This window comes from Homo sapiens, chromosome 6 (assembly GCF_000001405.40).
Source record: "Homo sapiens chromosome 6, GRCh38.p14 Primary Assembly".
Classification (NCBI taxonomy): domain Eukaryota; kingdom Metazoa; phylum Chordata; class Mammalia; order Primates; family Hominidae; genus Homo; species Homo sapiens.
Window position 1 is genome coordinate 1,211,110 of NC_000006.12, and position 239,286 is coordinate 1,450,395.

Sequence of the window (239,286 nt, forward strand, 5' to 3'; positions counted from 1 at the left end):
TACGTATTTGTGTATGAGAATTTCCCCAACTCATTCTCTAAAATTAATGTGTTCTTAATAACAAAACTTGATAAAAAAATTAGTGTAGTACCTAAGATAACCCTATAAATAAATATCTTTTATGAGTAAAAACTGTGCTAAAATTCTGAATAAAAAATTAACATGAAATTCAGCATCTAAAAAGAACAGAGTTTCATCAAGTCAGCTTTACACCAAGAATGGCCCGGTGCTCACTATGAGAAAACATATCAACATAATTTATTATATCCACAAGAAGAAGAATCATATAAACATACCAACTGAGACCAGAAGAACTTTTATAAAACTGAAACAGCTGCTTCTACCAAAGCCTCAGTTAAATGGAAATAGAAACGGAATATTTTATATATAATAGAGGATCCTTACCCAAATCCAACTACCACCATGATTGTAAGTGGAAAAATGCTAAAAGCTAAAGTCATTTCCACTAAAATCAGGAACAGGCAGGGGTTCCCCCATCACCAGTGCTATTCAGCATAGTTTTAGCAGTCTGGAAAATGACATAAGGAAAGAAAACAGTACATTTAAGCATTGGAAGAGTATAGATACCTTTTTTTTCGCTAGTAATACGATTTTATACACATAAAATTCAGCACTTAAAGGGGGGGGTGGGGAATGCCATTAGAATTCATTGAAGAATTTGGTAAGGATCTATGTACACAATAAACATATGAAAATCATTAACATTTTTTCTATACTGATATTAAAGATCTAAAAATTGATATTAGGGAAATGCTAATTCATAACAGGGAATAAGTCTATAAAAGAAGACAAAATCTGATAGGAAATGTTGTTCAGGGTATGTGTAGAAAACTGTAAAATCTTATTGAAGGAAGAAGGCTTAATATTATAAAATGTCAATATTTCTAAAAATTAATATATAATTTCAATTTAATCCTAGTGGATTCAGGGGAAATGTGAGTTGAATACAGTTATCTTAAAGTTCATATGGAAAAGTAAGTGCCCAAAGATAACAAAGATAAAAGGTTTTAGGACTTGGGGGGTGAAGGGGTTGCCTTGCCAGCTACTAAGACATACAAGAAAGTCACTATAAATGATATTGACATAGAGAAAGGCAAACAGGCCAATGAGACAAAACAGAAAATCCAGAAACAGATCTAGAGAAAGGCAAACAGGCCAATGAGACAAAACAGAAAATCCAGAAACAGATCTAGAGAAAGGCAAACAGGCCAATGAGACAAAACAGAGAATCCAGAAACAGATCTAGATTTACATGAGAGTGTAATAAATGGTACAGTTGGTATTTTAGTTTGGTGGGTAGAGTTTATCAAATGAATGATGTTGGCACAAATGGCTCTCCATCTGGAACAAAAGAGAATTGAAGCACCACCCACACTACATGGAAAACTAACACTAAAGGAAGTAAAGGTTTAAGTATTAAAAAAAAAGTAATTAACAATAACAGTAATTTAGAGTAAATTTTAGGAGAATATACATATGACCTAGAGAATAGGTAGATCTTTTAACAAACAAGCAAGCAAAACAGAAGAAAAGAAAAAAAGGTGGTAGGAGCTCAGAAGGTATACAGAAATACACATATATTTATTTATAGAGGATGTATTTATATAGAGAGTATAATTATATATATACTTGATTGCCTACAGAAAAAAATTAAATATCTAAGATAAAAATATAGTGCTAATAAAATCAAAAGAAAAATGATACACTGGGTACAAATATCTGTACTGCACATTTTAAAGGGAATTATCTGTAGATAAAGGTAATTGTCCATAATATACACAGAGCTTTCACAGATTGTTAAAGACATACAACCTAAAAGTAAAATGGGCAAAAGAAATGAAGTGATTTGCAGAACATACCCAAATGGTCAGCAGACATATAAAAAAATGCTCAGCTCCATTGGTACTTAGGAAAATGAAAATGAGTAACTCTCAACAAGGAAAAACATTTGAGCTTGGTGACACTGCACCAGCAGGGAAGCTGGTTAGGAGCACTCACAGACTTCTGCTGGAAATGTCAGCAGCGGCTGCCTTGCTGCAAAAGCATGACAACATCTATTCAAACAAGCCTAGAGAAATACATGCTGTTCAACCTAGCAAGCCCACTGCCAAAAATCTAGTCTATGAAAATAAAAGCATCATGGGTCAAAGATTTTCACATCATAGCAATCGCATAGTAGCCAAAAAGTTTTGAAAGAAAGAGAGGACTAAATAAATATCAAAATAGATACTTGAATAAATTTTATAAATGCATACATTGAAATATTATATAGTCACTAAAAAGAGTGAGTTGTATAGCAGCTTTCTCTATAATAGCACCAATCTGAAAACAGCCCAGGTGTCTATCAATGAGAGAATGAACAAACTAAGTGTGGTATATTCATAAAATGGAATACTGCTCAAGGGGAGAAAAAGCTGGGAAGAAACCCTGATATTGTAAGGACTTCATATATATCATGACTTCATATATGATATATATGAAGTTTTAGACGCAGCAAAACTAATCTATGGTAGGAAACATCAGAATACAGTTTGTCCCTGGGTGGGGGAATTGGGAATTCATTGGGTGGGGGGGCACAAGGGTACCTTTTGGGGTTATAGTGTTGCTCTGTATCTCAATAGGGATTTCGGTTACACAAATGTATGCCATCATCCAAACTCATCAAATAATTTGCTCAATATTAGTGCTTTAGAATGTAAATAAAATTTACCTTGAAGGAAAAAAATATTGAACACTAGCTAATGGCATGTGTGCAAAGTGTTTAGGGGGAAGTATGCTGAGAAGTCTGCAACTTTCCTTGAAATACATTCCCCCAAAATAAGATGGATTGGATGGTTACAGAGATGGATAGATGGAAAATAAGTATAAGTAATAGGTTAATGGTAGAATCGAGGTAGTGGGCATAAGGGTGTTTTCTGTAAAATATCTTCTTTTCTGTATGTTTAACACGCATCATCTATGCTTCATTTGGCATAGATCTAACAGAAAAAGAATCTGCTAGATCTATGCCAAAAGGCTCGAGGAGTATCTATAATGAGATATGCAAGTCCTAGCAAAAGTGCATGGAATAAGGATTCTATTTTTTTAGAATAAACAATGACAAAAATACAATCATGTATGTGTGTGGGTAGCTACCCAAATAACCCCATATAGTTCTATGACCATGAAGATAATTATATAAAGAGCCTGGGGGATGGAGGTGGAGAAGCGCGAGGTGAAAGGTGAGGGTGAATATACTCATGCACACAAAGAGATGCAAGAAGCATGGGCCTCAACACAGCATCAACAGACAGGGCTAGCACAGTTCCAGATCACTGTAATTTCTTTACAATTTTCTATACTGTTTAAAAGGTCTTTCTACAATAATCATTTATCATTTATGTAATCAAAAAGTTATTTTTATTATTTTAGTTTACATGCCTTTGTGGAATATGAGTGTGTGTGTGTGTGTGTGTGTGGTGTGTGTGTGTGTATTTGGGAAAAGGGTTTAATATCTCTTATTGATCTTACTGTCAACTGATGCGTTTATTCAATTGAATGGTGGCAGGCTTATTATCTACTGCTACACATGCTGTGAGAACAGAAATCGTTGTTTATCAAAGCCTGGGATTGCCATAAAATTAACTTTTTGTTTCTCTTCAAATATGATAAAACACGGCAACAATAAAACACTCTCATCAAATGAAAAAAAAAGCTATTTTTAATTTGGATCAACATGAAAACAAACAAAAGAGAATTTTATATTCTTGTTCTTAAAGGGACCTGGGAAATCATCAGGACCCCAGAAAACCGGGAACCACTCCTGCCCACAAGACCTAGAGAAGTTTCTTGTCTTCTCAGCTCCATGCTGCAACTGGCATGAATTCCACTCTGGAAACAGATACATTCACCACCAAGGTTTGCTTTCCATGTTGTCCAATAAGCCAGAACTGGAACAACTAAGAAGGCTGTAGACAGCCAGCTTTGTCAACCACCCAAGGACATTTGCAAGCCTGGAGGTTCAATAGAATTTACAGCTACAGTCTGAGGAGCTCATCCTGCAGGCCTGGCCTGAGGCCATCTTACTCTTAGACTCGGTTTCTTGAAGAGCTCATCGGGCAGGCTGCTGCACAGCTCATGGTGTGACTGTCCCCAGCTGTATCCCTCAGGTCATTGCAAGTGAAAGAGCATAAAAGAGAGTGCAGGGGCCAGGCATGGTGGCTCACAACTGAAATCCCAAAACTTTGGGAGGCAGAGGCACAGGACGGCCTGAGCCAGCAGTTCAAGACCAGCCTGGGAACATGGTGAGACCCTGTCTCTACAAAAAGAAAAAAAAAATAGCTTGGCATGATGGCTTGCACCTGTATTCCCAGCTACTTGGGAGGCTGAGGTGGGAGGATGACTTGAGCCCAGGAAGTTGAGGCTGCAGTGAGCTGTGAGGGCACCACTATACTCCAACCTGGGCAACAGAACAAGACCTTGTCTCAATTTTAAAAAGAAGAGGGTGCAAGGTGGCCTTTTGACAAGGGACTGATCCCGAAAGGAGCCTATAAGGGTTATGGGGCATGGAACGGTGCTGACGTGTGGGCACAGAACAGAGCTCTTCTACCACTCCTGGGCCAAAGGGCAAGGGCAGGCAGCCGTTCCCGTGCCTGGGGATGGAGGGCTCCAGGAGGGACCTTCCCCAACCAGAGCTGAGACCGGGCTCTGAGGGAAGCCGCCCACTCAGGCCCCTCTGGGAGACAGCAGGGTCCGTTTAACCCCAGCCTGACCTCCTTGTTCAACACCATCACCCGCCCCAGCTCCTACTTGGCCAAACTCACACTGGCACAGAGCGCAGTGGGGAAGGCTGGAGCGAAAACTGGAGAGGCCAAGGAAGGCTTCCAGTGCTTCAGGCTTCTAGGATCTACACCAGCAGCAGCGGTAGCAGCCTACCCAGGTCCTGCTTGCATCCGCCTGCAACGTGGAGTGAGATTCTAACCAGTTGAGCAGCTGCTCCCTCTTCCCTCCCAAACCCAAGAGACACACAGGGAAGTCAAAGTAATCCACAGAAACACGCATGGATCTTGAGTCAGAAGAATGCACCTTGCTTTCCTGCTCTCCTGCCTCTTTGTGAATGCCTAGCTCTTCTGAAGTGGCCCAGTGGGTTAGAGTGAGAAGAATGAGGCCAACAGCAAAGTCCGAGGACGACGAATTCTCAGGGCAGCACAAAGGGGGAGCAACTTCCCCTCTGTACCTTGCCTGCCTCACTCTGGCCCTGGCCCTGTCCAAGAGCAAGACATAAATACACCAACACACTATTTGGGTATACAGTAAGCTCAGTCTGTAAACAACCGCTCTTATGCCAGGTGACATCCTGACATGTATGTCACTGTGACAGCTGACAATGAAGTGGCGTTTTTTTTTCAGCACCTCTCTATAAAAAGCTGCCTCACCTGGGCAACCTGAGTGCCAGTTGATCTGAGCTGAACAAGCTCAGTAATTTAAAACAAATGTCTCAAATGCCATTCATATCTTTCCCTTGAAATGGAAGTGCAGCCAGAAACACTTCCTACTTAGAGCGTCTAAGAAACAGCCTGGAGAATTGAAGCTGTTCTTCCTGCTATTGTGTGTAGTAGAGGAGTGAAGAACCTGGTCAGGAGGCAATTGCTCGATGCCACTGGCTGTGTGACCTTGGACCAGTGACTTAACTGATCTGAACCTCGACCTCATCTTTAAAATGGAGATAACAACGGAGTTGGCCTAGGAGGGTAATTGAGAGGTTTAAATGAGATAGTGTAAATAATGCCTGGCACATGAGAATCAACCAGTGTCAGCGATTTTATTGTTGCTATTTATTATTGCATGATTTTTTAAAAAGATATTTTTGTAATTTTTTAAAAATGTAAACTGGCTATCTAGATAATACGTTTGCATTCCAATTAATTACTGCCAGGAGAATGAAAGTCCTGTTTAAACTAACTTTGGCTTATTGGATGGGATGTTTTCTGCTATGATTAACAGACAAGAAAAAAATACATATATATAACAACACACTCATCCATGGTGTTTCTAAAGAAAATATCATTTCTTAACACGAAAAATGGTATTTATAGCAACTTAGTTTTTTGTTTTACTGTACCAGTTGTGTGAGAATTTTCTTAAAAACTTCCTAAGCCTGAGTCTCATAGCCTTGTCACTAATTAACTGTTCCACTCATTTAAACATTTGCTTGCCTTTGAACCTGGGCCCTATGGACCCCTGGTTGCTGAAGACTGGGCCTGTCTGTCCAGCCTGCTTCTCTTTGCGGCTATGTTGAATTCTCTGTCCCAGTGGGAGCTGAACCGGACTCCATTCTGTATCTCCAAAGCCCACAGGGTTTCTGATCCAGTAAATGTTTGTAAATTTTAAATGACAACCTCCTTGTTATTTTCTGATCAGTAACTGCTCTTGATTTATGCCTTTGCAGCCATCTGGAATGCTCAGCCTGAGACCACACTCTCTCCGCATGCAAAACATCCCCATCGGCTTCTCACACTTCAGGGACTGACTTTACCATCTGCCTTCAAGAGAAACTAGCATAACGGGCTAAACCATTTTTATGGACCACATAATGTCCTCTGATAGAATGTTCTAAACAAGGGTATTGTCATACTCTTGCAAAGCAGGGTGGGGAAGTCCTCCAAGGGCCAGGACTTGGAGCACACCCATGTTAGTGGTTTGGGGAGAGGTGTCCAGGGAGAGGTACATCCTGCCTCAAGTGGAGGTGTACACCTGTCCCATCGGCAGGCTGTGGGGCTGGGCTTCAGGGCCCGGAATCTCACATCTGAAAGGGAGATTAGTAAGAGTAAAGCCTCAATCCTAAAACCGGCTGGGTCCTTGGAAGTTTCTAAAGGTGGATTCAGTCACAGGGCCCAAGTCGCAGTCCTGTCATTAGAACTGGGACTCTGTGGAACCAAGGTGAAGGTCTGCCCACCAGAACTGGAATATAAAGTCATATCTGCCAACTCCAGGGTGACGTGACCTCGAGTCACAGAGTGTCGACTTCACCCGTATTTTAAGTCAGAAATTCCAAACACTCCCAATACATTTGATGAAAACATACCCGACCATTTTTGCCTAATGAATTAACAGAGAAAGACTGATTTTCATTGAAATGATTTACGACATTCGAGTATCCCTTGTGCTGTACAGTTTGTAGCACAGCTTTATTCAATCCCTGCAAACACTCAGAGACACAAGAGTGTACAAATAAAGAACTGGAAACTCAAACTCAGCTCGTCAATGACTCCAACATGCATGTTTTTTTGTGACAGACACACTCTGAATTCAACCATTTCTGAACATGACACATGTCTCTTTCCACTTACATTTTAATCTCCCAGAGGGCGGGATTGTGTCTAAAACAGAAGAGCAGTCCTGGTAATGGCCAGTCTAGTTTTGACTGTAAAGTAGGCCTAATCAATGCATGTTAATTGACTAATATATTTGACCTTAAGGGTACCAACTCCACCCCCCGGGCTGTTGAAAATCCACGTATAACTTTTGATTCCCCAAAAACACAACTATTCATAGCCCACTGTTGACCAGAAGCCTTACTGATAACATAAACAGTTGACTAATATGTATTTTGTATGTTACATGTGTTGTATACTAAGACAATGTCATTTAGAAAATCATAAGAGGAGGAGGAGGAGGGGTGGCAGAGGTGGAAGAAAACCCACATGTAAGTGAGTGGTGCGGCTCAAACTTGTGTCCTTCAAGGGTCAAGTGGACATTAATCAAAGGTCACCAGAGTCCAGCAAAGCAATTCCAGTGGAAAGTATGACTCTCAGTGCTGAATCCTATACCCTTAGACGGGAGCACACACGTGCAGGAGGATTGCTCCATTTTCATCTAAGAAACACGGGGTTGTACAAACATGGGTGCTGCCACCCAAGCAAATCCACTGCTTCAGATGCCGTGAGCATGTGCAGTTTCACACTGAGTGTCTCGTAGCCATGATATAGGTGCACACTCACTGACTTCTGCACAGGAGTAGCTGAGGGCAGCCACAGGATGACAAGCATAGCTGGTAGCTGGGTCCATGCCAAAGTGCAGCTGGGCCTCATGTGAAGGGGAGGTCTTCGTGGGTGGGTCCAGACCCCCCACCCCACTTCAACCACAGCAAGCCTGCCATTTCTATTTCCAGCTGAGAGTGGACATCATCATGTCGTCACAATATGCCAGGCCTCTGTCCAGGGCTTTAGGGCTTTAGAAGTATTCATTTAGTGCTTACCACAATCCTATGAGATAGACACAATTATTCTTCTCATTTAGAACTGAAAAATTTAAATCTTAGAGAACCTTTGAAATGTGCTTCTCAGAACAAGCACAGTGGCAGACCTGGGTGATTTACCCAAGACATTTATACATAAAATGCCTTCCAATTCCCATTGGGCAAAACTCTTTATTTGATGCCATTTAAAACCTTATTATGTTAAATTCTCTAACCAGAAGCTACAGATAAGGGTCGTCCAAAAATTTCTCCACTTGGCCTTTTAAAGTAAGTAAATAAATAGAGATGGTAAATTCATGCTGAATATTATAACACTGACTCCAGAAGACTGAATTTGAAAAGACATTACTAGCATATTTTAGAATAAAATGATACATATTTTCAACAGTTTTACGGAATTTGTAGAGTGGCACTGGAGATAGGATAGAGCAGTGGTTCTCAAGCAGGGGACAGATTCAGCCCCCATGGGATATGCGGCAATGTCTGGAGGCATTTCGTGTTGCCACAACTGAGGAGGGGGTGCCGCTGGCTCATGGTATGCAGAGGTCACAGATACTGTGAAGCATCTTACCATGCACAGCACAGCCCTCCCAACACAGATGTATCCAGTCCAAACGTCCACAATGTTGAGACATAGATGGGTCAGTCTGTAGGTATGAAGGTAGGGAGGTGGATGCATGGACGGATGGATGGATGCATGGATGGATGGATGGATGGATGGTAAGACAGATGGACAAGAATAGGCCCCGGAAGTTACTTTTGAGGCAAAGGCTGATTTAAAGTATTACAGTTATTCTAGTTTTGATGCGGTCTTGTCTTGGGGCTCCTGGTCAAATCGTTCCAACTTGATATCAGCATTATCAGTCCTGTTTAGGAGAAACTTATCAGTATATTGAGGACTGATGTGAAGTCTTACAGACACAGCAAGGAATCGCCATCATCCAATATACGAGAAGAGAGAGAAAAAATACAGAATATTGTTTCAAGGTTCTAAAACTACTCAGTTAGAAAAATAATGACACCATTCATGGAAATAAAGGCATTGGAAAAGGAACCGAACTGTGTGGGGAAAAAAGAGTCCAGTTGTGTTATGACACTTTGGATGTGCTGAGTTTGAAATGGCTGTGATGCATCCATTGGAGAGCCATCAGAATGGCTAAGGTAATTGGAGAGCCATCAGAATGCAGGGCTGGACACCGAATAGATCTGGAGATGAGCATTTGGTTTTAAAGTCTTGGCTCAAGCCTGGAGATGAAGGTTCCCTAAGAGCAAGAAAGTGGTCACACTGGAGTGATAACACTGACAGGGCACTGGGCTTCAGAGGACACCCCAGGGAAGAGCCAGGAGAAGGGGGAATCTGCAAAGAGATGGGGGAGGACCAGGAATGGCATGAGGGGCCCGGGAGGAGAGAGTTTACAGAAAAGGTGTGGTCATCAGAAGTGCTACAAGGACAGCCAGACAAAAATCACCATGGTTAAGGTCACCATGATTTGCAAAATGACCAGCAGGCTTCATACTTGCACAGATGCAGAGAGTTGGGAATAGATCCTAGAATAAAATGGAGAAACTCTAGGTAGACCACTTGTTAGAGAAGAACAATGAAGAAGAACAGATTTGGGGAGCATCTAGGCATTGGCTGGTTAAGCAAAAACGTTTTTTCCCTACAATGAGAGCTATCTAAATATGTTCTGGAAAAAAAAAAGATGGGAGGAATAGTTGATAAAGAAAAAGTAATGACAACAGAATCAACTGCTCTTATGAATAGAAGGAAAAAGGAAAGAATGGTTATAATCATTTGAAATTCTCAAGTAACAAGGAAAATTTTACTTTACCAGTGTGCCTTTGCCAAGAAGGATCAAATACTGAAATTTATTTTCTAACTTGCCTGAAACGATCAGAGTCTTTTGGATCTATTTCCAGTTGAAAAAACAAAATGCTAGGAAGCTAACTGGATGTCACCAAAGAAAACTCTCTTCATGTGCCTTGTATCAACATCTGTAAAAGTTGCTCCTACTTTCGTAGTCAGATTAGATTTTACAGCTTCCAGGAGAAACTTACGCAAGGTGTTTGGCATGAACTTGCCAATCCGTGCTTATATTTTAAAAGTAAGAGGAATGTATTAGCTTAGTAAATTTATTTTTATGCCAAAGGGGAAAATGGTAACATTGACCTGAAATGCTTCCGGTGGCTGATAATCTGTATAAAAGAAAAGTGATGCTATTCAGAGTTATAATGACTCTCAGTGCTAAGACCAGCAGAGTCACTTGCCTGCTGCTTTGGCAAGGCCTGGCCCTGAGTCCAATCACATAAACATGCTTTGTAAAACTTGTTACATTCTCAGGAAACCAAAATCCAACCACTGTAATTGCAGAAGTATTTTCCACATTTTTAACAAAATCCAGAAATCTGGGTCAAGGATGACCATCATCCAAATTTATGATGTCTACCTGAAATAAAACTTTGTGTCTAACCGTTTGTTTATACCCACCTTGTTTCAAAAAGGATTTAGTGGCAAATTTATTTTCTTTGTAAATATATAGCCTGTCTTAAAATTCATGCATCAAATATGACTGAAACATGAGTAGGCATGGCATAAATAAAGAACATTTGAATTTTCAAAGGCACAGCCTCCTTTGGAAAGAAGCATCTGTGGAAGGTAGAATTCATGTCTGAGAGCAAGACGTGGCCCTAGTGATCACCTTTTCCAATCACCACCCCCAGTTTGTACAAGATTAGCAATCTGAGGCCAGTATTGGTGAAGTGAGTTGCCTAAAGTATTCCTTTAATTCCAATTTTACTTTTCTTTTGTTTTTTATTTTTATTTTCATGTTTGTGGGTACACAGTAGGTATATATATTTATGGGGTACATGAGATGTTTGATACAGGAGTGCACTGTGAAATAAACACATCATGAAGAACCAGGTATTTACCTCCTCGAGCATTTATCAAGTGAGTTGCAAACAATCCAATTATGCTCTTTAACTCCGATTTTAAAAAGAACTGAGACCAGAGTTGTTAGTTTTCAATAGAATTTTCTTTCCACCTGAGAGTTAGCCTTATGGGTTGCATAAATTTCGTTAATCATAATGATAATGTTAAATCTTGGTTTTGTTGCTCTTGTTTGTCTAAAGTCATTTTGGGAGGATTGTTACTACTTTTGTAGCAATTATCAAAACTGTTGATTTCTCTCATGAGAGTAGGAGCAAGCTCATTTTCCACACTCCCCCCTGTGAGTGGGAGTGGAGAGCAGAGCGTTCTGGTTCCCTAGTGCTCCGCTGGAGGACAGGCTGGAGATGACAGACAGCCGGTAGTAAGCCCCTTCCCAGATGCCTGCAGAGCACAGCGAGCTGGGAATACAGGCGTGCAGGGCTCCATTCAGTTGAAATCCCAAGCATGCTGGTCATCACATAGAATCTGAAGGAGAAGGTGTGTGGGGAGTGACACCAACCGCAGGGGTCAGCATAGGCCCAGAAAGGAGACGTCTCAGCCTTACGTGGGCTCTTCACTGAGCCTAGATATCAGGCAGCTCAGGGAGGACCTCACCAGGAAAGTGTCAGGGCAAAGGAAATGGCATACAGTCCCATTACAGAGGCCTGGCAGTTTTCCACGGTGCTGTAAGAGAGCTATCAGTGGCACACGCATCTGCACTAAGCAATGCCAGCCGAATCAGCTGCCTAGAAACCGGCACCCACAAGACGCCCAACACAGTGGAGCTCTGAATGCCACTGACATAAGACGTCACCACTGAATAGTCCCCTAAAAACACAGACATTTTATTTCCTTTCCCCCAAGTTTCTTCTTTTTGAGGCTTGAATATCAAACGACAATGACTTTCATCACGTAGAATGACCTTCTCTTTTTTTGTTCAGCCAAGTAATGAAAAGATGAATGGTGTTCTTCACTATTTTCAAATAGTCTTAACATCTTAGAAAAATTATAAAACAACTTTTGTTACAGTGACTACCAGCAATTGCTCTAAGACTGGCCTCTGTCCAGCAATTGTACGACACTGGGTGTTTGGCAAGAATCTGCCATGCAGAAAATGGTTCTTAAAAAAAAAAAAAAAGCAATCCTACAAAATATGCAAATCACACTGGATTTCAACTTTAGACCTCTGACATTTAATAACACAAAAATAAGTTATGTCTTACCAATCTGACACTCCTCATTACTTGATTTTAGGCCCTTAATACAGATCAATTTTTATTAAAGAAAGGGCAGCATTTAGGAAAAGAAGTGGAACATGCTGAATTATCAACTACGTTTAATGACAAAGCTGCTTCCTAGGTTCAAGAAAATGTGTTAACTTGAGTTATACCAATTCTGTCAGTGCTTTATTGATAGACCTAGGCGGTAAAGATGTTTTGATGAATGTTATGATCACTTTAGAAATTGCACTCAAGCAAATGGTTACTTCCAAAGCATCCTTTCCAAATTGTGTCAAAAGGAAAGCTAGAGATGTTTATAGGTGCCTAATGGGAAACAAGGCTTTCGCGGTCGGATGGAACATTCTGTTTGATATTCTCCCTCTTGGAGATTTCTAAGATGCATTGACGTATCAAGGGACGATTTGACCACAGAACCCCATTTCCCTGAAATTTTTCCTAAGACTCCAGTGGGCCTTGGTTTCCCTGGACACCAGTTGTGAAGCATTATTCCGAAGTCTCTAGAACATTTCACTCCTTTAAGTGGTTTAAAGAGTCTACTTGTGTTTTGTTTTCACTAGCGGTTTAATTGATAAAGTATTTCCTCATACATAATCCTAAAGCAAACTTTGGCCAATGTCTTAGGGCCCGAACCAAGGAGGGTTTCATGAGGTACATAAGCCACCACAGAAATGGCACATACGCCCATAGTGGCACATTTATCTCCAAACACACCTCACTGCCTTTTTTACCTACGCATCCCCGACTGAGACACAGCCAAACACCCACACCTGGTCACTGGCAAGGGCTTGCACTTTCTGAAGCTTGACTTCATGCTCTCTCCCCTTCTTCACTCTTTCGTCATTCTCTACACCTCAACACCATCTCCTTCTTCTACTTGAAACATCTAGGTGGACCATGCCTGCTCACTTCCCTGGCCAAATCTGCTTTCAAGAAGAATCTAACATAGAAATCTCACTATGACTCAATTGTCCAAGGAAGCTTTAAATGTTATCTTTCCTAATGGTATTTTCTTTTTAAGAGGAACAATTACATCAATTCCTACTTAAAGAATATAGAGATTTTCTTCTTCTTCTTCTTCTTGTTATTATTATTTTGTAGAAATGGGATCTTGCTGTGTTGCCCAGGCTGGTCTCAAACTCCTGGGCTCAAGTGATCCTCCTACCTCAGCGTCTCAAAGCACTGGGATCACAGGAGTGAGCCGCTGTGCCTGGCCCAAGAATGCAGAGACTTTAAGCTAAAGGGAACACAAAGGATAATCTAATATGAATGACACCAAATGATACTGAGGACCAGAGAGCTAAAGCTGTTGGGCCAAGATCACACAACTCAGTAGGGGCAGCATCAGACACACATCAAATACTCTACAAGTGACAGACAAGTGACTGTATCTATGTAGACTCTTTGCTTATTTAATAAAGATGATTTGTCAGTTATTTTATTTTATTGTTGTGTTTGTTTCAAGGGCAAGTTGTTCTCACAATTTGAGAAGGTTATGGGCTGAGCATATGGCTAAGCCAGTTTACCAGACTTTAGGACACCCTCCTTCTACATATTTTAGAGAAAAAGAGGAATTCCTCAAAGTCTCCACCCCGCCTACTTTTAAGACTGACCCCAGAAGGCTCCATGACAGCGTGATTCTCAGGATGGTTGAAATTGAAGCCCTTGGGCTCAGTTTTTCTCTTTGTATGTCTGAGGGGAAAGGACAGAAATTCTAGACCCCACGTGTATCTGATAAGCACCCACTCTGTCCCTGTCACTGTTCCAGACACCTGGGAGATGCTGTAGCAAACAGAGATGGAGTCCCTGTGCTGTGGACCTGACACTCTAGTGAGGACGGCCTCTAGGTAGCGAGGTCACACAGAAAGTTTGGCATGCAAACCTAGAACTCGGGGGAGAAAGAGCAACGTGAGAATCAGCAGAGGAGGGCATTTAAGCCATAGGATGTAAAGTATCCAGGGAGAAGAGGAAGGTAAAGCAGAGACCAGGGCCTAGGCCTGTGTCCTGGAGCTCGAGCGTCGAAAGATTAGGAAAAGGAAGGGGAACCAGGAAAAGAGACTGACAGGAAGCTACCCCTGAGCAAAAATAAAATTAAATTAAAATTAAAGCAAATGACAACAACAACAAACCAAGTTCGGATGCCCCGGAAGCCAAGCAAGAAAGAGTGAGTGACCTGTACTAACGATGTCTATTACCATCCAGCCAGGTGTAGGATGGGAACTAGGGAATGACATTTCATCCGACCGTGTGAAACTCACTGGTGAATACGGTAAGAACGGAGGAAGTAGAAACTGTCTAGAGAACTGTTTTTTATTTTAATTGAGAAAATGGTTAGATTTTTTTTTTTAGATTACCCGTTTAATTTTTTATTATTATTATTATACTTTAAGTTTTAGGGTACATGTGCACAACGTGCAGGTTAGTTACATGTGTAGACATGTGCCATGTTGGTGTTCTGCACCCAGTAACTCGTCATTTAACCTTAGGTATACCTCCTAATGCTATCCCTCCCCCCTCCACCCACCCCACAACAGGCCCCGGTGTGTGACGTTCCCCTAACTGTTTTAAAAAGCCTTGCTGTGAAAAGGAAGACGGAAATAAAGCAGTAACTGGCATGGAAGGTCGCCCAAGGGGGGGACTTTTCCTAAGTAGGAGAGAGTCCGAATGTTCGTGTGCTGTTTGAAAAGATCCAAAACAGGAGGTGAAACCAATGCTGCGGCAAGAGGGCAGACCTCGTCAGCGAGGGTGGCCCTTGCTCTGGAGGGGAGAGTGGACGACCTGGCACACAGCTGGAGGGAGCCTCCTGCCAGAGGAGCAGAGGCGGCTCACCCAACAAGGAGGGGCAAGGAGGGGCTTCAGTACTCGAAGCAGATGCAGGGATGAGCTGGCTCTGTGTCCACGGCTTCTGTTCTCTCAGCCAAATAAGAAACCAGATCATCAGCTGGGAGTGGGGATAAGGAGGGACTCTGTCATTGAAAGGGGGGAACGGCATGAGGCGGAGGTCCCAGAAGTGCCCAGTTGAAAGCCTTGGGTGTAACTTGGAGCAGAGCTGTCTCCCAGGCAGATGAGGGGCCAGGGCAGGGAAAGCTTGGAGCTAAGCTGAGCTCTGGGTTTTTCCAGGAGCCTTGAGGGTGTGTGCAAAGGCATGCTGAGAGTGCGGCGCCTTGCACTCTACGCCGTGTGGGTGTGGGGGTGTCAGTGTGCAGGAGTCAGGAGGAGCAGGGGCAGTAAGTAGGCTGCCGGGGTGGGCCATGGGGGCCAGGAATGGACAATGATGAAATCACTGGTGATGGCAAGTCTAAGGAGTCACCGTGCAAAGCAAGGACTGGCAGGAGGTGGGTGGAAACGCCTGTAAGTGCAGAATCGTCCGTGTGTGGAGAGGTCTTGCAGTTGCCAGGAATGATGCCAGGAGAAGAGGTGAAGAAGCTGACCATGGGAATCTACGGTGACTGCAAGGGGAGCCAGGCCTTCGGTAGGAAACTGTAGGGAACGGTAACATTCACTACAGGAGAATGGTATAGTCTGAGGGGTGCAATTCAAAGGAGATGGGATTTTTCAGGGCAAACAGGGAAAATGGTGGGGAAGCTGCTAGAAGGAGCAGGTGAGCATCTAATTCCAACTCCAGGAACAAGGGTCCTGGGGTTTGGGAGAAAAGGCATTGTATGCTCAGCAAGGTCCCCATGGGCCTTCCAGGTTACAAGCAGAGTAAAATTAAATAATAATGGAGCCAGTGGTTTTAGAGGGAAGGGATGTTTCCAACTTGTATACCCCAAGGTTTCTCAAGCTCTGCGCTATTGACATTGGGGGCCAGATATTTCTGTGTTGGAGGCTGTCCTGTGCATTGCAGGACACTTAGCAGCATCCCAGGCCTCAACCCACTAATGTCAGTAGCATTCCCTAGTGATTGTAGCATAAAAAGGTCTCCAGATATTGCCAAATGTCCCTGGGGGCAACAGCACCCTAGTTGGGCATCTCAGACCTGCCCTAACAACCACGGTGCTGTTCCTCTTTACCACGGAAAGTGTCCCTTGGGAGAAGCAATAACACACTCCCATGAAAGACAAGGTTTTCCTTGAAACAAACATCAAGGTGGGGGCCAGTATTATCCCTGTTTCAGCAACAACCTAAAGAAAGTTGCATAAGGAAATCACTGTCCCGTGGCCTAAACACTGGTAGAATTGGCTTACTGTAGACCTCACCAGTCTATGCAGTATTTATAGCTAAAACTTCCAGGATGCAAAATTTAAGCCCTAGAAACATACAGGCCTCTAAGGGGTTCTATCAAAACCTGCCACCGATTTCCTAAAAAGAGCTAGCCTTATCATGAAACTTACTCTATAGATTTGCATGGGGCGATGTGCCTCATTATCACAGCTGTGCACTGGTGTGAATAAATGACAATAGGACAAGCACGCAGATCTTTCCAAACAGCATGCACCTGGGCCGCAGGCTGGCCGAGCGCCTGAGGGTTGCACCACCTACAATATCATCATTGTGTAATCCAGTCCTCCCTCTGTCAGCACAACAGCACAATCTAGAATCACCGATTTCCAAATCACAATGTAATCACACTGTAATCTATGTGTTTAAGAAAGGAGAAGCCACACACATACAAACACGATCACACACCATTTCCTTGAAGTCACCAGAACGGCAACATCTAGAACAAATAACCTCCTCTGGGAAGGTTCATTTCTCCACGGTTAACCATTGATGGGCTGGCGTGATCCCTTTAAACATGGGTCGCCAGAACTCAAAGCCCACAATCAAGGGTTTATCTAGGAGATAGTATTCCACAGCACCTGCTCAAAAAGGACAGATTGCCTGGAGCGCTACAGGCTAGCAAGGTAAACTTACGAGTGGGTGGCCTCCTTCAACAAAGAAACTGCACTTCTGCCCTTCTTAATGCCTGGAGTTAATTCCATCCTCAGATTTCATTTGAACTCACAATTCTGGCACTGAGGATCAAAGCCTGCAGACACCATTATCGAGTGGATTTAGATATTCAGCAAATGCACCCTTTCCCTGTCTCACACCTTTACCTGCTGGTGAGTTGGATGGTCCCATTGGAACCCAGCTCTTTCCAAGGTTGAGCAAGAGAAAAAGAGGCTTCAAAACCAGTGGTCTCCTGCCCGGTTAATGAACCACTCTTCAAAGAGCTGTGTGGGAAGCAAGCTTATACGCTGAAGCAATGCCTCAGATGATCTGTGACCTCTGCGTAGCTTGCCCTCCACCTCCCCATTATGACAGCTAGCTAATGGTTTTCTGAATATTTCCAGCCTGGAATTCCCCAACTTTCTTGAGGATAGTAGAGCCCCAGAGGCAACAATTGCAGGGCACGGAGCAGAATTTTTTGCATCACCTCTCAGTGAAGTTTCAAGAGACATGTTTTTCCCAAGTGCACTCAACGCCGACGCCTATCCAAACTCCTCACTCTCTCACAGGGCTCTCAGGGCAGGACGGCGTACCCCCTCTGCCCCAGCCAGTTCTCCTTACCTGAGCACCCATCCTCTCTTCCTTTCTTTCCCTTCGTGAGAACGAGGAGGTTGGAATGGCGAAAATGTTTTCTATGCCAAACAATTCTGAGCAGAAAGAGGACCTTTTCCTCTGAAGCTGTGATTGATCTGAAGGAGGCTAACTTCATTGGAGAGCAGTGGGTTCCAATTTGTCACCAGATTACAAGCAAGGGTGTTTCTCCTTTCTCTCATTTCATCAGTTAACAATTCATCAACATGTGTTTATTGGCACCTGCTATAACTCTAGCTCTGTGCTATGGATTTCAGGTGGCAAAATACATGGAAGACATTGACTCTTTCAATAAGATGGACTGCCCACTATGTGCCAGGCACTGAACACGCAAAGACGAACCAGTCTCAACCCCTGCGGATGAGGAGCTCAGCCTAATGGGAAAGGCAGGTATGTAGACCAAGGTTTCCCAGCCTCGGCTCTGTTGGCACCTGGGGCCAGATGGGCCTGTGTGTGGGGCTGTCCTGTGCGTGGTAAGATGTCTTCAGCATCCTTTACACGCACCCATGGGAGCATGGCACCCACCTCTCCCCAAGTTGTGACAACCAAAAATGTCTACAGATGTTGCCAAATGTTTTCTGAAGAACAAAATCGCTACTCTCCCCTGTACTGAGAAACACTGATATAGACAAATATGTACAATATAGTGTAATAAGTATAGTAGTGGAGTTATATACAAACTGTGGTTGCTGCACAAAAGACAATGTAAACATCTTTGCCTAGGAAGGGATCAGAGGAGGTGAGACTTGAACAGAGCCTTGAGGGAAAGAGTGGGGACTCAAGGGGTACACAAGAAAGGGCAGGGGTGACATCAGGTGGAAAAGTGGTGTGCAGAAAGGCGAGAAGACCCAAAACTGCAGGAAACTGCAAGCACCTGAGCAAGATCCAAGCTGAGAGCATGAGAGAAGGCGAGTGGACGAGGGAGCCAGGAGGGGAGCGGCAGCCAGGACACCGAGGCCTCGGCACCCGCACAAAAGGGTTTGGCCTCTCTTTGTAGAAGATGGGCACACGGGATGTTTTCAGCAGGACCTGATGTGAAGAATCATTTTTACTTTTTTCATTTCACTGAGAAAAAGATATTGCCTTGCTCTAAGGAACACTGAAATCTAGCATAAAAAAAAAAGACACACAGGAAACGTTACCAAACAGGCAGCCACATCTCTTACAGATACAATAAAGAGAACGGGAAGAATCGTCACTACTGGTGTTTATAAAAAACAGTGTGCAATTCTTCTTGTGAATAATATTGCTGTCTGTATTATTGTTTTAAATAAAGAAACCTCTAATTTCTTCATTGAACATTCACCAGGCTGGGAATCTTTCCAAGTCGGGCACTGGGTCTGGCTTATCTCTGTGCCCAACAGCTGGTAGGGAGCATGGCACGTTGCAGAACCTGGGTGAGTATTATGGGATGAATGATGTTCCAGACCAGGGGTCAACAGACTTTTTTGTAAAGGGCCAGATCACAAATACTTTTGCCTTCGTAGGTCAGGTGGTCTCTGCCCTACCCCCTCAACCGTGCCCTCCTAGTGCAACTGCAGTCACAGTCTATGTCTAAATGAATGAGCGTGGCCGTACTCCTGTAGAAATTTATTTATAAAAAGAGGAGGCAGGCTGCATTTGACCAGAAGATCATAGTTTGCCAGCTTCTGTTGCAGACAAACGTGTTCTCAATGAGTTAAAGAGGAGACGTTATTCAGAGTATTTATCCCAAAGTAAACATCCCCAACAAACACTGGGAAGACAGCCTCTTGGTCCTAAGTTCATGTTATTTGTCTCCTCTTACAGATAGAGGTACTCACTTGCTCTAATAAACTCAAAGTAATAGAGTGCTAGAAACAAAGAGGTCTAAGTTAACTCCTTCCTTTTACTGCTAAGGAAACTAAATCCCCATAATCTAGAGTGCCTTGCCCAAAATTCTGTGGCTGTCTTCCTCTGATGCCACAAATCTGGGGAAGAAAACTTAAACCCATTGCATCTAGGTGCAGAATTCCCTGCTTATGCACTGCCTCACTCTTGTGGGGGGCTGAGTGAGCCAGGCTTTCACCACGGAAGGGTGATACTCCAGGACTGGCAATGAGAAATTCACTAAGCCACACTCAGGTGGGATATTTGGCAATGCAGTCCTATGTTGCATCACATCCAGTCAGGTTGCAGAGCCAGCAGTGTCCACATTGGCTACGTCCAGGGAAGCACTTAACACCAAAGCCAGAGCTGTTCCAGGGTTCCAAAACACGCCAAAAGAAACGAAATCCATAGCATTTGATTTAGCAGAGAACACAAAGCACGCAATAGTCACTTTTACTTGGATTCACTGATGAGGAGGGCTTGAACACCAAGGTCTTGATAGTGGTATTCCTTCCAATAACGTTGTACCCAAGCCCCAGCTGAGAGACCTTTAAAGATCTATTTCCTGTTGATTTGGGGGAGAATTCCCAAAGTGCTATAATTTGGTTCCCAGTGCACAGCAAACTCTGTAGCTCAATACAAGTTAAGAGATTGTCTGAACCTCTGAGGCACTTAAAGCTTTCCATAGGAGTCAAGATCGGGCACCTGTATTTCTTATGCTTCACCAGTGAAAAGACCAGGGCAATGGGAGCTCGCACAGACAGTGGCTTCCCCAGGTCCTCCACGGGCCCCACACTTCTTTCCTCCCTGAGCCTGTCACTGCACAAATTAGGTACATGTTATGGTTGGAGAAAAGTGTGTTATTTTTTATCAGTTTACTTTGGTTTTAATCTTGAGGTGCTTCCCATTCCAAGGTTCTAAAATAACTAAACAGACGTGAAAAATTGCAGAAATGGCATTTCCAATGGAAAACACAGTAGGATTGTAGGAATGTGGTGTGAAAATGGTTTTTGAAACAGTTCTGGAGTCAGGAAGCCAGAGTTAGAAAGTGCCAGCAAGGTAAAACCCCAGGCACATTGTACAACAGAACAATAGAAGGCGATTTCTTCCTGTCTCCTATCAACAACACTTGATTCGCTGATACACACCACCCCTCTCCTTAATGCCTTGGTTAACAAACCAACACACCCATCTTACATAAACTGCCTTACTCAAACCTACACACCCCAAATTTACACTCGAGTGAGAGATTCTCGTTAGCTGTTTAGAACAAGTCAGCACAATTACTCACATTTTGACTCAAAAGATTCTTCATGCTCAGATGACTTCTTCAAAATGGGATGGAAGAAATACCACAAAAGGCTGCTTGTGGCATTTGAATGCTGGAGGCTGCTTGGATACATTAGGACAGATACACCTATTTTTTGAAAGTGCTAAATCATTAATTAATTTGGCCCCAAGAGATTCACAACTGTATTTTATTTTAAGATCTACCTGATACACACCAGAACACATTTCTTTCCTCTCATACAGTTTTTGGGATACATAAAAATGAACTCTATTTCCAACAGGCAGAATTTAGACTGTCAGGATTCATCATGTCTTACCCACATGTCACCCACCCGCCTCTCCCTTACAAAAAATACCCTGGTTGTTCTATGTATACCAGTGGTTTTCAATAGGTAGTGCAATTTTGCCTCCCAGAAAGAACCCCATCAAGGGGACATCTGGCAATGTCTACAGACATTTTGGGTCATCACAGTTGAAGGAAGGGGTGCTCCTGGCACTCAGTGGATAGAGGATAGGGATGTTCTAAACATCCTACAGTGCACAGGACAGTCCCCACTGTAAACATGCAGCCTGCCCCGATGTCACCAGTGTGGACATTGGTAAACCCTGACTTACATGTATGGCTGTTATGAACCACACTGTGTAACTGCTCAAAAACTGGGGGCAGCTGTAGGCTGCATTCACAGCGTCCACCTACCCTGAGAGAGTCCATGTTGTTCATGGATATAGGATTTGCTTCCCACCTTGGGAGAGAGGAGACCCTCGGCTGCCTGGGGATATGAAAGGAGAGGACACCGGGCTGGGAAGACTCTCTGGGTCCATGCAGGGCGTTGATGGTTCTAGGTAGCTGGATTTTACTCCAAAGTCTGCCTGGATTCAGGGCCAACTTTCCAACAGAAGCATGGCGTTGGCCTTTCTCTTAGGAAAGACTATTGAAGATGTGAATGAGAAAAACGTTGGTGATTGAAGGACATCTACCTTCGGGATCTTATGAAATCCGAGTACTATTTTAAATTCTGAAAGAGGCACACTAAGTTTCCTTGGGGCCAAAAAGTTAATATAAAATATGAAATAAAAGGCAGTAACTGTGTACACTGGTGGGTTCTTTCTGCACACAGGAAGTCATGTCTAAGGTTAGGGTCTTGTCTGAGCACTGGGTCTTCAATGTTCTAATTTAAAAGTATAATTGAGCCAGGCGCAGTGTAATCCTAGCACTTTGGGAGGCTGAGGCAGTGGGATCACCTGAGGTCAGGAGTTTGAGACCAGCCTGGCTAACATGGCGAAACCCTGTCTCTACTGAAAACACAAAAAAATTAGCTGGATGTGGTGGTGCACACTTTAATCCCAGCTACTTGGGAGGCTGGGGCAGGAGAATCGCTTGGACCCAGGAGGCGGAGGTTGCAGTGAGCCCAGATCGCGCCACTGCACTCCAATCTGGGTGACAGAGGAAGACTCCATCTCAAAAAAAAAAAAAAAAAAAGTATAATTGTATAAATTTCCAATTATACCATTACAATGTACAATGGTAATTGTAAAAGTAATGCATCCCTAGGGTGAGGTTGGAGAAGGGACTCTAGGTAGAAGTACACGGAAAGGTTCAAGGACCAAAAGTGTTCCACACCCTGGAAGCAGGAGAACTACAGGCATGTCTATGTGTGGGCAGGAAGAAGCCAGAGGAGGCTGTCGGGGGACCGGGAGGACCTCGCCTGCCGGCATCTCCCTGACCCAGGCACATCTGCCTGTTCTTTTGAATAGTCCTCATTCTCAGTCTTTCTTCTAAGTGCGCTGACTGTGGCTCTGTGGACTCATCAGCTTCTTCCACCAACACAAAATGCAATCAACGCATCAGGATTCATGTCGCAGACTCACCCAAAGCCACCTGGGGCTTTCTAACTTTCTTCATCCGTCTAAGCTTCTGTCGCCTCTTAATCACGCTGGTGTGATTTGGTCACCTCTTAATCCCTTTGGGACACGAAGATAGTTCTCCCTGATAGAGAGCAGGCTTTCTCCCGTCTCCTGTTAGCAACACATCCTCTGTGATGTCAGAGGCCTGGCCCATCCTCACTCTTCTCGTTGCTCCACCGGTAGATTTGGAAAACCCCTTTATACCCAGCCGTGCCTCTTTCAGCAGCCTCGCTGCCTGGGAAACTTAGCCTTCCCGGCACTCCCCTGCAGCCTGTGCCTCTCCAGGCTCTGTCTCTGGTGATGTGCATCCTCTCCCACATTACAGGTTCTTTTTCTATCAAAGCCCATCAGAAAGTTCCCAGTCTGCCCCCTTGGGCTTCTTTGCACCTCTGAGAGCACAGGTCCTTGGCCATTTAGCCAAGGGACATGGCTTCTAGCCTCTGAGCTCCTCCCCAGCTCTTCACCCCAACGCCTCCCCACCTCCTTGAAGGTCTGATGGTCAAAATCTACACCTGACAAGGCCCCAGCCAGCCATCACCATCCATCTCAAAAGCCATATACTTCCTTCCATTTGCAGTGTCTTCTTTGAGGCATCTGGAACCTCAATGACCAGAGGGGAAGGAGAATCCAGGAAAGAAAGGAGGTGCACAAGCTACAGAGGAACCGGGGTTGGGAGTGAGGGAGGTACCCAGCACCCAGTGACACCCAGATGGAGAGTGAGGGAGGTACCCAGCACCCAGTGACACCCGGATGGGGAGTGAAGGAGGTACCCAGCACCCAGTGACGCCCGGATAGGGAGTGAGGGAGGTACCCAGCACCCAGTGACGCCCGGATAGGGAGTGAGGGAGGTACCCAGCACCCAGTGACGCCCGGATGGGGAGTGAGGGAGGTACCCAGCACCCAGTGACGCCCGGATGGGGAGTGAGGGAGGTACCCAGCACCCAGTGACGCCCGGATGGGGAGTGAGGGAGGTACCCAGCACCCAGTGACGCCCGGATGGGGAGTGAGGGAGGTACCCAGCACCCAGTGACGCCCGGATGGGGAGTGAGGGAGGTACCCAGCACCCAGTGACGCCCGGATGGGGAGTGAGGGAGGTACCCAGCACCCAGTGACGCCCGGATGGGGAGTGAGGGAGGTACCCAGCACCCAGTGACGCCAGGACGGGCAGTGAGGGAGGTACTCAGCACCCAGTGATGCCTGGACATAGTTCAATCCAGCATCAATGCCCAAGGAGGGGCAGTGGGCAGGAGAGAGGCGGCCACAGCATTCTGTAGTTCTAGGAAATGGTTCTAGGAAATGACACCACTGCAATCCCCCTCAGTGTGGAGGGTGGTCTTAGGACCCACTGAGGAGCATCTCTGTGTCCCATGGGGAGGGACCAATGAAGAGAGCAAAAGTTATCATTTGTGGGGGTCCTAGCCAAGCAGACTGAGTTTCCAGGTAGGACTCCAGGCCTGGAGTTTCAATCAGCTGTCTTAGATATTATTATTAGTAAAGAAGAGAAAACAACTAGCTAGCTGACACTAACAGGGAAAGGCACTCCCAATATCCTTTAATATCCTTCTGACTTCCTGAGACAGTTTGGTCCCAGAGATGCCTAAGTCTGTAGTCCCTGCATATCCCTGAATGAGGCTCAGTCACCTCAGCAGCCTTAACTGAAAATGCAGCACCTTCCTCCATTCCAAAAATGAAAGTGTTTAGACCAGAACCTACACTCTTAGAAAACATTAGGAACGTTTCCATGGGTCACCGGGAGAAGTCAGGCTAAGCAGCGCCGTCTGCCTGCTCCCTCTCTGCTCCCTATGTCCCATGAGCTCTTTTGCATGCAGAAATGGGCACATGTGCAAAGAAAGCACACAGCTGCACAGTCACACACATCCACTTCTGGGGAATACTGGCAGAAGCTGGCTCATGCTGCAGGCACTGGGGAAGCAGCCTGGGGCTTTCTTAGAGCACGCATCAGCCTCCAGCTGCACTGGGGGTTCTGAGTCTACACACCTTCTCCCTGCCTTGTCCAGCACTGGGTCAGGCACTATGGAGTCAAAACCTAGAAAGTGAACAGCATCCACACCATTGCCTGTGCAGGCAAGGATACAAAAGGAGGGAGGCCCCGAGCCTCCAGCACAATGTGGTGTCTGCCTCCTTAGAATCATGATGTACTGTTTCCCAAGCAGCACTGTGAGAAGCACAGGTACCCTGTGGCATGTTAACAGGTCTTCCTCAGCCTCACTGTGCAACCTTTAAAGACTCTTTTGGCAGGTAAATTTCAAAATCCCTGCACACACTTTTCTGAGAGAGTTGTTTCCATTTGTACATCAAGGGCGTTGAAAAGTTCCACAGTAAAAACTCAGCATTTTCCTAGCCTATTTGACAAGAGAGTTTTTTTTTAACCTAGTAGGACATGCTATTTTAGTCTTTATGATACCTAGATAGCTTATTTTATTTTATTATATTATTTTATTTTATTTTATTTGGGGGAGGTAGACACACATTTATTGCAAACATCCTAAAGTACAAATATATGACACGTAAGAGTGGATCTCAACCATATGTAAAACTCTAAATGTCACAGTTGGTGGATTGAAAGATAAGTGTCTAAAAGCAACTTGCTATAGCTACTAAGAGCCATCTGACTGCCATCCTGTAGAGGGCAAAAAAAAAAAAAAATGCTCACAAAGTACACAAAGTAAACTGCAGCAATAAAATAATCATTATCACCATCATCATCACCATCAGAGATAAAACAGATCATTGATTACAATACCATCTCAACAATCCACACACAACAGTCAAGTAGTCACCCAAAATGTTTGTTTTTAAATATTAATAACTGACAAATAAAGATTACATATATCTAAGGAATACATGGAATGGTTTGATACCCATGTAAATTGTGTGCGATTATCACAATCCAGTTGATTAACACATCCTTTACCACCCATGCCATACGTAAGAGCCCCAGAACGTGCTCATCTCATCACTGAAAGTTTGCACCCTTTGACCAACCTCTCCCCATTTCTCCATCTCTCAGCCCTTGGCAACCACCTTTCTACGAGACAGTATTTTTTTTTTTTTTTTTTGAGACAGAGTTTCGCTCTTGTTGCCCAGGCTGGAGTGCAATGGCACGATCTCGGCTCGCTGCAACCTCTACTTCCCGGGTTCAAGCGATTCTCCTGCCTCAGCCTCCCGAGTAGCTGGGATTACAGGCATGTGCCACCACGCCCGGCTGATTTTGTATTTTTAGTAGAGATGGGGTTTCTCCATGTTGGTGAGTCTGGTCTCGAACTCCCGAGCTCACGTGATTCACCCGCCTCGGCTTCCCAAAGTGCTGGGATTACAGGCATGAACCACCGCACCCAGCCAAGAGAGCCCCTTTTAAGCAGAACACCTATTAACATTGCAAAGAGCACTCCTTGGAACACAGTTTAGAGAAAGCCTCCCCTGGCATTCCCTTGGTCTCATGCTGCCTGTTTTTCGGGGTCTGTCTTGTCCCTTCGTAAGCGCCTCATACTGCACTATGAGCTCTCTGAGGACCCACGATGCTTAACTAGCTGGAAACAGCCAGTGACACCCATAGACTGCACCCCTTGCGACGTTCTCTCCTCCCACGGGCAGGTGCCCTCCCCTCCAATGGCTTTATGTCCTCCCGTATCCTCTAAATATTCTGTCTCCCACATTTCATCTTCGCTGTCTACTTTTCAACCTAAGAAATCGGACCCTGGTGCGCCGTCGCTCGGCAGCATTCGCTTGCTCCCCACAACGCACCTCAGGCCCCTCACCCCATTCATTCTTCTTGGTGTGACGAGCCCTGCACCCCTAGGATTAGGGATAGAAGGAGGAATAACACGGTTTCCCTGTGAGTTCCCAGCCTGGACAGGGAGTCAGGGCAAGAAAACAGTATGTGGGACAGAAGGAGGAGACAAGGAAGGATGAAGAGCCGTAGCTGCCCAGAGCATGGGGAAGAGAGAGGTGCCAGCCACCTGGGGGGCCAGGGAGACCCCGTGAGAAGTGGGGCTGATGGAGTTGTAAGGAAACAGAGGGAGCAGTGGGTCTGTGGGCCCAGGGGCCAGGTGGACATCGCAGGAGTCCCAGGCTGGAGGTCAAGAGGAAAGACAGGGCTCTGAGAGACGAGCTGGGCAGGGCCTCACCAGGCTGTGTCCTTGGGAGGGCACGCAGCAGCCTTTGGTGAGGGCCATTCACACTGGGGAAGTGAACCAGTGCACAGCATAAAAAGATCACTCTGGCCGCTGGGCAGGCAGAGAGCCGCGTGATGAATCAGTCAGGAGCCAGGTGGTGATTGAGATCAGGGGTCCTGGGAGCTCACAGATGGGGGGAGAGGAGGGACCCCGGGGATGCCTATGGGGGAGCCAGTACCACTGCCCTGGGCTGCCTGAGCAGGATACCTCCCCTCTGGCCTCAAACTGTTTGTTTATTCAAAATCACCCTCTTTTCACCCAACGACTCTCCCCTCTGTTGTTCCCCGTTCCCACCGTGATTGTTCTAGTCTCCTGGCCAAGAGCCTTAGGACTGTTCTGCCTCCTCCCTCACCAAGTCCTGTTAACTCTTCCTCCATAACACCCTTTGCTTCTGTCCCTACTGTGCCCTCCCTGTGCCCCACCCTAGTCCAGCCCCTGGCACACCCAACCATCCCCACAGTCCCCCTGGGCACCATCTCCTCCCTCCAACCCAAGTAACTCACTCTCCAACTGATGTGGCCTTTAGGTCTGTGTCCCCATCGCCATATACATCTTTGAGTCCAGCCAAGTCGATCTTCTCACGATTGTCCAATCTGCCCACGTGGACACTGGGGCCCCCACACCTCTTGCCCAGGGTGCTGTGCCCTCTCTCTGCATAGTCCTGAGGCCCAGCCCAGTGCCACCCTCTTGGTACGACTTCTCCCTCCCTCCCCTGAATACCTGGAGCTCTTACTTTTGGCTCCATGCCTTGGACCCTCGGCATATACTTTTATGTAGTGTTATTTATCAGCTTTCCATTTAGGTCCTATTGACCAGCTAGACAGTAAGGCCCTGAAAGACAGAGACTTTATTCTGCATTGAAGCCTCTCCTCCACTAATGAGCACAGTGGGTGCATAATAATGTTGGCAATGGACTCCATGCTTCCCACTGATACTAGGGTCACTATCGGCCAATCAGGTTCTCCCGTGAGTGAACGTGGCTTTCTGAGCTTCCAACTCCCTGCTGGGAAGTGATGCCTGCAAGAGGGAGAGTCTAGCTCGTGGACCTTTTCCACAGATAATCTCTGTAAGTACTAGGATTTCTAGTTCTCTAACTTGCTAGAAAACAAGCCGAACTTGATCCGACAAATAGCAGCTCCTAGAGATTACGTATCATAAGCATCCGTGTTCTAAGCTTGTTGTGAAAATATAATGACACTTACTGAAGGATTATCATTGTTTCGTAACTTTTAATATTCTCCCATCACACTGAATTAAAAAAAATTCCTCCTTTTTTTCCTTGAAGGATCTTATTCAAGTAGCATTTACGAATGACTGCAATGTTCTCAGTATTGTCCTAAATGTTTTTGCATTTTGTGATCAGATGTCTTCACAGTTTCAGCAAAACGGGATTGACTGCGCTTTATTGTTTGTATTTGCAGTTTTAATTGAAGCCAGTCAATGTTAAGTTATAATATAAATTATGTAAATCATACAACCGAATCCACTGGGTTATATTTACACAGGCAACAAAGAAATAATTGTTGAATTAAATATACTTTTGGAAGCAATGTTGAATTTAAACTTCACTACAACCTTGCAAGGTAGGTTAGTTATTACCTGCACTTACAATGAAAAAACTGAGGCTAACAGAAACCGAATACCTTGCCCAAGGTTGCACAGCCAGCAAACGGAGCAGAATCAGAGCCCTGCGCAGTCTCTGGCTCCAAGTTTCACTCTTGACTTCCTTCCAGCAGATAACCGAAAGAAAAGACTCGGACAGCCCCCTGATCCCAAATTCACCCTCCCTCTTCAAATGAGCCTAGTGGGCAAACCTGGGGCGTGTCGCTCTGCACAGAGTACACACAGCCACAGCTGTGTCAAAACACAAACCCTAAGTGGGAGATACAAGAAGCTGTGTGGGGCTTCTCCTCCTTCCCCAAGTGAAGAGTCTGCACGTGTAAGGTGACAGTGGGGTCCTACTACTGTACAAAGCAAGGCTGGTCACTCCACAGAGAGGACACCAAAACCCTGGCGAGGCCAGTTAGGGCAGGGATTTGTGAGAGAGGATCGCCTCCTCCAGCCCACTCTCCAAGGAGATGTCTTTGCAGAAACAGACTCAACTTTCTTGAGGGCTTCTGTTCTGCCACCACTCTTACCCCATCACATGCTACAAGTCACCTATACTTCATGAGTACATGTGGTCCCAACATTATCCATAAGATAAAGGTACTATAAACAATGCCAGAATCAACCACATTCATTCCATACTACACCCTCAAATCCCAACATAGCCCCTCTTTTTAAATGAGAAAGGGGAAGTATATGAGAACAGCCAGCATAAATAGCTACAGCTCTCATAACTATATTCTAAAATATAAGTAACTTCTAAAAGATAGCTATTGTTTTAAATACAGTCCTTAGGGCAGCAATATATATATGTACATATATGTATACGTGTATACATATACATATATGTAAACATATATATAGTCATTGTAAAAAGTCTCTATTTTCAAAGCAAACCTTTTACATAAAGGAAATAGCAGATACTGAGCTTTAAGCTGGAACCCTGATTGGGAAAATCTGAATTCACATATAAAGAAAGCTATCACTTTAATGTGAGTGATTCACTTATTAAGAAGCAGGAAGCTTGTTCCTAACAAGAGAACATCTATTCATTGCTCAGACTTAATAATATTCACAGTGTTATTCCTTGTAGTTCTACAATTAGCCATTAGTCATACCATTTTTCTTACATAAGAATTATCTAGATTGTATATAAAACATGTATATCCGCATGGTCTTTGATCTGGAGCACCCATCCACACAGGACGAGTAACATATGATTGTGAAATTCTAAGAAGGGATGAAATTCTCTGTGATGTTGCAGACATAAAAACCATTAAGTTTTGCTGTGTTATTCAGAGTGGTAGTGCTTTCAGTTTAATTAATGGTGGTAAATCACTTAGCTGAGTGATTCTTCTAAGGATGACTATTACATTAAGACAAATGGATCTATTCTTAGGTCTGTTAAGTATAGTATGTAAATGGCCTGAACATTTGATCAAATGAAATGGCTAATCCGCTAAGTGTCCATTGAGAGACTGTTGCAAGAATAATTACAGTACCTGGTCCTATTCATATGCATTTCTGATCCTTTTTGAAATCTTATGAAGTTATTAGGATCAACAATACATTGCAACTGAAGTTGTCTAAGGTTTGATAGACAATTGCTTTAAAATACTGCCCAGGACACACACACGCACACACACCAAAAAACAAGTAAATTTACTTTCAAAGTGCTTTCTGCATTTGAAGCATTTATCACGGATGTTTGCCTGAGTTCTTGATGTAGGTCAGCAAGCCCTTCGCTGGAGTAGGGGAGTGAAAGTGAATGAAAAATAGATAGACTAGGGAAGATGCACAGTCTCCCTAACTCTCAGCCTAGCTCATTAAAATTTATTTAATTTTAGCTTCTCTAAAATTTATGTCTTAGACATCACCTCCTCCAAAAAGTCATTGTTGAGGACCCAAGTTGAGGTCAGATGGCCTCCTTCATGCTCCCATTGTGCCCTGGGCTTCCTCCATGCAAGCAATAGATGCTAGCGTTTTAGGCAAGTGAATAAGGCATGTCACTGCCCCCAGGAAACCAGCAGGTAAATATCTACAAAATAATGAGGGCTGTGTTGATCTTGACATAATGGAGGCCAGAAAAAGGGCTGAGCTGGGAGAAATCTGAAAAGGCTTCAGGGAAAGGCTGGGAAGGTAAGAGTCTAAACAGGAGAATCGGTGTGACCAAAGGTGGGAATAATTAGGACTACTTTCCAAAGAATCCCCTGCAGGCAGCCTCCTGGCATGGGCAAAAACTAGGGCAGCCCACAGTGATCTCTGACTTAGGCCAGAAATGAGTACAGTGTGTAAATGACATCTTAGCATGGGCTAAGGCTGGAACCAGAATGGGCTGAGGCTTTCCCCTTGCAGATCCTCTCAGCCATGGCAGAAAGGGTGGAGAGGGCAAGCGGAGGACTGGGCAGAGCTGCACGGACACCTGGAGTTCTTGTCTGGCCACTTCCCATGTTAGCCTTTTTTCTCAGTTTAGGGAAGTCTTACCTCACGAGTTGTGATGGAAGCCAGGACTGTTCCCACTGCGGGAAGTTGATCCCTGCCTCCCCTGCAACTAGGGCACAGGAAGGGGACTTGGGCTCTGCCAGTCAGTGTCCTCTCTGGTCTGGCTCAGCAGCTGGCTGTGCAAAGAAGCAAGAGAAGCCTGGAGCTCTCTGGCGGTAGCTCCCTCTGGTTTGCAGAGGTGGCATTCTTGTGGCCTCCATCACAGGCACAATGGTGTGGTCATGAGACCCTGTTTCCAGTCTGTGATGTCATTTTGGAAACTGTTCCCAGCCCTGCAGTCTCTAAGGCTAATGCTCCAGCCCTCCCAGAGAGTCTGTGAGCTAGCTTTTATTTGTTAATACATTCCTTTTCTAAAATTAGCCCAAGTTGTTTTCCGTTGCGACTGAGAACTTTGCTTGGAGAGAATGGATGCAGCCTTGGAGAGTGAACTCAGGGCTGTGCTGCTTCTCCCAGGTAAGGTCAGCTGTGGGAAGGGCTTTGCATTCATCCCAGTCAAGCCTGCCTCCAGTTCCTGAAAGAACAGAGTCCCAGGAAGGAGAAAGCCCTTCTGCCTGCCCATGCCTGGGAAGAAGCAGAGCTGGAGGGTGGGAATTCTGTCCTGCCGCAGTGGGTAGTAGCATGCACACAACCCCACTGTCCCTGGGAATGCACAGCAAGGCATCATGCCCCATGCTGCAGGTCCCAATGGGCTCCCCACACCCTCCACTGATCCCATAGCGGGTTCCCAACAAGTCTTCTCTTTCCTACACTACATTCGTGCAGATGCATATCAGAGCCAGGCCCCTGGAGGCCTGTGGCCCACCTGATTTGCCTCGTGAGTTCTATTTACCCTCCCCCATCCTTCTGCCCAAACATTGCCAGAATCCCATTCTTCCAGAGCCCTCGGCTTCTCCTGCCCATGATGCAGAATCCTAGAGTGTCCGTCAAACTTAGAGGGAACCAGGTCTGATCAAGGTCAAGAGAACATCGGAAATGAGGAGTGGGAAGGGGAACCAGCCCCCACCACACAGGGAACCAGGTCTTTTAATGACTATGAAAGTCAGTGTGTCTGTGAGAAAGAAGTTGTGGTAATAGAATACAGTATGGAGGTTATCAGGGAAACAAATCTTTCCTTCTGTTGACATAAGCCTGTGAAGGGAAGAGAAGAACTATAATCTTGTATCTCCTACATACTCTGTAAAGTACAGATTAATTGTAGTCTCATGAGAGAATTGATTGTCTCTTACGGATAATTATCCTGAGCACGACAGCTATTAGGTATGACAGTATGTGTCACATCGGATTTGTTGTAAGTTTTATTTCATTACAATACCACGCCTTGTTCTTGTGTGTTCTGCCTTCTCTGGTCCTGTTCTTATGCTTATCCGTTCATAGCTTAAAACTCTGAGGTTACATTAGTTTAGCACAGCCAGGTGGGCTCACCTCCACCTCCCCGGTATCCTCTCCCTCTTTCCCCAGCACTAGCCTTCATCTCCATCTGCACATGGGACGGCTTTGGAGAAAGACACTGTATGGAATAAATAGGTCATAAGGGTTCCCCAGCACTAGCCTTCATCTCCATCTGCACATGGGACGGCTTTGGAGAAAGACAATGTATGGAATAAATAGGTCATAAGGGTTCCCCAGCACTAGCCTTCATCTCCATCTGCACATGGGATGGCTTTGGAGAAAGACAATGTATGGAATAAATAGGTCATAAGGGTTCCCCAGCACTAGCCTTCATCTCCATCTGCACATGGGACGGCTTTGGAGAAAGACAATGTATGGAATAAATAGGTCATAAGGGTTCCCCAGCACTAGCCTTCATCTCCATCTGCACATGGGACGGCTTTGGAGAAAGACAATGTATGGAATAAATAGGTCATAAGGGTAAATTACACAGATGATATATAAAGGTAAGAAAAGCTTCATATTCTGTAATATATAATGTCTAAATATTAAGAAAATATGAATTAGGAATGATGCAACAGGAAAAGTCTAATCAGAATAAATGACCCCCCCTGACCATCTCTCCTGATAGTTAAAAAAAAAAAAAAAAGCCCACAAAATGACAATTCTGCTGACTAAAGGAATAAACCTGGAGCAGGAAGGGTGGAAAAGCGAGGAACTCCCGAATGGCTACAGACACTAACCCTGTGACACGTCCACTGTGGGTGCTAACGAGCAACCACCACCCACTGTCCCCACTTCACAACTGCAGTGACCGTCTGACTTTCACACTGCCTTTCATTTCAGTGTTTTATGCTGGGGGAGAGGGTTGGGGGTGGGATGGAGATGGGGGCTGTGGCCCGGTGAGGGACAGGGCAGGGGACCCAGGAATCTTCAGGAGGAGTATGGGATGGCAAAGTGGAAGAGGCACCAGCATAACCCTGTTCTACGACCTCCAACTCACAAGCCACTCTACACACTGCAGACGCCCAATGGCCAGAAGAGACGAGTGCAGCCTTATTCGCCCCAAAACATAGTCATGAGGATTCAGGGGGATCAGATGGTCTGGGTTTCAGGCCATACCGGGGTGCTGACAAGTGACTTTCTCTGCATCAAACGTGAATACTGCCCCGTGCCTCCAAAGCGCGGACTGCATCACATTGGAAAGACCTAAGCGTGAATGAAGCCGGGTATGGCCTGAAGAGCTGCTGCTGACTGACAGCGGTGCTTCCACTTGTGGGAGGAGGGCAGGGGCACGTGGCCCTGCTTGGGAAATTAATGGGCTTGCGAGCCGGAAGCCCTGAGCTGAGTTGTCAGCTCTGCCTAAATCATACCTTTATGACCTTTGGCAAGTTTCTCAGCCTCAATTTACTCATCTGTAAAACATGGGTAATCCCAGTGTGCTGTCCGCACGAGGTTGCCGTGAGGATTTTTATGTAAAGTGACGCATGGTGAATGCGAGTTTCCTCCCTCCTCCGTACTTGAAATTCAACCAAATCACTCAGTCTCATCTAACTACTTTGTGTTTTTAAAATGAGTATCAGTAACAGCTGCTGCTTCTGTTCTTCCCAGAGATGCAGTGAACACAGGCCGTGAGGCTGTTCTGTAATTTCTAAATGTTTATCTTCTCAGAGTGATGAGTTATGTTAGAAGCAGGTGATTTTCTTCAAAAAACTAATAAAGTCTTATTATTCTACCTATAATTACCTGGTTGGAATAATATCACATCTTTACAGCCACGTTGCTCAATAGAGAATTGCTACTTAAAGCTAATGAATTTGAAAATTGATAAGATTTTAAGTGTTGTCATCAGAAAAAAATGATTAGTATGTGAGGTCATGCATATGTTAATTGGCTCAAATTAGCCATTCCACAATGTATACATACTTCAAAACATCATGTTGTGCACCATAAATACATAAAATCTTTATTTGATGATTTTAGAAAAATGTTTTAAGAGACTAAAAAATAAAAATAAAGCTAGTGAAATAGAGACACATCTGTTTCTACATTAGGAAAAATTATCAAAGCTCCCAATTCCATTGCAGGAACATACCTGTGGTAACAGCCTCCAAGATGGCCCCAGAGACCCACACCTACAAGACACACCCTTGGTGCCCACTCCCACACTGTACCAGAGATTATCTGAATTAGCAGTAGAAGATAGCAGAAGCCATGGTAAAAGACTGTGTCTGGCTGGGTGTAGTGGCTCACGCCTGTAACCCCAGCACTTTGGGAGGCCGAGGAGGGCAGATCACAAGGTCAAGAGATCAAGACCAGCCTGGCCAAGATGGTGAAGCCCCGTCTCTACTAAAAATACAAAAATTAGCCGAGCATGGTGGTGCGTGCCTGTAATCCCAGCTGCTCGGGAGGCTGAGGCAGGAGAATCACTTGAACCCAGGAGGCGGAGGTTGCAGTGAGCCGAGATCATGCCACTGCACTCCAGCCTGGGTGACAGTGCGAGACACCGTCTCAGAAAAAAAAAAAAAAAAAAAAAAGATTGTGTCTGCCATGAGCTCTCTGTCTCAAGTCACTTGCACTAGGGAAGCTGCCGCTCGTCCTGAGGATGCTCAAGCCACCATATGGCAGGAACTCTCCTTCAGTTCAACTTCTATGTGACGCCAGCCATGGCTGACAGCAACTTGAGCTGGAACCACCCAGCTAAGCGCTCCCAGATTCCTGGGCCACAGAAACAGTGATAGAATAAGTGTGTATTACCTTAAGCTGCTGAGTTCGGGGTCCTTTGTTACTCAGCAGTAAGTAACTAATACATTAATCAACACACAATCACACACATACATATATGTGCACACACACACATTTGGTAAGAAATCTTTGGCATACTCTTTCAACCTGATAAATACAGTGCATTCTGGAGTTGTGCCTAAAGTTGTCCATACAAGAAGCTTCATCCTATCATGATGAGACTTCAGTTCCTTATGTCCAAGATGTACTCAACTCACATAAAATTCCGTCGTATGTCAGAGAGTATATTACAGGGAGAAGACAAGAAACCCTCTTGAATCCTATATCTTTATTAGGGAAGGACAAGTGTAATGAAAAGTATTTGCTTTTGCTAAAGAGAAAAGGCCTCATTGGAGAGAAAGGGAATTCAGATTGTACGCCCTGTGGATGATCTGCCAAGCAGGCTGCCTGATAACTGGTTCGATGTGTGTGTGGTGTACTGTTGGTTAGTCCAAGAGATTCTTCTGAAGCATAATATTGCTTCTTATCAAAAATAAATCAAAGAACAAAAATAAATGGGTGGGTTATGCATATATGAATTCCTGTGCTTTTAAACATCTGGGAGATTTCCTAAGTATCCAAAGATAATGGCCACTCCATATTTATGTAGCACCCGGTATATAAGTACATTCATCAAAGATTAAAAAGATTATGTCTCAGATCTGTCACGACCTATTAACTTCTACATCTGTCATCTAGTTAATCCCCAAATTCTTTACCATTACCGTGAAACGAAACACCCTTGCTCAACAAAATGATTTGTTCGTTTATATAAAATGACTCATAAAATAAAACTTTATTTCTGATTCAAACAACAACATCCAATAACTGAGTAATGCTGTAATGAAATACAGTGCTCTAAATATGAATAATAATGATATTAACTGAAAACATTAGAAATGAGTATAGGAAAATGAGACAAAAAGTAGAATATGGAGGTGTACCATAACTTTTAGTTCTGGAGAGGTGGTCTGCAATTTGAGTTAGTAAAACTGTTTTCAAACAAGTTTGTCATTCTTTATTCTGGACTTCATGCTATTACATAATGGAAATCTTCATGATAATGCTATTCAGAAATAGAAGAGCTGCCCATAGGCTTTTGAGAAGAAGAACAAGTGGATATAAAGAAATGTGGCATTGGTCTGTGGACTCTGAAAAGAAAAATGTCCAAATGCCATCAAACCAACCAAGTACCAGATAACTGCTCTTATTCTGCAGAAAATAAAATTTAACAGCCATTAATGATTTTTAAAAGCCAAAAACCTCTTAGCAAACTTGGAATAGAAAGGAAAATTGATAAGAGGAATCTACAGACAAAACCTAAAGTGAAATATTACATGCTTTGCCTTCCCTCTAAGACGGAGAATAAGGCAAAGATATCTACTTTCGCCACTCTACTCAAAATTGTAATGAAAGTCTTAGTTATTGTAGTAAGGTAAGAAAAAGAAATAAAAGGCATAAAGATCAGAAAGGAATAAACTGTCCCTGTTTGCCAATGATGTCATGATTTAGTAGAAAATCCTATGACATGCATAGAACAACCACAAAAGCTTATGTGAAGATTCATCAAGGTCTCAAGATACAAGATGAATATACAAAAGTCAAATGCATTTTTAATACTAGCACAAACAATTTGAAAAAAAAATTGTTTTACATTTAATTTGCAATAACACCAAAAAAAACTTAGGAAAAAATTTAACAAAGTACACGATCTCTACATTGAAAACTATAAAATGCTAGTGAGAAAAAAATGAAAGAAAAACTAAATAAATGAAGAAGCATATACAATGTTGATGAATTGGAAGACTCAATACTGTTAAGATGCCAATTCTTCCCAACTTGAGACACAGATTCAATGCAATAACCCCAGCAGACTTTTTACAGAAATTAACAAGATTACTATAAAATTTCTATAAAAATTCACACGACCTAGAAATCCAAAGCAATCTTGAAAAAGAAGAACAAATTTGAAGGCTTTATAACTATCTAACTTCAACATGTTCAGTATCAAGACAATGTGGGATTGGCACAAGGACTAACAATAGATGGGAAAATCATTTAATTTTCCAAAGGGGCCAAAGCAATCCAATGCAGAAAGAATCATGTTGTTGACAAATGGTGCTGCAATGACTGGACATCTGTGTGGGAAAAAAATTCACTTGACCCCCTTCTTACACAACCCACAAAGATTTATTTGAGATGGACAGAACAAACTGTAAAAGCTAAAACCATGAAGCTTTTATTTATTTTTTTAAATTTTAGGTTCAGGGGTGTATGTGCAGGTTTGTTATATAGGTAAACTCGTGTCACGGGGGTTTGGTATGCAGATTATTTCATCACCCAGGTACTAAAACTAGTACGCAATAGTTATTTTTTCTGATCTTCTCCCTTCTCCCACCCTCCACCCTCAAGTAGCCCCCAGAGTCTATTGTTCCCCTTTTTGTGTCCATGTGTTCTCGTCATTTAGCTTCCACTTATAAGTGAGAATATGTGGTATTTGTTTTTCTGTTCCTGCATTAGTTTGCTAAGGTTGATGGCCTCTGGCTTCATCTGTGTTCCTGCAACAGACATGATCTCATTTTTTTATGGCTGCATAGTATTCCATAGTGTATATGTACTACATTTTCTTTATCCAATCTACCACTGATGGACATTTAGGTTGATTCCATATCTTTGCTATTGTGAATAGTGCTGCAATGAACATATGTGTGCATTTGTGTTTATGGTAGAAAGAATTCTATTCCTTTGGGTATATATCCAGTAATAAGATTGCTGGTCGAACGGCAGCTCTGTTTTTAGCTCTTTGAGGAATCACTATACAGCTTTCCAAAATGGTTGAACTGATTTGCACTCCCACCAACAGTGTATAAGTGTTCCTTTTTCTCCACAACTTCGTCAGCATCTGTTATTTTTTTCACTGTTTGATTATAGCCATTCTAACTGGTAATTGTGTTTTTGACTTACAGATCTCTAATGATCAGTGATATTGAGATTTTTTTCATCTATGTGCTTCTTGGCCCCATATATGTCTTCTTTAGAAAAGTGTCTGTTCATGTTCTTTGCCCACTTTTTAATGGGATTGTTTGGTTTTTGCTTGTGAATTTGTTTATGTTTCTTATAGATGCTGGATATTAGACCTTTGTCAGATGCATAATTTGCAAATATTTTCTCCCATTCTATAGGTCACCTGTTTACTCTGTTGATAGTTACTTTTGCTGTACCGAAGCTTTTTAGTTTAATTTGATCCCATTTTTCAAATTCTGTTTTTGTTTTAATTGCTTTTGGCATCTTCATCATGAAATCTTTGCCCTTTCCTATGTCCAGATGGCATTTTCTAGGTTATCTTCCAGAGTTTTTATAGTTTTGGGTTTTACATTTAAATCTTTCATCCATCTTGAGTTAATTTTTGTATATAGTATAAGGAAGGGGTCCAGTTTTAATCTTCTCCATATGACTAGCCAGTTACCCCTGCACCATTTGTTGAATAGTGAGTCCTTTCCCGTTGCTTGTTTTTTGTCAGCTTTGTTGACAATCAGATGGTTGCAGGTGTGCAGCTTTATTTCTGGGCTATCTAATCTGTTCCATTGGTCTATGTGTCTGTTTTTGTACCAATACCATGTTGTTCTGGTTACTATAGCCCTGTAGTAGTCTGAAGTTGGGTAGTGTGATGCCTCCAGCTTTGTTCTTTTTGCTTAGGATTGCCTTGGCTATCCAGACTCTTTTTTGGATCCATATGAATTTTAAAGTATTTTTTTCTAGTCCTGTGAAGAATGTCATTAGTAGTTTGGTAGAAATAGCATTGAATCTGGAAATTGCTTTGGCCAGTATGAACATTTTAGGGACATTCATCTCATGAGGCTTTGAAAGGAGAGCATAGAAGTATATTTGTGACTTTGGGGAAATAAAGATTTATCTGATGAGATGTGGAAAACAATAAAATTATCATAAGTTTTTTAAAAAAACTAGACTTCATCAAACTTTTGATATTCTTTTAAAGGTTATAGAGGCAGTAAAAAGTCTGATTTCCTTTGCAAATAAATAATGTGGTAATAGAAAAGAAACTAACTCCTGCACACCAACTAGGGAACATTGAGGTGTTGACCTGTGAGAGAGTGGTGCAGAGAGAGCCCCGTAAGACAGGAAACCTTGCCTTGGCAGGGCGAAATGACCAGGAGGAAAGTAGGATTTAGACACACTGACAAGTTTCCTTATATTATGCAGCACTATGCAATTTTCTAAGTGCTTTCAGATGTTTACTCTTGACTCCCATAAAATCGCTGTGAGCTGAGCAGGGCTTAATATGATTTCTACATTCTAGAAGAGCCTGAGATCACACGGCTGGGGAACCGTGGGGCAGGATGGAGTGTGGGTCCTTCGTCTCTTGGCTTCCTGGGTGTCGGAGCTGGGTGTAAATCCAAGCACCCACCCTGCAGCCTGTGCTCAGCCCACCGTGCTCCAGGCTGCTCAGGCTTTGTGCACGGAGTAGAGTCAGAGGCAACGGAAGAGGAGGTGGCAGCCAGCACTCTTGGGCCCGGGACCCTTGCTTGAGACTTGACATGAAATGGAAGAGAGTGCGAGAACTGGAAGGAGATCACAGTAGCTCTGGCTTTCAGACACAAGTGTCTATTTCCTCAGTCAAGGAGAAGCCTTCCTCACACCATGAGAGGTGTGGACCTTGTATCTCTTACAACAACCAAGGCTGGACACCACCTCCTAATGTCGTTGGAAAAGCCAGTGCTCCACCTTATGACCCAAACTGACTGAGAGAATGTTTGCCAGGCCCCTGGCTGTCTACGAGGAATGGGAGGTAAGGGTGAGAGGTAGATGTTTATGTAGAGTTTGGCTTTAGTACAGCTGTGGCCAGGCTTACAGTTGACACTCGGTGAGGAACGGCAAAACAATAACAAAACGCCCTTCGTTTGAGTTCATAGTAATTGCTTAATTACACTGTGCATTATGTTATTACCCTGCTAGGGCTTCAGACCTCCTGTTATGCTGGTGAGCCTCCTGCCCTGTTTCTTTGGGTGTGGCCCCCAGAAGCTTGCGGTTTGCCGAATGATTTCGATGGTTCCAGGTTCTCTACCCTTGACAATGGGGCCGCCTGTCAAACAGAGGCTCAGAGAAGCCCTACCCCAGAAGCCTTGCCCAGTTGGATCTGGAGCCAAAACGTGGAATAAAGTTAGAATTTAGAGAGGCCTTTAGTTTGGTGGTAACATCTCTGCCTGTCTGTGAAACGTTGCTTTCTTTTATTTTCTTTCTAAACAAAAATGATTTCTTCTGTGTTGCTTGGTTGCTCAACAAGGAAACAGGAACTGTTTCTATTCCTTATCATTTGCTGTTTACTTAGTGTACAAGGGTAGAGTCTAATATCTGTGGAAAATTTTGTGCATAAACTGGAAATTCTGGCTTCTTCAGTAATCTGTTTATGTAATTTTATTTTGGGATGTGTAAATTTTCTTTTCGCTGATTGTCAAGAGAGTGTTAGATATGGATGAAGTCATCTTTTTTCTTTGAGAACTGCAAAGTTATGTTAGAGCAGTTAAGATTAAGGTAATTATTTTATTTTTTGTATTTTATTGTATCTTTTCTTATTTACAAAAGAAAATGTGCTAAGGGAAAACTAAACACAAGAACTTTAAATAAAAAAAGATGTTAGTTTAGTTAGGTAGTTTCAGACAAAGTTGTCAGGTAGGTCAGTAGGAAATAGAAATGAAGAAGAAAGGAACATTACTTCAAAACTGAATTGTAAAGTTGATCCCGCACTTTTTTTTTTTTTTTTTTTGAGATGGAGTTTCACTTTTGTTGCCCATGCTAAAGTCCTGTGGCACGATTTTGGCTCACTGCAACTTCCGCCTCCTGGGTTCAAGTGATTCTCCTGCCTCAGCCTCCCACCACGTCAGACTCACTTTTGTGTTTTTAGTAGAGATGGGGTTTTGGTCAGGTTGGCCTCCGGCTCCTGACCTCAGATGATCCACCTGACTTGGCCTCCGAAAGTGCTGGGATTACAGGCGTGAGCCACCGCGCCCAGCGGTCCTGCACTTCTTAATGCACATTCTCTAGAATGCTCACCAACAGGCGTACAGAAAGAAGGCACTCTGTATTTTTGTGAAGAGATAAACAATAAAAGAAGGATAAAAAGAAACACACAGTAGAAATAATGGAAACTTTCTCAAATTAGTATGATATTTGGAGTATACTAAAGCATTTTTCTGCTGAAATTAACCTAGTGGCTGGTGAATTAAAGGAATTGATTTCTGATGCTAATTTTTAAGTTCATTTTAAAATTTGTTTACAAGTCATATGCTTTTTTATATAATTAAAGTGCCTAATTTTTAAGTGACGAGTACACAGTTTAGACCCAAGGAGAATTAGAAAACCCAACTTCCTAGAGGTAGTTTGCTATGAAGAATAAAACTCCCCCCAATGACAAAAGTCATGACCCGTGTGGTTTTGTTGTTGTTGTTGTTTGTTTGTTTTTGAGACAGAGTCTTGTTCTGTCCCCAGGCTGCAGTGCAGTGGTGCTATCTCGGCTCACTGCAACCTCCACCTCCCAGGTTCAAGAGATGCTCCTGCCTCAGCCTCCTGAGTAGCTGGGACTACAGGTGTGTGCCACCACGCCTGGCTAATTTTTTGTTTTGTTTTAGTAGAGACGGGATTTCACCGTGTTAGCCAGGATAGTCTCAATCTCCTGACCTCATGATCCACCCGCCTTGGCCTCCCTAAGTGCTGGGATTACAGGCGTGAGCCACCGCGTCCAGCCCCACATGGGTTTTAGAAATCGTGTTGGACTCCAAGAGACTCCAGTTCCAGTTCCATGTCACCCACCAACTCCAAGTGCAGCTTTGGCCTTGAACTACCCGGACTTGTATTTTCCAATCTCTAAAAGAGGCAGTTCTACTAGCCGGCCTCCACAGCCACTTGGAGACATGTGAATATACTGTCATTTACATGTTTATCAACGTTAGTTACTTTTTGTTTGCCTTTTATTTCAACATTGAATGTGTGGGAATATATCTGATGGAGACACAAAAATATACACTGTTCACTTGTTCCTTCAGCCACATTGTGGATAATCTCAGCAAACTTTCTCTTGTCTGGCTTTGGCAAGCACAAGTCCATTTAAGGCTCCAGGTTTGGGAGCCTTGTAGCCCTTTTCCTGGCCCTTGAGATCCTGTCCTGACCATCTTAGGATTCTGACAGCCCTTTCAAGAAATGTTTCAGGCTATTAACAAAAATACCACGCACAGAAGGAACTCCCATCTGAGGCCAAGGGTGGCACTTGCCATGATGCAACCACAGTGTCGTCTCCTGCTATGGGAGCTGCAATCCATTTGCACACACTTGAAGGGATCTCTGCTGGCCTAAAGAGTGGCTCTGTCCTCCTTTCATCCGCGACCTAATCTGTTTGACACTCCTCCACCTGTCGGGGTCAACCCCCTGCCCAGTTCGCCTCCTCCCACCATGCTGTCTACCCCTGTGCAGCCCCAGGGCACTAACCAGCAGCCAGATTGGCACAGGGAAACCGGGGAATGAAGGCGGTGGGGAGGGGGGCTGAAGTCCCGTCAAATAAGCAGTTTGACATAGACAACAGATTAATAGCTGGAGTTTTCACACAGTGTTCCAGGCTGGATTATCTTCCCCTAAAATTCCTATATCGAAGCTGCAGCACACGGTGCCTCAGAATGTGGTTGCATTTAGAGACGGGGTCTTTAAAGAGGTAATTAAGGTTAAATGAGTTCATAAGGGTGGGCCCTGATCCAATATGACGCATGTCCCTATAAGAAGAGGAGGTGAAGACACAGATACACACAGAGGGAAGTCCCTGTGAGGCCACAGGGAGAAGGCAGCATCTGCAGGCCATGGAGAGGCCTCAGGAGAAACCAACCCTGTGGCACCTGGATCTTGGACTTCCGGCCTCCAGAACTGTCAGAAAATACATGTCTGTGGTCTAAGTCCCCAGTCTCTAGGACTTGGTTATGGCAGCCCTAGCAGACAATCCGCTTATCAAATAATTGTCTTGGTGGGCATTTGAAGATGAGCCAGAGGAGGACATTTGGAAGGATCCGGGAGAGCTGCTGCCAACTGGGTTATCACTATTCATTCATCAGTGGACTGATCTTCTACTCTCCTGAAATCTGGAGGGACTTTTGCCCCAGAACCACCCTCATGGTGACAGGGCCTAGAATGGAAACTGAATTGCTACTCAGTGGCTGGCCTCCTGAGTCAAAGTCAGAGTGAAGACAGTGAGATTGTTTGTAAGATGGCTTTCCACCATGATACCAGAACGAGGGAGACCGCAGCATTGATGCTTGATAAATATGTGTTCAGTGTGTGAGCTAAGCTTACAAGAGCCTGAGCAGTTCACTTCTCCAGCATGGGGTCTTTCTGCCCAAAAAGCTTGTCTGTGGTCAGAGCTTCTTCCTGCTTTCCTGGAGCTGCAGCTCCCCGCTCCCCACCCCTCAACTTCACCTTCTGAAACTATGCTTGGGTCTCCCTTCACAGCAGCCTTTCTCTGCTGCATCTTTCCACTCCCTTGCTCTTTCCAGTACCGATTACATCCCAAAGGACAGGCTATTTTGTCCCGAGGGAGATCCGTGGCAGGTAAATATCTTCCCGTAAACGGTGGGCCAGTGCTACATCCAGGCAGAGAAGTGATCTTTCCGGAAGCTCTGTCTCACCTTTTCTCCAGGGTCAGTTTTCCTGTCTGAGGATAATAATAGTAACCGATGTTGGCACCGTGCGCTGCAATTTACAAAGCACATTAACACAGGATCGCATTTAATCTTCACAACAACCCAGCAAGGCAAGTAGATCAGTAAAGATGGTTTAGGGACAGGAGTCCAATCCTAGTGTGCAGATGTGGCATCCGCTGACTCATTTATGCAACCCCACCACCATTCTGCACATGAAATTGGTCAAATTATGTGAAACAATCAATTATAACAAGACTCCCTACACAAACTTCTGAATGTATTGTGCTGTTTCTCTATGTAAATCAATGTTTGTGAGACAGCCCACTCTGCTCTGATCAATTGTTAAGGTATTCATTTGTACATTTTGCTGCTGCAGGTAATCTGATGGCAGCTGTCGAGTGCATTTGGGAATGCCCATGCTGATATGTCATCATTATGTTTTCTTATTTTTGCTGGGGATCATAGCCAATGGGCAACATTCTCTTTAAAAGCATCCAAAAATTCTTGCCAAGTGAAGCCTGAACCAGAAGCTGATGCATTTGACAAACTGAAGAGCTCCCCAAATAATTTAGCTATGACATCATCACAAGCTGCTGGAAGCAGTGAAGAAACAGTTACATCCTCTCCTTGTCAGATGCGCTGCGCCTTCCCATGAAGTCCGGTCTTAAGAGTCCTAAGAGGAGCTGCCAATCACAGATGCCTCGGGAGGAGGACGATTTTTTTTGTTGTTTTTGTTTTTGTTTTTTTCCCATTTCTAAGCATAAATCATGGAGTACAAAAAGCACTAACAGTTGAGACACCATATGTGAACCCCTCTGCTTCGGGGCTCCATGCTGATGGAAGCCACCTGCTTTCTTTGGGCACCCTCTCAGCGGCATCCCAGGAGCTGCTGGAAACTGGTGTTATCTCAGATGGCCCTTCTGTCAGGATGACAGCCTTCGAAAGGTGGCTTTTATAGAACACTCAGGACCAGGAGGATGCCAGGTTATCAGGGAAAGAATGGAAATGTATATGGCTGGATATGCATCTCTTCCTTCACCCAGAAGGGTCTTGTTTAAAGTATTCTTCATATCTCTGGTGTTGAGGTCAGCAATCAAAAAAAAAATGAATGTGACTTCTCACAAGTCAAGATAACTTTCAATTCTGTTACCAGTTTCATCAGCTTTTGTAATGTTTTGTGTTTGATCAAAGAGGACAACCTTGTACAGTTGCTTCTGAGTGTTTGGCTTGCCTGGGGGGTGGCATATAAAGTGTCTTTCGCAATTGCTTATTTCATTCCTAATTCTCATGGAGCTGGCATTCTTAGAAAGAAGCTGAGTTTCGCAGCGAATTGATGGCAGGGGCTCTGCAGGGCGGATGTGTGTATCTTCAGCCTTATTCACACAATGCCGTCACCAGATGAACCAACATCCACCTGGGGGCGGACCTGGCCCAGACTCTCTGAAAGAAGGCAGCTCACCCAAGCAGTACTCTGGGAACACATAAAAACTACCACAGGAGTGCCACCCCCAAGACACACACACATGCATACACACATGTGCACATGCACGGACCCATGGACACACACATTCAGACTGCCCCCCACTGCCCATCCCAATGAGCTGGGCCTCATTCCAAACTGTGCTTCTTCTTTGACCTCCATTGGACTTTAAATCACTTGGACATTGGCCCTGATTACTTTTACCGAGATATAGGACTCAATTTAGCACTGCCCACCAAAAGGAAATGGCCCCAAGGGACAGGCTGGCCAGCACTAGTGGCCACCAGCTTCCTTTGCAAGAGAGCAATCAGCATAAGGGAATGGGTGGAATTCAGATATGAGCATTGAAATAACCCACCAAGGCCGGGCGCGGTGGCTCACTCTGTAATCCCAGCACTTCGGGAGGCCGAGGTGGGCGGATTACGAGGTCAGGAGATCGAGACCATCCTGGCTAACACGGTGAAACCCTGTCTCTACTAAAAATACAAAAATTGGCCGGGAGTGGTGACAGGCGCCTGTAGTCCCAGCTACTCGGGAGGCTGAGACAGGAGAATGGCATGAACCTGGGAAGCGGAGCTTGCAGTGAGCCGAGTTCATGCCACTGCACTCCAGCCCAGGCAACAGAGTGAGACTCTGTCTCAAAAAAAAAAAAAAAAAAAAGAAAGAAATAACCCACCAAATAGAGTAGAAACTACAACCCTTCACATAAACCATCGTTAATGCCTTCACAGGGAAGAAAAACAACAGGAAAGAAGAATTAAACACTCAAACAAATTAGAATAACTTCTTAAAATATTCTTAAAATCATTTTTACTTATTTTCTCTGCTGACATAAGCCTTACCATGGCTTTCTAGAACCACGGCCTCTCCACTACAGTAAAAATTACAGTAGCAGCCAGGTGTGGTGGCTCACACCTGTAATCTCAGCAATTTGGGAGGCCAAGGCGGGCAGATCATTTGAGCTCAGGAGTTTGAGACCAGCCTGGCCAACATGGTGAAACCCCATCTCTCCTAAAAATTACAAAAATTGGACGTGCATGGTGGTGCACACCTGTAATCCCACCTACTTCAGAGGCTGAGAGAATCATTTGAACCCCAGAGGCAGAGGAGGGTGCAGTGAGCTCAGATGGAACCTCTGCACTCCAGCCTGGGCAACAGAGCGAGACTCCACCTCAAAAAACAAAAAAAACAACAGTAACCCCTCATCCACGGTTTCACTTTCTGAGGTTTCAGCCACCTGAGGTCATCGCTATCTGAAAATATCACAGCAAAGGCACACCCTGTTTCCTTGTGCTTCACATTGTCACACTTTGCAGCTATTGTATTTTTTACAGACTGAAGATTTGTGGGAACCCTGAGTCGGGCAAGTCTCTCTGCACCATGTTTCCAGCAGGATGTGCTCACTTCGTGTCTCCGTGTCACAGTTTGGTAACTCCTGCAATATTTCAAGCTTTTTCGTTATATCTGATATGGTGATCTGCGATCAAGTGATTTTTGATGTTACTATTGTAATTGTTTTGGGGCACCACAAACCCCAACTATAGAAGACAGGGATGTGTGCATTCTGATTGCTCCAGCAACCGTCTCTTTCTCCATTTCTCTCCCACCTCTCAGGCCTCCCTCTTCCCTGAAACACAACAATTTTGAAATTAGGATAATTTGTAACCCTTCAATGACCTCTAAGTATTCAAGTGAAAGGAAGAGTCCCATGTCTCTCACTTTAAATAAAAAGCTATAAATGATGAAGTTTAGTGAGGAAGGCATGTCAAAAGCCAAGATAGGCCAAAAGCTTGATTCCTTGCACCGGTTAGCCAAACTGTGAATTCAAAGAGAAACTCTTTAAAAAAATTACATGTTACTCAGTGAACACACGAATTATAAGAAAGTGAAACAGCCTTATTGCTGATATGGAGGAATTCGGAATGGTCTGTATAGAAGATCAAACCATTAATAACATTCCCTTAAGCCAAAGCCTAATCCAGGGCAAGGCCCTAACTGTCTGCAATCCTGTACAGGCTGAGAGAGGTGAGGAAACTGCAGAAAAAAAGTTAGAAGCTAGCAGAGGTTGTTTCATGAGGTTTAAGGAAAGAAGCTATCTCCATAACATAAAAGTGCAAGGTGAAGTAGCAAGTGCTGATGGAGAAGCTGCAGCAAATTGTTCAGAAGGTCTAGCTAAGAGCACTGATGAAGGAGGCTACACTAAACAATACATTTTCAGTATAGATGAAACAGCCTCCTGTTGGAAGACGATGCCATCTAGGACTTTCCTAGCTAGAATAGAGGAAGTCAATGCTTGGCTTCAAAGCTTCAAAGGGCAGGCTGACTCTCTTGCCAGGAGCTAATGCAGCTGGAGACCTGAAGTTGAAGCCAATGCTCATTTACCATTTTGAAAATCCTAGGACCCTTAAGAATTGTGCTGTATCTATTCTGCCTGTGTTCTATTGATGGAAAAATAAAGCCTGAATGACAGCACATTTGTTTATAGGATGGTATTGTAAGTATTTTAAGTTCATGGTTGAGAACTACTGCTCAGAAAAAAAAGATTTCTTTCAAAATACTACTGCTCATTCACAAGGCACCTATTCACTCAAGAGCTCTGATGTAGACGTACAAGAAGATTAATACATTGTTTTCATGCCTGCTAACACAACATCCATTCTGCAGCCCATGGATCAAGTAATAACTTCTTCTTTTAAGCCTTATTATTTAAGAAATACATTTCATAAGGCTGTAGCTACCATAGATAGTGATTCCTTTCATGGATGTGGGAAAAGTAAATTAAGAACCTTCTGGAAAGGATTCACTATTGTAAATGCCATTTAGAATATTCATGATTCATGGGAGGAGGTCCAAATATCAACATTAACACGAGTTTGGAAGAAGTTGATTCCAACCTTGATGGATGACTTTGAGGGGTTCAAGACTCCAGTGGGGGAAGGAACTGCAGATGTGATGGAAATAGCAAGAGAACTCGAATTTGAAGTGGAGCCTGAAGATGTGACTGAATTGCCACAATCTCATGAACAAATGTGAATGGATGAGGAGTTGCTTCTATAGATGAGCAAAGAACATGGTTTCTTGAAGCACAATCTACTCTTGGTGAAGATGCTGTGAACATTGTTGAAATGACAACAAAGGATTTAGAATATTAATATTACATCAATTCAGTTGAGTAAGCAGTGGCAGGGTTTGAAAGAATTGACTCCAGTTTTGAAAGAAGTTCTACTGTGGACAGAATGCTATCAAACAGCATCACGTGCAACAGAGGAATCTTTCATGTAAGGAAGAGTCCATCGCTGAGGCAAACTTCTTTGTTGTCTTATTTTAAGAAATTGCTACAGCCACCCCAGTCACCACCCTGATCAGTCAGCAGCCAACAACAGCGAGACAAGACCCTCCACCAGCAAAAAGATTGTGACTCACTGAAGGGCTTAGATAATCAGCATTTTTTAGCAATAAAGTGTGAGCAACAGGTGTGAGCCACCGCACCTGACTGCTACTGTAATTTTTACTACAGGGGAGAGCCCGTGGTTCTAGAAAGCGATGGTAAGGCTTATGTCAGCAGAGAAAATAAGTAAAAATGATTCTAAGAATATTTTAAGAAGTTATTCTAATTTGTTTGAGTGTTTAATTCTTCTTTCCTGTTGTTTTTCTTCCCTTTGAAGGCATTAACGATGGTTTATGTGAAGGGTTGTAGCTTCTACTCTATTTGGTCGGTTATTTCTTTTCTTTTCTTTTCTTTTTTTGAGACAGAGTCTCGCTCTCTTGCCCAGGCTGGAGTGCAGTGGCGCAAACTTGGCTCACGGCAAGCTCCGCTTCCCGGGTTCACGCCGGTCTCCTGTCTCAGCCTCCCGAGTAACTACAGGCGCCCACCACCACGCCCTGCTAATTTTTGTATTTTTAATTAACTTAAGTACATTTTTAGACATACTGCTATTTGTTGCACACTTAATAGACTACAGTACAGTGTAAACATGACTTTTATATGCACTGAGAAACCAAAAGTTTGTACGACTCGCTTTACTGTGATGCTCACTGTGCTGCAGTGATCTCAAACTGACCCAGCAAATGGAACTGAGGTCTGCCTGTATTTTGAGAGAGAGACCCAGCAATATAACTGAGGTATGCCTGTATTTGGAGAGGGAGACCCAGCAATATAACTGAGGTCTGCCTGTATTTGGAGAGGGAGACCCACCAATATAACTGAGGTCTGCCTGTATTTGGAGAGGGAGACCCAGCAATATAACTGAGGTCTGCCTGTATTTGGAGAGGGAGACTCAGCAATATAACTGAGGTCTGCCTGTATTTTGAGAGGGAGACCCAGCAAATATAACTGAGGTCTGCCTGTATTTTGAGAGGGAGACCACAATCACACGCGTAATAATATGTAATAGCTATTACAATTTATTGTTATAATTATTTTATTTCATTACTAGTTATTGTTGTTAACCTCTTATTGTGCCTAATTTATCAATTGAACTTTATCATAGGTATGTATGTATAGGAAACAACAGAGAACATACAATATATAGGGTTCCGTGTTATCCATGGTTTCAGGCATCCACTGGGGGTCTTGGGATGTATCCCCCAAGGAGAAGGGGGTGCTCCTAATGTGGTTGCCCTCCCAGTCTGCTGCAATTGATCTCAAAATACAGAAGAAGAGGAATCCAAATAGAAAGAGGCCAACGTCCAAAAGAAATGGCGGGACCTTGGGTGCAGGTCTTACAATGTCAGTTAAGACATTATCTCCTAAACCCCTTTCTTGGTGTACATGAAAGAAGGAGGAGATCACAAACTATCAGCACTTTGCAGAGACTGCAGCACATGGTGATAAAGGTGGTAGAATATATGAATTAATGAAACATTGTAGGGAATCCTGTCCAACTTCTTATTTTAGCAGAGGATAAAAATGAGATGGAGAGGATTGAAATGTTCTGCTTAAGGTCACTAAGATAGTTTGTGGCAAAGCTAAGGTTAGATCCTCAGTTTCTTGACTCGTCATGGACTCATAGAATCCCAGGGTTTGGAGGAATGGCCCAGACAAACCAGCCCTAAAATACTTAAAGCACTGTTTCCACATGCAGCAGGTGCAGGCCCAGTTTACTTCCAAGCTTCTGAGTGATGAGATCTCATTGCTTCCCAGGACAGCCCATCCTGCCTTGGACAGCTCTGAATGCTGGAGAATTTCTTAGTTTCCACCCCACTTCTGCCCTTGTAGTCTTACAACACAAGCTTTGCCCTGTTTTCCTTGGTCCTCAGAGTCGATAGTAGCTGTGAACCCTCTAGGTTCTCTGTCATTCTTCTGGAGGCAGTGTCAGGGCCTTTTGCAATCTGGTCCCTGTGCTTTGGGTCTATTCTGTCTTTGTCTTCTTAAATATGATGCCTAAAACTGAATGCCAGTACTCCAAAAGTGGTTACCCTAGCCCAGAGAAGGCGAGGCAGTGCAGCATTCTAGGAAATATTCCACCATAATGTAGCCAAAGATGGACGGAACAAACATATGAAAACCACCTCCTGCCCTAAGCCCTGGATTCTCGTCATCCTCACTGCTACTAAGCGCCATGGCACCCTTGGGGTACTAGTGCAGTTAATTCTTTGAGCCCAAGTGAAGAGCCTTTTTATTTAACCTTTTAAAATGTCATTCTAATACAATATGATAATAATATTGTAGACATTAATAGATAAGAATATTGTATTTTATACTCTGGATATTTGGCAAGAGAGTCAATTTTAGGCACTTTTATTGCAAAAGACGGTGATGACATGAGATAGCAGATATGTTAACTGGCTGGACTGTGGCATTCACTTCACTATGCATACATATATCAAAACATCATGTTGCATGCCTTAAAAATATACAATGAAAAATAAATAAAAATTAGAAAATAAAATGGCCTTCTGTCTTGTTCAGCCTTTTCTTCTAACCTGTGCTGTGAGGCCCTTTCGGCTCCTGATCCTGACTGTCCTTCAAAACGTGTGGTTTACCACTGAGCAGGACACAGTTAAGGCTCGCAGCTCAGCACCAGAAGTGTCTGTGAAAGCCGCTGCTGGCCATGGCTTAGACCAGCCTTTGTTGGGTGTATTCCCTGGACCTGCCAGGGAACGGCCACCCCAACCACCTCTGGCCCACATGCCTTTATTTTGTACACAAGGATATCATCACGAGAGACTGTGCCAGATGCAACCACTGTGGCTCCAGCATTTCCTTGACCTACCAGTCTAGTGGCCCCGTCAGAAGAAAGATGAATTTGCTTTCACATGATTTGTGCCTGTGAACCTGGTGTTGTGCGTGTGCCACAATGGCCCCGCCGCTCTAGCAAATATTGATGAATGTGCCCATGCCCTGCTGGTCAACCCTGCCACATGAAAGACCGATTTAAAGCAGGGGATGGTCCCTGATGAGGCCTCTAGGCTCTGACACCCCAAGACTCATCTGGGCATGATCTATGGGAGCTAGCCTGCCCTTTGCTTCCTGGGCTTATGGAGGACAGAGGCCTCTATCCTCCAGTGGCTCACACCTGTAATCCCAGCACTTTGGGAGGTCAAGGCGGAAGGCAGGGGGCACTCCAGAGCTGCTGTCCTTACACGGTCCCCAAGGAGGAACTTGTCCACTCTACTGCAAGCACAGTCCCCAGCCCTTTCTCATCTTCGGCACTCCTTGCCCGCTCCCTGAAACAGGGAGGTAGGCCCTCGCCTACCTTTTCTTCCCCTCTTGGCTCCCTGCAGGGCTGTTGCCACCTCTCCCTAGTCTCCACCAAAGCTAACAGGAAGCACTGGCTCTCAGGTCTCTTGGGGTCAGCTTTATGAATTTATGGTGCTGAAGGACTCCACTACAGCCACAGAATTCCAGCCTGTTCATTCCAATCCAGTAAAGCATTCCAATCAAACCAAAGGAAAAAAACTACGGAGCCCATAATCCTCCCGTAGACCAACAAACATGCCGCTTATCAGTTTGGATTCCAGAGGAAAGAAGGGCTCCCCATATAATAGTGATGTAAGAACCCTCTGTGTTTGCAAAACCACAATCTTCCTGATCAGAGTGCCATCTAAAATTATTACAAATAGGTCAGTAATCTCTGCCTTCAGCACAGAGGGGTCCTTTTACATTTTTTCCCTGGTTTGTTGTGTGTTATTTTTGCCATCATTCTTCAGTGTGTAGGTGGCATCATCGCCAGGAGGCAGAGACAGTAATAAACGAGCTTTCGGGTGTTGCCACTCTTTAAAAAAATCCTTTAACGAGTGGTTCTGAAGGCTGAGGTCATTGTCAGGTGCAGCCTGAGAGGAGGAGAGCCTCCTCGGTGGGGATCTTGAAGGAACACTGTCCACTTCAGTGCTCCACGACATGAGCAGCACAGCTGGCCTCAAGAAGGCTACACATACCGTCCACATGTTGGATCCAGCTGAATCGAACACGGCCAACCCTTTGAACTGCTTCAGCAAATAATATTTGACGCTTGGAATGCAGATAGCACTGTACATATTGTGTATGTTTCAAAGTGGCAGAGCACACCTTACTTAATCTGTCCTAACAACATACTGTAAGCACAGACCTTTTAACTCTTTGTGTTTAGAGTTAAGGATTCAAACTCTGAGAATTTGAAGGGGTCAAGATTGCTGGGCTAATTAGCAGACAGGTCAGGACTAGAATTGAGGTTTCTTTAACCCAAGACGTAAACTTTTCAGGGAGAGAATTAGGGAAAGAAAATGGAAGAACAATGGTGTTGGACCCAAATAGACTTGGATGCCAATCATGGCTTTCCTTGTTACCAAACAAAACAGATGGCCTAGGACTAGTTACCTAAGTGCTCTGAATTCTAGTCCCCTTAGCTGTAAAATGAAAGTATTTCCAACCATCAGGATGATGGTGAGAAATGGCACATGCAGCCTGCTTGACATGTGCTAGTTATTACCATAATGGCACCGAGTTTCTACTTAACGTCCTCACTGCACCACAGTGCCATCCGAAGGGCACCGGCAGGCGCAGTGTCTCACACCTGTAATCCCAGCACTTTGGAAGGCTGAGGTGATGGGATAGCTTGAGCCCAGGAGTTTGAGACCAGCCCAGGCAACATAATGAGACCTTATCTCTACCAAAAACATTTTTTAAAGTTAGCTTGGTGTGGTGGCATGTACCTGTAGTCCCAGCTACTCTGGAGGCTGAGGTGGGAGGATCACTTGAGCCCAGGAGTTCAAGGCTGAGGTAAGCCATGATCGTGATACTGCACTCTAGCCTGGGTGACAGAGATCCTGTCTCTAAAACAAAACACAAATACAAAGTGCACCCCACGAGTCACGTGTGAAAGGAAATGTTTTCCCAAGAGAGTCTCCTTTCATTGTTAAGCATTTTGGGGACCCTGCCTACTTTATCACCCCCTTTGAAATTAGCATCTTATGAGCTGCACCAGACTTCAGTCTCCAGGAAGGCAGGAACATACTGGTGTTTCTTATACAAAGCCTGCACACAGTCCACACCCAGTGAAAATTGCTGAATGAGCAATTATGAGGCGTTCTGCTCCAGGAAAGAAAAAAGAAAAACTAACTTTGTGGAACCAAATTTCCAAAACTTGCATCGCAGAGTCTGTCTTTCTCTGAATACCTGAAAGCTGCCTTAAAAATGCTGTTGTGGAGGGTCTGGTGTGTTCCAGCCACTCTCTGGGTAGGGGAAGTCTGTGGGGAGGGGGAGGGCGCTAGGTGGAACCCAACGGGTTTTCCATTCCAGCCATTCCCAATTTTATAAGCCCCCCCAACTCTGGGCTGACTTTTCTCATACCCAAGGATGTCACTGACTTCCTTTCTCTGTCCACCAATTCATTTAGAAAATGCAAATGCTAATTTCACTCTTAGTCTATAAGGAAAAAATAATAATTAGGAAGGTTAGTACAAGGCACATTTGCAATGTATTTCAAAAGTAAATTAGAACTTTCTCTTATAGGCATTAATGGATTAACTGAATCCTGGCTCCTACATGTTAGCCTGAGGTCAAGAGTTAAAACAACATTGAAATATCTTCCTAATCACAAAGAAATTCCAAATCAAGTCATTTCATTTGCACAGAAGTCTTGTAAATGTGATCTTTGCAGAGGGAAAGCACTCCATGGAATGAAGGGGAAGAAGGAGCAAGGGTACGGGTCCCAGTGGTCCCAGCCTGGACTCTTCCTAGCTGTTGAGCACAGCTGAAAGAACAGAGCAACACTCGAGGCCAAGGTGGAAAGAGCTTCCTTTCCTTGTAGGCCACTGACCTTACACTGGAACGAGCACCACCAGCAAACACCTGTGATGCCAATCGTCTTGCAGGTAGGAGAGATCCATCCAGGAGTGGGATGGACTCGACATAAGCTGCAGGTGTGATTCCTAAAGGACGTGCTACTCAAACACCATGGAGGCTCGGCAGCAAAAAGCTGGTGGCGGGGTTGCAAATTGCCAAGCACACCTGACACTCATGGCCCTACACGCTCATTCAACTGTTAAGATACGGAATAGAAATCTACCCCCTGGGCAACCCAAGTGTTCATTAACAGATACAAACAAACTGTGGTCCATCCACACAACAGAATATGATTCAGCCTTTAAAAGGAAGGAAACGCTGACATGGGTTACCACTGGATAAACCTTGAAGACATAGTGCTCAGTGAAATAAGCCAGTCACAAAAGGATGAGCGCTGTGTGATTCCTCTTATAGGAAGCACTAAAGTAGGCAAATCCATAGAGACAGAAAGTACAGTGGAGGCTGCCAGGGTCACGAGAGGAGGAGTTATTGTTCAATGGGTAGAGTTTCCATTCACAAGACTAAAAAGCCCAGAGACGGATGGTGGTGACGGTTTCCCACAGTGTGAATGTGCTTAACACCACTGGACTGTGTGCCTAAAATGATTAAATGGTTAATTTTATATTATATATATATTACCATAATTAAAAAGAATAGCATCAGTAGGGCCAGCACAATGGCTCACACTTGTAATCCCCGCACTTTGGGAGGTCAAGGCAGAAGGATTGCTTAAGCCCAGAGGTTAGAGACCAGCCTGGGCAACATGGCGAGGCCCTGTCTCTACAGAAAATCAGCTGGGCATGGTGGCATCTGCCTGTAGTACAAGCTACTCGGGAGGCTGAGATAGGAGGATCATCTAAGCCCAGGAAGTTGAGGCTACAGTGAGCCACTGCACTCCAACCTGGGCAACAAAGCAAGAAGACCCTGTCTCAAAGGAAAAAAAAAAATAGCACCAGCTATTTTTAAAAAATCCCCCATGGAAGTCAGGAACACTTTTATTCACTACTTCCTCAGCATCACAAAAGGTGTTTCTTCCCCATCCTGGTCTCCCAGCCAAGGATAAGCATTATAAATGCTGGTGCTTTGAGAGAAGTTGGGCTACTTCTAAAGTGGTGGTTTCTGTTTAAGCCTGGAATTTGCTCTCCCAGAGGATCAAGGACCATGTTGAGGCAGTCGGGCTGTGGAAAGCTCTGTGGCACCCCAGCACACTTTTGATTTCAACAGCATTGTCTCTAGCCGTCAAAGCATCCCTCTTTGGGCAGAAGTTTTCGATGACTGGCATTCTTTCACAATTCTTGCTCTATCAAATGTTTTTTAAAGCACCTCTGCCCATAAATGCAACACAAACAAGTTGCCCTGTGAGTCACAGGACGAGAGCACATGCTAAGTCCGCGTAATGATCTTTATGTAATTTGCCCCTTAGTCATTGTCTGGCCCATTAGGTAAACAGGCAGTGTGCATTTCTTTGAAAATAAGGGTCTCTATAAAAACTGCCATTGTGAATAGACTGAGCAATAAAGCGCCCCACAAGGTGTTTAACTGAAAGGAATGTTTTAGAGATAAAAGCAGGTTTGTTTTGAAGTCATTCAGGATAAAATATGAAACAGGATTTCCCCAAGTCCACCCTGGACATTGATTGTTTTTAAATTTCATAGGGAAAAAAAAATCACTGTGGCCTATCTGAGCCTTAGGGGCAAACGCTGAAGTCTCTCAGTGGATATCGACTTTGCACAGGAAAAAAGGCACTGAGACCCTGGAGGTGGAGCATGGAGCTCTGCCGCCTCGCTTCCTCTGTGAGCTCGGCCCTGGCATTCCTCACATCACTGCTGGCCCTTGAGTAACAGGCCCCACACTTTCATGAATATAATAGAAAGAAAGCAGAATTCGGTCTTAAATGTAGTTGAAAGCCACATCGAGGAAGATGTGGTGAAATACCCCAGGAGATGCATTGAGCTTCAGAACGTGCACTGTGTGCCGGGCCCTAGCTTTCCCCAGCCTCCTCCTGATGAACTCTGGTTTCCTCTCATCCTTCAAGGCTTAGCTGGGCCGGGCACGGTGGCTCATGCCTATAACCCCAGAGCTTTGGGAGGCCAAGGTGGGAGGATCGCTTGAGCCCAGAAGTTCGAGACTAGCCTGGGCAACATAGTGAAACCCTGTCTCTACAAAAAAAAAAAAAAAAAAATTAAAAATTAGCTGGGTGTGGTGGTGCACACCTATTGTCCCAGCTACTTGGGAAGCTGAGGCAAGAGGATCACTTGAGCCCAGGAGTTCAAGGCTGCAGTGAGCTATGATAATGCCACTGCACTTCAGCCTGGACAACAGAGCAAGACCATGTCTCTGGAAAAAAAAGAACAAAAGGCTGGGCTGGTTTAAAAGTGAGCTTCTCACCGAGCCCTTCCCAGAGGACTCTCCTCATCTGGGCCTTCCTTGGTCATGCTAATCACATTGCATTGTAACTGTTGGCTAATCGGCTTGCTCCACTGGAATTTGAAGTTCTTTGATAGAGGGAATGTCTTTCATCTCTGTATCCGCAGTCTGACGCCTGGTGCTATAGATGCTAAGTAAATAAACGGTGCTGGACTTGGACCTGAATCGATCCATCACCGAGTATGTGTTGAGTGTCTATCTACAGCCCTGCTATGGGAAATGAAGACATGCTTGTTTTCCCTAAAGAGCTTATAGCTTTGTTGGAGAAGCACTGCATAGGATACTATATCAGGCAAGAGAGGACACATTTGGATGACAGTTGCACACTATAGACAAATTTCTCAAGTAACCCAGAAGAGATGGGATGGGAGCTCTTTTCCTGAAGGTAGCTGTATGGAACACTGATGAGGATCTTGAGCATTTGGGAGCCCAAAAGAGGGACAGGCTTGGATTGAGAGGGAAAGTAATGGGGAAAGGAACTCCATGAACTGCAGGACATGGAATGCAGCATTGTGAGCCTAATTTTGAACATTTAGTCCTGTGTTAAAAGGCTTGCTAGTAAAAAGCTTGTTTACTTATTAGTAAAAGGTTTTACTAACTACATGAGCTTAGGTAAGCTGGGTGGAGGCTCCCTGCCTCCATTTCCTCTATAAAGTGGGACAATGATAGTAACAACCTCAATTTGTTTGTATGAGAATGAAATGGGACACTGCACAGGCACCCTTAGCATGCGCTGTGGACAGAGCTCTCTTCCTTACTAGCTGGTAGTATGCGCCAAGAGGGGATGAGCCCAGCCTATCTGTGGGAGAGTCATCAGGGCTTTTTGAGCATTGGTGCCCACCAAGAAGTGTGATGGGCCTGGATTATGAAGGGCTTCAAAAATTGGCAGATGAACTTCAACATGACGGGGAAGAAACAGGAAACCCTGGGAGGTATTCCCCTTGCCCCACTGAGGGTAGGGAGCTCAAGCCAGCATGGTCCAGGCTCTCCTCCCCTCATTCCTGACCAGGTTTAATGCGTTCCTACCTAGCTCACCAACATATCCAATGGGAGTTCCCACAAATTAAACGTTTTTCGCTAAGCCTGTGGTGCTTTGATTACTAAGTGGGGTTTTGTTTTGTTTCCATTAACAAAGAGTGACTCAAATAGCCTAAAATAATAAAATCTTTTCTCATCTCTGACTTTGACTCCTTAACCTCAGCACAAATCACAAGACCCTTCTCAATTTTCTCATCTTCAACATATAAATGATGCCAGCGCCTCCCAGGGCATTAGAAGGATTAGCATCTGTCAAAAATACTGGAAACCTTGGGACCTATGGCCCGAGAAGAGCTTTAGCAAGTATTTTATTTTTAAAAAAGAGCCTAAACAGGCTGACTCCCTCTGCATCTTGCTACTTCTGAGGTCTATGCAGTTCTGCACTTTTCTCTTTTCTATTGTTATGTATTTGATTATCCCTTACAGAGTGGGGTGGTTTTCCTGCTAAACACCATCGTGTATGCAGTTATTTTCCTCCCCTCAGCTCCCCACAGTATTCCTCTGCTGTTCCAAATGTCCATGATTCTTTCAAATCATGGAAACTAAGATCCTGTCTGTCACTAGCTCTCAAAAAGTTTTAATTTCTACCTGCATGGGTGGTAGTCTGCAACCAGCTCCTGTGGGCTCAGGAGAGCCAACTGTTACATTTTCAAGAATCTGTGCACTGGTTGTGGACAGTCACTTGAGATCACCCGTGCATGCATGGGAACATTTACACCATGAAAAATGTCACATGCTACAAATCAGGGCCTGGTTTGTTGTTTTGTCAATTGTCTAGACATAAGATAGTGATAAAGTGTTAATAGATTAAGCTATTAAAATAATAGATTGGAGACTGAATTTTAAAATGTATCTTGTCTGGGGACATCACATTGTGAATAGCACAAAATAGCTAAGGAGATATTCCTCCAGAATTTGAAAGCCACTGTTGAATTCTGCAAAGAGGCTGTTCATATCGTGTCTTCATTGTTTCACCTTCATCTCACTTGCTAACTGAAGAACACTTGAACATGCACTGACTTCCTGAGGGCCACCAGGCATTTAGGGAGATGCCCAGTGAGAGGAAGGCAGCCTTGTGTCCCTTATAATGAGACCCTTCTCTGAAATTATTAAATAATCTACCTTGCAGTAAAAACTGCTGATTCTTCGTGGAGGTCTCTTCAAATACAATGATCTGTGAAAATTCTGCCTACAGAATTTTAAGAAAAACCAAGAGTACCAATTAACTAAAAAATTTATATAAAATTAATGATGAAAACAATGACCATTAACAAACATTAATAAACAAAATATCAACCAACATTCACACGGGAACCACGTGCTGGGAGACATTTGGTGACCATTTACCAGCACGCCACTGCATCTGTTGCCTTTGGGTCCTAGGGCAGAATTCCTTGGGGAAGGATGGCATTGTTCATTTCACTCCTGTGGGGCCGGCCCTCCTCAGCATGCATGCCCAGAGCTGACCCTTCCCCTGGCCACAGACCCAACCTCTAGGCATAAGATTAAACCTGGCATTTCAAGAAGCAAATGGGGCCCCTGAAGATCTCTTGTGGGTACCATCAACTGCTGCCTTCTCTGCTCACAGGCTTTGGAATTTGAGAATTTCCCAACAGTGAGATGCCTCTGAAATTATGAAATGAATAGGAATACATCTTAAGCAAGTAATATATAAATAATGGGAAGGAAAACATTCCCTCAGGCTGGGCATTATCAAATATTTAAGACAAACTTTAACGACAGTCAACTTGGCCTCATTTTTCTATGTGCTCTGTCTGACACATTCAGAAAACTTGCACCTGGGCACAAAGTTGTTCGTCCAAACTCACTGCCCCTGTTATTGGCTAACTGGAAGGGCTAGGATCCAGCCGTGCTTGGAATTAGGCAATTGCCATTGTAATTCCTTTACTAAGAACAATGACCATTTTACATCGCACTTAGAGTTTTTCAGGTAGGTTATAGGCAGCATGTATTTATTCTTTTCAATAACCTCACACATCACGCCCTTTTTACAGATGATGAATGGAACAAAGAGAGCACTGAGCCAAAGCGGAGGCTGTCTAGTCAAGGTCTCCACCTGCCGCGGGACTGGGGAGAACGGTGTGGCCTCAAGGTCTCCACCTGCCGTGGGACTGGGGAGAACGGTGTGACCTCAAGCATATAGCACCATAGCACTCCTGGGCTGAAAGCCAGCAGCAGCCCCCACTGTCCATTAGATGAAGTCCAAATTCTTTAGCAAGACATATGAGCAGTTCCTCATCAGATGCAAAATCTACTTCACTTGTCTCATTTCCCACTCTTTCCCATTTTCCTAAAAGCACTGGGCTCCAGCCACACAACTCTATGCTATTCCCCGTATACAACTTACTCAAATGCACCACCAAGTTTTGCAGATGGCCCTTGGCCAGACGCCCTCCTCCTTCCTCATTTTGAAAACATTCACTTAACTGAGCTCAGCTGTCATGACTCCAGAATGATCTCCCCTAAGGTCTTCAGGTAAAGTGGGTCACTACAATACAGGTACAGCAAGGCAAAATTGTCTCCCATATTACAGTTGGCCCTCCATATCCATGGGTTCTGCATCTATGGATTCAACCATCCACAGACAGAAAATATTTTTTGATTGCTTCTGTATTGAACTTGTACAGACCTTTATTTCTTGTCATTATTCACTGAACAATACAACAACTGTTTACCTAGCCTTTACATGTATTAGTTATTCTAAATAATCTAGAGATGATTTAAAGTACACAGGAGGGTGTTTCTAGGTTATATGCAAATACCATGCCATTTTATATCAGGGACTTGAGCATCCATGGATTTTGGCATCCAAACAGGTTCCTGGAACCAATCCCCCTGTAAGGAACATGGTTGTACTTTGGTCAAGGATAGGCAGAGATAAACATCCAGAATGACTCCACGAGTTTAGAGTGCAGGTGCATAATTCCACTTGCTATCACAGCCATGTAGCCATAACACGGGAAGGCTCATCATTTGACTCTAAGCCACTATTGCCTGTAAAAAGTATAATTGTCCTGCTGACACTGTACAGATGCTCACACCCAGAGAAAGGAAGAGGGCCAAAGCTGTCCATCTTGCAGACGGACAGGAGGGAGCCAGGACACAGCTCGGCTTGCTTGTGCCCAGAGAGAGAAAGAGTGAAGCTGCTGAACCCGAAGGCAGGGGAGAGCCAGCCACACAGTTGTGGGTGGGAGCCACTGGACTAAGCAGCCAAGACAGGGTGAACAGTGTAGGAAAGCTGCTGATGAGAGGACAAAGTAAAAGAGCTAATATAAGTAAGCTGTTTATGAGAGCTGCTGCTGAATAAAACCACATTGCACTTGCCTACAGCCCCCCAAGTGTTCTTTCAGCTATCTACTCATCGACTCACTCCCTCCGGACCTCAGCATGGGCTGAAACCTGACCCCAAGGGTGATATTTGGTGTAGTCATGGACCTGACACCCCACAGACACTGAAGGATGACTGTATATTATTATTGGGTTATTCCTTATATGTTCATCTTTGCAATTAGACTATGAACTGATCTAACGTGGAAATGGTTTCTCACTCATCTTTGTATCTTCCCCTGCCTCTGAGAACCAGGTATGTGCTCAAAACTGCCTGTGGGCATTGCAATAGCAAAGATATGGAATCAATATAGGTGTCCATCAATGGATGAGTGGATAAAGAAAATGTGGTGTATATACACAATGGAGTACTACTCAGTCATAAATGAGAATGAAATCCCATCATTTGCCACAACATGGAACTGGAGGTCATTAGTTAAGTGAAATAAACCAGGCACAGAAAGACAAATATTGCGTCCACCATTCATAAATGGGAGCTTAAAAAGTTGATCTCACAGAAGCAGAGAGTAGAATGATGGTTACCAGAGGCTGGGAATGGTGTGTAGGTGAGGGGTAGAAATGAAGAGAGGTTGGTGAATGGCTTCAAACACTCAGTTCCATAGAAGAACTAAATTCTGATTTTCAATAGCAGAGTAGGGTGTCTATAGTTAACAACAATGTATTGACTATTCCAGAATAGCTACAAGGCAGGACTTGAAGTGTTCCCAACACATAAATCCACAAGGTGATGGATTTCCTAAATACTCTGACTTGATCATTACACATTCTATGCATGTAACAAAATATCACAGGTACCCCGTAAATATGTACAAATATTATGTATCAAAATGGTTTTGTGAAACTGCCTGCAAGATGAAAAACTGAACTTGGCCTGTCTAAGGATGGCTACAGGTATTCAGTTCTGGTCCCTTTGACTGAGGCATTGGAGCAGCTGAGAGGATGTCTCAGGCCTCCTGTGGGTGGAACACCCCTGGGCTGGCTGGGCACTGTTCCCCAGGCCCAGAGGACAGCTGTGTAAGGGAGAGAGAGCCTCCCTTTGGGAGAGTCGGGAGGAGCCCTCCCCACCATATGGGCTGGGAGAGGAGCGATTCCATGTCCTGGAAGGCCTTCTATGTTATCTCCACCTATGGGAGTAAAATATCTGCCAACTAAATATTACATTTCTTTCCAAAAGTAGTTTGATATATTTTCCACAAAATCAGTTTGCATTTTGAAATTTTCTATCCTGACTCAAAGTACCGCCATGACCCAATTGCCCAAGCCAGTGTGGACTCCTCCCAGCCACCCCCATCTCAGCATCAGGCTGGCCTCAAAGCCTGAACTCCATGACCTCCTGAATTCCTCCCATATCTGTCACCTCCTCTGTGTCCCCGTCGGCACACCTCAGGACAGGCGTCCCTCATCACTTCCCGGAGTCACCACAGCCACCTCCACTTACCTCCTCATCACATTAAAGCTCCTTGAACTTAATCCAAAAGCTTCAGCTGGCCCCCATTTCACATCAAATGAAGTCCAAAACCAAGATCTGCCATTCAAAGGCCATAATCCACTCGCCTATCTCTCTCATTGTGTCTCCTGCCTTCCCCCAAGAGAAGCTTCCTCCAAGGTGCACCCGAAGAGAGAGCAGGCATTTGTCCAACAGGCTGTGTTTCTTCTCACCTCCTGTGCCTCGTTACGGTGCAGTGGTACAAGTGTGCGTCCAGACACCTAAGGAGGCCAAGCCACCCACGAGGTGTCAGCTTCAACATTTCCCCATGGGACCGTCCTTTCTAGGGAAAGCCCCCCTTGGGAGACCTCCGGCGATTTCTAAGACTTGAGAATTGTTTAGTGAGAGAAGAAGTTCTTGGAAATATTCATCACCAGAACATACATGTATCAAAATAAATTCTCCCATTAACAAACAAAGATACACTATCTCACATCATTAGGGTGCCTATTGTCAAAAATAAATAAATAAAAGACAGCAGAGAAATTAACAAGTGTGGGCAAGAATGTGAAGAAATTGAACCCCTGAGCAGTATCAGTGCGAATGTAACATGGTGCAGCTGCTATGGAAAACAGTGTGGTGGTGCCTCAAAAATTAAAAGTAGAATTATTACATGATCCAGCAATTTTGTTTCTAGCTACATTCACCCACAAGAATTGAAATCAGGGAATGAAAGAGCTACTTGTACACACATGTTCATAGCAGCATTATTGACAATAGCCAAAAGGTGGGAGCAACCCAAGTGTCCATCAGTGGACGCATGGATGATCAAAACGCGGTTCTCCCCATTCAATGGAATATGATTCAGCGGTAAAAGGGAAAGAAATCCTAACACACGCTACAATGTGGGTGAACCCGGAGGACATGGTACTAAGTGAAATAAGCCAATCACAGAAGGACAACTACTGTGTGATTCCACTCACATGAGGCTCCTAGAGTAGTTAAATGCATAGAGACAGGAAGCGGAATGGTGGTTTCCAGGGGCTGGGGGTCTGGAGAATGGGAAGTGCTGTTGAAAGAGCACAGAGTTGCCACTTGGGAAGATGCAAAAGTTCTGGAGACGGGTGTTGGAGATGGTTGCCTAATGATGGGAATGCTCTTAATGCCATTCACCTGTACACTTAAAATAGTTAAGATGGTCCATTTTGTGTTATGTATATTTGACCACAGTTTTTTAAAGAGTTATTCAAGAGACAGAATCAGAAGCATTTGGGGCTAAATAGGATTGAGAGAATTCCCCCATGCGGGGTTTTCACACTACATTCCTTTGCAGGCTTTTCCCACTTGTCCTCTCATATTTTTTAGTGCAACCATTAATGTCCATTTTCCTCATTATACTCTAAATTCTAGAAGGCTGGGACATGCCTGTCTTGCTGACTCTTACACCCAGTATCTGGTATACTGCCTGCCACTTATAGTATCATCCAGATGCCCCAGTAAGAGTTGGTGAAGTGGATCAGTTAAGCCATGGGGAGAAAACATTTGAAGAAGGAGTGAGCGACCCCAGACCACCAAGCTCTCTGAAAAGCTAAGTAATATTATTTGGCCTAAAAAATATCCACTGGTTTAGAAACAAGTAGACAGCTTTTAAAAGTTAAGGGAGTCTTAGAACAATAATCTTGGTCATGAAAGCGAGAAGGAGAGAGTGGAAGGTCCAGGGAAAAGAGGCCTCAGTAGTGCAGTGGGTGAGTGGGTGACAGGTCTGAGAAGAGCAGTGTGATACATTTTCTTTAAAATTTCAAAGGTAGAACAATTCCAGGTAAGGACAAGGACTTGCAATGGCCCCAGAAAATGGTAGCTTGAGTGGGGCAGAGGGGACAATTACTATTACGGAGGATGTCAAGGAACCAACAGGCCAAGATTTGGGTGGGTCACTCAGCGGGACACTGACGTCACTCAAGGTGATTACAGGAAGACTGCAAGTCAGGTGTTAATATGATCAGAGAAAACCCCAGGGAAAATATCTGCTGAGGAACAACATAGTAATTCAGAGCCCTACATCACAAAGAACAGTGAAATCCAATACAGCAGCCACTAGACAGATGGGCTATTTAGATTTAAACTTGAGCCAGGCATGGTGCTGTGCATCTGAGTCCCAGATACTTGAGAGGCTGAGACAGGAGGATTGGTTGAGCCCAGGAATTCAAGACCAGCTTGTGCAATATGGCAAGAACTCATCTCAAAAATAATAATAAATTCGAACTAATCATCTATCATTAAATGAAATTAAGAAGGGTCAGTTGTCTACCTACATTTCAAGTGCCAAGAGCCACCTATGTCTTGCAGCTACCATATTGGACAGCCCAGGTCTAGAACATTCTGTAACTGCAGGAGATCCTACTGGACAACACCACTTTCGATGTACCTGGAGGGAGGAGCAAGAAGCTGTTCCAGGCTTTTCCTCGGTGGTGCCTCCTCCTATCTACCCCTCTTCAAGGCAGGCTTGTAAAGAGTTCATCAAAAGAAGATTTCCTGAGAAGCCCCTTTCTGGGGAAGGAGGGCGTGACCACAGCAGGCCAGGGACAAAGGGATTCTGTTTGAGAAACTCCTCCAAGATAAGGCGCCACTACATAAAATGATTCAGAAAGTCCAAGGGCTCTAGACCTACTCTGGAATGAAGTGGGAACCTGGAGGGACTGGCTCATCAACTGACCCTCGATGAAATAATCTGTACAACAAACCCCCATGACACAAGTGTACCTATGTAACAAACCTGCACACGTACCCCTGAACTTAAAAGTTAAAATAAAGAAATAAATACATAATTTTTTTAAATGGTGGTTTGAAGCTCTGTGAATAACGTAGAGAAACTTCATCGGGTTGTACTCTTCTGGTTTTTAAGAAATATTTTGGAAATTGTCTGCTGATGTTCAATATTGTTCTTTATAGAAAAATATATATCTGTTAGCATGTGAGTATGTGTATATACACATAAATACACATATTATGATGTAAACAAGGTCATTAATAACACATTTATCCAACCTTAAAAATAAAAAAAGAAAAGAAAGCTAAGACCCAACATGAGAGTATTAAGTGGTAGAGCTTTTAGGAGATGATTAGGCCATAAGGTCTCTGCCCTCATGAATGGGGTTAGACCCTTATAAATGCACTCAAGGGAACTACCAAACTACCTAGGTTCAATTTGCCTTTCTGCCTTCTGCCATGTGAGGACACAGCAAGAAGGCACCATTTCAGAAGCAGAGAGCGGCTCTCGCCAGGCATCAAATCTGCTGGTGCCTGGATCCTGGACTTCCCAAGTATCCAGAACTATGAGAAAATAAAATTTCTGCTTTTTATAAAACAAACAGGCAAACAAAAAACAACTGATCCTCAGTAGCTTAGGGTGGAGGAGGTGGTGACTGTTAAACCTGGCAGTTCTCAATGCTGGCTGCACGTGAGAATCCTTTAGGGGTGTCCACACTCCCTCCCAGATCAAGGGGATCTGAGTCCTGGAGGCAGGGCCCAGGCGTTGACTGTGTGTTAGAGCACCTGATGATTCAAATGTGTAATCTGGATTGAGAACTCAGTTTAGTCCAACAAGACATGACTCCTGTTTTGGTCTTCTTTCCCTTCCATTTTTCTCCACAGGCATATACTGGTAACAAAAATGAGTAGAAAATCAGAATTCCTCTCTCCTAATTGGATATAAATCCTTGGTCAAGTATATTAATACAAAATTGGTGCTGTTGATGATTTTTAAATTGCTCTTAAAACATTTGGTGGACATTTCTTTAGCAATTTTCTCCTAGAAGCACTTGCTCTCCAGGTGGAGAGGATTCATACATCCTCTCTGTCTCCACTCCCCACTCTGCCTTGCAGCCACTCTGCTCTGGAAAGCACGGCTACTGTGTTTGTGTCGTTTCTGTAGACTTGTACAGTTTGCATGCATGGTTGACTCCATCACCAAAATTTACCTTCGAGCATTTGGCAGGATCTACTCATGCTGAAAAAGTAAATAAAAAGTAGTTTGTTCTCTCTCTGCTTATGGAAACTATTTTAAGAATAACTGAATTGTGTACACATCAAAAAAACTACCTTCTGCCACAATACTGGGCTGACCAGCAGTCAGTTGGAGAGCTATAGAATTTTGTGACTTGAAGAGACCTTGAACACATATGCCAATGACCTCATCACACAGATGGAGCGCAGGGGCCTGAGGGGCTTGCCCAAGGGGAACTGATTAATGCTAGAGCTGAGACCTGAGCAGTTTCCCACCTCCCAGCCCTGACCTGCCACAGTGGAGGAGGAGGGCACTACCGAATTACTGAGGAAAACAAGGGTTTGCACTGTTCTTCATGCAATTTAATTTTAAAGTTGAAACTGTAAAGTTTTGCACTGAGCCACTTAAATGCTCTCCTACCCAGATCCTTTTAATGCAAATGGCAACTACCATTCTTTGCCATCCTCCTCCGAGAGCATTACTATTATTGCCTCCATTCTGCAGGTTAGCTAACGGAGGCTTACAGACATGTCAACGTGCCCAAGTCACCCAGCTTGCAAGTGGCAGAGCTGATATTTGAGCCTTGATCTACCGAGTTTGAACCCAAGCTCCACAACTAGCAAGATACACTGCCCAAAACTCTATGCTAGAATGTTACCTCCCAGAGCATTACTAGGATATTCCTAGAGTAATTCTAGAACATTCACCTCAATCCTTTTGTTCAGAGTTCCCTACTCTACCATAGGTCTGAAAAAGCTCCTTAAAATGCTTCAATGTATAATTTACAAGCCCCCTCACCCTACCCCCAATGGAGGGTAAGGACCCTCCATTTCCTGGTCCTTGTAACTACACCCTGTAACCCTGTTCCATATTTAATGAAACTATTTAAGTAATCAAATTTGATCAGCACCCACAGAAGGACCCACTGTCCTGACCCAACACCAGCCTGCCTAGACAGCCCGTTAGTTAGGATGACGGCATGTCCACATAGACAAACACCATCCACATACCCAGGCCTCTTCTTGCTGTGAGGACTAAACTCTCACAGTGACCCGGTGCTTCACAGAATTAATCCCTTTCACTGTGAGGCTTGCTAAGCAAAATAAGCCTCCAGTTTCTGTCTGCCGGGAACTTACCACAACAATTAATTTGGAGACATTTCCCTCTCTCTTGACTTATTCCTCATGTTCCACTCTAAATTTAACCAGCAGACTCACTGGTTGTATTTTGACAGAACTGGTTGAGCACAGCTCCAGAAGCATGAAGGTTATTCATTTTAATCATTACATGGTTGCTCTTAACATAAGACAGATATTGCACTGAACACGTTCATTACCAAAAAGAAACCTGATCCTTCAACAACAGATCAACAGACTTGCTGAATATAGTTCCTCCATAGCTGTAGGACTCCTCTTTTCTCAGAATCCCTTGTGACTAAATAATATGTTTTGGCTTTAAGCATGTTCCCAAATGACTTCGTATTTCAAGTTATAATGATGCAGAGTGAATCACGAAGTAGTTAGGCTACTTCGAGTAGATCAATCTCGTAACACTTTTCATTCATTTATTCATTCAAAAATCTTTCATGGAGTCAGACCCTGTGTGGCTCACACACACACATACAGAACTGTGTATTCACACATACTCTCTCACAGACACAAAGTGCTCAGTTTATCCTTAAAGAGGTCACTGTCCAGTAAGGAAAGCAGGCAAATATCTGCTATTACAGTGTAATAAGCACATACGCCAGCACGAGTCCTATGGAAGTGCAGAGGAGAGACACTGAACCCAACCTAGAAGAAGTTTCCCAAGGAGGGTGCACAGGACTGAACGTGTGTGTTTCCCTACAATTCTTCTGTTGAAATCCTCACCCCTAATGTGGTGGTATTAGGAGGTGGGGCCTTCTAAGGTAATATGAATGGGATTAGCGCCCTTATAAAAAGGACCTACAGAGCTCTGTTGCCCTCCTTCTACCATGTGAGGAGGCACAAAGTCAGTCGTCTGCAACTCCATAGGGCCCCTCACCAGCACTCACCCTGCTGGCACCCTGGTCTCGGCTTGCAGCCTCCAGAGCTGTGAGAAATCATGCCAGTCGTTTATAAGCTATCTGGCCTTTGGTACTTTGCTAAAGCAGCTAAGGCAGGAGAAGACATCTGCATTGTACCTCTTACAGCTAACACAAGGAAGAAAATTCACTCTAAATTAATTGAATGAATGGATAAATGAATGAATGGATCCACAGAGGACTGATGTGAAAGGTATGCTAACAATGGAAATAACTATACGAGGGTTTTCCCAAGGCAGGTCAAAAAGAAGCAAAGGTGGACACTAGGAAGAGTGGTCAGGATACATGTCAGTCAATAATGCACCATTGCTGGAGGGAGGAGGGCCCCACGCGAGCTGGACTCCGCTTTGATTTGTGCAGAGAGGACGGGGTGTTTAAAGGGGGAATGAGGGAGGAGGGAGAGGGGTGAGTGGGGGCCCAGTATAGTCAGAGAAGTTAACATTTCCAGAAAGCAGGAAGGGGACATGGTCTGTGTGAACCCATCTGGGTTTGCTGACTGAGCTTATGAAGTCAGGCTCCCACCACCCGCAGAGGCTGGGAGTCAGAGCCCGTGTCTTCCACTTGTTGGCTGGAACAAACAGTAGATTCTTTTAGCAGCCTTGAGTTTTCTCAGGCAGGCACTGTAAGGGGCTAGGGTCATTCCAGGGATGTGGCCTTAAGCTGATAGAGGTCATGCTAGTGTTTGTTCAAGTCTTTATGGATCAAGAGTCTGGCTGGAGTCTGGTCAAGGAGGGACTCTTTGTTAGGCGCTAAGAGACTGTGGGGGCCCCCATCTAGGCTCTGCAGAACCCCAAGAGGGCCCTCCAGGGGAGAACTGCTGGAACCCGGACCAGGGGGAGTTGTCCAGGAGTGGAACCATCTGCCTAGCAGCATGGGAGAGCATGGTGAGTTCTGGAAATATTTGATTTTTCTAAAGCAGGGAATGAGTTGGGGAGAGGGGCTGAGGGGGAGGCTGGATGTGTCTCTGAAGCCACAGAACATGAACAGCCAGCAGTGGATTTGGGGATCTTTCCTGGAGGTGATGGGGAGCCAGGGAAGCAAGATGGCTGTGATCAGCAGGTGGCTGAGGATGAGAGGTCTGCAGTCTGAGGCTGTGGCAATAATTCCTGGAGAAATGATGAGGCTCTCAAGGAGGCCTGCTGCTGGGGGTCCAGGAGGACTGGGTTGGATTTTTAAAGTACATATTTAAAGGACTGTTAGCTTGGGTGGGAATGGGAGGCATGAGTGTGAGATGACGCCCAGTTTCCTGGCTGGGTTGTCTGGATGGGTGGAGGGCATCGTGGAGAGAGGAAAGCTGGGAGAAGCCAGGCTGGGGGATAATGAGGTCAGTCTGGACCTGCAGCTCTCACTGGAACATCCCACTTGTGTAGGCTGTGGGCTGCGCAGTCCCAGGAGAGGGCTGGAAGCTGAAAATCCCTCCACATGCATTTTTCACACCCCAGAAGGTATTCACCTCCAAATCATGCCGGCTGAGAAAACTGCCTTGAGCCTGCGGAGAATTTAAAACTGCCAGTAAAGACAATGTGACTGCAGACTTCCTGACCATTGTACTATCCTCCTTACCTCTGTCTCAGCCACAGCCCACCGTCACCTCAGAAATTACCGGTTTCCTGTGATTGCCCTCATGATGCTGATATCGATCTCCCTGTTGTCTCTCACACTTTTAGTTATCAGGGACAAACTTAAAACCCTAGTCCTCGAGGGCAGTGACATGAGGGCTATTTTCACTGGGGAAGGACTGGTGGTGAGGAGTGGTTGGGAAACAGCGAGCAGAGAACGGCAGCATGTCTGTGACATTCCATCAGGAGCGCCTGGAGCTGCACAGCAGATGAAACAGGCAATGATGGGTGCTTCTGTGATGGCCCCCACGCCCACCGCCGACCAGCAGAAGCCTGCCCTTCTGCAGAAGGCTTCCAGCTCACTGCCCCATCTTTGCTCCCAAGTCACTAGGTGTAAAAATGGACATTTCTTGAACAACTACGTCTTGCCAAGCTCTGGGCTGAATGCTTCATATACATCATTCCACTCAATTATATAATTATAAAATACATACATATATGCATTATATTGCATAATTATAATTGTTATATATACGTTATGAACATGTAATGTATTATATACATCACCTCACCCAATTCTGATATATAATTAAACTTAGTATATATACAATATGTCTATAATGTATTATATATATCACCCCATCCAATTCTCATGTGTAATTAAAATTAGATTTTATATACATTATATATATGTATATAATGTATTATATATTACCCCACCCAATGCTGCCCAAAACCCTTAGGTGGATGAGAACATGGCGGCTTCCAGTAACTGGCCAGTACCACACAGCAGATCCAAGTTCAGAGTAATCTAAGGCCTTTGGACCACCACAGTAGGCCACTTCACCAAATGTTGTCTCCCTGGGTCCTCTTCCTCTCTCTCACCAGATTCATCACTCCTACCCTTGGCGTTGGTCAGAGCCACAGAGCAGCAAAGGCTGCACCCACCCACCTGGGCAGCCATTACCGTGTTTGGCTCTGTGGCCTGGAGTCCAGGCTCCGGGCGTCTGCCCTCCCAGGGCTTCACATGACGCCCTCCAGGCACCACTTCTGGCTGGGGACAATCAAATCCCGGGAACTGTGTGGCAGAAACTGCGGCTGGCTCCCGAGTGTCAATTTAGAACCCCCAGTTCTTCATCATCCCGGTCCTGTATAAAGACTACATTTCTTAGCCTCCTTCGGCCTGGGTGTGGCCATGTGACTAAATTCTGGCCAATGGGGTTCAAGCAGAAGTGATACACGCAAATCCCAGAAACTACTGCATACGAAGAAGGGAGTCGACCCTTTCTTACCCCTTCCTCCATCCTGCTGGATGGAGTGTGGAAGCCATGGCTGGAGCTCAAGCAGCCCGAGCCTGGGTCTTTGGGGAACAGCCATAGCAGGCTGGACTGCCCGCTTTGCAACCTCTTATGGGGTGCATCAAACACCTTGTGTTTGAGCCACTGTTCATTCAGGTTTTCTGGCAGTAATCTTATTCCTACCTGATACAGGCAATGATGGTGTGTGGAAGCTATTGCTATTTATCCTATTTTCTCTAAATTAAACATTTTTCACCTGCTGAGTGACTCATGCTGACTCTCTTAGAACAGAAAAAGCTGCCCATGCATTAGGGGACATTTATATTCCTTGTCACACTGCATTTTGTTATACCATGGGGGGATGACAAGAATAGAACACAGCACATTTTGCAGCTGAATAAGCAAACTGTCCAATCCCAATCATTTGTGCTCTTATTTCTCATGGACTATTTATGACTTTTGTTCTGCATCATTAAACATTAACCAAAACTCAACTTATCTTCCGGCCCACAAAAGATCCAGAACGCTTTATCAGTGACCAGTCTCCCCATTGAGGCCATAAAAACCTTCCTCTCTCAGACACTTTGCCTCAAATGACAAGCCTCTTGTAGTGATCTAGAATCTTCTTTTATTCAGCGCACTGACTCTATCTGTCTACTTTTTCTTTCCTGTTGACTGTTCCCAAAGCAGACCAGAAGAGAGGCAGTATTCTGGGAAGGCACAGGTAGACAGACCCTTCGCTTACCCTCACGGCTGTTACACAACTATTCCCAAGTTGTCCTTCTCTGACTATGGTGTGCTAACTTTTTAATTCATGTATAATTCTGGTGGCTGGTCCTTTATATAAACTGGGAGTTGATAGTTTTGCAAATGCCCTTTGGTATTAATTGACTATTTACTATGTGTTCCAAACTATTCCTTAGAAGACATGGAAGAAAACTACAAAGGATCCTTCTCGCAAGTCCCCAGACAATAGCCAGGTGGGTTTCTTTATGATTTTATGAAAAGCACATTATTTTTAGTTTAAAATATGGATTTTTGCTGTATACTGGACTGGAAATCAGGGCCAGAAATTATAAATCTGTTTAAATGTAAATTAACAGGTAATAATAGTAATGGTCTGTACAACCATCATTGTACCTTATTCACCCATTGCAAGAGAAAATACAGCTGTAGGTGAACAGTTTGACAGTTGTGTTGAAACAGCCCAGATTTACTGTAAGTTTTCCATGAGCAAAACTACAATGTTTATATCAAGCTGTAGTCTTTCTGAAAGTAGATATCCAAGCAGTCCAGTAACATGAAGAGACAGAGTTTAATTTCAACTCTACCAGTTTAGTCAAGCAACTTAAACTGCTTTCTTTCTGAATGCTCTCATAGCAGCAATGGGTTAGTAATGCTCACGTGTGGGGCTGCCTAAGGCATGAAGTAGGCCAGCATCTCTGGGGATGCCTAGCACAGTGCTCAACAGGTAGAGCCTTCTCTATAAATATTGATGAACTCTGAGCCCAGACCTATAGTTTCATATGAATAAATAGGTACTGAGAAAATGCAACATTCATGGTTAGCCACATGCTCTAAAAATTTAAAAATCTAAATTAAGAAATACATCCTGACACTGAATGCAGGTTAATTAATGTAGCTCATGGATAGAATTTCAAAATGAAGGTAGCAGCCAATAATAATGATAGTAATGACAATAAATATTATTCAGCACCACTATGCATCAAATATTGTGCCGGACATTTAATCCTCACAGTGACTTTATGGGAAGGTATTATCACCCCCATTTTACAGATATGGATGCAGATCTAGAACAAGTGGTGGCTGCAACAAGAGATGAGGGAAAAGCTGGGGCCCTTAGGTCTAGGAGGCAGTGAGACCCAGCTCAGCCCCAGGTAGGCTTCCTGTAAGTGGCCCTTCCCCCAGTGCAAGTGCAGCTGAGTCCTTCCTTCCTCTAATCAGGCGTCAGCATATTATAAATGGCATGAGAGAAGAGGAAAACTTGCAAGGTATTTAGGAAAGAGTACGGAACTGAAGAGGGCCAATTGCGTGAAGCCAAAAGCAAACAGATAGATGCACTCAATAATCTGGAGAAGTGAGTTGGCAAGGAAGCATTTCTCCTTGTGAATTCATTTACTGGCACCATTTTCTCTAAATTTTGGCCTTTAGGATTCTCCAGGTCAACACCCTCTTCCAGGCTTCAAGCAAGTCATTGGCTTCAGCATCTGTGAAACCCAAGGAATGTTATGTAATTGTCTCATTCTCGTGCATATGTATGTTCTTCTAAGGAGAAGGCTCCCAGTGTTCATCAGATTCCAAAGTAATCTATGAGCTGAAAAGGGTAGAAGCCCTGCTCCAGACTGCCTCCGCTGAGAGCCAGGCATTGCTCTGCAGGGATGAAGCTCCACTTGGATCCTGCCCATGGCCAGCTGAAGCCCCTTCTGCCTCTTGGAAGTCCTGGAGCCACTTATTTTAAGAACATGGCCTGTAGTGTGGATCTTCAACTGCTGATTGCAATGGATTCAACGTCCCTTGACCGGGCAGTGTGCCAGGGAAGCTGCATTTCCTCCGCAAAGGCTGGCAGAAAAACTTAGGCCCCAACTTAACAGAAAACACGAAGGAGCCAGAGTCAGCTTTCCTTTTACAGTCAGAGGCTCCCCACACTGGTGGTGAATCCTCAGCACAGGCGAAAAACAGGAAGGGATAAAAATGAAGGAAGTCTCTTGGCCAGTGGTCTTGAAGTGTTCCTTCCACACGGGTCCACTTCAGCCTGCCTGTGGGCATCCTCTCCTTTCTGCAGTGGTTACTTGCAGTGCATCTCAGCCTTTCTACTGGAGTTCCATTCTCCACTTAGGGCCAAGCAGCCTGTCTAACCCACGGTGCACACAGGAATGCAAAATATCCCCTGCTGTGTGCTGATGCCTCATGCAGCAGGAAGCAGTCCCAAGGTGTCCTGAAATTAACTTACCAAGTCGCATGCAGCATTTCCTTCCTTTTATTTTCGTTTGGAAAGAGACTGGAATGGAATGGAATAGACAGACTAGACTAGAACATATCTGAGTCATTGTGTGGTAATGACTTCTTGAAACTTTTGTTTCAGTGTGTGTGGTGGGGTAAGGGGGGATCACAATTTAAAATGTTGCCTCTCAGTCAGAAAACAACTTGGAAGGATGAATCTCAGGCCATCCACGGAGCTTGCACATGATGTCCAGGGCCTTCTGAAGGGCTGTGAAGTTGCAGGGTAAACAACAACAAAAGCAGCGGGACAGAGGGCCTTGATTCAGGTCCAGGAGGTGCTGGGTCCTCAGTCAAGTCCCACCGTCCCTTTGAGCCTTTCTTCTCATCTGTAAAATGAGGATAATCAGTCTCACTTCGCCTGCCTTGAAGGGTTGTTGTGCGGCTCAAACGGAACAGTGTTTGCTAAATGTGGTGCACATCATAGGACAAGGCTTATGTAAGGCATTTTGGAATTTTTATTTATAGTGGGAAGTTCAAACCAGGAAAAGAAGAGATGGATAATAGCGTTGTTCAGGGTAGGTTGCACAGGGTGCTATGGTTTGAATGTGTCCCCCAGAAATCATGAGTTGGAAACTTAACCCACAATGCAATGGTGGTGGGAGGTCGGGCCTAATGGGAGGAGTTGCATCACGACAGCTCCACCCTCATGAATGGATCCATGCCATTATAAAAAAGCCAGACCCTGCGAGTTCACCCTCTTGCTCTCTCTCACCTTCTCTTTGCCATTTTGCCGTGGAATGAAGCAGCAAGAAGGCCCTCGTCAGATGCCAGCCCCTCAGTCTTGGACTTCTCAGCCTCCAAAACTGTGAGAAGTAAATTTCCTTTCTTTATAAATTACTTAGTCTGTGTATTCTGTTATAGCAACACAAAACAGATTAAGACAGAGAGTGTCAAAGATCCCTCAAGTCACCCCACGTGGCAGTCTCGGCAGTCTCCCAGTTCTCCTGCATGTCCAGCCAGATGAGACTATCCAGGTAATGCCTCAGGAATCCTCCTACCGCAGTGATTCTAAGCAACACAAGCAAAGGAAGTTTCAAGTTTGTTTTGTTTTTAAGTGTTCTTGACCCTAGGGCTGGTATTTGATAGCACCTGAATGTCTAGGGCTGACCAGTTCTTTCTGGCTCACTCCACCCCTGCAGAGCCGTAGGAAACCCATGCAACTTCCTCATTGCCCATGAGGCAAGGCAAGTGGTAGCGCACGCCTCTTATGGAGTGAACACTACTGTTCTTTCTACTTCATGGGAAGGTCTTGCAAAACATTGGTTCTGTCTTCTTGCATGAATCATAGACTAAAGAATGAAGAAACACTTCTGAGTAACAAACAAGGAAGAAAGAAAAGGAAGCAAGCTGTGGTGATGCGTTCTTGGAACATAACTCCAAGTCAGTTCATAGGAGCGAAATCAACGTGTAGATCTTTGTGTAAGGTTTTGCTGCTAAAGGACAAAAAAAAAAAAACTTTCCTTTTCCTTTTTTTTCTGAGTAAAAAGATAACAGACACTCATAAAAATCAAATAACGAAATTAGATCCCAAGAAGAGGACAATGTAAGCAATTTAAAGCACATTTTCCCAAACTTGTGTCTTTTACTAAACTAAAAGATTGATACACATACATGGGCACAGTATAGATGTCATTTTCCACTCCATGTTTTCTTACCCATCCACATGACGGAGAGCTTTATCCATGATGGTGGATGAAAATCTAGAACACTGCTATTAGTAGTAGCATTCTGTCATAAAAATGAAGCAGGACTTATTAGTCAATCTCACTGAAGGATGTTTAAGTTGCTTCTGAATTTTTGTTTCTATAAAAAAAAATGCCAGGATAAACATTCTTATATATTCATTATTGTGCATTTGTTCAGTTATCTCCCAGGAATAAGTTTCTGAGAGAAGAATGACTGGGTCAAAAACTATCAGAATGTTCAACGTTAATGTATATTGCCAAATTGCCCTGCAGAAATGGGGCATCAGGTCCTACCATCCCAGAATTGCACAAGAGAACCCATCTCTCCACATCTAACCAACAGTGGTTACTGTCAATCTTTTCACCTGTTTTCCAATCTGATAAGTAACAAATAATATGTATTTGTTGTTTTAATTGCATTTCTTTGATTTCAGTGAGATGTTAAATTACTAATTGTTATCAATGCAAATATACTACTAGCAGTGACAATTGCTAATCTGCACTGAAAAATTTCTCTGCACCAGGCACTTTACTAAGCCCTTTACAGAATTATTTTCTTTTATCCTCACAATAACCCCTCAAGGCAGGGAAAATAAGTATCCCTATTTTACAGATAAAAACAAAGGCTTAGAGAGGTTACTTTGCTGAAGGTCATGGAGCTAGTAAATAGTGAATCCAGAACTCAGTCCAGGTAGATCTACCCCCAAAGCCCACACTGGGTAGCAAGCATTATCCTTCCATTTATTTCCATACACACACTCACTAATTCTGTGTTTCCTCTACGTATGTTTCCACAGGCGAGTTTTATGTCTTTATGACCTTTGCTCATTTTTTTTCAATTGGAGTGCTTATGTTTTTCTTATTAATTAGCAATAACTTTTGGCTATTAAGAATATTAATTGCCATTTTTAAATCTACTTTTTTCTCTATGAAATGTAATTATATACAATTTACAACTTTCACTTCTGTTTGTGATTAGTGCAATGATGTGAGTAATGACTTCAATAAGCCCTGAAGCCTGATGTCGTACTCCTCAGGTATAGGTGAGCGCAAGAAGCTTAGCCAAGCAGATGGGGTTAGATTTTGCTGGTAGCGCAGCCATGGACATTAAGAGGGTTGGATAAAAGTGCACACAGCAACAGGAATGGGGGATGAAGTGACAGAGAAAGCTAGCAGACAGGGTCGCACAGTTGCAATTTCCCCTTCGTGAGCCTCTATAGGAAAGGGGTCTCTTTTTCAGTTTTTCTCACCTTGCGGGACTTTTTCTGACACTTTCCCTTACTTCTGCCACCATATCCCAAGAACAGGAGTTTTGTCACACAGTACAGTTTTAGGGCTTCAAAATCTCTTCTTTTCATTCCAAAATTTGAATTAATCCTTTATCAAAGCAAAGATTAAGCTTTGACCACAGACCATCTTCCCTAAAGCAGGACAGGTGCCAAGGGGGACATGGGGGATTGGGGCCCAGCTTGGGTCCCACCAGGCACTGACTGGCAGTGTGACCATAAGGAAGTTGTTTTTCCATCCCCTGGCATTGGTTTTCTCACTAGTAGAATGGGGATGATACAGCCATGTCACAGATGGCTTTGAAATTATATAAGAAAACGTTTACCAAGCACCAATGCCTGTGTGACCCTGAGTGTTTAGAAGCTGGGCCTCTGCCGCCACCGGTGTCTTTAGAGATGGGGACATCCAAGTCCTCTAGGGCTTTCACTGGAGAAATGCGAAACACTGCTAGGACTCAGCTACCCTGCTACTAAACTAGCACTTCAGTTGACGTTTCTCCAAGATTGTCCCAAGAGACACTTCCAGAGCTAAACGGCAGGACAGCAAGACATTTCCTCGCTCCAGTTGCCCTCTTCTCCTCTGTGTGGGCACCAAAGCCCTTCACCTGCTGCCTCATCCTAGAATCCACAATTCCTTGCCTCAGTGACTATTGTTGAAATATCTGTCGTCCCCAAACCCTCTATCTTTGGCTTGGATTACACAGGATATAGTTATACTACAGAGTTATAGTATAAATGAAGCAATACCAGGATTCATTCAGAGAAGATTCCCCAGAACATCAGAACTCATTGGAAGTAATAGATGAGAAAGGCAATCCTCCTAATTTCCTACAAAGACCAAAACAATCCCTCCTTTGCTGATGCCGGCTAGTTAGTTCCCAGCCATCCCTCTCCACCCCCAGCACGCCCCTCCTTTGGCCTTGGGGTGGGTTTATTGTCATAGCACCCTTCGTTTGCAGAGCAATGTAGATGTAGAGGAAATGGAGTTATGTGCATGGAGCCCCACTCTTTGCCAAGCACTGTAAACACACCTCATCCTCACAGCAGCCCAATGAGATCCCTATCATCACCTACTTAACAAAAAAGGAAGCCAAGATCCAGAAGTCTGAACAGTTCCCAAAGCCACATAACTGGCCAATGACCAAAGTGCAACTCCTACCCAGCTGCATGTGCCTCCAACGCCCCTCGTCGCCCCGCCATGCACTCATCCTTACAAAGCACTTTCACATGTGTTTTCTTCTTAGTCTGCCCCCAAATCCTTCAAAGTAGCACAGCTCCCTTCCCACTGTCTCCATTTATTGATGTGGGGCTGAAAGAAGCTGCAGAATGGATTCTTATCCTCACTGAGTGGCATGTGGTGCCTCTGGAGCCAGGACCCCAGGCATGGGCCTGCACCCCACCCAGGTAGCCTCCTACAGCCAGGCCTGGGATGGAGAGCAGCCACCTGAGAGCTCCAAAGTCCTCCACTGAAGGAAGACAAAAATATTTACCTTGTTTCTGTGATCAAAAATATTCTACTTAGAAATACTTCTGGATATTTCAACAAGATCTAAGTCCACATTGACCAACTCACTGGGGAATCCTGACTTCAGGGGCCCTGGACCCCCAACCCTCCTCCCCAAGAGGATCACTTAGCTTCAGCAAGAAGGTGCTGCTGTATAGGCCTTCAGCCCCAGCTGGAGGTCATCTCCACAGCTCCTTTTACTTGTAAAAGTTTATCAGTACAACCAGCCCCTGAGGGCCACAGAATTAGAGGTAAAACCAAGCATAGCTCTGAAGGAGGAAGTATCGAACTGCAGCCAAAACAAATGTTGCCTGAGACGAGGGATTAGAATAAAACTACAAGAAGAGCTGGCACAATAAACACACTTACGCTGCATTATTCAAGGGCATGAGGTATGAAGGGCAGCTCACCTTGGAGAATGCAATCGTCTGGTCAGCTTGCAGCCATTTTAAGCTGCATTCAGTGAGGTGTCATTAAGGCTTTGGAACATTCTCACTGGTATCATAGACTTTTTGAACTCAAAAGGATCTTTGAGACAATCCATTCCCATCCTCATATCTAACAGTTGATGGAACTAGTGTCCAAATAAGTTCAATGACTTACTCAAAGTTATTTAGCTGGTCAGTAACAGAAAAGTGACCAGAAGTCAGGTGCAGAGCTTCAATAACATCAACACAGATTGCCAAGCCCTCAAAGACACTGTTTATGTGCACATACACAGGCACATGTATACACGTGCATATGTGCACACAGACACATACATATGTGATGCAAATGTAAGCACACATGCACATACATACATGCGCACGCATATACTCACATACATACATGCGCACACATATACTCACATACATACATGCACACACATATACTCACATACATACATGCGCACACATGCACATGCATACATGCGCACACATATACTCACATACATACATGTGCACACATACTCACATACATACATGCGCACACATATACTCACATACATACATGCGCACACACATACATGCACACACATGCACATACATACATGCGCACACATATACTCACATACATACATGCGCACACATATACTCACATACACACTTCACTCAGACTCTACACATCATGTTTTTATCAAGCCTTTCTGGGCATCCAAGCAGGATATAACTTGGGTAACGTGGCTGAGCATGCAGCTGACTGAGAGGCACACTGCACCGGGAGGGACCTTGCTTACCATTAGCTTTATATTTATACCTGTTGTTCCTTGACAGCCAGGCCAATAACAGCACCGACCTAGTGGACTGTACTAGGTTTCCCAAACGACTGTGTGGGAAAATGTTGACCAAGGGCTCTGAATGGTGCCTGGTGCCTAACAGATCCTCATTCATGTCCTAGATGGGGCTGTGTCATTTCTTACAAGGCAGGAAACAAATGCAGTGTAAGGAGCAGGGCTTCTGTGGTCAGACCACCCTGGACCGGGACCCCTATTCTGCTCTTAACTCTGGGCAGCTTGCCCACCCTTGCTTGGCTGTGGCACCCATGTATACATGAGTTGTTGTCAGGAGTGAATGAGGTGATGGCACTGGTTGCCCAATTGCCAGCAAATATGAAGTGCTCACGAACAGAAAGGCAATCCAGGGTGCAACTTGCATGTCATAGAGAATCACACCAGCCTACCTCTTCTTTTCCAAAAATCCAGGTCTACAGTTTCCTCCTTGAGGGTGATTTTTGTAATCCTGCAGCACCAGGATGTGTTGGCTGTGGCCTGGAGTCAAAGCTCCAGGAACTTCCGTAGAAGAAAAGTTTCTCCAAAACCCTTTCAAAAGTCACCTAATCAGGAAGTCTCTGCAAAGGGATTTGGAACTGACTTGGATGGGTTCTTTCCTGGTAGACACTCAGCACTTGATCTTCACTATATTACTCTCCACTTGTTGCTAAATTCCTTTCTAAGCATCTCAAGTCATTTCATCTAGGTTTGCTATTCTCAACTCCATCACAATGGCCTGGGGAACAATAATTACCCTTGTCAGCTAAGACAGCATGTCCACCCAGTAGGAACTCAAGAGCCTGCTGCCAGAATATCTTTCCTTCCACCCTACCCTAACCGTGAAGTGAGGCACCAACATTCTTTAAGGAATTCTGCTGAAGTCACAGTTTCCCAGAGGCTCAATTTGATGCTGGGGAGAGGAGTGGGACAATCATCCCCCTCCCACATCACACATTCTGGACACGAGCTCCTCTTCAGGGGCCAAGTGTGTGAGGCCAGATTCCATCAGGAGGAACAAGACAGAGACTTCGCAGGATGGCCTGGTCCAAGGACAAACTCAGACCCCCTGAGGGTCTCACACACTTGTCATGTGCCTGGTGAAAAAGCTCATTGCCATGGTCAGCCCTCAGAGCTAAAAATATTAGAAGCTAAAGTGGTAGAGAGACAGGAGAAAGAGCCACGTCAACTGAGGTGGGAAGGTTCCTGCCAGAAAGGGTTAGTGTCGAAAAAGCTCTGCACCCATCGCCCTCACTGTACACACACACACACACACACACACACACACACACACACCCTTTGCTGATGTGAAATGGCAAAATGGCTAGATCAGACATTTGGCCTAGACTGAGCATCTTCAGTCTCAAACCACACACACCATGGAAGCAGCCTCTGGTGAGGGCATGTCACAATTCATTGACTTGTTGAGCCTCCCCACAGGAAAAATATAGAAAACTGCCAAGGATGCAGCACCCAACAACATATGGCTCCCATAAATCACATTCTTATTCTCTAAAATCTTCATTATTTATGGAGCAATGGTCCTAAGAAGACTTTTTCAGGAAATTAAATTCATATTGAATTTAATCCTGCCTGCAACTCTTATTTTCCCAGTGAGGAAACAGCTACTGGGAGATGAAGTAGCTTGACAAGACTACACTGCTGGAAAGAGATAGAAGACTTTAAAAGAGACCACAAAGCTATAGTAACCAAAACAGCAAGGTACTGGCATAAAAACAGACTCATACACTAATAGAACAAAGTAGACAGCCCAAAAATAAATCTCCGCATTTACAGCCAACTGATTTTCAACAAAGGTGTCAATAGCACTTACTGGGAAAAGGACAGTCTCTTCAATAAAAGATGCTGGAAAAACTAGATATTTATATGCAGAACAATGAAACTAGATGCCTATCTCTGACCGTATACAAAAGTCAACTCAAAATGGATAAAAAGTTGAAATGTAAGACATGAAACTATGAAACTACTAGAAAAACAACATAGGGAAAATTATTCATGACACTGGAGTAGGCAAAGATTTTTTGGAAAATACTTCAAAAACACAGGCAACAAAAGGAAAAATAGACAAATGGGATTACATCAAACTAAAAAGTTTCCATACAACAAAGGAAACAATCAACACAGTGAAGAGACAACCTACAAAATGGAAGAAAGTATTTGCAAACTATGCACCTGACAAGGGATTAATAGTCATAATACATAAGGAACTCATACAACTCAACAGCAAAAATAATAATAATAATAATCATCATCCAATTTTAAAATGGGCAAAGGGCCTGAATAGACATTTCCCCAAAGAAGATTTACAAGTAGCCAGCAGATATATCACAAAATACTCAACATCATTAATCAGGGAAATGCAAATCAAAACCACAACCATATACTGTCTCACCCCAGTTAGAATGGCTATTATCGGAAAGACAAAAAGTAACAAATGCTGGGAAGGATGCAGAGAAAAAAGGAACTCTCTCATACACCATCAGTGGGAATGTAAATTAGTGCAGCCCTTATGGAAAATAGCATGGAGGTTCCTCAAAAAATTAAAAATAGAACAATTTTTAAATTTCAATAAAAATTTAAAATGTGATCCAGCAATGCCACTACTGGGTATCTATGCAAAGGAAAGGAAATCAGCATGTCAAAGAGCTATCTGCACTCCCGTGTTCATTGCAGCATTACTCACGATAGCCAAGATTTGGAATCAACCTAGGTATTCCTCAGTGGATGAATGGATGAAGAAAATGTGATACTGTATCACAGGAACTTGTACAAGTTAACCTGTATTCAACTGGTTTTATTCTTTTTTATGGCTGAATAATATTCCATTGCTTACATACAATCCTTAAATGGCTTTTAAAAATAGTAAAAGATAAAGAGAACATCGAAAAGGACCTACAATTTGCTATAATTGACATCAGCATCAGGGTAAACCCTGCAGCCCTCAAACCGGTTACTGCTGAATTGTGCATTCCCCATGGGATCCCACACTGCTTCCAGTGCCACAGCCAGATCCACACTAAACCCTTAACACATGGAAATGGAATGCCAGGGAGGGAGCTGCTAAGCAGCACTATTAATGCCAACACTCTCTTCTTTACTCAGCTATCAATATAAATTGAAGTCGGTAAAACTGTGAGATGCTTTCAATTAAACAGATGTATGCTGACATTTGTTTCCCCTCCCCCAAGGAAATATCTAACCTCTCTGTGGGAACTACCACAATTCATTCTAGCCTCAGCCCACCTCATTCTAGCCTGAGCCTACTTCTCACCCTAATCTTCCTCATCTGGTTGTAACCTCAGCCCAACTCTCATTCCAGCCTCTGCTGTGACCAGTTCTTTGTAGGTACAGCTCCTCAGCACCTTGACCCCAGCCCTCTCTGATGTCTGCCAGGACCTCTAGGTGCTCACACAGGAGAAATCTGGAAGTACAGGGGCCCTTGCCAAATGGGAGATGGAATCATGGAAAAGTCTTCACCCCTCCAGGGAAAAGCAGACAGCTCCTAAATCCATTTCTTAGGGCTCCTTGCTTCCCTCCCCTGCCTTCCTCTCCCTGCTCCTGACTTCTGCTCCCTGGCATCATTTCTCACATAAGCTACCTGCAGCAGCCCCTCTCACGCTGTGTCTCAGGGAAACCCCAGCCAAGACAAATCATTTCACGCAGTAAAATTTAATGACCATAGTTTTAGAATCAACAAACAGGACACGGCATCTTACAAAAGATGTTTCTGTGCCATTTCTCCTCCAGGGAGGCAGACAGGTGGGAAGACCTAGACAGAACATTGAATTGTACAGAATTCCAGAGCATCTCATTAGTTTGTGTAATTAGTCAGAGAATTTGAAGTAAGGCTATTCCCAAAATCGGGGCTGGATGGCTGCTGTACTTCTTCATGATGGTGAAAATAAAGTTGAGTTTTACTTCCCTTAAGAGAGTGAGACGAAGAAGTAAAGAAAATCAGGTCTCGTGTGGCAGTATGCCAAGGCCTAGCCACATCAATTCTGAGAGGTTGTCACCACACCTTAGCTTAGATGGCTGAAGTAGCTTTTAAAACATAGTTTCCAGAAAGTTGAGACGAAAAATCCCACACTAAACAAATATTTTAACTTGGAGAGAAAAAGATTGCCCTCTAAGGTGTACCTGGAGTGTGTGGAGGAAGGAATACTAATACCACAATACTCCAAAAACAAACAACACAGAGCTTGAGAAACAAATATTGTGCTTTACCAAATAGACAAAAGATCTTGGGCGCATTCCAGAAGGACAAGGGATACCGTAGATTAGTACGAGGAACCAGACAGACTGCCCGCACAGCTCAGAACCACTTTCGGGAGTATGCCTACACACACGACTTACTGAGCAGACCAGTGAAGACATGTCAACATACAGGCTGGTTCTTCTGCACAGGTGTGGTGAGTGGGGAGACTAAAGAGACCTTTCCCACTGTGTTTCAGGGCATGGGGCACAGGCGTGACACCATCAGGAGACTGAAGGAGGGAGCCTAGCTAAATGACCTTCTCCAAGTCCCTGAATCTTCTGAGCCCCAGTTTCTATGTCTTACAAAATTAGTCTGATAGTATCAAAGAAACATCCTAAGGAAGAAGATGTGAAAGGGCATTAGAGAAAGTGCTGTGTAGAAATAAATAATCCCATGCTTACTAGTACGAGAGCTGGGACAGACACTCACATTTGCTTGGAAAATCCTGTGTTCCTAAATCAGCCCCATAAACTAGCATGAAAGGAAGTCCTTAAGTAAATTTAGACTACAAACAGCTTGTACATACCCTTAAGCACTACAAAAGCATCCCTGTCTTATGACTAATACGTAAAGCCATTCTTGTTTAACTGAAGGCAATCTAAGGGTGCCTTCTCTCATGGCAGTACCACTTGAGCCCAACTTTAGCTGGAGCATAACCTTGAAAGGAGCATAACGTTGAAAGTAACATATGGATTGATATAATTGAGGCTGGCCTCCCGCCAATTGGTAAAAATTAGCCAACTTTTTCTTGAGCAAGTTAAAAAAAATCTACTTTGTATTTGAGCTCCAATTTATCATTGTAATTGATATTCTGAAAACAAGTGCATAGCTAGAAATAATAGTGCCATTTGCATAGTCTAGAAATTGAACCCAGCTAAAGCCCAGTGTCTGATAAACTAGCAAATTAAAAGCAGTGCTTTGATCTAGTTATGGAGCATCAGTAGCTGCTAAGATTACAAAAAGAGAGACAATATGGGCTCCTTTTGTGATGGAAAAGCAAACAATACCTTTAATGTAGTTTTATAAAAAAAAATCTGATCTGAATATGATCAAGGCTCTAAATCCAATTACCAATTAACAGGAAATGTATGTGGAGGAATATGTTAAAAGACATCATGGGAATGCAATCAGTAAAATCCAGAATGTTGGAAACTGTACAAACATTTCAGGTTTTGTTCAACAAAACAGGATGGAAAGAAAAAGAGAGAGAGAGTGAAGGGTAAAGGATTGACTTAATTACTTATTAAATAAAGGTAGGAAGACACACTGACCAATATAAACATGCTTACTTTGAGTCCTGATTCAAAATGCATAAACGGTTTTTAAAATGCGTGATTTTGATTTTTGACCATGAAGAAGAAACTGGTATAGGATTTTCTTCCCCTCCAAAACTAAAAGATAATTATACAAAAATGTTTAAAAACATCTTTTTCAGACACAGGATATCAAACAATGTAAGACTATGATCCTGAGAAAAGAAAGCAAAGGAGCTGAGTTTTACAACTGTCCTGGATTTCTGCCTGACAGCGACTTTTAAACAGCATGAAAGGGACAGGGGAGGCCAGGAAAAGCACCACAATCTCCCTGAGTTGAAGAGAAACAGATCAGGCTTTGGAGAGGCTGATCCAGCTGGAATTGGTAGAGCCAAGTTCAGAGACAAGTGAATTGTGCAAAGAAAGAGTTACGGAGATCTACAGAGGTGGCCCCTTGAGTCATTGGCTGAATATTAATCTGTACATTCATAGGGGGAAGATCCACAAGGCTAGATAAAGAACGGAAGAACTATAATCAAAACCATTCCCAGACTTGCACAAGGCTGAGAGGCATGCAAATTCTAACGAGCCAGAGCAGATACACCTTCTGGAACACTCAGAGCAATATGTAGAGATTTCAGAAGGATCAAACCTTAGTACTAGAGCTAACTTAGCCCTGAAGAACAGCCTATTCTAGAATTGTTCTAAAAAGGCTTTAAAGCAAGTCTAGTAAAGATTAATCAGTAAACATATAACTTACATATAACTTACCTGTCTGCCAAAACAAATTTCAGAATTTTTTAAGGAAGACAACTGTATCTAAATACTAAACAACAGAAACTCATGATGTCCTGCATCCAACAAAAAATTATTAGACATGCAAAAAATCACCAAATTATGACCCATAGCAAAAGGAAAAATCAGTCAAAAGAAACAGAGATAAATAACAGAGATGCTGGGAACAGCAGAAAATGATTTTATTATTATTATTTTTTTTTTTTTTTTGAGATGGAGTCTCGCTCTGTCGCCCAGGCTGGAGTGCAGTGGTGCGATCTCAGCTCACTGCAACCTCCACCTCCCGGGTTCAAGCGATTCTTCTGCCTCAGCCTCCTGAGAAGCTAGGATTGCAGGCGTGTGCCACCACACTTGGCTAATTTTTGTATTTTTAGTAGAGATGGGATTTCACCATATTCGTCAGGCTGGCCTTAAACTCCTGATCTCGTGATCCGCCCACCTCAGCCTCCCAAAGTGCTGGGATTACAGGCATGAGCCACCACGCCCAGCCTAAAATGGAAATTCTAGAAAAGAAAAATACAAGTTCTGCAGGGAAAAATTCATTGTACAATCATAACAGTTGATCAGATGCTACAAAAGAAAGATCAGTGAACACAAAGACACTATAGTAGAAAATATTCAACTAATGAGCAGAGAGGAGAAAAGACAAAAACAAAAACAGAAACTCAGTGACCTGTGGCATGATATCCATCAGTCAAACATACATGTAATTGGAGCCCAAGAAGATAGAAGGTGGCAAAAAAAATTTTTTTGATGAAATCGTGACTGAAAATTTGCCATTTCTGATGCAAACGATAAACCCACAGATCCAAGAAGCTCAATGATACCCAAGATAGATAAACACAAATAACATCATAATCAAATTGCTAAAAATTATTTATAAGCAGGAAAAGTTTTAAGTGGCTATATATATAAATATAAAATAACATGTATATTTTATATATATGTACACACGCACACACATACAGGTATATTTGTGATATATAATGTAACAAAAAGCACATTCACTGTTGCCTGGGGCTAAGGATGGGGCAGGGAGGTAGAATTGACTACAGGAAGATGAGGCAGCTTTTTGTGGAATCAAAATATTCTCTTTGATTATGATGGTGGTTATAGGTGTGTACACCCTTGTCAAAGCTCATTTAAATGTACTCTTAAAATAGGCAGATCTTATTGTGTGTAAGACATACCTTAACAAAATTGATTTTTAAACCATATGACATTTTTGGGATAAGTGATAATTTGAACATGCACTGAGTATTGGATGACATTTAAAAATTACTGTTAATTTTATAGGTACGAATGTGTTATTGTGGTTATGTTTGATTCTTATTGTGAGAAGTGCATAGTAAAAAAGTTACAGATAAAATTATACGATGTCTGATATTGGTCTTTTAAAAATGTAGGCAGCAGGGGAAAGAGAAGATAAAGCAATGTTGGTCATCAGTTGATAATTGTTGAAGCTGGATATTGAGTACACGGGAACCCACTGAACTATTTTATCTACTTTTATGACAACTTGAAACTTTCCAACATAAAAAATTCTTTTACATGCTTTAAACATATGAACTATGTGGTAAATTATTCAACTAAAAATGTAAACTGAGTAACTTTTTTAAGTGACAGAGGCTACAGGACATATACAAGCAAAAAGAATGATCTCTACCATCATGGAACTCATGATCTATGAAATGCCAAGTAATAAAAAAAATTATATGATAAGAGTAGATGAGACCTTTTATGAGTTGGGATTAGGTTCCAAGAGAATTAAACTCCACAATAACAGAGATTTAGACAAGATCGAGGTTTCTTTGTCTCTAAGATAAAAATCTGGAAATAGGCCATCAGAACTGGAAGCACTGTCAGAGCCATCAAAGCTGGCAGAATCCAACCTGCAACAATGCAGTTCACAATCATTAACTCATTTAACCTTTTGCCAGCCCAGTAAAGGAGGTACTGCCCAAGGTCAAATCTAAATGTGAGGATTTGATTCTGGATCTGAAACATTTTCCATGAAAAGAATTATAACATCCTCATATTTTTCCTTATTGCTTCACTATCAATACTCAGTTTAATTTCACCAAGATTAAAGAATTAGATAGAGGCTTTGTGGAAATTCTGAATTTTTGAACACTCTTAAATACACCATTATTCTTCATTAAGTCCAATTGCATATCATAATTTGCACATTCTTCTCTATTAATGTAGTATCACTAGCACTAGTCTAATATTTATTAACCAAGATTAGGATAATTTTCCAGCTCAAAGAAAATTATCTAGCTCAAAAAACAATAGAGCTTAAACAAAAATGAAAGGGAAGAAAAATAATTCAAACTCCCTGATAGGGAATTTTTAAATGGTAAAACCATTGATTGATTACGATCATTCCCTGAGAGGGCATATTGGTTCAACAAAGAATAGCTTGATTATAATCTGGCCTGACAACAAAGTTGGCCTCACAGACTGTAAGTGAATTGTAAAGGCAATGTAAAAAAAAAAAAAAAAAAAAAAAAACTTAACATGTAAAGGACTTTGAAAGTTAAGGTTGTAAACTTGAGATGCAATTCTATTTGTATATGAAAGTAATAGTAACACAGATAGATGTCTACATTCCTATAGCTTGGAAATAACTTGGCAAAGAAGTTATAGGAATTTCACTAAGCTCAAAAGGCAGAATTACAGCAAAATATTGTCAGTATTATGTAAGACAGGTTATTTTCATTTTTGCAAGCAAATATAATGCTAATTCAGTCTGCCTTGCCAGCATGGATTCTGAGCATTACACTCAGTGTTAAAATTCTGCCCATTTAGTGATGTAGCCTTATATAATTCTGTCAACCCTTTCCAGGTAGTCAGAGTGTACCAACAGATTGGTGTACAGTCTACTTCAGGTAGTAATACAACCTCCATCCTTGAAGGTTGAGTTAATTACAAAGTAGCTAACAACTTCTTGAAAGACAATCACAAGTCTTCTCCAGGCTAAATTTGAACCCTAAAGTCCAAAGCTCACAGGATCATTTATGAAAGGGATAAAGGAGACCTCAGAACAGGAATATTTGGGCTTAGCATCAGAATTTGCCAAAGAACTAATTAGGAATAGTGTAGAACTCAGATTTCAAGCCATGCTTAGAAAGCCATGCCCTAATATTTTTAACACATAGACCATAAGTTTATTTTTTATTTATTGGACCTCTAAAACTAGAGTGCCTATAGAATTTATTGTCCCAGGATGCTTTTAAAAGGGGAAGGGGACCATCTTAATAATGGCACAGAGGAAACATGTGGACATTGTTCTGAGCAACTGAGATGTATGGTCAGATCATCTAAAACCATAGCATGCACTATGATCAAGGTGGATTTATTCCAGGGATGCAAGGATGGTTCAATATATTCAAATCAATGAATATGATTCACCAAATAAACAGAATTAAAAACAAAAACCATATGATCATCTCAACAGATGCAGAAGAGCATTTGATAAAATTCGGAATCCCTTCATGATAAAAACTCTCAACAAACTAGGCATAGAACAACAAAACAACAAAAGCCATATATGACAAACCCATGGCCAACATCATATTGAATGGGGAAAATTTGAAAGTATTTCCCCTAAGAATTAAAACAAGACAAGGATGCCCATTTTTGCCACTTCTATTCAACAAAGCATTGGAAGTTCTACCCAGAAAATCAGGCACTAGAAAGAAATAAAAGGCATCCAAATTGGAAAAGAGGATGTCAAATTATCTCTGTTTGCTGATGATATTATCTTATACTTAGAAAACCCTAAAGACTCCTCCAACTATCACTAGATTTGATAAATGAATTCAGTCAAGTTTCAGGATACAAAATCAACATACAAAAATCAGTAGCATTTCTATACACCAGTAATGACCAAGCTGAGAACCAAATCAAGGACTCAACCCCATTTACGACAGCTACAAAAATAATTAAAAAATAAAATAAAATACTTAGGAATACATTTAATGAAGGAGATAAAAGGTCTCTACGAAGAAAATTATAAAACATTGATAAAAGAAATTGTAGATGACACAAATGTTTGTGTCATCTATATCCCATGCTCATGGATTGGAGGGATCAATATTGTTAAGAAGACCATACTGCCCAATGCGATCTATAGATTCAGTGCAAATCCTATCAAAATATCAACATCATTTTTTACAAAATTGGAAAAAAAAATGCTAAAATTCATATGGGACCAAAGAGCCCAAATAACCAAAGCAATCCTAAGCAAAAAGAACAAATCTAGAGGCATCACATTATCTAACTTCAAATTATACTACAAGGCTATAGTGACCAAAACAGTATGGTACTGGTTTAAAAACAGATATATACATCAATGGAATGGAATAAAAAACCCAGAAATGAAGCCACATACCTAGAGCCAACTGATCTTCCACAAAGGCAGCAAGAACATACAATGGGGAAAGGACATCCTGTTCAATAAATGATGCTGGGTGCTGGAAAACTTGCATAGCCATATGCATAAGTATAGGAGCTATATCTCTCACCATATCCAAAAATCAACTCAAAATGGATTAAAGACTTAAATGTAAGATCTGAAACTATAAGAACTATAGAAGAAAACCTAAGAAAAACTCTTTTTCTTTAAAGAGATGGAGTCTCTCTCTCACACCCAGGCTGAAGTGCAGTGGCACAAACATGGTTCACTGCAACCTCAACTCCCTGGACTCAAGCGATTATCTTGCCTCAGCCTCTTGAGTAGCTAGAACTACAGGTGCACACCACCATGCCTGGCTAATTTTTAAAATTTTTTTGTAGAGACAGGGTATCACTATGCTGCCTAGGCTGCTCTTGAACTCCTGGGCTCAAGCAATCCTCCCACCTCAGCCTCCCAAAGTGCTGGGATTACAGGCAAGAGCCACTACACCTGGCCAAAAAACTCTGTTGAATATTGGCTTAGGCAAAGAATTCACGACTAATACTTCAAAAGCAAATGTAACAGAAACAAAAATAGAGAAATAGGACTTAATTAAACCTAAAAAGCTTCTGCACAGGAAAAGACATAATCAACAGAGTAAGTAGACCACCTGCAGAATGGGAGAAAATATTGGCTAACCATGAATCCAACAAAGGACTAATATCTAGAACCCATAGAGAACTCAAACAATTCAACAAGTAAAAAACAAATAACCTCATTAAAAAGTGGACAAAGGACACGAACAGTTTTCAAAAGAAGACACATAAATAGCCAATAAGCATATTTTAAAAATGCTCAGCATCACTAATCATCAGACATAAGATGAATTAAAACTACAATGAGAGATCATCTTATACTAATCAGGATGGCTATTATTAAAAAGTCAGAAAATAACAGATAGTGAGGATGTAGAAAAAAGGGAATGCTTATATACTGTTGGTAGAAATGTGAATTGGTACAACTTATATGGCAAACAGGAGATTTTTCAAAGAACTAAAAATCAAATTATCATTTCATCCAGCAACCTCACTACTGGGTATCTACCTAAAAGAAAATAAATTATTATATAAAAAGATATCTGCACTCATATGTTTATCACAGCACTATTCACAATAGGAAAGATACAGAACTAACCTATATGTATATGTGGTATATACATATTCCATGGTATGTATATACCACATTTTCTTTATCCAATCATACATTGATGGACAATCATACATGATTGGATAAAGAGTATAATTGTCCACGAATGTATGATTGGATAAAGAAAATGTGGTATATACATACCATGGAATACTACTTAGCCATAAAAATGAATGAAATCATCTTTTGCAGCAACATGAATGGAACTGGAGGCCATTATCTTAAATGAAATAACTCAGAAGCAGAAAGTCAAATAACACATGTTCTTGCTCACCAGTGGGAGCTAACTAATATGTACATACAGACACAGTAAATTTTTTTTTTTTTTTGAGACGGAGTCTTGCTCTGTCACCCAGGCTGGAGTGCAGTGGGCTGATCTCGGCTCACTGCAAGCTCCACCTCCTGGGTTCATGCCATTCTCCTGCCCCAGCCTCCTGAGTAGCTGGGACTACAGGCGCCCACCACCACGCCTGGCTAATTTTTTTTTTTGTATTTTTAGTAGAGACGGGGTTTCACCGTGTTAGCCAGGATGGTCTCGATCGCCTGACTTCGTGATCCGCCCGACCTCGTGATCCGCCCGACCTCCTGATCCGCCCGCCTCGGCCTCCCAAAGTACTGGGATTACAGGCGTGAGCCACCGTGCCCAGCCCAGACATAGTAAAATTAGTAGACACTGGAAACTCAGAAAGGTGGGAGGGAAGTAGGTGAGGGCTGAAAAATTACCTAATGGGTACGATGTTCACTATTTGAGTGATGGTTACACAAAAAGCCCAGACTGCACTACTACGAAATACGTCCATGTAACAAAACTGCACGTGTATCCCCAAATCTACAAAAATAAGAAATATATAATTTTAAAAAAATAAATAAAACTACAAAATGTTCTCATGAACAACTGGGCATATCATTTTACAAAGACCCTCTGTGTACCATGCAACATGTACCACCCACTACACGGCTTCCATTTCCACTTGCCAAGGTCTTGATATTGTGATATCCATGCCCAGATAGCATCACTGACCTCTGATAAGGTCAGAATACTGTCCTACCTCATGTATGCACAGCATGTCTCTGGGCCAAGCTGTTCTTATGTATATTCTTGTCTCTGGTTTACATGGGGAAATAGGCCATGTAACAAGAAAGGTCATGAAGTCAGAGGACAGCACACATGAGGACCTCAAGGGCATTCCAACCATACATGGTTGTCCATTTTTATGGCTCATATATCTTTCCTACCATCTTTGAACTCATAAAGCTGAATGAAAAAATCAATACATTTCCTTCAATGTCAGAAAATTCTGTGCTCAATTAACAGTCAAAATATTATCTTACAAATAAGAATATCTCTATATACTGCCATGGAGTGAATTCCAGGATTTTTTGAAAAGTTAAGAAAATAAAGTAGATAGAACTAACTGTATATAAAATTTTAACACTACCTACATGGAGGGATATATAAATACATCCATGTTGGCTTAGTTATTTTAAATAGAAGTATGTTATGGGCTGAGTTGTGTCCTCTCAAAATGTATATGTTGAAGTCCTAAGCCCCAGTACCTCAGTGCTGTATTGGATTGGAGATAAGGTCTTTAAAGAAGTAATGAAATTAAAATGAGGGGTCTTTAGGGTGGGCCTCAATCCAATCTGACTGCTAGCCTTATAAGAAGAGGAAATGTGGATACACAGAGAGACACCAGAGGTGCACATGCACAGAGGGAAGACCATGTGAGGACAGCCAGCCAAGGAGAAAGATCCCAGATGAATCTAGCCCTGCCAACACCTTGATCTTGGGCTTTCAGCCTCCAGAACCGTAAGAAAATAAATTTCAGTTGGTTAAGCTACCCAGTCTGTGATATTTTGTTTGGCAGCCCTAGCAAACTAATATAAAGGGTAATTTTAAAAGTTTTATCAAATGGTTACCTATAGGGTGGAGGAAGGAGCAAGGTGGAAAAAATATGGATAAAAACTAAATTTCCTTGAATATGCTTCATATTATACCTTTGACTTTAAAACCAGGTCAATATTCAAGCCAGGTACAGTGGTACATACCTGTTGTCCCAGCTACTCAAGAGGCTGAGATAGAAGGATAGCTTGAGCCTAGAAGTTTGAGACCAGTCTGGGCAACATAGAGAGATCCTGTCTCTTAAGAAAAAAAAAGTCAATATTACTTACTTGTTAAACAAATGAAGGAAATAAAAAATGAAATGGACCAGATGGTGCTAACTAAAGGCTATAGTTTGAATGTGCTCCCAAAGTTTTTCTCTTGAAAACTTAATTGCCATTGCAAATACTGTTAAGAGGTGGGGTCTTTAAGAAGTAAGTAGACCATGAGGACTCTGCCTTCATGAATGGATTAATGCTGTTATTGTGAGAATGGGTTCCCGATAATTTTAGCCCCCTTCTTCCCTCCCCTCCTTGTGCTCACTTCCACCTTCTACCCTTCCATCATGGAATGACTGTTGCCAGATGTTAATGTCATGAACTTGGACTTCCCAGTCTCCAGAACTATAAGAAATAAATGTCTTTTCTTTATCAATTACTCAGTCTTAGGTATTCTGTTACAGCAGCAAAAAGTGGACTAAGACACTGAATACCAAGTTGACGGCTTAATCACTAGAGAACAATTATCTCAAGTTACATTAAAATTTGGTAATTTGACTGTGTAGATGATGGAATATACACCCTAAGGGCCAAAAAACAAAAACAAAGCCCACAAGTAAAATTCAAACTGTTTTCAGTTATCACATTGTTAGTAATAAAACAGGAATTGAGATTCTGAAATAGGAATAGAAAGATTGAGATACATACACACACACACACACACACACAGAGGAATGACAAAGCAAATAAGTAATTACATTGATGTGACTGATATTCAGCATAGGGACCCAGGTAAAATCAAAAAATGTCCTACAAACAATAAACAACCCCAGGATCAGTGAACACTTTTCTCAATGAACGCTACTTTTTATGCCTTTCTCTTTACTTTTATACATACTTGAAATCTTGCCTAATAAAAACGATATAGGTGGATGGATGAATAGATAGATAGATAGATAGATAGATAGATAGATAGATAGATATTCTCCTCACATTGTTCCTACATGATTTACTAGTATGGGTTTTACTCTGAGCAACCCAACTGTGCACTCAACTCCTGCTCAAATTTTGAATAAGGGGCTTGTTCACAATTGAAGCAAGGGGTTCTGACTTTCCTTTTTATTTCTGGAACACCGGCTAGGTATTGGCCATAGACTAGGATTAGATGACCCCAAGAAATATCTCATTCCTCCAGGAACTATTTTTCACTTTTCCAGTTTTTACCCGGAAAGTTTACTTGGTTGATTAATTCTGAAGAATTTGCCTATCTGGGCTTACAAAGATAGTATACCCCTCCAAAATAAGTTTCCAAGTATGAAATGGAAGGAGAGACATAAATAATACTTAATAAGGGCCTAGAACATAGTAGTTCAGTTTTTAAAATCCCTATAACTGTTATTCTTCTAGATTTAAAAAAGGTGAGGTGTGGTAACTTTCCTGGTAGAGCAGAGATACGAACCCAAGGTTATCTGTCTCCAAAGCCCACACCTACCTAGAGTGGTAATGCCTTCTCTGGAATTAAATGGGAGAGTTAACCCCGCCATATCCACTCCAAATGCATAAACCTAGACTGTGGATCCAGGTTTGAGGGACTACTGGCCAAGACAAGGGACATAGACCCTTCCCCAGCTCCACAGGAAGCCCTGCAAAGACCTTGTTTTTTTTGTACAACTTAATATTCATGTATCCAAACTGGATCTCATTTGGCACTTGCCCCTCTTTTGCCCAGATTTGTATGACAGTATGATGATGGAGCCCTCTCCAAGGATGTGCGTCAGTTCTCTTCATAGAAAGACAGTCTCCTTCTTTGATACATATCAGGAAAGGTCTGATTACTAATTTATTGTGGATGGTTACAGCCTCAAAGTTAAAAAGAGAGAACTGGATCACTCATTGCAAACAGAAGTTAAATCTCCTTGTTCTGCTTGTAAAACTCAAAATTTAAAGAACTTCAGGTAATAGAAAAACTGGACTAAAACTAGACAATGAGGTTCCTAAGATCTAGCCAGTTCTGAAGAATGGACTCCATGATCCCACTATCTAAGCTGTCACCTTGTAACAAATCAGCCCCGGGCCTTTCCTTCCTACATTGGTATTTTCACACATGGTGCTAGAGTGTGCAGGATTTCGTCTCTGAGTGACAGAATCAGGCAGCATTCTCAATGACCCCTAACCTTCGTCGTACTGTAGATGATCTAGCTTTGTATCTGCACATCTTTGCTCCTCCTTTTATCCTTCTTTTTCTCTTTTCCACCATTATCAGGCCTGCCTCCCTGCCTCTCTCCACTCCCCAGGACCCACCTCCCAATAACTACTTAATTCAATGGGTACCCAGTGGCTTTCTTGCTGCTTATAATTCCTGAGGTCTCAAAAGAAAACTTCAGGCACAGCCCTTGGTTTTGCACCTGGTCAGTAATGCCCAGCCAAATTCTAAGATTCTTGGATTAAACCATGCCCATTGCTCAAGAAACCGAAAGAAGACTGTTCAAACAAACATGGTAAATGTACAAACAAATGAGCCTGACCCTATTAAAACATTTTTGGAAAGAAGCAAAAATACAGACACGTAAAAATGCCTAAGTTTTCTCCGTCTACTTCCACACTCACCTTCAATCCTTGCAGGATTTTTCCAGTGTTCAGCATCTACCAAAAGAATCAACCAGACCATGAAATGGGCTAGAACAGAGTTGGACAAAGCACTCCTTTTCTTCCCATGTATTTTCACTATGAGGAAAGGTAAAGAGGCAGCTGGGCTTTATCGCTGTAGAGGCCCTTCACTGCCACCTGACCTCGAGCCCCAAGTCAGGGCCCTCTCCATGCCCCTAGGGAGACTCTGCAAGGATTCAGAGCCATGCATTTTGCCCTGGGACTCTCAACATTAGCCTGGTCTCTAAGCCTGAGGCTCTTCAGTTCTTCACAGCATTGTACTGTAGATTCATCCAGAGTCCCAGGTCCCCATGGGAAGGTAATTTTAAGTTTACCCTCTCTTCAGATCCAGAGGTTAACACGACAAGAAATTCAAAGCTGTTTCCAGGTTGCTGGGTGGATGTGATCAAGATTGTTCTGTAGTCCCTTTGGGCTGGGAGCCTGCGTGATCTTCTAATGCATAGGGCAAGTCATCAATATTTCCACAGGGAGTCACCTTAGGTATTTTAGGAATTAAATTATTTTCTTCCCAAGATTAGTGTTTAGGAACTGGGTCAGTGAAGCACTATCAAATTATGGAAAGCGTTAAATTTGCAGATAGTTTCCACAGTTAATTAAGTTACTTTGTGCCCAGAGATACATGCACTATCTTCCTAAAATCACCACTTCAGGGAGGTCATACGATCATGGAAATATGAACTTATCTTTTGCCATAGTTTATTCACTTATCTCCATGGAAATTAAAGGGCAAGGGGGAAAATAAGCTAATAGGTGTTTCTTACCTACAAGTGTTTGGTCAAGCTCCACCTGCAGGCATTTTTTATTAACCCATCAATGTACTCCCCAAGGAATGGGAATTAAGGGGCAGAAATATCCAAGCACTTCTGGGAAACTTTAAAAAAATGCATGTGACGTCTGGCAGCGTCTGGTCTCCCCAACTGTATTCAGCCTTGAGGGTGTTGTGGATAGACACGCCCTGCTCCATACATTCTCGGTTTCTCTGATAGCTGCAAAAGGTGAATGATTTCCCCGCTGTAAAACAACAGCTAAAATTGATACCGACATCAACCACAAATGGAAAAAGCAGTGTTATTTCTGGTTTTAACAGAAGACAATCATGTTATCCTCAGCAAATGGCACATTCATGTGTCAAGGATAGGGGAATACAGTCATGAAGAAAAAAAGAAAAAAACCCTGCTCTAGTGGAGCTTCCATTCTAGCTGAGGTAGGGTTTTTTTTTGTTTGTTTGCTTGTTTTTGTTTTGTTTTAATCCTATCCAGGTGGTCCACGGCCTGCCATGCCATCTTCCTTCTCAAAGTCCACTTAGGTGGCTGCAAGCAACCTCTCACCTGCCCATTCCCTAAGTCACTCTAAAAATAGCAAAGGGTTTCCAGCTGAGAATTCACCCACCTCCAACTCACTCTCTTGCCCCCCAACCTTTTCAGGCTCCAAACTTGCAGACAGCAGCCCACAGGATAGACATAAAAGGTGGGGCAGGTCCTTGCCCCCCTTGCCCCAAATGAAATCAGGGTAAGGAGAGGATCCCCTGCAGCTGGGGAGGGGAGGAGGTTGGGTAAGAAAGGGGGAAAGTGGGACATGGAGGTGGGGTGAGCCACCTTCCCTGGCGGCGACCAGCATTCCTTGGTGGCAGGACACCTTGGCCCTGGAGTCTCGAAGAGGCCTCCCTTGGACTCTGTAGCGACCACGGGTCCCACCTCAAGCCTCCTTGGCTTTACCTTCCCCATCAAATAGTCATGTGCCCTCCTGCCCTGCCCAACCCCAGAGTTCAAGAGAGAAAAACATTCATTACGAACGCCTTTTATCCCTGGCCAAATCCAAGCCTCTTTACCTCGCTATATATATATAGATATACATATTTGTCTCATCCCACTTCCCTCTCCAGGTCTAGTGAACCATCAACTCCAAGGCTAGAGCTGAGCAGACCCCTCCAGAAAGGCTCATCTCCCAAAAAGCAGCCATTCCCCACCTGGCTCCCGAGGCGCATACTTAATAAAGTCAGTCTAATCTCCGAACGCGATCCTTCCCCAAATACAAAAATAACAGAGCTGTGGCTGGGGCTGTCATGTTGCCCGCCCCATTGTGAATGGCTTCAAAACTCCCTGAATAAAGATAAGAGAGGATTGTGTACGTTTTCAACACAAATGGTGGAAAGTAATAAAATAAACATCAAAGGTGAGCTCCCACCTACTAGCGGCTCCGTCGCTTTTTGTGCAACAAAGGCAGGAAAAAGGAGGAAACTCGGCGTGGCAGGGCAGCGGGCTGGAAGTGCACCTTCCCGGGGCCGAGGCGCCCGCTCCCTGGACTAATGACGCCGCGTGGGGATCACGCCCCGGGCGCCCTGGGGTGAGGAACGGTCCCCCCTTTCGAGATTGTCCGACACTGGTGCCAGTGAGGTCACAGCAAAAGTCCCAAAGGAATATTGGAAAGAAATGGCCGTGAACCGGTTTGTTCTTGCCCCCGCCCCCGGGAACACGCCCTCTCCGTCGTTCCTGTTGACTGTCAGATCCCGGGAACCAAGCGGCGGAGCTCGGCGGCATCTGAGGCTTCCGCAGGGACACAAGTGCAGGCACAGCCCAGCACCCTGCGCCAGACACAGCCGCCCCAGGGGAAGAGGAGGACGCTGCTGTCCTCCCGCAGGAGTCACCAGCCAGGTAAAGAAAAAGGTAAAGTAAGACAAAGAAAAGTGAAAGTCGGAGCCCATTTAGTGAGCAAGAGTAAAGGTCATCCAAAAAGGCGCATACAATTTCAAGCCCAGGAGTGCATTCATTAAAACAAGAGGAAAAGACAAGATGGTCCTTGAAAGGAGCTCATAGGAAGGGGCACAGCACAAGGCTCCCGAAAGAGGTCACTGCAAGTGTCCTGCGCAATTTCTGTTCAGCACCTCTGCAGTGACGACAGGGGTTTGCTTTCGTAAGCAGCATCGTTTTCACTACTACAGAAGCACATACGCCGCGTGCAGCTTAGGCCCGAGCAAAGTCCCTGCTCCCCTAGACCCAGTCCCTTCAGGTGTCCCCCTAGGGGAACTGTGGCGTGTCCCCCCAACCAGGCGCACTCGCCTAAACTGCGTCCCCGAACTCCAGGGCGCAGGGAGCCCTCGCGGGCTGCCCGGGGCTGGGGCCCACACCTGAACGGAGGAGCCGGCTGGCGGAGCGGCCCCGCGCGCGCACACACGCACACTCACAGACACGCGCAAACCCACAGCGGCGCGCGCGCTCCCCATTGGCGGGAGGAGGAAGGCGGGGCCGGCCGACCCAAAACAAACAACCTGCGCCAGCGACTTTGCCGCCGCGCTGCAGTGTGGCCTCCGCCTGGTGCGCGCCCGTTGGGGAGCTGGGGAACTGGGGAGCCGCCACCACCTCGGCCACCTCGTTCCCCCACCCCTTGCCGTCCGCGCTCAGGCCCCGCCCCCGCGGAGCCGCCGCAGGGTTATATTGGGCCGGCCCGAAGGTGGAGGCGAGACGCAGCCGCGGCAGGCCAGCGGGGAGATGCTGCCCCGGAGGCTGGGAGCGGGAAGGCGGCTGCGGGCGCAGCGGCCTCGGGGACTCGCCTCCGCGGGTGCTCAAGGCTGAAGGCGCCGGACCTTCCCCCACGGTGGCACGCACATCATCCGGCACCATTTCCGTGCCCCGAAGACGCCCGCGCGGGACCTGGGACCGCCAGTGAAGAACCCCTCCTGGGCTCTTTAACGAGCAGCAGATGCGCATGCTGCTTCTCTCCGGCAGGAAAGCCTTCTAAGCCCGGCGTGCTCGGGCACCCGAGGGTGGAACCGCGGCCCCTGCACACACTCACCCCAAAGTCTCAACGTCGAACCGAAGGCGACACCCACCCAACTCCTCCCTCTCCGCCCCATAGTCCACCCAACACTTGCAGCCCCTCCAGAGAAAAAGCCCAGCGGAAGAGGACTCCGGAAAAGTGACTATCTCGGAAGACCAGGGTAGAGCTCCCGGGAGAAAAAGGCGAAGATCCCCGGCCCCGGATCGCCATCCCCTTCCCTGGCACCAGCTTCTCTAGGCTGCGCGAAGGAAGAGGGTACGACGCCGGGGAGGGACTGGGTGCGCGGGCATGAAGTTGGAGGTGTTCGTCCCTCGCGCGGCCCACGGGGACAAGCAGGGCAGTGACCTGGAGGGCGCGGGCGGCAGCGACGCGCCGTCCCCGCTGTCGGCGGCGGGAGACGACTCCCTGGGCTCAGATGGGGACTGCGCGGCCAACAGCCCGGCCGCGGGCGGCGGCGCCAGAGATACGCAGGGCGACGGCGAACAGAGTGCGGGAGGCGGGCCGGGCGCGGAGGAGGCGATCCCGGCAGCAGCTGCTGCAGCGGTGGTGGCGGAGGGCGCGGAGGCCGGGGCGGCGGGGCCAGGCGCGGGCGGCGCGGGGAGCGGCGAGGGTGCACGCAGCAAGCCATATACGCGGCGGCCCAAGCCCCCCTACTCGTACATCGCGCTCATCGCCATGGCCATCCGCGACTCGGCGGGCGGGCGCTTGACGCTGGCGGAGATCAACGAGTACCTCATGGGCAAGTTCCCCTTTTTCCGCGGCAGCTACACGGGCTGGCGCAACTCCGTGCGCCACAACCTTTCGCTCAACGACTGCTTCGTCAAGGTGCTGCGCGACCCCTCGCGGCCCTGGGGCAAGGACAACTACTGGATGCTCAACCCCAACAGCGAGTACACCTTCGCCGACGGGGTCTTCCGCCGCCGCCGCAAGCGCCTCAGCCACCGCGCGCCGGTCCCCGCGCCCGGGCTGCGGCCCGAGGAGGCCCCGGGCCTCCCCGCCGCCCCGCCGCCCGCGCCCGCCGCCCCGGCCTCGCCCCGCATGCGCTCGCCCGCCCGCCAGGAGGAGCGCGCCAGCCCCGCGGGCAAGTTCTCCAGCTCCTTCGCCATCGACAGCATCCTGCGCAAGCCCTTCCGCAGCCGCCGCCTCAGGGACACGGCCCCCGGGACGACGCTTCAGTGGGGCGCCGCGCCCTGCCCGCCGCTGCCCGCGTTCCCCGCGCTCCTCCCCGCGGCGCCCTGCAGGGCCCTGCTGCCGCTCTGCGCGTACGGCGCGGGCGAGCCGGCGCGGCTGGGCGCGCGCGAGGCCGAGGTGCCACCGACCGCGCCGCCCCTCCTGCTTGCACCTCTCCCGGCGGCGGCCCCCGCCAAGCCACTCCGAGGCCCGGCGGCCGGCGGCGCGCACCTGTACTGCCCCCTGCGGCTGCCCGCAGCCCTGCAGGCGGCCTCAGTCCGCCGCCCTGGCCCGCACCTGCCGTACCCGGTGGAGACGCTCCTAGCCTGAGTAGCGCCGCGGGGCCCGGGAACGCCGAGTGCGCGCCGTCGGGGAGGCGGGAACGCGGGCCCGCGCGCGGACTTTGCACTTTGAATCCAGAGGAAGATGAATTTTTAAAATCTCCATCAAACGTGCCTTAAAGCTAAAGCATTTTGACAGGAGTATTTAAACTTAGTCCAGGATATTTTCCTTTGTGTTTTATAACTTTACAGAGGACCAAAGCAATTCTTGTTTTAGTTTCTTTGCGAAGCCTGCTCCTCCTTCCCTTCATAAGGACTTTTTTTGTCTTTCTTTAACGCCCAGGCTTCGTCTTATTTCTACTGTTTTTGTCGCAACTTCCATTGATTTATGTCCCTTCCCTCCCCCCTAAGTACATCAGGGAACCTTTCCACACTATAAATGATATGACTACTGTTTGGGGTTTCTGGGCCCCCATCCGTGTACGTATGTGGCATTTCCAGGTATGACTGAGTGTGAGAGACATGTCAGAGGCTCTTCAGTGATTTCTTGCTATTGACCGATGCTTCACTGTGCCAAAAGAGAAAAAAAATGTTGGGTTTTGTAATTAAATTATTTATATATTTTTGAAACCCGAATTGAAAATGTTGCAGGCAACGGGCTACAGCTTTATTAGTGGTTCTCTAACTGTGGTCTCCTTGGGCCAAGCAATTTCTTTAAAGGAAAAGTTGATTATGTATGTGGGGTGCCAGGACCACTGCCTTGAAAGCAAGTGTGATTTTTATTTTTAATATTATTTTATTTGTGTCTGTGTACATATTCATGTATAAATTTTATGAAACCCAAGCATAGTGCTTATTTTTTAATAAAACAACTGACTTAACACATTGTGATGATGGGTTGGAAGTGGAGAGATTTTTATGTCTGTCCCCCCTCCCAAAAAAATGGGCTCAGGTTTTGGTCTCAAGAAACTTCCTCTGGAGATAAAAATATTTTCCTGAATAATTCGATAAAGGTATTATAGAATGGGCTTGCAGATTTCCGTATGAGATGCATTGCTAGACAGATTTCCAGATAGGACTTCCATTCATGGGCTTTTTAAAAGTTGAAAACCAATTACTCCTCTAATTAGTCACCTAAGTGCTTCCAGAACAAATGAGAGGGAAGTGTCCCTCTCTCCCCCAAGAATCCTTAGCAGGCAAGTTGAGTTCTTAACAAGCCTAGAGTCAAACAGATATTTTCAGGTAAATTGGTTTCGATTTGGGGCTCAAAAAGTTGGAGCCCCAATTTTTTTGACAACTTTTTTGTCATAAGACTATCTTAAAATATCAAAGGTGTCTTCAGGGCAATTTCAAAAGCAATTTAAATGTCATAGTGTTTTTGTCAAAACAAAACCATCCACCTTTTTAGGAATGCAAAAGTTCAACTGGGTGTGAACCAATGGGTAGTATTTTTTTCACTCTTCCCTCATCTGTAAAGATTTCACTTGAAGCAGTGGCAATGTCTTGCATGTTTCAGTTGCAGTCTGAAGAGAAAATGCCTCCTGGAGAGAGGGAGAGACAGTTTCCCATATTATAAATGTAACGGAGGATTTTCATCAGTGGGAGTACCAGGGTGAACACCTGTTCTTCAGTAGGTTCCTAGGCAATACAGTTTTAACAATGCATGGATTGCAAAATTTTAGAGAGTAATACAAACTGTGGGAAATGCAGAGACTAGAAACAGGCCTCATTGCCATGGCTGCCATTCTTGGGTAGATCCCATCTTACCCAGGACAGGAGGATGATTTGAGCTCTACATATAATGAGGTGGGGAAGGAGGGTGGCGTTTATTTCAGGATGCTCTCTTTTGGCAGGAATGGGAGAGAAACAATCTTCCCTAAATCAGGTTAACAGATGATGAGTCTTGACTGATTTGGATGACATCTACTTAGTAATCATAAAGAGTGATAATAATAGGGTTGAATTACGGCAAGAGGTAGACATTTGCACCCACAGGGCCAATAATCCGACCCCAAAATAAACCTGAAACAGACCAGCAACTAGGGGCAGGGGACAACAGGTTCCCTGGGTAGAAATGATCAGACCTCAACATGTTGCTTCCCTCTTCAAAACACATGGAGGAGAGAATGCGGGAGAGCAGGGAGTCAGCCAGCTCTGTCCTTCCCACCTCTGGTTCCAGGGGACCTTGTCTCTCCCACAGTGTGCCTCACCCACAGAGGCAAAGTGCAGCCTACTTGAACATCTTTTTTGTAAAGCCACTGTTTTCTTGTCTGCACTGATACGTGAAGACAGTCCTGCGAAGGGAGATTTAAAGTCGCTTCTGATTTATTCGTGTTAACACACAAACAGCAAAGTGAAAGACAAAGGTAGTGTTCCAAAAATCCCGGCTGTTCCGCCCTCCCCTCAAAAGAAAAAATAAATCCTTCCTTGCTAATGAACACCCTGGAGTCTGGTAGGATGCTGTCCCCTCCTAGCTTCTGGTCCCCTTCTTTGTTTCCCCAGGGACTATAAGCGTTTCTAAAAAATTGTCAGAGTCGCTTGAGTTTTGCACCCCTATTTCATGACCATTTCCAAGCTCAGTATCCCACGACTAGAAGGACATCACACTGGGCGGGCGGGGCGGGGGCATTGGAGGGTCCTGGGCTGTCGCCTCCTCCCTGTCCCTCCTTCACACACCCAGCCCCGGGGAGTTTCGGTTTCTCAGTGCTGGGTCGGAGGCAGCCCAGGAGGAAAGGCGACGGCACAGCTCCCGTTTTCTCAATGAAGGCAGAAAGCTGCACAGCTGCTTTTAGTTCAGGCGAAGCTGGAATTCCGCGGAGCCGCACCTGGCGGCAGGCACGCCGGCCTTCGGAGGGGCCGCTCGGTGCGGCTGCAGGACCCTGCACTCAGGCAGCAGCCTCGCGGTGGCGGTGGGACCTCTCGAGCCCAACAGCTCCTTCCAGCATCTGCCCAGAAAACTGCCTTCCTCGCAGGCGCGGGAGGAGGGTTCGGGGCTCACTGTGCCCAGGCCCCCAGGCCTGGCCGCGCCCAAGTGGCCCCCCGCGCCGAGGGCAGGGCTCGCGCCCCTGCCCCCGTCCACCCCCCTCCCGCCCCCCCTCCAGCCTAACCCTCCCCCCGCCCACCCCCTTCCCGCCCCCCTCCAGCCTACCCCTCCCCCCGCCCACCCCCTCCTCCCGCCTCCCCCCCAGCCTACCCCCTCCCCCCGCCCACCCCCCTCCTCCCGCCCCCCTCCAGCCTACCCCTCCCCCCACCCATCCCTCCTCCCGCCCCCCTCCAGCCTACCCCTCCCCCCACCCATCCCTCCTCCCGCCTACCCCTCCCCCCACCCATCCCTCCTCCCGCCCCCCTCCAGCCTACCCCCCCCCCCAGCCTACCCCTCCCCCCGCCCAGCCCTCCTCCCGCCCCCCTCCAGCCTACCCCTCCCCCCGCCTGCTCCTCTCTCCTCCCCTCGCCCCAGCGCGCCCATCCCGGGCAAAGGCACCCGGCCCCAGCTGCGCAAACACCAGGCTGAGGGGCACCCGAGTGACCCTCGGCCGACGCGGGGGGCGCGGGATGCCGGGTGCGGGCGAGGGTGTGTTTGGTTTGGGACTCGCCCTTTGACACCTGTCAGTCCTGCCTGGAGCTGCAGCTGTGGGGCCCGGGCTCGGTGGATCCCTTTTCAAAGAAACCCATGCTGGCCCCCCGCAGCCGCCGCCAACCCTCCCTGTCGGCGCCTTTAAACTGCCACAGTCCCTTCCACCCCGTCGAAAACCCCTCCAGGCCGCAGTGGGCAGCTGGGTGGGGAGAAGCGCACAGCGGCGCCGCCGTCCCGGCCCAGCCTGGTCTCCGCGCGAGCGCCTGAGGCCTTTCTGGACCGCCCGGCCAGGCCCTCTCTGCAGACAGGGACCAAGTCGGCTGCCTGTGGGGGCTGAAAACATCTCTGGGAAGCGACGCACTCGGTGCCATCAGCTTCCCCAGTTAGAAGCCTCCTTTCTGCTTAGAGCACGGTTCCCGCCAGTGCGGGAAGCATGGGGCTGCGTGGCCAAAGGGCCCTGGTCACCCTGCGCCTCCCCTGCCTGCGAGTGAGCCCGGGGGGTGAAAGCTTCGACCATCCCGGGGTGGACTCTAAGCCTTTTAGCTATGGATAAAGAACCTAACCAGGTCCCCTCTAGAATTGTGCCTTAGATTCTTGACCCCACATAAATTCTCAAAAACAATCGGAAAGTCCCACCCCCAATAGATAAAGATGCGTTCCTAGGGTCCCCCAGGGTGTAGCCCGCTCATTCTGAAGCATCCCTAAGGAGAAGCATCTGTGCCCATTCTGGTTCCCCTGTTGCACAGTTTCACAAAGCTGGTATTTTTTCTGCCTCAGGGAATGTGTTTTCACACACAAAATACAAAGCTAAACTAGACTGTCTTGGATCAACGCACATACTTTCAAGCTCAGTAAGAAACCCTAATTTTGCACGGGAGAAAATGGGGCCCCACAGTGTGTCTTTACATATTCCTTAGTGGCAGACGTGGGTCTGAAACCCAGAGGTTCCAGCTCCCAGCTCAGAATTCTTTCAGTTGTAACACAGTGATCCGGAGAGTGCAGAGCCAAACATACCATGCCCTGAACTCAGTTGAACCATTCAGATAATCGTCTCAATTCACTTTTATTACAATGGTCGTCAGATTCCCCATGCGGATAAATGGTTTCCGCCGCTATAAGAATTTGTCTCTTGTACGTCCTGCTTCACTCAGGACTAGCTTTTTCTAGAGGAGACTACAACGCCCTGGGAGACGTGCATGTGCGTATCTAGACCCTTCAGCTTCCACGTATCAGGCGATGCAGCCCCCTACAGGGACGGTGACACTGTTTGCTCTCACTCCGCAGCGTGCCAGATACAAACCCCCGCAAGGGCCACAGGCAGAATGATGCTTAGGAAGGGGTCTGCAGAGGCCGGGCGCGGTGGCGCACGCCTGTAATCCCAGCACTTTGGGAGGCCAAGGCGGGTGGATCACCTGAGTTAGGAAGTTCAAGACTAGCCTGACCAACATGGAGAAACCCCGTCACTACTAAAAATAAAAAATTAGCCGGGCGCGGTGGCGCACGCCTGTAATCCCAGCACTTTGGGAGGCCAAGGCGGGTGGATCACCTGAGTTAGGAAGTTCAAGACTAGCCTGACCAACATGGAGAAACCCCGTCACTACTAAAAATACAAAATTAGCCGGGCATGGTGGCGCACGCCTGTAATCCCAGCACTTTGGGAGGCCAAGGCGGGTGGATCACCTGAGTTAGGAAGTTCAAGACTAGCCTGACCAACATGGAGAAACCCCGTCACTACTAAAAATACAAAATTAGCCGGGCATGGTGGCGCACGCCTGTAATCCCAGCACTTTGGGAGGCCAAGGCGGGTGGATCACCTGAGTTAGGAAGTTCAAGACTAGCCTGACCAACATGGAGAAACCCCGTCACTACTAAAAATACAAAATTAGCCGGGCGCGGTGGCGCACGCCTGTAATCCCAGCACTTTGGGAGGCCAAGGCGGGTGGATCACCTGAGTTAGGAAGTTCAAGACTAGCCTGACCAACATGGAGAAACCCCGTCACTACTAAAAATACAAAATTAGCCGGGCAGCGGTGGCGCACGCCTGTAATCCCAGCACTTTGGGAGGCCAAGGCGGGTGGATCACCTGAGTTAGGAAGTTCAAGACTAGCCTGACCAACATGGAGAAACCCCGTCACTACTAAAAATACAAAATTAGCCGGGCGCGGTGGCGCACGCCTGTAATCCCAGCACTTTGGGAGGCCAAGGCGGGTGGATCACCTGAGTTAGGAAGTTCAAGACTAGCCTGACCAACATGGAGAAACCCCGTCACTACTAAAAATACAAAATTAGCCGGGCAGCGGTGGCGCACGCCTGTAATCCCAGCACTTTGGGAGGCCAAGGCGGGTGGATCACCTGAGTTAGGAAGTTCAAGACTAGCCTGACCAACATGGAGAAACCCCGTCACTACTAAAAATAAAAAATTAGCCGGGCGCGGTGGCGCACGCCTGTAATCCCAGCACTTTGGGAGGCCAAGGCGGGTGGATCACCTGAGTTAGGAAGTTCAAGACTAGCCTGACCAACATGGAGAAACCCCGTCACTACTAAAAATACAAAATTAGCCGGGCATGGTGGCGCACGCCTGTAATCCCAGCACTTTGGGAGGCCAAGGCGGGTGGATCACCTGAGTTAGGAAGTTCAAGACTAGCCTGACCAACATGGAGAAACCCCGTCACTACTAAAAATACAAAATTAGCCGGGCATGGTGGCGCACGCCTGTAATCCCAGCACTTTGGGAGGCCAAGGCGGGTGGATCACCTGAGTTAGGAAGTTCAAGACTAGCCTGACCAACATGGAGAAACCCCGTCACTACTAAAAATACAAAATTAGCCGGGCATGGTGGCGCACGCCTGTAATCCCAGCACTTTGGGAGGCCAAGGCGGGTGGATCACCTGAGTTAGGAAGTTCAAGACTAGCCTGACCAACATGGAGAAACCCCGTCACTACTAAAAATACAAAATTAGCCGGGCATGGTGGCACACGCCTGTAATCCCAGCACTTTGGGAGGCCAAGGCGGGTGGATCACCTGAGTTAGGAAGTTCAAGACTAGCCTGACCAACATGGAGAAACCCCGTCACTACTAAAAATACAAAATTAGCCGGGCGCGGTGGCTCACGCCTGTAATCCCAGCACTTTGGGAGGCCAAGGCGGGTGGATCACCTGAGTTAGGAAGTTCAAGACTAGCCTGACCAACATGGAGAAACCCCGTCACTACTAAAAATACAAAATTAGCCGGGCGCGGTGGCGCACGCCTGTAATCCCAGCACTTTGGGAGGCCAAGGCGGGTGGATCACCTGAGTTAGGAAGTTCAAGACTAGCCTGACCAACATGGAGAAACCCCGTCACTACTAAAAATACAAAATTAGCCGGGCATGGTGGCGCACGCCTGTAATCCCAGCACTTTGGGAGGCCAAGGCGGGTGGATCACCTGAGTTAGGAAGTTCAAGACTAGCCTGACCAACATGGAGAAACCCCGTCACTACTAAAAATACAAAATTAGCCGGGCGCGGTGGCGCACGCCTGTAATCCCAGCACTTTGGGAGGCCAAGGCGGGTGGATCACCTGAGTTAGGAAGTTCAAGACTAGCCTGACCAACATGGAGAAACCCCGTCACTACTAAAAATACAAAATTAGCCGGGCATGGTGGCGCATGCCTGTAATCCCAGCTATTCAGGAGGCTGAGGCAGGAGAATCACTTGAACTCTGGAGGCAGAGGTTGCGGTGAGCCGAGATCGTGCCATTGCACTCCAGCCTGGGCAACAAGAGGGAAACTGTCTCAGAAAAGAAAAGAAAAGAAGAAAGAGAAAGAAAGAAAGAAAAAGAAAGAGGGGTCTGCAGGGAACCTGGGATGACCCAGAAGTTCCTGCTGTCTGGTGACACACACTTACAGGTGGGGACTCCTCATCAAACAACCCTCCTGTTTTCCCACAACAGGCCCCAAACAACAAAAATGGCCTTTTTCCCATATTGAGGAGAAAGGAGAACTTCTTAGAATAATTCACTTTCCTTTTTTAGCTTAAAAAATCTAAATTCAATGCATTGACATGACTGATAACTTCCTAGGTATTAGGAGACTTGGTTGGCAACCAATGTACGAAGATTCTGCTTTTCTCTTTACTAATTTTTTAAAAATTCTTTTGACTACAATAGCTGAGTTGCCTCAGTTCTAGAAAGGAGACCAGGAAGAGTCCTTCAACAATTCTTTCCTGCTTTTGAACAGCACAACAGTTTCCTCTTAAATAACAGACTTTATAGTTCTCTAATGAAACAATTCAATTTTTGTTATATTTAAGAAGATATTTGCTAATTCTTAATATTGTCATCAACAAATGGCCCTAATAAGTATCTTCCAAGAGGATCGTGATCAAAAACGTAAAGATGTAACTCTCCCTGGATTCAAGGACCTCTTTCAAATTGGCAAGGATTCTGATGTAATGAAATGCTGGTGGTTGTGCAATAGTTTCTGCACTGTATCTGTTCGACGTTATTAAGATGGGTGGGTGATTAGAAGCACATGCTCTTCCTGTCATTTGCCAACTTACACACAGCCTGGAAAAGAGAATTGTATCAACCTTCATTTTTGGTGAACTGCAGCCAAACATAAACATTAACATAATACCACATTTCCCTTCCCATTCCTGGACCCTCTTTGTCACTGTTTTCAGGAACAGTTTAACTTTGAAGCCTTGCCATAATTGAACCTTTGTATCATATCTGTTTGAAACCCAAAATGCTATACAATTCAACATCTTTGACATGTATTTGTTATTTCTGATCACCAATTTCTAGCCATTAAGAAAGAAGTAGAAAAGTTTTGCAACCTTTGGCTGGCTCTACCCACTGTAGTTAAATGTCTGGTCATGCTCAAAATCACAGAAGTTGCCCATTCAAAAAAAGAACTCAGAATGAAGACACTAAAGAGACCCTAGTCTAAATTCCAGCTGTGTCTCACACAGCTGGGTGACCTTAGGGAAACGGGTCATCCCTGCAAGCCTCATAAGGACGAGGGTTGGGCTGGAACATGTCTTGCACACCTCCCTCACAGTTCACACCCATGAAAACCCTCATATAATGTCAAAAATAACACGCTAATGTGTTTTTTTTTTCCCTTTTCCCTAAACTCAATCAACTTGAGATCAAGTGTGAATCTCAGGGACAAGTTTCAGTATGTCATTCTTCAACATGATTAAAGTACTTACAAACACAGCAGAATATATTGGATGCCTTAGGGTACAATGGATATATACAACTTGTCATTCTAATGGGTCATAACATGTATTTCCAATTATGTTTCCCCCAGTGTGCTCCTGACAACTTAAGTTTCTCACAAAATCCCAGCTTTGAGAATTAGAGGAGAATGCTTACTTCACAGGCAGGAGACAGAAGTTGGGCTATTTTCAAGAGATTTCATCATAAGCAAGGCATTTAGGGCTGGGTCGCATGGTGGCTCCCAGGCCGCTGCTCTGGGCTGACAGGATCAGCTCAGTCCTTTGTTTATTTAAGAACAAAGTCTAAAGGCAATTCTCAGGGTAGCAGAGTTGATATAACCTAAAAATGCAATAGCCTGGGTGCTCCCAGCACTTTGGGAGTCCAAGGTAGGAAGATCATTTGAGACTAGCAGTTCGAGACCAGCCTGGGCAACATAGTGAGATGTCTTCTCTACAAAAAAGTAACAAGAACAACAAAAAATTAGCCAGGCATGGCGGCTTGTGCTTGCAGTCCTAGCTACTTGAGAGGCTGAGGTGGGAGGATCGTTTGAGCCTAGGAGTTCAAGATGCAGTGAGCTATGGTGGTACCACTGCACTCCAGCCTGGGTGACAGAGAAAAAACTCCTGCCTCTAAAAAAATAAAGAAAAATAAAGCATAAAAATATCAATGTAATTAGCACCAAGGGCCTCAAGGCATGGGAACAAATGTATATGTGTTCATACAAATATAACATGAGAATACTAATGCTAAATGTGGAAACACTGAAAGAAGATAAATACAGCAACTAGAGAAAAGCCCTGAAAAAAATAACTCAAATAAGAATAAATATTACTATTTAACAAAGTGTATTCCAGGTAAGTTCTCAGGCCCAGGGAACGTATGAATAATAAGGGTGACCCTATCATCCCCACAGATAGACCCACCCTTACTTAAGAGAGCTGGTATTTTTCTGGGGAAGTCAACATTTGTAGGAGGCATGCTCTAGTCCTAGCACCCCGACTCCCCTGGGGAAGCCACCATCCATGGCATGCAATGTGGGGGTTGCCCTCAATTCTCCAGGACTCTGAGCCTTGAGCAGGGGGATTCAGGGGCCAAACACAAGTCAGACTGATTTGCTCCCAGGGTCCTAGTGAAATGGTCCACCAGCTTCCGCTGTGGGCCCTGGAGCTTCCTCAGCTCCTCTCCATTCTGGGGAAACTCAGTCGAGTCTTCCTTTGCTCATTTGTCCAGAGCTGTTTCTGCTGTTGGTTACCTCCTCAGGCCTGTGCAGTCAGCCAGACACAAGGCGAGGAAGCCAGCATGGTCGGCCCGCTCTTGCCCCCGTCCTCCATGAAGCCTTCTCCTCCTACTGGCCCTTTTGGCAACCTCTGTGCCCAGCTGGAGGATGGAGGGATGCAGAAGCCAGGGGCCGTGCAAAGCAGGAGCAGCCACTCTGCAGGCAGCAGCTCTCTCCCCCTCTCTGGGGGACAAACATCACGGGCTGCTGGTCCCCAATATGAATACCCTCTGAAGTCTCAGGCTGGGTAAAAGGTTACCTCCTTAGGTTGCATGTACACGACACACTGAAAAAGGCAGAAGGAACAGAAATCAGATCCGTGGTTGCTGAGGGCTATGGTGGGCACAGCTCTAAGGGGCACAGGGAACCTTGGGGTGAGGGAAATACTCTACATCCTGACGTGGCTTCAGGACTGCACACACTGGCCAAACTCAGCGCCTAGAAAGTGGAAGTTTTTGCTGCATGTGAGTTATACCTCGACAGCCCTGACCCCAAGAACCCATTCTCATAGAGTGAAGGGTAACACTTGCTGAATTGCCCAAACCAGGGCACCTTCCCAATAACAGTTTAAGTTAAAGGAGATACAGCTTTATTTGCAGCATTTCAGCTAACTGGGGCTAGTTAGGGGGGCATGTTTTCAGGGCAAAGCTAAACTTCCCAGTACCTCTTAAATCATGCACAGTATGTAGCAGCCCCTTCCCACTCTGGGCAAAGCCATCTATGGCCCTGGTGCCTGCTGCACTTCAATATGGGCATGTGTCAAGCACCAACATCTAAAAGGGGAACCACACCAGCATGAAGCTGCCTCCACCCTCCCCACATTCACTCACACTGTCTTCTTCAGCAGGTACATAGGCCGAGGAAGCAAAGGGGGACTCAGAGCCCACAGCCCATGTGGAAGAGAATGTGGCATTTCTGCAGAATCACGTGCTTCCGAAAGCCTGGATTTGTTCACAGGGTAGTTCCTGGGGGATGCTGCCAACTTTTAAGGCCTGGATGAGCACCCTGCAAGGACAAGTCCCCAGAGGGGGACCGAGATTTAACACCCACAGGACTCTGTGGCCCCCCCAAACTATCCAGCACCCTCACCTTCCCCGTGCCGGGTTTCAGAAAGCAGCTCCAATGTGAAAAAGATCGAGCACATGCAATTCCCTCTGCTCCATGACCCTTCCCTGCACCCTGATTCCATAACCACACGTGTAAGAATGCCGGGGAGATGTTGTGCAAACCAAGCACTTTTGACCCCTTGCGGCAGTTGCACACAGTCAGCAATCTGAAAAAAGATAATTATTAGTTCTCCTATTTATTAGCTGAGCCCTTTTGAGTAATAGCCTCTGGGGACATTCATACATGCAATAAAAGTCCTCATCATGGTTAAGTGCAAAATGATGTGGCCTATTCTAGATTTTTGCTGAAACAAACCCTCAAGCCCAGGTAGTTCCTCTCCCTGGAGTTGAGAAAGGCAAAGACTTTGACAAGCACCTTCTCCACTCTTGTGTGACTTCAGCATCTACTTCAGAAATATTTGTTGAGCTCATTCAGGGGGTTGAAATCAGTAGGCTAACTCAGCCAATTTGGATCCAGCAAAGATGAATCTGAGCCCATGTTTTCTAAAATGCAACCTCACGATGAGGTGTGACTGAAAAGAGCTGTCTGGCGGCCCAAGTCCCCTCTTCCATGAGCAAAGTTGAAGTGTTTCAGCTAAAAGATTGGGGCCTAGAACAAATCCTGCCCAATAAGGCTCTTTCATGAGTCACAGGAAATTAGAACTACCGTATCTTTTAGTCACAGTTGATTCAATAGAATCAAGACCCAGCCCACATGCAGGCCCAATGGCTGGCTGTTTGCACAGAGTGATTCATGAAGGGAGCCCAAATTCTCTGCCCGATAAGATCTCTCTCCACACACTTTTCTGTTTGCCTCACCGATCCCAAACCCCCACCCCAGCTCATTCTGCTGCCTGAAATATCACCCTTTGAGTCATTCTGTTGAGTTACATAATAAAAATGGGGCATAAGTTCTACAAAAAGGAAAAAAATGGGGGAAGGGGGACTGGGCGGAGAGACACAGGGAATCATTGATCCATGACAAACACAATGTTCCCTTCCTCACACCTCTGTTAATTGCAAGGTCCAAGTGGACCAGCTTGTAAGCCTTGGAAGGACTCAGTGTGAGTACTGAACACAGCTGTCCACAGACAAACACAAATGGCAGTCTGCAAAAAGAAAACCCTGCTTCAATCTTAGCATTGTATTTTCTGCACCTCACTAGCAGAGGTGTTGGGTGTGAATGAAACAATCCATGACACTTGTGGTGACCAGCAGTACCTTCAATTCATACAGCAAATGTGATGTTAAGTTCTACCACCCATAGGTCACAATCAGTTTTCCCTTCTGGGGGTCCCTCTTCCTTTGTCCCAGGATGTGAATCAATGCCAGTGTGTAGACACCCCACAACTTACAGTGGGGTCACCACCCAATAAACCCATTGCAAAGTTGAAAAATTGTAAGTTGGATCATCATAAGTCGGGGACCATCTGTGCTTAAAGAAATGTGCTTTTAAATTCCTTTGACAGATCATTTTGCTGCTGCCTACAGCTTTTCACCAAAGTTATAAAGCAAACACAGGCTTAATAAAATATGCAATCTATGTTTAGAACCCAGGCTCCAGGGGAACGGGAGCGATGCAGAGCAAACAGGTAGGATTGCAGTGAGTCGGAGAAGAGACCCCCACCCCCCGCACCCCTGCACAACCCTCCGGTCGGCTTCCTCACTCCCTCCCCTCACTTCCTCTCTCTGCCCTACTGGAGAAGGAAACACTTTGTTAGTGCTAAGCATGCCCAGTAGCCAAGGCCAGGCTTTAGCTCTAAGTCAGAAGGAATCTAAAGGATAAACAGGATCCAAGTCCTCCATTCTCTGTTCCCTGCCAGGCCAGGGAGCAGACTGGTTCAAACAGACAGCTTCCCTGACGCATCCTACTAGAGAAGCCTTGATTGTTGGATCTCCAGCAACGTTCACGCTGCCCTCCTGGAGGAGGCTCAGGGGATGCCTGCTTAGGAGCCGAAAGCCCAAGCCCTCTCAGCTGTGTCAGGATGATGATAATGGGTGCAGGTCACTCCTTTCCTTAGGAACGCTTTTAGACTTTACCACATCTCCCCTGGAGAAAAGGGTTCTCCCCTGGCCTGTCATGCAGTTATCTCCAGAGAGGCAAGGAAGGCATGGTGGGCGGGCAGGGTCACGTACCATGAAACCCAGCAGTGGGGCAGCAAAGCCACAGTATCAAGTCTTCAAAATAAGGAGCAAGAGGCGCAGGGGCAGTCCCGGCATGGGGAGAAGACAAATGACAGTCTGCAAAAAGATAACCCTGCTGCCGATCTTAGCATTTTATCTTTTTTTTTTTTTTTTTTTTTTGAGACAGAGTCCTACTCTGTTGCCCAGGCTGGAGTGCAGTGGCACGATCTCGGCTCACTGCAACCTCCACTTCCCTGGTTCAAGCAATTCCCCTGCCTCAGCCTCCCACCTCACTAGCAGAGGTGTCAGGTATGAATGAAACAATCTGTGACCCTTGTGATAGCAAGCAGTGCCATAACAAAATTGCTAAGAGAGGAGATCTTGAGTGCTGTCACCACAAGCAAATGAAATTCATACAGCAAACGTGATTTCATGGCAGCAGAGCTTCCTGGCCCTGAAGTAGAGATCAAGCCGGGCTGCACCCTCGGCTGCCAAAGGACTCCCTGCCGTGGCTTGCAGGGGGACCCGTCCGCTCAACCCCTCTCTCAGTAAAAGAGTTGGAGCACAAATTAATTTGGTAGGTGCCAGAAATAAGTAGGGGAGGAGGGAGGTGAGCCGGTGGACAGAAAGCAGTGGATACAGGGTGAGCTGTCCAGCCAGCTACTGCTGAGAGTGACTAGTGCTGAAGGCCATGAGAAAACTCTGGGAATGGTATGATACACTTGCCTGGGAATGATCCCAGCAGAGACCAGAGAGACAAGGGCGTGATTGGTTGAGAGGTCCCCGGGTTGGTAGGGGCATGTCTCAGCTGCCATGCATTGGAGCTGAGCACTTCCCGTGCCTTCAGAGAGAACCTTCTAGCAGATAGGGCAGCTGAAAGCATTTAATACTCACCCCCACCACAGTTCAGCCCTGCAGGCTCTCTGCATCCACACCAGGCCCTTTCAGTCAAGACTGGGATCCTGCAGTAGGGACAGTGATCTAGGAAATGGCCTCTGACTTGCAGCATTTGCTAAATTCCATGGTGAAAATGTACTCACAATGGCCCATCTCAAACCATCAGCAGCCAAACACTGGATGGGACATTCCTGCACATGCAACCCCTGGCTGCTGTGCCATGAGCTAGTAGGAGCCTGCTCCAGCACACCACAGAGGCTGAGATGGGGATCCCCTTGCCTTGAGGCTCAGGTGTTGAGTCACTGGCTTTGCCTGGGGACAGGGGCCTTTGGTCCCAGGGATCCTACCATGGGATCTTCAATCCAGTAACAGCTCTCGTGCCTAGAGCTGATTTCTAAAGTTAAAGATTCGAGAGTGAAGAGGCTATGTAGTTCAGTGATTAAGAGCATGGACTCTGAGGCCAGCCTGCCCACATTTGGATCCCAGCTCAACCATGTGTCATCTGTTGTAACCTTGAGCAGGTAACCTCTCTGTGCCTGTTTCCTCTCCCATAAAATGAGGATAATAATAGTAATGACCTCACAGCATTCTTGTAAAGGTTAAATGAGTGATTATATGCAAAGTTCTTGGAACAGTGCCTGACACATAGTAAGCACTACTTAAATTTAGCTGTTATTATTTAGGGATGGAAATGAACAGTTGATAAACCTGAATTCTAAGAGCATAATAAAGTTGTCTGGTTCATCCTGAAGACTCTGCATTTCTATCACCTAAAGTTACACCTAGAATTAATTCTGGGAGACAGAGGTAGACAGAGTGAGATAGAGAGAGATTAATAGTCTCCTTTATGAGAGGAACTTTTTAATGCCACAATAAATGAAGCAGGGATCATAGAAGGGCAGGTCTCCCATATTTGAGGGTTTGTACAGCACCAGGCTCAGGTTAAAGATTGATTTGTTCTTTATTTTATATATGATTGTATACAAAGTGATGATTTGATATGCATGCATTATGGAGTGATTAAATCAAGCTAATCAGCATACCCAACAACACATACTTATTGTTTGTTTTTGGTGAGAACATTTAAGATCTCCTCTCTTGGCAATTTTCCAGCATACAATGCATTATAATTTACTATAGTCATCATGCTGTATAACAGATCTCCAGCATGTATTTCTCCTAACTGAAATTTTGCACCCTTTGACCAAGATCTCTCCAACATCCCCACACACGGTTTTTGTTAACCACCATCTAGTCTCTGTTTCTATGAGTTCAACTTTTTTAGATTCCTTCCACATATAAGTGAAATCAGGCAGTATTTGTCTCTGTGCCTGGCTTATTTCACTCAGCCAAATGTTCTCCAAGTTCACCCACACTGTTGCAAATGACAGGATTCCCTTCTCTTTATGGCTGAATAGTATTCCGTTGTGTATTTATACCACCTTTTCTTTCTCCATTCATCCACTGATGAACAGTTAGGTTGATTCCATGTCTGGGCTATTGTGAATGGTACTGCAATGAACATGGGGGTGCAGAGATCTCTTCAACATACTGATTTCATTTTCTTTGGATATACACCCAGTGATGGCATTGCTGGATCCTATGATAGTTCTATTTCTAATTTTTTGAGGAGTTTCTACACTGTTTTCCATAATGGTTGTACTAATTTGCATTCCCATCAACAGTGTACAAGGGTTCTTTTTTCTCCCTATCCTCATCAGCATTTATCTTTTGTGGTTTTGATAATGGCCATTCTAACAGGTATGAGATGATATCTCCTTGTGGTTTTAATTTGCATTTCCCTGATGATTAGTGATGTTGAGCATTTTTTCATATACTTGTTGGCCATTTCTTGGCCATTTGTAAGTCTCCTTAGACATGTCTATTCATGTCTTTTGCCCATTTTTAAATTGGGTTATTTGTTTTCTTGTTATTGAGTTGCTTGAGTTCCTTATGTATTTCAATAATGGATGTCATACTTTTCTTTTCTTTTTTTTTGCAGTTGCAAGATTTAATAGAGTGAAGACAGAGCTCCCATACAAAGGGAGGGGACCCAAAGGGGGTTGCTGTTGCCGGCTCAAATGCCTGGGTTTATATCCCAATCATTGTCTCTCCCCCTGTGCTCTCAGGCAATAGATGATTGGCTATTTCTTTACCTCCTGTTTTTGCCTAATTAGCATTTTAGTGAGCTCTCTTTACTATCCGATTGGTTGGGTGTGAGCTAAGTTGCAAGCCCCATGTTTAAAAGTGGAAGCAGTCACCTTCCCAGCTAGGCTTAGGGATTCTTAGTCAGCCTAGGAAATCCAGCTAGTCCTGTCTCTCAATCCCCCCTCTCAACAGGAAAACCCAAGTGCTGTTGGGGAGGTTGGCCGACGACCGCTCTAACTGCTTCCTGCTGAATTGGGGCATAGTAGGGGTTGTGCAGTTGAAATTTCCTTGGGGGAGTGCTTTCGATATCATTAACATCGGTGCATGGGCTAGCAGGCCGGTCCAGGGGTCTGTGGTAGATCTTAGTCATGGACTGCATCTGGGGCTCCTTTTGAAGAACAATTAGTAGTTTTACAGCTTCGATTCTGGAAGAGACAAACTTAACAAGGAGGTTAAAGATACAGGGTCCAAAGAAGAGTCGCAATATTATAGCTGCTGGAGGTCCTAAGAAGGGGAGAATCCAGGGCACCCATTGGCTGAGAAGGCCCCAGGGTCCAGTGTTTTTTAAGCTCCTTTGCTCTACGTTGTATTCGATCTCGAATTTCTTTAACTTTCTCAGTGACAATTCCAGATTAATTAACATAATAACGGCATTCTTCCCCTAAAAATAAAAAGGTTCCCCCTCTTTCAGCGGTTAGCAAGTCTAAAGCTCTTCAATTTTGAAGGACTACTGCATACCCCACCTTTTGAAGTCCTTTTTCTACAAAGGAAATTCCATCAGTGTACAAGTTGAGGTCGGGATCAGTCAAGGGAACCTCTAAAAGGCCCCTCAAGTGGCGTAGGTTTGAGCAATTATTTGTTGACAGTTATGTTCTATCTTTTCTTCATTGTCTGGAAGAAACGTGGCTGGGTTAAGAGTTGCACAAGTGCACAGTCACAACACTGGCCCTTCAAGTAATATTTTACTGATATTTAAGTAAACGATTGTCTGACAGCCACAAGTCTCCTTTAGCAGAGAATATGCTGTTCACATCATGAGATGTCCACACAGTAAGATCTCTTCCCTGTATCATTTTAACTGCTTCAGATACTAAGACTGCTACGGACGCCACTACCCATAAACAAGGAGGCCAACCCTTTGCCACTACATCAATTTCCTTACTCAGGTATGCCACGGGTTGCAAGCTTGTCTCTCGGACCTGTGTAAGGACTCCTAGAACTATTCCTGTTTTTTCTGTGATATATAAAGAAGAGTCTTGCCCTGTTGGCAAGCTTAACACTGGGGCTTGGGTTAGGGCCTTCTTTAGGGCCTGGAAAGCTGCTTCTGCTTCAGGTGTCCATCTTACTAATCGGTATTGGCTTTCTGAGTTTCCTTAATTAGTGTATATAATGGTCTGGTAAATCCAATGGACCTGGGCTTGCAGGCCTTGTAGGACATTAGGATGAAATTCTAATTTATATATATCTATATCTATATATAGATATAGATATATACTGCACACCCAAACCTATTTGTTGAGTATGGTAAATATTTAGTATATGGTACAGAGTGGATACTCAACAAATGGTAATCAGCATTAATAATAGTAAAAGTGCACCTTAACCTTTAATGAGGAAGTCAAATCCTCATCAATCAACCTACAATTGTTGTACAAATTACACAGTTTACCATGAGGTAGACACTTGGGGGGAAATACCTTCAGTAACTTTTAACTAAATTACCTGGAATTTGATCTACAGGATTATTTATGTTGCAAATCAAAGCCATATAGGTCTTTGCCAACATGCATGTCATACCATTCATGCCAAGAAATATAAACCTCTGATATTACTGATTAGTGCAATTAACTTACTTGGTCTTTAAAGTGAAAACACCCCACACATTTAGAAACTATAGGAGGAACACTAAAAACCTAGGGTGTATACCGAATGAGATGCCTTGACTCTCCCATAAGAATTTTCATCTGTTGGCCAGGTATGGTGTCCCACACCTGTAATCCCAGCACTATGGGATTACATAGTGCCCAAGGCGGGCAGATTGCCTGAGGTCAGGAGTTCAAAACCAGGCTGACCAATATGATGAAACACTGTCTCTACTAAAAATACAAAAATTAGCCAAGCGTGGTGGCATGCGCCTATGGTCCCAGCTACTCGGGAGGCTGAGACAGGAGAATCGCTTGAATCTGGGAGGCAGAGGTTTCAGTGAGCTGAGATCACACCATTGCACTCCAGTCTGGACAACAAGAGCAAAACTCCATCTCAAAAAAAAAAATAATAATAATAATCTGTTAAACCAAAAAATACAATGCAAAAATGTTATTGAAATGAGACTAACAAAAAAGTTTTTAATCTCCTTATTTTCTTTTCAAGCATAACTAGATGGAAAAAGATGAAGATAATTCATCTGCTCAATTGTTTTTTTCAGCTCAGTGATTCTCTGTCTTCTATGTTTACATTGTCAAAATAGAAATAGGTCCTATTAGCTCTAAGGTTTATGCACATAAGTGATTAATCCCATTTAAAGTTTGTGTTTCTCCCTTTCCTCCACGAGCCCTCAGTTTTCCATTTTTCTCTCACCATCTTCTTGCTATCTTTCCCTGTACTCTGTGAGACCTCCTTCAAAGGTCAGCCAGAATAAGAGCAGAATTTTTTTTTTTTTTTTGAGACAGAGTCTTGCTCTGTTGCCCAGGCTGGAGTGCAGTGGCACAATCTTGGCTCACTGCAACCTCTGTCTCCTGGGTTCAAGTGATTCTCCTGTCTCAGCCTCCTGAGTACCTGGGACTACAGGTGCGCGTCACTGTGCCCAGCTAATTTTTGTATTTTTAATAGAGACGGGGTTTCACCATGTTGGCCAGGCTGGTCTCGAACTCCTGACCTCATGATCTGCCTGCCTCTGACTCCCAAAGTGATGGGATTACAGGCGTGAACCACCACGCCTAGCCCAATAGCAGAATATTCTATGCAAGAAGAAGAGAGTAAGCTTCTGCTGGATCTTACAAAAAGCTTGCCCAGATCCTTTCAACTTCCCAGGAACCACCAAACCTTCCCTCAGCAGCATGTCATCACTGGAGCAGCAGGTTGATTTGCAAAACCATGTGGAGCCAACAAAATCTTCTCAAACCCAGTCCTCATCTCACTCCATTCACCAGAACACATGTCTAAAACAGCAAAGATTTCTATGTGTAAAGCGAGCCCATAAGAACTCTGGGAGAAAGCATGGAAGAGTCCTAAGTCTTTTTTGTAGAAGCAGGGCTCATCTGTGCATGGCACAAACCCCAAATGCTTTCTAAGAAAAGGTGGGTAAGTGTGAGTCTTTAAATAATGTAAACTTCTATTTGTTTAAGCAATAGACAAATGAGAAACATATTTGTGGCCTATCTGACAAATAAAGGTAATGATAAAGCTTTTAAAGTCAATTTTTAAAACTAAAAAAAAAAAATACAATAAAAATAAACAGTAGTCAAGGCCAGATTCCAGAAAATAATGCAAATAGTCCATAAAATGCAAAAAAATGTTGTCTTCCTTACTTGAAACATGAATTACAGCAATAATCATTTGCCATTTATTGCCTATTGGCAAAGATTTAAGAGTTTCATAGCACATGGAGTTGGTGAGGTTTTGAGGAAATAGGCAGTTCATATAATGTTGATAGGGTTGTAAATTGATATAACTTTTTCACAGGGCAATTTGGCAATATCTATTAAAATGTAAAATTTACATACCCTTTGACCCAGCAATTTCATTGCTAAGAATTCAGCCTAAGGGTTTGTTCTCTCATCTGTGCAAAGAGTGCAAGGGTACCAGGACACGTCTTGCTGTATTGTTTGTAATCTCCCCAAATGGGGGGAGAAAACTTGCTAATATCAATTTAAGAAACTGGTTAAATTCATTATGATACAAACCACACAATGGACTATTAAGCATGGGTGGATTCTTATGCTCTTGTGGAAAGGTTCTGAGATACACTGTTGAGTGAGGAGAAGTGTGCTGCGGACAATACATCGAGTGTGACCCCATTTGCAGTGAAGGTTAAATAGATATATATCCGTCTGTGTGAAAGTTTGCACGTGCAGAGGAAATTTTCAGAAAGATTTTAAGAAAGACTTAAATTGCAGTTACCTCTGTGTATCTGGTAAAGCTGGAGAGGTCTTTTATCTTTGGAAAAACATTTTATCTTTTACCTTACACTCTTGTATTCTACTTGGCAGAAGTCATTTTTATCATTAATGTGCATTACTTTACTATTAAGACAAACATAGTTTACTATTTGGGGAAGAATACAAAAGAGAAAAAGGAGGAGAAAACAAAGGAGGGAAGGAAAGCATAAAGGTTTAAAGGAGGGAGGAGGGAAGGAGAAAGGAAAGGAAAGGAAGAGAGAAGAAACCTCCTCATTCTTTTGAGTAGAAGGCCGTTACCTGTTTCAATGGAGACAGTTAGCAGCACATTTTAAAACTTAAGTAATTTTACCCAACTTCACAAACACTAACTTGTTGCTTCTTTTATAAATGAAAACAAGGAAGTCTCTAGGGTTGGTTTCGTCCACACTTTTTCTTAGGCTATATGCAAACCACCCTGGGATAAAGTCCTCACTGCACGTAAGCCAAGGGTGACTCCAGGGAGCCAGACGGCATTTCCTTCCATAATACACAAATTTGTATTTTGCCTGATGTTTTTGTCTCTGAGCCCAGATCCCACAGTGATAGGCGCCACAAAAGTACACAGACCAACAGAGGACGCGCCCTGATTTTGCAGAAGAGACCGATGCTTGGAGGTCAAGAGGCTGCCTGCCACGGATTCAGACTGGAAGCTTCGGCCGTCTGAGCAGATTAGAGCATCAGGCTTTGTCGCTAGTGCATGCAGGAGTTTTCACAGATAAAAATCTTTCTTTCTTCTCCTTAAGATTCTGGTAGCTAACCAGAAGCTACATGAATTTTTTTTTACTTACTTTTTAAGATTAAAATCATACATGAGGTCTCTTTTATAAGATAATGAGTATTGCAAAGGATTTTTTTTTTTAAAGAACTGGTTTTTAAAAATTGAGAGACTTTAACAAGGCTTGTATGTTTGTTTTTAAACTCCTTTTCTATGGTAAAGGAGGAAAGTTTAGGCCTACCACAGGACCAAGGCTTGCAGAAAGACAAAACTGTTCTGGAAGCAAATGGGACCCACTCCTTCACCTCCTTCCCCCGCCCTCCCTTTCCTCTCCTTGCCCCAAACTGAACTCTGCAACCATTACTGAAGCTTACAAAATATTCTGCTACTACTCGACAGTTTAAAAATTAACAAGCATGTAAAGCTACCGGGGGTAAAAGCCTGGAGCCTGTGGCAAGAAGCAAGCCCTGGCTGGATTCTGTAATTATTTCTTACGCAACTCCAGGTCGCAGTCACAGCTTTCCGAAGATTACACACTTCCAGCCGCTCAGCCCTGCTGGAGCAGGAGGGCCTGGCTCTGCCAGAGTTGTGTATGCCTCTCATAGCATCATAATTAGTCATTAAACAGCAGAACAAAGGGCCATTCTGACCAAGGTGGCACTACTGGATTCCTTTGCTTGCAGGAAAGGAGAAATTTCTTGCACGTTCTCCCCTGGAAGGATGTGAATGGGGTTGGGAAGGGAAGACCAAGATGTGGAGAGGGGTGGACCGAGAGTTAGTTGCAGAAGGCAGACTTCATGGGGATTTTCTGTCCCTGCTGCTGCGTTTCTTGTTTGTGTTGCTGCATAAACTCCACCAGACCAGCACGCTGTGACTGCCCTAGCCCGGCCCGATCAATGGGAAGGGACCTCTTGGAGGGCCTCTGTGCCTACGAGGTTTCCAGCCCTACCCCAGGCTTTTCCTTATTACCAAGATTGCTGCCCTCATGTTCACACATTTTATTTTTTATCAGAATTTTGCGAAATCAGAATTCTAAACTTCTGAGGCCCTAGATAGTTTTAATGAAGCATATACCTAGAACCTGAATATTCAGGGTAAAGTATTAGCCTTAAGTATAATCACGGCTAGCCCATGGATTCTGCAGATGAAGAAACTGAGGCCAGAAAGCCCAGTGGTGAGCTTTATTACAAACATTATGGGGGCTTCATGAAGGCACTTGGCTTTACTTTATTCTTGGAACTCAGAGCTAACCTCCCATGCTTTCTTTGTCTGCTCTATGAATTCAGTGTCTACCTGAAACCTCCACCCAACCTGTTTGTACACTTGGAAAACCCAACCTGGTGCATGGGCTGGGTGATAATCATGGCAACACTGCAGCCTGCAGGTAAGTGTGAAGATAACAGCAAGACAGCTGGAGAGTGCTACCTGCCAGCACACAGTCTCAACCCCTAAGAGGCAGCTGCGCCCAAGAGAGGAGGGATGTCAATGAAGGGTCACACCTTCAGTTTGGGCTGAAATGAGTGAGCTAAAGGAGTGGTTTGTTATTCAGAATTACATTTGCCAAAGTGTACTAGGGAAAAGAATTAATTTCCCACAGCATTGGTAAGAGGATTGGGTCTTTTTGCCTGGACTTTATAGAAGAGGTCAAGAAAGATGGAAAATGGCCCACGGAAACTGACTCGCCCACAGCGGCCTGCCCTGCTCAGCTGTGCCACTCAGTAACCACTAACAGCGACTCCAAGTTGACAAGAGAAAAACAGTCTTTTCACATTAATCTCATTTCCCTGTGTGAGAGTTTCACTAGACTACATCAGGGAAACACCACAGACACTGACTATCCAGTTCTAATACATCCGAAAATATCTTCAAGGATGGCATAGAGAAATGTAGGTTAGACAATTAAGTTACAGAGAAATTCCGTGGATTAATCAGTTGTAACCCAAAGGTGCCAGTTAATGGATTAACATCGACCTATAGGGACACATCAAAGAATTCTTTTCCACCATGTTTTCCAATGAACTGGATAGAAACACCTTCAGATCTCAGCTCAAATGTTACCACTTCCTTTGAGGTTTTCTCTAGCCACCCTATCTAAAATTGGGAAAAAAAAAAAAAAGTCCTCTCCTCTTTTATCTCTCTCTTCTGCTTTATCTTTCTCCTCGGCACTTGGCATTACTGAGTTTACCATATGTACCTATCTTTGTTTCATGTGTCTTTCACACTTGAATGAAAGCTCCAGGAAAATAGGGATTTCTTCCTGTTTTGTTCACCGCTGTATGCCCAGATCTTAGATTGGTGCCTGGTGGCTGGGCACCATGGCTCACACCTGTAATCCCAACACTTTGGGAGGCCGAGGCAGGTGGATCACCTGAGGTCAGGAGTTCAAGACCAGCCTGGCCAACATGGTGAAACCTCATCTCTACTAAAAATAAAAAATTAGCCAGGCATGGTGTCACTTGCCTGTAATCCCAGCTACTTGAGAGGCTGAGGCAGGAGAGTCTCTTGAACCTGGGAGACGGAGATTGCAGTGAGCCGGGATCGCACCACTGCGCTCCAGCCTGGGCGACAGAGCAAGGCTCCGTCTCAAAAAACAAAAACAACAACAAAAAAAAGATGCCTGGCATGTCAAAGTGCACTCAATAAATAGTCACCAAATGAACCAATGGATGGCAATAATGTGCTTGCTGAATGTGAAGATAGCATAAACCCAGGCGGGTGGGGGAAATATTAGATGGCAAAGTCAACAACCAAAATTATCTTGACAGGTGAGAACGACAGTCCGAAGCCAGCAAGATGGAATTTAACAGGCTATGTAAATCAATCCCACAGTTAGATTTCAGAAAAACAATTGCACAAGAACAAGATGGGAAAGATAATGTGGCTAAATAATACCACATGCAGAAATGACAGGGTCTCGGATGACTGCCAGCTCAGTCTGAGTCAAAAATAAAACCCTCCTTTCAAAAAAGTGTGATCTTTGCTGTCATCACTAATTAAAATAATCATAGTTTTCAGCACAAAAGTGTGCTCATATGCATTCCTGCACTTGAACTCACATCTTTTCATAGATACATGCAATATGCCTGTGATCAAGTTTATTCATTCCAGCCTGGTTTGTAAGAGCAAAGATGAGAGTCCACCTAACTGTCCATCAGTAAACAGGGGACTGGTGAAATAAATGAGGGAAAGCGAATACAGCCTTCAAATAAGAAGGAGGAGCCAGGTGTGGTGGCTCAGGCCTGTAATCTCAACACTGTGGGAGGCCGAGGTGGGAGGATCTCTTGAGCCCAGGAGTTCAAGACCAGCCTGGGCAACATGGTGAACCCCATCTCTACAAAAAATATGAAATAGAAAATATTTGTATGGTGACGCACACCTGTAGTCCCAGCTACTCAAGAAGCTGAAGTGGTAGGATCACTTGAGCCCAGGGAGGTCGAGGCTGCAGTGAACCATGATTGCACTACTGTACTCCAGACTGAGCAACAGAGTAAAACCCCAGCTCAAAAAAATAAGAAGAAGAAGGAGGAAATTCTTAATGCATTGGTTCAGAGCAGTCTCTAAGGTAAATAGGTAGGGGAGACAGAGATTTAACAAAAAAGAAAACAAATCTCCAGCTTTATTTAGATTTCATTTGGAGTCTTGCTACTCGGGCTGATCCTTGGCCATTAGTGTGGGCAGGCTGAAGGCTTTTTAGAAGTGCAAAGTGGCAGGACCCATATCAGACCTACTGAAACAGAATTTGCATGTTAATAAGATTCCTAAATGATGCCTATGCACTTTACCATTTAAAAAGTAAATTTACTTTATCGTGGTAAACTATGCATTACATAAAATTTGCCACTTTAACTATTTATGCAATTCAGTGGCATGAAGTCCATTCACAGCGTAGCACAGCTATCACCACACCATCCATCTCCAGAACTTACACAGATTTTATTGGTAGTTTTGAACTACTTGGAAGAACAAATTTGTAACACTTTTAAAACTTGTTTGTTCTTAAAGGTACATCTCTCATCTGTTGATTCATTCATTCATTTAATGTATACCCATTGAGTGTTTGTGCTAATCCAGATATCATTCTGGACACAGAGGGCTACAGTGATAAGCAGAAAGACATGAAGTTTACAGCCTAGTGAGTTGGCTGAAGTGATTTATTTGTCTTTTATTCCATCTTCATTGAGGTAGGTATAATGACAAATAAAACTGGTATGACCATTATGAAAAAGAGTATAGAGGTTTCTCCAAAAATTAAAAATAGAAGTGTCACATGATCCAGCAATCCGCAACCAAAAGAATTGAAATCAGTATGTTGAAGAGACAGCTCGCTTCCATGTTTATTGCAGCACTATTCACAATAGCCAAGATATGAAATCAACCTAAGTGTCCATCAACAAATTAATGGATAAAGAAAATGTGACATATATATATATATACACATATATATACACACACATATACACACACACACACACACACAATGTAACACTATTCAGCCTTTAAGAAGAAGAAAATCCTGTCATTTGTGACAACATGGATGAACCTGGAAGACATGATGCTTAGGGAAATCATTCAGACAGAGAAAGACAAGTACCGCATGATCTCACTTATATTAAAGGTCTAACTCATAGAAGCAGAGAGTAGAATGCTGGTTACCAGGGACAGTGAGGTGGAGAGACTAGGGAGATGTTAGTTAGAGGGGACAAACTTGCAATTATAAGTTCTGCAGATCTATTGTACAGCGTGGTGACTATAGTTAATAATAATGAACTGTACACTTGAAAGCGGATAAGAGAGTCAATCTTAACTGTTCTCACCACAAAAGAGACAAAAATGATAACTATATGAGGTGATGCACGGGTTAACTAATTTGATCGTGGTAATCATCTTACAGCGTATATGTACGTCAAGTCATCGTGCTGTGCACCTTAATATTGAAATGCTGCTGTGGGGAATGAATTTAACCCAGCCTGCCTCATGCCGTCTGGACCCTTCCCTCCAACCTCACTTCTTGTAGCCCTCCCTCATGTTCTGGAGGCCAGGGAACTTGTAACATTCCCAACAGTTCTGAGTCCATGCCCAAAAGGTTCTCCAGGATCTCAGGGAATACTGGATTTTGCAGGATCCTCCTCCGTGATTCATTCAGAAGAGTCCGTGGCTGAGCTGACACCAACGTCAGCTGATTTTGCCCCAACAGACTCTGCCGACTGAAGGGATTTCTGCAGCTTTGAGTCATTCACTCTTCTTTGGTCACCGTGCTTAGGTCAGGATGCAGGCAGTCCCTTCTATCTGAGGGTAATTTTCAGTAGCTACCACCTAAGTGTTCCGCCCAGCTGGCACAATCCTAGCCTCAGCTGCGTATTTTCCTCCAAGGCCAAGGGTGATATCAAAACCAGCCCAGGAATTCTTTCCAAATTCAAGGTTACTGTTGCTGCATCACGGTGTGACATGGGTAAGATCTTGCCCTTGGATGGTGCAGTGTGGACTTGGTGTGGGATTTTGTTCATGTTCTGTAGTCACTGGCCAGAAGGATGAGGTTCACATTTTGCATGAGGTTGCTGGGGGTCTTAGAGGTCACACTAATTTGGCACCATTCTACATGGTCTGCAGATGAGTTGATTGAAAGTCCCCATTCTGCCCACACTTGCTGCAGCCACACACAGTACCTGCTCTTCATCACTTTGCCTCCCTTAATACTTCAAGATGTATTTTTAAGTAAAAAAATTTAAAAAGTGAGATGTAGAATGGCATTTCAGCATAGTACCTTTGCACAGGGGGAAGGGCACCCACTCTGTTACAGGCACTCAGGTGTGTGTGTTATCATACCCGGAGGGCAGCCCTGAGCACACACATGCCAGTGGCCTGGCTGACTCCAGGGGTGTGGTGATGGAGACAGCAGTGCCAAGAGGACATGCCATCACTGCCTCTGTCCCTTTTGAATTGGCAGCATGTGCAAGTATTACCTAGTCAAAAAATTAAATCTGAATTATGAATAAATTTAAAACTGGTTTTCTACCTTACCAAATATAATGTTTTACTTTATTTAACCAACATGCAGTGCCAGTACTAAAGAAGTGACTGCCCTATTTTTTACCATGTATTAGTCAAGACTTTCTCATGTATAGAATGTTCAAATTTGAACATCATACTTCCAAAAAAGTATATTTGATATTTATATAATAAAGGTACTTTCTTGTCTTTCCTTCTTCCTCAAAACAAGAAGCATGCCAAGGGAGATCTCATCTCTAGGTTTAAATTATTTCTTTGCCATCTGTTAGCATGTCTTCAAGTCATTCTTTGTAAGCCATTCATTTCTGTGCATTGCTTCACAATGCCACATCCTCTATTCTCGTAAGATCCTGTACCAGCAAATGACACACAAATTCAAGAGAATGTTCTAAGTATACATTCAGATAGTAAAAGCATACGTTAGTCACAAATTTTGTTTATTCATGTTTCTACAACTTCAATAGTAGAAATAGGTAGATGATTTCCAGTTTCCACTCCACTATGTAGGGAGCTTGGAAGCGATCATCACTTCCATCCTCACAACAAGAAAAGAGTTAAACAAACTGAAAATCAACAACTCTTCTTAGATCCATCAAAGAATTGCAGTCCCAGGGAAAACTGCTGCCCCCAAAATGGAGAGACAGATAGGCAAATACAGAGATTCACATTGTACTGGAGCAGAGGCCCAAGAAAGAAAACAGCTTCAGGAACCAGTACCAGTGTCTCTTACCCAGCACATCATGCCTGGCTTTTAACAAGAGATTAGGATGTGTATGAAAACTCTAAAAACACAGAAGAAACAGAGCAAGCATCAGAACCAGACTTGGATATTGCAAATATATTGGAATTATCAGACAAGGAATTAAAAAATACTGTAATTAATATGCCAAGGGTTCTAATGAAAAAAGTAGGCAATATTCAAGAAAAAATGGGTAATGTAAGCATAGAGATGGAAACTCTAAGAAAGATTCCAAAGAAAATGCTGGAAATCAAAGATGCTACAACTGAAATGAATGCCTTTGATGAGCTCATCAATAAACTCCATGGCCAAGGAAAGAATCAGTGAACTTGAAGATATGTCAGTAGAAACTTCTAAAACTGAAATGTAAAGATCAAAAAGAAAATTAAAAGATAGAACAGAATACCCAAGAACTGTAGGACAATTACAAGAGCTGTAACATACACATAATGGGAATATGAGAAAGAGACAAAAGAGAGAAAGCAACAGAAGAAACATTTGAAACAAGAATGACTGGTAATGCTTCAAATTTAATGACAGACACAAAACTTTACAGCCAAGAAGCTCAGAGAACACCATGCAGAGTAAATACCAAAAACTGTACAATTAGGTACATCCTGTTTAAGCAGAAGAAAATCATAAACAAAGAGAAAAATATTGAAAGGAGAAAGAAACACTTTATCAATAGAGGAGCAAGGATAAGTATTACACAGGACTTCTCTTCAGAAACTTTGCAAGCAAGGAAGGTGTAGTGAAATATTTAAAGTGTTGACAGAAAAATAACAATAACAACACACTAGAATTCTGTACGCTGCAAAATTGTTCTTCAAAAGTAAAAGAACATAAAGACTTTCTCAGAAAAATAAAGATTAATTTATCTCCAGTAGGCTTGCCTTGCAAGAAATGTTAAAAAGAAGTTCTTCAGAGAAAAGGAAAATGATACAGGGAAGAAAGTCATTAAGAAAGGAAGAACATTAGAGAGCAATTAAGTGAAGGTTAGTTTTTTAAACTTTTCTTAGGTCTCACTTTGTTGCCCATGCTGGACTGCAGTGACACAATCTCAAGGCTCACTGCAACCTCCCAGGCTCAAGCAATCCTCCCACCTCAGACTCCTTGGTAGCTAAGACTACAGGTGCATACCACCATAAGTACCTAATTTGGTTTACTTTTTGTAAACATGGGGTCTTACTGTGTTGCCCAGTCTGATCTCAAACTCCTGAGCTCAAGTGATTCTCCTGCCTCAGCCTCTCAAAGTGCTGGGATTACAGGTGTGAGTCACTGCACCCGGGTTAATTTTTATTATTCTTAATTGATTTAAAAGATAACAGTTTGCTCGAAAAATAATAGCAAAAAGCCATTCTGTGATTGTAGCTTATGGAAAAGTGAAATGAATGACGGAAATGTTATACAAAATGGGAGAGGAGAATTGGGAATACTCTAAGGTACTTGCACTACCCATGAAGTGGTATAGTGTTACTCAAGAATGCCTTGGAATAAGTACCTATATTTTGTAAACCCAGGGCAACCACTAAAAAAAGTTGTTTTTTAAAAGTGTAAGTGACATGCTAAGAGAATAGGAGAAAATAGAACCATATAAAATGATCAGTTAAAACCAGAGAAGACTGAAAAAGAGTGAAAGACAAAAAAGAAAAGAAAAAAGAAAGAATAAACAAGGGCAACAAATATAAAACAGTAACAAATATGGTGGGTATTCATCCAGCTATGTCAGTAATCATTTTAAATGTGAATGGTCTAAATGAACCAATTAAAAGAGAGAGACTGTCAGGACCCAACTATATATCATCTATAAGAAACCCACTTTAAATAAAAAGACACAGATGGATTAAAAGTGAGGGGATGGAGAAAGATATACCACACTAACACTAAGCAAAAGAAAACTGGCATAGCTATGTTAATTTCAGTAAAAGCAGACTTCAGGACAAGGAAAATTATCAGGGATAAAGTGGAGCATTCCATAATGATAAATGGGTCAATTCTCTATGAAGACATAACAATCCTTAATGTGTATGCACTAACTACATAGTGTCAAAATACATGAGACCAAAAGTGATAGATCTGCAAGAATAAATAGGTAAATCCACTATTATAGTTGCAGATGTCAACACCCCTCTATCAGGAGTTGGAAGATCCAGCAGGCAGAAAATCAGCAAGGGTATAGTTGAACTGAATAGCATCATGAATCAACTAGATAGAACTGACATTTATAGAATACTTCATCCAACAACAACAGAGAACATATTCTCTCAATTTCACACAAAGAGTTCACCAAGATGGACCACGTTCTTGGCTATAAAACACACCATAACAAATTAAAAAGAATAGAAATCATACAAAATCTGCTCTCAGACCACAATGGAATTAAACTAGAAATCAATAACAGAAATGAAAGCCCAAAATCATATGATTAAATCAATAAATGAAGAAAAAGCATTTAACAAAATCCAACAACCATTCATGATTTAAACTCTTAGCAAACTAGAAATAGAGGAAAAATTCCTCAAATTGAACAAAAAGTTCACACACACAGAAAAATCTATAGCTAAAGCCATGCTTAATAGTGAAAAACTAGTGGTTTTCCCACTAAGATCAGGAAAAAGGTGAGAATGTCCACTCTTACCATCCTTATTCAGCATCATACTGGAAGTCCTAGCTAATGCAATAAGACAAGAAAAGGAAATAAAAAGTACGCAGATTGAGAGAGAGGAAATAAAACTGTCTTTGTTCGCAGATGGCATAACTGTCTATGCAGAAAGTCCCGAAGAACTGACAAAACACTCCTGCAACTAATAAACAATTACAGCAAGGTTTCAGGATGCAAGGTTAATACACAAAAATCAATTGCTTTCCTATATACCAATAAGAAACTATTGGAATTTGAAATTGAAAACACCATGCCATTTACATTAGCACCCAAAAAACATGAAATACTTCGGTATAAATCCAGCAAAATATGTACAAGATCCACATGCGGAAAGCTATAAAACTCTGATAAAAGAAATCAAAACAGATCTAAATAAATGGAGAGATGTTCCATGTACATGGATGGGTAGACTCAATATTGTTAAGGTGTTAGTTCTTCCAAACTTGATCTATAGGTTCAACATAATCCCAAACAATATTATTGCAAGTTTTTTGTGGATATAGACAAATTGATTCTAAAATTTTAAGATTGACCCATTCACACAAATTTGTCTATTCATCTTTTGGTGGACACTTATGTAACTTCCACTGATAGATGGATAGACAAACAAAATGTGGTCTATGCACACAATGGAATATTATTCAGCCTGAAAAAGGAAGGAAATTCTGGCATATGCTACAACATGGATAACCTTGAAAACATTATGCTAACTGAAATTAGCCAGTCACAAAAGCACAAATACTGTATAATTCCACTTACATGAGGTACCTAGAATAGGCAAATTGATAACAACAGAAAATAGAATGAGTATTGCCAGGGATTGGGAGAGGAGGAAATTAGAAATTGTTTAATGGGTACAGAGTTTCGCTTTTGCAAGATGAAAAAGTTCTGGAGATAGATGGTCGTGATGGTTGCAAAACACTGTGAATGTACCCACACTACTGAACTGTATCATTAAAAAAAATGGTTGATATGGAGCTGGGAGTCATGGCATATGCCTGTAATCTCAGTGCTTTGGGAAGCTGAAAGGGGAGGATCGCTGGAAGCCAGGAGTTCAAGACCAGCCTGAACAACATAGTAAGGCCCCCATCTCTACCACAAAATAAAAATAAAAAATAGCTGCATGTGGTGGTACATGCCTGTAGTTCCAGCTACAAGGAAGGCTGAGGTAGGAGGATCACTTAAGTCCAGGAGGTCAAGGCTACAGTGGACCATGATCACTCCACTCCACTCCAGCCTGGGTGACAGAGCAAGACCCTGTTTCTTAAAAATAAAAAACAAATTTTAAAAAAAAGTTAATATGGCAACTTTTATGTTATGTATATCTTACCACAAATAAAATTTCAAAAATTAGTAGGAGGATAAGTAGATATTTGACAAAAACTGACAATATAGTTACTTCTGGGGAGAAGGACTGAGGTCCAGAACCAGAAAGATTTTTCACACATTTTTAACTCAGCATTTTCTAACCATATGCATTTCTCAACTTTTCAGTTTAAAAGAGTGGAAGGGGATTGCCAACGACCCCCACATCCCTTTCAAACAGAAGGGGTAGTTAAGAGCCAGATAGGGGTTTTTGTTTTCATACACGTGTTAATCTTTAAATGGAGATCCTGTATTTAGGGCTTAATTCTCTTATTTACATCACTGTAAGTGAAACTTTCTCAAAATTTAGGAAAGCCAGTTATTCATAGGAACCCAAAGGCTCAGTCTTTGGCACATGAAAATAATAAAGCTTGTCTATCCATGGTATTGTTCCTGTTGTTTTTAATAGTAGTGATAGAGTTTTACATATTCATCTCTGCCCTGTCCACCAGGCTTGTGTCCAACAATAACAACTGATGTTTACTGAGGGCTATTTCTTAAGCACAGTGTTTAGTTCTTTCACATATCTCCTTTAATATATCTCCTTTTAGATACATAGATAGATAGATAGATAGATAGATAGATAGATAGATAGATAGCTCTCCAGTAATAATTGGATAATCCTAGGGTCCTAGTGCTACTATGGTCTTTTACACATAAGGAAGCTGGTACATAGGAAGGTAAATAACTTTGCTGAGGCCTTGCTGCATTCAGATACAATTTTGCAGCCACTCTGCTATGAATCCGATGCCTGTGTGTTAAATCATCACACTGTGCTGCCTCCAGCAGCTTTTCAGGGCAGGGATGGCATGAAGCCTATTGCTGTGAAACCTGCAAGGACCGCTGGACCACAAGCCTTCCAGCTTGCTCCCTGTGGTGTCCCACAAATCACACAGCATCTGTCACTAAGTACCTGAAAGACTTAGTGAATTAGCCAGGCTTGCCATAACCAAGAGCTATTTACCTAAGAGTGCAAGTAAGTGGATGGCTCTGGAGGAACTGAGTGTACAAACCCCTCTGACATCCTAAGTAACTAAGAAAGGACTGCTGGAAACCATCCGTGGCACATCTGCCACTCTTTCACCCCAGCTCCTTGCACTCATTAGCGGGACATTCTAACTAGGGCAAGACTTGTATAATCCAACTGTGTCTTTGTAGGGTGTGCTCTTAACTTCTCACCAGTGATGAGTCATTACTAATCGCCAATCATCACATGAAGCCAAGATGCCCCTTAAGGGAGTAGCTAAGTATTTTAGCAAATGCTGTCAACTTAGCATGTTTGACAAAAGTAATGTAAGTGGAAGGACACACTTATCACTGCCTTCTTCCCTTGACCCACAGGAGGGTCCAAAGTGGAAACCTCTCTTCAATATAAAGGCTGCAACCAGTGCCCCCCCCACCCCTAGCTTGTAAATAACACAGCACACCTACCTAGTGTTCTGAGGCAAGGATGAACACACACACTTGTACGCACACTCAGCTTCTCATCTAACCACTTCCCGCTTCTGTCCCTCCACTCAACCAGTCCCCTAATGTCTTCAGGGACTCTTAACATAAAATGCTCAAAGCAGGAAGTTAAACATGCCAGACACATCATCAGCACCATGTGGAGCCAAGCATTTGCTAAAGCCGCAGCTTATAATCAAGGTGTTTTTAAAAAGTATTATTACTGGCCAGGCATGGTGGCTCAAGCTTGTAATCCCAGCACTTTAGGAGGCCAAGGTGGGTGGATCACCAGGTCAGGAGTTCAAGACCAGCCTGGCCAATATGGTGAAACCTCGTCTCTCTTAAAAAATACAAAAATTAGCCAGGAGTGGTGGCGTGTGCCTGTCGTCCCAGTTACTCAGGAGGCTGAGGCAGGAGAATCGCTGGAACCCAGGAGGCAGAGGTTGCAGTGAGCCGAGATTGCGCCACTGCACTCCAGCCTGGGCGATACAGCAAGACTCCTTCTCAAAAAATATATATTATTATTACTGATGGCAGATTACTCTGCATAATTATCCGGTTTTGCTTAGGTCTTTTCTCTGATGGATCAATACTGAAACTCTGACTTTCCTAAACACACGTATTCATTCATGTTCATGGAGTTCTGTTCTGATTTTTCTAGGAATATAGGTTAACTCATCATGCCCATTAACTTATGAAAGACCAGCGCTACTATACTTCCACTGCGTAATGCAAGACATCCTTATCTTTTCTCAGTTCTGCACACACACACACACACACACACACACACACAGGCGATGCTGCCCATGCATTCTTCCAAGCAGGGCTGGATCTTCACTCATGTGGGCCTGTGGACGTGAGTGGTCTTCACTCATGTCTTCTCAGTGATAGTATGGTGCCCACCATGCCCCACAGCCCACAGTGCTTCCGTGCCTTCTCACAACATCACAACAGTATCAGAGATGAGGGATGAGCTCCAGGCAACATGATAAAAACATCATTGTCCTGAATATAGCACCATTTGCTTAATCAAAAGGAAAAGGGTAGGTGAGCTTGGATGAAAAAGAGATAAGAAACAGGGGCAAGAAAAGCAACATGCAAGAGTAATAGCCCAGAACCCCCAAACAAATGTGCCAGGCCACACATCTGTCCTGGAGCTTGGGAGACAGTGGGTACCCCTGTGTGTATCACACTCCCACACACACCTGCTAAGGATGAAGGTTTAGAGACAGCCATATGGTCGGGAAGTGTTACTACTCATATTAACTGTTTAGGGAATCAGGGGGAAGCAGAGAGAGAGTTCAAGAAGTTGACCAAAGACCACCAGCCAGGTGCAGCAGAAACCTGCTGTGTCCGTGCTAAGACTGCTATAGGGTCCTCTAGGATCTCTCCCTGAATTTGCAGGTCATTCAGCACAGGAAGGACACTGAAGTAGCAACAGCAAGGCATGAGTCAGATAGTAGAGGGCTTTGGGCTTCTCCTTATGCCTCCACTCAAGAGTAAAGAGCTCTTCAAAGTCTTGGGTGACTAAACATTTTAGAGTGGCCACTTGAGGCTGAATACACAGGACAATAGAATGTCTCTTAAGAATCCAAAAGGACTTCCACAACACAGCAGTGAGCCTGCCTGCAAAGCTCTCCCTGCCCTTTCATCACATCCTGAAGGCTTGTGCTTGGCAGGAAGCAATGGCTGTAGGAGGCCCTGCCAATTGTTTCAGCCATCACCGCTTTATCATAAGCACAGCTGCATGTTTTGGCATCCACTGAACAACTCTTCTCTCTTGAGTCTAAAAAATAGTCCTAGGAAACATGGAGAGCCAGTGCAACATTTAATTTTTTAAACTATGAAATAGTTTGGTTCACATGAAAAAGAATACTAATGTATCTCTGCTGTGACTATGAAAGTATATTTATACGGCTGTAGAAAGCAAAGAAGAAAGAGAAAACTTTAAATGTAAAATTCTTGAGGATTGTAGAATAATGGATGGTTTTGTCCCCCATAAATATTTCTTAAGATGTCACCTTCAAAAATAACAAATGCAACACATGTTCACCACAATCTCTGAAACTATGCAAAGATAATAAAGAAAAAGCTAATATGCTTTTCCACACATCCTCTCCCCATTTATTCCCAAAATCTCACTACAACCAACTTGACACCCCAGGATTTGCCTTATACACCTGTCCCCATACTCAAAGGAAAATATAGACACATAGGAGCTTTCAGTTGTTATAATTTTAGGAAAATTGAAGATAGATGGATAGATAGAGACATAGATACCCACATTTATGTGCTCACTCTCTCTATATATATATAATTTTTCTCATTTAAAACATTGCCACACTCCTCCATGTCAAGAGACAACTAAAACTCTTTCTTCTGAGTAGTTTCACAACATTCCATGGTACAAATGTTCTTCTTGTTATCAGGTTTTCACTGTTAAAAACAATGCAGATAGCACTGTGAATGGCAGTAATGACCTCCAAAAATTCTCCCCTTCATATAAGCAATAAATACATTGGGAAAACTGTCACAATCAACTTTTCCTGACCTCTGGAAATTAACCAAGCCTTGCATTAATCCAAGGATCCTTTACTCGTGTAAACAGCTGAATCTAGGCAAGAACAGAGAGTTCTGTGACATTTTTAATTGCTTATTCCCATCTCCTCCTCCCTTGCTCTTTGGTAGCCTTAAAAACCAATAGCCAGCAATCACAGTAAAAACCAGAACCACTGAAGAAGGAAGAAAGGGATTAAACTTCCTTGAAAGCCCTGTTCCCAGAGAATTGTCATTATGCAACTTGTCAGGTTGGTCTTTGAAATATCCCACTCCCAAAGCTTGTCCTTATTTGACCTGATTCAAATAAGATACAAACAGTGCAAATGACCTTTTCTGGGATGAAGGGGGAGGCACTTGTAGAAAACAGATCAGTAGCAATTGTTTCACATAGTGACTGCCTGAAGCAGTGACAACAGGTGGAACGAAAAACAGGCTAACTAAAAAAATAAAAAGTAAAAGCTGAGTAATGAAATGTCCACAGAAGGCTGACATATTCTTGGGACTCTAGGAGGCTACATGCATGTGTAAGGCTATGTGCATATCCAGGGCTGTGAGCATTCTCAGAAAAGACCTGAGAAGTTCCCAAATTCTTGTCTCTGGCTGACCTTGAGGCTCTGTGCAAGCAGCAAGTGATGGCTAAGGTGGACACGAAAACCACACAACTGACTAATAAAGGCATGCCCCAAAACACACAGAGCCCCTTGGCAGAAACTAGAAAACTTATTGGTTCCAGATAGTTAAGGGATTTGCTACCCAATCATTAGCTGATCTCCAAACTAACTGAGCAGAGATTTCAGCAGCCACACATGACAAAGAATCTGGACTTGACACAATTAATTCTGAAAAGCCACTAAACAAACAAACAAACAACAACAAACCCTGGGTGAAGAGGGAGAGAAAAGTTGATTTATAGAGCTGCCACATTACATAATTTAAAATGTCCAGTTCTTAAGAAAAAACTATAATACATGTAAAGAAACAATAAGTTATGGCCTAAACACAAGGAAAAAAGCAATCAAAAGAAACTATACTTGAGGAAGCCTAGACTTTATATTTACCAGAGAAACACTTAAATCAGCAATTTTAAATATCTCCAGAAAACTAAAGGCAACCATATCTTAAAAAGTAAAGTCTGAAAATGATTTCTTACCAAATACAGAATATCAATAAAAAGATAGAAATTTTTTTTAAAAAAACAGCAAATAGCAGTTCTAGAATACAAAAATTATAAAAACTGAAATGAAGATTCACTGGAGGAACTCAACAGCAGATTTGAGCAGGCCAAATTAAAAATCAAGATTCTAAAATATACATTAATAGAGGTGATCCAGTATGAGGAACAGAAAAGAAAAAGAATGACAAAAAAATGAACAGATTCTCAGAAACTTCTAGGACATAATGAGGCATATAAACTACATGCATAATGGGAGTCCAAAATGTAGAGTAGAGAAAAATATAAAAAGCATATTTGATGAAATAATGACCAAATAGCTAAAAATTTGATGCAAAACATTAATCTACACATCCAAGAAAACTCAGCGAACTCCAAGGAGGATCAACACAAAGAAACTGAGACCAAGATACATTGCAAACAAACTGTCAAAAGACAAAGACCAAGACAGCATCTTAAAAACAGCAAGAAAGAAGCAACTCATCATATACATGAACTCATAAATAACATTAACAGCTGATTTCTCATCAAAAATAATGGAGGCCATAAGGTAATGGAATGACACATTTGAAATGCTGAATGGAAAAGACTGTCAACCAAGAATTCTACATCCAGCAAAACTATTATTCAAACACGAAGCAGGCATTAAGATAAACAAAAACTGCAAGAATCTATAGCTAGCAGACCTGCCCTACAATAAAAATTACAAGAAGCCCTTTGGGCTAAAATAAAAGGACACTAGATAGTAACTCAAATCCACAAGAAAAAATAAAAGTACTAGTAAAGCTCAATACATAGGAAATTATAAAAGAGAGTATAATTGCATATTTTGTTTGCAACTCTCTTTTTTTGCCTACTTAATTTTAAATGCACTCCATAAAGCAATAGCCATAAATCTGTGCTGATGGGCATACAACATACAAAGATGTCATTTGTATAACAATAACAGGACAAAGGAGAGGAGAGTAAATGGAGCAATATAGCAGCAAACTTTTTATATATTACTGTATTAGTCCATTTTCACACTGCTGATAAAGACATGCCCAAGACTGGGGGAAAAAAGAGGTTTAATTAGACTTACAGTTCCACATGGCTGGGGAGGCCTCAGAATCATGATGGGAGGCAAAAGGCACTGTTTACATGGCAGCAGCAAGAGAAAATGAGGAAGAAGCAAAAGCAGAAACCCTTGATAAACCATCAGGTCTCGTGAGAATTATTGACTATCACAAGAATAGCACAGGAATCATGGACCCCATGATTTAATTACCTCCCCCTGGGACCCTCCCACAACATGTGGGAATTCTTGGAGATACCATTTAAGTTGAGATTTGGATGGGAACACAGCCAAACCATATCATTCCACCTCTGGCCCTTCCAAATTTCAGGTTCTCATATTTCAAAACCAATCATGCCTTCCCAATAGTCCCCCAAAGTCTTAACTCATTTCAGCATTAACCCAAAAGTCCACAGTCCAAAGTCTCATCTGAGACCAGGCAAGTAAGTCCCCTCTGCCTATGGGCCTGTAAAGTCAAAAGCAAGCTAGTTACTTCCTAGATGCAATGTGGGTATGGGTATTGGGTAAATACAGCCATTCCAAGTGGGAGAAATTTGCCAAAACAAAGGGGTTACAGGGCCCATGCAAGTCTGAAATCCAGCAGAGCAGTCAAATTTTAAAGCTCCAAAGTGATCTCCTTTGACTTCAGATCTCACATCCAGGTCACACTGATGTAAGAGGTGGGTTCCCATGATCTTGGGCAGCTCTGCCCCTGTGGCTTTGCAGGGTACAGCCTCCCTCCAGCTGCTTTCATGGGCTGGCGTTGAGTGTCTGTGGCTTTTCCTGGTGCATGGTGCAAGCTGTTGGTGGATCTACCATTCTTGGGTCTAGAGGACAGTGACCCTCTTCTCACAGCTCCACTAGGCAGCCCCTCACTCAAATTAATCATCTAAACTTCCATCTTAAAGAACTATAAAAAAGGAAAACAAACTAAAAACAAAGCAGAAGGGAGGAAATAACAAAGACTACAGTGGAAATTAATAAAATAAGAAGTAGAAAAACAATAGCTGAAATTCACAAAATAAAAAAGTTGTTTCTTCAAAAGATCAACAAAATTAACAAACCTTTAGCTAGACTGACCAATATAAAAGAGAGAAGATTCAAATTATTAAAATTAGGAATGCAAGAGGGGACATTACTGCTGGACCCCTTCCTTACACCATATTAAAAAAAATTAACTCCATAGACATCCAAATACAAGAAGCTCAAAGAACATCTGGGAAATTCATTGCAAAAAGATCATCACCTAGGCACATAGTCATCAGGTTATCTAAAGTTACGATGAAGGAAAAAATCTTAAGAGCTGCAAGACAAAAGCATCAAATAACCTATAAAGGGAAATCTATCAGAATAACAGCAGATTTTTCAGCAGATTGGGGTCCCATCTTTAGCCTCCTGAAACAAAATAATTGTCACCCAAGAATTTTGTATCCAGCAAAACTAAGCTTCATAAATGAAGGAGACATAAAGTCTTTTTCAGAAAAACAAATGCTGAGAGAATTCACCACTATTAAGCCAGCACTATGAGAAGTGCTAAAAGAAGTTCTCAATCTTGAATCAAAACCTTGAAATACACCAAAACAGAACCTCCTTAAACCATAAATTTCACGGGGCCTATAAAATAATCACACAATGGGAAAAAGGCAATAACTAGCATAATTAATAGAACAGTACCTCTCATCTCAATACTAACGTTGAATGTAAATGGCCTAAATGCACCACTTAAAAGATACAAAATGGTAGAATGGATAAAAATCCATACACCAAGTATCTGCTGTCTTCAAGAGACTCTCCTAACACATAAGGACTCACATAAACTTAAGGTAAAGGGGTGAAAAAGATATTCCATGCAAATGGAAACCAAAAGCAAGCAGAAGTAGCTATTCTTGTATCAGACAAAATAGACAGTAAAGCAACAACAGTTAAAAAAGACAAAGAGGGATATTACATAATGATAAAAGGATTAGTCCAACAGGAAAATATCACAATTCTAAATATATATGCATCTAACAGTGGAGCTCCCAAGTTCATAAAACAATTACTACTAGAACTAAGAAATGAAATAAATGGCAACACAATAATAGTGGGGGACTTCAATACTCCACTGACAGCACTAGACAGGTCATCAAGAGAGAAAGTCAACAAAGAAAAAATGGACTTAAACTATACCCTAGAACAAATGGACTTAACAGATATTTACAGAACATTCTACCCAACAATTGCAGAATACACATTCCTTTCATCAGCACACAGAACATTCTCCAAGACAGACCATATAGTCAGTCACAAAACAAGTCTCAACAAATTTAAGAAAATCAAAATTATATCAAGTATCCTCTCAGGCCACAATGGAATAAAACTGGAAGTTAACTCCAAAAGGAATCCTCAAAACTATATGAATACATGAAAGTTAAATAAACTGCTCTTGAATGATCTTTGGGTCAACAATGAAATCAAAATTAAAAGTTGAAAATTATTTGAGCTGAATGATAATAGTTAAATAACTTATCGAAACCTCTGGGATACAGCAAAAGTCGTGCTAAAAGGAAAGTTCACAGCATTAAATGCCTACATCAAAAAGTCTGAAAGACAAATAGACAATCTAAGCTCACACCTCAAGGAGCTAGAGAAACAAGAACAAACCAAACCAAAACCCAGCAGATGAAAAGAAAGAACAAAGATCAGAGCAGAACTAAATGAAATTGAAACCAACAAAAATACAAAAGACAAATGAAACAAAAAGCTAGTTATTTGAAAAAACTAAATTGATAGACCATTAGTGAGATTAACCAAGCAAAGAAAAGAGAAGACCCAAATAAGCTCAATTAGAAATGAAATGGGAGATATTACAACCAATACCACAGAAATACAAAAGATCATTCCAGGCTACTATGAACACCCTTATGTGCACAAACTAGAAAATCTAGAGGAGATGGATAAATTTCTGGAAACATGCAACCTTTCTAGATAAAACTGGGAAGAAATAGAAACTCTGAACAGACCAATAACAAGCAGCAAGAGTGAAACAGTAATAAAAAAAATTATCAACAAAAAAAAGTCCAGGACCAGATGGATTCACAGCTGAATTCTATCAGGCATTCAAAGAAAAATTGGTACCCATCTTACAGAAACTATCCCAAAAGATAGAGAAAGATGGAATACTACCTAAGTCCTTCTATGAAGCTGGTATCCCTAATACCAAAACTATGAAATGACATAACAAAAAAAAAGAAAACTACAGACCAATATCCCTGATGAATATAGATGCAAAAATCCTCAACAAAATACTAGCTAACCAAATCCAACAGCATATCAAAAAGATAATACACCATGATCAAGTGGGTTTCATACCAGAATGCAAAAATCCTCAATAAAATACTAGCTAACCAAATCCAACAGCATATCAAAAAGATAATACACCATGATCAAGTGGGTTTCATACCAGGATGCAAAAATCCTCAACAAAATACTAGTTAACCAAATCCAACAGCATATCAAAAAGATAATACACCATGATCAAGTGGGTTTCATACCAGGGATGCAGGTATGGTTTAACATACACAGGTAAATAAATGTGGTACATCACATAAGCAGAATTAAAAACAAAAATCATATGATCATCTCAATAGATGCAGAAAAAGCATTTGACAAAATCCGCATTAGAAGGAAGGAAGGAGGGAGGGAGGGAGGGAGGGAAGGAAGGAAGGAAGGAAGGAAAAAGGAAAGGAAAGGAAGAGAGGGAAGGGAGGGGAGGGGAGGCGAGGGTAGGAAAGGGGAGGGGGAAGGGAAGGGAAGGGAAGGGAGATAGCCCACAAAATGGAAGAAAATATCCAGAAATGATATACCTGATAAAGAACTTCTACACAGAATATATAATGAAGTCTTACAACTCAATAATTTTAAAAAACCATTTTTAAAATAGGCAAGGTATTTGGATAGACATTTATCCAAATATATACAATAGTAAATAAGTACATAAAAGGATGTTCCATATTACTAGTCATTAGAGAGATGCAAATCAAAACCACACTTTATACCCACTAGGAAGGCTAGAATAAAAAAGACAGACAATAACAAGTGTTGATAAGCTATGGAGAAATGGAACACTCATACGTTGCTGGGGGGACAGCCACTTTGGAAAACAGTTTTCACAGTTCCTCAAAATGTTACACATGGAGTTACCAGGTGACTGAACAATTCCACTTCTAAGTATATACCCAAGGGAGTTGGAAACGTGTCCACACAAATGCTTGCACACAAGTATTCATAGCAGCGTTATTTATTATAGCTAAAAGGTAGAAACAACTCAAATATCTATCAACTGATAAACAAACAAAATGTGATACTTCTATAAAATGGAATAGTATTTGGCCATTAAAAAGAAGGAAGTAGGGCCAGGCATGGTGGCTCATGCCTGTAATCCCAGCACTTTGGGAGGCCGAGGTGGGCGGATCACCTGAGGTCAGGAGTTCGAGACCAGCCTGGCCAACATGGTGAAAACCCATCTCTACTAAAAATACAAAAATTAGCCAGGCATGGTGGTGCACGCCTGTAATCCCAGCTACTCAGGAGGCTGAGGTATGGGAATTGCTTGAACCAGGGAGGCAGAGGTAGCAGTGAGCCGAGAGCGCACCACTGCATTCCAGCCTGGGTGACAGAGCGAGACTCCATCCCCCCCCACCAAAAAAAAAAAAAGAATGAAGTTTAAGGCCAGGCATGGTGGCTCAGGCCTGTAATCCCAACACTTTGGGAGGCCGAGGCAGGCAGATCATCTGAGGTCAGCTGGCCAATATGGTGAAACCTTGTCTCTACTAAAAATATAAAAACTAGCCAGGCGTGGTGACGTGTGCCTGTAATCCCACCTACGTGGGAGGCTAAGGCAGGAGAATCCCTTGAACCCAGGAGGCAGAGGTTGCACTGAGCCAAGGTCATGCCACAGCACTCCAGCCTGGGTGACAGAGCGAGACTCTATCTCAAAAAAAAAAAAAAAGAATTAAGTACCAACACACACTGCAACATGAATGAACCCTGAAAATATTATACCACATGAAGGAAGCCAGACATAAAGTGCCAAATATTGTTTAATTCCATTTAAATGAAATGTCTGGTATAGGCAAATCCATAGAGACAGAAAGTCAGTTAGTGGCTTCCAGAGGCCGGAGGCAGGGGGAAATGAGAAATTATTGCTAATGGGTACAGAGTTTCTTTCTGGGGTTATGAAAATGTTCTGGGCCGGGCGCGGTGGCTCATGCCTGTAATCCTAGCACTTTGGGAGGCCAAGGTGGGCGGATCACCTGAGGTCGGGAGTTTGAGACCAGCCTGACCAACATGGAGAAATCCCATCTCTACTAAAAATACAGAAATTAGCTGGGCATGGTGGCACATGCCTGTAATCTCAGCTACTTGGGAGGCTGAGACAGGAGAATCGCTTGAACCCGGGAGGTGGAGGTTGCCGTCAGCCAAGATCGAGCCATTGCACTCCATCCTGGGAAACAATAGCAAAAATCTGTCTCAAAAAACAAAAATAAAATAAAATAAAAAAGAAAATGTTCTGGAATTATATAGTAATGGTGGTTGCACACCTTTGTGAATACAGTTGGCCTGTGAACAATACGGGTTTGAACTGAGCAGGTTCACTTACTTCCAGCTCTGTCACCCCAGGACAGCAAGACCAATCCCTCCTCTTCCTCCTTTTCAACCTACACAACATGAAGATGATGAGAGTGACAACCTTTATAATGATACACTTTCAGGTAATGAATAGGAAACATTTATTCTCTTCCTTATGCTTTTCTTAATAACGTTTTCTTTTCTGTAGCTTACTTTATTGTAAGACTATAATATATAAATGTATATTCTAAATACATCTATATAACATATAAATGTATATTCTAAATACATCTATATAACATATAAATGTATATTCTAAATACATCTATATAACATATAAATGTATATTCTAAATACATCTATATAACATATAAATGTATATTCTAAATACATCTATATAACATATAAATGTATATTCTAAATACATCTATATAACATATAAATGTATATTCTAAATACATCTATATAACATATAAATGTATATTCTAAATACATCTATATAACATATAAATGTATATTCTAAATACATCTATATAACATATAAATGTATATTCTAAATACATCTATATAACATATAAATGTATATTCTAAATACATCTATATAACATATAAATGTATATTCTAAATACATCTATATAACATATAAATGTATATTCTAAATACATCTATATAACATATAAATGTATATTCTAAATACATCTATATAACATATAAATGTATATTCTAAATACATCTATATAACATATAAATGTATATTCTAAATACATCTATATAACATATAAATGTATATTCTAAATACATCTATATAACATATAAATGTATATTCTAAATACATCTATATAACATATAAATGTATATTCTAAATACATTTATATAACATATAAATGTATATTCTAAATACATTTATATAACATATAAATGTATATTCTAAATACATTTATATAACATATAAATGTATATTCTAAATACATTTATATAACATATAAATGTATATTCTAAATACATTTATATAACATATAAATGTATATTCTAAATACATTTATATAATATATAAATGTATATTCTAAATACATTTATATAATATATAAATGTATATTCTAAATGGGTGAATTCTATGGAATGTGAACTGTATCTCAATAAAAGGAAAAATGCAGAAATAAACACTTTTGTACATGTATTGTTATAAATTGGAGATTTTCTTTCTCAAGGATATATTCCCAAATGTGAGATGGCTGTGTCAAAGTTCTAAGGCGTTTTTTTCCCTGAATTTTAGATATTGCAAGGTTATTTTCCAAAAGTGATATTCCAATTCACACTCACAACAAAAGTCTATTGAAAATTTTATTTCTCTGAATTCTGTCTGTCCCACAGTGTTTAATTTTTGCCAAGCATATGGGTGAAAACAATATCATTATTACTTAAACTGCATTTCCCTCTTTCATTGCACTTCTTTTCGTATTTATGTATAATCTGGATTTCTCCAACTATGAATTCCCAAATCGTATTCTTTGCCTATTTTTCTATTAGGTTTTTGTCTTTTTCTTAATGATGTGTGAGAGCTCTTCATACACTGGATGTATTAACCCTTTATCTAGCTAATGCATTACAGATTTTGTGCCCTTTTTGTTTACAGTATCTGTATCTTGAAATGTCCATTTAGATCAACACAATATGGGTTGAGTAATTTGAAAAAACAAGAAATAAGACCACTTCATACCTATTCTTTTCTTAAACCTCCATACCCAGCTCTTCACTCTCACTGTAAAATAGAAGCCTTCCAAAAAGGAAGTCCTCCTGTCACCACTACCAGTACGTGGACCTGCCTGAATGTGTGCCCACGTGTGCTGCACCTGAAATTCTTAAAGTGGTCAGCTGTTCTCTCTTGAGATCCAAGGGCCACTCTCCCTTTTTCATAGCTCCTTAAAATTTAAATTCAAACTTCTGGCTTTGTATCATCAGTTACCATGATGGGAACTTAGTAGATATCACATACACTCATTGAATTGAATTGACCGGTTTGGGTCAAGACAAGTTAGAGATTGCTCAAAGATAAATCAATTTCCTGAAATTATCATGGCTAGACTTGGTCTGGTCTAGTCAAAATTCTAGAGCAGTGTTTCTCCCAATTTTTTTTTAAATCTCAAGACCTCTCTGCACCCTTAAAAACTGAGGATGCCACCAGGTGCGGTGGCTCACATCTGTAATCCAAGGCTGAGGCGGGTGGATCACTTGAGGTCAGGAGTTCGAGACCAGCCTGGCCAACATGGTGAAACCCTGTCTCTACTAAAAATACAAAAATTAGCCAGGCACGGTAGTGTGTGCTTGTAATCCCAGCTACTTGGGAGGCTGAGGCAGGAGAATCGCTTGAACCCAAAGGCAGAGTTTGCAGATCACACCACTAGACTCCAGCCTGGGTGTCAGAGTGAGACTCCATCTCAAAAAAAAAAGAAAAACTGAGGACCTCAGAGACCTTTTATGTAGGTGGTTTATACCTACCCATTTTTACTGTATTTGAAATTAAAACTGTTTTTAAGCATTTATTAATAAGCCTATGTTAAAATAACAAAAATAAATTCATTACATATTAACATAAATACAATATTTTATGGAAAATACATTTTCTAAAGACAAATTTGTGAGAAAGGTGGCATTGTTTGATATTTTTGCAAATCTTTTTACTGTCTGGCTTGATGGAAGATACATTGTCATAACTGTATTGCATTTAACCTGCCGCAATGTGTTGTTTTGCTTCAGGTATATTAAAAAAAAACCCAACTTCACACAGATATGTATTTGGAAAGGTGGTGGAGTGGGGTGTTTCTATTGCCTTTTCAGATACTTGTGGATATTCTTTGATACTACATCAAAACTTGACAAGTGGAAATTTCTTAAAGATTAGTTACCATGTGGAATCTGAAACCATATCATGAAGTTTTTAACTCTGTTACATAAAAATTTACTTGTCAATCTTGCATGATTTTGTAACATGCATGTCTTGGAAAAATTGGTTCACTGAAGCACACAGATTTTCTAAATTTAACACATTTTATTTAACACAAAATTTTTTTCAGTAATATTTGTTAATATCAGCACTGATTTTGGCTGAAAATTCTTTAAGATTTTAGGAATCTGTCAAGCTCACAGTGGGAGATACAAGTTCTCTTTTTCTTTTTTTCTTTTAGAGGCCGTCTCCTTCTGTTGCCCAGGAACCATCATAGCTCACTGCAACCTTGAATTCCAGGGCTCAAGGCATCCTCCCGCCTCAGCCTCCGGAGTAGCTAAGCCTAAAGGTAAGAACGGCCACTCCTGACTCATTTCTTTCTTCTTTTTTGTAGAAATGAAGTCTCCTTATGTTGCCCAATCTGGTCTTGAATTCCTGGCCCCAAGTAATCCTCCACCTCAGCCTCCCAAAAGTACTGGGGTTACAGGCATGAGTCGCCACTCCTGGTCCAGGTTTTCCAAAATTCTAACTTTTACTAGGAAGCCCATATTTTACCTTGGCAACAAATACTGTCAGCTATTGTTTCCCTTGAAGCAACAAGCTCACTTCATTTATTTTAAAGAAAAAGCCACCAAACACCTCAGTCAGAACAACCACAGTTTTTCAGTCCTCCTTTCAAGTCAAAATGGTGTTCCATGAAACAAGCAATAAATTCAGCTGGCAATTTAAATAACCATATGCATGCTTTGTTCAAAGCGACCACTGTAATTGAATATGCAGCAGAAGGGATTGATATATACTTCCCACCTTATCACCCAGAGTACTCAAAAGACACATAACCAAGGGCCAACATTTTACAAAATTAATGGTTTCTACCTCTTCACCAAGACATTCTTCAGGAAAGCCGACTTTTTTTGACTGGGAGTGTGTGACAGCAAAGAAGCAAAGAACACAGTGGTGACAGGTACAGTACAGTTAGGTATCACTGCCTCAATGTGCGGTGAGACAACAGCTGTTTGACCCACCAGCGCACATGCACAGCGGTGTAAATGTCAACACAGAATAAAAGACATCTGAAAAGTTATTCATCACTTGGACTATTTCAGCACCATGTGTCATTCCCATCAAAGAGCCTCCTTTGATGAATCATTTATCTGATACGAGATGAATACAAGAAAACGCACATGTATGTTCACTGCAGCACTATTCACAATAGCAAAGACTTGGGACCAACCTAAATGTCCATCAATGATAGACTGGATTAAGAAAATGTGGCACATATACATTATGGAATACTATGCAGCCATAAAAAAGGATGAGTTCATGTCCATTGCAGGGACATGGATGAAGCTGGAAACCATTATTCTGAGCAAACTACCCCAAGGACAGAAAACCAAACACCACATGTCCTCACTCATAGGTGGGAATTGAATAACGAGAACACTTGGACACAGGGTGGGGAACATCACACACTGGGGCCTGTCGTGGGTGGGGGGAGGGGGGAGGGATAGCATTAGGAGATATACCTAATGTCAATGACGAGTTAATGGGTGCAGCACACCAACATGGCACATGTATACATATGTAACAAACCTGCATGTTGTGCACATGTACCCTAGAACTTAAAAGTATAATAAAAAAAAAAAAACAGAAGGAAATTTGGCTGGACGCAGCGGCTCACACCTGTAATCTCAACATTTTGGGATGCCGAAGTCGGTGGATCACCTGAGGTCAGGAGTTCAAGACCAGCTTGACCAATATGGTGAAACCCCATCTAAAAAAAAAAAGATAAGCAGTAAGTCCAGCCTCCATTTATAAGCCAAAAGTACAATTGTGCAGACAAGATAGGAATACAGTCTTCATGTTTGCAGCTGAGGCTTTCATTCAACAGGCCATAGTATTGATGGACAGTGGCAGTGCCATGACTTCTTTGCTGATTTTGCGGCCAGTAGACATTCAGCAAAGCCAGCTCTACAGGGCTTCACTCTTCGCTCGGCTGTTGTGTTCTTACCCAGCCTATGAACATGATAACTTACTCCGTAAGATGCTTCCGCGGTTCTTTCATGTCTAGTTTGGAAAGCTGTAACAATTTTGGGGTTTTTAAGGAGCTCATCAAGTCTATGTTTAAAATACTCAACTCCCTTTTTCCTTAAACTCTGAATGTTTTGTCCAAAAATAATGTCACAATTTAACTAGCACCATAATACAATTTGGAATTTTTTCTGTTGCGTAAGACACCATAAGGTAAATTCCTAACGTCTATAGAGCTGATGACCATCACATTTTCGTTGCCATTTACAATTTCACACAGTTTCTTGGGATTAGACTTCTCCTTTCATGACTGAGAGAATGCTCTGATACAGCAATTCTGTCCTTTTCGGCGCCTTTACACATGAGATGCTGCACGCTGAGAAAGCAAATCTTCTAATGTCCCTTTGGAAAGTCCATGACCCATCCTTAAATATAACAAAACGTGTTACAAATAAATTTCATTTTATTTTAGAATAAGATATTAGATTCTAGAATTGTAACAGTTTTAGACAGAATTATAAAATTTATAAAAGGGTTCAGAAAAAATAGGAGAATGCTATTGAAACAAGACAAAAACCGTACTTACTTTTTGTCATATTTCTGCACAGTTGCAGAGAAACTGTTGGGACTTCAATATAACAATTTATAAACATGATAGTAGACACAGGGAAGACAGACAGCAAGAACGCAGTGGAGGAACTAAGAACAAGCTGAGTTCATCTCTGAAAATGTGCCCCGAACACATCAACCCTACTAACTGAGAAGGTTCTGGAGGACATAAGAACACACAAGCCCATGTTTCACCAGCCATTGTGCAATATCTTCACACGCCATGTATCGTAGCCTCTGGAAAACCCTAGGGCACTCTCTTGTGAGAGTGATGGTGAAAAGAGGAAATACTGTCTTAGTATTATTATGAAATAGTTTCAACCTCACAGACCCCTGAGAGGGTCATGGAGACCCCAGGGATCCACACACCACATCATGAGAACACTACTCTAGATGACTTCCTTTGATCTTGAAGGCAGAATCCAGGAAGAAAAAAAAAAAAAAAAATCAAGGCCCAGGGAGCCTGGGCTTTCCCACAGCCTTGGGGCTTCCAACCAGGGTTGGGAGGTGCGTTTTTACCAGGAAGAGCCTCCTCCACACTCACAGGCCTTCTGCAGCTGCAGGCTTCCAAACCAGAAAGGACATTCGAGGCAGCCACATGGCACGCTTGCTTCTCCGCAGCTTTCTCTCCGTTCCTGGGGACATGTTCCACCTCACTGACAACCCTTCACATGTGCACGCCATTCTGGAGATGGGTCATAAACATTTGAACTATATTGGCTCAATAATGGGGACATTTTGGCTCCAGACTGTGCTGAACTTTGCCCATTCCAGAAATATCCCGTAAGACATTCCCAAGGCACTGAATGATGCAAACCACATTTATCCACTTACGATGGACAAAAATGTGACTGCAAAGCAGAACCTCAGCTTCTTCCCAGATAAAAGAGATGATGTGGACGGTGTTCATAATACAAAACTTCCATTTCCCCTTACTTGAAAACAACTTCCCATGGCTCACGACAGACTCCTGAAGTTTTAAGAATGATTTAGTGTAGAATCAATATCAAGCACCTCCTGTACCCTCTGCCCTCACGCGTGGGAGCAGGATACGGTCCAGCAGATGGCGTCATCCCCATGCTTCAGGAGTTTTGCAAATACTAATATTAACAGGCATAGCAGAAAAGCAGTAGTAACATGTCTGCGTCACTTATTATAGGCACAGTCATCAAGCATTAGCATTTACTCTACACATACTTTTTTAAAATTCTGCAATTTATTGGCATAGGACAGTGAGCAGTCATTCCACCCAGTCTCCTTAAGCAGTATTCCTCTTTCTATCTTATTAGCCAGCTTTCTATCTGGATTCGTGTGCTCCGGCTTCCGTAACAAATATCAGACACTGGGGGCTTAGACAACAAGCATTTATCCTCTCACAGTCCTGGAGGCTGGAAGTCTGATACCAAGAGGTGGGCAGGGTTGGTTTCTCCTGGTGCTCCTCTCCTTGGCTTGCAGATGGCGTCTTCTCTCTGTGTCTTCAAATGACCTTCCCTCTTAGTGTGTCTGTGTCCTCATTTCTTCTCCTTTTAAGGACAGCGTCTAAATTGGATTAGGGCTCACCCAAAGGCCTCATTTTAACTTAATTGCCTCTTTTAAGACTCTATCTCTAAATACCGTCACATCCTGAGGTCCTGAAGGTTAGGGCTTCAACATATGAGCTCTGGGGAGGCCAAATCCAACCCCTAACATTATCTTTCCTGTATCCTTCAGTGTTCTCTTACATTTTCTCAGGGAAGACTGGGCAGCAAACATTATCAGCCTTGTTCACCCATGAATCAACAGGCCTTGGCAAATATTTCTGGCATGTAGCAATGGTTCCATAAATATTTGTTGAAAAGATGAAAGTTTTATGAATGTTCACTTGTAGATCCATCAGCATCACAAACATAAAAATATTACAACCTAAGAATCCTATTCAAGTGACTCCATTCTATATTTTATAGCAAGAAACAGTCATTTATTCTCATACAAAGTATCCCAAATAATTGGATCCAAAGACTGTTACACGATGCAGTTATTAAGTTTTAAATTATTTTCTGAGTGGTAACTCAAAATAATTCTACGAATTTACTTAATGTCTTTACCTCTGTTAAGGTAAGAGAACTAAATAAACTTTTGAAGTATGATTTTCAGAATGAATAATACTTTCCCATGTTGCTGAGTCAAGTTTATCTTAAACTGTGCTGTCCATGGCCTCAAGCCTTCCATACTGATAAGTGATTCTGCATGTGAACACACACTTCCACAAACCACGGCATGTGCAGATTAAAGGAAAAGAGTTTTTGGTCAAAATTTCCCCACATATGCTCTCGAGCAATATCATTTATTATGTAAATAAGCTCCTTTAAAGCGTAAATGTTTAAAGCAGGAAACTAAGCAAATCTGGGTTGTTGGTTTTTTTTCTCTCCCTCTCTAAATAGAAAAAGGGATGCTTCTCAAGGCATACAGCAAAGTCAGGACATTTATATCTTCCATTCCATGAACTCATAAACATCTGCATTTGCATCTGGAGTTATACGGCCTGCGTATCTAAACCAAAATTCATCCGCACGCTGTATCTGGAAAATTATTCATCAGAAAGAAAAGTATTGCAAAATGTAGCTGGCTTCTTGAATGTCATGGAAAAAATTCCTTTAAAAAATAAATAAATAAAAGTTGTTCTGAACTCTGCAGAATTGGCAGGAAACTGAAGAAGTCCAGGATTTTTCTCTGCTGGTTTTAGTCTTCTTAAATACCGGGAGCCTTAAAATACCTTCACTGGGGGCAACAGAGAAAAACAGAAATAGCAGCATTGTGTCGGCCACAGTAGGCCATCCCATTCACACAGCAGCCTGCAAACAATCTCTCGTGCCACATTTAGGGAAAAACACAATTTTAGGAAATCCAAACAACCCGTAAACCCACTGACCTACAGATAACCTATTCGGCAACAATGAAACTTGGAAAAAGTAAAAGGGAAAAGAAACTCGCAAAGGAAAAAGAAGGCTTTCCTATCTCAGGAACTAAGTCAAAAGCCCAGGTATTTCAAATCCCTGCCTTCATGGGTCTGCTCTGGTTCTGAAGTCCTGTTGGGTAATTTACCTGTGCTATGTAAGTCACTATGGAAGACAGCTCAGCACCGTGGCTCTGAAGTGCAGGGAATGCCACACACACAGCTAACGCAGAGCAACCGGTCTCCAGGACACAGACGAACCTCGAGTTAAATTTCACCTCAAAAGCATAGGGGAGCATCGAGATTGTTTGCTACATGCTCAACCACTGCAGGAAATCATGCAAAGAAAACTATTATGGAGCTTGCAGGCCCTTCCCAAGTAAGGAGACACCTCAGAGAAAGAAGACTGTCATAGCTCATAGTGCAGACCACAGAAGGCAAAGATCCAGATAAAAACGGAGGCAAAAATCAAGCATGTGTGGACTTTTCCTAGAACCCTCCTTTGGCTGTATGAAAAGGCAGATGCAAGATGCCCCTCCATTCTGAATTTCATTCAAAACAAAAAGTATTTCAGAATTTTGTTTCCACATTCAAATTGTGATGACCTAGAAAAGCACAAAAACTTTGACTTGTTTGTTTGTTTTACTTCTCTCTTTGTCCCAGGGACAGAGGAATTTTTTTAAAATAAGGAAAATAGCAAAGCATGGTGGCTTACGCCTGTAACCCTAGTACTTTCAGAGGCCAAGACAGAGGGATCACTTGAGGCCAGGAATTCAAGACCAGCCTGGGCAGCATAGTAAGGCCCCCATCTCTACAAAAAAAAAATTAAAGATTATCTGGGCAGGGTTGTGCACACTTGGAGTCCCCAGCTACTCATGAGGCTGAGGCAGGAGAATCACTTGAGCCTAGGAGGTTGAGGCTGAGGTGAGCTAGGATCGTGCCACTGCACTCCAGCCTGGGTGATAGAGGGATACCGTCCCTAAAAATAAATAAAATTAAATAAGGAAATTAGCAAACTTTCATCAAGGTATTAATATCTATACCAAAGTAAGGAAGCCAGATCTAGGCCTTGGAATAACAAGCCTGAAGAAGCAGTGTTCTCTCAAAATCAAAACAGGAAAACCTAAGAGTTTTTTAAAGAAGCTTTTTACACGAGAGAGATCTGAAGCAAAAGTGACAGTGTCCAGAGAACAGAGATGACTAGATGAAAAAGCATTGGCTGTGTCATCAGTTGCCAAATACTAAAGACCAAAAGAGGGAGCAGACCCCTCCAGGCTGTCCTGTGGGTGGTGGCAGCCCAACACCAGTGACCCCTCACCCTAGAAGTTTCATCTCTGAGAAGACCAGGCGCACAAGACAGGGCCCAGCCCAGGCCAACCCACAGATGCTCAATCCACTGCAGGGAGAGAGCATCCCAAGGTTCCAATGCCCATCCCCATCCCTTCCACTTCTGATGAAAGTGTGTCCTGAGTAACCTACCACCCATCCACACCTCACCGAGGTCTCCTTAAAGGGTGATCCTCCACTCACAGCAGTCTCCTTAAAGGATGGACCCTAGGGCAGACATCTTCCATTTTATTTCTCTTTTATTCATTTATTTCTCATTTATTTTTGAGACAGGGTCTCTGCCACCCAGGCTGGAGTACAGTGGCACAACCTTGGCTCACAGCAGCCTCAACTGTCCAGGCTCAAGTGATCTTCTTACCTCAGCCTCCCAAGTAGCTGGGACTACAGACACACGCCATCACGCCCGGCTTTTTTAAATGCTTTGTAGAGACGGGATGTGGCCATGTTGCCCAGGCTTGTCTCAGACTCCTGGACTCGAGTGATCCTCCCCGCTCAGCCTCCCAAAGTGCCGGGATTTGCAGGCATGAGCCGCCCTGCCCAGCCACATCTTCTAGTTTAAGAGGAAGACAGTACAATCTTGGAATTGAAACACGGACCTTCTGGATAATATTTTAAATGAGAAGCTCTCTCGAGTTGGAGAAGAGAAAAAAGGAAAATTTATGCTCAATCCACAATAAACCAATGCTTATATTGTAAGCAGTTCATTGGTAATTGTTAGACATTTTGTGACCGATGGTCCACCCCGTGCAGTGGAGCCATAAAACAATCCCCCGATCCCCCTTAAGTTATAACAATTAAGCCAGATGGATCGTGAATGCCTCATAGATACCAATAAGACTCACTGTCATAAACTGTAACCCATCATCAGCTCTCTCCATCCATGTGCCAGGGACCCTCAGGGACAGGAAAACGAACCTCCATGGTAAAAATCAGAACACACAAGCCCTCTCTGTGCCTTCCTTACTATTGCTTCTAAAATGAAGTTTTCTCCACTCACAGGAAAATTATTACTTTTCTGTCTTAGTTTCTTTGAAATCTTTTCAACTTGACCAAAGGAGACACATGAAGAACTAATACTTCATCCTCAATTTCCAGCCCCTCCTCCCTCACCTATTTTTCAATATATTTGCTTCACTCACTCAAATGAAATTGCCAAAACTTCACAGGTTCCAGGTCAGGACGAATGGCGAGAAGGAAGGTAGAAGTCACCAGGCGTTGCCACAGAGATCTGAGAAACTTGCTCATATTCTGTCACCCTCTGTAGATGACTACCCAGGTCTCCTGAAAACCATGTTTTGCACCCACGGTCAAAAAACTGAGGACGACCCAGGCTTTGCATAATCTGACTGCATCGCATTCTGACAGTCCTCAAGGAATGGGGAGAGGAAATTACTTGCACCCTGAAAAAGCATCTTTGCTGACGACTGGGAACGCCAGAGGAGGTTTTATAGTAAGGTCTATAATAGAATACTGGGACGAGCTGGGGTAGTTTTCCGCCTCAGGCTGTGCTGCCAATAAAAGCGCAGGCCAGCCCGCTGTTTTTAAGTGCCGTGGACTATGATGTCAGAATTCATTACGCACACAGGGGCTATTTACTGCCTCATAAACTTGTAGACAAGGAAATTGTTGGAGAAAAAATGGTTTCCAAAGCTTCAATGCAATCATTCATTGGGCAGTTCCCCCCAAGGACCACCAAGTCCATCTCCAAGGACTTTTCTGGCTGAAAGCAAAGTCCTGTGTCCAGAGTAGTAAAAACTCCTGGGCTCGTTCTATTTTGAGTACTTATGCCATATCTAAGCCAGGGTTGGCCCAAGTTGAAGGGTACATCTTTAAGGGAAAGATGCTTTTCCACAGCCCCATGGCTGTGCCCAGCAGACACTCAACATGGCTAAGGTGAGAAGGGGGAGGAGGAGAGAGAAGGGTAAGAAAGGAAGGGAGCAGAGGCAGAACATCCCCACATTATTAGTCCTCTTGGTATGGGAGCAGGCAAATAGCCCCTCATCAAGGCCAACTCTTTAAAACTTGGTTTCAACTAACATTATCTATTAGGCACCACCATGCAGTGTGTTAGAGACACAGAACCCAAAACTGGGCCTGGCACCCCGCAGGCACTCAAAACATATTTGCTGAATGAATGATGAAAAAAGAAATGCCACCCCTATTCTCCAGCCTAAAGTAAAGCTGACTGTATTAGTCCATTTTCATGCTGCTGATAAAGACACACCCAAGACTGGGCAATTTACAAAGAAAGAGGTTTAATGGACTTACAGTTCCACATGGTGGGGGAAGCCTTGCAATCATGGCAGAAGACAAGGAGGAGCAAGTCACATCTTACATGGATGGCAACAGGCAAAGAGACAGCACTTGTGCAGGGAAACTCCCCCTTATGAAGCCATCAGATCTCGTGAGACTTATTCACTATCAGGAGAACAGCACAAGAAGGACTTGCCCCCACAATTCAATTGCCTCACACCAGGTCCCTCCCACAACATGTGGGAATTCAAGATGAGATTTGGGTGGGGATACAGCCAAACCATATCAGTGACAAAGACATCCAAATACCACCCTTCTAAGACAGGCATGATTGCACACACCAGTAATCTTGGCAACTTAAGAGGCTGAGGCAGGAGGATCACTTGAGCCCAGGATTTTGAGGATGCAGTGATTTATGATTGTGTGACTGCACTCCAACCCGGCGGGCAGAGTGAGATCCCCATCTTTGATAAAAAATACTACCCTTCTGGGAGAAAATGCAAGTGCTTTTCCCCAGCCATCAGCAGTGTTTTTGAAGGAGCATTGGAAATTATCCCTAGTCCATCAAAAATACTGTCTATTTACTGAACGAATAGCCTACCACTGGATTTTCCCCTTTGTTTGATAAGCTGATTCCTTCATATTCATCATCCATTTCTGCTTCTTTAAGCAAGAAAATAGGAAATAAAGTATTCTTATTTGAGATAATAAATAATATCTGTGTCTATCTTAAACTAGCAGCCAAAATAATACTTAACGATGAAATATTAGGAACATTCTCATCAAATCAAGGGACAATAAAATACCTACTGTCACCAATATCATTTACCACTGTCTGGGCCAATGCAATAATACATGAAAGAAAAATAAGAGGCACAGTTCTTGGCAGAACCTCCCAAAACATATTCTTTGGAACACTACTTTTCTGGAATGTTAAATAGAGTCAAACCGTTTCTTTGCTGTAAGACTTCTCAAGGCCTTAAATATCCCAACATTTGCTACGAGTCTCCAAGAGGGGAAATGTTATCCAGTGTTTCCCAACTTTTTCAACATTGAATTGATTTTTGTCCCAGAGAATATTAAAAGTCTCATGTTCCTTGGAACACTCTTTGGGAAACTCCAGCTACATCTGTTTTTGATCTTCAGATATTTTCATCTATGTATTTAGTCAAATATACCTATCTTCTGTGAACAAAGGTTGTAGTTAAGAACAAGGGCTTTAGAGTCACAAAAACCAGGATTTAAATCTACATCCTCTCCTGACTAAAGGACTGAGAGAAGGTAGTTTCATCTTTTTTAACCTTCAATTTTTTCATTTGTGAGATGGAGATTATGATATCTACCTTATAAAATGTTGTGAATATTAGCTTAGATTATATATAGATGATTGCTTATCCTTGGGCATTCTTAAAAATTTAAACTAAAACAACAATGAGATACTACCTCTGTTATGAAATAATCAAAGCCGGAAAGGATGCAGGGAGTTGGGTCCTCTCATATCAGGGCTAGCGAGGCTGGAAATTGTTACCATTGTTGGAGAAAGAAATTTGACAGTTTAATCAAAAGCCTTAAAATCATTCACATCTGTTGATCCAGTAATTTCATGTCTAAGAAACAAAAAGATGACAAAGATGTTTATCGAAGCTTTTTTATAGTAATGACATATTGGAAAGCACATAAATCAATGACATAACTCACACTCCAGGTACTGGATACTTGCTACTTGTTGATGACCCCACCGAGGTACTTCCTATTGTGTGCAGTCGTAGGAAGGCAGTGCCGGCCCACCCAGAAACCAGGGCGGCAGAGCCTTTCTTCTCCCCAGAACAGCCAAGGGCAGGCATCTACGGCAGATTTGCCCAGTCACTGTCTCTATACCAGCACTTTGAATTCTGAGTAAAGAATTCCTAGTTATAAATTATAAATCCTCTGTCAATTTCCTGTGTGTGCATGTGTGTAATAACACACTTTTGTTAAGTCTCACAGAGGTGTATCTAAGGATTCTTTTCAAAAAATCTTTTGGTTTTGTAAATAATTATCTCAATAATACAGAGGGAGGTTATCCATGTCATTTATTTCTGTCCTTATCTTTATTACATCCTTCCTTCTTGAATGCAGAAGACATTAGCCACGCACCCCTACCACCTCCCCACTGTCTTGGGAATTTTCTACATAAAGAGTTCTGTCTCCCAAAGTGGAACCCAGAAACTCACCTTCCCAACCTCCTGCAATTAGAATTCACACATGCAACCTAGACTCTGCCAATCAGACCCATCCATGTGAGACATCTGCTCGAAAGAAAGCAGCATGAGGAGGCAGGCACCATCCCTGGCATGTGGAATCTCCATGCTGGCCAGGGTGAGCTTAGGGGCCCTGGCACTGACAGCCAGTGTTCATGGTGCTTGGTGGTGGCAATGACTATAGAGGGATATTTCTGCAGCTGTTTTGTGGTCAAGTTTGGTGTTATTCCTGGTGATGCAGACTTGAAAACTGACTCTATGGTCCTCCTAAAGAATCAGAGCATCTTTGTCCTTTAATAAGTAAATTTTCTGCTGAATCTAGCCAGTATGGGCTCTGTTGCTTTTAAGTAGGAACTCAGATTAACACATTGTTTCTTTGGGTTTGTTCTGCTGTCTTTGTTCTACCTTCTGAATTTAATATTAGCTTCTTTGTCATCAATTTTTCTTAATTTCTGATCATTGGTTTCAAAGCTATAAATTTCCCTTGAAGTAAGGCTTTAGCTGCACTTTGACATGATGTGTTTTCTGTGTCAGCAGCTCTTAATTTCCCTTGTGATAAGCTTGTTAACTCAATTGTTATTTCATAATTTGGGGGCTTTTTGATGGAGGAGGAGTGCTCCCAAATGTGTTTTTAGGCTGTTATTTTTATGTCCTTGTAATAAGCATCTAAATTTATTGCACTGTGATGAGTAAAGGTAGTTCATATCATGTTAATTCTTTGGAATTTATTGAGATTCCTTTGTAGCCTAGTACATGGTCAACTTTTTTGAGCATTTCTTATGTGCTCAAAAAAATATGCCTAGTCTGTATTCATTACCACTGGTTTCCAAATTGAGTTCAGCTGACAGGCTACATCAGCCTCATATGAATCACTGTTTAAAAATAGAGTGCCCTAGACCTCACCCAAAACTACTGCATCTCAATCTCTTAGGTAAGGCTCTAGAATCTGTGTATAACCAGCACCACAGGGAATTCTAATGGCAATTTTAGGAGGCAATCTCCTTTACTCCTACCCCACTGGGCCCTCATGTTCAGACAGGATCAGACTTCAGACGTATAATTTCAGACAAATAGGATCCTAACATCTTAAAGAAAGAGATTTCACATCCTCTTATGCTGAGTTTTTCTGACATTCAAGGTCATCTATATTAGATTACTCTTCCTTATCTCCACCCTAAATGCCTCATGCTAATATATCAACCCACCACTGTCTATTTGACATGCATGGATGCATGCTCCTTCCTTCCTAAAGACTCAGATTCCATTTATTAATCCCATGAGACATGTTAGACCCTAAGACCGTGTGATTTAGGGGAGGTTAACCCCATTCCCCCCTTCACAGGAGCATCCTGAGTAGCCCAAGTCAGCTCCACCGCACTTGCCTATGATTGGCATAGGTAATCTATAAGTGTCTTTTCCCTGGAGACTGTTGCTTGTCCAGGGAGAAGCATGGATCTAAACTGGCCCCAAAAAATAAAGACAGGAGAACCTTCATGCCACTGATAAAGGATATAATTTTTTTCTATTTATAACCTTTTGGATATAAACAACAAAATCACATACTTTCACTGACACTATCTTACAACCAGAACATAAATGAGTTCTAGGATGAAATGGATTCTATAACCATCAAAGTAGAAAATTAGAAAGAATTTGAGTCCTTTGTGATACCACTGAGCTGCTAACACAACCCACTCCAAAACTTGCCCAACTCCAAGACTTCCTGCTACGTGAGATGATGACTTAGCGTTCCTGCCTCCATAAGCAAGGATTTCTGTTGCTTGCAGCCTAAAGCATCCTACCTGATACTCTTCATTCTCTTTCACTGTGGGTTAAAAATTCAACAAGCCACTTTGGATTTGGGAGGTATGAATCTTTCACCAACTCAGACAACAACTAAAATCCCTCTTCAGCCTTCTCAAAACCTAATGCTTCTCAACCCTGTAAGCTTTCATCATAAGTGCCCTCCTTTGTCCCTTTAATCAGTCACAGTTCTCTTCTGTATCACGCAAGGTTCCAGGTCCTTCCCCAGGATGCTGAATTCCAGACATGGATGCATTATCTAGCACGGTTTGGATACTGCCAAACTTTATAAGAATTTCCTCCAATCTGTCGCATATGTATACTAATGCTATGGCCAGATTTCAGGGGCTACAGAGTTTAGCAATAATGTGACTGTGTCTGAAACGGAAAAAGTCAACATATCTACAAATGGGTGCCACTTAAATTTGAGTGGCTCATGTCGAAATGGAGACAGTCAGGTGCTGTGGAAAGCATAGCAAGCGACTGTGGCTGTAACAGAATGGTGGGTATTTCAGGGGTGACTGCCTAGGAAAAGAAGAGCCCAAGAGTCAGACATGGTCACTGTGTATCAACACTCTCTCTTTCTGAACAACCAGCATCTAGAGTGGAGAAGGGCAATGGGGGAGGCTCTCTGGTCCTCTGATGTCCTTTGAATGTCCCAATGGCATTTCTTAGGGCCTTTGCATGTCCTGCTCCCTCTGCCTCTGACCTTCCCATAGCTAGCTCCTCTCCATTCTCAAGTCTCAGACCAATGTCTTCCCAGAGAAGGCTTTCCTGATCACCCCCAATGTCCATTTGTCTATCACATCACCCTCATTTACCATGATCATGGACTGACTTTCTTGCTTAGGTACTGCCGTCCCCATACCACTTCTCTCTATCTGAAAGCTTTTGCATATTTGCTTGTTGTCTATCCAATCCCCCAAATTTAAGCTTTGAAAGTGGAGACCTTGACTGTTTTCTCTGAATGTTTCCCCAGCACTTAGACCAGTGCCTGGCCAAGTAGGCGCTTAAAAAATATTTGTGGGACTAAGGAATTGGATGATAAAATGAGAACTCCTGGGCCTAGGTCAGCCCCAGCCTCCAAAAATGTTGTCAGTACCCCGTGTCTGTGTCCTCTGCTCCCTCCTGTACACTGGCCCCAGTGTCTTCCATTGTACATGAGCTTCACCTAGAAACCAGAGGAGTGATGATGTGGCCATGCACAGTTCCAAGTGTGTATCCTTAATGCTCATAATCCCAGAGGGAAAAGAGTGAGCCTCTCTCTCATTGCCTTTACTAACAATCCCAGGGAAACACTCTATGTGACAGAGGGTGACCCTGTGCCTAGACTTGGCCAAGTACTGTGGCCAGAGGACAGGTAGAATAGACATGCATAGGTCACATGACTCTCTACGTCTAGGGTGTCATAGCAGTGTGGCTACACTAGGACAACACTGAATGGGAGAAACAGAGTTCTCTCTAAGGATACGAAGATGCTCTCACCAGTAGAAAGAAGAAATGTCAGGCAAACCAAAGAACCAAACATCTGCAAAATTCTCCAGATGTAGCAAGATATTTACATTCATATCCTATCTTCCAGCATACTGCCCTCTTTCCAAATTCCCCATGATTAATGACAATGTCAAACTGCATTGGCCTTAGGGTTGACTTTCAATCTTCCATGACTCCACTTTTCTCAGTTCCAAAGAGCAAGGGTGACTTCTACCTCTTCCTCTTTAAAAGATTAATAGGAGATTTGCCAAGTTGTTTATGTTTTCTAGAAAAAACAGTGAATAGCAAGTAAACGCTGTGCAGGTTATCACATAAAAAGAAAAATAAATTTAGAATCTTTAAAAATAAATTAAATTCTCAAAGTAATATTTAAAACTTTAAAAACTAGTTAATATTTATGATATTTTGTTACATAAGAAAAATAGGCTAAGGAAAGATGGGGAAAGAATCCTACTTTTGTAATGTGATTATATTTATATAAAGAAAAACAAAAAATAAATCATGGCTTCATGATGACTCTCATGGACCAAGGCACTTATGCCTTCATGGGTCACTTCATCCCCAAAATATTAAAAATCGCATATTTTTGAAGGTGTTACTATAAAGACAAATATATTAATCTTACTTAAAAAAAAAAAGAAGTCATTTAAATGGCAGTCTTGAAGGTAACTTGAATGATGCATATGAACTCCTTGGCATTATTTGAGTAACCTTATTTCCTCTATTTTCATCAATTGAAATTCCACTTTTAACTCAAGGTATAAAAGTGAATTGCGCTATGTCATTGTGCTAGGAGAGTTTTAAAAAATTAGAAAAGTGAATGAAAACTTGAAGAAAAAGTGCAAATAATAAAGGCCAGAAGAAATGTTTTCAAGTGGTGTTATGACACTGCCAGCTCCAATTCTCACTTTGTAGAGACATCCAAAGTCTAGACATCAATCAGTTTTGGCCTCAAAATAATATCCTAGTTAGAAAGGGTTCAGGAATACATTATAATGAATTTGAGACACCCAAAATTGCTTATTATTTTTCCATTGCTATGAAATTACACATTCTGGTGTTAGCAAATAAAAACAAAATGAAACAAACAAAAAGAATAAATTTATTCTCCAGTCATGCTTACCTACTCTATACAGCTATATTCTTTCCCTTTTTATTAAATTCCTATTGCCATAAAATGCTTAACTCAACTGCATATTTTTTGTAACTGATTTACAAATGGAAAGGTTTCCTGTCTTGGATCTCTTCTGAGAGCCCTCCAACTGCAGAAAAGTTTTCCATAGGTAGAAACCACAAAACAAAAGAAGTTTATTAAATTCCTTTTTAGCCGAGCTCAGTAAGGCAGATTCCCTCAGGCCAATGCCAACATACGCCCTTCCACCTACACCAAGCATCTTACCAGAGATGGGTGATGGATGCATAAACCTTCTTTCCAGATGGAAAATTCTCCTAAAGAGAATCTGCCACTCCTTGCCTCTTTCGCTTGTCCCTTTCTCTGCCACCAGCACAGACTGTCATTCTGTCCCCTCACTCAGACAGGCACGGCTACCCACAGGTTCTACAGAGTCCCCTGCCTCCCTCAGCCTCCATCCCCAAATCCTGTCTGCCCAACTGGCCTGCTTAGCTTTCCACACCCATTTTGTTCCAAAACATGGGTTTCTGGAGGTTTTGTTTATATTTTCGGGTCCCCAAACAGCCTTCCCTTTCAAGGGAGAAAAAAAACTTTAGGAGCCCCCCTCCCCTTCTGCTGAATGAAAAGCTGACATATGGTAACCGCTCACAGCTTCTCAGGTGCTTGACATATTTTATAATAGGTCTAGAGACTTGAAGACTAAATAGGTGAATATCTGGCTCATCAAGCAAGTCAGTCTTTTTTATTTTTTTATTTATATTTATTTATTTGTTTATTTTTCGAGACGGAGTCTCTCTCTGTTGCCCAGGCTGGAGTGCAGTGGTGGCATCTCGGATCACCACAACCTCCGCCTCCCGGATTCAAGCGATTCTCCTGCCTCAGCCTCACGAGTAGCTGGGATTACAGGCGCGCGCCACCATGCTGGCTAATTTTTGTGTTTTTAGTAGAGACGGGGTTTCACTGTGTTGCCAGGCTGCTCTCGAACCCCTGACCTCGTGATCCGCCCGCCTCGGCCTCCCAAAGTGCCGGGATTACAGGCGTGAGCCACCGCGCCCGACGGGTCTGTCTTTTTTAAAGCCAAAAACTAGTCACCGCTGCAACACTGTTAGGATGCTGCTGCTGAAGGCCCCACCGGCATTCTCCCTCGCTAACGAAGAACCAACAAGGACCAAACGAAGGGGACATTTGCTTCTCCCAAAAATAGATTACCCATCCAACTGAGAAAATTAAAGGTTGACTCTAGTCTGTGTCCATGTTGATAGGGAAAGTTACTGCGGTACTAAGGTACCGTAGAAGAGACGGCCTAGTTGGACGTAAAAACACTTTGGCCACCAGCCTGGAGGTAAAACCCAAGCTACAAAAGCCAGTAATTAAAAGAAGAGTGAAAATGATCTGAGATAAAAGCTATTTTGTGCGGATCGTTTTAAGAGTTAAGAGTTTATGTGAATGGTTTATTTAAATGGCTATAAAACTGCAAAGGTGTTTATATATGTAAAATATGCATATTGGAGGAAGTCGGCCGGCAGCTTCACCCTCCTGCGGGAAAATGCAAAGTCCATCACCAATAGTCGGTCTACCGCAGAGAAGTCTGCAAATCCCAGGGGCCTGGAACTCTAAAAAGGCCATTCAAGCCTCAGGTGGACTCCACGTTTCTCCATTTCCCTGCCCTTCCGCTTTTCTTTCCTTAACAAGCTTCTTATAACATTTGCGTTTGATGAGGTTCAAGAGGTCACTTCCCCTCCCTCTCCGCCCTCCTCGCTCGGCGGAGCGGCCGCGTCCGGACCCCTTTCTGAAGGCCGTCCAAGCCCGCGGTGCCCGGCGGCGGCTGCGCTGCCTGAGGTTTCGCGCCTCGCGCCCGGCGGCCGCCGCTGCCGGGGCCGGTCTCGCCCACGGTGAGGTCAGCCTGCCCTTCCCTGCCCTGTGCCGCCTCGCGAGTCCTGGAGAGGCCCGCGCCGGCCTCGAAGCAAAAGACGACCGCCGAAACGCGACCGTTTACCGCCTGCTTTTTCCAAGCAAAATTTGGAGACAAGTCCCACCCGGGGAAGAACCTGGCTAAGGGTCGGACATGGAAGAGAAGACGCTAAAACAGAAATTGCCTCCCTGCTTTCCACCTGCAGCTTCTAGACGCCGCCCTCGGTGCCACCCCTCGCGGAAGGCGTTCTCCCACACCGGGGTCGCCACTGCGCCCAGCTGCAGAAAGCACTCCGCACCCCCAGCAATTCGGGGCATGGAGCCGGCGGGGGTGGCGCGGCCGGGGCCTGGAGAAGCAGCGCTGAGTCCGACACCGCCCACCAGGCCCCTCTTGGAGAACTAGACAGGCGACAGCACTCAGGACCCCGGCTGCGGCCGGCGCCGCGGCAGCCACGCGCTCCAGCCCGCGTGCACCTGCTTCGCTCCGCCGCGCTCCCGGCTTAAGCCGGCGGCTCCGGGGTCCTGCCCCGACTTTTCGTACTTTCTCCCTGCTCCGTGCCTAACTCAATTCTTAACCAAATCCTGAAAGCACAGGAGTTTGGTTGGGGCTGGGACAGGCGCAGGGACCCAATTCTCCCCAAGCTCTGCGGGCCACGGCCGAAACCACCCCGGGGAAAGCCGTAGGGGCGCGCCGGCCCACGCGGGACCGAGTTCAGAGGACTCTGCACCGTCAGTTTCAGGGCCGACGTTTATAGAGCGCTTCCCACGTGCCGCACGCGGTTCTAAGAGCTTGGCTTGTATTAATTCGTTTAATCCTCCCAGCAACACTGTTAGGCATTATAATGATCCCAATCGTAGAAGTCAAAAAACCGAGGTGCAGAAACAAAGTAACTTGTTCCAGATCACGTAGGTGGTAAGTGCAGGGTATTCTGGAGCAGGAGGGAGGGTGGAAAGCACAGAAAAAAAAAAATGAACTGGGAAAAGCGTTGACGTGCTTAGTATTTCATACTGCAGGTTCCACTTTCAGAGCCAGGCTGCGAGCCTACAGGGTAGAGTAGGGGTGCCGGGCCCCCTGGTGTCCTGGCGTACTCGGGGGGAAGACAGTCGCCGGCCGCCGGGCTCCTGCCACGCTGTGGCGCGCGTGGAAGGTGAGGGTCCTCCGCTGTCCCGCCGCCTCCCACAGGGCGGCCCAGAGCCTGCATCTTTTGCAAAGGGAACATAGGATGGAGAGAAAGAAAGTCCCGCCTGAAATAAGCAAACGCGGTGGCGGCTTTGCGGTCGGCCACGTCCGCTAGGAACCCGCGAGGCGCCCTTGCGAGCTGCGCAGTCGAGTTTTCTTTCCACTGCACTTTCACGTTCTGCCGGATGGGATTTCGGGGGCAGAAGACTCCTCGAATGCAGACCGGCTGTCTGTGGCTGGACCCCCAGTGCTGCAAAGGAATCTGATATACCTGGAGGAACCAACCTCGAGGTCCAACCAAGGGAAACATCCCCTCTCCTTCTCCCTCTCCCAGAGCTCCCTCTTTGCAGTGGAGCCCTAGAGAACCAACCCACAGCCCGAAAACACCCGGAGACCAGGGACCCCGGTCCTCATAGGCAGGCTCACACTTGTAGACAATGGACCCATATTTTCCTCATTAAAGACAAACCCAAATCCGCCTATGAGAGATTACCCAGGGAATGAGAGATCCCAAGTACCGTGAAACTTAGAGGGTGCCTTAAAACTAAAGTGTTTTTATTGGATTGAACCAAAAATAACTATAAATGTGTGTATGTCAGAATGTTAATACCTTTTTATAACCGTTATTTCACCTTTATAATAACTGTGGGAGGGGGCATCATTTTTTCTTACTTTTGTTTTCCTGATCCCCATTTTACCATAAAACAGAAACAAGCCCAGAAACATTATTAAGTGACTTAAGGTAATCAGGAGCAGGTGCACTTCTCAGACTGTAAACGAGGGCAATGTGACCACCGCATCGCCACTCATCTGTGCAGGGTGGCGTTGGGGGTGAGGGAAATGCTAAGAGCACAACATGGATTGTTGGGGGGCAAAAACAACAAATAAATCAATAAACAACTATTTGTGAAATATGTGTACGGAGTCCTCGGGGCAGGGGGCTGGATATAAAGCCAAACTTATCTCCCATGCTCCGTGGTCCACTCCCCATGACTCCTTCACCTCTCCAGCCTAGTCTGAAATTCTCCCTCAGGCACTTTCAGATGATATGAAAAATTCTTCCACAGCTAGCCACTGTCAGGAAAAAAATGATTTGGAAACTGTTGTACGGTGCACATGGACAATGCATACCTGCAGATATTTTCAAAGGACACGTGCTCTTGTGATACATTATGTTGTCGGGCATATATGGAAGGCATCCTGGGATTAACTCTGGTGACTGAAGGAAACAGCACTCCTTTTCACCGTTTACAGCCACTGCGTGTACCCGGCCTGCAGTGAGAGTGGGGGAGGGAACATTTGCCAGCCTTTCTGGAGATCCAGCAGCCAGAAGAAAGCCAAGAAACTCAGAGCTGTAAGTCACCTGGGGAAATGGAGAGTTCTGTTTGTAAAATACACATCCACAACAATGTCTCAGCCCTATTTTGAAATTCCTCATGGGAAGGTGTGCGTGCATATGCCAAAATGTAATCTTAGGTATGAGAGCTAGAACCGGAGATGTGGAGAGGAGTTACAAAGTGCGCTTTTAAAACATGATGTCTAGATTTCCTCTAAAATATTTCAGCAAGAAATGAAAACAGAAAGATGAATGAAGCAAGTGTGGCAAAACCTTGGTAACTGTTACATGTAGGTGATGGGCGTATGAGAGCGTATACTCGCTCCACGTTGGTATACTATGAAACTTTTTTCGTAATAACAAATATAAAAAGATCCTGCAGCCCCGGCTGAGACGCCCCGATCCACCTGGTGCCTCCCCTTTGTATCAAGCCGGCCCCACAACGACCCCTCAAGCTCCTTCCTGTCTTGCAGACTTCTACCAGGACGAGTTTAGACAGCTGCAAGGGTGTTCTTAAGAAGCTAAAAGAAATGAAAAATCACAATTTTTAAAAATCGCTGTCTTTCTGTCCCTGTAGCCACCGAAAGACGAGGTACTTCCTCAGGGACAGAATGCTGACGCCGCGCAGAGTCGGCCGAATCCAGCTTCTCCAAGGGCGGGCGGGTGGGATGATTTGTTGATTTGCTTGTTTTCCACCAAACCGCAGGGCACCTCCAGGAGCTCCGGGACAACTTACAAATGAAGACACAGAGCCCCCGTCCCTTGCTTCAGAGAACCAAATAACGGAACTGAATGATCGTTTCTTCAGCAAAGCCTAAAGACGCTTGCGTCCCGCGGAGAGGTGCCCACGCGCGACTCGGCTGCCCCCTCTTCTTGCGGGTCCGGGTAGGGTAGGGCGGGAACGCGGGACGTGCCCTAAGCGGGCCAGCCGAGCGCGAGACAGGCGATGCTGCAGAAGCCTGCCCGCCTGCGGGTCACACACCGGCCGGCCTCGGCTGCAGGGGTTGCGGGGCCACGGGTCGCGGGGCGCCGGGAGCCGCGAGCAGGTGACGGCCGCGCCGGGCAGCCCCGCGGGCCGCGATTCCCGAGAGCCTGGCGCCACCCCGCGGAAGCCGGAGGAACTGCGGCTTCTTCCCGCTCCCGCGCGGAGGGGAGAGGGAGGCGCAGCGCGGAGGGGAGAGGGAGGCGCAGCGCGGAGGGGAGAGGGAGGCGCAGCGCGGAGGGGAGAGGGAGGCGCAGCCCGCACCGCGCAATCCCGGGGCTCTGGCGGGAGGGAAGGTGACTTGCGTGGGACGACTCCAAGAGGCCAGGCCCGGCCTTCGCAGTTCACCCACGAGGATACCGCGACCAAGCCACCAAAGCACTCTCTGGCCAGGCCGAGACCCCTTTTCCCCCGGGCCCCAAGAGAAAAAAGCACTTTCTCCTAAAACACGAACTCCCCGCGGAGGGGCCCGGGGCTGCCTGGCACGGGGCAGGGTGTGCGGCTGCCGTGCGGGCGCGGGCCAGAGTCACGTGGAGGCAGGCGGAGAGGGCGAGGGGGCCCCCGTAAATCATCCTGAGGGATTTTTGGCCCAAGTCCCTGTTTCCGAAAGGTTGCGGGACGGCTTTGACGTTGATTATGTAGCTGTTCTCTTTTCAAGTGCGCGCCCCTCCCCACCGCAGCCCGTCTGGTGTGCGAGGATTGTGTTTGAAAGGGAGGAAGCATCCTTGAAGTGGTGGGTGATGGATTGTCTAAACCCTTCTGGGACGTTCTGGGTGGGGGTTTTCGAGGCAGCTCATCAATAAAGACCCCCCTGGAGAGAAGGGGCGGCTGGAGACCAGCCCCCGCCGCGCAGCCCCGAGGCCCCAGGCCTGGAACACAGTCCTCGGTGTGGGGCACAGGGCGTGAGGGGAGGATGAGCTCCCCCTGAGCAGATGGAGATTTCTCCTTGCCTGGGCCGTTTGACCCCCAAAGCCTTGCAGACTGGCCGCGTGGGTGCCATGGGGCGATTTCTTGGGAAAGGAGGGCAGCAGAAAGGCCCGTGGGCTCTCAGCGCCTTGGAGTCAGGGGAGCAGGAAGGGGAGTGGAGGTGCGGACACGCCTCCAGCCACCGTGCTCCCCTAGGAGGATCTCCCTTCAGCCCCTGTAGAACCCTGCATCTCAACCACCCTCGTGCATGTGGTTTACCTTGGCATAGATTTCCAAGCCGCTACAGAAAACCTGTCCACCTCCCCCAAGGTGGAGGCGGGAGTTGGGAGGCAGGGGTGCTGGAAAGGGTCACCTGGCTCAAGCCGACCCCAGGTCTGACGGGCGGAGAGCCTCGAGGGCCACGCCCCAGGCCAGTGGTGTCCTCTGAGGCCGCAAAGCCGACTGGCTTCTGGAGGAGCAGCAGCCTCGGCCTCAGCCTCGGCTGGGAAAAGACGCAGTCGGGGCCCTCCGTGCTCCAAACTTGAACTACTCTGGGTCCCCACGAGGAGGAGGCTGCCCTGGGGTCAGAAACTCCGACGGAAATGAAGGGGAGGGGGCGTAGGTTCCCTGGCACAGCTCGGCCTGGAGAGGCAGCCTGGGGGCCCAAACTCATCTAGGGCGCGCCCGGAGCTTCCCCGGCCTCTCTTGGCCCATCGCGAACGAGCTCCCCTCCCCGACTGGGTCGGCCTCGGGCGCCTTTCGCCTTCGCAGGCCGCCGGGGTTCCGCGGAGGGCTTGTGTCCCTCCCTCCCGCCGCCGCAGCCCGCCCGAAGGTCAGGCCGCATCCGGGGCCCGGGGCCTTTGGCCAGGCTGCGGGGAGGGGTGGGGTTGGGGGGCTCCCCAAAGCAGCTTCTCGGAGGCGGCGTCGGGGCGCCCTGAGGTCCCTAGTCGGCCTCTGGGCGCCGAGCACGTTTTATTTATCCCCACAGAGGATGCTGGAGGACAAAAGAAATATTTGGACGTCAGAGCTGATTTATATTTTTGGAAGAGCTACGTTTCCTTTTCTGAAGAGAAGCGAGCGCGCCCCATATCCTGAGCTCGGCGGGGAGGACGAGAGGGGAGTTTTGATGCGCCAGGAAGTTCATCTATCGCCCAGGCGCTCAGGACCCGGCGCCCCGCCGAGTTCGCCGCCCTCGGAAATATTTATTTATTTGGGGGAAGGGAGGGCAGCGGGGAGGAGACCAGCCAGACGGGAGAAGAAAGCCCTGCCCGGGCTGGGTTGGGACCTCCAGGGCGCTTCCCCGCGCGGCCGCAGCCGGCCAGCCTCTGGTCTCGGTTGGAGGGCATCGCAGGCGCGGCCTGGCGACCTCCGGGCGCCTTTGGCTGGTGTCTTCCGTAGCCCTCGGCGCGCACCCTCCCGCGTGCAGTGCCCGGAGTGACCTCTTCAGGCCCCGCGGGCGCCTCCTGGGTGGGCCCCGCGGCCCCTCCAACCCTGCCCAGCGTGTGTGCGCGGCCTAGCCATCTTTCTCCCCAGCCTGGGAAGGCGGGCGGGAGGAGGGGATCCGAGGCCGGGGGCCGCGGAGCAAAAGGCACGCGGACCCCTAAACGACCCCCGAGCGTTGCCACAGCCGGGAGGGCGGAGGGAAGGTGTGCAGAGCTCGGGGGTCTCCCAGGACGCAGCTTGGCTCCTACCGGTTTCCAAGGCATCTGCAAGCTCTGTCCTGCGACCTAAAGCATGGGGACGTCCCTTCCAGCAGCATCAGTGGGCGAAAAGTTAACATGCTGAGGGCCACCGGCACCCACACTTGCTTCCAGGAATACTTGCGGTACAGGCTTCCTGACTTATTTTCTTTAGCCGCTGGGTGCCCCCCCTTCTTCCCCCGTTGGGAGACGCAGACCGACTCTGTTCCAACCTAAGCCCCTTCTCTCTGCCTTTTGGACAAAGCGGGCCGCCTCTGCTCTCCACTCACTCCCCGCAACCCCGCAACTCGCCACCCCTAAACGCAGCGGGCTGTAGGCGAAGTCGAAGAGGTGCTCCGCCTGGTACCGCGGCCTGCGCACTGGGATCGGGGCCTGCAGGCCGCTGGGCTGGCTCCTGGGATCATCCCAAGGTTTTGGTCTCGCAACCGAGGGGACCCGCGCCCGGCAATTTGGGAAGTGCGGAAATGGGGTGAGGCCGGTCTTCGCTTGAGGGTCTCGTAGATTGGACCCCTTTTTCCCCCTTCAAGCACCCTCAGACCTGGCCAGTGGGTCATCGAGTCGTGCCCACCGCCCAGGCCAGGAGATCTGGGGCTACTGGGAGATCTCTCATGAAGGTGGCTATAAAAAGAGCCCTGACCGGGACACAAGCCTTTGGAGAGCGGAAGACTCTATCCAAATAAACACTGGGAACTGGGTGGCTGGTGTTCAGGCCCGGAGGTCTGGGGGTTTCTGGACCTAGGAAGGAGAGCAGACTCCAGGAGAGGTGTGAAATTCCCACTCCCGGCCACCTTGCTCTCTCCAACCCCCGCCTCCGCGCGTCCTCCTATTGCTGTTCCCGTCCGCATCTTCTGCTGTTATGTGAAGTTTCTAAAGAGGCCTCTGCAGCGTGCAGGCTGGTGCTCTTCCAGCATTTCCTCAATCACGCTGACACCCCCAGGCCCCAGCACTGAGTTCTCGCCGTCCACATTTAGAAAGGCCTCGCAGGAGTTCGAGAATCCTCTACACGACTTAACTTTGCGCCTAAATACAGAGCGAAAACAGGGGTCAGTCTCATTTTGAATTGGGAAGAGGCTTCCCTCCTCCCGGGCCCAGGCGGAAGGCAGGGAGGGGTGCGTCTTAGATGGCCGCAAACAGTGCGGTGCGGATGCGTCTCTCCTGTCGGTGACTGGTTTAGTCTAAGCCATTTCATGTGAAACCCACGAAGCAGAGGAAGCATGCTAAGAACACAGAATTTAAACCGCAATAATGAGGAGATTTCCTAGAATAAAACGCCGATTACAGAACAAAATCGGAGAAACCCAAGCTTGTTGAAGTTTACATTCCCTTGCGCTGGGGCAGGGGTGGGACCTAAAGGGTTGGAGGGGAAAGGAACCCGCAGCCCAGACGGGACAGTCAACCAAAGCGGGATGGAGAGAGGACCCATCGCGGCGGAGGCTGCATAGTTTTGGTTAACCAAGGACTGCCTGGGCTGATCTAGACTCATTTATATGAACCATACCTTCCCTTCCCGTAAGAAAAAAAATGTCAAGATTCATGTTATTTATAGGGAGTGAAAGTGAGTGAAGAGCTCACCCCCATAAGAAGGAACCCCAGTAGGGGGGTGGGGGAGCCATCCTAAGCAAGGCTCTGTTTCAGAGACAAACACAGCTTTCCTTTTAAACCCTGTCTGCTAACCAGAAATTAAGGTATTCCTCCCAGGGATACAGAAATTGACATAATTTGCTATCACATACATTCTTACTCAAGAGATTTGTATATATCAGTGATTAAAACAAAGCTCAGAGAGGCTTTGCTGTAATGCAGTGGAAGGAACACTGACTTTGGAGTTCCAGGCCCAGGCTGCTGGCCAGCTTTGTCACTTGCCCCAGCGTGACTTGTAGCCAGTCACCCAGTCTCTGAGCCTTAGTTTCCTCACCTCAAAAGGAGGATGATGATACCTGGGCCACTTGGTGGGTGACAAGATGGTACCTGCGAGGTCTGTAACAAACAGATGCAGGGTTTAGTCACTGTAGACGTGGTGGTGGTCTATGCCATGAGAATAGTTTCCAGAAGCAGAAGTGGGGTATCCAAGAAAGAGTTTTGGAGAGGAGCCTTCCTGCTGATATAACTTAAGAAGGCCCCCAAGCTGCTTATCTTTCTGGAGTTCAGGGTCTACAGGGGCAGTATGCAGACCCCTACAGAGAGGGAAGGCTTCCAGTCAGCTGACCGCCTCCTGGCCCTAACTGCTCTCCAATGTCCACTGCCTTCCCACGACCTGGCCGGCCCTCATAACACTCACCACACTCTAAGTGGGATTTCTTGCAAGTTTAGAGTTTAGGTAAAATGGATACTGCTGTTGCTTGGATGGAGAAAGGAGCCTTTTAAAAAAATCCCTCATAATTTAACCAGCTGAATTGGTAGAAGCTAAAAGAATCTGGGGTTTTTTGCTTGTTTCCTTGTTTGTTTTAATGAGTACCTGTGGACTTCCTAAAATCTCAGGCAAGTTGGAAGTATTTTTCTGGAAACTGGCTCCATAGCTTCCATCGTATTCTCAGAGGATGACCCCATAACCCCAAAACTGGGAGCTACTAGTATAGAAGGTTATCACTGGTCCTGCCTGGATTTTAAGGTTAGCGCCTTTTATTCTTCAGTCTCCGGGTCCTAAAACCTTTTAAGGCCTGCTCTTAACAAGTTGGATCTGTATTCCCTGAGATCCAAATACATATAATTTTCAGGCACAGAGAATCAGAGAGAGTCCATGGCTAAGTGACAATGAGTACTGAATGTTTCCAAAGCCCGTTGCCCACCGCCCCCACCTACAAATGAGATAATTGTCCTTTTCCCCCACAAGCTTCTCCCCTGGGCTCTTTCCATTTAAAGCACACACACACACACACACACACACACACACACACTGAACTCTATGTCAGTAGAGCTCCTTTAAGATCCTATCTGTCCTCCCCACTCCAGCTTCTATTTTATGAAAATAATTATATTTTAGGCACTTAGAGCATTGGTTTAGTGAACACATTATATTTACTTTCATATTTAGTTATGTATTTTTAAGTTATTCCACACAAAATGACAAATGAGGGCAAGAGAAAAAAATACCATGAAATATATGGGGACGCACCCCCCAAAAACGCTCAGCAGTCAGTCAGAAATTCTTAGAAAGTGGAAACAACTGCGAAGCCCTACCCCAACCCAATCAAAACATCCCACCCGGAAAAGAGCGACTTGTTTCTTTTTTCTATTGGAAATGAGTGGTAAACTGAGTTCGGTTTGGCGGTGTTTTCTTAGCTGACTCTCGGCTACAATCAAGCCATTTTCGGACACATTCCCATGTAGGTACCAGGGGTGCTCTGGAGGAAGCTGTCGACGCCTGTTCAGCTAATTTAGGTTTTCTTTGTCTAATTACTGTGGAGCTTAGGGAGAAGGAGCCGGCTCAGGGCAGTAAACTGACACTCGGTCTCTGTGTGTGGTATCCAGGCAGGGTTTGATGGAAAAAGCCTGCTTCCACTCAACCTCAGGTCACTGTCTGGGGCCAGCCCCGGCCCACCCCCCTCCCACATACCCCTCCCCTCCCCACCCGCCCTCTCTGCATCTACAGCCCCACCAGCACACTCAGCCAGGAGCAGTCCCCCGGCACTCCAGGGGCACACAGGGCTCCTGCCGCCCCAGGGGGCCTGCCTAGGCTGTGCGGCTGTGAAGGCTCTTTGCCTGGTGTCTTCCTCCTGATTACTGCACAACCTCCCTTTCTCCTGCCTCCTGCAACTCCCCAGGCTCCCCAGCAGGCACACCCGTGCACCTCGGTCCTTTCAGCCTAGACGCAGCGGGGTGCCCAGCTCTACCTCCTGTTTGGTCCGCTGGTCTGCAGCACCTTCTTTCTGGGCCTCCCCCTTCAGCCCTTGGGAGGCCCCGCCAGCTCCGGCCTCCTGCTCTCCTCCTCCCTCTCCCAGCTCCTATCCCTGGTCGGACTACATTTCCCTGCACGTGTAATCCAATAACTAACTGTCGGGTCTCATTGGAAGTGATTGCTCCCGAGGGCACATCTCTCTCAGAGCCTGACTCTTACTTAGGGAGGAATTAGCCACAACTGGGGAGAAGTGTTCTCGGACAGGAGTTAGCTGAGACCTGGCACAGTTTTGGGTGGGCAATGTTAAGACGGAGGATGTAAACCTAGTGACAGCTGCACACCCCTTCAGGACTGACTATAAATATAGCCATCTCGCTTATCTCAGGGTCTTTCTTTTTCTTTCTCTTTCTTTCTTTTCTTCCTTCCTTCCTTTTTCTTTTGCACTTTTTTCTTACAGAACACTAACTGGGGTGCGGGGGTGGGGGGAAGAAGTGGAAGCAAATGCAACCCTAAGTCCCATGAGATCCAGGTTTCCAGAGTCTTTGAAACTTGGCCTAGGTTTCTCAGTGTAAATCCCTCTGCTCAAAGTTCCGAAAACGTCCACGATCGCCAGCGGCCCGCAACCCTGCGGCGGCCCCCAGTCGCCCTAACAATTGTCGGGGAGCCTGCAGGCCCTGCCAGAAAGAGAGAGGATTGGCACGTTACCTTTGGGCGTCTGGCACCCCGGCGTGTGGCTGAGGGCGGCAAAGTCTAAACGAAGTTGACAGATGGAGTCAGTATCGGCCCTGGGGAGGGCGGCCAGGGAGGCTCCGAGCAGCCGCACCCGCAGCAGCACCACTCGGCCCGGCGGGCCAGGAGGAGGAAGGGGGCGCGGAGGGGCGGGGCTGGGTCCTGGGATGGGACGCGGGGCTTGCTGCGGGGGGCAAACAGAAAGAATATTTCATGAAGTCAGAGGTGGTCGAGTTTTGCGAGGGGTGGGGGTCGTCCCCCTGGCAGAACCGGAGTGAGTCTGTGATCCCTCAATTGGAAAGAGGGTGAGTGAGGGAAAGGGGAGGAGGCCGCGAGAGGAATGAAGAGCGAGGAGACCCTGGAGAGCGGGGAGCGAGATAAGAGAGGGAGGCGGCCGCCAGGTCGGGAGGGGGAGGAGTGAGCGCGGCGGCGCGGAGCGAGGAGGGGGCAGGGCGGGGTGGGGGGGGAGGGAGGGAGGGAGGGAGCGAGGAGGGCGGCCGGGGAGGGCGAGGGAGGGAGGAAGTCCGAGAGACAGAGCGAGGAGCGCTCCTGAAGGGAGACGTCGGGCTCGTCCCCGGGGTCCAGGCCGCGGTCCCACTCGCGGGCGCAGTCGCCCGGCGCCGGCCGCTCGGCCCCGCGGCCTGGGAGGCCGTTGCGCAAGGCAGGGCCCGCGGCTCGGGGAGGGATGCGCCGGGCGTTGCCTCCCGCCCGCCGCCGCCGCCGCCGCCAGAAGCCCCAGAGGAGCTGAGGGAGGCGACGCCGAAGCGCTGGCCCGGAGTGGCCACGGCTGCAGCCCGGGCGGCGGGCTAGGGCGCTCGCAGGGCTTCTGGGCCGACCCCGCTCCGGCGCCTCCGCTTCCCGCCCGGGGCCCGCCCTCGCGGCCCGGCCTCGCTCCCGGGTCCCAGATGACCACCGAGGGCGGGCCGCCGCCGGCCCCGCTCCGCCGCGCGTGCAGCCCGGTCCCCGGCGCGCTCCAGGCCGCCCTGATGAGCCCGCCGCCCGCCGCCGCCGCCGCCGCCGCCGCCGCCCCGGAGACCACCTCCTCCTCCTCGTCGTCGTCCTCCGCCTCCTGCGCCTCGTCCTCGTCCTCCTCCAATTCGGCCAGCGCCCCCTCGGCTGCCTGCAAGAGCGCGGGCGGCGGCGGCGCGGGCGCCGGGAGCGGGGGCGCCAAGAAGGCGAGCTCGGGGCTGCGGCGGCCCGAGAAGCCGCCCTACTCGTACATCGCGCTCATCGTCATGGCCATCCAGAGCTCGCCCAGCAAGCGCCTGACGCTCAGCGAGATCTACCAGTTCCTGCAGGCGCGCTTCCCCTTCTTCCGCGGCGCCTACCAGGGCTGGAAGAACTCGGTGCGCCACAATCTCTCGCTCAACGAGTGCTTCATCAAGCTGCCTAAGGGCCTCGGGCGGCCCGGCAAGGGCCACTACTGGACCATCGACCCGGCCAGCGAGTTCATGTTCGAGGAGGGCTCGTTCCGCCGCCGGCCGCGCGGCTTCAGGCGGAAGTGCCAGGCGCTCAAGCCCATGTACCACCGCGTGGTGAGCGGCTTGGGCTTCGGGGCGTCGCTGCTGCCCCAGGGCTTCGACTTCCAGGCGCCCCCGTCGGCGCCGCTCGGCTGCCACAGCCAGGGCGGCTACGGCGGCCTCGACATGATGCCCGCGGGCTACGACGCCGGCGCGGGCGCCCCCAGCCACGCGCACCCTCACCACCACCACCACCACCACGTCCCGCACATGTCGCCCAACCCGGGTTCCACCTACATGGCCAGCTGCCCGGTGCCCGCGGGACCCGGGGGCGTCGGTGCGGCCGGGGGCGGCGGCGGCGGCGACTACGGGCCGGACAGCAGCAGCAGCCCGGTACCCTCGTCCCCGGCCATGGCGAGCGCCATCGAATGCCACTCGCCCTACACGAGCCCTGCGGCGCACTGGAGCTCGCCTGGCGCCTCGCCTTACCTCAAGCAGCCGCCTGCCCTGACGCCCAGCAGCAACCCCGCCGCCTCGGCAGGCCTGCACTCCAGCATGTCCTCCTACTCGCTGGAGCAGAGCTACTTGCACCAGAACGCTCGCGAGGACCTCTCAGGTAACGCAGCACGCTCCAGCCCAGCCAGCTGGGCGCACCGCTTCTAGGCCTCCAGGGCTGGCGGCCACTGCCACTCCCACAAACAGGGACCCCGAAGCTAGGAGGTCTGAGGGCACTGGGAAAAGCAGATGCTGGGGAAAGCCGGCATCTTATTCGTGGGAGCAGGGATCAGGGTCTTACTGTCCTCCCAGTATCCCTGGCCAGCAGCCGAAGCTTCAGAATTGTCTGGCTGCTGTGAGCGTGGTGTAAAGTCCCCTGCCTTCCTGGGCTCTTTGGGGATCCCTGTGCAGGAGACTGCAGGTCTCCCGTTCAGAGTCTCACTTAGCTTGGAGAGAAGGCATCTGGCCTTTGGGGAACTTGGTCAGGAAGCTGTGTCTAGTTCCTTTTGTCCCTTTTTTTCCTTGCGTTCATTTTGCTGTACTTCTGTCCCGAAGTAAATGTCAGAATCAGATATGTTCTGTATGTTGGGGTGTCTGCAGCGAGATGTTTGCAGCTGGGCAAGTGTTAAGAGGAGGGGGTGGGAGGGACAGAGCTGGATCCCAGGATCTTTCACTAAAGGGACATTTGCCAGTGGAGGGGGTCACCAAACTGTTGGAGACTCCTCCCCTTCCCTGCCTCCCCCCCCGCCCAACAATGGACCCACATTGATGATACAGGTCCTGGGTGGCAGGACCTGAAGGACCCTGCTAGGACTCCCCTGAGAAATGCGCCTGCCCTGTGGATGCCACTTGTAGTGTGGCTGGTTTACATTGTTCTGGTTGCAGATTATGAAAAATTATTGACTTGCTGAAGGCGGTGAAAGGTGGGAGGGGACGGTAGGGATGGAAGAGGGAATTTGAATATTTGACCAGGTTAATGTGAAGAACAGAGATAAACCCTTACATTAACCCCTCGCTCGGAGCACCTAGGGCTGCAGATTAAAATCCCATGGGCCTGCCAGTCAAAGGCAAGGCCCCAAGCTACTCTCTCACACTGGCCTCCCACAGCAATGAGACAGTGGCTTGGAGGGTGATGCATGCTTTATGTGTTCCTGAGCCGGTGTGCAGCGGGAGCACCCGGGGAGAAGGAAAGCCCAGAAATGGGCAAAAGATGTTGGTTCCCTGGACGGTGAAATTTCCCAAATAGGCCTTTTAAATGTGGGTCTCAGAGGTTAACCAAACAAAGACAGTCTCGGCAGGACCACACCGGAGAGGATTTTAGCCTGACTTAACCCACTGAGAACAGAGTCTTGTTCAATTTTATGGGAATTTCAACAAGTAACCAATACAGGCGGCCTTCCCCTCTTATTTTTGTATTCCCTTGGACCGGCTGTCAATCACACACACACACACACACACACACACACACACACACACACACCCCTCGGTGCACTGGCCCCTTCCCTTCCCCGCCTGCCTGCTCCTCTCCCAGCCTGCCAGCTGCCCTCCCTGCTCCCCTTCTTCTCCTCTCCCGGCAGATCCACTCAACTTGAACCCGGACTCTGAGGCTTAGCAGCCTTGGAGAAACCGTACTCTAGGAAGAAAAAAAAGCACACAGGAAAGAGACTCCTGACCCTTCCTCAAGGCTGCTCTCGCCCCACCTCATAACACTGGGCGCAGGCACAAGCTCCCAAAACTTCGGAATCTGGATACATTACTGTCTTGGAGGGGGTGAAAACTGCCCAGCAAAGCAAGCCGGCCTCTGTGCCCCTACCCAGCGGCCTCCCGCGGCCGGCCTTCCCTGGGAGCCTCGCAGAACCCCCGACCGAGTCTGGGAACGCCCGGGGGAGACAATAGCTCGGGCCTGACGCCCGACAGGGACCCTCTGCCCTTCCTTCCTCGCTGTCTTGCTCCCGTCCCTATAGGATACCCACCCGGCCCTGTTGCCATCTCCCTGGAGCGCCAGCGGTGGAGGCTTCGGAGGAGCCGGCCGGATGCACCGGGACCCCGCGGGGCCTAGTTGGGAGCGCGCCGCCCACTGAGGCCTGGGGGCCCGGCGAGGCGCGGGGGTGGCCAAGGCAGTCTCCCCGGCACACAGATCAGCACATGTCTACGCGCACACACCCAGCACGACCCTCCCTCCCCCAGCACACCCCAAGGGCCGCGCCCTCCGCTCCTGGGCCTGGTGGCCATGGTCCATGTGCCCCTGCCGGCGCAGGGGCTGCCCTGGAGTTCTCCATTAAGCCCTGCGAGCACTTCAGGAAGGAGCTCGGGCTTCTGTCATCCCGCTCAGCACATCAAAGCGCCGACGGCCGCCTTCGTGGGCAGGTGTGAGCGCTCGCCCTCTCTCCTCCCGAGCCTGCTATTTTGTGGTCCAGGACTTGCCATCAGAACTTGCTTTAACGCGACGAGGGAACTCACCTGTGTGCAGAGCGCCGCGCACACATCGGGGCTCGCGGGACAGGGCAGCTGCGTTAGCGCAGCGCCGGGTGTGTTCGGGTAGGTGTTGCGGGCAAGGAAGTAGGCAGCGGCCCCTGAGCAGCCGCCTCGCTCCGGCATTGCGGGGACACGGCGGGGCTGAGGCCACGAGAGCAGGGCCCGAGCCCGGCGGGCCGTGGTTACGGTTTTCTTGCACTGAAAAACTGAATCCGGCCCGAAGCGACGTGCACTTTATGGTCCCCACACCACTCGGTTAACTAAGAAAAGACCCGGGCGAATGGACCTAACGCAGCCCGGTGCCGAGAGGGCCCGGTCCAGCAGCCTCTGGGGCCCAGTGCGCAGGGCACTGCGGGCCGATTGCGCCCCGGGGCCAGGAGGCGCCGAGAAAGCAAAAGCAAAAGCCGGCGGCGGGTGGAGGTCAAGCGGCCCGGTGCAGGCCGGGGACCGGGGAGCCGCCCCGGGAGAGCAGGGTCCAGGCCTTCTCTGTCCCCCTCCAGCCTGGGGCTACCTCAGGGACTCCTCGCGCTGCCAGATGCTTCGGACCAAAGGGCATTTCTCTGCGCCCTGAAGTCCCGGCTTCTCTAGAGGAAGTCTAAGACGTTCGGGACCCACGAAGATGCCTGCGGAGGGGCAGGAGAAGAGGCGTGCTTTTCTGCCCCATCCCTTCATCTTGCGATTGGGTTGTTTTCTATCGTCCCCTTTGGCACAGGGAGTCCTCTGCGCTCGCTGCTGTGACCGGCCCAGTTAGTTGGGAAACAAGGCTCAGAAAGAAGGCCGCAGTGGTGTTTCTGGGGTAGGGTGCTTGGCCCTCCCTGAAGCCAGGGCTCAGGGCAGCACAGGCCAGGAGCTCTGCCGGGAGAGACCCGGAACCAGAGTCTGGGTCTAGTTGTCCGGTACCTGTGCTCATTCTGAGATTAAAGTGCACGCCCCAGCCTCAGAGAATAAAATTGGAATTCCAGGACATAAGAATCCCCCTCGAGGGGGAACTTGCTCTGTGTTTGTGCGAGCATCAAAACAAAACATAATGATTCCAAAGCAATTCTATGACGTGCAGTTGGTGTGTTTGAGCTACTTCTAAAGCTGGGCTTTCTCTACCAGCTGTCTAGCAATTTACTAAAAGGCACAGCAGCACCTTTTGTACTCTGAGGCAAAATAAGACACCCTGCCATCCACTGGATGACTTTGTTTCTGAAGAGGTTTTTTTTTCTTTCTTCTTTCAGTGGGACTGCCCCGTTACCAGCATCACTCTACTCCAGTGTGTGACAGAAAAGATTTCGTCCTCAACTTCAATGGGATTTCTTCTTTCCATCCCTCAGCTAGCGGGTCGTATTATCACCATCACCACCAGAGCGTCTGTCAGGATATTAAGCCCTGCGTCATGTGAACGGAAAGAGGCCAAGCGATGGCCGCTCTCTCCTCTCCCCTCCTCAGAGGGGGCAGATAGAAACTGGGACGGATTCAAGTCACATGCACGCGGATAGCAGTAAGCCACACACCTGCCACTTAGCCAGAATGCCCAGGATCGCGTTGGTCACTGTTATTTGCCTACTGCTGGAAGAAGGACAACCGCTGGCAAGGTAGCGTTCCCCAATCTGAATACCTGCAGGCTCCCACATGAGGGAGAGGGCAGACTCAGGTGGGAAGATGTGCCATGCGTAAGGCATCAACGTGTATCTGTGGGATCTTCGTTGCCTTCAGTAATCAGGGTGTGAAAAAAGCAGACAAGTTGTGTGTGTGTGTGTGTGTCTAAGAAAACTTGTGTGCTTTTCAAAAAGGCAGTGCTAAGCACAAGATTTCAAGAAAGCCTCTTCTTGTTGCCTAGCTGAGTGGGAGAGTCATTTTCCCCAGACACTACATTTGGATACAGGTGCCAAAGAACATTATTAAGGAATTATTTAGAAACAATGTGTCTAGTTTAAGAAAGTGGTTTTCAGTATTGTGACAATACAACGTTTTTACAAGGTTGTTTTCTACCACCATATTTTAAAGATATTTTTATGACCGTGTATACTCACACTTTGCTTGTATTTTAAAAGGAGGATATATTTGCACTTATGTATACTTTTACAGTTTGCCAAAATATTTTGTTGTAAAATTTTTTTTCAATAAAATGTATATAACAAATAGTTGTTTTAGGGGCTGATTTTCTCTTCGGGCACCCTGAGAGCAATGGATGCCAGTTTCTCCTCCCCGGCAGGCAGCTGTGCAACTCTACCCACACCCCCTCCAGTGGTGTAACTGACATGGTGTGGGGTCTGTGCCTTGAGTAACACAGGCCAGGTTCTGATTGTGAGTCTTCTCAGGAGAAAAACAGTGGAAGAAACGTTTTCTGTTATTTCTTTCTTTACTTCACCCCAGCTTTTTCTGGCAAAACAAAAACCAGAAGGTGAAAGGAACTAGAAAGAAAACCAGGCAAGATACCGACCAGGGTTTGATTTTGAGGAAACCAATTTTGTGCCCCTTCTGTTTTCTTTCCTGTGCCCGGGGAGTGTTCTGCCCTTTGCCCTCTCTCCCTCCCGACTGGCATGGGTTGACAGATGTGGGGCACAGTGGTAAGCCCCCCTCCAGGGTTGGATGCCCAAAGAACAGCACCCTGCTTCTTCCCTTTGCACGTTGCAATTTTGTTATGGGTGGCGGTCACATGCTGTCAGAAATGGGGTTCAGATCTGAAGAATGCAGGGGGATCCCTGAGCTGCAGGGGGCAGGCTCCCAGCAGGGGGTTTAACTTCCTTGGGGAGTTTAATACAGAAGCTGGACTCCCCACACGTTGCTCTGTGGCTGCGGCCTGTCCCACCCTCCAATTCAGAGCCTGGCTGGCCCTGCTCAGCATCGGCACATAGCAAGCCGGTTCAGCCCTTCCTTCCTCCCGGCCTCCTCTCCCCACTCCTCCCTTTTAACCAGGGATTTAACAAGGGAACCCCTCAGCCCCTTTTTCTGTTCCTGCTAGATTTCCCAGTCACCAGTGTTACAGGCAGAGCTGGTGACGCTCCCGATGGAAGAGCAAAATGGGCCAACTAGGCAGGAGGACTGACCTTCTGTCCCAGCAGCCCTTCACCATCACGAGCCATGTTGGGGACAATGGGTCTGAGAGAAGCAGAGAAATTATCTGCTCCAATCATGCTGTGCATTTTCCTCTCCAATTCAGGGCTGGAGTTTTGTTTTTGTTTTTTGCTTTTTCTTTCTTGATTGGAAAACTCACCTTTGTTTCTTATCCCTTAAAAGGTCTTTCTCCCAGTCAGTCACCAGACTCTTGGTATTCGTAGGGAACTGTTTCACACCCCAGGGTTTTTGTATTCTAAGTGAATTTCACTGCAAAGAGCGTCTCCTGAGTGAAACATCTTGTTTCCGAAAGTCTTAACCATCTTTCTAATCTTTAGGTTTCCTTCCTATATCTTCTAAAATTAAGAAGTGATTTAAACATTTTTTGTCTCTCCATTATCATATTTGCAGTTAAATAAGGCCTTTTTATTTTCTTTTATAGTGAGCTACTCGGGGGCCTGCTATAAATTATGAAGTCAGTTTCAGAGTTTGCTCCGACCACAGTGCTGTGTTTACATTCCTTCCGAGGCAGCCGGCATGGTCGTAATTTATATCCTAAACACTTGAACGTAACTTGTTTATACAGAGAATGACAGGACCTCAAAGACGAAAACTGCGTCTGCCTGCCTGGCCGCATTGGGAGGCCCAGCGCGCCCCCTGGTGGCGCGAGGAGATCCGCCCAAGGCGACTCAATGATTCCTTCAAGCTGCGCAAGAACTTGACAAAATGACCCGTTTTGTGGTGCCTTCCAATAGAGACATTTTTAAGTATCTCACTTTCATAAGTTATGGTTTCCAGTTTTAGGAAATACTTTGCTTTCTTCTTTCTTCTTCTTCCTTTTTTTTTTTTTTTTTGAGACAGGGTCGTGGTCTGTTGCCCAGGCTGGAGTGCAATGGCACGATCTCAGCTCACTGCAGCCTCCACCGCCTGGACTCAAGTGATCCTCCCGCCTCAGCCTCCTGAGTAGCTGGGACCACAGGCACGCACCACCATGCCTGGCTAATTTTTTAATTTTTGTAGAGACGGGGTCTTGCCTCGTTGCCCAGGCGTGGGCTTTTTTCTATTTTACTCTTTTCGCCTACTGTCTCATCCTGAAACCAGATCACAATTCAGTAAGAACAGGCCTGACCATGCTCAGCAGATGCTAAAGCCCTGACTTGCTACGTATATTCTTCATTTCTACATTTCTCCCCAAATAAGGCTGTTGTTTTGTTTCCTTTTGAGTCAAAATTGTTTCTCTCCTAACTGTCCCTCAAAGACACACACGTACACATAGACTCATTTATATTCACCCTTTTTTTTTTTTTTTTGGAGAAACATGCAGTGCTTGGCTTTAAAAGTTGCTCAAATGTTAGTGATTAAATTGAAAAAAAGTGCTACACCTTTATAAGTGAAAATAAATGAACTAACTCAACTAGGGATAAATACCTCAACTGTTTTTTCGTCAAATGGATTTTGAACTTAGGTTTTCTGCTCATTGGCGGAATAAAGTGGTATATTAAAAGATTTTATTGTTTTCTATAATAATTATTGTTTTTTGTTGGTTTCATTGGAGCTGTATACATAAAGACAAGACCAGGGAACTACTAAGCATCATGCATCAAGTGCTGGGCACCGTGGCTGTCTTACCAAATCTCACACGGCTATCTTACTTAATTCTGTCAATATCCCTCTGAGGTGCTGATATTGACCTTATTTACAGATCTGTACTAGCTCCTGACTAGGTCATGACTTTGGGGGGTTTGACCCATGTCTTCTGATTTCAGTTTATTTCCCTCGTTTCTCCAACACTGCCTCTAAGAATTTTGCAACTGACACTGCAGATCTTTGAGTGGCAGGAATATTCCCTCTGAAGCAGCAGTTCTCACACTTGAGTGCACATCAGAATCACCTGGAGGGCTTGTTCAACACAGGCTGTGGGTCCACCCCACCCTCCATTTCTGATTCAGTGGGTCCAAGGTTGTGTTCAAAGATGTGTATTCCTAATAAACTAATAAAAGAAGGTGATGCTGATAATGTTGGTCCTGGGACCACACTCTGAAAACTGCAGCTCTTGAAAGGCAGTTTCGATTACAGATCTTTTTATAGGTTCCAATGGATAGGTATTAAGGATAGCCTATTAATTGGTTAAGCAAAGATCTGGAAAGGTTTTTCAAATAGTTTGTCCATCTAAATGCCTCTGTGATTGATTATGGGCCCCTAGGAAAATGCAAGGCTTAATTTTGAACCCTAGGCCAGAAAGTAGGATCTCCCCATTTTTATTCAAAGCAATGAGGCCTCTTGTTTTATTGTAGTAAACATTGCAGAGAGGAGTCAGATGGAATCATTGAAGTCTACCTGCCTCAGTGGAACAATAAGTCTAGGTACTTGCACACAGCAGCCAGTCAGAATTCTACAAACAGAAGGAGGCAGTAATGGGAGCAGACAGGAAAAGAAACTCCATTATTGGTTATAAAACCTTTTGAGGGTAGAACAGAGAAAAGGCAAAGAAGGGGGGCTGTGATCTCAGAGGATAGCAATAGTGATCCCTAGATATGAATGGGTAGGCAGAACCGTGGGTGAAGAAGGGAGAGAGACAGAGAGAGGAAAAGGGAGAGAAAGGAAGAGAAAGAGAGAGATGGAGACAGAGAAGAAGGAGGGGAAAGAGGAAGATAGTCAAAAAGAGGGAAAGAGGAAGAGAAAGGAAGAGAGAGGGAGAGAAGAGAGGAAGAGAGACACATAGAGAAGGAAAGGGAAAAGAAACGGAGAAGAAAGAGAGGGAGGGAGGGAGAGAGGGAGATAGGAAGGGAGTGAGATGGGGTAAGAGAGAGACAAAGAAAGAAGAGAGACTGGGAGAGAAAGAGAGATACACAGAGAAAGAGAGAGGAAGGGCAAAGATGGGTGGAGGGTGTGGGAAGAAAGGAGGAGGAGGAAGGAGGGAGAGAGACAGAGGGAGAGAAAGGGTGGAGGAGGAGGAGGAGAGGGAAGCAGGGGGAGGGAGGTAAGGAGGGAAAGAGGTCTGGAGAGGAGGAGTCTGCAGACATTTCCTGAGCTCCTGTCCCTGGAGCTGAGAGGCAGCCCTGGAAGCTGGATTCCTGTCCTCTGAGGCCACCATTCTCTCTCCAGGTCCCCAGTGCCAACCCACGAGCTGAAAGACCCATGGACTTCTGTTTTACTTGGCTTGGCCTGAATTCTGGGGAAGTAAGTGAATTCTCTAGTTGTGCATGATCAAATTTTCTGAACTGCCACAGCGACTTATACAGAATTAGGGAGAACAATCTTGACTTAGATTTTAGAAAGTGGAAGTCCGATTTCTGGGGAAAATCTTCAGGTCCCTAGGATAGGCCACGGTATGGCATTAAAGGGAATTAGCAGCTCCTTCCCAAAAGAAACACTCTCTTTGTAGATTCGTATTATACCTAATTACTCTGCATCATGGTGATTAATTCAAAACAGGCACTGACTTACTTAGAATGGAAATATATTTTAATATATTTTATCCGAACGGAAATACATTTTACCAAACCTGCCTCTATGAAACACTATCTTAGCAAGAAAAAACACCACAAATGTAGACATGGCCAGGGAGGGCCAGGGCACACAGACGTCAAGGTCATTGGGGAAAAAATGAAAGTCCTGGAAGTTCTTTTTGAGTTCAGAGTGCCCCAAGTCCACAGCAATCCAACTGATAAATATTCATCTCTCCATGTCCTGGGGGACGTGTGTGAGATACGGAGCCTTGGCCATCCCACGGCTGCATCGCCAGGCCTGTGGGCTTAACTGTATTCACGAGAGCACAGACGGAGCGGACAGCGGGACAGCTTTCCCTCCGAAGGGCCCATTCCACCCTCCAGCCTGGCAACGGAGGCTCGGTCACAGCCGGGCAGTGACTCGTCTGCCGGGTGGCACGGCCTCACCTCCCCAAACTGGCAGAGCACCTCCCCCTCAGATTTGGAAACCGCTGTGAGTTAGGTGGAGTCCAAGCCTGGAGTGTGGGGAGAGGAAGACCTGCCTCCTCGCTCCTCCTTCAGCAGCTCCACGCAGCACAGAGCGGAAGTGTCGGTAGACCGTGTTGATTGACTGACTGGGCCCCAGCGCGCCGTGTGCTAATCCCCGCTAAGAGCTGTTCTTCAAGGAGGGGAGGAACTGGACCTGCTGTCAGAACAGAATTGCTTAGCTGGGTTGAGACACAGGGAACCAGGCCAGGATCTGGCATCTCAATAGGGATTCCAAAGACACCAGGTCCGCTGACGGACTCACTCTGGATGACACACTTGCTCACAGCCTGAGTGAGTGCACAGTAGCCCAGCAAGCTCCAGGGGGAAAAAAAAACCCCCTGCGGCCGTCCCGTGGCCCATCCGGCCAGTTCACACAGTCACCTGGGGTAGGCCGAGGTGTACTTTAACAGCTCCCTGGATACAGCCGACAGGTCTGTGGGAAAATGTCCGACCTCTCTATTCATCAGGAAATGCAAATGAAAACACAGTGAGATACCACCTCACACACATCTGAATGGCTTTTATCAAAAAGACAAAAAGTAAATAAGTATTAGCGAGGATGTGGGGGAAAAGGAACCCTTGCGCACGGTTGGCGGGAATGTAAATTAGCACCGCCATTTTGGAAAACAGTATGGCAGCTTCTCTGTAGACTAAAAATGGAACTGCCAGAGGCTCCAGCAGCCCCCCTTCTGGAGGACGCTCCATAGGAGCTGAAATCAGTATGCGGAAGAGATGTCTGCTCTTCCAGGTTCACTGCAGCGGTGTTCACAACAGCCAAGAAATGCAATCAACCTATGTGCCCATCAACTGATGAACAGATTTTTAGAATTCCCTGTACATACAATGGAATATGACAGTGGTTCCCAATTATTTTGGCACCAGGGGCCGGGTTCATGAAAGATAATTTTTCCACAGACGGGGCAGAGGAGTCAGGGACCCCTGGAATACGGCATAGCCTTAAAAAAGAAGAAAATTCTGTCATTTGAGACCACATGGATGGAACCAGAGAACTTAAGGCTAAGTGAAATAAGCCAGCCACAGAAAGACAACTACCACATGATCTGACTTATATGGAGAATCCAAGAGTCGATCTCATAGAAACTGAGTAGAAAAGTGGTTACCAGAGGCTGGGGGAGAAGAAGGGATGGGGAAAGGGGAAAGGGGAGGTATTGACCATAGGGCACGTCTCAGGTAGACTGCAGGGGTAGGTTTTAGTGATCTATTGTGTGCCATGGTGACCGCAGTTAATAGTAATAATAATGTATGCTAAAGGAATAGATTCTTCACATTCTCACCACAAAAAAACGGGAAGTCGGTGAGGTGATGGTGTTAGCTTGATTGACTCTTTCTACAATGTATACGTAGCTCAAAACATCCCATCGTACCTGATAAATACACAAAATTATTTGTCAATTAAAAATTAAAAAGAAAAAAGCTCCCCTGGTTCTTCTAATGCTCAGGCCATGCTGCTGGAGAGCAGGATTGCGTTTACAGTCGCCCTCATTCCAGGACAGCCGTCTACAGGTGGGGAAGCTATGGCCACAGCCGCATTCTCCTAGCTGTCAGGCAAGCCTTCTACACCCCAGTACACTCGAGCAGACTCCCCAACTCACCCCAGACCCTAACAGCGAGCTTTCTGGATGGGCCTGGGGCGGCAGGGGCTTCTGGGGCTCCCTAGGTGACGGCTGCTCTAGATCCATCTCCCTCAAGCTGGGAGCAGACGCTGAACCCCTAGACTCTGCAGAGGAGGGACGCACAGCCCAGCAGGCACCAGGCATAGCTCCACATTAATCAGTTACTCAGGCCTTTTTCTAAGAGAGAGAGCCGAGCATGAGGGCAGGAGCTCAAGGAGGGAGGGACACAGAAAAGGAAAGGCACGGACACGCCACGGCAGGATGAGGCTGTGGGAACTCAGGTCACAGGGACATGTCCCTTTGCGCCTTGGACGTCTGGTGCAGCCGAGCCGCCTGGCCTTACCTGCCCAGGGCCTCTTCCAAGGGCAGCTGTCAATATGCTCCTTGGCATGATGGCAAAGGCTGTTCACAGCCCTGTGCTCTAAGATACAGTAGTCCAGCAGTAAGGGCCACGCCGGGGCCGCCCGCAGGACCGGGAGAGGACAAAGCCAAGGACGCCCGGGGCTCCAGGCCAAGCACAGGGAAGCCACGGCCTAAAGAAAACACACAGAGAGACGTACACACACTCACACACACACAGACACACACTCATATACACATACTCAGAGACACACATAGACACACACAGACACACACATAGAGACATAGACACACATAGACACAAACACACAGACACATTCATATACACACAGACACATACACACTCACATAGAAACACACAGACACACACTCACAGACACACACATACAGACACACAGACATAGACACACACAGACATGCACACAGATACACAGACACACACATACTCATACACACAGACAAACACACACACATAGACACACGCACACAGACACACAGACATAGACACAGAGACATGGGCACACACACAGAGACATAGACACAGACACACACACAGACATAGACACACATAGTCACATGCACACACATACACACACACTCACAGACACACACAAACACATAGACACAAATACATAGACACACACACACATTCACATAGACACACACAGACACAAACACATAGACACAGACATAGACACGCATACACACACACATAGACACACACAGAGACACACATAGATGCACAGACTCACATAGTGACTCACAAACACAGACACACACTCAAATACACACACAAACACACACAAAGACATAGACACCCACATAGACACAGACACACACACTCATATAGACACAGACATACACGCAGACACACACACATGCAGACATAGACACAGACACACATAGGCACAGACACACTCACATAAACACAGACACACTCACACACAGATGTAGACACACACACACAGACATAGATCCACACACACACTCACAGAGGTATAAATACGGACACTAACACACACACTGACACAGACACTCACATAGACACTCACAGATACAGATACACACACTGACACATACACTCACATAGACACTCACAGATACAGATACACACACAGACATACACAAGCAAGGATATAGACAGGCAGACATAAAGACACACAAACACGCTTGCACACAGACATCTAACACAAAGAGACATAGGGACACACACAGACACATATGTTGAGATATGTAGATACACAAAAGCATGCATGCATACACACAGATGCACAGAGCCACACAAACACATAGATACACACAGACACGCAGACACACATAGACATACACACAGAGACCCACACTCACAGACACACACAGACATACATGTAGACATGCAGACATGCAGATACACCGAGACACACACACGCACATGCATACACACACAGCAACATTCAAACACACACACACACACACACTCGCACACAATCTGCTATTCAGTTGTGGGTCTATCTGCAAGCACTAAAGGCTGACATCCCATCACGCCTGCCATCCTCCCAAATCTCCAAATCCACCACAGTGGTTTCATCATCTTCTGAAGTTTCCTTTTTTCTAATCACAACCCTGCTCTAATCCCAGAAACAGGAAGAACTGCCTCTTTTAAATTAAAAGGTTGCTTTTGTTCTCAGAGGCCAACCCAAGCCCCTTGGCCATGGACAAGGCCCCCAGCTGGAACCACAGCACAGGGCAGCATCTCCCAGAACAGGCTAGGGAGGGTGCCTCCTCCAGGAGCCCAGAGCCGAGGCTGGCCAGCTATCTGCGTGGAGTGTGGAGAGGACGTCATGGCTCCAGGAAGCGGTGAGGTCCCAGGGCTCTGACTCAGGCTCTGAACATGGGGTGTCCCCTTGCAATGGTAAGAACAGGGTTTGATCAGCAAGGGCAATCCCTCTTCCTCTTAGATGACCCATCCTTTTCAAGCAAGTCCCCATCCCAAGAGGAATGGGGCAGGTCGCCGGGCTGGGAGTCCTCCACCCGGATGTGAATCTCTGCCAAGGAGCAACTGAGCAGCAGTGCCAAGTAAGGAGGCTGCTCCAGCTTCAGGTCTTCACAGTGGGCACTGGCCGCCAGATCAGTGAAGCCCACAGACAGGCCCCTCCAGGCTATAGGGAAAGCCCTGTTCCTTACTGTGCCCTGGGAATAACACAAGTACACACACTAAAGATAATGTCCCAGAGATGGCTGTGGGCTGTCTCCCGCCCACAGCCCCAGGAGTCCCTTCCAGATAGCAGCCCTGAAGAGGCTATGGCCTAGAAAAGCCATAGGGCATCTGCTAGGTCTGTCCTGCAACGGAGTGCCACAGATTGGGTGATTTACACACAGAAATCTATCATCTCAGTCCTGGAGGCTGGAAGTTCAAGATCCAAGTATCAGCAGGGTTGGTTTCTCCTGAGGCCCTTCTCCTTGACTTGCAGACGGTGTCTTCTCCCTGTGTCCCCACATGCTCTTCCTTGTGTGTGTATCTGTCCTAATCTCCCCTATTTATGGGGACACAGTCATACGGGACCAGAGCCCACCCTAGTGACTTTGTTTTAATTCAGTTTCCTCTGTAAAGACCTTATCTCCAAATGAGGTCACTGGGAGTTAGGACTCCAACATACTTTTTGGGGGAGGTGGGAGTGTGAAGAACATAATTCAACCATAACAGTTATAAATCGAGCTCACAGCTGGACAGAAATATACTTGATTTCTGGGTCCACAACCCCAGGCCTTCTCCCCTGCCCTAGTAAGCTCCAGATTAAATAGGCTCTCAGAGAGCCAGACCAGCGAGGCCCATCCCTTCTCTCCATCTGTGCCTTGAGCATGGAGTGGCTTGGAAGCTAGATTTTATTTCCTGCAGAGAGAAAACGCTAGAGCCAGCACGCAAATGAGCTCTAGCCCCCAGCGGGACTGCATTCTTTTGGGGAGGGCAAAGCCTATAGTTATGGACTCCACAAGTCCCTGGGAGAGGCAGCAGTGCCCCTGAAACTGCATCAGACACTGTCTCTGCATCAAGGCACACACCTCTCAAAAAAAAGGAAGAAGACAGGACAAAGATTTTTTTCCCCTTTTTGAACTTGGATGAGCTAGCATCGTTGCACAGTACAAACGCTGGGCATTCACAGAGGCAGCTCTCTGTGGGCCCCGGGTCTCTGCTAGCCATCTGTGAGTGGGATCTTGAAGAGTCTTAGGAGGCAAGTATTTCTAAACCCACTTCCTAGAGGAGCAAGATCATTCGCAGTCACATACCTGGTAACTGGGACAGCTGAAACCCCAACCCAACTCCATCGGACTCCACACATCAGAATCGGGCTGGTCTGTGAAAGGATGGGGGAGGCTTCCTGGCAGGATCTGTGTACCCCTTGAGCTTGACAATTGGTAAGATACACTCTGGGTGTAAGATACAGGGTGTTTGTCCACTAAGTTCATGAACAGCCCAAGACACAGCCCACACTGGAGTAGATGTCATCCATTAATCCCCTAACAATGGAACTGACCCTTGGCTGGGCACAGTGGCTCACGCCTGTAATCCCAGCACTTTGGGAGGCTGAGGCAGGGGGATCATTTGAGGTCAGGAGTTCGAGACCAGCCCGGCCAACATGGTAAAACCCTGTCTCTACTAAAAATACAAAAATTAGCTGGGTGTGGTGGTGGACGCCTGAGGTCCCAGCTACTCGGGAGGCTGAGGCAGGAAAATCTCTTAAACCCAGGAGGCGGAGGTTGCAGTGAGCCGAGATCACACCACTGCACTCCAGCCTGGGCAACAGACTGAGACATCATCTCAAAAAAAAAAGAATGCAACAGACCCCAGCGTCTGAGGAGGCTGGGCAAAGGCAGCCTGCATGGCCTCCAGGACTCCCACCCTTTCCACTGAGGTCCCATGGGAGAGAACCAGCTGCTCTGAGAGCCCGCGGGCCGTGTCTCCATCAGCTTAACCCCAAATGAGAACCAGGTGTGTCCAGGCCCAGTCTTGGCTCCCCGGGAGTGAGGCGGGAGGGATGGGAGCTCAGGCCCGGCCCTCAGAGGCCAACTTCCCACCCAGGGCACAGGGGAGGAGGAAAGCAGGAATCCCCAGGCAGAGATCTGGCTCGGCAGGAGGAGGCTTGGTAAGAAGGGAGATTCCGGGGTGCATGGAGAGGAGGAGGACCTGCCCTCAGAGTTCAAAACCAGAGTCTGGCCCAGACTCCCTTACACAGCACTCAAGCCCCTCTCCCACAGGGAGGGTGGGGGTGCCATTGCCGTATTACCCCCAGGGAACTGAACCAGGCTTGGGGAGGCAAAATCTGTGAGGCCCGCTGGAGATGGGGACTGCAGTTTTCCCGCACTGCCCTCTGGCTTTCACCCAGGCATTCTCTCGATGGCCCTTGCAAGACTCTTTTTCTCAGTCCCTAGCAGAGGCTGAGTCATTGAGGGGTTTTAATTTGGAAAGCAAGATTACAAAAGAGAGAAAGAAACCACAATTCTATTCACAATTATGTGCAGAACAAGGCCAGAGTTACAACTTTCCTTTTCCTTCCCCAAATTCAGTGCTGACATTAGATGAGGCTTTTCAGAATTTTGGAGCAGGCTGTAGTCTTATGGAACAGACAAGAGGTGGCTCTGGGGTTGGGGGATGAGGTGGGAAGGATGGTTTGATTCTAGTACTTTTATTTCTGTCACCATCCAAAGCCCACATGAAAATGTTAAGTCTGATTAAACTGTTGGGTGCAGGAGAGAGCATGAAGGGCCTTTTTAGAATAAATGAGAGTACAAGGATGCTCTCTGAGAAATAGCCGTGAAAAACCTGAAAGGAAGTGTTTCCAGGTCAAAAAGAACTCATATGACCCATGGAAACCCTTGAGGCCCAACCAGTTTATTGTGGATGCTGGAGGAGGGTGGGGGACACTCAGGGAACTGTGACTTGAAGACACCTTGCATTCCTGACTTTGCTATATTTAAAAGCAGTCTCCCAGTCTGAGGGCAGCAGCCCAGCACAGTGGCAGCCACCAGCTCTGTTTTCCTGTCTTCCCTATTCGTCCTCTGCAAAGCCAAGCTGCCTCTGTCACTGTTGTTTGATATTTCCAAATCTGGCCTGAAGCAGATGATGGGGCCGCAGGAGGAGCGTCCTTCAGGGTGTCTTGTTTGGTTTGGAAATATTTAAATGTCTGCTGCATTTCCTCCAAGAGAGGAGAAGCCAGGGCCTGTGGGAGAGCCCAGGACCGTGGCCACAGCCCTGCAGGGTCCCCAGCTCCTCTGCGGCTGCCTCCCTGGGACCGGATCCCCAGTGCCCCCCACCCACACTCCCACCGTCAGCACCATGAGAAAGTCAAGATGAGCCCAGACATTCTCCACCACGTGTTTACAGTCAAGTGACTCAGCTCTGCCCTCGATTTAAGCCCATGCAGCAATTGTCCATGATTACAGAAAACTTCTTGGCTCCTGGAAAGATCGCCAGCACGTTATTAACCTCAGAGGCCAGACACATGTTTTCCATGATTTATTTAAATGCTAGTGGCCACCACAGATGATCACGGCCTTTTGGAATAAAGGGCGTGTAATTAAGACATAATCTCTTCTGTTTTGTAATATATGGAGCAGTAAATGGCTACTGAGGTTGATTAAATTCTCCATCTTCCCTTTGGCGCTTGGGAACTGCCAGAGCTGTTGGAATCCCAATCGTGGCTGTGACCACTTCATAGCACATGGCAGTGTGGTCGAACAGCCAAAGGCTGTCCTTCGGGGACCTGGGCGCCTGATGTGGGTGGATCTGAGATTTACAATAGCACTCACCTGGGAGTGCAGCTGCCTTGACGGGGCAAGGGAAAGCAGGGAGGGACAGTGATTCACTGGTAGGGGGTGGGCTTTGTACAGGCAAAAGACTGAGCAGGGCAAGGGCGTGCCGTCAAAGGAGATTGAACCGTGTAAACGCACAGCTCCCCATCAACGCTTCCTGCGTCGGGCTCAAGCCAGCGTTGTGGAAAAAAAGCATAGCATGGTTTTTTCACGTTGTCAAGAGCGTTCTGAGGCCTGCCCTTGACACTTGGCCGGGCGCAGTGGCTCACGCCTGTAATCCCAGCACTTTGGGAGGCCGAGGCAGGTGGATCACGAGTTCAGCAGATCAAGACGATCTTGGCTAACACGGTGAAATCCCGTCTCTACTAAAAATACAAAAAAATTAGCCGGGCGTGGTGGCGGGCGCCTGTAGTCCCAGCTACTCAGGAGGCTGAGGCAGGAGAATGGCATGAACACCCGGGAGACAGAGGTTGCAGTGAGCGGAGATCATGCCCCACTGCACCCCAGCTTGGGTGACAGAGCAAGACTCCATCAAAAAAAAAACAAAACTGAACACTTTTCACTTTGGACCTCTCCATTGTGAGGGAAGATCCAACAGCTGCACATTTATCTGTGCAGAGTCGAGAGGTGGGCTGTGGCCGATCATCTGAGGGTGTGGATTTGCTATTTTTTGGCAAATTTGAGTCTACGTACTGAGGTTCCTGCCAGAGAATAGAATCTTAAGCTCTGCTGCCTGGGTCTTATCACAAAGCTGATTTTTAAGAAATATTGTAACATCCATGAAAGAGTATCCAAAGACATGTACCATCTATTCAAAATCCTGTCTGTAGCTCCCAAGCCCACAAAAGGGCCAAGTACTCAGGGAAGAATTTTTGGTGGACACAGTTACCCCCTCTGAGTCCAACCTGGGCCTGAGCCTGAGCCCACGTTGAGAGACATTACAGAGATGGCTATCTGATGCTCACTGGCATATTGGAGGAGGCCTAGTCATCTCTACAATGTCCCCGTGTGCGCCCTTAGGCACCAGGTCCTGTGCGTCTCCCTCGCCCCCGACTTCCTCTCTGCTGTTAAATGTATCTCCGCAAGCTGCCTCAACCTTCTTTCTTTTTTTTCCCTCCTTATCTTAGAAAGCTTGTGTGTCAGTCTTTAATTTTTTCAATTTGTTATTTTATGTTTGAAATTGTATCCTATTTTTAATAAATACATGCATATTGTAGATATGCAATGGTTTATATGCACGAACACGGAGAGTGAAATCAAATCTCCCTTCCTCCATCACAGAGGCAATCTATTTTGTCTCTTGTGATTCCTTCTGAGATTCTACAGGTATACAAGCCTATATACGTAAATGAATTTAACTTCTTTATTCTTTCCTTTTTTACTCTGATGCACTTACTGATAAGGCCTTAGATGCCTTATTGAAAAGAGCCGTGAATTTTCTTGAATACACACAGCATACACAGATCGCTTCTGCCTGTCTAGAAATGGTTAACACTCTTTCTGCTGAACTGTTACCCAAACAAGATTCCAACTCTAAAAGAAAGGAGAGGAACATGAAGCAAAGGAAGCCCCATGGCCCCCGGAGCCTCCCACGGTTGCAGATCACAAAAGCAATTGCCTCTCTGAAAGCGTGGTGGTTTTGAATAGGAGCAGAGGAAGCGCAAGGACACTGGCAGCCTGGTGTGTTCCCTCGGGCTGCCCCCCTTTCGGCCTCGGGCCCCTTAGAGCAGAGCAGAGATCTGTGCAGCCCCCGTCCATGCGGTGGAAGGGGAATGCACCATGGGAGGGAAACCTCAAGTCATGGGTTTTGGAGCTTCAAACACGATCTCTGTGGCTTTGGGTTTTCTTACGAGAATCAGAGAAATAAATACACTTTATTTATATGCAGATGCAGAAACCATTGAACTGCGTTAGAAAATGGCAATCTCCGGAGGGTGTGGGAGGGGAGGCAACAGCACGGCCTGTGTGCCCAGGGTGCCAGCGGAGCCCCGAGTCATCACGGTGACTGTTCCAGGAGCGCGTCAGCAGCCCTCACTCTACCCTTTGAGAAGATAACAAGCAAATCGGCCCAGGTTTGAGGAGAGAAGAGCTTCAAGTCTCCTAGCCTGGGCGGCCAAGGCACCCAGGTCTCAGGAAAGTCGACTGCCTGGAAGTGGAGATAGGACCCTGTTGTCTAACCTGGGGGGCTTGTGCTTGGCTGAAAACAGGTGGTTCCCATGTCGGAGCTGATGGGGAGCGGATGGGGGTAGGAGTGCGAAGAACCCAAGCCCTCCAACATGGTAGCCATTCGCACACATTATCTCATTCGGGCTTCCCTCACCCTTCTCAGATAGGGCTCGTGGTATTTACATTTTTTAAAAAAAGGAAATGAGGTGGCCGGGCGCGGTGGCTCACGCCTGTAATCCCAGCATTTTGGGAGGCCGAGGCGGGCGGATCACAAGGTCAGGAGATCGAGACCATCCTGGCTAACACGGTGAAACCCTGTCTCTACTAAAAATACAAAAAATTAGTCGGGTGTGGTGGTGGGCGCCTGTAGTCCCAGCTACTCAGGAGGCTGAGGCAGGAGAATCACTTGAACCCAGGAGGCAGAGGTCACAGTGAGCTGAGATCGCGCCATTGCACTCCAGCCTGGCGACAGAGCGAGACTCCGCCTCTAAATAAATAAATAAATAAATAAATAAATAAATAAATAAAAAATGGAAATGAGGCTAAGAAAGATGAAGGAACTTGCCCAGAAGAGATAGGGTTGGTTCCCAAAGGAACAGGAGAGGGAAGCATGTTCCATGCTTTGATTTTGAAAGTGAGTCCCTGCCCTTCAGGGATCCAGAGAGGAAACACAGTTTTTCAGACTTCCAAGTCCCTTTGGAGATCTTTGATGAAAAATTCTGAACCGTTCCGGCAAAATCAAAAGATCTCAGAGGGTTGACAACAGCAGTTCTCAACTGGGATGGTTTTGCCCACCAGGGGACATTTGGCAATGCTGAGACAGTTTTGACTGTGGCACTGCAGAAGAGGGTGGTTGCTACTGGCATCTTGGATCTAAAGGCCAGGGATGTTGCTAAACATCCCCCGGTGCACAGGACAGCCATAAAAACAATAGTTTGCCCAAAACGGCATAGAGGTTGGCAGAGGTAGAGAAGCTCTGGTTTATGGCCATTAAAAAGTCAAATCTTATAACTGTTTCAACACATTTTAAGAAGTGTTGACCAAGCAAGGTGGCTTATACCTATTGTCCCAGCACTTTGGGAGGTTGAGGCAAGAGGATTCCTTAAGCCCAGGAGTTCAAGACCAGCCTGGGCAACATAGTGAGACTCTTGTCTCTACAAAAATAAAAATAAAAAAAGTAGTTGGGCATGGTAGCACATGCCTGTAGTCCCAGCTACTCCAGGTAGGGAAGATGCTGAGGTGGGAGGATCACTAGAGCCAGGGAGGTCAAGGCTGCAGTGAGCAGTGATCGAGCCACTGCACTCCAGCCTGAGTGACAGAGTAAGACCTTGTCTCAAAAAAAAAAAAAATTTTTTTTTTTTTTTTTTAAAGAAGTGCTGTAGGCTGGGCGTGGTGGCTCATGCCTGTAATCCCAGAACTTTGGGAGGCAGACACAAGAGAATTGTTTGAGGCCAGGAGTTCGAGACCAGCCTGGGCAACACAGTGAGACCCCATTTCTAAAAAAAGAAAATTAAAATTAGCTGGGCATGGTGGCACACACCTGTAGTCCTAGCTACTTAGAAGGCTGAGATGGGAGGATTGCTTGTGCCTGGGAGGTCAAGCTGCAGTGAGCTATGATCATGCCACTGCACTCCAGACTGGACGACAGAGCAAGCCCCTGTCTCAAAAAAAAAAAAAAATTATAAATCTTTAAGGAGAAAATGCATCCTGTGTCCACCTTGGATTCCATGAATTAAATTTCCTGTGTCTCTTGGTGAAAGGTGTGCTCCTGCCAGCTCCTGTCATTGGAGACCTTATTGCCCAAATAAGTATATTCTCAGTGACATCTACCTACAGAAAAAAAAAAATCCTTGTTTTGCTACAAATGTGTACCACATGCCAACAGTGGAGTTCCACGTGAATATGGATGCCAGCTGGCCATGATCTGAGCCATTCAGCAAGAGAAGCGATGGGAGACCCGCATGACAGGGCACTGCTCCTGTGGGAAGCATGCCGACTTCAAAACACTGAAAACTCCAATGATAGCAATTGTTTGGGACTCGATGAAATGATGTTTCCAGAGCTCTCTGGGTTTACTGTACATTTTGACATCACTTCCCCATGGCAGCTAGTTTATCGTCATTCCACATCCATCCCAGACGCAGATGCTGCTCCAGGTGAACAAACCCACAGGGACTCAGGAGGAATCCCAGCAAGTGACGGCTCATCCTGCCCCAGATGAAAAAGGAGATGTTCGTAACGCAGCTGCTTCCCACCTCGCACTTCGGGGCATTCTTACATCTGGCAACGCTAGAAGCCGCAAGTCAAACACAGAATAACTCAACTAGCTCACAAAGAAATGACCAAGAAAGCCTCTGGCAATGTAATCACTACCTTTTCGCTCCTCTTCCTCTCACTGTTCCATTCTAAAATTTTCACAGATTCTCAAAGTGCAATTTGACTAAGAAGGATATACACAGACTAATCCTTAAGGCAACAACATAAGCTTCTCCAAAGCTATTTTTCTTTAATGTTATAAAAATTTTTGAAACAACGTTAAATAAAATCTGGAAAAAAAAAAAAAAAAACCTAGATCACCCCTAATCCCACATTTCCGGGAATTTAAACAGGAGACTTGGAAGGAGCAAGGAGCGGGAGGTGGGCCTGCAAAGCACAGCAGGCCCGGCCGACGCAGCTCCCTCCGTCACAGCCTGCTGTGGACATGCAGGGTAACTACAAAAATTTTCCAGCAGTCTAGATTCTTATGCAAAATCTCCTGCTTTTTAAATATTGGCTCATAGTTTATAAGCACCGTGCCAGCTAATTAAAACACATCTGCAGATTGGATACAAATGACAGGCCACCGTTTGAAACCCTTCATATATAATTTTGCATCCAAACAAGAGTGAACAGAAGAAATTGATGTGACTCTATATATTTTACACTTTTAATAATCAGAGCATATTTGAAGAAACATTCTCAAGAATCTTAATGGGTTTCAGCTTTTGAACATATTAAGAGGATACTGAAGTAATAATGTAGCTAAAGAAAAGATGTTCGTGAATCAAAACTCCTTACTACGTATTTTTACCAGGAAAACATGTCTCGATCCACCATAGATACATGCACAGAATTATAAATTTATCTTTAACAAGAGGACCTACTAGAAATGCAAATGTATATTAGCCGAGGGTGAAATTGAGAAGATTCTTGGGCAAGCATGAAGTCACTATAACACTATAGGGTAGGGATCCTGGTGCAAACACAACTGAAAAGAATACCTTTGAAGATTATTAGATTATGAGGAATAACAAAAATCCCCTTTCAATGCTCAAGACACAGGAATTAAGTTGTAGCCCATTTCAGAAGTGAATGTAACTATCAAGTAACTGTGTTGCACACTCACTTCTGCAAAGAGATTTCATTTTCACTGCAGGGGAACAAGCTTGGCCATTTCAGGCACACACAGCAGAGGGTATCTGCCATAGCATGGAGTTCTAAGTTTATTTGTTCATAACTCAGGTTCACTCAGAAACTACTGTTTACCTGCTCATTACTCTTTGTGCATCCTTGATGTTTTAAACCCAGGGAATATAGAGATGAACACAATAGATAGGGCACGTGATCTGGCAGAGAAGAAGTGAAATAAAGACAAGTGTCCAAATACTTGGATAAGTCTGAAAAAGTGGTAAGTGCAAAGAAGGCACCAAGCAACCTATAGAAATGCCTATGCATCTGTCTGCACAAGCAGCCTAGAAATAAGTGGAAAAAAAAAAAATCAGGACAACCAACCATGGGGGCTGGCACTGTGACGTGCACCACTCCACAGCCCAGGACTCCCGTCTGTGGCAGTAAAGGCAGACGGTTTCTTCAGCGGGAGAGCCTTGAGAGTATGAAGGTAAGTGCCTCATTGTTAATTATTTACATGCTGCCATTAAAATCAATTACTCCATTTGAAAGAAGCCACTCATAACCACATCAAAACAGATTCAGGATACCCTAATCAGAGGATATCAGCGACCATCCCTTCCCGTAGCAATGACATTGCAGGTTGAGGGTGAAGAGGCAGAGTGACCATGACTCTTGCTGCTGGGCCGGTTAAGTCCCAACAGAGACTGGTATTTTAGAATAGACAGCTAGTCCTGAGCGGGCCTTGGAGGTCATCCCCCACCCCCAAACTCTAGGATGAGGCAACCTCCATCCAACCCCGATGATTAAGTACCTGTTCTCCTGAGGCAATTCCCTCTTGAGCTTATGATCTATCATCACCAGGATGATTTGCTATTGAAGACACACGGACAGCTAACCCTTGAATGTAAAACAGGAGCATACTCAAATAGAGATTTATTTTTGTGTCCTCCTGTGCATGCTTTGAGCTGGGGATAGTCAATGAGGTGCTACCGAGTGTTGGGCCATAAAGCCTCCTCACGCTAACTCCAGGCATGTGAAGGACTGAAACGTGAAGCTCTTTCTGTAATTCCCCTCCTTCTTCTTCATGAATGGAGGCGAGAATTAGGCTGTGTGGTTTTCACAGCCAATGCTGATCTTAAACAAGAATCTGGCTGTTTCCTCCCCGGGCTGTTTCCTGGCCAGTCACAATATGATCCTAACAGGGCTGCCAGAGACCATGCAGATGACCGCTTCTCAGGGGCTCCTTCCCCACAGCCACAGCACAGCTATGGAGCTATAAGAAAGCTGAGGACACAGCAGCTGAACATCGGCAACATTCGAGTCCCTTCCATGAAGCTAGAGAGAGGTGGCATCCATGACAGGAAAAACCCAGGCGCTGAAGACTGAAGACTTGACTGTCCCTATTCCTCACCATACCATGGGGACAAAACAGACCAGAGAAGATTCAAGAAGACACTTCAGGCCAGGTGCTCCTAACCACTCCCGTTACACGGCAAATGCCCGATGCGTTGGGCCGTGAAGACCATTCCTACTCAGCCCTCCCTGGCTAATCACTTCATTTTTCTGAGTCTTTCTTCATTAAAAGCAAAGACATTGGGCCAGGTCCTCTCTAAATGTCTTCCTGGCTCTAAAACTCTATAACTTGAGGACAAGAGCCTATTTCAAGGGCTTTCAGAACAGAAATCTCTTTTGAAATTGCAGAGGCCCAATTCCCCGCGAGGATCTCAAGCTGCAGAATGAAATGGGCGAGTGTGATTCAAACAAACTCATGGGATGCCAGGATCTAGCACAACCCCTGACTCATGTGGGCGCATAAAGCATCTCAGCCAACTCAGATCACAGAAAGCATCTACTGGTCCTACATTCACCAGGCAAGAAAAATGAGTAATTCGTAATTTGTCACACTTACATAAATAATCGTTTTTACTTTTATAATCGTTGCCATACTCTAACACATGCTAGATACCACAGTGAGTGATTTATATATGTTTTCTTGAATCCTTCCGATAATTACATCAAGCAGATTTTTATAGATAGGGAAACAAGGCTCAGAAAGGGCAAGTGACTTGCCCAAGGTCACACAGCTATTACCTTCATGCTCAGTAGTGCAGCCTGGATTTGCACCCACGTCTGCAGGCTCCAAAGTCACTCTCTTTTCACCATGTCACGGGTCTCAAGGGTCTGTTGAATGTTTTTACAGGAGGAATTTTTACTAAAGTTCACAAAACAACAATGCACTAGCCACTTTCATCAGTCGCTTCCCAGGAGTGGGTGTGGGTGACGGGGACCTTGTGCCATGAGCCGCACGGGCTGACCCATCACATGGAGGCAGCCGTGGTCAGCAGGGAGACACAGCCCCTGGGGGAGTCATCACCCATGAAGGTGAACAGGGAGGCTGTTGATGCTGACTGCAGTGAGGAAAAGCCACTCTCAAATTTCTACCCCATGCAATTTCTCATGGTTGGAAAAACCAAGGCTGCCAGTACCATCCACCACCAAGGAGGAAAGAGCCCGAGGCCTGTGAGGCTGGGCCACCCACAGGATGGCCTAATCAGGACCAGGCTTCCCAGCACGGAGGACACGGGGGCGCCTGACAAAGAAATCACCTCTGTGAAATGCCTTCCACGCCTCCCCTCTGAGCCGAAGCCCAAGGCAACCCCAGGAGCAGGGAGCGAGCTGCTGGGGGAATGCACCGGGGCGCCGCCTGCGGGGAGCTGCTGGGGGAATGCACGGGGCGCCGCCCCGGAGGCCTGCAGGTAACTCCCACCAGAGGCACAGAGCGCAGCCTTAGCCCCTACAGTCAGAGTCTCGCTTTCGGCCAGGCCAGGTGGATCTCACGCCTGTAATCTCAGCCCTTTGGGAGGCGGAAGTGGGCAGATCACTTGAGGCCAGAGTTCAAGACGAGCCTGGTCAACATGGTGAAATCCCATCTCTAGTAAAAAAACAAACAACAACAAAAACAAACAAACAAAAATCTTGCTTTTCTTCCCCCGTGCTAACCTCTGGCTCTGCACTGCTGTCACTCCACTCTCCCGGCCCAAGGTCATTATTCGACTCTTCTATAAACTCCTAAATGACCAGATCTTTACAGAACACCCACTGTGTCCCTGTCAGGGCTTCCGCCCCCTGAGGAGGTGTCCCCTAGCTGGGTCTTTCAGGGGAAGTGACAGAGGCTCAGAGAGGCAGCGAATTTGCCCAGGGCCACAAAGCAAGCGAGTGGCAGGACTGGGCATCTAGCCCATGACCGTGGGCCACGTCTGGCTGTCTCTCTTCTAGACCAAGGGAGAACAGACCCAAACACACGAAAAGCTAAACAATAGAAAGGACAATTCTAACAGGCCGAGGCCTGGCCTAGTGCTCCCCAAGAGTCCTGTGAGGCTGGGCGCCCAGCAGCAGATGGGACTCAGGGACTGGGGTGCCAGCGGGCATTGGAACAGTTTGCTTTTTAGAGAAGGAGCCTCTATCTTGCTTTTTGGGCCCCTTGGTCTTGCGGACAAAGTCCTGTTGCTCTGAGTTGGAGAATGCACAGGTGTTCCTTCTCCCGGCTACCTCCCGCCTGCTGTGCTTCCCTTCCAGGACCACTGCTGGGTCTGCCTCCAGTGCCCTGCCCCACCTGTTTCCCTCAATGTGGCCTCTCATGTCCTCAGAGGCTCAAATACCCGGCGTCTCTGCCTTCTTGGGGGGCCTCCGTGATCCCACTCTCCCTGTGCGCATCCTCCTCCCCTACCTTGCCGTCATTCGTCACAGCAGCCTCCTGTCTCTTCTCGCACTCCTCACCTCCAGCCACGCACGCGCGTTTCCCTTGGAAACTTCCTTCACACACCCAAACCTCCATGTCCCAGCTCCAACTGCATTGCAGACGTGATGTGCCTCACACAGGTGAGTGTGGAAATGCCCCCTAACCGTCTCTTCTGTGCTGATTCGATCTCACTTAGACCGTTAGGTAATTTGATTACAGAGATTTTGTGTGTGTGTGTGTGTGTGTGTGTTTTTATTATTATTATTATTTTGGTAGAGACAGGGGTCTCGCTTTGTTGCTCAGGCTGGTCTCAAAATCCCGCCTCGAACGATCCTCCGACTATTACGTAATTTGATTGCAGAGATTTTGTGTGTGTCGTTTTTTGTTTGGTTGTTTGTTTGTTTTTTGAGATGGATTCTTGCTCTGTCTCTCAGCCTGGAGTGCAATGGCACAATCTCGGCTCACTGCAAACTCCATCCTCCAGGTTCAAGCAATTCTCCTGCCTCAGCCTCCAGAGTAGCTGGGATTACAGGCACCTGCCACCACGCCCAGCTAATTTTCTATTTTTAGTAGATACCGGGTTTTGCCATGTTGGCCAGGCTGGTCTCAAACTCCTGACCTCAGGTGATCCGCCCGCCTTGGCCTCCCAAAGTGCTGGGATTACAGGCGGGAGCCACCATACCCAGCCGTTTTTTTTTTTTTTTTTTTTTTTGGTAGAGACAGTGGTGTCACTTTGTTGCCCAGGCTGGTCTTAACTCCTGCCTCAAGGAATCCTCTGGCCTCACCTCCCAAAGTACTGGGATTATAGGTGTGAGCCAGCATGCCAGGCCTTGTGTTTTATATGTTTTAACAATTCCTCCATGGTGCTCAGTGCCTAGTAACTACAACTAACTAGTAGGCAATTATGTCAGGCTGCCCTGAGCCAGTTTCTACCAAATTCTGTCCTCACATACACACACATTGATTAGCCAGTCTTCCTGTAGATTGATGAGGTCCCTGCGTTCTGCCCTTCCAGACATGTGAGCTGGCACCATGAAGGGAAGGACGCTCTGAGGCCTGGCAGCACATGGACTAACTCTCCAGCGGCATCCGGAATCCCTGTGAGGCTGGGGGTCTCGGGACGCCCGGGCCAGCCAGAGGCTAGGCTGGGAGTGCTCTTGCCAGGTGTGAGGCCCCGGGCTCGCCTCGTGCTCTGTCCTTTCTGCTGCCCATAGGACTTTTGTGGTTAACACGCACTTGACCACCATTCAATTGACCAGGGAAACTAGTTTTTAACAATCTTTATTGCTAAATAACAAGCTCTCAGGCGCAGATGTAGATGGTGCCGTTTGAAAGGCTTGCTGTAGAACAGGACCATGCAAGGTTTTTCTGTGAAGAATCAGCTAGTGAGGAGTTTCGCTTTGCAGGACATGTGGTCTGTGTTGCAACCAGCCAACTTTACCACTGCGGAGGAAAAGCAGTCTTAGACAATATGTAAATAATTGGCCTGTTTGCATTCCAACAAAATGCTGTTTACAAAAGTGGGCCTGCCAGCCCTGCTCTAGAGGGTAGATTCTTGATTGAGATCCTTCCAAAGTGAACCAATGCAAACTGCTGATTAGGGCACTTCAAATGTTGACTATCAGCCCTAGAGTGTAGCTTTCAGGTATCTATACCTACATATCACAATGGGAATACTGCAGAATACTGAATAAACAACAGACAATACTATGGTGACAGAATATTAATAGATGCCATTTATTGAGTATTTACTATATGCTAGCTGAAGCACTGTAGGGGACTTGCTGTTTTAAACTGCTCAGCAAGCTAGGCGCGGTGGTTCATGCCTGCAATCCCAGTACTTTGGGAGGCTGAGGCAGGAAGGATCCTTTGAGCCAGGAGTTCAAGGTTGCAGTGACGGAGCCACTGCACTTCAACCTGGCTGGCAGCGTGGGACTTTGTTTCCTAAAAATAAAAAAATTGAAATAGTAATTAAAAAATAAACTGCACACCAATTGCACAATAATAGTAGTACCTGAAATAGGTGCTATTATTATTATTCCTACTTTACAGATGACAAAACTGAGGCTTAGGTGAGGACAACTGGCTTGCCCAGCATTGAAGAGTCAGGAGGGGTCACACTGGACAGATGGGCTCCAAGTCCACACTCAGGCTGCCCCCATTGGCAAATGAAAACCAGAGTCTTCATCTGTCCCGCCCCACACCTGCTGTGGGACTCTGGGCATATCATGCTGAATCTCAGTCTCCTCATCTCCAAAATGGGGGTGATGATTGCTCCTTTTGGGAGCTTTCGAGTGTATTATACAATACATGTGAAAATGTCCACCACAAAGCCAGGCAGTTGGTGTCAAGTACAAGCGAACTGAAATGTAACAGGTTTGCTGAAATATACAGTCAGCCCCCCTTATCCGTGGTTTCAATTACCCATGGTCAGCCACAGCCTGAAAATAGGTGAGTACAGTACAATAAGCTGTTGTTGGGGGGAGTGGGGAGAGACCATATGCATGTAACTTTTATTGCAGTATGTTGTTATAACTGTTCTATTTTATTGAGTAGTTGTTAATCTCTTGCTATGCCTAATTTATAAATTAAATTGTATCATAGGTATGTATCACAAAAAACATAGTATATATAGGGTCCTGTACTATCCTCAGTTTCAGGCGTCCACTAGGGGTTTTGGAACATGTCCCGATGGATGAGAGGGACCTACTGTAATCACCTACCAGAGAAAGTATCTAACTCAGTGATTGTTAGTATTTTCAGAATTCTGCAACCATAACCACAATCAATTTTAGAACACCATCATCACCCCAAAAGTGTTCCCTTTAACAGTGACTCCCCAGATCACCCCAACATCTCAACCCCAGCCCCAGGCAACACTTTCTGTCTCTGTGGATTTGTCTATTCTGGACCATTCTATGTGGGATGAAATCATACAATGTGTGGGCTTTGGGGTCTGACTTAGTTCATTTAGCATAATGTTTTCAAGGTTTGTTCATGCTGTAGCGTGCATCAGTACTTCACTTTTGTTTATTGCCATATAATATTCCATTGTATGGATATACCATATTTTATTTATCCATTCATCAGTTGTTGAACATTTGGGTTGTTTATACCTTTTGGCTATTGTAAGCAATGCTGCTATAAATGTTCATGTACAAGTTTTTGTATGGACACCTATTTTCACAGCTCTTGGGTATATGGCTAAGATTGGAATTGCTGGGTCATATGGTTACTCTATGTTTAATCTTCTGAGGAATGGTCAGTTTTTCGAAAAATGGCTACACCATTTTACATTCCTACTAGAAATATATGAGAGCACTGATTTCCTCACATCTTTTCCAACACTTCTTATTATCTTTTTGCTTATAGCCACCTAGTTAGTGTAAAGCAACATCTTATTGTGCTTTTGATTTGCATTTCCCCAATGGCTAATAACATTGAGCATCTTATTGGCTATTTGTATATCTTCTTTGAAGAAATGTCTATTTAGATGCTTTGCCCATTTTTAATTATTTATCTTCCTACTGTTAAGTTGTTCTTTATATATTCTGGCTACAAGATTCTTTTTATATACACAGCTTGAAAATATTTTCTCCTATGCTGTGGGTTGCCTCTTTACTTTGTTGGAGATATCATTTGCAGCACAAAAGTTTTTTATTTTGATGAAGTCCAATTCATCTATTATCTTTTCTCAGTTATGCTTTTTGAGTCACAGCTAAGGAGGCTTTGCCTCACCAAGAGCACAAGATTTACACCTGTTTTCTTCTAAGAGTTTTATAGTTTTAGCTCTTACATTTAGGTCTTTGATTCATTTCCTAAATATGGTGTGAGGTAGGGGTCCAACCCTATTCTTTTGCACCATTTGATGAAAAGGCTATTCTCTTATGGCATTGGCCATAATGTAAAATCTGATTTCTGGACTCTCAATTTAGTCCCATTGGACTACATATTTGTCCTTATGCCAGTACCACACTGTCTTGATTACTGTAACTTTGTAGTAAGTTTTGAAATTGGGAAGTCTGAATCCTCCAACTTTGTTCTTCTTTTTCAATAATGTTTAGCTATCCTGAGTCAGTCCTTGAATTTCTATATAAATTTCAGGATTAGCATGTTAATTTACATAACAAAGCAAGCTAGGATATTGATAGGGATTACATTTAATCTGTACATCAATTTAGGGACTATTGCCATCTTAACAGTAAGAAGTTTTCTGATTCATGAATATGAGATACCTTTCTATAGATTTAGGTCTTTCATTTTTTTCAACAATGTATTATAGTTTTAAGAGTAAAAAGCTTTGCACTTCTTAAATTTATTCCTAGGTATTTGATTCTTCTTGATACCCATGTAACTGAAATCGTTTTATCAGTCTCATTTTCAGATTATTTATATATTATTTATTATTTAATAATAGCAATAAATATATAAATATGTATATCTTTATATTCTATATTATATATCATATTTATAATTTATATTATACATTAATGTAATATACCATATCTTAATCTAATGTATTATATATTATTATAATTTATTGATGTATTATTATATATTTATAGTAAATATTTATATAAGTATATAAATATTATTTATATATTTATTGCTATTAGAAATATAATTGATTTTTTATATTGATATATTGCCCTACAATGTTGCCTAAATTTCCATTTTTACAAAAAAATGCTGAAGGGAAGTAAACTATACTATCAGGAGGCTAAGAAATAATTTCATTTTTATAATAAAAAAAGGAGTTCTGGTTCTCAGTGGGGATTGCTCAGCAGAAATCTTTCCCTGTCCTGTTGGAGCCCTGCTGCAGCAGGAGAAATAGAAAGTTCAGTCACTTATTTGTTTATGTACTAAAAAGTATTTATTGAGTGCCCACTAGGAGCCAGTCAGCTTGGGTTTAAATACTTGCTCTGCCGCTCAGTAGCTGTGTCACCCAGTAGCTGTGTCACCCAGTAGCTGTGTTACCCAGGGCAAGTTACTGAACCTGCTGGTGACTCTGTTTTCTCACCTAGAAAATGGGGGTAATTGTATCTACCTCCTAAGTTTTTTGTGAGGGTAAATTAACCCTTTAAACAGTGCCCAGCTGGTGATAAGCACTTTTTAGGTATTAGCTATTGTTTGTATTATGGACAGGCCCTGGATACAACATGAACGAAGACCAAATCCCTGCACTCAGGGAGCTTGATTTTAATGGCAGGGCAGGGGTAGTTAGGAGGGGAAACAGTCAAAGAGATAAAGCAGCAACGATGCCAAGTGCTGATAAAAGAGGGAAAGAAAAATAGAGCAAAGGAAGCGGGGAGGGAGTGCAGAGGGGGAGGGTGGCGCCAGACATTTCAGGTGGGCGCAGGTTAGACTTCTCAGACTGGTGACATCCGGGCAGGAAGCCGGCCAGGAGCAGGACATGTCAGAGGAAGGAGCTGTCCCTGTGAGGGACTGGAGCAGGGCAAATGAGGTGCGCTCCAGGAGCTGAAGTCGGTGGGGGCTGAGCGAGGGCCAAAGTGAAGGCAGAGGCACAGAGGGGCTGTGGGGTTCATGCAGGGCCTTGAGGTTAGGGAAAGAACTTTTTTTTCAGATGTAAATTCACTAGACAATTTATTCAAACTTTGGATTTGGCAGTAGGTTTCATAAAGTTTTTTCCTCCTGTATTTTGATAATAATTATACATATTTATGGGGTACAGTGTGATACTGCGATGCACGTTTACAATGCATAATGACCAAATCCGGGTAATTAGCAAATTCATCTCCAGACATGTATCATTTCTCGGTGTTCTGAACATTCAAAATCCTCACTTCTAGCTTTTTGAAATATACAATAAATTAGTGCTGACCACATTCACCCTACAGTCCTGCCCCAAGGCAGAACTCTCTCCTCCTATCCAGCTGTAATTTGGGATCCATTACCCAGCCTTACCCCACCCTCCCTACCTCTCCCCACCCTCCCTACCTCTCCCCGTCCCAGCTCTAATACTCAGGGAAATAACTACCTTTTATATGCACCGGACTTTCCCACCAGAGAGGTGGGCCGGTTATCTCGCCACATAACAAACCACACCAAAACTAGGTGGCTTACAACCAGGACGATCCATTCTGTCTCCTGGCTCTGGGGGCTGTTCGAGCTCGCTTGGGAGGCTGCACCCAGCTGGCACCCGCTGGACAGGTCTGCAGGGCCTGCCTCACAGGCCTGGTGGTGTGTGCTGGCCCTCCTTCTTCACATGGGCAGTCGTGACTCAGCTTGCCTCCTCCAGGGCTTCCTTACAGGCCACAAGTGCATTCCGAGAAGGTCATGGTGGATGCACAAGGTTCCTGGAGGCCCAGACTCTGACCTTGCACATTGCTGGGTGCTGCAATGCATCAGTCAAAGCAAGTTATAGGCCAGCCAGGATTTGGGAGGCAGGAGAAGAGCAGCTGCAGAACACTGCAGGCCCTGTCCACCTGCAGCGGGAGGTGGGGTGGTACTGGCTGCAAGCTGAGGAGCGACCTTTCTAGAGGTCTTCAAGAACAGGCCACACCCTCCCGAGGGTGATGTAACTGAGGCCGTGGGACCTGAAGTCTAGCCATGTCTCTGTCTAGAGGTCGATGATTACCACGTGCCTTTTTATTGCAAATTTTGCCCAGGACTCTTTTCTTCAGCTTTTAGCAGTTCCAAGATGCACCCCCTGGCTGGGGCTCCTTGAAGAACCACTGTTTTTCTAAACTCACTCTTTTCTTTTGAGGTTTTGACATCTAGTATTTGACTATTTTCCCCTGAGCACAGTGTCCTGAGTTGAGCCTCGGAAGTGACTCTGAACGTTTAGGTTGGAAGTCTGGAGGAATCCTCGCTGCTAAGGCTGACATCAGGGCGGTGTGATTTCTGCAACGCCCGGAGACGTCAAGGCAGAGTCTGCAGGGAGGAAAACCGACCTGGTGTCTTCACTGCCATCTAGTGACGGTGCCGTTAGGTGGCAGGATTCCATTTAGCTGGGTACTGTCCAAATGACCAGCTCATGGAAATCGGGCTAGAATTTTAACTTAGTTTTCATTTACAGGCAGTAAAGAATAGTGGTTGGGAGGGAATCGGCTCTAGAGTCTGACTGCTGGGTTTGGGTCTCAGCTCTGACACTTACCTGTGTGGTCTTGGGTGATTACGTAGCCTCCTGGTGCCTTGGTGTCCTCATCCATGAAGTGGGTTGTTGACAGTGCCTGCTTCACAGGGTGGTTGTGTGGAGTAATGACTCGATACAGATTAAAGCATTTAGAGATTGTGAGCGCACAGTGCTGTATGAGCGTTAGCTATTATCAGGTTAGCATCCCTCATCCAAAAATCCAAAATGCTCCAAAATCTGAAATTTTTAAGCACTGACATGATGCCCCAGGTGGAAAATTCCACACCTGACCTCATTGATGGGTAGCAGCCAAAACACAGCCACACAAGACGTAGTTTATTCAGCATCCCCAAGGGAACAAAGACCCTCCCAGCCCCCTTCAGCTGCAACATATCTTCCACACACCAGATACGTATGTCATATTTTTTGACTATAAAGTGTGAATAAATGTAAGAAAATGATTGCTTATTGGTATCACATAAATCCAGAGTCAGGAAGGATGGTGATGCCAAACAACCACAGGCTGTTCTCACGGGTGGCTGAGATAGGATCACCTTTCTTTCTTTCTTTCTCTCTCTTTCTTTCTTTTTCTTCCTTCATTCCTCCTTCCTTCCTTCCTTCTTCTTTCTTTCTTTCTTTTTTATTTTCTGATGGCCTCTGGCTCTGTCACCCAGACTGGAGTGCACTATTGCAATCTCGGCTCACTGCAACCTCCGCCTCCTGGGTTAAAGCGATTCTCCTGCCTCAGCCTCCCAAGTAGCTAGGATTACAGCCACACGCCACCACGCCCAGCTAATTTTTTTGTTTTTAGTAGAGACGGGTTTTTGCCATGTTGATCAGGCTGATCTCGAACTCCTGGCCTAAAGTGATCCGCCCGCCTCGGCCTCCCAAAGTGCTGGGATTACACGCTTGAGCCATCATGCCCTGCCCGGAACACCTTTGCTTTCTGATGGGCCAATGTGCACCAACTTTGTTTCATGCACAGATTTATTTAAATATTGTGTAAAATTACCTTCAGGGTATGCATATGAGATGTATATGAAACATAAGTGAATTTCATGTCTAGACTTGGGTCCCATCCCCAAGATATCTCATTATGTATATGGAAATATTCCCAAATCCAAAAATTTAAATACTTTTGGTTCCAAGTAGAGCCCTTTGACATACACCTTGAGTGAAGCAGAGGAAAGAGAAAAGGTGCTTTTGACGAGGGTGGACCTGAGTGGAAAGGATGTCAGTTTCTGGGTATCTTGCGTTCCTTATGGCATAGCTGTGTGTAAGTTAGCGCACTTGTGAATTGTAAGGAACCCGCAAGGGTATGGAGTTGTTAGAGAGATCTCATGGCCGCAGGCACGGTGCTCCCAGGGAGGACAGCTGACGAGTAATTCCTAGTCCTTGCAAATCGACAGGATTGGCCCCTGTGAACCCGTCAGATTCCCCACATCCTGGTTACCTGCTTTGATGCCTACTCTTTGTAAATAAATTTTTTAAACCACACAGTTTTAATTATATATTAGCAGCAGTAGTAGTTGTTGTTTTTAAGACTACGTTTTTCTCCAAACGCTTGTAGATACAAGATCAGCTTTGCTTTTTTTGGCCGGAACACTAGTTCTACTACAATTGAAGCAAAATAGTCTTTTATTATAGAAATCAGATCACTCCCCTGTGTTTCCAGTAGCTAACTCCACTTTGTAGAGAATGCTATCCGAAGTATCCATCCCTCTTTCAATTGTTTAATTTTTCTCTCTTTTAAATGCTTACAAAATAAGTCACATTTACCAACGGCTGCACACCGTCTACCACATCTGTTAGAGATCATGAGGAAGTGGCAAGAGTCCTTTCTTCCACCACTCTCGGTGTGAGAGACTGGCCGTCGCTCCTCACGAGCAGCTTATCCAAAAACGGATTCACTACTCAAGGAACAGGAAGGGGACAGGCTTCAGGCAGCCCAGGCCCTACCTACTGGTTACCACCCCTTCCCAGGAGCTGAGCCTGGACCATCCATGGGAAGAGCTGTGCCCACGGCCACCAGAGTTGAGACCAGGGCTTCCCAGCCACAATTCCTCCTTTCAGAACCCAAGAGACAGCTCCTCACAACTCTGCAACTCTAGGATCCTTCCAGAAACCACCAAGGGTACGGAGACCCGAGAAGCCGTACGTGTCTCTCCCTGCTAAGTAATACACTTCCGAAGTTAAGGAATTCATCAACATGTTTTTAAACCCAGCTCCACCTGGTGACCATGGACAACCACAATACGTTTCTGGAAGCCTCTCTACCACTCACGCCCACCCCCAGGATAACAATCTCAGCTGCCCCCCAAACAGAACAGCAAGCACGTTCTATCGCCAAACACTTTGCACACGTGATTTCATGTAATCCTCATCTCACCCATTTTGGCTGAAAGCTCAGAGAGTTTAGGCAAATCTAAAACTGCGCAGCTGGTGAGTGGGTGAGTGGGTGAGTGGGAGCGCTGGAATTCCAACCTCTCCAAGCATTTAGGAGAAGTCCCTGAAGAAGACCTTGGGAGAGAAGGAGCTCAGACATCCCAAGTAAGCGGGGAGCCTGTAAGGTGAAATAGTCCCTTATCCTTCTGTGTCACTCACCGAGTGGAAGAAGGGCTTGTAGAGAAACTGAGGGCCAGGACGAATCATCCCACTCTCAGTGCTCCTACTCACCAATACACAGTCACACACAATTCACTGAAACATCTTTTACATACGTTGCACAGATAACAGAAGACAATTAAAATTACAGATTTTTTTTTTCTTTTTTTGAGATGAAGTTTTGCTCTTGTTGCCCAGGCTGGAGTGCAATGTTCGGATCTCAGCTCACTGTAACCTCCACCTCCCGGGTTCAAGAAATTCTCCTGTCTCAGCTTCCCGAGTAGCTGGGATTACAGGTGCCTGCCACCACGCCGGCTGATTTTTGTATTTTTTAGTAGAGACAGGTGTTCACCATGTTCGCCAGGCTGGTCCTGAACTCCTGACCTCAGGTGATCCACCCATCTCGGCCTCCGAAAGTGCTGAGATTACAGGCGTGAGCCACCATGCCCAGCCAAAATTACAGATTTTAAGGCTGGATGCAGTGGCTCAGGCCTATTATCCTGGCACTTTGGGAGGCCAAGGTAGGAGGATTACCTGAGCCTAGGAGTTCAAGACAGCCTGGGCAACACAGTGAGACCTCATCCATCTCTACTAAAAATAGAAAATAATAGCTGGGTGTGGTGGTGCATGCTTGCAGTCCCAGCTGCTCCGGAGGCTGAGGCTGGAGGATCGCTTGAGCCCAGGAGGTCGAGGCTGCAAGGAGCGGTGACGGCACCACTGCACTCCAGCCTGGGGGACAGAGCAAGACTCTGTCTCAATAAATAAATAAGAATAATAAAATAAAATGACAGATTTTAACGTAGGACTTTTAAAATCCAGGACATAGCCCTCTATTCTTTTGCACAAAATCAGCAGAGTTTATGCCAACGTATGTCTTATTTTAAATAATGTGTCACTCCTCTGCTCCATGCTCCCTGGGTGCTCATCTATGAAGACTCTGATGCCAACAGACATAGTCTCAGAGGGAGTGGCTGTGCCTCAGGCAGGTGCAGAGGGAGGCAAGCCACACCACACACCACAGGGGCCGAGAGCACTCAAGCCCGGGTGAGGCAGTGAGCCCCAGTCACCCAGGAGAGGGGGCAAATTTAACATGAGCTGCTGGCTGACTCTGCAGTTCACCACAGCACAAAGAATTATTTCAATGAGAAATGCTTATCCCCCTGTAGAATTCTTTTCTTTCTAGAGACTGGGTCTCACTCTGTCTCCGAGGCTGGAGTGCCGTGGTACAATCAGGGCTCACTGCAGCCTCGACCACCTGGGATCAAGCAATCCTCCTGCCTCAGCCTCTGGAGTAGCTGGGACTAGAGATGAATGCCACCATGGCTGGCAATTTTTTTTCTTTTTTTTTTATTATTATACTTTAAGTTTTAGGGTACATGTGCACAATGTGCAGGTTAGTTACATATGTATACATGTGCCATGCTGGTGCGCTGCACCCACTAACTCGTCATCTAGCATTAGGTATATCTCCCAATGCTATCCCTCCCCCCTCCCCCCACCCCACAACAGTCCCCAGAGTGTGATGTTCCCCTTCCTGTGTCCATATGTTCTCATTGTTCAATTCCCATCTATGAGTGAGAATATGCGGTGTTTGGTTTTTTGTTCTTGTGACAGTTTACTGAGAATGATGATTTCCAATTTCATCCATGTCCCTACAAAGGAAATGAACTCATCATTTTTTATGGCTGCATAGTATTCCATGGTGTATATGTGCCACATTTTCTTAATCCAGTCTATCGTTGTTGGACATTTGGGTTGGTTCCAAGTCTTTGCTATTGTGAATAGTGCCACAATAAACATATGTGTGCATGTGTCTTTATAGCAGCATGATTTATAGTCCTTTGGGTATATACCCAGTAATGGGATGGCTGGGTCAAATGGTATTTCTAGTTCTAGATCCCTGAGGAATCACCACACTGACTTCCACAATGGTTGAACTAGTTTACAGTCCCACCAACAGTGTAAAAGTGTTCCTATTTCTCCACATCCTCTCCAGCACCTGTTGTTTCCTGACTTTTTAATGATTGCCATTCTAACTGGTGTGAGATGATAACTCATTGTGGTTTTGACTTGCATTTCTCTGATGGCCAGTGATGGTGAGCATTTTTTCACGTGTTTTTTGGCTGCATAAATGTCTTCTTTTGAGAAGTGTCTGTTCATGTCCTTTGCCCACTTTTTGATGGGGTTGTTTGTTTTTTTCTTGTAAATTTGTTGGAGTTCATTGTAGATTCGGGATATTAGCCCTTTGTCAGATGAGTAGGTTGCGAAAATTTTCTCCCATTTTGTGGGTTGCCTGTTCACTCTGATGGTAGTTTCTTTTGCTGTGCAGAAGCTCTTTAGTTTAATTAGATCCCATTTGTCAATTTTGGCTTTTGTTGCCATTGCTTTTGGTGTTTTAGACATGAAGTCCTTGCCCATGCCTATGTCCTGAATGGTAATGCCTAGGTTTTCTTCTAGGGTTTTTATGGTTTTAGGTCTAACATTTAAGTCTTTAATCCATCTTGAATTGATTTTTGTGTAAGGTGTAAGGAAGGGATCCAGTTTCAGCTTTTTACATATGGCTAGCCAGTTTTCCCAGCACCATTTATTAAATAGGGAATCCTTTCCCCATTGCTTGTTTTTCTCAGGTTTGTCAAAGATCAGATAGTTGTAGATATGCGGCATTATTTCTGAGGGCTCTGTTCTGTTCCATTGGTCTATATCTCTGTTTTGGTACCAGTACCATGCTGTTTTGGTTACTGTAGCCTTGTAGTATAGTTTGAAGTCAGGTAGCGTGATGCCTCCGACTTTGTTCTTTTGGCTTAGGATTGACTTGGCGATGCGGGCTCTTTTTTGGTTCCATATAAACTTTAAAGTAGTTTTTTCCAATTCTGTGAAGAAAGTCATTGGTAGCTTGATGGGGATGGCATTGAATCTATAAATTACCTTGGGCAGTATGGCCATTTTCATGATATTGATTCTTCCTACCCATGATCATGGAATGTTCTTCCATTTCTTTGTATCCTCTTTTATTTCATTGAGCAGTGGTTTGTAGTTCTCCTTGAAGAGGTCCTTCACGTCCCTTGTAAGGTGGATTCCTAGGTATTTTATTCTCTTTGAAGCAATTGTGAATGGGAGTTCACTCATGATTTGGCTTTCTGTCTGCTATTGGTGTATAAGAATGCTTGTGATTTTTGTACATTGATTTTGTATCCTGAGACTTTGCTGAAGTTGCTTATCAGCTTAAGGAGATTTTGGGCTGAGACAATGGGGTTTTCTAGATATACAGTCATGTCGGCTGCAAACAGGGACAATTTGACTTCCTCTTTTCCTAATTGAATACCCTTTATTTCCTTCTCCAGCCTAATTGCCCTGGCCAGAACTTCCAACACTATGTTGAATAGGAGTGGTGAGAGAGGGCATCCCTGTCTTGTGCCAGTTTTCAAAGGGAATGCTTCCAGTTTGGGCCCATTCAGTATGATATTGGCTGTGGGTTTGTCATAGATAGCTCTTATTATTTTGAGATACATCCCATCAATACCTAATTTATTGAGAGTTTTTAGCATGAAGGGTTGTTGAATTTTGTCAAAGGCCTTTTCTGCATCTATTGAGATAATCACGTGGTTTTTGTCTTTGGTTCTGTTTATATGCTGGATTACATTTATTGATTTGAGTATGTTGAACCAGCCTTGCATCCCAGGATGAAGCCCATTTGATCATGGTGGATAAGGTTTTTGAGGTGCTGCTGGATTCGGTTTGCCAGTATTTTATTGAGGATTTTTGCATCAGTGTTCATCAAGGATATTGGTCTAAAATTCTCTTTTTTGGTTGTGTCTCTGCCCAGCTTTGGTATCAGGATGATGCTGGCCTCATAAAATGAGTTAGGGAGGATTCCCTCTTTTTCTATTGATTGGAATAGTTTCAGAAGGAATGGTGCCAGTTCCTCCTTGTACCTCTGGTAGAATTCGGCTGTGAATCCATCTGGTCCTGGACTCTTTTTGGTTGGTAAGCTATTGATTATTGCCACAATTTCAGATCCTGTTATTGGTCTATTCAGAGATTCAACTTCTTCCTGGTTTAGTCTTGGGAGAGTGTATGTGTCGAGGAATTTATCCATTTCTTCTAGATTTTCTAGTTTATTTGCGTAGAGGTGTTTGTAGTAATCTCTGATGGTAGTTTCTATTTCTGTGGGATCGGTGGTGATATCCCCTTTATCAGTTTTTATTGCGTCTATTTGATTCTTCTCTCTTTTTTTCTTTATTAGTCTTGTTAGCGGTCTATCAATTTTGTTGATCCTTTCAAAAAACCAGCTCCTGGATTCATTAATTTTTTGAAGGGTTTCTTGGGTCTCTATTTCCTTCAGTTCTGCTCTGATTTTAGTTATCTCTTGCCTTCTGCTAGCTTTTGAATGTGTTTTCTCTTGCTTTTCTAGTTCTTTTAATTGTGATTTTAGGGTGTCAATTTTGGATCTTTCCTGCTTTCTCTTGTGGGCATTTAGTGCCATAAATTTCCCTCTACACACTGCTTTGAATGTGTCCCAGAGATTCTGGTATGTTGTGTCTTTGTTCTCATTGGTTTCAAAGAACATCTTTATTTCTGCCTTCATTTCGTTATGTACCCAGTAGTCATTCAGGAGCAGGTTGTTCAGTTTCCATGTAGTTGAGCGGTTTTGAGTGAGTTTCTTAATCCTGAGTTCTAGTTTGATTGCACTGTGGTCTGAGAGATAGTTTGCTATAATTTCTGTTCTTTTACATTTGCTGAGGAGAGCTTTACTTCCAACTATGTGGTCAATTTTGGAATAGGCGTGGTGTGGTGCTGAAAAAAATGTATATTCTGTTGATTTGGGGTGGAGAGTTCTGTAGATGTCTATTAGGTCCACTTGGTGCAGAGCTGAGTTCAATTCCTGGGTATCCTTGTTGACTTTCTGTCTTGTTGATCTGTCTAATGTTGACAGTGGGGTGTTAAAGTCTCCCATTATTAATGTGTGGGAGTCTAAGTCTCTTTGTAGGTCACTCAGGACTTGCTTTATGAATCTGGGTGCTCCTGTATTGGGTGCATATATATTTAGGATAGTTAGCTCCTCTTGTTGAATTGATCCCTTTACCATTATGTAATGGCCTTCTTTGTCTCTTTTGATCTTTGTTGGTTTAAAGTCTGTTTTATCAGAGACTAGGATTGCAACCCCTGCCTTTTTTTGTTTTCCATTTGCTTGGTAGATCTTCCTCCATCCTTTTATTTTGAGCCTATGTGTGTCTCTGCATGTGAGATGGGTTTCCTGAATACAGCACACTGATGGGTCTTGACTCTTTATCCAATTTGCCAGTCTGTGTCTTTTAATTGCAGCATTTAGTCCATTTACATTTAAAGTTAATATTGTTATGTGTGCATTTGATCCTGTCATTATGATGTTAGCTGGTTATTTTGCTCGTTAGCTGATGCAGTTTCTTCCTAGTCTCGATGGTCTTTACATTTTGGCATGATTTTGCAGCGGCTGGTACCGGTTGTTCCTTTCCATGTTTAGTGCTTCCTTCAGGAGCTCTTTTAGGGCAGGCCTGGTGGTGACAAAATCTCTCAGCATTTGCTTGTCTGTAAAGTATTTTATTTCTCCTTCACTTACGAAGCTTAGTTTGGCTGGATATGAAATTCTGGGTTGAAAATTCTTTTCTTTAAGAATGTTGAATATTGGCCCCCACTCTCTTCTGGCTTGTAGAGTTTCTGCCAAGAGATCCGCTGTTAGTCTGATGGGCTTCCCTTTGTGGGTAACCCGACCTTTCTCTCTGGCTGCCCTTAACATTTTTTCCTTCATTTCAACTTTGGTGAATCTGACAATTATGTGTCTTGGAGTTGCTCTTTTTGAGGAGTATCTTTGTGGCATTCTCTGTATTTCCTGAATTTGAATGTTGGCTTGCCTTGCTAGGTTGGGGAAGTTCTCCTGGATTATATCCTGCAGAGTGTTTTCCAACTTGGTTCCATTCTCCCCGTCACTTTCAGGTACACCAATCAGACGTAGATTTGGTCTTTTCACATAGTCCCATATTTCTTGGAGGCTTTGTTCATTTCTTTTTATTCTTTTTTCTCTAAACTTCCCTTCTTGCTTCATTTCATTTTCCATCACTGATACCCTTTCTTCCAGTTGATCGCATCGGCTCCTGAGGCTTCTGCATTCTTCACGTAGTTCTCGAGCCTTGACTTTCAGCTCCATCAGCTCCTTTAAGCACTTCTCTGCATTGGTTATTCTAGTTATACATTCGTCTAAATTTTTTTCAAAGTTTTTAACTTCTTTGCCTTTGGTTTGAATTTCCTCCTGTAGCTCGTAGTTTGATCGTCTGAAGCCTTCTTCTCTCAACTCGTCAAAGTCATTCTCCGTCCAGCTTTGTTCCATTGCTGGTGAGGAACTGCGTTCCTTTGGAGGAGGAGAGATGCTCTGCTTTTTAGAGTTTCCAGCTTTTCTGCTCTGTTTTTTCCCCATCTTTGTGGTTTTATCTACTTTTGGTCTTTGATGATGGTGATGTACAGATGGGTTTTTGGTGTGGATGTCCTTTCTGTTTGTTACTTTTCCTTCTAACAGACAGGACCCTCAGCTGCGGGTCTGTTGGAGTTTGCTAGAGGTCCACTACAGACCCTGTTTGCCTGGGTATCAGCAGCGGTGTTTGTAGAACAGCAGTTTTTCGTGAACCGCGAATGCTGCTGTCTGATCGTTCCTCTGGAAGTTTTGTCTCAGAGGAGTACCCGGCCATGTGAAGTGTCAGTCTGTCCCTACTGGGGGGTGCCTCCCAGTTAGGCTGCTCGGGGGTCAGGGGTCAGGGATCCACTTGAGGAGGCAGTCTGCCAGTTCTCAGATCTCCAGCTGCGTGCTGGGAGAACCACTGCTCTCTTCAAAGCTGTCAGACAGGGACATTTAAGTCTGCATAGGTTACTGCTGTCTTTTTGTTTGTCTGTGACCTGCCCCCAGAGGTGGAGCCTACAGAGGCAGGCAGGCCTCCTTGAGCTGTGGTGGGCTCCACCCAGTTCGAGCTTCCCGGCTGCTTTGTTTACCTAAGCAAGCCTGGGCAATGGCGGGTGCCCCTCCCCCAGCCTCGCTGCCGCCTTGCAGTTTGATCTCAGACTGCTGTGCTAGCAATCAGCAAGACTCCGTGGGCGCAGGACCCTCCGAGCCATGTGCGGGATATAATCTCCTGGTGCGCCGTTTTTTAAGCCCGTCGGAAAAGCACAGTATTCGGGTGGGAGTGACCTGATTTTCCAGGTGCCGTCTTTCACCCCTTTCTTTGACCAGGAAAGGGAACTCCCTGACCCCTTGCGCTTCCCAAGTGAGGCAATGCCTCGCCCTGCTTCGGCTCGCGCACGGTGCGTGCACCCACTGACCTGCACCCACTGTCTGGCACTCCCTAGTGAGATGAACCTGGTACCTCAGATGGAAATGCAGAAATCACCCATCTTCTGCGTTGCTCACGCTGGGAGCTGTAGACCGGAGCTGTTCCTATTCGGCCATCTTGGCTCCTCCCCCCAGCAATTTTTTTTTTTATGTAGAAATCGGGGGTCTCAATATCTTGCCTACACTGGTCTCGAACTCCTGTCCTGAAGCGATTCTCCTGCCTCAGCCTCCCAAAGCACTACGATTACAGGTATGAGCCACCACACCCAGCCCCGTAGAATTCTTATAATGAGGGGGAAAAAACCCAAAACTTAAAATTCAGAGCCTGGCTTTTCTGATAATATAGATGAACCATTATCTATGCCAATCTTCTGTGATTCATTCACACCCCTGCTCCTGCCCACATGAGCACTAACCTCTCTGGACTTCCTTCTCCTCATCTGAAAACCTGGGACTATGAAACTCACCTCACCATTTTGCTTAGAGAATCAATAAGTTAACATTTGAAAGTTACTCCTTTCCTATGCCTCATCTTCTTTCAAAGATGAAACTAAATAACTCTATAATGCTTCCCTGACAAGGAGTTTGGTGTAGTTTTATTTAAAATGACCATGTTGTAAAGAGGGAAGTGGAAGGAGAGTTGATTAATAGGGATAATGTTCCAAATGTCTGGGAAATATAAGGCAGGTATCCTATTAATACACATCAACAGGAACTGTAAGAAGCTGCTGGGAAGCTCTTCTTCCATGTTAGCCTGGGTGTATGTGCCTAGCAATGCTTAAAAGGATGCACTGAACAGTGATGGTGAGGATGTGGAGAAACTGGAACCCCTGGGCAGCTGCCGCGGAAAACTATACAGTGATTACTCAAAAAAGGTAACCTAGAGGCCGGCCATGGTGGCTCACGCCTGTAATCCCAGCACTTTGGGAGGCTGAAGCGGGCGGATCACCTGAGGTCAGGAGTTGGAGACCAGCCTGTCCAACATGGCGAAACCCCATCTCTACTAAAAATACAAAACTAGCTGGGTGTGGTGGCATGCACCTGTAATCCCATCTGCTTGTGAGGCTAAGGCAGGAGAATTGCTTGAGCTGGGAAGGTGGAGGTTGCAGTGAGCCGAGATCACACTACTGCACTCCAGCCTGGGCGACAGAGTGAGACCTTGTCTCAAAAAAAAAAAAATGTAACCTAGAATTATCATCTGACCTAGCAATTCCATCTGGGACATCCACAAAAGAATTCACAGCAGGGTCTTGGATAGATATTTGCCTCCCATGTTTATAAGAGTGTTATTTACAATGTCAAGGAGTGCAACCAGCCTGGCGTCCATCAGCAGATGACTGGACAAACAAGAGGCCGTCCATCCATACAATGCAGTGTGAGTCAACTTTAGAAAGGAAGGAAATCCTGAGACGTGCAACGGCATGGATGAACCTTGAGAACATCATGCTCAGTAAAGCAAGTCGGTCTCAGAACAGATAAATACTGTGTGGTTCCACTCATACGAGGTATCCAGAGGAGTCAGGTTCATGGAGATGGAGAGTAGAATAAGGATTGCCAGGGGCTGGGGAGAGGGGGAATGGGAGCTAGTCTTTAATCAGTGCAGAGATTTATTTACAAAATGAAAAGAGTTTTGGAGATGGGTAGTGGTGATGGTTGCACAAGAGTGTGAATGTACTTAATGCCACTAAACTGCACACTTCAAAATGGTTAAAATGCCAAATTTTATGTTATGTGGCCACAATAAAAAATAAAGAAAAAAGCAATCTGTGGTTGCAGGGTGGACCTGTTCCCGAGAGGGGAAGGAGAGGTCCCCCTTAGCTCCTGGAGGGGTGCTGGGACTAAAAGACTCACTCTGATGGCATCTGGGCACCTCCGCCAGTGGGCCCGGAGGGTGCAGAGAAGTCTGCAGCTCTAGACGCCACAGCAGAGCCTCTGCCCGCCCCCCGCTCTCCAGAATTATGTTCATGAGGGCAGATAGACAAGATTAGCCTCAGACACAAAACAGCAGCAGAGAAGGCATTGCCCTAATGGTAGGGAACACATACTTTGCAGACACCTAGATTCAAGAGAACGTGTGTAATGTAAACGTTGGAAGAAAGCCAGGAGCCTCTCAAAACTCCAGGTTAGAAGACAAGGGAGGCAGGATATGGGGGAGCAAGATGCCTTTTTTTAAAAAGTTGTTACCGGGTTTTTCAGAGCAATAGTTAAAAGGGAAGGTTTCTTTTATGATACGACACCGCCATCTCATGGACAAAACTCATATGACACAGAGTTTCTCTAAAGCGAGCCTGTCCCTCTACTGGGAGCTCTTAGCGTTGGCCCTAACAGCTCTACCTCCACATTAATACAGCATTCTCAGAGTCCACAAAGGAACATTCCATCTTTGCAAGCCAAATACTGGGGCAAAAGTCAGATTCTCATCTCATCTCCACTTCCCTCTGAGGCTTAGAAAGTCCTTTCAGCACTTGAATTTCAGTGAAGAGTCTGGACGCTGTCTCACACCAAAAACTCCCCCTGACGTGGGCACTGCAAGAGCACCCCCGTCCTGGTGATCAGAAAAAGCAAGTGTTGGCTTTATCACAGCCAGAAAATGAAACAGTCTGCGAGGAAAAGTATCCCCTCCATGCTCATCACCATTAAATGGCAAGTTCGACTTCTCTTATTTCCTAATTTAAAATTGTTTTTTTAAGAGATGGGGTGGATCTCACTATGTTGACCAGGCTGATCTCAAACTCCTGGCCTCAAGAGATCCTTCCATCTCAGCCTCCCAAAGTGCTAGGATTACAGGCATGAGCCACCGCACCCAGCCTCCCAATTTTAAGTTGTATGAAGATGTTTCTAGGAGTCTTTGTTCTGGCCTCAGGCTGTTGTCATTTTTCTGTGCTGTGTTTTTACATTGCTGTGTGGAAATTCGTTTTGATAGTGTGCTGTTTCTTGGATGTATTTGTCCAAATCAGAGCTTAAATGAAGAAAGTCTGTTTTTAAAGCAAGTCTTGGATTCACTCAGCAAAGGCTCTGGAGCATCCACTCTGGCCTGGCCACACGGCAAGCTGCAGGGCAACAGGTGGAGACGCAGCCCGCAGTCTGCACCGGCCCCAGAACCATCTTCCCCTTAAATTGTAAGAACTATCCCCGGGGGGAAAGTGAGGACATTAGGTGCAGTGTGGGCCTGGGTGTCTAGGACCGCGCATGTGGGGGCTGCAGGTGGAGAGAGGCAGTGATCTCAGTTGGGCAGGGAGTTTGTGCCTCTGAAGGACTTCATTGTTTCTCGTGCTGTCTCTGGCACGGTGTCTTGGGCCTGGAAAAATGAGCACAGGTTGGAAAGAATCTCAGAGCCCAGGGGCTGCCAGTGTCAGAGCTCGGGCCGTGCTGGGTGCCTCACACCGGGGCTGCCCTTCGGGTCTCCATTCCCATCAACACACACACACACACACATTCTGGCAACTTCTCCCATCTAAATAAAAAGGCAGTCCCCCCACCCCACCCCCACCCCCACCCCACCTCCGCCCCTTTCCATTCTGAGTCCTCAGCTCCTTTGATTTCTCAGGGCACCTGATGCAGGCTCTCGGCAACTCCCTCCTAGAGACCCCTCCTTTCTGGCCTCCAGGACTCACCTCTCCTCGCTTGCTCCTCGTCCCTCAGGTCTCCCCTGCTGTTTCCTCTCATTAATCAATAAGCACTAGAGCGCACCAAGCCTCTCTCCTCTCATCCCACCCAGCTCCTGCCTTTCAAAACAGTCGCTATGCTAATCACTCCCAAACGTGTTGCTCTCCCCCAACGCCTTAATCACCTGCCTACCTGGCACCTCTGTTCCTGTCCCATAGATTACCCTAGATGAAGCACGTCCAGAATTAAACTCCTGATCTTCCATGCAAAAGCCTGATCCTCCCACAACCCCGCAGAGCACCACGACCCCGAGCCCTCACTGGCCCTGATCCAAAGCCCTGAGCTCCACTGTGACCTCCTTCTCTCACACACCACCTCTGATCCATCAGAACAGACCTCTGTCCAAACATGCTTCTCCAGCACGCCCACCACCCTGGCCAAGCCGGGGTCAGGGCTGCAGCCTCCTCCAGGTCTCCCAGCCTCCGGTGGCTACACATCCTCTCGTCCCGGCTTCGGCCCCTCCAGGGGCCTCCCGTCTCACTCAGGGGAACCCTAGGGGCCTGGTTTTACCTACGGGGACTAGCCTGAGCTGCCCTGGAGCACCCTACTGCAGCCCTCTGGGCGTCACCTCTCTGCCCTCTTCCCTCCCTTCTCCTGCTCCTCCCTGGGCTGCTACAGCAAACTTCCCACTGGCCGGGCCCCTTATCCCCGTGTGCCAGGCTCCCTGCCTCCCACCTGCATGCCTCAGAGCAGCCACCTGCTCCCCCCACCCAGCCTTTACCCTGCATGTACCCAGCCCTCTGGTGTGCAGCGTCTGCCTGATCCCCTAACCCCTCCACCTTTACCTTTCCCGCCACATGTACCCCGTCCTCTTATTCCAGTAAGTTCCCTCCAGGCACGCACTTTTGCTGGTTTTCTTCACTCCTGCATCCACTGCACCTGGCCTGTGATGGAATCTTCATCCACAGAGAATTGAGTATCTGATAAAGGACTTGCTTGCAGCATATATAAAGTGTTCTCCAAACTCATTCATCATTTTTTTAAAAACCCAATTTTTTAAAAATGGACCAAAGATATACACTGAAAAGATGTTCAACAGCTTTGGTCACTAGAGAAATACAAGTTAAAATGGAATTATTACCACCGAGCTGTACAATTAAAAATGGTAAAGATGATAAATTTTATGTGTATATTTTATCTCAATGAAAAATAAAATTAAAAAGAAAAAGAAATACAAATTCAAGCCACAGTAAGTGACCACCGCCCTCCTTTCAGAATGGCTAACTAAATAGCCTGGCCACAGCCAGTGTTGACGAGGAGGCGGAGGAACCGGACTTCGCAGACACTGTGACGGAAATGAGAAATGCTGCCGTCACTCGAGAAAAGAGTTGGCAGTTTCTTTAAAATTCAAATATACGCCCACCTTCCCACCCAGACAGTCCATTGTTAACTTTTTACCCTCCAAAACTGAAAATATGTGACCACACAAAGACTTACCCAGGAAGGCTCATAGCAGCTTCATTTGTAAGAGCTCCAAACTGGAAACAACTTACATATCCATCAATGGGTAGATGTGGAAACACAATCTCAAGGATAAATGCATTGAGTAGCATCCATTCAATGGGACACCACTCAGCAATAAAAAGCAATGAACTGGGCTGGGCACGGTGGCTCATGCCTCTAATCCCAGCACTTTTCGAGGCCAAGGAGGGTGGATCACCTGAAGTCAGGAGTTCAAGACCAGCTTGGCCAACATGGTAAAACCTCATCTTTACAAAAATTGTCTGGGCATGATGGTGGGTGCCTGTAATCCCAGCTACTTGGGAGGCTGAAGCGGGAGAGTCACTTAAACCCGGGAGGCAGAGGTTGCAGTGAGCCGAGATCACACCATTGTACTTACACCTGGGTGACAGAGTGAGACTCAAAAAAAAAAAAAAAAAGAGCAATGAATTATTGAATACATGCCACATGCCACAGAGCCACATCTTCAAATAATTTGCTGGGCAGAAGAAGCCTGACCCAAAAGAATCATACTGCCTGGTTCTACTTTTATGAAATTTTAGAAAATGAGAACCAATCTTCAGAGAGAGAAAGTTTGGAGGAGGGGACTGGAGCAGGGAGGGGTGAGAGGAAAGGACTACAAAAGGGCCCAAGGGGACACTGGCGGATGATGGACATCGCCATCCTCTGGACTACGAGTTCAAGGCTCTAACCTCTGGCAAGAATGTGAAGTTGTAAAAAATATAGCAAGGCTTTGGAAGTGACCAATCTGGCTCTATCCCACAGTTCTGCTGGTTTGGATTTCCCAGTCACAATTCTTTATAATTGTAAACATTCCCCAATGCAGGGCCAGCTTCAGGAGGGCAACACCCATTCAGTCACATAAGGCCCAAGTTTAGAAGCCCTCCGCCCCCAAATTCCATTTAATGCTCTCCTGTTACTGTCTCAAAGTGCTTAATAATTTTATTTTATTTCTATTATTTTATTTTATTTTTGAGATGGAGTCTTCCTCTGTCGCCCAGGTTGGAGTGCAATGGCGCGATCTCGGCTCACCGCAACCTCCATCTCCTTGGCTCAAGCCATTCTCCTGCCTCAGTCTCCCAAGTAGCTGGGATTACAGGTGCCCGCCACCACACCTGGCTAATTTTTGTATTTTTAGTAGAGACGGGGTTTCACCATGTTGGCCAGGCTGGTCTCGAACTCCTGACCTCATGATCCACCCGCCTTGGCCTCCCAAAGTGCTGAGATGACAGGCGTGAGCCACTGCAACTGGCCAATAGTTTTTGAACAAAGGGCCTTACATTTTTGTTTGACACACTGGGTCCCACATGTTATGTAGATGGATCTTCCTCAAAGTGTGTTCTGCGGAGTTAATTCTTTACTTCTGTTCATTTATGTTAATTGCTGTTGTGGAAAAGGAGCATTTGGGAAATGCTAAGTTAAAGTTAAATAACTTCATTTTCCCGAGGACAATTTGTAGCAACAGTTCAGATTAGAAACTAATAGTTAGTCATCTTACCAATGATGGAAAAGTCCTATTCGTTATCACAGAGATGTATATGTATAGTTTTCCCTTGCTATCCACAGGGAGGTTGGTTTCAGGACCCTGGCTCTTACCAATGATGGAAAAGTCCTATTCATTATCACAGAAATGTATATGTATAGTTTTCCCTTGCTATCCACAGGGAGGTTGGTTTCAGGACCCTGGCTCTTACCAATGATGGAAAAGTCCTATTCGTTATCACAGAGATGTATATGTATAGTTTTCCCTTGCTATCCACAGGGAGGTTGGTTTCAGGACCCTGGCTCTTACCAATGATGGAAAAGTCCTATTCGTTATCACAGAGATGTATATGTATAGTTTTCCCTTGCTACCCACAGGGAGGTTGGTTTCAGGACCCCAGCAGATGCCAAAACCTGTGAATCCTCCAGTTGCTGATAGACAATGGCATGGCATTTGCATAGAACCGTGGACTTTAACTCCTCTCTGGGTTACTTACAATACTTAATACAATGCCTACACGTCACTTCAGTCACGTAGATTCAATGTAGTACTCAATGCGCAGCAAATTCAAACTTTGGTTTTGGAACTTTGCAGAATTTATTTTCTGAAAATTTTCAATCTGCAGTTGGTGGAATCCATAGATGCAGAAGCCCTGACTGTACTGGAGATTAGACCATGTCCCATAAAACCATGCCTCTCACACTTGGACGTGCACACAAATTAAAACCAGCCCAACTGTCCCATAGAATTGGGACAATTTTTTGAATAAACATAGAAATTGACCCTCCTGATCTTAAAACTTGAAACTTACATTTGTCTCATCTGAGTTGCTTCCTCAGGAAAGGAGCTGAAACTCATCAGATCACCACATCCAGAGAAGATGCCAGTCCGCTCATTCATGATTGCTTCCTGTATTAATCTGTTCTCACACTGCTATAAGGACATGCTCGACACTGGGTCACTTGTAAAGGAAAGAGATTTCATTGGCTTACAGTTCAGCATGGCTGGGGAGGCCTCAGGCAGAAGGCGGAGCCAACACGTCCTTCGTCACATGGTGGCAGGAAGGAGAAGAATGAGCAAAAGGGAAAAGTCCCTCATAAAACCATCAGAGATCGTGAGGACTCACTCACTACCATGAGAACAGCAGCACTGGGGTAACTGCCCCCATGACTCAATTACCTCCTACCAGATCCCTCCAATAACACATAGGGATGATGGGAACTACAATTCAAGATGAGATTTGGGTGGCAACACAGCAAACCATATCATTTCCTCACCCCTCCCTAATTCTGTTTTACACTCCTTCCTCGCTATATAAACTCCCCAATTTTAGTCAAGCAAGGAGACAGGTTTGAGACAGATCTCCCATCTCCTCAGCTGCAGCACCCAGTTAAAGCCTTCTTCCCTGGCAAAACTCATCTCAGTGAATGGCTTTCTGAGCAACAAGCAATAAGACCTGGACCACACCCCTGGCGTTTCGGTAACAGAATCACTTGGGGATCTTCTAAAGGTACACAATCAGTTTCATTAGGTCAGGCCCTAGAAACTGTGTTTCTCAAGTGGTTCTGATTCTACTGGTCAGCAGAACACAGTTTGAGTAGCAGAGCTCTAAAATGTATGTATGCATAGGTGCACGTAACTCTCGGAGGAGGCTTAGTTCTGTCTGTTCAATTTATATGTCGGTTTCATCACTTAGTGTCCATGTGACTGAGGAGAAAGTTATTCTCTCTGAGCCTCAGATTCTTCAGGGTGCCCAAGGTAACCATTCCTAGAATTATTTCAAGGATTTAAGCAAAGTAATTTTATACTGATGCTCATTTTAACAGCCACTTATGGTGAGTGAAGCAAGATAGATACCATTATCTCCATTTTACAGATGAGAAAACTGAGGCTTAGGGAGGTTAAATAATGTGTCCAGTGCTAAAGCGTATAAGCAACAGCGAGGGCTCGAAACTTTGTCTTGATTTATTTATTTGTTTTTGAGACAAGGTCTTGCTCTGTTGCCCAGGCTGGAGTGCAGTGGCACAATCTTGGCTCACTGCAGCCTGGACCTCCTGGTCTCAAGTGGTCCTCCCGCCTCAGCCTCCCAAGTGGCTGGAACTACAGGCATGCACCACCATGCCCAGCTAATTTTTGTGTGTTTTTGTAGAGACAGGCTCTCACGTTGTTCTCCAGGTTGGTCTCAAACTCCTGGGCTCAAGTGATTCTCTCACTTTGGCCTCCCAAAGTGCTGCAGCCCCTGTGCCCAGACAAAAGTTTATCTTTTAACTCTGAACCCCTTGATCTTTGTTTCACTCGAAGATTTTGAGTGTCTACTATATACACCAGGCTCTTGTCTTTACATCATTCTGACTTATGGAAGGGTTTGCTTTGCAGTGAGGTTTCAGGTTACTCTCCTTTTATAGATGGGATCCTTTTTCTTCCTTTTGAAAACAAATTGATTATTCTTTATCAAAATTATAAATGTTCATTGCTTAAAGAATTCAAGCAATACAGAAGAGAACAAACAATAAAAATCTCACCACCTCAGACGTGGCCTTCATTAACATTTTAGTGACTATTCTTCCAGTCCCCTCTTTATGACCTATGGGTGACCCATTGAGGGTTCCTCTGGTCAATAATTTTGAGAAGCTTCTGTGTATTATAGTCCCCACCTGGAGGTCCCAGAGAGCACTAGAGTTTTCAAGGCTCACAAAACTTACAGCAAAAAGTTTTGCCACTACAAACAAGTATCCTTAAGTGTCTATATTTTTTCAATTATATTATTATTTTCTTAGGGGAAACAAAGCATGCATAGTGCCCTCCCCAAAGGCTGTGCAACTTTATACTGCTACTAATTGCTCATGAGAGTTACCATTTCCTAAATCCTGCTGCTAGTAGACTTTACCAGTTCCTTTGCTTTTGATCAATCTGATAACACAAACAAAGCTAACTGCTGTTTCTATTGTTTCTTCAATCATTCATGAGGTGTTTATCGATTAATTTATAAATTGTCAATTCATGGTCTTTCCAAATTTGGATTTTTATTTTTTTACTTTTGAGTTCTTTGTTTAATAAGGAAATTTATATTTTAGTATGTGAGTTGCAAATATTTTTACCAATTTAGTTTTCAACATGCTTATTTTATTGTGTTACAAAGTCATTTTCCCCAGCACTTTGGCAGGCCGAAGCAGGCAGATCACTTGAGGTCAGGAGTTCGAGACCAGCCTGGCCAACACGGTGAAACCCCGTCTCTACCAAAAATACAAAAATTAGCTGGGAGTGGTTGCACATGCCTGTAATCCCAGCTACTATGGAGGCTGAGGCAGGAGAATCACCTGAACCTGGGAGATGGAGGTTGCAGTGAGCCTAGATCATGCCTCCAGCCTGGGCGACAGAGCAAGACTCAGTCTTAAAAATAAAAAAATAAAAAAAAAGTAGTTTTCAATTTGTATATCACCAAATACATGGATTTGGGGTTTGGGGATTTCTGACCTGTTCATTTGAAGGACCTCTTGCAACCAAGATTATAAAAATATTCACCCATATTTTCTTATGATATTTTATAATTTCTATATTTACAATTAGATTCTCAATCCACCTAGACGTTATTTTCATGTGAGGTCTGAAGTAAAGCTCTACCTCTATTTTTTGTCTAAGTCACCAGCCCGTTATCATACCTCATATATTAGATAATTTATTTTTTAACTCTAAGATGACATGATGTCTTTTTAAGTTTTGTTTTATATTTTGCATTGCATAATATTCACTTCTGGTGTATAGTTGCATGATTTGGGCAAATGTGTAGAGTTGTGTAACCACCATCACAAGGCACAGGACAGTTTCATCACCCCCCAAAACTCCCTCTCCCTGCACCTTTGTAGTGAATCCACACCCCTAACCCACGGCAGTCCACGGCCCTCTTCTCCATCTTCTCCATCCCAGTGCTTGCCCTTTCCAGAATGTCCTAAGGATGGAATGGCGTGGTGTGCACCTTTGAGCACCGCTTCTTTGACTGAGAGCAACCCATGAGATCCCTCGTGTTGCTGTGTGTGTCTGTGGACAGCTGACTGCTTTTCACTGCTGAGTAGTATTCTGTTGTGCCACAGTCTGTTTATCCATTTGCTAGAGTAGGCAGACAGCTAGCCATGAACAGGATAGGGAACCCCTGAAAAAGGAAGCTCTGGAAAATCTCACACCCTTGGGATCACCTGAAACATGCCTGCTGGACATGAGCAGAGAGGAGGGGAGATTCCAACGCAGAAGGGGACACCCCGAAACGCTCCTTAGGGCACCCAGTCATTGCTCACTCTGCAGTTAGCCTGTCAGAAGGTCGATAGCTGTGTGCTGATCAGAACGGAAGAAGGGCAAAGGGAAATTCCTAAGAGACACAGGCGCAATAGGCACTAACTTAACCGCTATAGGACCTTCCTGGGGTGGCGGACATGGGCAGTGCTGCCATCAGGCAGGATTCATGCTGATCACCAGCACATGTTAACTGACATGTTTACTGTTAACTGACAGTAAAGGAGAATCCCCAAACTTGGGGCGGGAACAAGGTGGAGACTCAAGACAGAGGCAGCAACTTAAGGAAACAATCTGATATAATCAACAGCCCCACGCAGAGCCCTCAGGGCTGCTCCCAGCCGGGCCAGCCCACTCCTTTCCTGGGGTGTACTCTTACGTCCTTCATAACCCACACTTCCCAGTAACACATTCACCAGTTAAAGGACATTTGAGGAGTTTTCCGCTCTTTGTGGTTGTGAGTGAGCTTGCTATTCACACTTGCCTACAGGTTTTCTGGAGAGAATACGTTTTCATTTGTCCTGGGCAGAAGGCCAGGAGTAGCGTTACTGGGCCATGGCGTCTAGGAAGTTTCTTACCTTTCTGAGACCTCTTGCTGTTCTCCAAAGCAGCGGCCCGCTTTGCCTTCCCACGGGGAGCGCGTGGGAGTTGCCGTCGCCCAGGGTCCCATCATCAGCACTTGCTCTTTTCCATCGCTGTGTCGTTCTGGCTTTTTTCTCAACCCGCTCTAGCAGGCTTGTAGCAGCGTCTCATTCCCCTAATGGGTAATGGCGTGGAGCATCTTTCCATGAGTTTATTGGCCATTTATAGATCTTCGTTGGGGAAGTGTCTCTTCAAATCTTGTGCCAATTTTTTTTTACTAGGTTGTTTTCTATTTCTGAGTTGACACTGTGTCTTTCTTCGCGCGGCATTTCCAGGTCTGTGGAAGTCTATTTTGAACCTTCTGTTCCAGTCCATTAATCTACCTGTCTGTTCCGGGGCCGGGACCACACTGTTTTTATGACTGTAACTGTTTTATTACTCTAAGAATGTATTTCATTTGTATAAGACAATTCTTCCCTTATTATTCTTTTCCAAAATACTCTGTTATTTTCAAATATTTATTTTCCAGCTCAACTTTAGAATAATTTTGTCAAGTTCTCCCCAAATTCTGTTGAGATGTTTACCTTTAATGATACTGAATTAAATAGAATAATTTAGGGGAAATTATCCTTTAAAATACTGTCTTCTAGTCCAAGAAAAGACAGATTATTCCCTTCATTAAAGTTTTTATTTGTGTCTGACAGGTTGATTGCTTTTCAGGTATTTGTATTTAGTCTGTTTTCATAGTTGGTGTGCTCAGGATTGGGGTAAAATCAGTAATGAAAACGGACACACTGGCAGAACTCTGATTCACTCCCGAACTGGATGGGCTTGAGATCAGACAATGTTAGTGATGTGTTTTACCTCTGTCCTAATTTTAGCTATTTGTAAAACTTACAACATTAAATTTGAGGATTAGAAAAACAAATCGCCTCCATAACAGTGACAGCTCCATCTCTTTGCCACCCGTAACTCTTCGCAGTGGATGAAACTTTCAGTTTATTTTTCCCCAACAGAGAGCTGACCTCCTTTAAAAAAAAAAAATTCAGTAGGGTACAAGTGGCTTTTGGCCACATGGATGAATTGTATAATGGCGAAGTCTGAGATTTTAGTGCACCCATCACCTGAATACTGTACAATTACCCAATATGTAGTTTTTCTGTTTTGTTTTTTTGAGACAGGGTCTCACTCTGTTACCCAGGTTGGAGTGCAGTGGCCCAATCACAGCTCTCTGCAGCCTCAACCACCTGAGCTCAAGAGATCCTCCTGCCCCAGCCTCCCAAGAAGTTGGGACTGCAGGTGAAGATCACCACACCCAGAACATTTTTAAATTTTTTTGTAGAGATGGGGTTTCACCATGTTGCCCAGGCTGGTCTCACACTCCTGAGCTCAAGTGATCCACCCACCTTGGCCTCCCAAAGTGCTGGAATTACAGGTGTGAGCTGCTGCACCTGGCCTCCAATATGCAGTTCATTATTCCTCATTTTCCCCCCACCCTCCCCCCTTCTGAGTCTCCAGTCTCCAGTCTCCATTATACCACTCAGTATGCCTTTGCATTCCCATAGTTTAGCTCCCACTCATAAGTGAGAATATACAGTATTTGGTTTTCCATTCCTGAGTTACTTCACTTAGAATAGCGGCCTCCAGTCCCACCCAAGTTGCTGCAAAAAACATCATTTCATTCTATTTTATGGCTGAGTAGTATTCCATGGTGCATATGTATCAGGGTTTTTTGTTTTTGTTTTTTTGTTGTTTTTTTTTGTTTTTTTTTTATTGAGATGGAGTCTCCCTCTGTCGCCCAGGCTGGAGTGCAGTGGCGCGATCTCAGCTCACTGCAAGCTCCGCCTCCCGGGTTCACGCCATTCTCCTGCTTCAGCCTCCCGAGTAGCTGGGACTACAGGCGCCCGCCACCACGCCCGGCTAATTTTTTGTATTTTTAGTAGAGACGGGGTTTCACCGTGTTAGCCAGGATGGTCTCGATCTCCTGACCTCGTGATCCGCCCACCTCGTCCTCCCAAAGTGCTGGGATTACAGGTGTGAGCCACCACGCCCGGCCTGTATCAGGTTTTCTTTATCCACTCATTTGTTGATGGGCACTTAGGTTGGTTCCATATCTTCGTAATTGTGAATTGTTCCGTAATAAACATACAGATGCCTTTTTGATATAATGACTTTTCCTTTGGGTATATACCCAGTAGTGGGATTAGTGGATTGAATGGTAGATCAACTTTTAGTTCTTTCAGAAATCTCCACACTGTTTTCCATGAGGTTGTACTCATTTACATTCCCACCAGCTGTGTGCGAGCGTTTCCTCCTTTCCACATCCTTCTGAGGCATTTCAGAAGGAATTTTCATTGCTGCTGTGGGTTGCAGCCATGCATAGGTAGCTACACATTGGTGGCACATTTAAAATGCCACTTTACTAGCTTTTAATATAAACATGATCCCATGCAGACACTTGTTTTCTTTTGAAAAGAACTATTTAGCCTGATCTACAAAAGGATTCTTGTGAATAAGAATGCAAATCACCAGTCTGCCCGCTGACTGCCCAGACTCCTTCTTAGCTGCCAAAGTGATCCATTCCATCCCCAAGTTTTCTCTTCCCGTCATTCCCAAGTCTTGCCTTTGCTTCATTCTGAAGAGACTAGTTTCCGTAATTTACAGTTTCGGAGGAAGAAAATGACTCTTACATATCTGACTTCAAGTCTCTTGATAAACTTTCAGTAACATGAGTGCTCTCAGTTTCTCTGAAAAACCTTGGTTTTAGGACCTTTTGCTTCCTGGAGCCTTTGCATTCAAGAGAATTCAAATAAATGTTTTGATCATGATGTAGGCTCAGCTTCCTTACAAGAGACCCAAAACATAGTGGCTTAAATGAGAGAGAAACTTATTTTTCTCTAAGAGTCCAAGCTGATGCAGCAGTTCAGCTCTGTGAAATTGTCAGGGGCCCAGACTCCTTTTGCCTTAGAGCCCTGCCATCCTTCTGCTGTCTCCTTTGTGGGCATGGACTGGCGACATCCCAAAGAGACACTCCAGCACAGACACAGCGAGGACTCAGTTACACAGCCACGTCCTAGCTTCAGGGGAGGCAGGGCAATGTCACCTTTGTCGTATGCACCTCTCTGCCCTGCTAAAAATTCTCTGTTAATCTAAGAAATAAGAGGAGAACAGATATTGAGACACAAGTAGCAGCCTCAGAACCCACCTGGGCATTAAGAGACATTTACAGGGCTAGGCTGGGCTTTAATCAGGATGGGCAAGATGGAGCAGGAACAAATGAACCCCAAGACTTCATTGTCTAGCTGCACAAAAGGTGAGCTCTTCCTCAGTCCATTGAAGGCCTAGGACACCTTCTCAGACAACTGTCTCCCTGGGGGAGTTCAGTATTCTGGGTTGCTTCACACATGCCAACCTGGGCTCCATCATCACACTGGCTGGGAGGATATGGCATGGAAAACCTGGTGCCAGCTCCCAAATGCTTCCGCCCGGAAGTGGCATCCAGTGTGTCTGCTCAGATTTCCCTGACTGAGGCAAGTCACGTGGCCACGCCTAACTCCAAGGGGACAGGGCACACCCCTCCATGAACTTGAAGGAAGAAGAGGCGAAAGGAATGAGCAAGAACACGGTCTTTGGCATCTTGAGGAGCTGCAGGTCAGTCCCACTGCAGCAGGACAGTCCTAGAGAGGCAGCAGGCAGTCTGGCACCTTTGCATGGCTCCAGACCTCGGATCCCCTCACAGCCCACCACACCAAGGTAGGTGCTAGTGGGTCCCTGGGTTTGGATGGCGGATCATTCACTTGCTTGCAACCAAGTACAGTTTTTGATTTTAGCTCTGAATGAGCTTTGTGAAGGTGGAACTCATTCCAACAGCGGGAACTGAAAGGACCACAGATGAATTATATTGTTTACCCTTCAACATAGACCACCCACCTCTTAATTACCCTGGTGCTTGGGTGACCTATTAAATAACTTAGACAGAAAGCATCACGCACAATACCCTCAACATGAAAAGCCCGAACAGTGGAAGCCAACATAAACACACACTCTGTGCATCCTCTGCCATGGCCATCAGTTAGCAGAATGGAACCCACAGTTTGTCTTAATGAGAATCACTCCACCAAGGGTTCTCGTCCTGGATCCTAGTGTCTTTCTTGTGGCATCATGTGGTTTTAGCATCTACTTCCTCTCCACTCCCAGGACCGTATGGTAATACCGACCTAAAAGGAAGATGCTGAGGCAAAACTTACATAAGTAGGGAGTTTCTTTGGATCAGGGTTTCAAGTTGCAAGCTGGGAGCACAG

The 239,286-nt window shown here is 45.2% G+C and overlaps 2 protein-coding genes, 2 long non-coding RNA genes and 1 other non-coding gene across 10 annotated transcripts, besides 17 other annotated features; 2 read left to right on the forward strand and 3 right to left on the reverse strand.

The window, feature by feature from the left end:
* Window positions 15,018–15,518: an enhancer, noted in NCBI's record as "H3K4me1 hESC enhancer chr6:1226362-1226862 (GRCh37/hg19 assembly coordinates)". NCBI's record gives its function as "activates a minimal SCP1, AML or CMV promoter by ChIP-STARR-seq in primed H9 embryonic stem cells {active_cell/tissue: H9 hESC(primed)}" and the evidence as "EXISTENCE:reporter gene assay evidence [ECO:0000049][PMID:30033119]".
* Window positions 73,827–83,392, reverse strand: LOC105374879 (uncharacterized). Its single transcript, XR_001743918.2, has 2 exons — window positions 75,829–83,392; window positions 73,827–75,442 (listed from the first exon to the last, which is right to left on the reverse strand). It is a non-coding gene; the product is annotated as an uncharacterized LOC105374879 (long non-coding RNA).
* Window positions 75,448–76,647: an enhancer, noted in NCBI's record as "CDK7 strongly-dependent group 2 enhancer chr6:1286792-1287991 (GRCh37/hg19 assembly coordinates)". NCBI's record gives its function as "activates an origin of replication core promoter dependent on BRD2, BRD4, P300/CBP, MED14 and CDK7 cofactors, with strong dependence on CDK7, by STARR-seq in HCT116 cells {active_cell/tissue: HCT116}" and the evidence as "EXISTENCE:reporter gene assay evidence [ECO:0000049][PMID:35650434]".
* A 17,596-nt stretch (window positions 83,393–100,988) lies between the features above and the next one.
* On the forward strand, window positions 100,989–103,649 carry FOXQ1 (forkhead box Q1). Its single transcript, NM_033260.4, has one exon. The coding sequence runs from the start codon at window positions 101,596–101,598 to the stop codon at window positions 102,805–102,807; it is 1,212 nt and encodes a 403-aa protein (NP_150285.3). The 5' UTR covers window positions 100,989–101,595; the 3' UTR covers window positions 102,808–103,649.
* Window positions 101,443–102,159: an enhancer, noted in NCBI's record as "H3K4me1 hESC enhancer chr6:1312787-1313503 (GRCh37/hg19 assembly coordinates)". NCBI's record gives its function as "activates a minimal SCP1, AML or CMV promoter by ChIP-STARR-seq in primed H9 embryonic stem cells {active_cell/tissue: H9 hESC(primed)}" and the evidence as "EXISTENCE:reporter gene assay evidence [ECO:0000049][PMID:30033119]".
* Window positions 103,650–112,365: 8,716 nt separating the features above from the next.
* Window positions 112,366–179,950, reverse strand: FOXF2-DT (FOXF2 divergent transcript). 6 transcript variants are annotated; one of them, NR_187218.1, is made up of 3 exons: window positions 177,910–178,352; window positions 113,644–113,818; window positions 112,366–113,099 (listed from the first exon to the last, which is right to left on the reverse strand). It is a non-coding gene; the product is annotated as an FOXF2 divergent transcript (long non-coding RNA). The 6 variants fall into 6 exon arrangements; NR_199825.1 differs by lacking the exons at window positions 112,366–113,099; window positions 113,644–113,818 and adding exons at window positions 166,776–168,695; window positions 169,577–169,808; NR_189294.1 differs by lacking the exons at window positions 112,366–113,099; window positions 113,644–113,818 and adding exons at window positions 172,681–174,389; window positions 179,883–179,950 and having other exon boundaries at window positions 177,910–178,117.
* Window positions 137,543–138,192: an enhancer, noted in NCBI's record as "OCT4-NANOG-H3K27ac hESC enhancer chr6:1348887-1349536 (GRCh37/hg19 assembly coordinates)". NCBI's record gives its function as "activates a minimal SCP1, AML or CMV promoter by ChIP-STARR-seq in naive and primed H9 embryonic stem cells {active_cell/tissue: H9 hESC(naive and primed)}" and the evidence as "EXISTENCE:reporter gene assay evidence [ECO:0000049][PMID:30033119]".
* Window positions 166,952–167,465: an enhancer, noted in NCBI's record as "H3K27ac-H3K4me1 hESC enhancer chr6:1378296-1378809 (GRCh37/hg19 assembly coordinates)". NCBI's record gives its function as "activates a minimal SCP1, AML or CMV promoter by ChIP-STARR-seq in naive H9 embryonic stem cells {active_cell/tissue: H9 hESC(naive)}" and the evidence as "EXISTENCE:reporter gene assay evidence [ECO:0000049][PMID:30033119]".
* Window positions 170,729–170,828: a silencer, noted in NCBI's record as "silent region_16819". NCBI's record gives its function as "represses an Ori minimal core promoter by ATAC-STARR-seq in GM12878 lymphoblastoid cells {active_cell/tissue: GM12878}" and the evidence as "EXISTENCE:reporter gene assay evidence [ECO:0000049][PMID:35858748]".
* Window positions 170,939–170,988: a silencer, noted in NCBI's record as "silent region_16820". NCBI's record gives its function as "represses an Ori minimal core promoter by ATAC-STARR-seq in GM12878 lymphoblastoid cells {active_cell/tissue: GM12878}" and the evidence as "EXISTENCE:reporter gene assay evidence [ECO:0000049][PMID:35858748]".
* Window positions 172,661–173,440: an enhancer, noted in NCBI's record as "H3K4me1 hESC enhancer chr6:1384005-1384784 (GRCh37/hg19 assembly coordinates)". NCBI's record gives its function as "activates a minimal SCP1, AML or CMV promoter by ChIP-STARR-seq in naive H9 embryonic stem cells {active_cell/tissue: H9 hESC(naive)}" and the evidence as "EXISTENCE:reporter gene assay evidence [ECO:0000049][PMID:30033119]".
* Window positions 173,441–174,220: an enhancer, noted in NCBI's record as "H3K4me1 hESC enhancer chr6:1384785-1385564 (GRCh37/hg19 assembly coordinates)". NCBI's record gives its function as "activates a minimal SCP1, AML or CMV promoter by ChIP-STARR-seq in primed H9 embryonic stem cells {active_cell/tissue: H9 hESC(primed)}" and the evidence as "EXISTENCE:reporter gene assay evidence [ECO:0000049][PMID:30033119]".
* Window positions 178,467–184,494, forward strand: FOXF2 (forkhead box F2). The gene is made up of 2 exons (NM_001452.2): window positions 178,467–180,009; window positions 183,587–184,494. Exons 1-2 carry the CDS (start codon window positions 178,839–178,841, stop codon window positions 183,748–183,750), a joined length of 1,335 nt encoding a protein of 444 aa, NP_001443.1. The 5' UTR covers window positions 178,467–178,838; the 3' UTR covers window positions 183,751–184,494.
* On the reverse strand, window positions 179,205–179,302 carry MIR6720 (microRNA 6720). The gene has a single exon (NR_106778.1). It is a non-coding gene; the product is annotated as a microRNA 6720 (primary transcript).
* Window positions 179,649–180,514: an enhancer, noted in NCBI's record as "H3K27ac-H3K4me1 hESC enhancer chr6:1390993-1391858 (GRCh37/hg19 assembly coordinates)". NCBI's record gives its function as "activates a minimal SCP1, AML or CMV promoter by ChIP-STARR-seq in naive H9 embryonic stem cells {active_cell/tissue: H9 hESC(naive)}" and the evidence as "EXISTENCE:reporter gene assay evidence [ECO:0000049][PMID:30033119]".
* Window positions 188,925–189,426: an enhancer, noted in NCBI's record as "H3K4me1 hESC enhancer chr6:1400269-1400770 (GRCh37/hg19 assembly coordinates)". NCBI's record gives its function as "activates a minimal SCP1, AML or CMV promoter by ChIP-STARR-seq in naive H9 embryonic stem cells {active_cell/tissue: H9 hESC(naive)}" and the evidence as "EXISTENCE:reporter gene assay evidence [ECO:0000049][PMID:30033119]".
* Window positions 190,775–190,924: a silencer, noted in NCBI's record as "fragment chr6:1402119-1402268 (GRCh37/hg19 assembly coordinates)". NCBI's record gives its function as "represses an EF-1alpha promoter that drives an FKBP-Casp9 reporter gene in an ReSE screen in both phorbol 12-myristate 13-acetate-treated (for megakaryocytic differentiation) and untreated K562 erythroleukemia cells {active_cell/tissue: K562 | K562(+PMA)}" and the evidence as "EXISTENCE:reporter gene assay evidence [ECO:0000049][PMID:32094911]".
* Window positions 196,135–196,984: an enhancer, noted in NCBI's record as "H3K4me1 hESC enhancer chr6:1407479-1408328 (GRCh37/hg19 assembly coordinates)". NCBI's record gives its function as "activates a minimal SCP1, AML or CMV promoter by ChIP-STARR-seq in primed H9 embryonic stem cells {active_cell/tissue: H9 hESC(primed)}" and the evidence as "EXISTENCE:reporter gene assay evidence [ECO:0000049][PMID:30033119]".
* Window positions 199,059–199,679: an enhancer, noted in NCBI's record as "H3K27ac-H3K4me1 hESC enhancer chr6:1410403-1411023 (GRCh37/hg19 assembly coordinates)". NCBI's record gives its function as "activates a minimal SCP1, AML or CMV promoter by ChIP-STARR-seq in primed H9 embryonic stem cells {active_cell/tissue: H9 hESC(primed)}" and the evidence as "EXISTENCE:reporter gene assay evidence [ECO:0000049][PMID:30033119]".
* Window positions 204,700–205,682: an enhancer, noted in NCBI's record as "H3K4me1 hESC enhancer chr6:1416044-1417026 (GRCh37/hg19 assembly coordinates)". NCBI's record gives its function as "activates a minimal SCP1, AML or CMV promoter by ChIP-STARR-seq in naive H9 embryonic stem cells {active_cell/tissue: H9 hESC(naive)}" and the evidence as "EXISTENCE:reporter gene assay evidence [ECO:0000049][PMID:30033119]".
* Window positions 222,650–223,320: an enhancer, noted in NCBI's record as "H3K4me1 hESC enhancer chr6:1433994-1434664 (GRCh37/hg19 assembly coordinates)". NCBI's record gives its function as "activates a minimal SCP1, AML or CMV promoter by ChIP-STARR-seq in primed H9 embryonic stem cells {active_cell/tissue: H9 hESC(primed)}" and the evidence as "EXISTENCE:reporter gene assay evidence [ECO:0000049][PMID:30033119]".
* Window positions 226,198–227,162: an enhancer, noted in NCBI's record as "H3K4me1 hESC enhancer chr6:1437542-1438506 (GRCh37/hg19 assembly coordinates)". NCBI's record gives its function as "activates a minimal SCP1, AML or CMV promoter by ChIP-STARR-seq in primed H9 embryonic stem cells {active_cell/tissue: H9 hESC(primed)}" and the evidence as "EXISTENCE:reporter gene assay evidence [ECO:0000049][PMID:30033119]".

What these genes read in the sequence shown, in the direction of transcription:
- FOXQ1 (NM_033260.4), top strand. Translation starts at nt 101,596, where the DNA reads ATGAAGTTGGAGGTGTTCGTCCCTCGCGCGGCCCACGGGGACAAGCAG.
- FOXF2 (NM_001452.2), top strand. Translation starts at nt 178,839, where the DNA reads ATGACCACCGAGGGCGGGCCGCCGCCGGCCCCGCTCCGCCGCGCGTGC. An exon ending in CGCTCGCGAGGACCTCTCAG is followed by an intron (nt 180,010 to 183,586) that starts GTAACGCAGCAC and finishes TTCTTCTTTCAG; the next exon opens with TGGGACTGCCCCGTTACCAG.